Source organism: Falco rusticolus, chromosome 8, assembly GCF_015220075.1.
Source record: "Falco rusticolus isolate bFalRus1 chromosome 8, bFalRus1.pri, whole genome shotgun sequence".
Classification (NCBI taxonomy): Eukaryota; Metazoa; Chordata; class Aves; order Falconiformes; family Falconidae; genus Falco; species Falco rusticolus.
The window spans coordinates 58,263,793-58,550,967 of record NC_051194.1 but is presented as its reverse complement, the minus strand read 5'-3'; the positions used below and the strand labels follow the sequence as shown (position 1 = coordinate 58,550,967).

The following is a 287,175-nucleotide window of genomic DNA, read 5'->3' as shown; positions in this document are numbered from 1 at the left end:
GGAACTGATGCTGCAAGCAGGCCATGCTGGAGGACTCCAAACATCATTAAATACTCTTGGAGGCCACAGTTACCTTCTGCTGGTCCTGAGTTCAGAAAATACCTGAAGTCACGAGGCCACAGTGTCACCCTCAGCAAGGTCCCATCTGAAACTCCTCTCACCATTTTAATTTCCTTTAGCATACTACCCTGCCCTAAGAGCTTTACTTGACTTGTTAGGTTTGGCATGTCTTTAGTACTATTTTCGGAGGATTCCAGAACATGTTTCTGATTTTGGCCATCTTCATCTTCTTCTTATAATTATTAATAATATTTTTCCTTCCAGTCACTGGACTCATTCCCACATTGGCTGCAAGGCTTCAACACCAATTGCCACTTAATTCAATCTTCCTCTCTTTCAGGAGCACCTTCTCACAACACTGCCATATTACTGCTGCAAATCCATGGAAAATAAAAAACTTGGAGAACCAGGGGGTTTGACTTACAGAAAGCACCTTGAAATACATGCCTGTGTATGCTTTGTACCATAAAAACCTTCTCTCCCTCTTCCATGAAACAGAGGGTCCCCCATACCATGCGCCTGACAGGACACAAGGAGACCCTCAAAACCTCAGAAAGCTTAAAGTACACTTTTTCTCCCTGAAAAGTTGGGATCTCTCAGCCTGCTGCAGTGGGATATCAAAGTCAGAGCAGAAGGGATCTCCTGATGTGAACATGTCTCCCCCATTTGGAACCAGCCAAGGATTCACCTCTGGAGCCCCAGGAACCAAGAGAAATCCTGTGGTCCCAGCAAGGAAAGAGGAGAAGGGGATGTGCCCACCAGAACAAGGGATGCAATAAAAACAAAAAGGCTGGAAGAAGAAACAGGTTTTCCTGAGCTTGAAAAATATTCCAGATACCTTCCTTTTCTCCTTTGCTATTGAACAAAACGTGACACAGATGTCATGCAAAAATCCACTGTCTTCTACTCTTTGCAAATAAGAACACCTGAGAAACAGCAGACTTAGGTGACATGAAGGCTGTCTAATTTGGTCTCCCTGACCCTTACGATGTGATGATGAGGTTCCTCCTACTTCAGGCCCTTGCTGCACTTGGTGCTCAGGCTCCACGTCATCAGCTTGGAAAGCTGACCAAACCCCATGAGGCTCTCCTGGGACAATGACAGCTCAGTTCCTCCATCGTATGAGAAAACATCTGCACGGATGTCTGCATTCCCCCTGACTTCAGTGCCAGTCTGCCAGCAGATAACTCAGCTCAGGAGCTGATATGGATGGAGCAGGGAGGACATCGCTGCTGGCTCGTGTATGGACAGCACATAGTGCGGCAGAGAGACAGAATGGAAAGTTATGCATCCCAGCTGAGTAAACACTAGACTGCAGCTGGCCAGAAAACTGACTCCGAGAGAGAAAGGACCTGCACAAAGGAAGGGGGGAAAGAGAGATTTCTGAAGGCCAACGCAATACTCATTTCAAGTCAACTACAACCAAATCCCTTGGTGTGCTCTACCAAGACTGATCTCAGTGGGGAAATCCACAGCTGGGCAGGGTGAGAGTAAATTGCATATGTTGACAACCACAACCTCCCCCCAGTAAGTGGAGACACAGGCAGATTGGAGATATAGAAGACTACTGCAGATAAAGAGATAGAGTTGCCTGCTCGTAGCCAGGGCTTCAGCAGCCTTGAAACTGTTGGTGTCCCAAAGGAAATACCTTGCAGAATCCAAACCTATTGTTCACCATCAAGACTCTTTAAAAATGCGAAAGAGTGAACGTGTACAGCTAGCCATGCTGTGGAGGAATATAGCTGCCAAGGTGCATATATCATATCGCATCAGCTAAAGGAAAAAATAAATCAGACCTGAGCCTGGTTTCTGCCTGTGTGTGGGTCAGGTCACCCGTTGCCATTAGAGCCCTTCCTTGTCACTGTCCAGCTGCCTGGCTAGAGTCCTCTGCAGACACACTACAAACTTAGAGCTTAGACAAAACTAAGGCCATCTAACTCTACCCTGTGGTACCCCTGTTCCTTAGGATGTGATGATGAAGTTCATCCTATTCTCAGGCCCCTGCTTCACGTGATGCTTAACACTCACTGCATGGCATTAGTGTGCTGTGGTACTGCCCCGAGACTGAGTGCCAAGCACTTCTCCTTGCTCCCAGGGAGAAGGGATGAATCAGAAGATCTCTGGGATAAAACACCTTCCCAGAGACACCTCTGGATCCACGTCTGTAGGGATGACTGAGCAGGGACCCTCCAGGGATGCTGCGCAGAGCTGCTGGATGAGGAACGGAGACCTCACCTCATCTTGCAAGAAAGCCAAGGACTCAGCTTGAGGTCTGAGGCACCGGCTGAGCTTTGCACCCATGTGGCAGGGAACAGGGCTCGTTTTGTGTGATGAGAGGCTTCCACAGAAGGGAACCAGGCCCTGGCTGGTATGAGACAAGCCAGTGCTCTCCCCTCCAACATGCCTCCATCCCTGCGGCAAGGAAAGAGAAGCACAGAGATGTGTCTGCAGATCATGAGCACGGCATAAACGAAGGAATTTCTGAAGCAGGTCTCCAGGCCTTTGGCTGCAACATCCAGGCCCCTTCTGCACTTTTTTTAAAGTTAAATATGCAGAATTTTATCATCACAGAAGTATTTCTGCCCTTCTCTGCAGTGCAAGGCATCACAGGAAAGTGCATGTGATGGTGGAGGTGACAGCTGGGCTAACCCAGCTCTCACCACCATGCTCTCTAGCATCCTCTAAGTGTGCTCACTACATGTCTGCAAGGTGCACATCATCCAGGAGGTCTCTGATGGCACAAGATTTGTGCCTACCATCCTCCTGCTTTCTCCCAATGACTGCAAGCCCTGCCCAGCCTCATCTCCAGCCCCAACAGCCTGCTAGCTGCCAGTGTTCCTACTAACCAGGTCCCAGGTTCCCTGAGGCACAGAGATGGGGGATGCGCATCCAGGGCCACAGCGCCCGAGTCACCTACAAGGACCCTAAAGCATTCAGAGGGCTCCTCTGGGGTCCTTATGGGAGCAGGGACATGGAGTAGCCATCCACTTGGGAGGTCAAGACTAAGCACAGCCACTAAAGAGCACCGCAGTGTTTCCAAGGCTGATTGCTCTCCTCATCACCTCTGTAAAGGTTGGGGTGCACAAACCGAACCTTTTGTCTCATCCTCATGACACAACTTCTAGAAAACCACGGTTTTCAAGGCCAACCGGGTAGGAAAAGACTCAGTATAAATAGTCTCCCACACAACCTCTAAACTTCAATCAAACAACTCTTAACTTTACTCAGGACACAAATAAACCTCGTTCTTGTAAGATGGCATCTCTTTGTCTCCTCTCCTTCATCCTTGAGGAGGCAGATCTCATGGCAGCTGTGCAACACTCACAACACACATCCCCCTCACCAGTCACCAGAACTCCTCGAATTCCCTTCTCCTAAGCCTTGAGCCACTTCTCTTCTGCTGTGACTCAAACAGCGGCTCGTTTCTGCCCAGTCTGCCACGAGACAGAGACCCCAGCAATAAAAACAAAGACATGCAGCACATGCTAATGTATTCGTGGCACTTGAGCTGCTGCTGAAAGGCAAGTAACGCGCACGCATCCACCTTTCCTCCTGCCTGTATGTATTCTCACATAAAATTAGCAAACATCTTACGGGAAACCTTAAAACCACTTAAAAAACAATTAATGGGAAAATAAGTTACGTGCCAAATAAAAAGTAGTGAAGGAGGAGAGTGATGTGCCATTCCCAACAGGCTCCCCTGGGAGCAGGGGAGGACTTCAGGGCAGGGGAAGCGAGGGATGCTGTTAGAGAAGGTAGCTGATGGGGGCCCGTGCAAACCCTTCCCAAGGAATCTGCCTTAGCGGCTTTTCCCACAGCATTGCAGAACACAGCACAATAAAAATGTCGGCGATGAAATAACACAGCTTGTCTTCAGACACCCCCGCCCTGCCTTTCCTGAACCAAGCAGTACGATGATATGTTAAGGCACTAGTGAGTTTTCCAATAGCAAAACAAGGGAAACCTTCATTTTGGGCACCTGGGGTCCCACACAAGGCAGGCTGCAGGAGAAAGAAATGCTCCTGCCTCCATATAAAGGCAGCACTGTGCAATCAGGTGAAAATCCTTTTTTTTTTTTTTTAATTTTTTTTTGGTGGTTGCATTAAGAACCTGAATTTTATATTCCTGCCTGTTCTACGAAAGGTTTCCCTGCCCTCCATAGGCTTGCCCTGTGCAGCAAGTCAGACCAAGATGAGTTATAGTACTGGGTGAAAATCAGATGAAATTCCATTGTTTTCCATTTGAGCTTGAAACTGAGCAAACCTGGGCTTTTCTTTGGGGTGAAACACAAAGGAAAACTTGGGGGGCAAGGGAAAGGCAGAGAGGGATACCAGGTAAGCTGAAATGAAAAAGCATTTTCTTTTCCTGAACTCATGTGAACCCAAACCACTGGCCTCCACGCATCCAAGACGCTCTCCACACCAGCCTATGGCACATAAATCTAACACCGAACTTGGAACTGAGCTTCAACATGGTTTCAACCACATGCAATTAGCCAAATTAAAGGATTTTTTTTTTTTTTTCAGGGCCTGGCTAGGTCCTGCCTGCATTTTAACTGGGACAAAACTTGCGTTGCCAGCAGATGTTGCCACTTTTGCAGCGGGGTGTAGTTTGGGGCCACATATGCTTGGAAAAGTTGCGTGCTCAGGCTATTAGTAAAGGCAGGGAAAGAGTTCGCTGTAAAGATGAAATACGTTAAAGAACTCACATGCTTTCTGACCGTGCTGTGCCAGGCATCAGTAAATGTGACCAGCTGAAATTTCCTCCAAAAAATGGGGGGGGGGGGGGGGGGGGGGGATAAGTGCTGGAACCCAGAATTATTTAAAAAGAAAACAAAACCTGGAAACATTTGCCGAGCGAAACCAGACTTCGGTGATTATTTTGTAATTATTCATGGTTGAAGGGGCAGAAAAACTTCAGTATTTAAATGGGCTTATTTGTTTGTTTGAGTGCAATTACTAACGGTGATGGTTAATGGAAGAAAAAAAAAAAGGAATAAATGTGTATAATAGACATAAAGCACTGGTCCACTGCAATAGTTCCCAAGTCAACTAGCAAAACCATAGCCATCACTATGGGCCTTGTGTGGACTTTTATCTTGTGTAGACTTTATTCGTAAACTTGTCTTTCAAATCCTGGGTAGTTGCCAGGAATGACTCTATTAAAAAACAAACAAACCAACAAAAAAACCCACCCAAACCTGTAAGCCATACTCCATCCCTGTTGTTGACATAGAGAGCTAGGGAAAAAACACATTTCTTTCACATTTTTTAAAATATGTACATTTAATAATGACTATGGGTTGCTCTGAAATGGCTCTGTACCCCTGTGAAGTTCTGCCTTCAATGTGAAAGAGATTTCAGGAGTCCAGCTGTGTTCATGAGCAACAAAACTTGTGCCTTGACAATCCAGGGCAGGATGCAAGGACACAGGCTTCCCCTGATGCTCCCATGGTATCCTTGTCTGCCATCTGTGAATATCCAAGGAAAAATACTCTGCAGACTCCCCAGTGGGAAAAGGTGTCGTGCTGCCCTGCACATCTCCTCTGGTTACCAAGAACAATTGCATGGGTAAAAGAAAAAAGTGGTGAGCTCTTCCTTATTAGCAAGGATAAAGTCAACACTTCTTCCCATCAGTAAGATCTTGGATTCTCTGCCCAAGCAGCAAAGAGGAGCCAGCAGGACACCATGCACCAAACACCCTCCAACAGCAGAACGTACCAGCTCAGACAACGGTCCTGGTGGCTTAGGAGGTGACAGGCTTTCCTGATGCCCGCCAGTGATTTAGGAACATACATTCCCCTGACGCACAAGACATTTAAGTGCTTCTGAAAATGCCTGTCTAAGCAGGAATGCAAAAGTCACAACTGTGACTTGTGCTGCTCAAATAGTGGCCTTGGACTGGATCAGATCGAGACCTCCCAGAGTCCCAGATACGATGCCTCAGACGTGCCTGATGGTGGTATGGCACTTCCCAACGCCCTCTGGGTTCCTGGAAGAGCAGCTGCTGCCCGAGGCTGTTCTTGTTTCCTGTTGGAAGCCACCTAAGCTGTGACCAAACACCATGAGTGGGCACTGAAACAACCAAGGCAACCTGAGACCTTTTGGGTTCTTCCTAAACATGGGAGCACCATGCATGGAGCTCCTCTGGGTTACTCAAGACAGTGACACTAGCAGATGTGACGTATCCTTCTCCTTCTGGAGCAGCGGTGGGAGACTTGGCAGCCTAACTCACCAGTCCTAAAGTGGCAACATCTTTGAGCAATTGACTGCAGTCCAGGATGCCTGAAACGTTTTTTCCATCCAGCGACCTTATCCCGGCCCCTGCACGTGAAACACGTGGGGAGGGTTGTGTCCTCCTCCTGCAGCGTGGCACAGTGAAGAGCAGAGCCCCAGCTTAAGCTACAGCCAGATTGGTTCAGGTCAGAAATTAGAAAAACCTTTCTATTAGGAAGGACAAACAAGTACAGGGATTAATTTTCTGGAGACAAGCTCGCTCAAGTCTTCCTACCTGGCCAAGCAACCCACTTTCCTGAGGAACAAAGGGACAAGACGGGTTTGGGGCTCCTTGGAGAAACGGAGGTTGGAGGAAACACTGGCAGAGCCCTTCAAGGCTTACTGGGACAGCAGATGCTGACCACAGGAGCAGCAGCAGCAGCTTCCTTGTCTGTCCCCCTACCAGGGGACAGGGCTTGCCAGCCACGAGCCCCCAGAGCAGCAGCAGTGGCTGTTGCACAGGGATGCTCTGTCTTTCTGAAGGGATTTGGACCCACCTGGTGATCCAGGCTGGTCGGAAAGATCCCGTTCAGGCAGTAACTGCCAAAGGGGCACTTTGACAATGGCCTCCTTGCAGTCACCAACAGGCATTGGCATTAGCTGGATTTATAGTGAAGCTTTATCTGTTGCCTGCAATTCTAATTTGTGGTTCATAAGCCATAAAACTCCAAGTTTTCCAGGCAGGGGGAAAAAAAAAAGTGACGATTGACTGTTACTGCTGCTTCTTTTTTTTCCACTAGAGCTGTTCCTTATGCAGTTGTAACCAAATAGTAACCAAATAGACTGTCTAATGGCCAGTGCTGTTTATTCCAAAACTGTATGGATTTCCCATTTGTAATTCAAAAACCATAGGGTGTAACTTTCCTTGCTTGGCATGAAGCATGGTCAAGCTTCTAGGATACAGAGACGGTCCTGAGGAAAACTGTTCCCACCTGAAGAAGGATCCATGAGAAATAAACCGCCTTTCACTTTTAGTGAACTATTGTATTTTTTAAAAGCATCTCTAGCCTAAGCTGCAAAACAGGCATTGGTTTCCCAAAGTGAGTATTTATTAGACTCTGCATAGTTAAAAGCTTTTTATTCCCACCTGAAAATTGATTTTTCTTACCCCATGCACGGATGGGCCTCCTTTTACGCTTGAAATCAGGTTTTGAAACACGTTTCAATACCAAACTAAAAGGAAACCACAGAATTACAGAGAAATATTAGCCTGTATCATTTAATGTGAGACATAGGATGAAATCAGAAAAAAATCACGATCAAACTGAAATCTGGCTGCCCACATTGAGCACTGCAGCTATTCCTGCTTTCCTTCAAGGGGGTGTTGTCAGCCGCCCCAGCCCACCGCACAGCAAGGATGCTGCCTGTGGCAACCCACCGAGTGTCACCTGTTGAAACACTGCAGTTTGGGGGCGGGGGGGGGGGGGGGGGTTGGTAAGGAGCAAAGTTACTCTCCCTCCTGATGGAGGAGAAAATCTGGCAAGCATTTTAAAATTTGCAAAATAGTTGCGAAGCTGCAGGAACCAAAAGGAAGGTGGGGGTGGGGAACACAACAGCTCAGAAAGGCAGGGCAGCGTTTGTAAGGCGCGGGCTTTTCCAATATTCCTGTGATTTCTGAATGCCTGAAAAATGTTGGCCTGTTTACCTTGCAGAGTAATGTCTTGGGGCGGTGGGGGCGGGGAGGAGGGAAAGCATCCAGGCTCTGGTGTACTATGCAGCACAGGTAAGATCTGGGGTTGGGTCTTGCATTTCAAGAAAGGTGTGGAGCAATGCAAAGGTGCAAATGAAGGCTCAGGAGAGAAGAGCAGTCACCTCACACAGCAGTACCTGCCAGGCAGGACCAGATCCCACCCCATCTATGGGAAAGCCCCCACGGAATGGACAACCTCAGTAGGTGTAAGATGATGTAAGGGAGATTTAGGGAAGCATTCTCGTGAGGAACACCAAGAATTGAAATAAAATGCATGAGAAGCGGGTGGGTTTGCTGGGGAGGAGGTTCAATGCACATCCCTGGGAATAGGTTAGATGAGGAATGCAGCAAGCGCGAAGGCGAGCGCTGGGGTGGGATGGACTGGGCAGAAGTGCAGGGTCCAGCCCAGGCACGACTCAAGGGACCACAAAGCATTTTGGCAAGTGGACCCTCCCCGGGAGCCAAAGGGCAGAGCAGGGAAGCTTCCTTGCAGTCCAATTACCTCGGCGGGAATCTAAAAGATATTCCCATTGCCTGCGAAGGCACATGCCAAGTCTGGTGTGTGTTTGTTTGTGTCTGTGTTTATTTCTCAGAGAGTTTCTTTCTCTGCACCCCAGGGAACTGGCTGGATGCAGGCTCTGGCCTTCTCATGGAATAAGAATTAACTCCTGGATCTTGGCAGCACCAGGAAGAGACCGGCTCCTGCTGAATCGCAGCCTGACAAAAGTCCCACAAGCTGCAAGACACCCAAAAAACAAATGCTGCATGCCTCCCATCTGGCCAGTGACCCCCAAAACCCAGGGCCATCTCTGCCCTGTGTCACTGTGCTGCAGGGGGGAGCTTCCAGCACTGCTTGGGGACCTGCTGCACTCCCACTACAGACATAATCATCCAGGCCACTGTGAACTTGAAGGGCCCATGATTCAAAGCTCCTTGTCAAATTTGAAGGTGAACAGGGGAGCAAAAAACAAGAGCAAAAGGCGCAATACCCTCTCAGGCTTCAAAATAAAACGGTATTTGCCTAAGCCCCGTTTTACACTGGGCTTTTAAATTCCTGAACTAATTAAAATCTTCTGGTACAAACTGGGTTTGCTTCTCCAATGGATGACGCTGACTTGCACGAAGGGAGGCTCTGACCCATCCTTTCGGGGGCTATTTCTGTTTTAAGAGAATGTGAGTAATAGCTGAAACACCTGGGGAATTCAACATTTGGGGCAGTTTGGTGAAAAATCCTTTTTCCCTACCCGCAGTGGGGATAAACCAACGCCAGCACTTGGCGGTTCCAGGGAAATGAATCGCCAGTCTTGGACTTCCCGCATCCCAGCACCACACATTCCCGCTGGCAGTGAATCACATGGAGCAGGCATGGCACTTGCCCACAGCGACCCAGCTTGTACTCAGGGAAGTCTGAGCAGAAAGGGGAAAAGTAATGTGAAGGAAAAAAACCGAGTCACTGGCAAAACGGGCCGGGAAGCTCCCAGGCTCACACACGCCCATGGGACCTGAGCATTGCACGTTAAGCCAGACAGCTCATTGCTTTATCCCCTTTCTTGTTGGCTACAGAGAAGGCAAACAGGCAGCTTTAGGCACTTGAAAGATAAAATGCTGAAGCACTGATGCACACCTGGAGTCATCTGGACAGAAACATCAAGGAAGTCTTGCCAGCAGCAGATGCTGCAGGGAGGAGTGGGGCTGTACACTTGAAACACCAACCGCTCAGGGGGCAAACAGGCACCCAAGCAGCCAGGGCTGTTTAGCCAGCTCCGTGTAGTAGCCTACACCTCATTTTAAAGAGAGGTGGTCTCTGGAAGAACACAAGATCCATCTGATAGGTAATCTAATCTTCTAATGACATTCATGGCATATAAACTGTTTTCCATGGAAACCTATCTGCAGAACGATATGCACGCCAGATGCCTTGATTTAATTACCCATATAATACCCTTAGTTATGTTTAAACATCTGACCCATGCTAACAAGACTAGGTACTTCAAAGCCGGGTGAATCATTTTTCATACCAGAGAAAAGGAACAGCAGAAGAGCCAAAGTCAGAGCGGACACCCATTGACGTCCCGTTTGCCAGCACGTTCACCATTTTCACTGACCTTGGAAATGAATGCATCACCAATGAAGTCATTTCTTCCAAAAGGCAGGGTGGTGTTGTCCACACTCCCATTGGACCCTGAAGAAGATCCGATGTGAAAGAACATCCAGCCAAGGCTACGCAGCAAATTCTGTGCTGGTTTGGAGCAGAATGATGCATACTTACCATGTTTTCACGGTATTTTAAATGCTCTCTGCTGGGAAGCAAACACAAACTGGGAAGCAGTTCACACCACCACAGAGCCCCTGTCAGTGTGGATAGCATAACATTATGGAATTCATATTTACCTGCACCTCACGTCTTTCAGCCTCTCTCGACACATGGACACATACAAAGAATGAAGAGGAACAAGGCTCGTGCACCAGCAATGGGAACAGTAAAACTTCCTAGCGTTGTTTGCATTGGCACAACAGGTTTTGCTGATATCTTTGCATCCTTCATAGTCTGCGATGCATGAAATATTTAGGGTTATCACTAAACCAAAGGTTTATGGACTAAACCCAAAGTTCACTGAACACCCAGCAAGAGGGAGCAGACACTGTCTCAGGCTACCAAGTTAAAAATAATTCTCAGCTTTAAAGATTTCACAGATGGCCTTTAGGCTACAGTTCTGTTTGAATGATGGGTGATTCCACTACAGTACTGTGTCACGAAGGCCATGGAGATGCTGCAGCCGGCAGGGAAAGAGCAGCTGGCACATGTGAAAGCGCAGACAGAATCACAGAATCATTTAGGCTGGAAAAGACCTTTAAGATCATCAAGTCCAACCATAAACCCAGAACTGCCAAGGCCAAGATGACCAACCTCCAGACGGGTGGCAGTCACCAACTACTGCAAAAAAAGAACCTCTGCTTCGATGCTTTGGCTTTAAGAAAGTTTGCCTTAATGGACATTGGTAATTATAGGAACTGATATTGGGAGTGGAGCTGGGGTAATTGGAAACTTCTGCTTTCCCAGGTAGTATTTATAGGAGGCTTTATTGGTTGCTTTGATGAAGGTAAGGACTCAAATGCCTCTAAACGACAGAAACCCTTACAACACATTTATTATAAAGCACAATTCCTCTCCAGCTTGACAAAAAGTATCTGGAGGTGCATGTCCAAGCACTAGGGTGGTGCTGAGATGCAGGGAAGATCGCCGTTACACAGTCACAAAGACTCAAAGACCACAGCACCCCAAGACTGAGCCAGGCTTTCCACGGCACAGCAGCTTCCTCCTACCCAGCACAGCCCGGCAATGAAGCACTGCTCAGAGATGTCACCAGCACCAGCACATGGCCAAGGCTTTGTTGGTGACCTGTGCAAGATGGCACCATGCTGATATGCCCCGAACTGCTCTTCAGAGCATCTATTTGTGAGTCTTCTTGGTGTCCAAGCAACCCCTGAAAACACATTTGGTATCTACTACAGCATCCAATCCTTAACCTCAGCCTAGGACAATGAGGAACAAAGCAGAACAGCTCTCAGTTAAAAAAATAATAATTTCAACAAAGTAAACTGATGTATGTCCCAATCAAAACCAAGCTGCAGCTACCTTTAGTAATTTGAAAATTAAAAGTAAAAAAATAAATTTAATTAAACAGTACGTCTACTGCATCACAAGACTTTCCACTACAGACAGTATCACGGAATAACATGGATATGATCAAATATAAGAGAAAACTTCCAGAAGCTGCTTACATACTGATACGAAATGCTCAACTGCTGAAATTTTCCAAAATTAAGACTTGTTGGTAAGAACTGTGTTTTGTGGGAAATGAAACAAGGGATGAATCTATTACTACATTCCAACTGCAAACAAAAGCAGGCTCAGAAAGGCAAGAAACACCCACAAAACAACCCACCCTGCTCCCTGTGCCTCCTTAATCTTCCATGCCTCCAACCGGTACCACAGTTGACAATGCCGTAAGGGACACCACTACACGGAGCTAACGGTGCTCAGGGCTTTTAAAGAGAATTCTTAATTTAACTTTCGATTTATGAAGGCATTTTACCATCCTTCAACTCTCATTTTCTTTGAGCAAACGCAGACCCTGCTTTGCAAAATGTTAAATAAATGGATGTCGCCAAATTATTAAAATTAAAGGCAAGTGCAGAGTTGGCCAAGCGAATCATGGCTGGAAACCAGCTTCCAAAATTCCCTTAGCAGCTTTCAGATGATTGTGGAAAGACGCCATCAGAGAAAATGCCGTGTCTGCAAGCATCACCTCACCCTGGTATGTTTGGAAAGCTTATAGAAAGCCTGTGCCACGGGGAGTGGACTGTGTACAGATCATACATCATTCTGCTACCTTCTGGGGGACGGCCGAAGCCATTAATCAATGGTTGTCCTACTCCATCTTACCCGCCCTGGCTTTATTTTTCTCTCTGACTTCCTAGTGACAGAAGCATCCTACAAAAATATTTGGAGATGCTTGCTTCTGGGGCTCACAGGTACGCACCCCCTGTCGCTGTTCCCTTCCTGCACGGAACTTTTAGGCAAAGGCTTACTCGAGCCTTGTGGTACCTCACAGCCTTCACTAAACGTATGTTTGATGGGAAATACGAATTTCTAGCATTTTACCTGTGGGTTTTCATCATCGTGCAGCACATTTGGCTGGCACTTTCTTGGCTTGGACTTTTTAGTACCTTTTTAGGATAAAGATCGTGGCACACGTGAACTCCTGGCCAGGCACACTCAGGCTGGCTGATTTTCTGTTGGAAAGATTTGTCGTGCATTTTACAAACACCAGATGCTTGATGATGGGAAAATAAAGCATACTTTCCAGTAAACAAAAGCAGATTTCATTTGTCTCTGAAGTATAAACAACAAAATAAAGTGAAAAAAAAGTGCAAAACAGAACAGTACAAAACAGGCTCATACATATGCGTCGGGGGGGGAAAGTGCCGAAAGCAGAGGGAAATGGGTGTACCTGGAGGTGGGTTAATGAGCTCCGCAGTGCAACTGTGGGCTGGGGGGGCCGCAGCCTCCCTTCCCCTGCATAGGGCTGGCGGGGCGCAGGAGCCGGGCACCCCACATGTGCTGCCCTGCCTCCCGAGGCACACCACAGGTGAGCCGCAGGCACCTCTTCTTTTCCTTCCAGGTTGCAACTTGCAGGGGACAAGAGAGCTCATTTGGGAGGGGAAACAAGCCTGACGGAGCTGATAGGGAACAAAACTAACACCACCACCACAAGTTAAACAAGTAGGGGTTTCCCCAGCAGCGGCCGGGGGAGTGGAAGTAATGCATGCTAGAGGAAATGCTTTGAGACTGCCCGAGATTTACTGCAGCCTTGGTCGGTTCTCATAGCCCAGAGCAAATATTCGAGCATCACACAGTGCAAGGCCAAATCTCTTCTCTCCTTTGCTGCTGCAGGAAAGGGAACTCCACATCAGATCTTAAGATTAATGAGTATGAGTAATAAGGAAAATGTTGCAATGCTGTTATATAAACCAAAGACACACTCAGCCGTGAGCTCTTCTCCCCAACCATACATGAAATTCAGTGAGAGGTGACCAGTAACCCCAGCCTGTCTACTCCAGAGAGATAACTGAGAGGGGAAAGGGGAAATAGCATGCAAAATCACGGCTGGAGTCTGGCAGTCCTTTCAACAATTCCACGATTATTGGCCCGAGGTTTGCAGCTCAGACACACAGATCTCTCCCAGCTGACGATAAATCTGTTCTAAGCTGCAGCACGGAGACACTATGGCTGAGCCACCACCCAGCAAGGTCGTCGGTACCAGGCTGGGGCAGTTACTGCAATAAACCTGGGGGGAGATGCACTGGGAAGGAGGCGGCAGCCACCTCTGAGCTCGAGGAATATCAAGGCTGGAGATGTTATAATTTCAGATTAGGGCTCGTTGCTTTTTTTTTTAATCACTGTAATTCCAAACCATTTGATCATTTTCTTCCAATTTAGGAGAAACTCGTCCTTTTGCCTTTAGAGGAAATGCTGGCACCAGCTCAGACAAACATCTCCCAGGCAAAAATAGCAGGAATCCTAAGAAAGGGACTGCGCCCTGGCCTGGAGATAGCTACAGGGACTAAATCCTCAGGTACCCGAAATGCTCTTTCTACCATCTGAGCTAAAGAACACAAATTGTGCAGGTGTTGCAGATGGTGCTTGCACATCTGCTAATCCCTAGGAAGAACAGAGCAACCATCAGAAATGCCTGCAGCTTAAGCTTGTAGGGAGTTTTCCAATGAAAATGCTGGAAAGAGCAAAGTTAAAAGAATCAAAATATTTTGAGGAATTACACCAACTTCACAGCACTTCCATGCCAGGACAAACTGAGGAGCTGCATTTCCAGAGCTGAGTACAAAGAAAGCAGGAGCCGAAACGAGAGGTCTAAAGAGCCCTCTTCAGCCTGTTTTGAAGATCCAGGTTGAAAGGCAAGAGCTTTGGGCAGCGGGTGACAGTAGCCACCTTGCGCTGCCACAAGCTGCCTCGCAAGCAGCTGCCACAAGCTGCCACACCTGCAGAAAGGCAGGCTAGCACCGCTGGGACGGGCGGGCTTGTGACAGAGGGTTTGGCGAGCGGGGGGACACAGGGAACAGAGGCTCGAGAGCGGGGCCTCGTCTGCTCATCCACGAGGGTTTACGTGTTGCTTCGTCTGCCGTACCCCTCCTGACAGCGGCCCAGGGGTGGCAGGCAGGCGCGGCAGCGGTGCGCGCACCGTGCCCGGCCCCAGCCGCTGGCCGGCAGCCCCCGCAGGCAGCACGGTTCTCCGGCCCCCTCCAGTGGCTACAGAACGTGCAGAGGAGCCAGCGGCACCCGCCGAGGCAGCTGCCTTCAGGCTTGCGCAGACCCAGTCCCACAGTCCCAGCTCTTCAGCCCAGAGCTGTCCTCCTTCCCCTGGCGAAGCAAGTGACCGAGCAGCCAGCCACGCTCTTGCACCGGAACACCTTTATTCAGCTACGCGCGGATCCAGGCCCAGCACAGACAGCTCCTATCTGCTCTCAGAGCTGATCTTGCTGTTGCGCACGATCACTTTACCCTGGGCAAAACCAACAGACCACTGACCAGCAGTTCTTGAAGCGGGACCTTGTCACCTCTGCTCTGTCCTGGGCAGGTTCTTATGCTGCTTTCTTCACTGGAACAGGAAGGGCTAAAAACGCGCTGTGCCTCAAAGGCTGGTTCTGAAGTAAAAAGTGCTTTTACTCGACTTTGGGGATGGAGAAAAAAACAAAACCAAAAACAAAACACGCTTCAACCCAACAGATGCTGTTCCTCTGCCTTTTGCAAAACTCCCAAAGAGCAGGAAATTTTATTTGGGTACCAGCTACCAGCATTTCGTGCTCTGGAAATACCCCATAGCAACAAAGACAAGAAGAAAAACCCACATGAAAAAGACCGCTTTGGATCTGCTTTGCTTATTCCAGATCTGGTTTGGGTTTTTAACCATTTTCCAGACCTTGTTATCCCATCCCATCCAAGCTTACAGCAAGGCCACACAATGCACAGTTTACATATTACACATAAACATAACAGGCATTCTTCACTATGGGGGATGTACACTGCAGAAATGTTTGATTTCCCACCTATGACTTCATGACACCCATTCGTTACTCGTGTTATCCAAGCATGCCCCATGAACAACATGGAAAAGAATACCTTCACAAAAGAGAATGCTTTGCTACATAGGAGGCAATGGTGAAGTCTGAGTTAAGGCAAAAATAAATGCTATTTATATAGTGTGAAGATGCATAATACTCAGATTTCATATCGGAAGACTTGGGGTTTGGGTTTAAAAGGACAGAGACAGCCAGAGAATATGGGTGTTTGCCCTACAGGACAGGACACCGAGGTCTATGAATATCATGAATCTATTTTGAGATCCATTATTCTCTCTCTACAATGAAAATTGCAGATCTTCTAGTCTGCGTATTAAACTACTTCACTTAGGCAAAGTTTTAAGTAGTCTCAACAACAATGTCCACAGGGACTTACTCTAACACTAGCCTTTGCACTTACGGCTTAGTACCATGTGAATTGTCCTCCTGCACTGGACTCCCTTCAGGCCCTCAAGCCAGAAGACAGACCATCCAGGTTTAACACCGAGACCTTTGCCGGAGAGACAGACCCTCAGTTAAGATGGGAGTTGGACAGGTAGTCCATGCAAAATGTCTCCTGCACTTCAAAGCTTTGATTCTACAGACGTCCAAGTGATTGATGAACTTCAAGCTTATTGCTGTTTGGTTGGGAGAACCATCCTCTGACCTGTAGGTCATGGGCTGGAGATATCCATGGTCAGAGGAACCCTTTGGACTCACCACTGGTTGGACTGGAAGACTCATGTAGTCCTTCAAGCCTGAGGTCAAGAGACCTACCAACACATAGAGGCCAAAGTCCCCACCCCCAGCACGGCTTGAGCTTACCAGTGGGACCTACAAAGGGATCGTACCAACTCCATGCATGGGAGGAGGGTGCTCTTTGCAATTTCGCTCACGTGGGAGTTATAGCTCTGGGAGGCAACACAGTTGCTAGACTGGTCAGGGTGCCGCTGGCCGGCTATCCATAAGCACATCGTAGGATGGAGTCAGGCAAGGGCACAACAGTTAACAAACCAAATACTGAAGCATCTATAATGAATATTGTAACAGGTCATCTGCAGAGGTTTAGCATTAACTATATACTCCAGTTACACGAGGCACTGAGTTAACAACTAAATTCTCTGAATTGTTTTGGGCCACCCTCCATCATTCACACCACAGCACGGCACCGTAGCTCATTCCAGGTGGAGCCAGCTCTCCCCAGAGGAGCATATGCCTTTTACATCTATCCTACCACCTTCACCCAAAAGGCACTAACGGGTGACCGGTTTGCAAAACTGTACAAACAGGTCAAAATCGAAGGGAAAAAAGTCAACCCAAAGAAGCTTCTGCCATGGCATTTTCTCAAGACAATCTACCTCATTTTCTGCCTCTGTATGTTGGAGCTAGAGAGTATGTTCGGTCCGTGCTCCTGCAAAACATTATGGTTCCGCCAGCAAGGTGACAAGAGGCTTTACAACCTGTTTGCATCTTTCAGGCATGTTAACACTTCTATAAAGCAAGCACAGAACTCTCAGGCAACAGGCTCATGGGCTGCCCTGGCCTCCAGCATGGTGAAAACCTAAACCATCTGCACGCCTGAAAAAGAAGCAGTGCAAAACTTCCGCCTTCTCACCTTGAAAGCATGCCTACAGCTACATATCCTTGCCATTATATCTCATCTGATGAGGGTTTTGAAAGTATCCTTTGCTTTGGTATCTGAGCACTGAGTGTAATCACCACACTTTAGCCTGTTCTCAGCAGTGTACATTTTGCCACTTTAACCTAAAATCGGTGAGTAGAGTGATAGAAGGGGCCAGCTGGACCTTCCAGGCCTGGCCATGGAACTGGAATAGCAGGAAACAATCAGGAACTGTCTTTTTCCTGCCCTTCCTCCTTCTCTGAAAGCATCTTGGAAAGGCACGTGTTCTTCAGCAGATCATAAAACATACAAGAAAGTCCATCACTGCTTATCAAACTCCACCCTAAACACATCCTATAGCGGGAGGACCAGAAACTGAACTGTGATTTTGCATTCATTTATGCCTCTGGAAAAAGAACATTTTGTAACTAGTATCAAGACCTATAGGGCAAATCCATGGGGCAAGTCTATGGGGCAGCCTTGAGGATCTGCTCTTATAGTGGCAGAATAAATGGGGCTGTTGGCCAAAGGCACTGGAAACCCAAACGCAAGGCAGCTTAACCAACCCCACTTCACTGTTACGGCAGCAGGTCAAGGAGAAGAGCGACCAGAGCTACATCCCATTCGCAGGAGGGGTTGTCTTACGGTCCTCACCATCCCATGCTTAACTCTGCTCTCAACAACAGGTCCCTAGGCACTAATACCACACGATAAATAAATCCCCAACATACTTAACGTTACATCTGGAAAAATATCCTTGCCAACTGCATGAGCATGGGAAGAACATCTGGCAAAGAAAAATTATCCAAAACATCAATTTATAACACAGGGTCTAGAAAGAGCTTGAATCAGTAAAAGCAAGTATCGATGATCACCTGAGTTTTTACCCAAGGTCCTGAGGGACTATCATCTCTGTCCTTCTAAAGTTGCTATTTTGACAATGTTTCCTATACAATGACTATTTCACTACCTTTAAGTAGCTGGCTGACCCTGAGATCCTGATGGAAGGTTGTCGATTCACTGCAGAATGACACTTCTGTGAGCTTGTGACATGAAGATATACAGCAATGCAGAGGCACTGGAAATCAAAGGAGCTCAGGCTGCTGGATGCAACACCGCACTCAAGCGCATAACCTCCGTTAGGAAGTTCAAGGAACTTCAAGGAAAAACAAAAAGACCTTTCTTCTCCCTTTTCCACAATGCTGGCAGAAGCAGTATGCAAACAAAAACACTGGTTAAGTGGATCTTGGAGGGTTTTCTCTGGTCATACTGCCACCATGGGATACGGAGTAAAAAGCAGGTAGGAAGTCCTGCATGCTGTGCATTTTCAGATACTTTACTGGGCCTTCAATAACATCATAATCACTGCAATACGGCAAGCAGGCAGTCTAGAGATCATTCTGGTGTCTTTTCCTTCATAATCACACAGATATATTCACAGGCATTGCATCAACCACCAACCAGCACAGCAACACAACAGTTTAATTTAGCAAGTCCTCCACTGTTGCTCCTGGTCACTCTCAAATGCTCAAACCCATTTTACAGTGAACAGAAGATTAATTTAACCACTGCTCTTCCAAAAAGTATCCTATAAATCTTTCAGGTTCACATGCTGGCTTCATCTGAGTATCACAGTCCTTGTCGCACCACCACCACAGTGGTGACTGAACCATTGGTATCGGATCCCCACAACAGCCTGTGTAGCCATCAGTTTCCAGAGGTGAAACTACCTTTTCCTCTTCTCTCCACATTTTCTTATTCATGCTACGGCAGTGGTCAGGAGACTTGACCCAGTCCCAGCCAGTCGGGAGGAGGACTGGCCAGCGCCTGCCTTGTCCATTAGTGCTGGAGGGAGAGCCGAGCTGCCACAGCAGATCCGGTGTGCTGCAGGAACGACTCAGACAGGATAGGATTACATATTCTGCTACTCTCCCATCTGTGCGATGGGGCCTCTACACGAAGAAAGCCGAGTCAGCAGCTACCTTACAGCACGTAGAGACATGGATACAATTTTCTGAGTAACGCACAGCACCGGACAGGCAGCTTGACACATTTCACACCAGAAGAGGACAGAAGAAAACACACCCACTTTTACAGCAGCAATCACAAACTTCATACGGAAGAGAAAGGCCAGGTACTGACAGCAGAAAGAGAACAGTGCTGTTGTAAAACCCTTACCAAGGCGAGGAGAGACTCCCTTGTACGCTATAGGAAGAGGAAAGGCTTAAGTACAGACACTTTCCCCATGCAGAAGTGCCGCTGAGACCCAAGGTGTGTGTAACACAGATCAATAACAGAGGTAGAGTCAACAAACAGACATATGCTAACAGCTATAAGGATATATTGTATTTGCTCATGTAACAGCCACACACGCTTACCGGCCTCATCGTCCCACCAGCTGCAAACGAGAGATCACCAGTTAGATAACCAGTAGCTTAAGAATACACACACCGAATCACTGCACCCTAAATTTGGAGGGGAAGATCACAGGGGCAGGGAATTATGTGCACTCCATGAGCAATACAGTATTTGACTGCGGGGGAAGGGTTAGGATTGGCACCTGGCTTTATCAGCGCACTCATTTACCAAATCAAACTGTCCCGGAAAGCTGCCAGTTGCCCTTTAACTGTGTTCGTGAAGTAAAAATTGTTTAATGGGGTCTGGGATTGGAAGGATATGGATCAGATCCAGACGAGATTTGCCAAGTATTCTTCGTACAGCTATGCGGCAGAGAGACAAGAGGCTCCGGGTGTGGCCTGCAACGAAGAAAGCAGAGAAAAACTATTGAGGGACAGAGAAAGAGAGAAGGGTAAGTGTGTAAATCGTGCTGAGCTCCGGCTGACAGCTGAGGAGCCATCTACCCTTTCCATATGCCGAGGCTACGTCCTGTGCAGCGACACCAAGGCCGTGCAGGAAAGCTGAGCGTGCTCCTCCCTGAGGGTGCGAAACCTTTTCGTCGAAGACTTGGAACAACGACAGCTGCTACACGGGCAGTCTGGAAGGGCAAGCTGGAGACTGCATGGGGTTGTGACCACGGCGTCAATCCCTGCATGACAGGGTTCAAGAGGTCACTGCCAAATCCACAACAGGCGAGGCTGTGAGAGGCTCAATACTATTCAGGTAATTTTAAAATTATGTGGACTTTATTTTTGCCCTGGGAAACAAAAGCACTGATGGCCAGCTCAGGCCTTATCCCAGCCTTCTCTTGAGGGCTTCTTTTGAGTTCATAGAGAGCTCTTTCAGCACAAGGGCAAGAGGATGGTGGTGTCTATGTTGATTCAGGAACTGGACCTCCAAAGGCACCACTCCACTATTCCGCACGTTCTGCCTGAGGAGTCCCATTTGCCTCCTAAACCCATGCTTAATGGAAACCACCTGCTCCAGCTTACGTGCACCTCTTCTCAGCAAAAGTCCAGGCTGGTTTAAAAACCAGGTATGCGCAAAGCTGAATAACTTTCGGGTGGGGGCTGGGGGTTGTATCCCACAGCCTGAATCCCTTTGAAATTTCTCTGGAGTTCAAGAGGGAAACCCCACTTCCAACCCTGGTGCAAAGCCCTGGCCTTCACCAGCAGAGCCTGGTGGTTTTATGAGGTGCTGCCCTTGCTGGAACAAGGGTGCGCACTGTATTGATGTTTCTTTTATAAAAAGAAAGAAATAGCAGGTAAATTTAAGCATGTTCAGGTCTGAGGCTCTGGTTTACTTCTTTTGTAACTCATTTGCTTCCCGCAGGATGTTAAATTCAAAGAGCCAGCCTTTTCCCACCTTTCTCCACCACCATCTGAGCTCCCTCCTGCCACTCGCTACTACTGTTTGTGGCTTTACTTCCTACGAAGCCTGTCCAGATACAGCCACCGCTTGGGTCCCTGCAGAGCACAGGGTCAAATCAAGAACGGTGAGGGCACACCTGCATGGCTTTGGAGAACTGGATGTCACTGGACATGCCATAACCTGCCTGTAGTCTGCAGATCCAAAGCCCAGCTCTGATAGGAACGCACTGCTTAAACCTTGTCTCAGGCTGCTGAGAACGTGGTTAGGCAATGGAAAAAGAGCTGGGAGAAAGACAAAAAAGATAAAGACAGAGGTTGGGCTACTGGGATAGGTGTCGATGGTAGCTGAAGAGGTAGCTCAAGAGGGAAAACACCACGTGAATGTACAAAATGCAACAGGAAAAAAATAAGGAGTCTAGCTGGAGGCTTATGGGGAAGCCATTGGGTTGAGTCATCAGTGTTGACAGAGCCAGAGGCAGGCAGCAGCTCGGCAACACTGAGGATCCGTGCCAGGGAGCTGCAGACGCCAGCCCCACGGTCCTCTCCTGCCTGATGCCTGCCTAGCCAGCAACAGCTCTTTGGGAGCCATGTCAGGGGTGGTGAAGTCATATAATTAGCTTAACAGCTTGTTAAATCCCAGTTATCTTTTTTGCGTGTTAGAATTGCTTTACACAAATTTTAAGTTAGGCATAACCTGTTTACACAATCTTTTTGCACTTGGCCGAAGGTACCTGAACAAAGAGACCCAGATGAGGATGGTAACACCCATCCTACCACCTTAACAGCTCCTAATTACCAAATAAACTCTCCAAAGAGTTCTCCTGAATCCAGAGCTAAATAAAACCAGCGCCACTTCAGTAAGTCAAAGCCACTTACCCCTTGCTTCTTTGAACACCTGCAGTGCCTCAGGGTTGACTTTGACCCTCCCTGTGGATTCAACTCCCAAGGCTTCCACTTTCACCAGGTTCAGATTGGCTCCAAAGTCAATCAAGAGGTGGACAAACGCCGCTTCACAGCCATGCCGCAGGACAGCGTCCATCACGCACACTGGGGAGCCCCGGGAGAAGCCCTGGATGTTGATGGGCCCACAGCAGTTAAAATCCGGGTTGGCTCCAGCCTGGAGCAGCAGCCGAAAGCACTGCAGGTTGTGGTAGGCTGCACTGATGTACAGGGGGCAGACCACCAGTGTGGTAAGGGGCCGCAGGGAGAGGCTGGGGACCCGCGAAGTGAGGTGGTGGTTCACATCCACATCTGCACCATACCTGAGTGGGGGAGTGAGAAGAGCGGAGGTTTGGAAACAAAGGCAAGAGCACAACAACTGCAGCCCAGGGTGACAACGTGGCAGCGGCTGAGGCTGAAGGACACCCGGAGGGTGAGACCCTGCCTACCTTTGGTACCTCTGGGGCCCACCACCCAAGAACCGCCCGTACCTACCCTCAGATGGGCCTGGGGGGACTTTCTGAGTGGGCATGCCGTATCCAGCACGGTCTGATCTTCAAGAAGCAAAGCTGTTTCTCTGCCCACAACAACCCAGGCTTTGGAGAGGGGAGGAGTAGCTGACTAACATCTTTCCTTGCCCTCCTGAAGGATGTGCCAAGCACGGCCTTGGCACAAGGGATGGCTCAGCCCTGAGCCAGCACCACGTAATCCTGGATGCCAAAGAGCCGGCTGGGGAGCGGGGATGTTTCCAAATGACTCAGTTGAAGAGATGCAGTGAAATAACTTCCCCACCAGGATAAAACAGGCCAAAAAGCAATACAGGCAATTGATCTGACTGTCACAAACAGCAGGGAAATGGAAACAGAAATCTGTGCTCAACAGCGAAACATGTATGACAAAATCCTGCTCCCGAAGGAGCTGAGGCGGTTGAAATCCCATCAGAATCCCATCAGGGAGTCAAAAAGAAGCCTTTTCCCTAGTATTCAGCTCAGCTGAAGGGATGTACCCGCCAACTTTGAGCACGCAGGAAACTGGAAAAACACAAAATAATTGCATCAGACCTTCCATTCTCCCCATCCACCCTGCACAGCTCCATTCACAGGTTATATATTACACTGGTTACTGCACGACAGATCACAGTTCAAGGCCAGCACTCCAAACCCTGAAGGGGGAGACCTCCGAGAGCTGCAGCAGCAACCCTCTCAAGCCTTTTGCAACTGGCTCCTGCCTCACCCTACCCCACAGAGAAACCCATACCTCGTATCTTTGCCGCATGGTGCCATGGTGTCCCAACTGCTCCATAAGCCCTGCGGCCAGAGCAAAGCGGGCTCAGGCTCGCTGTGGCGCAGAGAAGGCATGCTAACAGGCTGAAGCCCTGCTCAGTGGACATCATCATCATCATGAAACAGAAGCAGCGCCTGCAGCATACTTCTTGGTAAGTACAGATGGCAGTAAGTTGTGAACGAGCAGCAAACAGGGCTGATTGGCTTCGGCTCTTTTCATTTTTTTGTAGGAAGTGAAGAATGCAGCCAAATAAATGGGAACAAAAAGGCCAAGTGTAGCTTTCTAGAAAAGCATGAAATTTGGAAAATGGCAATGCTGCGGAAAGAAGAGATGGCAGAAATAAGCATTTATTTCCCCCAGGCTGGGTAACACCCAAGCAGTGGGGACACTAACTCCCATCTACTTCACATGCGGCTTGGATGGGAAGGAGGAGGAAGACAACGCAATTCCCTAAGGAGTAGCTAGTTTTAATTGCAGCACTGCAAACCAAGCAAAGGAAGGAAAGCACTGTCCCTTCTCCCCACAGAGAGATGAAAGGTTCCTTCAACCTGCCAGCCCCCTTCCCAAAACCGCAAACCAAGCATTCCGAGAACTAGATTTTTCTGTCTCCTAGATAGCATTATGTTCCTTTCTGGAGTTAATAAAAGAAATAAGGAAACAACCTGGGGACGAATCCTGCCCCAAGGCAAGCACAGCTCTTCCGAACCCAGTAGGGCCTGGTCCCTATCCAGCAAATACTTAACCAAATGCTTCAATTCTGAGGATGGGAATGGCCTCATTTAAATTAAACTCACGCAGAACAAGGGCCAAGGAAACTCGCCTAAGAGCTGCAAATGGCATGCAGTGTATTTTTACCCCAACTCACAAGATCTGCCAAGCATGAACATCTTGACTGAGATCTCAGGAGACCGGTGGGGTGGAAAAATGCAGGAAAAGGATGGGACTAGGCAGTACAGCACTGATGAGCGTGAGCTGGTTCTTGCACCAGCCACAGAACTGAGCTTCGCTTCCCAGGCCAGGCAGCTGACCCAAGGATCACCGCACACTAAGGGGACATTCCCATCCATCCCTGGGGACATCCACAGCACTTTGCTGCATCTGTGCCACTTCACCTGTGTTGGAGCACAGAGGGCTAAATAAGAGAAGGTGTCTGTTCTCGACAGGCAATCGTTTATGTTCCCTGTAGATAAATCTCTTAAAATCAGACTATGTAGCATTTGGATAGTCATCTGTGCTGCTGTGGGACTTTCGCAGGGCTGTTGTAGGGTCGCTGTCTCCTATGGCCGTGGTCCTCACCAGACAGCAGGTATCCCTTCATTTCAGTCCGGTTTTTTTTCCATTATCATCAAAATTCTCAGTGGAAACCCCCAACTCAAAGCAAAATACAAGAGTCCACTTTTATCACAGTTAGGCATGCACCTGAGGCATCGGGGTGATTTGTCAGGTATCTTTTTCACCATTTTAGTGTGGCAGAAGGATCCTTAAGATGCTGGGTCAGCCCTCAGTTACGCTGCAAGTACAGTGCTACAGTCCGAACCCATTGCAGCATGATCACATCACAAGCTGTCAGGAAGGTAATCTATACCCTGGCAATATAACCGTGCATATTTCCGCCAGCCGTCTTATAAAATGGATCACCATTCCACAGCTACGTGTGTATTTACTATTAATGGATACGATTTCACTTATTGCTTGGTTAGCTGGTTCAGCAGTTGTAGTAGTAGTCAAGAACCCTGATTGTGCTACCATACGATATAAAGAAAAGAAATGAACCAGGCGATGTTTAGACACCTGCAGCGAGCCTGACTGGGCTGGGCTTTCTCTTCAGGGCACAGGCTCTCTCGAGCTGAGTATGCGGAAGTATTTCTTTGTATCTCAGTAAAAGTATCTTCCTCATTGCACTCCCCCTGCCAAATCCTTTAAAACAACATTTTAAAAATCTGAGCGAGCTTCATAACATAAGACTGTGTGTTAAAGTAAGCAACTCTGAATGTATCTTTGAAATCTCTGCTCCAAGATATTTGAAATTTTGGGCAATCTGACAATTTGGTATTAGCTTAGCAGCCTTGGGAGAGACATTGTCTAATAAAAAGATATTGGACAAACTCCAGTTAATTTTTAATCCTGAAAGTTTTCCAAAATCTTGCTTTTAATATTGCTGGCAAGGTATCCCAAGGAGCAGACACATAAATCAATGCATCAGCTCTCCATGTGCTGCTGAAATACCATTTGCTACATTTCACCCTGCCTTAGCAGATATATCAGGGGAGATTCTCAGGAATGCAGCGTGTGAGCTGAACCTTGTACCAACGAGCACGTGGCGATGGGGATATCCTTCTCTCAGCTTGCTGAGAAAGGAGCAAGAAGAGGGGACTGTCTCCCCATCTTTCTACTCATCAGCTTCCTTAAAGCTGCACTTGTATGAAAATTAACTTCCCCACAAGCAAAAAGGAAAGGAGAAAATTCCCAAGTATTTCTAATTTCTTCTATTCTAATCCATTTGGTTATTTTCTGGCATTTGTGGACATTGAAGGGATTCCTTGGAGAGCGCTCCTGTGTGAATCCAAATACCCTTTCTTCTCTTTTACCATTTCTTTCTTCAACCTGTATTTTTCCCTTAGTATTTGTCATCAATGGACGATACAGTTGCTCAGCGTAGTCCCTTATACAAAAAGCTTCCAATTTAGAAGGAAGTAAGTACCACAGCATGCCACAGAGGAAGAAACTCAAATTTGCACAGCTCACTGCTAGATCTTGAACCCACTCGCTGCTCGTGGAGGGAATTTCCTGAGGGACAGGCGGCCACCGGTTACCCACCACCCAGCTAAGGTTACTGTTCATCTCAACAGAGCGATGGCCATCACTCCCTGCCCCAGAGATGCCACCCCTTCGATGAAGCTGTGCATCAGGTGTCAGGCAATTAGGATGCCACGGAGGGTGCCCTAGTGAAGGGCAAACCCAAGCAGCCAAGAACAGCCAGTGCCAATGACAAGCATCTCTCCTCCCAAGGACAGAAAACGGTCAGAGCAGCAGAGTTAAGCAAAGGAGAGATGTGCTTCCAACCAATTTTTGATTCGCTGGGGAATCCACCTCACTCGTAAACCCAGCCAGAGACATGGAGCTGGCATTCAAAACGGAGGTGGGGGGAAGATACTTTTTAAGATTTGGATCTGTCTGAAGAGTGGATGGTGGGCTCAGAAACAGAAAACTTTTCTCTTAGACTTTGTCTTAGAAGAACAGGCATGGGAGTCACACGGCAGGGCACAGATCAGGGCCAAGCGACAGAGAACACGAGGATGTACCTTCGGGCGCTTCTGCACCAGAACTTGTCCGTATCTTAGCCAGCTTCGCCAGGCCTGTGGAGGCACTGGGCGTGTGAGGAGGGAACGGATACGCTGAGCCCCATGGGGGAAAAGATCCCAAGGCAAGAAGGTAGAGCCACCCCTCTCCCCACCAGAACCATCTTCAGCCTGCACCCAAGCTCTCACCTGATCAGCTCCCGGAGGATGTCTGCCCGGCCCACGCGTGCCGCATGGTAGACAGGGGTGCTGCGGTGATGCCGGCTGCCGTTGGGGTCAGCCCCAGCTTCCAGGAGGATCTTGGCACACTCAAGGTGCCCGTTGACCACAGCTACGTAGAGGGCGGTCTGACCCTTCACATCCACTAAATCAATCTCAGCCCCTTTGCGGAGGAGGAAGTCAACGCAGGGGCCATGGCCAGCGGTGGCGGCGATGCGTAGCGGTGTGCAGGGCAGCCAGCCGCAGCACCACACTGACTTCTCATTGATCCGGCTGTCATTGGGGGGAAAAAACACTGGGTCAGAAAAGCCCTCGTGCTGCCTTGCATCACCCCAACTCCCCCAGCCCCTAAGGAGGATGCTGGGAGAGCCCAAACTGCTCCCTTGAAGCTCTTCCTCCCTGTTTTGGCACTTCGTAACAGCCCTGAAAAGCTCCTGCCAACATCCTGACTAGGTGCTGCACACAGGTAGCCAGAGAGTACTCATACTCATACACATACTCAAGTAGTGTCTGAAAGATGGGCTTTATCAGAGTTCTGCTGTGTCAGGAGCAGTGCATACACACAATAAGGGACAAACCCTGCCTCAAAACTCAGTCAAAATCCCTAATAAAAAAAATACAATACTCCCTACTCCCTTTTTACAGGGAGATATCCCAAACCAGCAGTGACTGAGTGGACAACCACAACCATTTAATCCAAGCTGCTGTAAAGAGGGTAGAAAGTCATCAAAGCAGCAGGGAAACAGCAAGAGGACACGGGAAAAGGCGAGCAATGAATGGAAATGCAGGCGAGCATCTGTATCACACCACTGGCAACATTCACTCACCCAAGCACCATGGATGACAAACACAAATCCAGAGAAAACTATCCCTGCCAGGAAGGAGCAAGCTTGGGAGGTGCAGCCATCCTGCACTGAGAAGCACAAGTAGGCCATTAGCATCCTTGTTGCACAGCTGTCCTGGCGTAAGAGCTTTTTCCAGTGTATTGAAAGAGAAGGTTCATGGCTGGTGGCTGCTTAGATGCCATCTGAAATAACCTGTATTAGTTGTCACGCTCATCCAGATCTCAGGTTAGCCCTACAAATCTCATAAGCATCCAGACCTTCCTGTCAAATTCTCTGCAGGTACCATTTTAGCAGGAACACGCAGAGAGGAAGGGATTTCTTTAAAGCCAAGGTAGGCTGGCAAAAGTGCTCTTTAGACGGCGCAGCAATGGATCTGCTCTTCTAGTTCACTCCATGCAGGCCCACATAACTGGTGCAGGACAAAGCAGTTTTTATACAGTGCATTTACAGTGTTTGCTGGGACAGTGATGCCACAATTTTTTTTTTCCAACCATGTTTTAGGAAAAGGAGTCGTATAAGGCCCACACAAAGCCCTCAGCTATCAAGTCTTACGACAAAAACATTCCCTTTAATCCCGGAGGCTTGGGGATCTCCATGCCATACCTACCTCCGAATGCAGAGAAGTCACTTCTCTGCGCACTCCATCACCTGTGTGATGGTGCTGCAGGCCCAACCCTCCCGCCAAACTTTGCTTTTTCCTGCACGGCAGGATGCCTGGCCCTGCTGCCACAGGGATGGCACAAGGCAAAAATGTCACACCAAGGGTCCAAAGAGCCCCAGGTGGCAGAGAGAGGGGCTGGCTCATTCCCTTTTTGCTGAAAGGCCGCTTTTTTTGAGGCTGGGAGGCAATCTGCACTCTAAGCAGTTTTCTCCACGATGCAGGAAAATTAACTATCCCTACCGTCACAGATTTAGCACCGGGCAGGTTTTGTAACGCAGGGTGTTTCAGGTTTATATATTCGACCGTAATCCCTTTGGTATGTTTTCCCCACCACAGCCAGGCTCCTGTTTTCACGGTGTTTCGTTCCTGGGCCCATCTGAGGGGAGCTCGGCCGCGGCCGGAGCCTTCCCTGCCGGGATCCCTGCGCACTCCCCCAGCCTGACGTCTCTCCCGTGAACACCGGAGCGAGGCGGGTGTCGGAGAGGAGCCGGCGTGCGGGGGAGGGGGGGGAGTCGCGCAGCCCCCGGGGCCTCGACAGCCACCCGGTGCCAGCGGGGCCCCGCGGCGCGGCCCCTGGCGGGCGCGCAGGCAGCCTGCGGCGGGGGTGCGAGGCGCCCCCTCACCTTTGGAAGCTCTCCTCCTGCAGCAGGCTCTTGAGGGTGGGCAGGTCCCCCACGTAGGCCGCGTCGTGCAGCCGGGTGTCCTCGCAGTGCTCGATGGGGTGGTCGCAAAACTGCTCCCGCAGCCACTCCTTCAGGTTACGACCTGCGCTGGAGAGAGAGCGGGGGGGGCGCCGGGCTGAGCCCAGGCCACCGGCGGCCCGGGGGCGGGGGGCTGCGCTGCCCCGTCCCGTCCCCCTCCCGGCACCGGGCGGCCGCCGGGATGGCGGCGGGCCCGCTCCCCCCACGTTACCTGCCTGCCCGCCTGAGGCGGCGGGCGGGTCCCCGCCGCCGGGGGGGCCGCCCTCCGCCATCGCCCCTCGCAGCGCCGGGCCGGCTCGGCCTCCCTCCCCGCCCGCAGCGCCCCCCGGCCGCCGCCCGCCCTCCCCGGGCCGGCCTGATTGGTGCCCGCCGGCCCGGCGGCTTCCTGCCTCCGCGTTAAGGTGGTTTTCCCCGGCGGGAGGAGGGCGGTTCGCCTCCGCGCCGGCAGCCGGCAGCCACGCCGGAGCCATTCCTCCTTCAGACCCGCCCCGCCGCCGCCGCTCGGCGGGAGGGAGACTGGGGCGGCCCGGCCCGCTCAGCCCGGCCGGGGTGGCGCGGCGGCCGCCTCACCCGCTGGGGGCTCTGGAGGTTTCCCCTCAGAAGGGGGGAGCGGGGCAGGGCTCGGGCGCTGGGCGAGGGGCCTGGGGGCTCCTTCTCCCAGCCACCGCCCTGGCAACTCGGCGCGCTCGCCCCGCAGCCGCCTCAGGGCCGCCCCTGCACCGCCGCGGGGGGATACCGGGCGCTGGGGCGCTGCTGCAGCGGGCAGCGTTTCGCTCCTTAGGCTAGGCGGGGTCTCCCACAGCTAAAAGCTGCAGAGGTTTTATCTGGCCACATTCGTCCGATTCTCCCCGGGGTGTGTTGTCAGGTTGCCACCGGCCTGTGAGAGAGAGCAGGCGGCCCGTGTGAGGGGGACGGAGCTGAGAGGGGAGCGCAGCTGAGGGGGGAGGCCGGGCGGGAGCAAGCAACAAGGCGACAGGGTCATGAAAATGCCATGGGGAAGCAGCCAGGTCTGTGGGCTCTGAGCAAAAAGCCACTGCTTTGTGTAAACCCCACCAGGCAGCCTCAAATACAGCGCCCAAAGCTCACCCTCAGGAGGGAGCAGCGGGCTTGTGAGGTACCCACACGGGCACAGCGCTTTGAGCATGCAAAAGCAGGAGAAGGTGCGTGGAAAGACGCAGAGGCAAAAGGTTTGAAAGGAAAGCGGTTCGCACCGACTCTGATCACCTCCCTGGGCAATGCTTGCAGGCCAGCCGCTGGTCATGGTGATGCCCTGGTGCAGAGCTGCTCTCCGAGCATTTGAAACACACCTTTGGCTTCTGAGCGCACATTTTTGAGTCCCCAGTGCCAGGAGGGAATGGTGGTAATCCCTCTAGCTTTCCTGCAGCTCCACTCCTGCTGCTCCGTGGCAGAATATCAATCCACCGACGCCAGACTCTGGCTGCAAACACGGTTTCCTGTAACTTATTATATGGGCTCGAGCAATCTGGAGGAGAGAGGCACGATCTGTAAATAGAACCCATTCGCCTTGCCTGGTGGAAGATCAAAAGGGGAATGGAATCAATGGGATTTTCAGAAGCCATCGGTTCTAGCTAGCACTGCCACCTCCCCCTGCCTGCTAGTCCTTATGCCATTAGATGAGGCAGACCTGGAGCCAAGAAACATCCCCTGGAATGAACTGGCTGTCAGTCTGGAAACCGGACTCAATGTCTGTTTGGGCCTCCTTGAGTCAAAGGGACCAGATCTGGAAACCAGACAACAGGGCTAGGTGAAGCTCCAGCCCCAGCTTGGTCAGCCCGTGCTGCCCCATCTTTGTGAAAGGCTTTCTAAACATGGGGGTGAGAGGTAGAGCTTTCAGAGGCAGGCTTACCCCAGGGCTGGCCGCTCTTTGGGGGATGCCTTTGCTGAGTTTGCTCCATCAGGATGCTTGCAGACCCACTACTCTCCAGCAGACTCCTTCGTGTTCCTTCCGTGGTTTCTAACACCAACCTACAACTGCATCTGGCTAGAGGGGCTCTGTGTAACCCCCTCTGTGTCTGCTCATGGGCAGGGAAGCAGCCATATACATCTCAGTTCCCTGTTGATGGCACAAAGACAGACTAGAGCAGCTTTCTAGCTGTTGCATTGTCTGCAGCCCTTACAGATTTAATAAGCTCCTCCAGCTGCAAAGCGTGTGTTGGACTGCTGGCCAGCAATGAGGTCTTGTCCGGAGGAAAAATGCATGTTAGTCCATGGGCTTTCATGCACATGGCCCCTAACAAAAAGGCACAATACCTGTGTGCACAAGGGGATAGTTACTGCAAGGGACAGAAACCTTTGTACTTTAGTGCCTTCCCAGCAAGAACGCAACGCCAGTTTTCAAAGCTCTTAGGAACAGGCCACTCCTGCTCAGCACAATTTTTCTCTAAAATAGATTTGTTTACTCACTCTGTGTCATTTGGAGCTGACTCTTCCTCTTCTCACATGGGTACAGTGCAGACAGGCGAGAAAGGGGGGCAGAGGACACAGCAGTGTTTACTTGCAGTAGGGTAATTGTCCCCATAGACAAAGCAGAGCCCCTGAGAAGAAAAAGCAGAAACAGGACAGATGAAGCTGGAACGCCAGTGTTTGGATGGCTGGTGTGATTCGAGGTTCATTCAGTTCTTGCAGCAAATGCCTCATTTAACCACTCTCTTCTCTCTCATCCACGTATTTATGTACTTAAAGACATGCTGCAATGAAAGGCAGAAAGTTTTTACATACCACAACCCTTTATACTTCCTAGCACAAGTTCACCTCCTGAACCAGGCTCTTCTCTCTCTTTTTCTTTTTTGTTTATTTTGGGGGTTTTTTTGTTTGTTTGTTTTCCTTAAATGCATGTGAAAACCAACCCATCCCAAGTTGACCTAACAAGTTCTTGTACAGGACTCTAGAAAGGGAGTGGCTGTGATTGCTATCTCTGCCTTGGAGATGGCCAGCACTGGAAATCCATAGGTGTTTAAGAGAAAGCCCATGGAGAAATCCACTATGATGTAAATCTATATCACTCAAAGTGAGTGCAATGGGAAAACGTAAATTTGCAAACAGGTTAACATTTGGCCAAGACCTAGGAAATGCCTTTTCAAAGTCTGGAGAAATAATTTTATGTCCAGCTGCTCCTACTAGACGTACCTTTTACAAGCTGAAGGCATAGGCTGTGGGCAGCCCTGGCTGCGGTTCCAGCCTGCCTCACCAGGAGGCTGGACTAGATGACCTCCTAAGGTTCCTTTCAGCCTGAATTGTCCCATAATCCTAATAATAATCAGCTAATGCTTCCTGTAACTGGAACAGTACTGAAGTCCATGGACTGTTTCTAAAGACTGCAAAAGGCGGTTGCTGCTGGTTCGAGGTACACCGGGCAGATCCTCCGCTGGCACAAGGCAGCAGAGCTCCAGAGCAATCGGGAGCAATTGGCTCTCTGTCTTGGAGCACAGTACCTCGAGAAACCTGCCCCGGCCAGGCCCACCACCAGAAGGGAGAAGCAGCCAGGGCAGGTGAACTCACTTGGCCCCCCTTCCCTCCGCGGCCAGCCGTTCAGTCTCTGTGGGTGGCCTCTCGGACTGCTGCATTGATCCCAGCCCACTTGAAAACCAATCCACCCAGCGACTCTCTCAAGGAGAGCTTCCAGTATCTAAAAATAGCCAGTAATCCAACACAGCCAACACACACTGAACTCGCTCATGAGGCAAGACCTTTTCTCCAGCTCCTGACACTGAAGCAATGAAAAAGAAAATAAAAGGAAGGGGGGGGGGGGGGGGGGCAGGAAACAAAGAAAACTGATTCTCTGGAGGAGCCCCCGGCCATGGGCAGCTAGTTTAACCACTCCACATTCACTGACTTTTCCCACTGTCTCTCCTGAGCAGACACACCCTCCCACCTGCCATCCTCTCCCAACCACGCTCCTCATTCTGCAAGTGAAATGGAAAGTTCACCTATCCTGGCTCCATCCTGCAAGGAATCAGCCCATCTATCAGGGCACCGCTAGGGTCCCTCCCCCGCAGGACCTGGGCACCTGCCCTCCAAGCTGCTGCTGCCTGCAGAGCCTACCTCCTCATCTCCCTTGCCACCAGCCCCCACCGCCCAGCAGTGGTCTGTGGGGTCCCCTATGAGCAGCACGCACTCCTAAAGCTAACAGCACAGAGCGTGGACATAGGAAGACCTGCGACTTAGCCCTCCTTTCTGCACGTTGTCACTGGGATTATTGCAAACGAGAGTTTCCAGTTTCAGGGCCATGAAAGCCCCCTCTGTGGACCTGGAAGGTCTGTCTTACCTGAACATGGTGGAGGAGAAGAGGGAGGGCAGGGGCGAATTCCTGTTAACCCACCGCTTTTACTTCCTGGAATTAAGCCAGTGGTTGCATGTATTGCCAGACTGCACAGCGCAAGCGAGAAGAGAAATGCACCTCCTCCTCTCTCATTCCTGGGTTAACAAGGACATCTTGAGAATCTCGCAGCCAGGTTGGGCACTCTGTTCTGTGATTGCAAAGGGCAATTATTTATACCTGGTGCTAAACCAAGTGGTTAGCCCCACCACCACCTCCAAACACCCTTTCCAGAGACACCACCTTTTACATCCCACAGGGTTCCTCCCGGACCCGCCAAGCGCAGCAGGAGAAAGCTTCATTATGAAATACTTAGCAATTGCAACTGCTTCAGTGCCAGAGTAACAGGCAAACTGTTCTTTAAAAAAAAACAAGAAAAAAGAAAAAGAAAAAAAGAAAGAGAGAAGGAAGGAAGGAGAGAAGGAGGGAAGAAGGAAGGAAGGAGAGAATGCCTAAACCATAACTGTAATTCACGCTTAGCTCAGTCTATAAAACTTCTCCCTTCCTGGATCTAAGCCAACAGCTTGAATTTTTAGTGAACTCTGAAGTTAAGTTGCCCTGGTGATAAATGCATCTGTTGGGAAAGGGGCAGCGGGGGGGGGGGTGGGGGTGGGGGGAGGAGAAAAAATCCCCCATCCCGCAGTTTGTAGCACAGCTCAACATTTTTCTGTGGAATTTGTATAGTTTCTAAAGTGCACATGAAGATGTACGTTAACAAGGGGCTGCAACAGAAAACAGGAATGAGAGATGGGATGAGAACTTAATTCCAGCATCTGGGACTGTCATTAGGACTGGGGCTATAATCACAAAGATGACAACAGATAGGTTGCTTGGAGTCCTGTAAATTAATTACGCTGCAAATGTGCCTTGACATGCCTAAATGTGACTGTCTCAAGGGAAGAGAGGCAGGACTGATTCATCAGCTAGCTGTATTTTGACCTTCCATCAGGTGTCCATGACTTTTCTCCCTCAATCCTGACCATGAGAAAGTGGAGGACATGGAATAGAGATTATACTGGAACACCCCAGAAAGTCAGAGACTAGAAAATGCCACCCATCTGTCATCTTCAGCATGGGACAAAATGAGACAGAATCACAAAATTTGTGAACAGTAACCCTGCTGCTCCCAGCAGACTGGTACGATCAGTCCAGCAAGTGAGGAAAGAGGGCTAAAACTGAGTAAAGAACCACCAGGATAAACACAGATATAATCAGCAGCCTGGATGATGTGGGTGCTGGCAGGTCACGAACGCCTCACCTGCATGGGGGATGCCAGCCCCAGCACAGTTCCAAAGCAAAGTTTACACTGCCTTCGCCATGCCACGATACCACTGGGGAAAAGTGGCCAAAAAAAAAAAAAAAAAAAAAAAAAGGTTGTATTTCAAACTGGTTATGCCCAGAGAGGTGTGGGTCACACCGCATCTCTGATCCTTGGGCGCTTGCTGCTCTAATATTTTTAGCTTTGACCAGAGGACGCCTGTTTAAAAGAAAACAGAGCAATGACTGTCCTACATGCCCCTTTCATTTCTCCCAATAAAATTATGGGACCACCTGAGAGAGCGCGGGATTTCATGCTTGTTTCTCATTCTTTTCCTAGTATTTACTTTTGGTAAGGGTGTGAAAGGCTCCAGCTCTGGAAATCATTTCTCAGTAGCCCATTACCATCCTGCGGGAACTCCTCAGGAGAGCCTAGCTCCAAGCACGAAGGACCCAAGGAAAGGCTTGCATCAGCCCAGTCTCTCAGGCATGCCCAGCACGTGAGAGAGGAGGCAGCCCATACCTTGGCCACAGGTTCCCAGCTCATGGAGCAGGCGTGCTTGCGGGTACTTACTCTCCCGGGTGCATTACTGTGATCAGACCACTGTCATCAACAGTTTGAGGCAGCATCAGAGACATCCCCAGCATGAGGCAGGGGAGGAAAACAACAATGGAGTTTTCACCACTGTTTTCCAGGAGAAATAGCCATCTGGAGTCTTTCTCTGATGGCAGATGTGGGAATATCAAAGGAGAAGCAGGCGCCTCCTTCACCTCAGTCAACAGACGAAACACCTCCTTGCAGGCAGGTTAGAAAATAACATAAAATCTGCTGAGGACAAGTTTCCATTGATGGCAAAAAGCTGCCCAGAAATGAGTCACGCAGGAACATTTCAGTCAAACCTCCCCCACTTCCACCAGGGGATTTGCAGACAAAAGGGATTTTTATATATATTTTTTGCTATTTTTTCTCTTCATAAAATATTCAGATTTTGATGGGAAAATAAAACTGAAGAGCTTTTTTCCCCCCTTCGTTTTTGCCCTTTGAAGAACTTCTTTCACCACTTGTGTGGAACTGTCAGAAGAAATACCTCAAGGAAAAGCAGGAGCAGAACAATAGAAAGGAGCTGTAAAAGCTGGGGAGGAGAAAACTTCATTTCCATAATGCACATGCAAAATGCTTCTCTGTAGCTTTCCCTGCCCCTCCCGTCTTCTTCAGAGTCTGACCATTGTCTGCTTCATCCTGCTGCCCTGAGCAAAGCCATCTTCAGCCCCTTTGCAGTCGGATGTGCACCCTTTCCCCAGGGCTGGACCCCATCTCTTGCAGAGAAGACAGGGTCCACCAAGCAACAAGATAGGGCAGGTTTCACCCTCTGGCAGGTGGTTTCTCTTGCATTTACTCTCAATGTTGAAAAATGCCAAAGACAGTGCGTTGAAAAGCAAACCAAAAGGCTAAAGCCCCCGGAGGGTTTTCCGTTTATAATGTTAAGCATGCAAAGTGAATATTAGGAGCTATATCCTGGCTGTTAAATAATCAGAGGAAAATAAATCAATTATGGAAAGTATATCTGCATGGAAATGGGAAGGAGAACCACTATCACCAGTGAGAACTATCCAGCAGCACGGATTATTGATTGAAGCAGTAAGCAGAGGTGATGTGGGATAGGTGACCCAGCTCCATCAAGTGCCTGATGCCCAGCCTCTGGTGGTTCTTCCCTCACGTGTTGGACCTACAGCTCTGATTCCTTTCACCAAGCAGATGCATCCCTATGTAAACCTGACAGTGGAAATCCTTCCCCGTTTCATACATTTCCTTCAACAAACCGCATGAAATACTTGTACTCTTAAGAACAATTCTTAAAATAGTATTTCAGCTAGGCTTAGAGAAGGTGCTGGCTCAAGTGGGACTAAACTTAATTCCCAAATAGAGGAAAAAAGAGACCGTGACAGAAACTGCTGGAAAATACGGGAATGTTTGTCCTTAACTTTGCTAGCACCATTGCTGAGGACATTGAAAATGTAAGCTCCTAGGAAAAAATGTCAAATGCAAGGCAACTCCAATGCTTTTGTATAAGCTACAGCAAGGCTGTAGACTCTAGCAAAGGAAAGGTTTGGTACAGCCCTGGGGCTTTCTGTATCACAAGAGGAGTGTTGTTTTTAATCTGAATGCAGAGGAGATGAGTTTAATCTGAAAACCTTTCCTGTTTTTAAGATGTTAAACAACAGATGGGATCAGAATCCTTGTTCAAAGTTATAGGTAGTCAATTGGTTTCGGGACTCTTTTTCTGGACCAAAACCTCCGTGTACCCACCAGAGAGCTGACACCAGCTTACCCAACAGCTGATAGCAGTCTGTCAGTGGATGGACACCCTTTCCAGCCTGCAGCATACTGTCTCCATCCTCAGGTGAAGGGAGAAGCGGCTGCCGTAATGGAAACACTTGGTTGGGTTTTGCAGATCAAAAAGGAAGAGAACCTAATCTGAAAGGAATCACTTCCATTTTTTTTTATAACCATCAAACATTTCCATCAGGAGCAAAGTGGGAGGAAAATCTAACTAAAAGCAGCAAGACCAGCTTGTCTCAAAGTAAGGCTGCAGTTTAAGAAGCTGAGGGCAACACAAGTAGGAAGAAATCAGACCACCACTCGCAGGATCTGGGTTCCCACCCCTGCGTCTCACTTCGTGAACTTTGGCAGGTCTCTGATGCTCCCTGAGCCACCATCCCTCCCCTCGGTTGGAAGATGGAGATTTCCTAACCCTCACGTCAGAGATGCTGTAAAAGGCACTCGGCTTTCATTCAAAAATATATTGTGCACTTCATCACTGGGTAGAAAACTTTGAAATCGTGAAGGGGAAGGCAAAAATTAAAGAACTGAATAGGTGGGTTGTTTTTAATCTGATGCTTTGCAAAATCAATTTCAGATCAGGAACTAAGGGTCAGGAGAGACCCAACTCCTGATTTCTCAACGCTTAATTGCTGGCAAAGCTGGCATGACACTTCCTCTGCCTTGTGGCTTTGGCTGAAGGTCTCTCAGGTGAAGAACACCATTTATTCTGCGAATGTTTGGTGCCAGGCCCAAAGGGAACAGGAATCACCCTGAACTACTGGCATTTGAATGCATCTGCCTTTTCTGCATCTGTCCATCCACGCTGCACAGTGCCAGGCTTTCATACTTCACTGCACAGATGCAAAATGTCCCAGACCAGTGTTTGTCTCCTGACACAAAGAGAAGTCGAACAGTGAATATTACATAGAAATCGTAGAATGGGTTGGGTTGGAAGGGACCTTTAAAGATCACCTAGTCCAACCCATCAAGACATTTCAGGCAGTCCAGATCCAAGCCCAAGGATACAGCTCCCAGTGACTTGGAATAAGACTGCTGTCTCAAATGAGGTCTGCGGCAAAGTTGATCTTGAGCATTGAGCAACAAACTCATAAATCTGTTAGTAATAAAAGACTCACCGAGTCCCCCATGGCAGCATCTACAGCTCCACCTTCCTTCAGGGGCTGTGCTTTTGGAGATGTCTGACTTCATCACCACTGTATCCAGCTAGGAACAGGCATCAGGATCTCTGTGGTGTTGGACATCTATGGAGAAAGCACATCGTGAAGGTGGCGAGTTCTGGCAAAAGCTACAATATGCCATTAACTAAAAAGCAAGCATGCAAAAGTAGGAGACTGTTTCATAATGTGCTCACATAAACAGATGAATTAAGCCTGCTCTCCAGACAGCTCTAGCTATATCAGCCTTGCAAGTGCTTGACTTTCCCACCTTAACACTGTGTTCTTAGCATGCTTTTTTTTCCCCGTGCATTGTATATAGAAAATACAGCCGCCCGCCCGCACCCTGGCTCTGCAGTAAGAGAATCCCAGTGTTGAGTGAGTGCAGGCACTTACCGGCTGACATAGCGTCCCCGCTGCAATCACAAGGGTCTCTTTATAGAGCAGCTCTCTGGGCACACAAGACCTGGACCAGCCTAACCAAATCAGCAGAGAAAAATAAACATCCTTCTCTTGGAAGTGCCTAGCACAATTTCATTAAGCCAGACTACAACTGTGAAGGAGCCGGATGTATATTTATTGAATTGAGCCCCAAGAGAATAAAAGGGGAAAAGAAGCCCCTGGCTGTTGCGGTGAGCGGGGGGATTCAAGGAAACTAAACAAAGCAAGAACTAGCCCCCTACTCAAATCCCAATGCTAAAAAAAGAAACTACAAAGTCATTTTCAGACGTGATTTCTGCAGAGGGTAATGTGAACACACTGCGGTTTTAAAACAATTACATGAAGAAAGGTGTCTTTTGGAAAGAGGGGCACAAGAATTACGAGCCTGTTTCCAGCCAGCGGCATTCCTGCCTGTTTTACAGCATGCTCTGGACGCTGGCCTACCTCCGAGGTGGAGTGTGAACATAAAACATTTCCCCAATTGTTTTCCCTGCTCAGATGCAGCGATGCTGAACAGCTGCGAAGTGACGCGCGGGCAGCATTCCCTGGCCTGGCTTTCACTCGCAGTGGCAGGGCGCGGGGGTTTAGAGCTAATTAAGAAATGAAAATTTAACTCTCGACTCCACACGTTTGACCACCTCCCCTTGCTCCCAGGGAAGGGGGTTCTGTTTCAAGGCATTTCAGATCAACCCCTGTTCATTTTTCTCTGCTCTTTTTGTCTTTTTTTTTTCTTTCTTTCTTTTTTTTTCCTCATTAGAAGTGGCTCTGGAGAGGCTATTTAAAACCTTTCGGTTACCAACGATCAGCTTCCAGTAAAGAAGAAATAACATTGACTGTTCTAATAATCCTTCTTACAGCATCTCTCCCCTACCAGTGATGCAACATTTCTTTTAACAAACGACCCCAGGTTATTACCTCTCCCCTCAAAAATACGTCCTGGACTAGAGATGCACTAGAAATGTCACCTTGCTCTTCTTAGGACAGATAAAGAAAATAGGGCCAGTCATGCCTGAAAGACATGGAAATGTCTTATTTGTGATCAGGACAGCAATATAGCAATAAAAACCATTATATAGATATTGTTAATACTGTATAAAGGTGTAATTTTGGCTTTTTGCTTTTAGTTCATATTCCTGCTGAGCAAGAATAAAAGGTAAAACAAAACTAACCAAAGCAAAACCAAAAGGTACTCAATCAGGTGTAACAAACTAATGGGAGAGATGGCTTGCGTAAGGAGCACACAGAGAAGGGCAGGCAGTGATGCTTCTTTGCTGCTGCGTGGATTCCCTCCTGCAAGAGCCCAGCAAACACTACCCCTGGGCCCTGAAAGTCACTCCCTGAAATGACAGAGCGGTGACCCTCTGCCCAGCTGCACCGAATCTGCAATGGGCTGCAGGGGCCGACGGGCAACATCACAAGATGCCACAACACAGAAAGCATCTCTAGCATGTCAGGCTATCTCAGCCCACTTCTAATAACACCAGCATCCCTTCCCCAGGTCAGGAGTATCACGTTACAGTCTGTCTGGTGTGAGAAGTGGGAAGGAAAGACAGAATAGCCTCTCAAGAATATTTCAGCTGGGCTATAAATACTGATGAAGCAGGCTGCCTTCCCCTCCTGATGCTTCACAAAGCTTCTCCAAAAGCAGGAAACCACACAAGGAAAAAGTTACCTCCTGCCTGGCATCAGGCTGCAACACCTCTGCACCCCTGAGGATCCTTTTCCAGGCAGAAAGGGGTGTTGTAGCTTAGGCACTTTGCAAAGCTGGGTGAGTAGATACACCACACGTTGCTGGACTGGGGCAGTGGGGCCTGGGGTGTGTGGGCAGGGGGCTGGAGATAATTATTGTGCCTAATTTGGAAGCACCAGTGCACCCTGCTCAGTGCAGAGATGGATCAATACAAACCTCTTAAGGCTTTGTTCCCAACGTGTGAAAGTTAAACTCTAATACAATGCAGTTGCCTCTTTCTCTTTTTGTTTAAACAACAGCTAAAACCAAAGAAAATGGCAAGAAAAGCAGAAAAAATTACAGTCATCAGCACCTGGTTATTGCCAGAATCCATGGAGTACGGAATATGATACCCATCGCCTTTATCGGGTCAGGGTTTGACAAGTAAAAGAAGTAGATTACGGTAGATTTTCAAAGCCCTTTTAACAGTGCAGACAACTGAAAAGCTGAGCACTCTAGTCTCAGCTTTATTAAAGACTATTTTCATAACCGTAAACTAACAGAACAATGTCTCATTTTATAATTAATACATATTATTATTAATAGATTTAAACAAAGCTGGCTTTCATTCCTTTATTTAGTGGTGCATTTGGTGAAGCACTTAAAGGGGGCCATTCCAGTGTACACATATAACTGTTTTAATTACATCCTGTGAATTTATTTTTCCAGGGAGAAATATTTCTCAGGGAAAATGTCTATAAAAGTAACTTTAGAAGCAATGTAATTTTGTGTGTGTTTCCTATAGGAAATCTGTTTAGTTTAAGTCCCAGGTTCTAACACTCTCTTTTATGCAGCAGTGTGACCTGAAGAATGCTGCTGACAGCTGCGTTAAATCCTTGTATCTCTTCTGAAATGAAATTGCTGATGGATTTGTGAGTCATATCTTGATGGGACCTTGCCTCCTCCCTCTCGACTGGATTTCACTTGCAGGATGACTCCTTCACAGACACCCCACCCCCTGCAAAAGGAGGCACCTTACCTTAACAGGCACTGCAGGCGTTGATTTACATGCCCATGTTGGTGTTGCATTTGTGAGTTATTTTTACCATCATTTATTTAACCAAGGACAGCCCCACAGGAGCTTGACTGTAGTTTCCCAGATATAAGAAGAAAAACTTTATGGGTTTCACAGCCACCAAAGTGAGAGTTCCCAGGAAATGTATCCTCCAGGAGGGGCTTTGGTCAGGCTCAAGCCATTATTTCTTTCCCCTAGGAAGCAGCAAAGACAGCTGGAAACTCCAGCCCACGGCCACTTTGTCACCTTGAAACTCCTCGTTTTCGGGCCTTGTACCTATTGTTTCGCTTCTAACTTCAACCTGATCTTGGGGAGTTCACCATTACCAACGTTTAATTCCTCTGCCAAGGAAAAGCCTACATTCCTCCACGTGACTGAACACAATGGGACATGCACACTCTGAGTCTTTGGTCCTGCTTGTCTCTTCTCTGCAGACCGCAGGCTGCTCCCCATTTGGCACAAGTCTCTCTCTGTCTGGCGACTTTGCTTGGGTTCTGCTTGTGGTTCTGGTTGTGGCCAGATCTTCAGCAGCTTTGATTTCTAACACAGCGTGATGGACGGAAAAGCTGTTAGCTTCCTGCTGCTGGAGCCTGCAAACCAGCTTTTTCTTCCCTGATAACTTGCTGTATGGCACTTAGCTCATCTTGGTCAGATTTTGTCCTGCCTCATCATTGTGGAAGAGCAGACATACCCCAGCACCCTGGTGAAAAGACTCTGTGATGTACCAGCACTGTGACATCCCACTTGGTAAGCCTTTCTCTGCCCTACATCTGCTGGGCACTAGTGTGAGGTGTTGCCCCAGGTCACTGTGGAGAGGAAAGCATCTTTCCTAGCGTGAGGAAAAGGGCCCAGCTTCTAAGAGAGCCAAAGGAAGGCAAAAACAGCTTTTCTTCTAGGTAACGACAAAGAATTGGACACTCCAGGGTGGCCCCTTACCAGCAAGGGATTTCTAGCACAGAACAAGTACGACTCTTTCCTACCTTCAAGTACAGTTCCGCACTTGGTTTTCTTCTAGGAGGCTTGAACAAGGGCTGCTGCTGGGCACCCGGATCCCAGTGCTGCAGCAAAGGAGGTGCATTAGGATGTGGGACAGCGACAGCTGGCATGCAAGTGGACTCGGGTTAAACAAGGGAGGAGCTGATTGTCCTTCCCAGACTCTGGGCTCCAGAAGAGTGGCCAGCTGTATGGCTGGAAGCATAGTCCTTGAAGAAAAGCCCACATGGCATCAAGTTTATGGTAACAGGTGTCCTAATAAAATAAAAATATAAATAAATAAATAAAATAAAAAGTCCTTCAGCTTGAGAGAAGACAGCGTCTTCAATATTAGTTAAATTTTTCTGCATCTTTGGTCCTAATTGCCTTGGGCTGATTGCACACTGCCTTTAAATCAGCCGTACTTACATGCTATGCTGCCAGATCCTCTGTCAGAAATGTCCTCTGCCTTCCGTTTTCTCTCCACTGTTACACCAGAAGAAGTAAGTGTAGCATGGGCTCTTGCAAGTAACTGTGATCAGGTCTCTGTGAACTTACTCAGCTCTTACTGCTGTGAGGTTTCACCACTTTGAAAATCACATCCTTCCAGAGCACAGAGGAAAGTGTTTGAGTCATTTTAGATATGGGGAAAAAAACAACAAACAAATGAAAAAAAAAGACCCAAACAAACCAAAACAAAACAGAGAAATTAGCTTTTCCCTATGCAGAGTATGGTGGGTCAGCTTTGCAAGCTATGAAAACCTATCCTGGTTACTTACTTACGGTGGTGACAGAATATTTTTACTGTTCACTTGAAATAGTGCATTAGTGGTATCACAGATTAGTCTGTAAGGACCATTATTTAACTTCTGGAATGCGAGTCTTTCAATGCCACAAAATGTGGCATGGCATTTCACACTGCCAAATAAACTGATGAAATATGCAGAAGGTGCTGTAGGCCAGTAACACAGGAGGAGAAAGGCAGTTGTACCTGGCCATATAAGAAAGCTAGTCTCCAACAGATGGAGAAATAGTTGTTATTAGCCCTCTCTCTTCTCTATCGTTACTATTGGCCTCCGTTGGCACTATTGCAAGCCCTAGCTTCACTGTTTAAATAATGCACAAAGATGGTGCTGTGAGCTGCTAGCCATTTAAATCAATGCAATGGAGGGGATGTGACCTGCCCTCGACTGGGGCAGAACTGGAGAGGAGGCCAACGTAGCGAATGTTGTTGTGTGCCCATGCCAGTACTTCCTGTTGCTTTGATCTACAAGGCTTTGGCAGGACTTGATGTCTGATCTAAATTTACCTGGATTTTGGACTGACCTGGATCAAGCTATGTAATCCAGCAGCACAGCTCAGTGGCATCATGTAAAAAAAGTCTCACTCACTCCTACTTACCTCTAAGAAAACCTGGATGGTGGACTTGAAGTCATCTCGAAAGGCTGCACCTTCACCACAGCAGGTGCTGAAGTAATGGCTATGATCAGGAATTAACTCACCTAACTTGGAAAACTCAAAAAGAATGGAAGATACTGTGTTGAACAGATGAAATGTGGAACAGCAAGGCTAGCAGTTCCTAAACACTTTCTAGTTGGACTTGTTTGAAGGAAAAAGCCAACCTTGGAGCCAAGGCATGAATAAAAAAGACTTGGAGGTCTCCAGAGGGATGTGAGGTCCAAGGCTGAAATGGAGCATCCCATCCCCCTCTGCAGCAGATCTCACACTCACCTCAAAGGAATAGTTCAGGCTCATATCTTCTGGGAAATTTTTTTTTGCAAGGCTTGGACACACAAAGAGAAAGCCCAAGCGGCTGGACAGATATTTGCCCAACAGATGCTGTGCCATGTCTTTCTGGGCTTGGAACGACCGATGCTACTCTGAGTCAAAACTGGGTGGCAGCACAAGGTCCTGCTTGGAGAGGCCGGTGGAGAAACCTCCAGACCCATCCTGCTTCTCAGGGACTGAAGACAAAGCTGCAAGGGGTCAAAGCATGGTGGTGGGGTCCTGCATTTCTGTCAAGGACATGCAAAGAAAGGATAAGACAATAGAGCAAAAATAGATTAATGTTGTATCTTGCATGCATAGGAAAATAACCTGCTTCTGTAGGAAAAAGGCAACCTTACACATGTGTCTTGATGGTAAAGACAAGGCTCCCGCTTTTGCTCTGATGAGCGCCATGTTCTTTTAATAATCTTTTCACGGTTTGACTGTGAGGGGTCCAAAAGAACCTTGAAATCTCAAACCCCCTTTTCACTGCTACTTGACAAAGCAAAGTGTACTTTGCAGCCCAGACACTTGCTTATCCTACCTACACCCAAGACCTCGAGGAAAGCCCTTGCAGGCTGTCATGGAGCCCATCATCTCTTGGTCACTGGACTTCCCAGGAGGATGCCAGCACACTCTTCTTTACCAAAGTGGAAGGCACAGAGCCTGCACCCACGCTCTCATGAGATAGAGTTCTACTTCCTCTGTAGTTGTCTAATGTGAGAAGAAACGAAGGAAATGCTTAGGAAAAAGTGCTGCAGGCTGCAACCTTGTTTGAGGTCTTCTTTAACAGCTTCTGCACCCCGGAGTGTTCAGGCAACCAGCAAATTCTCCATGGCTGGTATGCTGGCTCTCCTGACAAAGCAAGGATGCCCACCTGCTCTGTGGCAGGGGGGAGAGGAGCCTCTGGCTTGCCTCTCCCTTGTGTTGTCCCTGGCAATAACCATCCTGTGACAGTGCTGGCAGTTAGGTCATTTCCTGCCCTGCTTCCCTCTGAGGGGTTTTAATTAGCATTGCCATTGTACTCCTTAATTTGACTATACTCCTGGCTTCCAGTTTAAGCCCTCCTTTTTTTCTTGTTATGAGCCCTTTAAGACACAGCTGTAAAACTCTGCAGACCATATATCATAACACTTCATAATCACACTTACATTTTAGTAACACGACAGAAATCAGCTCATTCCTAGTGACCCAGAGAGCCTAAAAGCCGTACGCCAGCACATATTAATAACAAAGCTGGGAGCGAGGCGTCAAGCTGGAGCACCACTTCCCGGAGGACTGGGAACAGCATCTCATTCCCTGGCAGGTCCTTGCTGAGCTACATCAGGTCTGCACAAAGGTGGATGCTTCCCAGAGTGTGTTTTCTTGGTGGGGCTCTGTGGCTAACCCTTGGGATGAGCTGGGTTCCCCCAAGGCACATTTTGCAGGGGGTGTGTGTGTGTGTGTGTATGTTGGTGGTGTGTCTGCATTTCTATGAAGGGTTACGATGAAAGGGCAAAAATAGATATTTTTTTTATCTCCTGAGCTCACAGGAGAACAACCTGGATGTGTGAAGACAATAGACAGCCTGCTAGTATAGAAAATTGAGTCAAGCATCCTTTAGAGCGTACACACACACACACGTAGGCACCTTCAACCATCAAAAATGGACTTTCACTCACCGATCATTCTGCTAATTGAACAAGCAAATTGTATTTTCTTACTTCAACTTAATCCACCCAGTAGATGTGTTTCTGAGGCCCCCGGCTCCAGCCCGACAACAGCAGCCACACATTGTGCTCATTGGAAGCCATCCAGGCAGCTGAACAGCGCTGCTACCCCTTTTCTGTGCCAACCAAGGTCAGCACGGGATGGGGTCCCTTCTCCTGTCATGTGTTTATACAGCACTTTGCACAGCAAAGCCTTGATGTAATTAGCCACTTTAGCTGTAATGACACCAGCAACGACCGTAAAGCCTTCCCTCCTGATTTCTCACAGCTGCAGACCTCCAACTCACCGTGACTGTCTTCTCCCCAGGACCCTATTTCTACCTTCAGCAGTACGCCCAGTGGTTTTCACAGGAAAGGGCTCTGGGGTTCTGGCTCTCGCGTGGTACCAGCCCTTCCTCCACCACGAACGTGCTGCAGCACAGTCCTTATGTGTTTTTTCTCCTGGCTGCAGGTTTAAGGCCCTGATCCAACACTTAAGAGAAGTTTGCAGAGTGCTTGTCATTGACTCGAGCAGGTTTTGGATCAGGTGCTGCAAGTAAAACTCGTCCCGGCCAGATACCAGTCACTAGGGTGTCGTTTCTGAGGCCGAGTTTAAATCCTGAAGCCCGGGCCTGGACTTGGCTCCCTTGCTGACCTCTCAGAAAGCCTCTCCTCATTTTGCTTGGCTTCTTTACCGGGTCTGCAGCCGCCTGTGGGTTTGGTAGTGGTTCAGGTTACTTGCTGATGGCCTGTTCTTCTACCTCTTCCTTTCAAGAAGAGTTCACTCCAGGATTTATAACAGGTTTTTGGTAGCACCCTCTGTACTTAAATCTGTAAAACCATTTCAGTTTAACCACCTGTTTTCACACGCTCGTAATTTCACAAAGCATCTACCTTTTGGGATAAAATTTTCCATGCTTCAGCTCTTGCCCAAGGCACTGGTTTTTTTTTCTTTAAATTAAATTCAAAAAGAAAAAAAAAAGTTTGATCCAAATCCATTCCACATTTCTGCGCTTGGCCTGAGGCAAGAAACTTCCCCAATGAAAAAAATTTCTAACCACATTTTTTGTTGTGGAACTCAAAGGAAAAAACCTGATGCTTGGGAGCTGCCACAAACACTCTAGGAAGATGACTGGAGTCCAGCCATGGGCTGAAAATGCTGATCCAGCCCAAAGACTTGAAAACAAGGTGCCTCTCCTTCCCTTGCTGTCAGGTAGCGGGTGGTACATCGCCGATGCAGCTCCATTAGCTGGCAGTGCATCCAGCAGTGATGGTGGTGTGCAGGTAGCTCCTCCACCACGAGCCCACAGCCAGGCTGTGACCCAGCCTCTTCTGGAGCCAGTGGCAGCTCTTCCACTAAGGTGGACTTTTGGTCATGCTTGCAAGTGCGTCGTTAATTACAGATGGGTTCAAAGGCCCCTGAAGTCAGTAGGAGCCTTTCCAGTGGCCTCAGCTATCTGAGCAGCTGTGGTTTAAAGGGTTGATGGGGTCTGTGGGAGCACAGCTTGTAAAATACGTGCCAGGTTTTTCTTTTATTTTTCACTGCCTGCTCTTCAGGATGTCTTAGGAAATGAAATGCAAAGAAATAACACCAGGGCAATACTCAGGCTGTAAGATCAAGCAGTCAAAGTAATCAAGAAATTGTTTAAAAAACTTTACGTCGCTCCAGAAATGTTGTCTCAGCTTCCCTGAGCTGTTTCTGTTTCCCTCGGTGTTAAAAGTAACATATCACTTGTCATATTTGAATCTGTCCTCATTCCTGTTACCACAGCACAGGGGTCCCAAAGGACCCCCAGGGCCCCAGACATGACAAACAGAACAGTCCTAACCCCAAAGTAGGGGTCTGGCTGCCTCCAACATTTTGCTCCTCCTGCCATGTGAAGGCCGCCCTGGAGAGTTGTCCCACTCATCACCCCCATCAGATTAATTTCTGGTGGCACAAATCTTTCTTTCACTCTGAGCTCTGGCTTGGAAACCCAGGTGTCCAGCTTGCAGCTGCCAGAAGACAGGAGAAAAGGATATGGGAGAAAGATCCCTGGTACCACCACTGGAGCAGAACTGTGAGACGGGAACATGCCTGGATCACGATCTAAGGCTGGGGCACAGCAAAGAGCTACCTGCAAAGCTCCTGTGTCCCAGGCCAACCTGTCAGACCACCCTTCCTCCAGCCCAAAAGCTCACTGGGGCAGCCAGCTTTCCTCCAACATGCCTACAAGATGCACGAGGTCCCTGCCCTGCTGTGAAAGCTGCTCTCAGCAATCAGGAGGCAGCTTAGCCACTCTCCTAGAAGATGCACTGACACGGTCCTTGGACTCAACAGCAGCTGTATCACCATCCCCCTTTCAAGCAACCCTGCTGGTTTGAACGCCTCTTCCGCCACGGAAGGCAGTGTCCATTGAATGCCTGTTCTGCACTTTTCTAGGGAAGCCTTGGGGCCACTTCCAGATTCTCTCCTTGTGAGTCCAGCAATAAGCTGCCCTTCCAAAACTTGCGATTTGGCTCCCTGCTTTTGGATGTCTGCAGAGATGTGGATCTTCTTGGCCAGATAAAGGCTGATAACAGCAAACAAGGTGTTTGGTTATGGCATCAAAAAAATTTTTTTTTTTTAAAAAAAAGAAAGCCTTAAGACCTCTAAGGCAACAACCTCCAGCCAGAGGACTCAGAGCCAGTCACATGTAAGCATACGTTTTGATTATTCCCTGCTGGGAACATTCTCGGGGTGCTCCATTTCCATCTTCCAAAGCTTTGGAGAAGATGCAGCTGAAGCGAAGACAATTTCTTAAAGAGCTTCAGCAATATCACAGTGCTGCGGTAGTCTTTACCACCCACAGACTTCAGAGCAAGAGGCAGCCCCATCACCAAGCCGAGGCACCAGTGGCTGACCTGCTCGACCTTGGAGCTTTCCCAGTCAAGTGTGGCTACAGCCCTGGCAATGAGTGCAAGGGTGCAAAAAGAAAGCCAAGCTCCAGGAGTATAAGAAGGTGCAGGGGTCCACAGTAGGAGAGGTAAAGGTGTGGCAGGACCACAAATTAAGTATTATTTGACACAAGAAAGGGCACTTTGCACTTGCACAAAATAATTAAGGACAAAATTTCTGGCCAGGCTCTGGGAGTGAGCTGGAAGTGAACTCCAGTGGGCGTTAGATGCTTCGCAGAAAACCTCCTCCCTTCTTAGCAAATTTCAGCCTTAACTGGGCACCAAAATCTTCACTTAATAACCCAACACTTTCCAAAAATGATGTTGCCTTTAACAGTGCAACAAACCCTGCCGCTCCCCCGACTCCTCTTCTGCAGCACCAGCAGGTGACTGGGACTCAGCTTGGCATGGCCATCAAGCCATCCCACCTACATGAACCTGGGAAGGACTTAACCCTTCTGGGGGGGCTCCTTCCCTCTCCAAGCACACTTTTCGCCCACCGGGGAGCCATCCTCTCTCCTGTATTGCACAGTGGCTTGCCCACAAAGTCCAGCCACCGGCAGAGCCAGCCCAGGCAGCAGCACATGCGGATGCTGAGACCAGCAGTGGAAGTTCACACGCGCCTCCCACCGCAGGCTGTCTCCCCTCCACGGCACCGCATTGGAAGCAGCTGGATACCTTGGGGTGGTCCTGTGCTCCAGTTCTCTCCACAGTCGCATACTGAGAGCCCACAAGCCCTGTGCAAATACAGCACATGATACTTGAGAAAGTGACATTTTAACGAAATAACACATTTAAAGCGCATTCCCACACAGCTTCTGGTTGCTCCTACCAGCAGATATAAAACGTAGCACAATGGAACAGTATTTAGCTGCAAGAGACTCTGGTCTCTCACCCTCCGTTTTGGCTCTGAAAGACAAGTATCCTATTAATGTGGGCTCTGAGTTTGCAGCCCTCCGTCTAATGGAGTTAAACATAAAACCAACGCTTTCTTGACACTTCTGTGGACAGAAATGAAAAGCTGAGAGCCAGGGAGCACTAAAAGCGAAGAACACCTTTCCTTCCTCCCAGGCTACCTGATCGGCACAGGGCTACCTACAAACAGCGGACGTTGGGTGGCCCATGAATTCCTCCTGGCTCCAGGGCTGGTTTCCAGCACGAGGTGCTCCTCAGCTGAGCTGCCCCAGCAGGGATCCCATCAGTGATGCTGAGGCCATCGGAGGGGCATTTTTTGCTCTCCTCTGCCTTGTCCCACTCCACCCCATGCGTGGCAACAGCATCACGCTGAGAACATGTCACTATTGGAAAAATCTCCTCTGGCTCTTCTCTGCTCAGCAGCTTTCCTGCATTCAGGCTGCCCAAGGATCACTTTAAATCAAAGTCTCTTGGTGCATCCTCCAAAAGAGCTATCCCTTTGCTCTCCTGTCAGGACATTTTTGTTTGGATCCACAGCTGTTTGCTAAAGAACCAAACTGTTGGGATAGAGAGGTACTTTTATTCAGCTCCCATCCTGCCAGGAGCAACAAGAAGCATAAATAGAACTCTTAGTGACTAGAACAAACAATCTTCCTGCTACATCAAGCTGCACGCCCCAGGAAGGGCTACGCAACTTTGTCCAACCTAAATAACACTCCTCCTTGCAGTCCTCTTCTTCCCTCCTCTCCAAGCTAACTCTCAGTGAAGAGACAGGCCTGCAAGAGGTGAGCACAACGGAGTGAGAGCTGGAAAGGATGCTAAACATAGGACAGGAAGAAAATCCCTCCTGCAAGAACTGCAGAGGAAAATCTAAGCACAGTTGGGATTTACAGCTAAATATAACACAACAAGAGACATCTTGAAAGATAGGTGAGCTCCACATCAGCTGCAATGGAATTCCAGATATTAACTGATATGTAAAAAGGGAGCCATTTTTTCCTCTCCTGTCCTACCTCTCCTCCCAGATCTCTGCAGAGAATGCACAGGGAGCCAGGTGTGAGTCTACCGCTACAACAAACCCGGAGAGCTTTGGCAGTGCAGGTGTCCGCATTGCACTAGACAGGGAATCAGGGACGATGGGGTCATGGGTGACCATGAACCAACAAGGCAATAAAACCAGTGCAAAAAGAAACAAAGTCCCAGCTTGCTCCAGTAGAGGCTGGAGTGAGATATGGCAGGCGAGAGCTCACCAGGCTCACTCTGGCCTGGCTTTACATCTCTCTAAAGTCAGAGCCACCACTTCCCAGTGCCCTCTGGAACCTTCCAGGTACAAGCACCAGTGGTGTGGGGAGGCTCACAAGAGTATCTTGGGCTCTTTCTCTTCCCAGTGCCATCTCTCCAGTAAAAAAACCAAAGCTTTGTGCAAATGGTTAACAGCTGCTTGTCTGCCTTTAGGAGGATGTGATGAGACAAAGTCCAGCACCTCTGTGTTCTGGCTGCTCCTTCACAACCCCTCAGTATCACTCTTGGTTCTCACCTGTTCTTTCCTACACTCCATGCACTTGTGCTGACCCAGGACCTACCTCAGGCAGATGCCAGTTTCCAGCTTTGTAACGTGTACTGGAAGTACCACCGAGATTATTTGAATTGGACAGAAAGACTTAATTTCTCTCTCTCAAGGCTGAAGCCAGACCAGCTTGGAACCTCCTGCTCGGAGCAACTGCTTCTTATCCAAACAGCTTCTGCTTCCCAGACAGCTCTGCAATACGCCATGTATCCCCAGCTCCTCCCAAGCTCAGCTGACACTTGGTCTCCAGCATCAGCAGATGCTGTTCCAAAAAGTAAAGAAACCTGAAAGCACAGAAGAAATTAAGCACCTCTTGCCACCAGCCTAATCTGATGTAAAGCTGTTATCCAGAAAACGGTCCCTGTGGCTAGGCTGCTGGCCCAGGAATTGAGAGATGCTGTGCAGCTCCTCCATGCTGCTCGCCTGTACCACTTCCCATCCATTTCCTTCTAGACCCAGTCAATCCTCTGAAACAAGAAAATCTCTGTTAAAATATGCCTTTTCCATTAAATCAATAGAAGTCCTTTCAGTTTATATCCCAGTCATCTGGAACAGGCTCTTATGGCCTTTTGGGGAGGGAGGAATTTACGTCCATAATTAGCCTTTCAAACAAAGGCAGTTACACTGGATGGAAAGCAAAGGTCGTTCCCTTCCACGGCAGCATGAGACCTCCCAAAACGTGGTTCAGCAGGAGACTGAGAGAAAACAGGTCCTGGCATACCCTGGGCAGGCAGACTATATCTGCTGTTCTCAGGAAAATAAAATTCCTTCCGTTTGTCTCAATTTGGGGGTTCTATTCAGGTTTTTTAGGTATTTAAGTAGTTTCTCCTGTATAGATGTCTTTCTCTGTATAATTTATGCTATTACTCTTTAACAGACCCTGCAGTAACAATGGTCATATGGCCCCCCTGAGGTGGACTTGTTTCAGTCGCCTCTACAACACCCTCCTGGGAGGAAGGAAAGAGCAGGGAAGCCTCCCCAGCCACACATCCTGCAGGAGGGTGATGCTCAGCAAGGTCCCCAGGCCCATCCTGCTCAGCGGACAAGACCCCAGCCCCACTCACGCATGCCTCCATGCCCCTCAGAAAAGCAACCATGCCTCAGCACACAACTGCCAGCCCATGGGGTTGTAGCTGCCCTGTTTTTCAGAAGGACGTTAGATCTAAGAGATCCACACACACAGGGAAACGACATCCTCTGCCATCTCTGGAAGCCTGTCACGTGCAGGGTGTGGGACCAGCAGCAGTTCAGGCCAGCCCCGTCCCATCTCTCTGCAGAGACAGCACACCTGGAAGTACCTCCAGTTCTGAAAAGGGCAGAAATCACCTGGCCTTTTCACATACAGGGAAAAGATGTTGTAAAGAGAGAAAAAAAAAATCTATTAACACTTTAAAAACAACCATCCCCTTCTTCACAAGCTAGAAAAAGAAAAGGTCATTCCTTTTCCTGGGAGAAGACTTGTTTGCAGAACATGTCCCTTTTCTTCCTGGCTTCAAGAAGGCTGTCACCATACATGTTCAGGTGCTGCTTTCCCTCTAAGTTGAAGATGGCATTTCCACACCACCTTTGCCATCTCCACCTGGCCCAGTGCAGGGCAGAGGGAGACTAAAATAATGCAGCCGGCATAGACCCTGTCCCCCAGGGCTGGGTGCATTTTCACGGGTGGCACCTGCACTTCATTGCACATCCCATGGTCCATTTCCCAGGGCTGCACCTCAGGTGAAGTCCCAGACCAGGCAATGCCTGGGCACCCTCTTCCCACGTGTCCTGGGTGCCTCTGGTCCAACACACTTCCCACCAAGCGCAGATACTACGGTAGGATTAGAAGCTTTCCAAGATCACCGGGTTACTTGGCGCAGCTTTGCGTACCTCCCGGACAACACATTTAGATCCTACCACATTGCTTCCCAAACTTCCAGTAAATGGAGAAGGCGAGCTCCATCCTGGTCCCAGCTCTGGTGATCAGTTTACTTGAAGAAACAAGGCATGACCAGGACAACAGAAGGATTCTCTCTGCCACCTCAGAGCAGGCTCCCATCCCCACCTCTTGCCCCTGAGCAACATAAATGGCACAGTCAAAGATAATCGGCACAACTATGCTGTTACCCAGTGCCATAAGTCTTCCTGGTTCCGCTGAAGTCCCGAGATGTGCAAAGATTCCACAGAGGTCATTTTGGGGCAAAAACACCGGGGCTGGGAGGGTACGGAGAGCTCCCTGGCTTCAGGCTGGACCACAAAGCTGACAGAACCCCAAGGGAGAAGCCACACATGGTTCTGCCCCTGAACAGCAGATGGTTGCTGTAGAAAGTCTGTGATGGAGGAGGAACCACCAAGCAGCGTTACTCCTGCGTACCAGAACTTGCCACCCAACTGGCTTGATCATGGCAGGGGGGCACCGCTGTCCCTGGGGCCAGACCCCTCCCATTCGTCTCTGCCTGATGCTCCTAATCACTATCACTAGCCAAAAAAAAATGCCGAAAAGGGAAAACTGCCTGGAGGGGAAAACCCCCACCTTGCCAGGATGAGCACACGCTCCCTGCACATCTGAACACACACTGTGCCACGTACACACAACCAAGAGCCTCAGTGGCCCAAAATAGCACCTGAACACACAAGTAACCTGCAAAAGCAGCCAAAAAAAAAAAAAAAAAATCAGTTTTCAGTCCATTCCTGGGCACACAACAAAGTCAAGTCTGTGGGACCCAGGGTGACATAAAATAAGGCTAACCCATGCAACCTCTGCTTCGCAAGTCATAAATCTGGAGTGGAATTTCTCTCCCTTTTCTTCTTGGTAAGCTTTTCCCTTCTGTGGCTGTCAGATGCAATTCGAGGCCAGGCTGCCATCATCTCAGGTTGGGATTTGGGTAGGAGGGGGAGGGAGCTAATCCTTTTTTCATCACATTAAATTAAACTATAAACTATACCTTTTAATTCCTTTTAATTAAATTTCTCACTGGAAAACGGAAATGTTGTTTTTTAGTATTTTTTCACAAAACACGGCAGGAAGCATTTTGGAAGAGGCGTGCCTCGGTGTCTCAGGCAGCTATCCGGGTGTCCTGGGACATGCCTGGGGCTCTCCGAGGGCTGGCGATCACAGCTGGCAGCTCCCGAGCCCATCACACCAGACTGACTCACCTCCACACGTGCCGAGTCTGGGAAGAGGGGAGAGTGCAAATTCAGCCGAGGCGGGGTTCAGCCGTCTAAGATCTGTGGAGTCCCAGCGCCAGCCCACCCCCTCAGACTTTCCCGGAGGATGCATTCCTAAAAACCCTTGAAACACCCAAGCAGCCCTGCAGTTGCTGGGCTTTTTGCAGCCATGGTCCTGCCCTCCTCTTCGGCAACTGCTGCAGTGGTTGCCTCCTCAGTGGATGGATCCAAACTGCTTTGAGAGAAAAAAAAAAAAAAATATATATCTATCACTGGAGCTATTTAGTTTTTAAAGCAAAGCTGTTTGAGAGCCCAGTTTCAAATTAGCTTTCAATGGGCTGCATCCCCTAAATCACGTAGGGGCTGGCTGGCTTACAAATGCCCGGCTTTTCTCTACCAACACAGAAATATAGCTAGAGCTCTGCAATTCTAAAGCATTTAAAAGTAATTGGCATTTTCCCCTTATGTTCCAAGATGTGCTCATGAGAAGTAACCCAATAGGCAAGAGACTGTCTCCGTGGCCTCTAAATTATTCTGGCTTCATGAAGGAAGAAATCGAATACAGCAAATTGCAGCGAGGAGTCAGTTGAAAGCAAGGGCAGGCCATGAAGGAAGCAATGCGTCCCTCTCCCAGCCCTCCTGGCTTAGAGAGCAGGAGTTTCCATCTGCTATTCAGATCCCCAGCAGCACAGCGACCCCGTGTCACTGAGCCAGAGCAGAGGGGGCTACAGCGAGACCAGGCACCAGCTCAGCCATGCGGAGAAACCTGTATCTGACTCAAGGCCATACGCATCACAGCTGTTGTTGGACACCCTGTATGTCCTGGGTTGCATACACGTGATCAGGAATTTCAGATCTCAAGGCAAAAACAGTGACGCTGGTGTTCCTTTTGCCCAGGCAGGTGAGGATAGTGAGATGTGAACTGCGGTAGAACTGTCTTCCCAGGCCAGCAGGCAACCTGGAGCCACAGCTGGGGAAGAGACAAACCACACGGCATTTGCCTCCGAGGCTGAAACACAAAACGCTCCAGTACCAGCTCTGGGAAGAGCTGCTCGTTTGCCATACTGTTAATGCCCCATCTACATAGCTTCAAGCAGGACCACGTCCCATCAGGACCAAACCACGAGTGAGCTCTGCCCCTGAGCGAGCTGGTTGTATTAGGGAAGCTGTCTCCACCTGGAGGGTACCAGCAGAGAGTGAGAATTTGGGGGGAGAAGGGGTGTGCAGAGCCCGCCACCCCAGAGCATCTGCCTTTGTGCTGGCTGAGGAACCCTGGCAGATAGCCTCCATGAGATGGGAAGAGACACCTGATCTCGTAGCTAAGGGTCGGAGACTGAAGGACTCGAACTCATCGGGTGGTTGAAACACATCTCACAACTATCAGACACTGGCAAAGTAAACAGCCCTACCTGAGCTGTCTTGCCCAAGGCTCCCCTTGCAGACACCGCAGAGAAATGGGCTTTTCCAGGGAGCCCTATTTTTGAGCTCAGCCTGACAATGAGGTGAATTGAAGAATGCTCAAGAAATGGGCTGAGTCTAGCTCAGATGGCCAGTGTATTTAGACTCTAGACACTTGTCACTGATGTCTCCGGAACTGAGGGACGAGGTCCCAGGTGAGCAGGAGATCCCTCACAACCACAGCTGGATCCTCTGGTACCTAAGCTCCGTCCAAGTCCCATTTCACACACACCTTCAGGCTTCCTTTCCCTCTTCCTTTCCTAAGCCTCTCCCATTCCCACCCTAGGGAACGGTCTCCAACACCCAGAGCACCCACCGATGTCCTCAGATGGAGACCTCTGAGCTCACCTCACCCTCCCCTTCAGCCTCCTCTGCCCCTGGACCCGAGTCCTGATCTGGGGAGGTCCCATCACCCCACCGGTGTCCCTCGCTAGCTAACCACCGTCTTTTGGGATCCTGCCAACAGCTCTACCTTTCCAGCTAAGAAATACTCCCCGGCCCCACCCCAGAGGGGCTGGCAGCCATCTCCCGACCTGCACAGGAGAGGAATGTCAGGCACGTTGTGAAATACTAGTCCTGCTTCCCGGCACCGTCAGGCTCCGTTAGCGCCAGCGGAGCCCGACAATGGCAGGGTTTTCAACCCCAAACCACCGCGCTAGCAAAGCTTCCTGTGCTAACGAACCACCCACAAGCTGAAACACAAGCCCAAGGCACAGGCAAGGCATCGCGTGCAAGAGAGACGCAGGCAGACGTGCACACACATTCTTCTCCATCCGTTTTCCCTTCCTGAGGCACAGCTGCTTATTTGCTTTTTCCATGCTGCATCTTTAACCTGCCTTTAAAAATTAAAGCAAGCCTCAGCTCCGAGGCACTAGCCTTGGTCCATCATACTGGAAAACGAAGCAAACCTAGATGGAGAGCCAGCTGAGACCGCGGGAGACATCGGACAGGCTATCAAACCCTAACACTAACCAATTCTTGTTTAAAGTCGTATTTGATGCAGAAAGCATAAGAAAACAGGTGCATAAAGATGCAAGAAGCCATCCCTAAGGTCTCACAGGAACCAAATCAGTGCCTCCAAGCCCTAGGTTTATATGAGCCTGAGGCTTTCCACCCTGACTCAGGGGACAGTCACTTGTAACGCAAGGACACAGGAATGCACGGGTCACACCACCACACAAAGAGCACGCAGCACCCATCAGCAGAGGGACGACAGGGAGACGGGGTCTGGCGAAGGGAACTTTGTGAAACTGAGTAGCAGAGGGAAAGGAAAAAGTCACGATTTAAATCCTAACTCAGGGCAGAGCCGAAATCACTTCATGTCCCCGGAGAACCCCTGGAACTCCCTGCTGCTGGTCTCCTCTCACTGCTTGCCTGCAGCCCCCTGCTCCAGCAGCACTGCAGCTCTGGCCTGTGGATGCAGGAGGGGCATGGAAGAGGCACCGAGGGGGTGACATAGGCTGGGGGACTGGTAACAAATCCGTCTCTTGCTTTTAAAGGGTGGCTTCTAGAAGTGCCAACAGAAGCACCAGGGGCTCACAGGGTCAAAACCAGTGCAAGCAGGGGCCTGAGCAATCCAACCAAACCCTGTATTGTTCGATGCAAGTATTTAAAGGGAGGAGGGAGGGAGTACCGAAACCACTCTGAAGTTATATATTGACCATGCAGGCTTTCACCATCAGTTCTGGGCTCTGGAGATTCCAGCAGACATCCAGAACCGCTTTTCCTCCATGTGATGAGACCTGGGATGTGGTGGACAGGCTTCAACCCTGGGTAAGAAACACAGGTGCCGTCCTGCCTCTCTGGACCCTAATCAGAATATTGCTTCACCATTTAAGTTCAGACATTAAAATAAAAAAATTGAAGTGGCAGTTCAAACAAACAGCATAGTGTCATGTCCTGTTAAGAACTGATCAGAAAATTTCTCCTATACCTTCACAAGTCCCCTGCTTCCTCTCCACACCCACCAAAATCCCACGCAACAAAGCATCCTGCCCTTTAAAATGTCTGTATTTAACATATTTGGTGATGATCCATTTGGTGGGTTTTTGAAGGTCCAGACACCAGCAAAAGAAAAATAAAACCCCCACAGATTGCCAATCTCGGGAAGAAAAATGAGGACGCTAGCACTTCGTACTGCAACAACTCCCCAAACAACGTGGGAAGAGATGTGCTGGCACCTTATAAAAATCTTGAGAGAACAGCCTTGCAGTGGACTAAAGCCTTCTGCGCTCAGTGCAGTGTCATATAGTTGTGTCTACGCTAATACGCTTTGCAGATTTAGGAGTAAGTAAAGCTGGACCCTAATGTGCAGTACATTCAAGAGGTCATTAGGAAAACAGTACAGACGGCTGCAGTTAACTAAAAAAAAAAAACCAAAACAGTGGAATTATTCACATACAAAAAGTTACAGGAACATGCATTTGGGAGGAAACAGGTACTTAAATTAATCCTTTCCAAATGAACATATGCAATAAAAATGGAATTAACACCTGCGCAGATAAAATACTTCAGCTCCCTTACATGGTGATGCTTGTGCTGCATTTTCTGTTGTTTCTAATAAGATTCCCGATAGCTCTGAAAACATGACGTAATCTCTGCAATGATGCAAAGAACTGCAGGTTACACAAGGCTTTACTTCTTGATCCTGTGGCATTGTTTTGTAGATAATTTTCCCCGTTAATAACAAACTGGATTCAGGAACCGTCTGGATCTGCAGGGGTTTGGAACATTTTTTTAAGGGGGCAAAAGACGCATCTAATACCCATTTTCCATGACAGCATGTTCAAAAGTAACCTCAGCGGAAATGAAGACAAGGAGATGTAGAGAGACACAGCTCGGAAACTGCGCCACAGGCCGGGGAGAAGAGGGCTGTGAAGACCCGGTGAGCGAGTAACGGCTGCTCGCATCTAAACAAACAAGTTCTTTTTAATAGCTCAGCAACTTGAGCATTCAACTGAACATCATTTTATCCTGGGTAATATCAACATCTAAAGATCAATGCAATAATAGGATTTTACATAATTTTTAGCCTTCTGGTCCCTAAACATTTTAAAACTAAGCAAGGCATATCTTAGTTTTCCCCGCTATTTTGTTTTTATTTGGTAGGAATGTCAGTCAGGTGTCAGTCAGTCCCAAGGCTTTTTTGTTTTTAATTCTTCTTCTCCCCTCTTCTTCACCTTCTTGAAGACAGGTTTATGCTAAGAACCATCCTCCGGATTTTTTCTTCGTTCTTTAAAATATTAGCTTTTACAGCACAGATCTTGTCTTGCTGGTCTTTAATCAACTGTTCCAGTTCAGCCAGATCAGCTTTTAACGGTTCTACAGCACTGTCTGTGATGCTGAAAGAGACACAAGGAGTGTAATGTTATTGGAAACATTACGCTGCTTCAGGCTACTTAAGCCTCCAAGAAAGTACATTCAATACCTGAAAGTCTGCAAAGTATTTAAGTTGTGCCCACCCTTCCTGAAAGAAGGTTTTGAATAAGAAGCACAAAGGCAAAGCTAACACCACGAACAGAGAAGAATATTGTTCGAGAGAGATCACCCACAATTCGGCACTAAACCCTCACTTCTTGGCTAACCCAGCTTTCCTGCTAAAACTCTTTGCAGTTATTTCACCCCGCACTATGCATACATCAAGCACTTCTTTCATTTTATCCAGCCAAAAGCAGCAACCACCTGGCCCATGGATGAAGCAGCACCTGACTTTATGGGACGGAACACAGCAAGGACTAGAGAAGCCATGGCTGCCCCATCCCTGGCAGTGTTCAAGGCCAGGCTGGATGGGGCTTGGAGCAACCTGGGCTGGTGGAAGGTGGCCCTGCCTGTGGCGGGGGGGTGGAACTAGGTCATCTTTTAAGGTCCCTTCCAGCCCAACTATTCTATGATTTTAAGGACACCCACCTTTTACAGGGGCCCGTGGGTCCTACCATGATACACACGGTAACAGCCATCCCTCTGGGCCTCACCACAAGAGCTTAAATGAGAGAAGCACACGTGGCAGAGAGGAACAAATGCAACTGCTGTGGTGGTTGCTGGCCTGCTACCAGCAGCTTCCTCCAATAAACCAGCAAGCCAGCAGCCAGACACCAACAACCACCAGCAGCATCCAGCTCCAGCAGGTAGACATCTGAGAAGAGGCAAGGTATATGAAAACTGACCCATCGCTAGACGCTGACAAGGGCAGGCAATCCCACACTAATAGGAAATTTAATAAATCCTATGCTAATAAACCACAAGTGGGCTGATGCTTCTTAAGTGAATAGGGCTGTTCGGCTTTAAAACAAATGTGCCCCCTTCTGTGATGCTTTGCTGATCTGCAGAACACTGAACAGCCAGGGAAGCGACAGACTGAGCTAGCCTGCTGTCACTCTGAATTACCCAGTCACTTTGAGGACTCATTAGCTGAAGTCCACATCTCAATATCATTTAGTTTTCCCCTCCTTTCTACCACATTAGCATAAATCACAAAAAACATCACTAGAAATTGCACTAACATTTCCCCAATGGAAATTAAATTGTCTTTCACAGAAGCAAAGAAAACAAAGATGTGCATCCAAATTCCAGTACATATGGGAAGCATTGTCATCTTCATGTCTGATACTCTGTAATTCTTTCCTGAAGGATTGGACATGCCCTAGCACTACACCCACCTGATTAGGACCACATACGAACCCTTGTGAAGGGCAGGGATACGCTATGGCAGCCTGAGCTCGTGAAACGGAACCAAGCGGCTCTGCCGAGGGGACACTAGCCTGCCTGCGGTGTCACACAAAACAGCTAGCCGCTGTAAAGCTCGGTTTGACAAAAATCTGCCAACAAAATCAGCTGGGCAGTTCTTTCTTCTCACTCCCCCTGTCTTTCTGCACCACTGCCAAGGAGACAGCCTTAGTAAGCTCTGCCTGGAGCTCAGGGGACACACGGAGCCAGCGGATCATGTACAGTCACTGTGCTGGGAAACCAGCCGAAGTGTAAATGACTTGTTTGGCAAGGCCAAAGTGGATCCCCTGAGTAAGCACATGCCCAGGGAAAGGCCCGAGACTCGCTCCCTATCACTAGGTGCAGCACAAAGGAGAGCGATGCAATACCTCAGTTCCTCCAACCACAAGATACAGCCCAACAACTGTTCCCTTTCTCTTTGCAGGGGTGCTGCATTGTGAGGCCAACCAGACTTTTGAAGCCTGTCAAGGTTTTGGGATAGAAGGTGCTATATAAGTGCAAGGAATTAACATCGTTACACTTTATGTACAAACCAAAGCCCCGATTCCCACCCTAGCCAGTGGACTGGTCAGAAACTTACAGCTGCTGGCTATTTAACACATTGCTACCTACCAAGATAGGACTTAGCTAAGAACACCGCCCATACTTGCTTCTGCATGAATGAAGCACATGGACTGAGGGAACAGCAGGTCTGCCTAGGCTGACTGCGAATCCAGGAGGATCAATACCCAGTTCACGTTTAAGATCAGAGACACACAACTGGAAGTGACGTTCTGTTTCCAAGGAGCATAAACACATGTTGGTGAGACAAGTAAGGCCAAAGAAACTGCTTCTAGGCTTGACCTCCTTGTTTCTATTGCGCATGTCACCTTTGCTCTCCTGGCTTTCCAATGCTGTTTTTTTAACCTTGCACAGACGACAGCTGTTATTAAACACCACTGCAGAACACACTGAATTCAATGGCACAAAGAGAGCAGGTTGAGCTTTAGGAATCCACTCCTAGACCTGATTCAACATCTACTTTGTTTACTAAGCTCTTCCCCCATTGCTCCCTATATATTTGCGAAAAGAATGAAACAAATCAAACCCTCTCATATCACACAAACACTCGCATCTCCGCTGTCATGTACATCATGTGAAATTGAGCTGGAAAGACCTTAAGATTTTAACACTTTAAAAAAAAAAAAAAAAAAAACAGACTGCAAAAAAAAAATCCCCAAACCACAAAAATGACTGATGATGAATCTGCTTTGAAAAATGAGTAAAACTCTCCTCTCTCCTGAATTCAGAAATCCGTCTCGAGATACCAACCAAACTTTCCCTGAGTACACTCACCTTTGCTCTTTCTGTAGAGCTTCTGCATGCTCTCTGTTCTCGTGCCGCCACATCTGCAACTCGTTCTTCATGGCATCCATGTCTTCTTGAATGTAATCCATGATCCTGCCAAGCGTAAGGGCACTCTGGCACAGAGTCTGAATAGAGACCTGAAACTTCTCAATTTCTTTGGCTACCAAGTCTCTCTCTTTCTTCCTAGCTGCTTCCGATACAAAGGGCTTCTCCTAATAGGAAGGATGAATAAGAAGGAAAGCATCAAAACTAGGGAAAACGGTTGTTGTTCATGAGATACTGAACAAAGAATGCTTTGGAGACTAACTGAAGCAACGGGAGAAGTGTTTATGACAGTCTGCAACAAAAGAGAAGAAACGAAGCAACAGCCTAGACACAGATGAGCAGACAGCATGCCATACGCAAGTCACCGCTGCTGCAAAACTGTGCAATAGCATCAGCGCTGTTGAATTGCTTGTCAGGTCACAAGTGCACAAAAGGAAAATTAGTATTTGATCCCATAAATGATCTCACTGATGTTGTCATTCTCAACATGGTCTTTCGCAAAGCGGTGGGTGTATCAGGGGGGAAGCCTCTTTTACATTCAGTCATGGTTTACTTCAACCTATTTCTATATATTGAAAGGGAAATTTCTGTGGCTTAACATGGCATCATTAAACAGAAGCTCAACAGACGCATAATAAGCAACAACACTTTTGCTATCAATCTGCCGCTGCCACTGGCTGCCGCCGCGTTCGCTGTGCAAATCACACACCAATCCGTCACCGCGACACGCCACAGCCCTGCAGCAGGACACGGTGGATTGGCATTTACTCAGTAATGCTGCAAGTCACAATGCGTAACGATGATGTCACGTTAAACTCTGGAGGAAGATGATGATAATCCAAAAGGCAGTAATTTGGAGAAGCAGCACCTCCGCTCACCATGTTATAGGCTACTGCACCATAAACATCCATCGGACTTGCTTGCCACAGTGTTTTGCTGCTATTTGGGAGCCACGGTGGATGCTGCAGGGCACAGCCTCCTCCTAGTTCTCATCAGTCCTTTCAAGATGCTTCTCTCCCTCCACTGTATCTGGATTTCCAGCTCCTAATGCTGGTCCTAATAATAGCACTTCATGCTGCACAGCTAAAATAGACGGTGGTTATTCCGTGCCTTGTACTTCTGTTAACAGTGGTTGTAAAATCATGCAGGCTGCAGATGTGGCCTCAATAAACTCCACTACTCAAAAATAATTTGGTCTTGTGCACACTTCCCTCATGTGCAGCCAGCAGAGTCTCTGTGGTCCATCTCCTGAAGCCTTCAAGCTTACTGCAAGTTAAATACAGAGAAAGTGTTTGCTAAAGCGCAAAGTCATGGGGAGCAAGAGGATGCCATAAAAATAGCAAAGTGATGCCACATAACTAACACACTGCAATAATCTCATTCCAGAAAAGCCTTCCCTGAAAACAACAATCATCATAAAAGAAAAGTCCACTGGATTTTTTTCTCCGCCATCAAGAAAAAACAAGCTAATTTTTTCTTTCTTTCCAAGACCCCTACAGGTCAACTTCCACACCTGAGTTTTTCTTTAAGACACACAAAGTTTTAAGTAAAATTTATTTAAAGTCATTTTGGTCATTTAATGTATGCCGGAAAACTAGAAAGGTCTTTCTCTACCACCCCAACCGCAGGATCAACCAATTCCGAAGCAGGGCTCCTCGTGGCTCAGCAAACACAGAGGTGGCAGTGTGCTTCCCTCGCGCTGGGACACCACATCTACCACGCTGTCCCCTCCTGCCCCCTTGGCCTGTCTTCCTGTGTGAGCTGCGGGCTGTTTGTTCAGCTGCGCTTGGAGGCAGCAGGGACTACTGCCAAACACATTTCAGCAGCCCTCGGCTTGCTGATGAACTCAGAGATATATATTATATATTTTAGAAAAATACTTCTAAAAGATTTGAAGGCTGAGATTTACTTACCTCCAATGCTTGTGTTTTACCACACACGCGGTGCATGAAAACTGTGGGACTTCTGAGTTTACTGCCATTTTATAATGTTCAAGTCGTTTAATTAGGACCTGGGCTGAAGTGGCAAATGCTGCTGAACTTGTGACCTTTGCTTCCTAAGTCAGTTCACGAGTGCTGGCTAAACTGTTAAAAATAACACTCATCTTAATTCCTTCTCACTCGACCCATACCTCCCTCACAGAAGCAGGTGTTTCATTATACTACATCACAGAAAACACATCACTTAGATGCTTTCTGGAGCCATCCATGTGTTTGCTATCCTTTACGACGCAAAGATGAAAGCGCTGCTTCTTGACCCATTTTGTCCCCCGAGAGCGGGTGAGCACCCCCGTTCCGAGCACAGCTGCCTAGGGTTGAGCAGATCTTCTCCCCTGGGTCTCCTCCTTGGCCAGCGTCTGAGCACTGTGGCCAACCAAGTTCCCATCAGTGTTGTCCAGCCTCTCTCCCTGTTGATCTTGCAGCTCCCTGGAGAAGGGGCAGCCAGGGCAACGCTTCCTAAAGGCACAGATCACAGGACAGGGGCCTGGCACACCATCCGTGTACCAGGGCTCAGCACACATCTCAGGCCGACAGGAGTTTCTCTCCTGGAAATATTTTTTTGCCCCACCGCCTCGCTGCAGCTAGTAAAGATGTATGAGCAGATCTGCACTCTCACAGGGTTCCAAAACTCTTTGCCCTCTATCCTAACTCTGTTTTCCTAGTCCTTGCTACGTGCTGCGCTCCACCAAAGCCATAGGGAAAGCTTAATGCCTGGCACCAGGCATTGCTGGGTAATTGGGAAGTTAGCTGTATGAAGACAATCACTTTCAGTTCGGCAGCAGAACAGAGCTGTGTCAGATCCAACAGCTTCCCAAGGAGAAGTCCCACGGCCTTGCCTTTCCTCTCCTCCCGAGTGCACCAAACCTTTACCGCTTTCCTCCCTGCCACCCATTTTAAGAAGCCACAGCCAAGAGAGAAGGAATTTGTTTCAAATACGGCTATCTCAGAAGCAAGAAGACTCAGCCAGTCCATCATCTGAGGATACAGCTGTGTGTGTGAAAACTTGAGGAATGCTTCGTTTTTGTTTTCCAAATACTGAGTTCAATGTTTTACGTTCTCTGGTGTGACCTCCCTGATACACAGACAGTCCAAGCAGCTACACTTCTCAACACCAGCAAGTATGGTATGAAAACAAAAAATAAAAAAGCGAAAAACCCACAATTCAGTAAACAAGCAAACCAGAACTGTATGCTATAAAACACAGATCCAACTAACAATTTGAAATATTCCATGCTAAAATACACAGCTGCTCAAAAAGCTGAAGTTGAAATAAACCACTGCTGAATATTTTCTATGAACTGGGAAGATGTCCTTAGAGTGCATTAGTAAATATTAAAAAATAATTTTAGTGTCCCTGTAACTCCAGCATACTCTTTGTGTAGTTGAATTGTTCAAAACTCATATGAAAAGGACAAAAATATTGTCCCATCCAAAATAATTTCAAGTACTGAAACGACTACCACGAAAAATCTATTAAATTCTGCTTGGAATTAGAACAGGTACATCAATAGGCTTGTTAAAAAAAACCCTCTGTCTTTCAAACACAATGTGTGATATTGAAGTGGTGTAAGAACACGCAGTTTTTTAGTGTTAAGTCTCTAAAGGAGAAGCACTTAAATGTCAAGTTCCCGATAAAAATGTCCCAACATCTGAAGGTGCAGTAGCTCAGCTGGCACAGGTTGTCCCTCCTCACACGAGTTAAAAAATAACCGTCAATTTTTCTTCTTTCATTTCACCAACACTTACACTACCAAGATGCCACGTTACATTTTCCTGCAGCCTACAGAAAGCTGAGCTCAGGACAGAGAATTATCACCATAAAACACTCAAGCTTTGCCAGCTGATTATTGTTGATTATAATTGTTGATTAGAAGCAATTATGAAGGGTGAAAAAAGCCATACTGTCTGTTCTCAGTTTCATACTTACAGTTATGGGTTAAAATCTACATGGGACGCTCTTTAAATCACTAAGAATTATGGCAGATGGTTTATTACAACAGGCAACGTGGGTGGTAAGAGTCCTGAATGCCACCTTTGCTCATTTTGCACAAACATGTAACAGGATATATTCAGTTTTAAGAAAAATGCCAGAATCAGAATTGTTCCAGTCTATTTAATTAGGCCATACACCTCAATGAACTCTCCTTTCACAAAAGCCCAAGAATCAATAAATTATCCCCATATAAAAGACTCTATCACTTCTGTAGGCCCAACACGCTTCCTTCATGTTTTTCATAAGGCACCAAGATAAATGTTTATTTTGGATTCCTGGGAAAAAGTCTGCCTTTCCCATTACCTCAACGTGAACAGAACACAATGTGGACTCGGATGCAGGGACCTGAGAAATTAAAAAGCAGGAATTTTCTTTTTCATCAATAAAGGGGAAATTATCAACAGGGCACCAGAAACCACCAGAATTTACTTGTGTTTCATTTACCCTCACTAAAGCAATTAGTATAAATATTGCAGTGTGCACAGCTCCATAAAAATGGATCACTTGCAACACATCCATTTCTGATAGCCGGGCTGTTGAGGGCATTTGCAGTACCCAACATCTACTAAGCTAAAAAGGCGATACGAATTCCCCCACCACCACCACCATTTGAAATTTATTTCTAGAAACAGTATTTGCTTACTTTTATAGTTTCTCCTTTCTTTCAATTTTTTTTAATTAACAGTTTTTAAATGTGAATCAAATTATAACAAACATCCATCAAGCACTTAATAGTTTCTACAGCCCCTTTTAACTATTGTATTATGTCCCGTTACGAAAACAGACCCAAGTAATCATAGTTTTATTGAGCTATACCATTTCCCCCCTACCTCTTTCTATAGGACAGGACAGAAACTTCATTTTGGACAAATAATTTTGATACATTCAATGCAAAAACAACAAGGTGGGTTTTTTTTATTGTACAAAATATTTTTTGATCATAAAGGGTGTTTTCTTTTCCTGGTTTTTACAGAGTCTGCATTTTAAGTAGATTGTAACTATCCACTAGGGATCACCATAAGAAACTCTTTCACAGAAACACAGGGAAAACAGTAATGTTAAATCATTTCAAATGAACAGGATGCTTTTTCTGCTTATGCCAGGTACCGAGTTCAGTAACAGGCCAAGGAATAGGAGACATAATGTTCTTTACCATTAGATTTAGCAGTTTGACCTGCCTCTCAGTTCCAAGGCACCAAAAGAAAATAAAAGGATAGCTCTTTAAAGGATGCAAATTTGTTTGTTTGTTTTTTGTTGTTGTTGGTTGGTTTTTTTTTTAGGGTGGTGGTGGTTCCCCCTGCCCCCCCTCCCGTTCACATTTGATACCTCTAACAAGAGCTGCACTTTTCACACGTACATAAACACCCCAGCTCAGCCCCCAGAGCCAGTCTGCTTTGCTTCACGCTCAGCCTGTGCTGGGGAGAAGGCAGTTCATAAAACCTTATGTGTTTGGTGCAGCATTCAGCACGCTAAGCAGAATCCTATGGGTCTGACCACACACATGCCAAGAGACAACTCTAGCGGTAATTAATGATAGCAGAAAGTATTAATTCAGCCATAATGGCATACTGGGTGCCAGTCCTCCCCAGCTTTCCTCTTCTGCCTCACAGTGCTGAAACACTCTGGGTCCAGGACCATGTCCTGTTGAAAAAGCAGCTTCTTTCCTGTTCAAAAAGCATTTGCAATAAATTTGTTCCTTGTGTTAAAACAACTGCCTTCACACCAATGTATACTCCAGCCAAATCCACTGATAAGCTCTTGAAACATATGAAAGTCACCTGTACTGTGTCCTACAACACACCACTGCTACATAGCTGATGCACTGCATCCTCTCTGAGGGATGGAAATCACAGCTGTCCCACTGCACTTTTATATATCCTTTCTGTTTAACGTATCCATCTGCTGTCTCATGTTGTATTTATACTGCACCCACCGGAGAGAACATTTTGTGCTTTTGTGCACAAAGGCCACAGCAAAGGAGCCATGATACCAGGAATATCACAAGAGTGACAAAAATCCTGTTCCTGTGTTCACAGCTTGTAATGCAATTACTTGGGGGCCACGGTTTTTTTTTTCTGAGAGTCGGCAGTAGCATAACAAGGACACTCAAGCATACACTCATTCAATTTAAGCTCCTGTGGTGCTTGTCCGCTGGGTACAGTTCTGATTTTCCGGGAATTGCATGCTTGCAGCAAAACTTTGTCACTGCAGCTTTATTCGGATGACTGCATTAACGTCACATCGCCATGAACAGAGCTGTCACACAAAGGTGAAAGCCCTTCTGCAGGTAACTCCTACTAAATTTTACTGTCAGCATTTCTCATGACATACTACGCTGGCAGGATGCTGAGAAGCTGTGGTCTTGGGTGGTGAGCCCTTCAAAATACTTAAATGGTGGGATATATGAATACATCTGGTTAACGTGACATGTTAACTAATTGCATTGACTGGAGGAGATACCCAATGTCATGCAGCTGATGGATTAATACAAAAATCAATGACCTGAAGAACTTTAAACAAAATCAGCAATGATTGTATTTGTTCTAAGCTTACAAGTACATACTTAATTTATCACATTTGCAATTAAATTTAATATTACCCAGGTGCTAAGCTATTTAATATCACTTGTTCCTTGCAGAAACCTCAAAGCTGCTGCTTTTCTGAAGCTCGTGAACTGTATTTGGTAGTGCAAAGATGGGAATTCTGCAATCCCACTTGCTTAAACTATTTAATAACCTGCCTACATTTTCCACACATCAAATAAATGAAGTGGAATACAAAATGTAACATCTGTTTCTTTCTCTGTTTAACATTAGAGAGTTAGATTCTAAACAAATACATTTAGGAAGTCTTTTTAGGAATTTGTTAGGCTGAACAGAACTAATCAAGGCAGCAAAAATGCTGTGTATTTCCAGAGTGACCTCTTTGTTTGACCTGAAAATTGTGTATATTATTTTAAGTTTCTGCACATGCAAAACCTACATGATGAAAGTCCCAGTCTTCTTTCCTTTTCTCTTTTTCTTTATTAAAACTTCTTAAAAAGCAAATGCATGTTTGGGAGACACAGCACATAAAAGGTTTCAGAGGAATGCTTTTAACACAAATAAATGCTCCTCGGCAATCAGAAGTTAGAAGTAAAGGTGTGAAACATCCCCAAGAGTTCACCAGTGTTACATTTGGACTAAGTATTAATTCTAAACAACTTCACCTAATTTCTAGTTGATTAATCCACAATAAATCAGCTAGATCCATTGATCATTTTCTTGCTGAATACAGGACTTACTAAAGTACTACCCAAAAGTTCTAGCACTTAAGAGTACAAACGTATTTTTTTCTCCCTTCATTTTCCCAACTGGCAGAAGAACAAGGCTTAATAACGACTAATGAATATAACTGGGAAAATATTTCATTTACTTTTTATGTCTTAAATAGTTCAACGAAACAATGGAAGATGAACATTCTTACTGATGGACACAAGGATAACCATCATTTCATCAGACATAATTTCCCAAAGCAAGTACCTTTTCAAATTTTCACTGGACTTCTGGTTACCTTACTCCAAAATACAGAAGTACAATTACATTTTACTCTCAATGCCTAATACGTTTTGGAATACAGTTGCATACTGATGTAGAAGATATTTCTTCTGGAGAGTTTGATGGAAAACAAATTAAGTAAGAAAACTGACAGTCTGGGGAGAAATGGTCAAATCCCAGACTGATACTGCTTCCCAGCAGACTGCAGAGCTAGACCTGGCACAAAACCCACGGCCATTTGAACACAGCGTGCTGGCCAGAGTTCACTGACCCATTCTTGCAGTCCCATCAACATAACGGGACATGGTTCCCCTTGCCTGCCTAGACCACTTGGCAGGAATAAACCACTTGAAATGCTTCCTTCTTTTTAATTACTTTTGCTGTCTTTCTCCAAAGAGATTTCGCAGACCAGTAACTATTCCTCCCAGAACTGCTGGTCTGCAGTCTCACAAGACAAAATATCTTGCCACTGCCTTCCTCCTGACGTTAGGAACATCCCTCAGATGGGAGGCAGGTTCACAATGCTAGGGTGACATGAGCATGCCAGACCTCCACCTGCCACCCTCCGCATATCTGGTCCCTGAAATATTCCCAGAGGCAATGCCACGTTGGAAATGTATTTTTTATTTTTACTGTCTCCTGCATCACAGTGTCTCTATCCCCTAAAATAAATTCCCAGGATTCAGCAATGTCTCCAGCTCATGTTTTCTTAACTACATCTATCAAGTCCCAGTCACCAACTCTGAGCACTTTTAATCATCTTTTCCATTGATTCCCCCCCCCCCCCCTCCCGCTGTCAGGAAAACCACACTTCTCCTCTCTGGATTGCAACGACTTCAACAACATAATTTGAAAAGCAGTAGCAGCAAAGAAACCTACTGCAGTAGCAGCCAGCTGCTTGGATATGAGATCAGATGATATTCCAGGAGCTTAGCATTGTATGCAAGTTTTCACGTGATGGACTAGGAAGTCAGCACGTTTTTTTCCAGAATTAGTTGTCTATTATCAGTGCTGCTAACGCAGATCAGTGCTTCAAAAGATCCAACAAAAGACAAACAAGGACTGAATGAATGTTTTAGAGACTGAAAACAGGCGACAGGACTAAATGGTTATTGTAGAAGGACACCATTGTCCACGTGCATTTACAAAAATCTAAGGGGTTAAAAGGGAATAGTTTTAATTGCTCTTATTCAGAACAAAAACCCCAGAAAATTTAGCACCGACACCAGAGGAAGCTTCCCGAGCATGAAACCTATGCAATTTTGTAAACCCTTCCCCACTGTCCCTTTCTATGCCCAGTGCGTAAGCTGACAGGTCACACCACCAACCAGCACAGCCTACAGAGCAATCATGTACCGGTGGAAGACGTTAATAAATGAACTGCTAATGCTGCTCCCAAACTTGGTCTCGAGACTGCTGGTCCAACAGCACCACCTAGTAATAAAACCAGGAACAGGAGCAGCTGGATCACGCCACCGCACCGGTGCCAGCTCAACACCACTCCAGCAACCAGCTTTAGAGCTACTGCATAAACAGCAATGGCAACTTTTACCCCTTCGTTGCTCCAACCAGTTAGGTAATGACAGAACTTATTCAAAAAGGCACATTTTCACATCAGACGTATTCATTGGCCATAGCCAGCCGTGTTTCGGTGATCAGCACACAGACGCTATGAGCTGCACGTTTATAAGAAACGGTAATTCGGCAAGCTGGATAAAGCTGTAACTACTCATAACCGTTTATGAGCAGGAAACTAAAGGTGCTTTCCTGTTTTAAGGATTCATTTTCTTCATTAACCTCAGCCTCTGCAATACATGAAAGGAGTTTTCTTCCAGGCGAGGAGGCCTGTAGCTCAGACAGTCCCAAACTTCAGGGAGGGAGATACTCCCCCTGGAGTCTGATCTGCCATCCCAACTTTCTCAGTGTGCTGGGGAAGAAATGAAAAGCGGGATGTGTAGCAGCATAACCCGTTACCCCTGGACATGAAAGCATATGGAGGTATCTCTGTTCAAGAAGAGAGAACTGTTGATTTTACCCTCCCAAAATTTAACACCGTGTCCCTTTGTAACCACCTCTACAATCTGCAACAAAAGTTATACAAGTTCTAGGAAGGGCCATTTTTTAAAAACATTCTACTGTCTACCATGGTTTTAGCCCCTCAGCGACCTTTTTTTTTCTGCTGTACACTTTGCTCATAACCTATCATAATATCATTACTCATTCCGAAATTACTATAGCTGATAAAGCCAAAAGAGGCAGTCAAGTGGTCAATGCTTCAGAAATCACTGATTTCCGACAGCTTTTTGAAAGAGCTTGATGCTCTGTGAAAAGCTGCACTCTCTAGGTCTGAGTTGCAGCGTCTTAAAACAGAATGACAAATTATAGATCATTCCTGAAAAAGGAAATTGGTAATAAAAAACTACAATACTGAATGAACATTTAAAAAAAAAAAAATATGATGCGATTGGAATTGAAGATCTAAGAGTCCATGAAAAGCACTCACCTTTCCAAAAAACATTGCATACCTGCCTGTATTTTTATAACAGCACCCTGCAATGCATTCCTCAGTGCCTCCTCACCAGCGCATCAAACTAGCTTAGTGATTTAGAAACTTTACAAAGGGCCAGTGGATCAGAAAAGCCCATCTAAATGCTCTGCCTTTTGCTGCTTCTTGTAACATGAGCTCTGCAGGGCTGTGAAAAAACAAGACCTCTCCAGCTGTGACAGAAAGACACTGAAACTAGGGGGGTAAACTTTTTGCTTTGGGTTTTTGATCACTGCTAGACCCTTTCTAGACCTTCTGCAAGTGATCAAAACAACAAAAATCAACAAGGAAACCCAGCTACAAGCAAAATTTCTTCCCCACTCCTAACTACTGATTGTGGAAAAAAAATCAAATCAAATCATTTCATAGATTCAGACCTGAATGCTGGGGTAAGCTAGGATGTTACTAGTGAAACAAAATATAGACATACATTACACGGTTAACTGTACCAGAGATCCCTTTTTTTTTTTTTTTAGACAATGATAATGACTGCTGGGCAATAGGATACTGCTCTTCAAATGCCCAGAACACAAGTAAAATTGAAACAATAATGGTGCAGCTGTGCAAACGCACAGCATGTCCTACTACATCTAGGGCAAGGCTGAAATCAGCAGACTTTGTTCTGGAAAACAAAAGAATAGGCTAAAGAAGGCTCCCTGAAAAATTGTACTAAAATACTAAAAAAAAAAAGCCCTTCAAACCACAAAATTTTTGTGAAAGAGCGTACTGTACAGAGAAAGTAACAACACAGAATCACAGAATCATTTAGGGTGGAAAAGACCTTTAAGATCATAAACTCCAACCGTTAACCCAGCACTGCCAAGTCCATCATTCCTTTACCGTCAGAATTAATAGCAGCAGCCACTTCATTGATTTCAAGAGAAAAAAATAGTCTTTCAACATGTCATTCTTCCCTCGCCCTCCCCAAAATTCTACCATGTACTCAGCAAGCCCTTCTGTCGAGCCGGCGCCTTCTGTCCAGCCGCTTTCAGGGTCCCCTAAAGCAAGCATTGAAATCTCATATTAAGGAACTGGCTCAGACAACCTTAAGACATCTGACAGACTAATGGAGAACAAAAGCAGCATAACACATCAAGAAGGAAATCTTGATCATAAATAGAAAAAAAAACCACATTTGAGCCATAGAAAAAGGTCTTGATTAAAATATTTAATAGTCACAGTTCTTTGAAGGCCATTACCATCTTACCCTCTCTGTTGTCTTTGACGATTTCTGTGATGCCTCATAATCTTTCTTCGTTTCTAGGATTCTTTTTACAAGCCCACCTGTTGGAAAATCAGTATAATTCTCAGCATTGGTTGGCACTAAAATGTTGTTTTAAACATTCAGACAATAAAATCAAAACCAACTGCTTAATATTTTTTTTAATGTAAACAATTTTTAGAGCAATATGAACAGCTTTTTATTATGTATTTTAATTATTGAGATAGAAGGTATTTGTTATTCGATCTTTTTTCTCCAACATCCTCTAAACCAAACTGTATCATCAATATCAGTTACTGAACAATTCCTGGTAGAGAACCAGGTCTCTGAGCTGTATTAACACAAAGGCTTTTCCTTTGCACCCCTCTTTGGAAGAATTCAGGAACTGCATGGTAGGTATATAGATAGATATTCCTTTGTGAGGAATTTTTGGATGCAAAGTGTATCTGCCTAAGCCACATCCAGTGCAACCATAATGGAGGCCCCTGAATCAGTGATCTGAGGTCACAAATAAGCATAAATGCCGTTGAGAACTGGTCCATCAATTTTTCTAAAAGCTTTTCTATAACTTGCCTTGAACAGCCAATCCCATCTCATGTGTCAAAGCTGACAAGCTGTACCTGACACTGTAAGAAACTTTAATTTATGAGTTTTATGCAGAATTTTAAATCCTGCTGACATTAAAGATTTATAGAAAATCTGTACTTAACATCAGTGTAAATCCAGCTGCACAAGTAAACAAGACTACATTTGATAAATAATTTCTGTTTTTCTTGCAAAAGCTGCAAGCTCCTACCCTCAGGAGGTATTTTTCTGCTTTATTCAGCATTTTAAGTGTTCAGCATTTGGTTTAAACCCATGGTTTTATTCTATGGATATATAAATGTATATAAAAGCAAACATACCATGCTTTTGATCCTCAACCAGCTCCACTTCTGGCTCCTACAGATGCAGGAAAACATCTTTAGTTGCAAAACGCTGGCATTGCTATAACATACTATTCAAAACAACTATTCAAAAATTTTCAGCCAGAAGCTACTTAAACAAGTAAGTTACAAACAAACTATGGAAAAAGGTTCTATAAATTTGTAACATGAACAGACCATTTCCATATCTGGCATTTCTGGCAGCAGCGGTGCTGCCTCCACCACAAACTGGTCATCATCATCATCGGAAATCTGCTGGTCTATGATCACGCTTGCGACCATTTTACCGCTACCACTCCTGTAAGAGACATAATAAAAACGAAAACCTATTAAGATCCATCCAAACCTATTAAAATCTATCCAGAATAGAAGAGACGACAGTATCCTTCCTTCCATAAAATAAAGCAGCACCAACTAAAAGCACATCAAATTCTGTCATTTCCATTCACTGCCCAACTCTGAAAACAGTTAGCCATCCTTCTCTCGCAAAAGGATCTTTATTTTCCTTCTAAACATACTACTTCAGTGACTGGCCCTTATCAGAGATCAAGTAAGCCATTTTGTTCATAGTTTCAAATGGCTGGTTCAGCCGTTTTTGGACGCCAGCTATTCACTGTATGTTTACTGTTCTACGTTTATTTGTTTCAGAGCTCCCAAAGGCAAAAAAGTTAAGTCACATTTTTGAACTTCCAGATATGGCTACCAACCGTAACTTTTAGATAATACACTGGACTTGCAGAAACAATCAAACAGGCTTGACTTTTCCAGTCTGAAGCAATGAGCAGTGAGGTCAACAGTCTTAAAGCCGCTCAGCGGCAGGTGAGGCACAGAAGACCTGAGAACAGCATGGCACAAGAGCTAGAAACATCTGCTCCGCATCTCCCACATTCCTCACCTTTCTGGAAGCAAGGCCTCCACACTTTCTTGACGTTTTACTCGGGGCGGTGCTGGTCGGGCACTGCTAGGACGGGGAATACGTCTGCAATAACAAAGAGGCTTTTTCATGTATACTATAAAAGGAAGCCTCACGTGTCCTCCAAAGGAGCAGACATGTACACACACGTGAGCTAAGTAAATCAGTCAATAACAACACTGAAGACATCCCCAATGTGCAATTCAATTGCAATAGTGATTATCACAATATTTGCTGTCCTAGGAGTCTATGAAAATCTAGAAAATCTAGAAAATTAGTGTCCTAAAACAAAAAAACACTATGATTCCGTGTAAATCCATATCTTGATTTGTCTCACTAAAAAAAATAACACGTATGCAGCACAGTTATTTATCATTAATAATAAATTTAGCAGTAATAGCACACACTGCAACGTAAACTGAAAAAAAAAAATATTTTCACAAGTGATGCAATTACAGAAGCCTTCCCTGGGCAATGAAAAACTAAATGGGGATTCAAAGGGCAAGTTCATCTTATCCGTAACACCATGCTTATGAAATGCACATATGTAATGCAACCTTCTTCTCATTACTCTCCACACGTCCCTCATATTTTAATAACATTACATCGAAGCACTTTATGGATTAAGAAAGTAAGTCCAAAACATTTCACTATGTTCAAGTTTTCTTTATAGAAGGAAATGAAAGTGAATAAAGGGGAACCATACGTGGGATAGTATTTATTATCTGGTACCACTAGAAGAAGCATACTGCTCCAAGTTTCCTTACTCTTTTCAAATGGCCTGACTGTATTACCTCTAGACACATCACAGTTTGATTCAAACAGAATAAAGGACAGGAACAAACCTTTGGATAGGCTGAGGTGGAATATCATTAAGCACTTCACCGTTTTCAGATACTGCAGGCTTTTCAGCAGCTACATTCTCTGTTTCTCCTTCTATCAAACAAAACAAACATAAATTATGGCTTAGCAGGGCAAGGCAAGTCTAACTTTTGACAGTATTTTGAATCTTATCAGCACTATAATTGAACATGTGCTCATGAAATAACAACATCACATGACAAACTTTTAAAATTAAAAATAAAATTCTATAAGCTTTTATTGAAGTTAATATCTTGTGAAATTCCAGTTTTTAAACACCTTGAGGCATTCACAATTCAAAAGGGACACTGAAAAAGCATGTAAAATGGTTCTATTTTTTATTTGCTTCTTAATCTTATGAATTTCCCTCATCTATGAAAATGAGATCATCTCAAATCTTTCATAGTTGCATGGTAACATTTGCAATATTTCAAGTTCCTCGTTATACAAAATTGTAACAGGAAAAACCATATTAAAAAACCTATATTGTCTGTGCTGTGTTGGTTTTTTTAAACCTTTCTTTTGTTTACCTTAACAACTCATTTTCCTCTACCGGTATTCTTAGTTGACCCAGATTTGAGCAGGGGTTTGGACGGGCTGACCTTCACCTGTCCATCCTTTCAAAATCAAGGATTAGATGATTTAAGGATAAGGGCTTCTTCTGTAACCCACCAGTTATGCTCTCCATAGGGTTGACCCCATTTGCAATTTAACTCAGACAGAACCAGTTTAACCACACCTTCCCAGTTGATAGGTTTCCCACCGAGTTACTCTGACCAGTCCAGTCCAGTCAACAGCAGGAACACACACCTGCCAAGCTCAGGTCGACCGTTCTCTGTAATGGCAGAGAACAAGATGCATGACGTCTTTGCCTTGACAATCTAACTGTGCAGAATTACGGAAATCACTCACCACTTTCTGCTTTAGCATTTCTACAAATCGCTTTGGTAGGTAAAAAGCATTCAGTGGTTTTGGATTCCATCTAGAAAGCTTGCTCAGATGAGTAACCTGTCAGTCAGCATTTCTCCCATGTAATGGCACACACACAAAGGGCTGCTCTAACGCTATGGCCCACTGCAGCGTCCTTCTCCGAAATCACCAACAAATGGCACCATTGACAGAAAAAAGGCCAAGGCAGCTGGGCTTCTACCAGCCCAAATTTAGGCAAAGAAATGCATGTATCCTTCCCAGTTGCATTCCACTTTCCCAATGGGTTTGTGCATATTCTCTGAACAGCCATCCTTCTCATTTAAGACTACTGACCAGTACATATGCTGTGTTTTTATACAGGGTGTTTGTTTTACATATGGTCCACCGGAGAACGTAAGGAAGCCAGGTAAATACACTTAACAACCCTAAGTGCTGGGTGAAGCTCTCCCTCAGTCTTCCTGGTACAGGAACAACCACCAGCCATCAACCAGCCCTACAATGGTTGGGACACCAGCTGGAGCATCCCCATGGTAAGTCCAAGCCAGGCCCGAAAGCTGTGCTCTGTCGCTGGCTGTACCAGGAGCTTCTTGTGATTCCCTGGGTACCTGATTTAGCATCCCTGCCCCACGGATGCGATAAGAGATTTCAAAATTCTCCTTCCAGACAGTGAAAGGCATTTTCCCACATGATGGAGATTCCAGAAGTACAGAGAAATAAAAACTAGAGGTCTGCTCGTTCTTAAATCATTTGATTTTGCATAAAGACTCTACTTGGAGCCCACATATGCAATCACAGGAGCCAAAACAGCCCACTGGTGACCGTGGGTGTGCTGGGTACCCAGACTCAACTAAGCACTCTTCGGCAGCCCTTACGCAGATGGGCTGGGGAGAGGCGTGAGCGCATCCAGGATTTTTAAGTTTTTGTGTTACATTCAGTCTGTCAATAGTACAGCTTCACTTCTCACACTGGAAAGCCATCACTGACCTTTGGCACAGCAGGTTTCTGCAGGTTTATGGGATGCACAGTCCTCCCTTGCCTTCATATCCACCCAGCTCCCAGGAAACAACACCTGCAAGAACCACTGTTTGTGTTTTCAAAGAAAGAGCTACCATTAAGCAAGGAGGGACGTCTGCTGAAGGCATTTAGCTTTTGGAACAGTTATCAGCCATAATCAAGGTCTCGGCTGATTTTCTGCTCTCACTATGTCCCGATGTGCACCACGCTGACGTAACAGCTGCCCACAAGATAATCAGTAGTTGCAAGGAGTCCCCCAAGCATTCATCTACTCTGTGTGAAAAAATGAGCACCTCAAAAAAATCTCACTTCCCTGGTTCATCCCAGCCCCACAGCACCAGTGGGGACAGAGCAACGACAGCATCACAGCACAGTGCTGTGGCACCTGCACAGAGCAAACTAAGAGATGTATCGAAGGGACCTCCGATACAGCAGATTTCCAGATTCACAATTACTGTCCTAATTATCCAGTTATTCGAGGAAAGGTTTGGTGGATCACTTTTAGCATGAACAGAAGCCAGAAACGCAACAATAGGAGGAGGGAAACAAAGTAATGTGCTGACATTAAGACAAGGGAAAGTGTACCTTTTATTAATCTGGTTGATGCAATAATTACCTGTAATATATCTCAAAAAATTCCCCACAGGTTCTGCTTATACTCAAGTTAGAACCCAATGAAGTGCTCAGAAACTATGACACTTCTTTTTTAAAAAACTTAACCCGAAGCACTTTCATAGATGGCTTTTTGATACTCTCTTAAATAGAAATACTTGGATAAAGTCTAATCAAAGTATTCAAACACAACTTGATTATATTTTGTTACAGTTTAAAAGTTCTTTAATACATAGCATAAAAGCAAAAAGGCTCTCAAGTAGACAAGTGCTTTATTTATTAAAAAGCACTGGGTTTTCTATTAGAAGTTTTTAACTATCTTTGGTATGTTCAGTGCTCTCACTGTAATGTTTCTGAGACACCGGCAAATTCACCTGGAAATAACAAATACATACATCCATTTTTCAACAATCATCTGAGCAAGTTAGGCATGAAGCTGACAACTACAGCCAGCTTCTTACTTAGGAGCTACTACTCGAGCTGGGAGAACAGGGACAAGCACATTAGGGAGCATTTCCAACAAACTCACACTTCCGTGCTAAAGACATCAATCTTCTTGTCACTAAGCTGAACACACTCAGACACAAAACTTTTCTTTAAAGTCAAAAGACACTGGAGGTTCAAAATGTTTGCCTTGACATAACAGCTGAGTAGACACTCCTGAAAGTTAAATGAGATGTGTAAAAGGTGAATTCTATAAACCTGTGCAACAGATTTGAGAGGCAAAGCCATGACAATCTACTTTGAACTAGGAAAGCACAGGGACTGCTCACCCCTCAAAGGAGTCTACCCAGTCCAGAAATTCAGAAGCAGTTCACAGAATGCAATACTTTTTTTTTTAAGTAGTCCCAAGTACCCCCTAAACCCTTGAAAACCTTGTGGAAGAAATATCTCTAGCTCTTTTCTGACTAACCTACTCCAAAGGTAGGTTTGGAGTTACGGAAGGGCAGCAACTGTGATTTTCAAGTAGTTTCAATGCTCAGTTTCCATTTAATTCCACTGGAGTATAAATCTAATGCACAATTAGCCAACCAAAGCCTACCATGGACCAGCTACAGAAGCAAACAAGACAGTGCCTAAGCATCTTGCAAGGACCAGTTTCCAGGATGGGATGCAGTGACAAACTAAACAGAGTTTCAGTAGTTTCCTAAACCCTTCTGCGAGGGTGAAGTGGCACTGACACCACATGAGCACTCCTGCCTTCAACGCCCCGCTCCCTCCCGTTAGCACACGCATTCCCGCGCTGCCTGAAGAGCTGGATCCGCACGGCTGTTTGAGATGCTGCCCTCCCAGCCCCCGTGCCAAGCCAGTGGAAAGGACGTTCAGGTTTTACTTATACGCCAGTTCTCTGCGGATGGGTGGTAGGTGGCTGTGACAGCTCAGCTGAATGAGTGACAATGTCTTAAGGTTACTCTGAGATAAACTTTAGAAAGGGGCCTGTCATTACTCCTCCACAGAGAAGCGCATCTTAACATAATTACAAAAACTGTGAGAAGATAAACTGCACCAAGGAAATGCCCAAAAAAGCTCATTATAGAATTTTAAAAGGCTCAGGAAAATTTTACATAATCATCAGTATCAGAAAAAGCCTCATACAGTCCCACACTTCTAGAGTGACCACAACATACAGCTATCCTCCCTTCTTGCCACAGTGAGTACATTTATGTGCACGTGTCTAAAGACAGTGGTACCCCCGTAACGGCAGAAGGGCATGAGCACACAGCTGAGGCTCCAGTCGGCTGGGACCTCCCTGGCTCGCCAGGGCTGTTGACAAATGATGGAGAGCGGCTTGGTGAGCTCCTCTGCCAGCTCCCTCAGTGCATCCCACCTGGCCCCATAGACTTGTGTGTGTCCAGGTGGAGCAGCAGGTCACTGCCATGTCCTCCTGGGCTGGGGGGGCTTCATTCTGCTCCTCATCCCTGTCTTCCAGCTGAGGGGCAAAGAAAGCATTAAGTACCTCAGCCTCTTTCTCACACTTTGTGGCAATGTTCCCCACCACATCCGATAAAGGATGCGCATTATCCTTGGTCCTGCTTCTGTTGCTAATGTATTTGTAAAAACATTTTTTGTTATCTTTTATGGCCGCGGCCAGCCTGAGCTCTAGCTGACCCCCCTTCCTTACTTTTCCGAGAATCAAGAACTCATCTCATGCCTGCTATGCCCAAGACATCCTCCAGCCACCACGCTGCCCATCAGCCCTTCCCTGTCTGTAAACAGCAGGTCCAGCGGGGCATCTCCCGGGTTGGCACACTGACCACCTGGGTCGGGGAGTTCTCTTCCACATGCTCCAGGAACCTCCGAGGACTGTTTCTTCTCCGCTGTGTTGTATTTCCAGCGGACATCCAGTAAATTGAGGTCCCCCACAAGAACAAGGGCTAGCGATCATGAGACATCTCCCAGCAGCTTGTAGAATGTTTCATCCGTCTCTTCATCCTGGGTGGGTGGTCTGTAACGGACTCCCACCAGGATATCTGCCTTGTTGCCCCCGCCACCACCACCTTCTTGCCCATAAACACTCAACCCTACTGTCACCATCATTAAGCACTAGGCAGTTGAAACAGTCCCCAACAGGCAGAGCTAATGGAGGACACCATGGGAGAACAACTGATATGCAACAAATCCTCATTTACAAAGAAAGAAAGAAAAAAAAAACCACATCAAAAAAAAAACCCCGCACAATGGAAAGATTCAGAGCTTGAATGCTCAGAAACAGAATATAAGACTGAAGCAGAATGCAGAAATAATACTCAAGAAGATCCAGGAAAATAAGTTTATTTCAGCCAGTAAACAACAGTTTTAAAATCCTATAAATGATTCTTCCTTTGGAAATCTTCACTTGCAGTTAAAGACACATGAACGCAGCAAGAAGGGACAGGTGATCACTGACTTATGACTATTCCAAATAGCATCCAACTTGGCTACCTGCAATGACTGTTCTTATCGACTGCCATAATTGATTTCACATTCCAACTGTGAAAGCTATTAAATGCATGAATAACTATTTATGCTTACAGAAAATTAAGGTTCACCAATGCATTACTGTGTTACACTATCTTATTGAATAAAGCTGAGAAATAAAGAACAGTCAATAAATATTTGGTTCTTATACCGCTTGAGAATCCAATCCAAATCATTAATGAACCTGGGGGTACTTCCCTTACATACATTCAAATTATAAATAGAGGAATATAAAGTTATATTCCATAACAGATACACTCTAATAGACAAGACAGCTTCAAAGGATTAAAAGGAATTAGCATGGAAGTTCTCTCAGTTGTGTAAGGTCACACAAATGTCTTGGCCAACTGTCTACATTTCATTAGACTGACACAGCTATGAGGCCCTGAAGGACACAGGTGGACTGGGAAACAGCCTTTGACCTCCCACATATGTGCTGTCAACTCTCCCAACTAGGTCAAGCATCTGGATCTGGAGAAAACAAAAACGTAGCTTTTTTCTTAAATCTCAGTTCTTCCTCCTACATTTTGCTTCTATGGCTCCATGTACATTGTAGCTGGATACAAATACCTCATTAACAATGTATGTCTTGGGAGCTATATACAACTCGAAAAAAAGATATGGAGAAATAAGAATGCAGAGATGGAATTTTCCTCTGAAATCCTGTAAAATGCAAACACTAAGACTCTCAAATATTTTTACAAAAAGGCAACATGCAGTGACTCAGTTCTTACATAGCACCAGTCACCCAGGGATTCAGGCACAGCAGCCCTGCATTCTCCGTGGGACACTAAGTACCGTGTCTTTGAAAACATGCATAAGAGTAAAGAAACAGAAAATAAAAGTAACTTTTATCAGGGAACATCCATTTTCCAAACCAGGACATTAATCGCAGGATGTGATTAAAACACAAGGCAGCAGTTGGATTAAGTGTAAATCACCCTCCTTAAATCATTTAGCTGCATGGATTCAAGCTCAATCCCAAAGCACTTAAGTCAGACTTTCCAAGGCAGTCAAGTTTTTATCCTCCTTACCTTCCTGTTTTACTGCAAGTCCTGTTTCAGCTTTCTCTTGCAATTTAGCACCACTGTCCTCTGAAATCCTATCTGCCATGCTCTTCATTTCCACAGTTCCTATAACAAAACAGTTTATAGTCAAATGAAACCAAAGATACAATAACCATTTAAAATAAAAAGCCATGCCAAATACCTGTTACACTTACTATTTATTTAAGGGCTATCCTGGTTTAATAAACCAACTTGAGTGTAAATAAACAACATTCAGAGTTCACAAAGACTTTTTACATAACTGCGGATTGAACTCCTTATATTACTGCAAACTAAAGCCAACTTCTTCAATTCAGAAACTATTTACAGATATAATTTATTAGCCTGATAGCTGGTGAAAGAATACAATATTTATCTAATAAAGCCTAAGTTGCTGCTAAAATACACAATATCTTTTGTATATTACTTGGGATGCATAATGCACTTCGGTTTGTTTCAAAGGCTTTAGCTTTGAACACATTTCATACTAAAGCCATTAAGAAATTGCAAGCAAGAAAAGCTCATTTCTGGTAGCTGAACTCCACAACTTGCTGGTAATGCAATAGAGCCTAGTCCACAAATGCTGTTCACTTCTGATGCTACTTAAAACAGGGTTTTTTTTCCAGGGGGTGGGGGGAGATCATTTCATCTACCAAATATCTTAAATTAATTTCCCCAGCTGCAATAAGATGATGTTGACGAAAGCAAAGTAACACACAGTGGAAGAAAGTTGAAATATTCAGGTATATATCTGATTTCTAAATTATCTGCTCGGGTAGAAGAGACATTCAGGACAGAGATGCAAAGGAGAGACGATTCAGCACCATTTGTACATCATTCCTGAAAATATACCTCTGCATTGAACACAGATGGTCAAGAAACGTTAAACTATTCAGTTTGTCAGATATGTACAGAATGGGTAGAATATTTAGCATTGGTCTTATCATTAAATATATATATATACACACACACCCCTTCACTTGGGGTAATATGTTCAATTCTCACACTCCTCAAAATGCAGCAGAAGCAGGATAAATTAAGAAATAGGCAATATTACAGATACAGAAACCATGCGTGTTTAAAACAGAGGCACTCAAAGTGCTGCCCAGGAACCGAATCCAGCACTTCCAAATCTCCTGATCTGCAAACAGGTAACAATTGTAATGCAAAAGAACAGATTCACAGGGCCCCTGTCTACAGCCAGGACACCTCAGGTAACATTTCTACCACCAGAACAAATGAGGAAACAGTTTTGATAGCACGGGAAAAGATTTACTAGATAGACCCCTGCCTAAGGCTTGGGTTGAAGCATCCAATACTTCCAAAATCAGTGACAAAATCAGTGCATGGAGTATAAAGCTGAAGCTTTCAGGACATACAGATCAGTAGCAGATGATCTACTCCTCCAGCCATGCCACAGGAAGCATCCACAAAGACAGGCAGGCCATTGCAGCAGAAATGCTGAGTTCTACTAGTTTAGGAGGAGATTAACACACAGCAAAGAAAGGTCAACCAGCAATTTCATTTACCTGTGCCAACTAAGGGCAGGATGAATTGTCAGTTAAAAACTGAAACTAGCTTTTAAACGTTCATCACTGACCTACACAGCAGTGCTTCAAGTCACCCGTAAGGTGTGTGCTTAGCAGAAAAGCCAAACTAACAGTGGAAAGTGAAGCACTCCATTTCCATTGAGAAAGTAATTCAGTGTCTGAAAGGAAGCCTGTTCAGATTTCAATTAAGAGCAACTGCAAAGTAAATAGAGCGTAGTTTTTTTTATATATCAATCAACTTCTAAACTAGCAAAAATGGTCTCCACTGCATGATTTTTTTTGCATCATGAAGTTTTGCAGCGAGACATGTTGCAACTACAAAAGCAGTCATTGCCTGAGTACTAATAAATGTAACTATTAAAAAAGAAAAAGAAACTACAACAAACCATTTTCTCTAATACCATTAGGGATTTGTTAGCAACACGTAAACAAATGCTACTGTGACTTGTTTTAATTACCAGGATAGCAAGTATACCTGGTTTTGCTTAACTAGTCTTCCATTCACCACTTCAGTTTTGTTTATTAAAATCTAGTCTTGACACTAGCCCTTTTGTGTTCTCCTGGTGTGCCTTTATTTCCAGTTACCATAAGAAAATCTAGAAAGCTTCGATCATCATCACCAGTAACTACAGAGACCAGCGTGCAACAGGCTTGAGCATAGTTCCAAAAAGTTTTTACTACCCTCTGGATTATTTCCTGGAAAACCTATGAGCTCTACTCACCTACTGCAGTTCTGCTGCACCAGAACAAAAAGAGGGCTTATACTCCAAAGTATTTATCACTTAGGTAAACTGGAATTTGAGTGTACTGGCTTCCTGCATCACCTAAGATGAGTATTTTTAAATATTTACCTTAAAGCCAAAACACAGGGTAAGCTGTTAACCATATTTATCAGAAAAACTGGATTCTGATTTTAAGGAAGGGGCAATCCTATAAAATGGGGTGTGTCTGGTTGCTGTAATTTAGTGCCAGTTCAGGTTATAAACTAAATATTCAAACCTTGGGAAATAAAAAAAGTTATAGGATCACTAAGTAGTAAAATAAGACTATATTTAATGGAATCCAGACTGTATTTTTCAGCTGCAAAATTATTAAAACCTCACAGCACATAAGTACTTGAGATGCGACGTAAAATTTTCAATTTTCAAGCACCAACTTGAATTAAGCTCCTAAGTCAACAGACATTCATATCCAAAGTGCCAGATCTTTCCCAAGGTAAAGTGCCTAAACATATTTCTAATGTTTTCCCTGAGTCCTTTTGAAAATATGGTTACCGATTGTTCTGAAAACATTACTAAAAGTCTTGATATAACTTCAGTGTTTTGCTGCAGACACACAGAAAACCTAATAAAACAGAAACTTAAAGAAAACGCGGGTGCTTGGGAAGACACACAGTAACATCAAGCTCTTCACATAAATAAATAATAGCGACGCTGGCAGATTAAGTGTATGAAGTTATTCACTTTAGACTTCATTAGTCTAAACAGCACCAGTCCTTAGCCAAAATTAGGTGTTTTAAACTGTATCAATTCACAAATGTTACCGTATCTTCTGAACAAAGATATTAAACTGATTGATGTACAGTGACGACTTCATTAGAAATAACATATCAGTACCCAGGGCACAAAAGCATTGAAATAAAATTTGAATCTCAGTAAATAATTAGGTCACTGAAACAAGAGTAGGGGGAAAAAGGCATTTAAATACAGACAGAAATTGCAGTTATGTTATTGTTGTATAAGGTCTAGGTATCAGCCAGTTTTATTCTTTACCTATGTGTTTTTCTAGGCAGCTCCTCTTGGTTTTATTATATAAAGAGCTATCAGTCTTAAGTTTAGATTCCTTTCTTCCCGATGTGAAACTACTAAGTACTCGGAATATTCTGAAGAGAATCTAGTTTCTAGTTAGTATGCAAATACAGTATTTAATACACTTACATTCAAAAGCTGGTGAAATAATCAATTGCAATGAAGCACCTTAACAGACGAAATAAAATCACTCACTTATTTGCAAAGCCTCACCCAACTGTCTATTAAACTCAGCTAAAACCGTTTCAACACTTAAATCGTCACTTAAATCTTGTCCAAAGAGACAAAGAGCAACGACTAATGCAGGTGTGAAGCAGATGAGGAGAGACGTTTATGGATGCCTGTACTATCTGTCAAATAGCTCCAGTCAACAAAGACTCAGAAAAGGTTGTCATCGAAAGGCCGGTAAAATGGCCCGCAATCAATACAGTTACTGTTTATATCAATACACTTCCTAATGGACAAGCAGAGGTACCACAGCTCTGTTATCACAAGTGACAGTCTTGACAGACTTCGCACTGAAGTAAGGATGAGATGACTATAAAGCTACCGCCTCATCTACTGTCAAGACTCAGGGGGGTGGCCAAACCGCTCCTGGGGGTGACTCTGGCTGGCACAGAAAGATGGGCCTTTTACAGATTTTCATTTCCCGCTGGTAATTCCCCTGTAACAAATAAGTATCTGTCCATCCTTCCCTGGCACTCTCGGTGGAAATGGAGCAGAGCTTGGTTCCTTACAGCCGGCTGAGCTACTGTGGAAGATGACGTAGGATAGGATTCAGTACTGATGACAGCCAGTTCACCCTCCCTGTTCCACCTCAAATCACGAGGTCCTAGGCTTACGCCAGCCCAGGTGCAATAGAGCTGACCACAGCTGTAATGACAGACACTGGAGAAAGTCAAAGATCTACAAACATGTGCCGTTATTTCAATACTCAAGAGGAATCTTCTCTAATCATCAAATGAGCAGTAAGCTAGAGGTTTTGCTTAACACCTTACCTTCACCTTATACCTGGAATATTGTAAGTGTCTCAGGCTACGGAAATCACTCAGAAAGGTTTGGCTCATCTTGAATTCACCCAACCATTTTTTCACAGAGGAAACCCCAGAAAGTGTTAACACCAACGTGAATGGTTTAATGTACTGCTTGCCAAACAAATACCCAGGGAAAATCTTTCATGCACTGGCCAGTATTTAGTTAATCTCAGGGAACACGTCTTGGTTTTACGGTTTTATTTTGTTGGTTGAAGGCTTTTTTGACAAATTATGATCTTTTCATTAATAAACTCAAATTTTCCCCAGACCTAATGCTAAGACTTCAGATTCTTGAGAAACAATATGAAAATCTCAGAAAATAAGTGAAATCTGGATTCCCTACCCAAATTTAGGAAAAGCACTCTTCCCAAATATTAGTGAGTGATAACGTTACAAATTCAGGGTTCATGGCTGTATGATTTATCCCTACAGGAAAGCACATTTTGCCTCACAAATGTCTTTCATCTTACTAAACAACCTTAAACAACGTATCTTAAGTCTTATTAAAACAAAAATACTGTGCTGAATAGCTAACATGCAATGATTTCATCGACTCAGACATACTGTTCGTTCACTAATCCTCAGTAACAGGGGAAAAGAGTGCCAAAGTTTTGCAAAGCATATTTGTCTAAACTTGCTAGATCATTAAGCAAAGAAACAGTTCCTGAGAAACTAGCAGAAAAAGAAATAGTTGTTGACCAACTGACAAAGCTCATTCAGGGAGAACACAATAAATATCAAGAGCAGACTGAACGTATACCTGCAATTGTGCACGAGGAACATGAGCAAACTGAACTGAGTACTACTTTCTATGTATCAAATCCATGCAGAAAAATTGCCTATTGGATTCATAAATGCAGACTGGGAGTACAAAACAAGCACCAAAAATAATCAACACAGATATTTAAGTATTTATGTTATTCCTATTCAATAACCCTCCAGCACATTTAATAGAAATAATATCCTCCCTCTAGTTACCTTCTCCTCCGGGTTTGGCGCGTTGCCTTGATCCTTTTGTTGAAGGCTGCCTTGATATTCCTGCAGGACTTTCACTCTAAAAACAAAAAAACACACACCCACAAATTTATACAGTTTTATATAACTTTTTATATATAAGATTTACTTATATGTGTTACTTTTTAATCTATATGCATTACACAAAAAAATATTCACTTAAACTGACCTACATATTTAAGGTCAATAATGTGTCAAGTCCATTTTCTTCAAAGTCTGCAGGTATTTTTCCTGGATAAATGCTAGCTATTTCCTTTTCCATTAACCTATATGATTAGATTTCATTATTGTAAAGACAGCTTCCAAACGTGAACTAAGAGTATCCAAGGCACAGCAATCTTGTGAAACCTATAGAACATCTACGATGCCACTGCTGGTCTTGGGATACAATGCTTAGTTAGCTACCACTGAGCTACCGGAAGGAGTAAGATGCTTACAATCACCCCTATGTTTCAGCTATCCCAGATACACAGCTCCTTTTTAACCTGCGAGGAAGACTTAAATTTCACCCCAAAATAGAAGCAAAAGGTAAAAAAAAAAAAACCCTGTGCCATTACACTTGCATAGTCCTTTACTCAAATGGCAACTTCCCTGGACAAGCTAAGAAATGGGTCTTGCCAGAAAGTTCAGCAGACAAGTAACGGATGATCTGAAGGTACAACTGGTACAGTAAGAAGGGTAAGAATTCAAAAGTGGAAAATATCGTACTGGAGGAAAGTTGACGACACTTCGGAGGGCTCTGACCTTAGTCCAGAAGTGATTCAGAGACACCAGAAAATGAACAAGCACACACAAGAATTATTTCTCTGGATATAGCTTGCACTGCCTGAAGTCAAGAACACCTAACTGACAATACTTTCTGCATGTTACATGTATCAACTGCTATACATCCTTGGAAAGGAACTAGTTAAATCAGCAGGTCCACTCATCTGGAGGTTGGGCAAAAGATGTGCATAAGCAGCAGCTTCTCATGAGATGAGAGCAACGCCGGTCCCAGGAGACAAGGCCACCTGGACTGCAAGGAATAACTGAGCCTACGTACAGGTAGTAACCACAGAGAGGCTGAAGGCACCTACAGCACTTGCCTTCCGAAAAGGTTCAAAATGACATTATAGTAACAGCAGGCAGAGGCAGATCCGTAAGAGCTGCTATAGGCAGGGTATACTACAGATCTACTGCTTGCTCGACCTGAAGCACAGCTGGGGACCAAATGCCTTCAGAGAAGGTGCAAGGTGTAAAAGAGGACTTCTGCCAGCTCAACAAAACTCCTGGATATGAGATCAGGGTGGGAAGGAGGGTGTCCAGCCCCTGACACCACTTCAGGCTAGCAGAAGGTGCAGAGAAAGGAGCCAGCGATGGGGTCCTGCGCACTATGCACACAGGCGGGGCTTCCCGATTCTTACATTACTGTACGTGCTAATAAACCAGTAGCTTCCAACAAGCCACTCATGCTTCTAATAACTTTCCTGTCCTTTTACCCAACTCCCTGATCTTATTAGCAATGTTTGTTGCTAAACAGGAAGGAACCGCCTCTGAACACAACCAATGAAGTACAGGTGATTTACAGAATACCATTTTATGTTTCCATGCCTTCTGTCCCTATAATACATCTCTGCACCTTATCCAAAACCCTGAAATACATTTAGCATCTCACAGGATTTCCTCCTTATCTGCTTTTTTTATAGTTTGTGTCCAATACACAATTCATGCAGTCTGCATCCAAGATTTATTGTCAGTCCTGCTGATTATGTCCCTATGGGTAACTTAAACGAGAATTACAAACTCTTCCATTTCTATGCAAATGCTAATATTATATGTTCCAGTAACCTGTAACAGAAAATTGCCAAATTAAACAATGTAAAAACATTCATTTTCCATAATATTTTGCATATAGGACAGTGGACCATATATGTCCTAATGGAAAACAACACCACAAGACATTGAAAAATATAGGAGAGTGGCATTTTTACACAAACTACTTTAGGTGACCACGCAAGAGAAACATCCACCTCTACAAGCTTACAATGCACCCACTGGCCATGGAGACACAGCTACATGAAGGACAGGAATGAAGTTGACATGTCAGGAACATGGTGATAAGTTTGCTTTGAAGGCAAACGTTGCTTTTTTATATGCTGTAAAGCACCACAAGCTCAAAAGAATATCTTGACAAACAAAGGGGAAGTGCTTATTAACAACAGACAATCACAGTATGCAAACCAGGATAAACTGAGAAGTTGAGCTGTTGGGAGGTGTTCTACGGGCAAGTGAGCAGTCTATGTGAGCTTCCACAGTTAGTTTAGGTCCTTTAGAAACTGTATCTCCTTCACCTCCATGATTGCAACATAATGTGTATGCTCAGAATTTCAGGTATTCAATCAGGCAAAAGAAAGCCCTACATCCTATGCTTCACAAGAATCTAGCCAAATGGACAGCACGTGGTCCTGCTTTGACATAAAACTAGTTTTTAATTATGCTATATTCACTGGATCATTACAATTATTATTTGACCCACAACCAGAGCTATTCATACTTTTGTTTCACTCTTTAAGAAATAGTGGCATGTTATAAAGAAAAATAGGCAGAAGTCCAAAACGCATAGCTAATATTGAAGTGGTTAATCTTAATCCTAGTTAGTCTTAATTACTACCATCTTTCACAATTACAACACTATGCAAAGAGCAAAAGTAAAGCTTACGTACCATCAGAATGCGGCTCTACAGGCCTGCAGGCCACATCTGGTACACTCAAACTTCAGCAGCTCTTTGGGTGATGTAATTATTAGCACAGGTGGGGAAGGAGTTGAGAATAGGTGCTGAGGCTTCTGGAGGAGTGGATTCAGTCATTTATTTATGTCAAGTAATGACTACAAACACCAGTTAACATTTTTGTATAGCCACATGTGCACAATGGTAACAGGTGCAAAGTAAAAGCTAAAATTTAATCACTATGGTAGCACACAAAAACATAAATCCCACAATATTTACGATTTGAGTCTTTCCAAAGGGAGATAAAAGAGGTCATTCTTCTTAAAAATTCATAGGCTTCAAGACTTTGAAAAGCAGTTACTGGAGTCATTAAAAAGAAATCTTACACTTCATCTCACACCATCCTGGAAAAAACATACTGAAGTGGAATCCTAGATGGACGTATGCACACTTCCCAGTTTTGAGTAATTAAGCTTCTATTTGGACAGCATACAGCAGCCTGCTATAAACCATCCGATCTGCTGCTTTGTCCTTGTTGTTATTAACCTTTAAATAGGTTGACTTTCACTTTAAGACATAAGAAAACAATGATTTCTAACATTTCAGCAGGTGAGGACGAGGAATACGCTTTGAAAAGACATCCTGCAAAACTGTTAGTTCTCCTTTCCATGCAACAACCAACATCTATATTCACAAAAGGATGTTGTGTCCAGTTTCAGTCAGTGACTTTTACACTGCACATTACTAATGCTGTACATGCTTGTATCCATCTCCTCCAGCCATGGCCACACCATGCATCAGAGTCAAAGGCAGAAAAAACACTCCCACCCAAGCAAGGGAAGGGGACAAATCATTATAGAAATCAGTCACTGTGATTTTCCCCTCAAATTCATCAAATCTACTGCTAGTTCACTAATAAGAAACAAGGATTAAGTCTGCAAACAGAAATCCAATTCAGTCAACCCTTCACTATTTAGACCTACAGTGCCAGGAGATATACTTGCACGTATACTGTAAACAGCATGTATGTGTATAAGTTTTACATAAATACAACTACATATACAAATACATTTTATAATTTTATGCAACAGCCTATTTCTCAACAAATAAACACAGCTCATTTCTAATGCTTTTACTGAAAGCTATGTATCCCTCAAACACTTTCTTTGCCCTTTCACTTAAGCTGTCTGTATTTCCAATATTTATTGCTAAAACAGCTATCATTACTAACCGACGGAATTTATTGGTGTACAACAGCAACAAGGAAAGATCTCTCCTTGGTAAGGTCAATTTGCCTGCTATGGTGATAAAACATACTAGAAAAATATCGAGCAATTATTTCCTCAAATGAAGGCTCACAAGATGGTGTTCTATTGGTGTTAGCTTCTGCTAATTAAAACCTTTCAAACACAAGAAGAACTACCAGAAAAATCCTGCTTTTTAAGATGCACATTTTAATGATGGATCTCTATTGTGTGAGCCAGTTTATGAACAACTGACACCAAAAAGAAAGGGTCACTCACAGCACCAGAACAAAAATACTTGAGCCATGTCCAGCAGATTTCCATGGAATGATTCTCTCTGCTGCTTCTAGGGCAGTTAAGTCTTTTTCATTCAGTAGTTGTTTCATTATATAGTCAAGATGAGTTCCAACAGCAATAGAAGTTCATTAGATATGACTTAAGAGGCTGATTCAGGTGACCAGTTCCAGAGCAATACCGTTTGTAGGGCAAAAATAAGAGTCATTATAGAAGTGGCCAAAAGTGACAGGATATTACAAAAAGCTTTAGCCAAGAGTTTCGGCAGCTGTCTGTAAAATAGAAGAGACTTTTCCAACGTGTTTGGCCTTAGGGGTAAATGACATACCTGTTCTGCAGCCACTTTCATATAAACAGCACCATACGCTCAGAGGCTCTGTGCCCTGCATCACCTTTTGTCAAAAGACAAAGTTACCTTTATTATTTACAAGGTCAAGAAGTCATGCTAATGAAGTGTCCATTTTAAACAAGACTTCTACCTGAGACGGACTGAGCACTGAAAGATACAACTCAACTCCCTCTGATCACAGACAGTGTCCTATGCAACAGCTAGCCTTGAAGCAACAAGTAGTCGTCTTCTGATTGCCATGTGTTAGCCAAATGTCTCCTCTTAATTCCTACTTATACCTGCTTTCTTTTAGTTCCAGAAAATTATAGATACCATGTGATGACTATGGTGGATAACATACAGAGTCTCTTCAGTACCAGAAAAATATATTATAAAAAAAAAAAAGCTGACCTGTCAAAATTTCAGTAGCATTTTAAAGCTGGCCTCTGATAATTAGCAGCAAGAAAAATTATGACCTGCATGAATACAGAAAGAATCATATGAAGACTCCTAATCTCATAGTAACGAAGCCAGGAACTAATAAGTGATAGCTTTGCTGTACATGTAGAATACAGAAAAAAAAAAAATCTAAATACATTTCTTCCCTAAAGTAAATGCAGCATAAAAGCCACTCAGCCTGAAATTCGTGGACATCTCAAATGAAATAAGAGTTCCCGTTTCCCCACTGCTTTTTCCCCATCGCTATTTCCATGTCCTTATGCTGTCAAGCAGCGTGTCTGAAAAAAAAAGGACCTGATTCAAATATGGAGGCATCAAGATAAAAGTCAAGTGGAAGACAAATAGCTCACTACAACGTGAAGCGATGTAAGGCTAGGCTTGGAAAGAAAGAAAAGCTGTGGCTAGGAGCGTGAGGATAAAGACAGCAGGACTAGGAGCCAGAGGAAACTGGCAAGTGAGCACAACAGGAACAAATGAGAAAAGAAGAGGAGGTTAATCCTTAGGGCAGAAAACAGTACGTGATGTGTTAGGTACTGGCATATCAGCCACTGCTTGAGAGGGGCTGCTTCGAAGTGTTTTACTTGTATTTACAAAAAGCTAAAGACAGATGCTGAACATTTATTAAATATGCAGCAGACACTACAAAAATATGATTCAATACTCTCCATGTGCATGAAGACATAAATTGCTTCCCTTCTTTTTAATACACTTGTTTCACTGCCATGTGACTTAAATGGAGTTACAGTAGTTTAAATCAGGGTAAATCCCTGGAAATAAAGGCATTACCCTGCTGTGAAACTACTGAGGGGACAGGAAGATCTACCCCAGCCCATGAGATGCACTTTTCAATTATTTCATGCTGGAATTTCCTCTAAATCACTTTGTGCAGCTATCTTAACTCTCTAGCTCTAAAAATTCATTGGGAACATTTTCATTTCATTTCTCTCTTCCACAGTCTTAAGATGATGATCATTTTTCATGCACTGGTCTAAAGTCTGTGTTTTCACCACCTAAAAACTAAGCAGTGTCTACTGTTACGCAAGCAAGTAGAGGAAAGCATGTCATCTAGATTTAAGGTAATAAACCCACATGCCTTGGAATCGCTCCCAAAAGCACTTAAGACGGGAAATGAAATTTTACTGCCCCAGTGTATTATTGTGGTGCCCAAGAGCACTACGATAGTTTGGGATGAGGCTCAGAATTTCCATTAGAGACCCAATTTGCAGGAAGTTTAACTTGGCCATGAACATTTGCTTCAGGCTAAAAACTATTTTATAAGCTCTCCCTCCAAGTGCCAATAATTTAAAAAGTTTGGTTGGATTTCAGTCAAAGAATAGCTATAAATTTGTCATCTCATGTAGAAGATACAATGATGTCAGTGGCCCATAGACTCTCAACAGAGACTCCTGCTAGACTTGGGATCCTGCCTATTTTTTCCTAGCCTGAGCTGCTTTAAGTTAATTTACTGAAGTCTCACTCTTTAAATATTTAGCCATATGGCTCCAGAATTCCCCAAATTGCCTCAGGACATCAGGAAGCAGCAGATGCAGACGCAATGGTATCACAAGCAACGGCTACTGTTCAGAGGCAAATCAGTGAGTTGCTATTCTGCCCTACCATCATCCAGCTGCAAAACATGGGCCCATACACAACGCTGGACTCTCTTTTTCCAAAACAGTAACTTCATTAAAGTAGAAGAAACTCCCAAAACTAACAGCTTTAGAGGAAAGATTCAGAGGAATAAACAGAAAACTTTGAACAAATACATATTCTTCCTGAAGTACCCAATATATCCATACACAGAAATAAAATTTGGAAAACGAAATTAACTGAGTAACCTTTTTTCCCAAGCTCAGAGAAATTAAAAAAAAAAAACCCAACCAAAGAAACACCACACAAAAAAAACAAACCACCAGATAAGCAACTATTTTATTAACTTTTCGAGCTGTAAAACAGGTATCTACCTACCTTTTAATCTTACATTCCTTTCATGCAGACTCCCAAATCATTCTAAACCGCAACACTTAATATTCACCTTCCCAGATCTACTAACCTCATTATCTGGCTGGCACTTGCTGTCTTTAGTTGGCCTCTGCGTTTTTCTAAGTGTGGATTCCTCAGAATCTGCAGACTAAAAAGAAATTAATTGCTTCAGATTAAGCGTACTGAGAAGTGAGCTACTTACCCGAGTACCATGAAAGGGGAAATCAGCACAGAGTAGAACTGAGCACATCGCGATGTGCATCAATCTACCGTATCCACCTGCCTGCTCCCTTTACCTTGCCACCCCTGCACAGCAGACTAACCGAGCAAGATCAGCAGTTAAACATTGTTCTCCGAGTAAAAACCAGGAAGGCAAGAATCCTTTAGATTCTTAAGACAGGTACTGCCAGAATTGCTTTCTCACATATAACAAAATGAAGCTACCCCCTAACAGAAGCATCTCTGATGTCCACCAATACTCAATTTCTACCATGAACCAGCATGCAACAGAACAGAAAAGAAAAACAGGAAATGTTTTGAGGAGGAAGAGGGAAGATAAAGAGAACAAAATTAAAGGCAATGAAGAGATGGCTCTTAAGACAGTTCAGGACTTCACACTGAGATGGCCTGAAGTATGGGGATGTAACGTGTGGAGTTCAGTGCAAACAGAGCACCCTCACAAGAATCTAGATGGGCTTCCCAACAGTCCTTTGAAGGAAAGAAAAAGAAGAAAAAAATCAAGCTGGAAGCAAACAGCTCAATCTAGAAAGCCAGGTAAAAAAAAATACAAATGTGCAACTGCCATCTTGTGTGTCCTGCTACAGAAGAAGCCAGCTCAAGAGAGACTAGTCGTGGCTCAAAGGGAACTCTCTTCAACCTCGTCTTCCCTAAAAGCCAGCTATGGCTGCAACACCAGCATGCATTACTGGGAAGGCACATGAGGATACAAGTACAGAGTTCCAATAGTCGATGCCACCTCTCTGCCAAACAATCTCATGTGATCAGGAGAATTCAGACATGCAGATTTCAGAAAAGAAACTGCTTATTAGATGTTCAAGAAGCACTGTCAGATGACTCCGATGGCTCAAGCCAAGATATATGACAGAGACACTAAGTTAACAGATGGCCTCAGTCACAGTCTTACCAGATCAAATCCACACCAAAACTTTCACTTCGTAAGAGTAACTGCTGTTAAAGGAAGTACTTAGTTGTTACACGTGCAGAAATACAAGTACGCAACGTCATTAGAACAAATGCTCAGTCCCTGCCACAGCATGTGGAAAGTTATTCTCTGAAGATTTCAATTACCTTTTTCTCTGCTTTATCCTTTCCATGTTCTCTTAAATGCTCCCCATCTTTTTCTCTGTCCCTTTGTCTATCCCTTTCCTTATCTTTTCCTCTATCTCTGTCTTTCTCTCGTTCTCTGTCTCTAGCCTTATCTTTGTCTCTTCCTTTCAGTTTGTCCTTTTCTCTTCCTCCATTTTTCTTCTCTCTTTCCTGTCCTTTACCATGCTCAAGATCATCTTCTTGCTCTATGTCTCCTTTTCCCTTGTTTTTTTCTGTTTCTCTTCCTTGCTTGGTTGTTCTGCTTTTGTTTCTCTCCCTTTCTTGTTTTTCTCCTTCCTTAAATGTGTCTCTTTCAGGGTCTTTGTGCCTGTCTTCATTATCCTTCTGTTTATCATTTTGCTTTTCTCTTTCTTCACTCTCTTTCAAATCTCCTTTGGGCTTTCTGCCTCTGCTTGAGCTTCTGTCTTTAATGTCAGTGTCTCCTCTGTCCTAAAAAGAAATTAAAAGTAAAAATTAATTCCAATACATAGCAACTCAGTCACACAGTTACTTTACACAGACAAAAATGCAAGCTAAAAAAACAACACCCAAACACCAAAAAAACCAAACCATAAAGAGTGGTAGCCCTTGTACCCCACAAAAGTTGCAAATGCCTACCTCTCTATCTCTATGGCTTTTTCGTTCTTCTGGTTTGGACTCTTTGCTTTCTTTATCTCGAGATTTAGAGGACGGAGGTTTCCCTTTAGCATCAGCTCTTTCCCCAGCTAAGATCTTTTTTACAGCAAAATCACTGGACAGCTTTAAGGAATAGGAAAACATCATTGAAATGAGTAAATTACTCTATGAAATACCTCCTTTCTTCCTAACTTTGTAATTAACATGACTTGGGTGAGCTTTTTTGTTTCGGGGTGGGGGGGTGTTGCTTTTTAATAAACAAAGCTCATGTATTTCTGCTCTTCTGAAACATTCTTTCACAGGAGTAATAATGCTCTCCTATGCCAAATACCTCCTGGTAATTCTTGTAATTATTTGATTACATGGACCAGAGCTATATAAATATATGGTGGTTTTTACGTATTACAGTACAACAGCAATTCTCATTGCGACAATTTAAATATTTTTCAAAATAGTAAAACAAATGACTGTCAAATCCTTATACCACAACTGCTAGATTGATTAAACACTCTTAAAACCATACTGTGTCATATCTGCATCTGCATCCATTCTTAGGCCACTCCACTTTCACCCAATACTTGCTCAATCAGCAATGGTCACTAAAGAAAACTATATTAAGAACGACTTCCAATAAGCTGCAGTTAGTGTTTAAAAAGTTTCTGCATCTGGTTCATTTGTTAATAAGACAAGCAATTATTAATCAGATCATTTAGACAGCAAGACAAGCTTTTGTGTCCAAATGGTAGAAAGTTTGACTACATTAACAAAAAAACAGAAGAAAAAAAAATAATCACAGTCAGGGAATTCTCCTTCCTGAAACAGGAACAGCTTTTAGATCACTAAAACTGATATTACCCCGGGGGCAGACTCCTAATTCTCTCCTGCTTTGTAAATGCAAAGCTATGAAATTTTGTGGGTTTTCGCATTTGGACACTAACTTCTGCACATTAGCAACACTTGCCTGAACTAAGTAACTCCAAGCAGTACGCTCAGCTCAGCACTAAAGTATCATGCTAGAGACTGATCCACATTTTTGGGGCTCTTTTCCACAATGCATGTCAAGCTTCTGTTTCACAAAAAAAGCCAGGAGCCTAATTATTTTAGTTCAGATGGGTAGACTATATCCTCTGGATATTAAATCTCATCGCAATATTCTGCAGAGCTGTTCCATCACGCATGTTTTCAAACAAACTCTGTGCATGTTTATCAGTTTCCCCCTTCCCTGTCTCAAGCATTTCATAAGGAAGAAGCGCACAGCACTCTACTAATTAAAGCCACTTAACGTACATTTTAATGAGTAGATTATCAGACAAAGGTAACCCAAACTAAACTTGCAGACAGCCCATAAACACTGCAGTATCTCACAGTTAAATATACACAGCTTCTTCACACTCACTGATCCAAGGTTTTTGGGTAATACCTTTATATTCAAAAAAATCACTGTAACACCTATAAGCAAAGAATCCTCATTACTTTTAATACAACAATTATTTTAATAATTGCCTATGCAGTTATTTTTAACTGGTTATCAAAGTTCTCCTTTGCTTCATTTCCATATTGAAAAAGTAAAAAAAGCATCACACTAGAAAAATTACTTTCATTACAGAATTAGAAATTTGACTGAAATTTTAAAGTCAAAGGTGGCAGTATCTGGTCATATAATTAATGTGTCTGCATCCCAACGTTTTAAAAGTTCTGAAGCTTCATGTTCTTCATACCTAACCAATGTTATTAAATGACCAGTGAATAAAGTGAAAAATAAAAAGCAGTATACATTAAAAGCACTAAAATATCCAGAACGTATTTGCATGGGAACCTGGCTCAAACTCTACTAAGGATCATATACTATCCATCTGCTGTTATAGTTTTAAGTGGTAACCCATTTATCTTCTGTAAATAAAAACAGCAGTTGAGTATTAATAAAGTCTGTTACAAATAAGCTCTGATAATATGTCAGTATGTGCATAAAATATATTAGTGATGTCATACCTTATTTAAGCAACACTTCCCAATTGCTTGAAGAAATTCATTGGTTTTTTCAGGTTCGTGTCCAGCCACAACACGTGCTGGTTTTACTGACAGCGGCTCTCCTGTTACCATTACAACAGCATCAATTGCCTTCTGAAGGAAACTGATTTTGGCATCTTTATCCTGGTAAAAGAGCAATTTAAAATAATACTGAGACTCTAAAGTAATTCCACACACCACCTAACGACTAGAAAAACTGATGGGAGGAACAGTTGCAGACAGCATCCGTACAACAAGAGCAGCACACTGTTTGTAAGGTCAGCAAAGAGGGCCGCACCTGATTTATAGTTAGTTATTTCTAATTAAGAAATGACAGCTTTGATAACAGACGAACATTGAACTAGAACGGCCAAAGTGGAAGTATAACTTTGTCTTTTTAGTAAGTTTATCTTTTAGCTTCAGTGCATTTTAAGACTGCTATTAAAACTTGCTTGGCACTCCATTTTGAAGCATTATACATTAAAGAAGATAAGTTTTATTTAAGAAATGATTGCAAGTACTACCAAAAGAATCACTAGAGAGTTCTAACAGGACTGTTACAGCAGATGTTGCTCAGAAAGACAGTTCTTACCCTGAATATTTTTCAGCATTGAAGTCCCAAAGTTACAGGACTAACATGAGTCTAAACTGAGGGTCTTACATGCTTGCACATATACTTTACAAACCAGACTTTACAGTGAGTAAAGAAAACATACGAAAGATAGTGGGAAAGGGATACAGGCACATATTTTTATCTCCACAATTACCAGATGTGTTTTAGTTTTAGAACCATACTTCACAAACAACTTCTCCCAAGCGGCCTTCAGCAGAGATGATGTCTTTTAGTGATTATGCAAAATCATAGGGGGAAAAAAAATAAAGACAAAATAAACAACCCCCTACCAATCAAAATTTTACTGGAGGGTTCCTGGCACAGAGAATGAAATCATGGTGTGAAGTCTCTGCAGCTGTAGAATACTCAGCAGAGGAAAAAAAAGGGAGTTTATTAATAAAACGTAATCAAATTAACGGATTATTTACCAGCCCAGCACAGAAGTCTACTCACTCACCCTTTGGACTCATGAGTGGAGATAAAGGATTTCACTAGTCTGTTAAAAAGTAAACCCACATGAGAATTCTGTACTCGTGTTTATATTCTTTTAAACCAATGCCTGTTAAACTGTCACATTCAAACTGATAACTGAGAAGTGGACCACTGCCATTTCAGTTAATTCAGAAAAGGAACAGTGGTAATTATCCTGTAAATCACCCGATTCTGGACTGCACTTACTGTCCAGGTGCACAGATCCAGAATGACCTGCATCAAATCTGACAGACACAGCAGTGCAGAGGCAAGCAACAGAAGCCGCTATTTCCTCTGCTGAGCAAGGCCAACACTCTTTACAGGCACCTGGCAGCACAACCTATTCCTGTGGCACCAAAACTTAGCTGAGCCATTCACGTAGTATCTCAAGTCCCAGAGCCACTCTCCACAAACAAGAACCGGGTTCTGCTGCAAGCACGTGCATGATAGTCAAACGCGTGGGAAGACAGTCTCCAGAGTCAGGGTACTTCCCGTCTTCGATTCTTCCAAACGGATTAAAACAAACAACTGCCACATAGCTGGGATTTTCAGATTGTCTCCATTAACTACAGCAGCACTTCACCCTCACCAGTGCTCCCTGCACTCAAAAATAAAAAAGGAAAGGAAGGAAATACTGCAACCTCCTTCTATTAAAAGTTGTCCACCCTTCCAAGGACATATGTAATCTATTAATTTAGGGAAGGAGACAGGACACTATTTGAAACCAAACATGTTTTTAAATAAAGATCTAAAATTTCATCCTACATCCTCATCATTTTCAGCAGTTAACATTACCAGCGTGTTCTGTCCATGTAAGAAATCCTCATGAACCTGATGAGAAACCTACAGCTCCCACCTACATCGGTAAACAGAATTCTATCCAAATAAAAACAAACATCTGAAACAGTGCTGAGAGCTTAAGAAAATATTTTTTCTTGGATAGATTTCACAAAAAGGTATCTCCCCTGTTTCAGCTAGTAGGACTTTATATATGGAGATATAAAAACAAAGAATTTTTTTTGTGTGTGTATATATATATAGCTGATGTAAAAGATTCAACAAGCAAGCCTGATGGCCAGTATTTCCATTTATAAAGGAACAACTTTACTAGACCTAACAAGATGAACCTTTCTGATAAACACGCAGACAGTATCATCCACTGTAGCTGGCAGAAGAGGTGTATTTGGAGAAGTCCCAACAAATAAGGAATCCTCATGCTTTAAATTCCCCTTGCATCCCTCTCCAGTTGATTGCTATGACTATACATCCCTTGAACAAACTAGAACCCAGTGAGGTCCACGTGTGTGCTCTGCAGGCCAGATCTGGCTCGTGGGATGCTTTCAGCCTGCCTCACACAACTTTCCCTGTGGAAGGAGGGGATTAGCCATCCAAGCAGAACGTGTTACCCCAACAGTGGAGACATAAAAAGCACAGAAGAAATGGTGGGTACTTCAGGACCCACCTGCTATGTCCAGGTGGGAGCGGTAAGCTGAAATGGTCACTGCGCTTGTGCGTACATGACGCTGCGCAGCATAAGAAGGGGTGTCCAGACCAGGACCCAGCCCCAGCCACCAGAGGCTGGACCAAGTTTTAGTCTTGCTTAATTTCAGTCTACACACCTCGCGACCGGCAACAGCACAGCCAGCCTGCAAAGAGCACCTGTCAGTTCTCCCCAGCCCACATCACAAAGAGTGTGGACTACAGCACTGGGACTATTTCACAGCGGGTACAAACTTTTTCTTTTTTCTGAAAGCATCCTGCCCATTCCATGTCTGTGCATCTACTGCCAAATCATCACACCAGGTGAGTATCTTTCCCTAGTGTTACATAAAGCAGATCACCCTCACATAGAAATGCACACAGCTATTCACAGCATTGACTCCAGCTGCTGCTCTCAAACTCTAGCTCTCCATGGGTACCTTCCATCTCTGCATAAAGATTACCCTTCTGATTTTCCACAACTCCAACAGAAATCACAGCAAGAAGCATCCTGGGAGTGCCCAGCCTTTCTCCTGACCAGTGTTCAGAAAAAAGGAACGCAAGCTAGAAACATTTTCCACCACAGTACAGCATTTTGATCTCTGCCTGAACTCTTGAAAACCATGATCTCATGGACCGTGAAAGAAATTCTCAGAGAGGTACTCAAGATTGCTGCAACTCGAGAGCTATCACATGATGTGGATACAAACCAAGACCTGCTCAGGAGTTGCTAGGAAATCTGCTTTTTCAACCCACAAATAAAATGCATGGTGCTGTCCCAATAACACATCTTCATCACAGAACTACAGACAAGCTTCAACAGGCACAGTACCAAAAAAAACAACGATCCATTGTATAAATAGCTTAGATTTTAGTCACAGAAATATAAACATATATATCACACTGATAATTAGCTGCAAGAAACGCATAAAACATCCACGCAATTGGCTGTACGGATGCCAAACCAGGCCCATAGACCTCATACTTTCAGTTGCTATGTTAAACAATCACCAAAGGATGTAGCTGTCTAACTAGCAACATACAAACACTAGGTTATTCGCCATGAATAAGTGCCATGAAAAGTTTCCAACCAAGTCAGTAGTTGGAGAACTCTGCATCAGCTCAGCAGAGACGAACAAGAGAGGAAAGGCAGAGACTAAAGTCAACCTTTGTACTTAAGGAAAGCATTTGTCAGTAATAACCTTCTCTAATTAGCTATTTGTATAACGTAATAAACCTATTGTGGAATGCATATAATAGACAAATGCCTCAGTAAGTCCTGGGATATTAAGCATGAATATTTATGCTATATATGGGTACAATATATATATACACACACATACATAAAGCAATAAATCTAAACCCATACATTCTATTTATAGACCACAAGACTCTTTCAAACAGTGTATGTGGATTTCTAGTGTTTGTGATTTATTAACAATGCCAAACTACTGCCTCATTACTATTATCAATGCCAAACTACTTCAAGGCAACCTTGCTACATAATGATTCTTTTCATCCACACTACTATAATATTTTGGAAGCCTACATCTGATCATAGATTAACACTTGTTGTTTTGAAATCTGTACAAAAACAGTTGTTTACTCGCAACAGCTTGTTTGTGTCACATCCACAAATGCAATCTACAGGGGTTCACCCTGTGCGTTGCACAATATAGCCAATAGGCAATACTTCTGACAATTTCTGCACAAGACTAAAGACAGGTCCTTGACATTAAATGCAGAAAAGACCAAAAGTACCTTCGGGCAAGTTTCAAAGAATACTAATATTAAAGCTAAATAAATAAGGAAGTTTCATACCCACCTTAACATTATCCGATTTCAATTCAAAATCCGTGTAAAGTCCTTTCATAAAACCCGTCACTCTAATTACCTTCAAAATAGAAGAAAAACAGTAAGTACACTTGAAGGCCTCTGTTCAATAAAGCCTGTGTAGCAATAGGAAATATATTGGCCTTATTTGCTTGCAGAGATGATACCTTGTGAGAACTGTTTCTAGAGCAGATTCAGAGGCCTCTGAACATGCTCTGTGACAAGACTTAATCCTTGCTTACCGCTCAAGCCTCCCTTCTTACTTAATTCCATCTTTAACCTTGATGGTTGGTGAATCCAGGAGACTCACAATGTAAAGACCTGCATTTGCACTTTAACCACAGCTCTGCATTATTCCTTTATTGACTTCTTTATATGCGACTATATATAAAGCAGCAACTCGGTAAACGTTAAAATTAAGACTGGTGGGTGTTGTGTTTTTTTTAACGGGAGATAGGAAAATAACCTACCAGCAGGTTTCACGGAGGATCAAAGGCAGAGTCAGGCCCTCAGGTCATACCCACAACCAGCCGCCCCAAACCCGACGAGATTTACTTGCTACTCAGCGTCCCCCCCAGCAGCAGTGTCCTGGTGTGCACCAGCCCCGCCAGGCCGCGGGACGGTGACGGGGACACCCCCCCCACCCCCGAGTCAAGGGGCCTCAGGGCCCCCCGCAGCCCCCCGCCCGGGGGACCCCCTCTCCCCCCTGCCGCGGCAGGCACACCCCCGCCCGCCAGGGGGCGGCCGAGCCCGCAGGCAGGCCCTGTTGCCTAGCAACAGCGGAGCGGGCCCGCAGGCCGGTTCCCGGCCCACCTCGGTGATCACGTCGTGCAGGTAGCGGAAGGGCGGCTTACTCAGCAGCCGGTCCGTCAGCGGCGGCTTGCGGATCACTCGGCCCAGGGACTCCTGCGTCCGCCGCACCACGGCCTCGTTCATAGCGGCGGCGGGACCGCGCCGGAGGCGGCTCCGGGCATTCCCGGCCTGCCCCGCGGCGCGCCGCGCCTCACTGCGCAAGCGCAGCGGCCGAGGGGGGGGTTGCTAGGCACAGCGCGGCCCTAGCAACCGGCCTGGGTAGGCCCGGGCCCGAGGGAGGTGGCCCCGGACGGCTAGTCACGCCCCAGCGCCTTTATGTGAATAATCAGCAGATAAACAGTGCTCAAACTCCATTGTACTTTTTGGTGTTTGTTGTTTTGGGTTTTTTTATTATTGAAATAAAGTAGAAAGTAAGAGTGATGGATGGGGAAGAATGAGGTAACATCCAGATTGCCTGATCCCACATCACACTCCCCAGCAAAGCCAGGCCAAGGCCACTACAGAAGAGCACAGGACCCCTAGCACTGTCCTCAGCCCCTGCAGGCCCATTGCCACCAGGCAACCCACTTCGTCCTTGCCCTGTCACAGCCTGCATCAACAAGTGAAAACCTGGCTGTGCCCAGCCTCCAGGTTGCTGCCCATCTCCCTGACCAGGCTTGGGAACCTGAGAAAGAAAATGCTGCTTTTCTGCTCAGCCAGTCGCTACCATTAGTGTTTGAAAGCTGAACTTCAACAGGGCCGCAAGGGGGCCGTGCTGCTGTGCTTCAGCTTACTTGCCTTGCTGAACAACCTTAGAAGAATGAATCAAATTTGGGAAAAGAAAGATAAGTTACAAAGCAAATTTATCTGGCGTTAGTTCAGACAAAAATATAGGTTATTTTTTTCAGCAAAGGAAGCAGACAGCTTCCACGTTGACCAGGTAATTACATCTGGGCTCCTGAGAGCAGGTGGTTACAAGGAAGTGATTTTTGTCTTCCCCAAACACAACACACTGGTGGGTTGTTGACTTTCCCAGACAGGCTGTGACTACAAGATCTGGTGAGCCTGGGAAGAAGAGGAGGTGTTGACAGCTTCTACATCCAAGGGCATCAGAAAGTCTCAGAGGAAGCAAGAAGACTGGGAAGAAGCTGCACTGGGGAAGAGGGTTGTTTGTTTTGGAATTGTGTGGTTTATCTGGATTTCTGCCACCAGCTCTCTACAAAGCATCTGAGATGTCTGAGAAGGACTCTCAGGGGTTTTGTTAAATTTGGCCTTTGGCATGCTCGTTTTGCTGAAGAGGTAGTACCCCAAGGAAGCATGGCTCAATTTAACTGAAGAACCAAAAGCTAGCAACCCACAAAATCTCCACGAATCCCTACAGACCTAGAGGCAGGCACTGGAATCAAAAGAATTACCCTAAGACCATAAACCAGAAAGCTTTAAGTTTAGTCTGGAGACCTAGTCTGTTTGAGGACCTTGGACAAGAATTGTTCAGAAACACTGGGCAAGCCAAGACCAATCCTCCTGAAAACGTCAGTAAGAAATTCAGCTGACCACACAACATCAGTAAGAGACAAAGCAGTGTACCCTGTGGCTCAACATCTCCAACATGCACCAAAAGCCATCCTAACACCAAAAGGGTCGCAGAGAAACTGGCTGTTTTGAGCACTTCATCACAAGCAGGGATAGACATCCATGCATATTGCCTTTTCCTCCAAGCTTTGCCTCCTCCTGGAGGAAGGGACTCTGACCTTTCCAGCCACTAGTCTGACTTCATACAGCAAAACTACTTTGCAGAAATAGGCTGGAAAGCAGCAGGACAGCACCACGGTACGTATTGCTGGTCATATATTCAAGGCCCAGCAGCAGGAATGTAAAGCTCCCTACCTCCGATTCTTTTTACATACCACAAACAGCAGGATACTGTCTCCAGCTTCAAATAACCTTATGAACTCAGTAGCTTAAGTGCACACATGTATATATGCAGTTTCCAGCCTCTATCAGCTGAGCTACCAAATGCTGCTGTAAAATATAGATGCAGCTTGACAACAGAAAGCACCTTCTGTCTCAGTCAAAAACACAGCTCAAACTGAGGATATTTGTGTCAGGAACAGTAATATGTAGTAATAGTAATATGGAAGGATATACTGACTGCATTATCTTAGAACAAGATTTTTGTTGCTATGATAAGTATTAGCAGGTTTTCATGCTTCACTGGCTTTCTCAGTTTTAAGACTTTAAAAAAAAAAGAACAGCAAACCAAACAGTTTGTAATTGTGCAGGATTGTAAACATATTCTGCAAGGACTGGAATCAATTCCTAAGGGTTGGTGTCTCTGCACTCCCCTCTTCTGGCTGCCCACTTCAATAACACTTAAGAGGACTATTTTTCTGAGGTCTCAATCCCCAGATCATAGCAAGTTGGGATCAGCTAGATGCAAAAGCTAATGGTAACAAAACAAATCCATCCCACAGACCAGCAGCCTAACAATCGAATTGAGTTCACAGTCCTCTTTTCTAGTCTTTCCACCTCAGCAGCACACAAATTTTTGTCTGACACTCAAAGCTTCGAACCTCACAGGATGCCTGCAAAATGCAGCAAAGTGCATCTGTGCCATCCACCAGCTCCATCAGACAAACTAGTCTATTCTCATGGCACTCTGTCCCTGGAGCGCTGATTAAAATGTGGCATTATATGCACTTTTGCTATCAACAGGAGTTGACAAAAATAGTCAAAGGAGAAAAAAATAAATCATTTTCCCAAGTCAGTGGCTTTGTATTTTCTAGAAGCTAATTGCTGTTGCCAAAGCAAAATCGCTACTCAAAACTACACATTAAAATCAAAAGAAAAATAAAATACTTTTAAAGACCTTTTAGAAGTCTAGCTGTCCAGAATAGCTTTGATTTCTGACCTTCAGCTGCATAGAGGTAGGAATCTTCCCTGTCATTCTTAGTATCTCCAGCGCTCTCTCCGCAGTGATTGAAAACGGGAGACACATGGAGGTGCTCCTGCACACAGAGCTCTGAGCCAGATGCAGCACTGATCCCCACATGTAGGCTGGGACAACAGCTCTGGGAGTGCTGAGAGACATGGCACACTGGTACCATCCTTGCACCCTCCGTCACAGGCCTCTGCAGAGGAGCCATGGTCACAAGAACTCAGTGCACCTCGTGGTACAATAGATACCTAGAATCAGGCAGCACTTACTGATTTTTAAGTAACAGTTTATCTTAATGGCTTTATGATTAAGAGAAGAATTTTCTTTGCTAGCGTTTACAAACTTTTCTTTACCCCAATCAGTGTCATTCTGAAAGGATGCTTAAATTACAAATACATTTAAGTTTCTCTTGCATGTGCCTAGCTACCTGGTACTTATTGCAAGTTTTCCACAGCACAATTTCTTTTTTTTCTTTCTTCCTCCCCTCTTTTTTTAAGCCATAAGTCTTTTAGAGTCGTAATTGTTTAGGTTGGAAAAGGTCCTCAAGATCATGAAGTCCAACCATTAACCCAGGACTGCCACATCCATCACTAAATCATGTCCCTAAGCATTGCACCTACACATCTTTTAAATGCCTTCAGGAATGGTGACTCCTTGACAAACCTTTAGGTGAAGAAATGTTGCCTAATATCCAATCCAAACCCCTCTTGGTGTAACTTGAGGCCGTCTTGTCCTGTCAGCTTGTTGACCAACTTCCACCTCACTGCAACCTCCTTTCAGGTAGTTGCATGGAGTAAGAAGGTCTCCCTTGAGACAGGAAAGGGTTTGAAAGCCTTTTAGTATAGTAAGAAAAGCAAAGCATGCAATGATAGTCTTTTAAGATAGGGTTTGTATTGTTACTGCTTTGTGGATTGCCACACTCGCTGCTGTGAATGTTTCATTATTATTTGTTAATTTCGTTATTATTTGTTAAATTTTTTTCCCCCGTATAATTCAAACAATAAAAATTAAGGATTGGCCCATTTCCTTTCTTTGTTCTCCACATTACTTATGTGCACACGTAATAAAGGAATTTATACTCTGCAGGACTGAGCAAATCCCTCTTATCACAACCTGCCAGTTAACCAAGTCATGCAGCCTCCAGCCATGCACAGAGTATGATAGGAAAATCAAGAGTTCATAAATTGCTACAAGTAAATTCTGATTGGAGAACCTTGAACAGACCTATACATCACCGCAAGGGAAGATATGCTCCATCTGTACATTATAGCTATGGATGGATTCTTTCTGCAGTCAGAAGTTTACTAGCCAAGTTAGACATATACGAAGGAACCCAAACAGGTGTCAGCTTAACAGAAACTATGGTGGCTGTACCTCCTCACAATGCAAAAAAAACCCCACACCCAAACAAACCCACCCCGCTATCACAGCCCGTACCTGTCAACGGCAACCGATGGGAACAAAACAGACCATGCTAGCTAACATACCTGTCTTTACAGGCAAGAGGGCTGGTGGCTGGGAGGAGGGTTAAACTTCTTTAGGCATTAAGACCACAGGTATCATTCCCAGATGTCACCCGGGAGCTGTTCCACAAGCACAGGCTGCTGGCAGGGGCTTACAGCCCAAACATGGCTCTGGCCAGCCACGGCAGCCAGGAGACAGGTACGGCAGCGGAACTACACAGCGCACTCAGATTCTGCACGGAACGCAGAAAACTGCACATATTCAGAAGTGATCAGTGAAGCTGATGCTCTCTGAGGAAGAAACCCACGAACTAGTAAAAGGATTGATGCTCTTACTCAGCACGAACACCTAGATGAAGCGGGAGCAGAAGCAGCGGCATGCACAAACCCCATCCAATAAACACAGCTGGTGGGCCTCCACCACCCGGCTGTAATAAAGATCCACAGAAGGAGTTGGATCATGATCCTGTCCTTTGTATTGACCTGCACAAAGCGCTGTGCTGACCAAGGACCAGTCAGAAAACAGAAAACGAACATTCAGTTGTTAGCCTGTCTTGCTCACCCATTCCAGTTCCATCCCCCCAGCACCATTGCTCGTTATTACCAGGGTTTGTACCTCTGACACCCTTCAGGACGCGACTGCTCTGCTCAGTGGCTGCTGAGGGAAGACCAAAGTGAGCAAGAATGAATTAGCTTTTTAACGGGCCACTTCCCCCTGCTCCACAATCACTTCAGCAAACTGGAATGAGTCATGAGGAAAAGAAAAAGAAAACACACACTCTTCTCATAATAGGGTCCCTGGAGTTGAACACTTGCTCTTTTACAAGGACTGCACCGGGAGTGGATACAAACGGTAAGTTCCTTTGCCTTTCTTACTACACGCAGGACCACAGTGCTCTAGATGCTTCATACTAGTTCACTTGCAAAATAGACCACATTCACATATTTATCCACAAACTGGGAGTTGAAATAATGAGAAGTAAATACTAGACCATGCTTTCTAAAAAAGGGGGGGGAAAACACAAGCTAAAAATCACTTTAACTTGCATCAAAATCCCAGTCCTCCAACTGAACGCAGGGCCTTGCGCAGTACAAACCCAGCTGGGTTGGGTAAACTCACACAGCCATCAGAATGCAGTCTTAGGAACAGATTTTAAAATTAAAGCTTAATGAAGGTTGTGCCCCATCTAACATTAGAAACCAATCCACGCCATTCCCAATCAACATATCAGTGAGACATAACACAGACAAGTCAACTAGACATATAGAAATGACTTTTTATTTTGTGAAGAACACTTGAAAAATAAAGATGAAAGCTTTTCCAGGCTTTGGAATATAACCATCATAAACTATGGAATCACAAAGACTCCATTTTAAAAAGATGTTCCCTATTCCCACCCCCATTTTTAATGAACCCTCTCATTGTGGCATGACCCACAATAGTTTTAAGGAAAAAAATATGAGCATTTGAGCCAATATTAGAAATAATCCAAGATTGGTTCAGTGCAGGCGCTGCTACATTACACTTTAACAAAGGCACATACTAAAACCCCCACGTTAGTACTTGGAATCCATATTTAAATTGCTCCAAAGTTCATGTTTTCAAGAAGAGACTAGAGTTATTAGAAGGTAGGTGGGAAGGCTGAGCTCACTACAGCTGTCCAGCACGGAACAGGAGGAATTAAAGTGCCAGCAAAGTAAGTGCAACGCAAAGAAAGAATCTGCAACACAAACCTTTCTCGTTTACCTTCGATCAGCATGTGCTATCACTTCTGTAAACCCTGGCTCACAAGAACATTTGTCAATATGGAAGAAGGCGATGCAAACTATGATAGGGAAAGCAATTGGCTGTCCTCACCTCAGAAAATCTATCCATAAAACTAGGATGGCAAGATTCAAGTAAAGCCTACCTACAACTGAAACAGCGAGATTAGAACATGCCCTTCTTGAACAAATCAGCCTAAGAAAGCACAGATGCACCTGCTGAATTTTAAAGATATGCACTGAAAGAATAATGATATGCTTTTCAAGGTGCTTTTGACTTTTTTTTGCTGATAGCAGAGTGTCAGTTTTTTTGTCTTGATGCTGTCTGAAATACCAGAATATTGTTAACCTATTAAAAGTAAATAAGAGATCTCACATCAGCCAGAACTTTTAGGAGTCTGCTGTACCAGCATCTCCTACTACAAAATCTTCTACACATAAACAGGTAAACATTCATGGCAGTCCCCAAAGGGGACTTGTATTTTGTCCTCTCATTATCTCAGCCTGAAGTTGTCCTTAATTAAATCTCAGTTCAGAAGTAACTTTTGAACAATTGCTTTGCTCATTTCAGAACAGGTTTTGGACATTTCTGCAGCTCAACAAGGCTCTGCAGTGTGTTGGGAGACCAGACCGCCCTCGATACAGCAATCTATTTGCACAGGTTCCCAGCCGTAAAAGGCACACACGTTAGATGCCACCAGCACGTAAACTGCTGTACAGAAACTCTTGTGTGTTACCGTCTGTTCTTCCATTTTCACCTTAGCATTCAAAACATGCTTAGACTTTGTTTATAAACAATTAACTCCATTAAGAGTTTGGGTTAATTTGTCAATACTGGCTGTGGTCACAGGAAATTCTGAACCTGATGTTAAATTAAGCTAAGGTTATGAATAGTTACATACAGTGGGGGAAACAGTTTAAATACTGTAAGCCTTATAAAAAATTTGATAAAGATGCTGAAATGTCAACTTCTGGTAAACCCTGATTCCCAGCCTCAGGGGTAAGAAAAGTATGGTCTCTCATAAGCTAGTTATACACATTCTTAACCTTGAGATCCAATCTCACAGGCATTCAGTAAGCATTTTACTTAATAATTAAGAACCTTTGATACTGAGTTCAGCTGGTAGTCAGCTGCATACATCCCATTCTGTTATGCAGGCTATAAATCAGCTTTGTGACACCAAGAGAAACATTTTCTCAAATGTAACAAAGAATATTAGAACAGTTGAAAAGATAAGAAATGAGGGAAAGTCCTCTGAATAACAGTACTGAAAATAAACACAAGCCTTTTTCCTGAGTATAATAAAACCCGCTTAAGACCAAACATCAGATCTGCCAATTTTTTCATCCATTTTGTTTGTTAACAAAGCTTATGGACAACAAAAAAAAGCCCTAGGAACTTCAAAATGTAAGGTTACCATGCTTTTGTTCCATATGACAAAAAGTCTTCAGGTTTTAAAGCTTGACAGATTCTGAACTTGCTCTTTTTTGAGCCAGTTTTGTACACTTTGTTCAGAGATTTCCACACTTCCCTCATTCCTGAAACCTGACTCCAGCCACTGCAGACTTAGGTCTATATATAAAGAGACAAAAGCAAATTCTAGCATCTGTAACTTCAAAGATCAGAGATGGAAATAAATTCTAGAAAGAGATGATTATGACTGCATTAAAAACCCCAGCAAACTCAGTAGTGATGTTGCAAGACATCAGCATCTAACCAAAAAAGGTTTTAGGGTGATTACAAAACAGTCACCACAAGGTTAAACAATATATTAACCTGTTTTCTCACAGATAAAGTGCATTTACCTAGCCTGAGAATAAGTAACACATTGATAAAGGGATGCTAGAGCACTTCCCCAAGAGAGATTTTAAAAAAATCAGAATGAATCTGATTCCTATGCCCAGTTTTTCCTCTGTGATTCTTGAAGAGACACTTCAGGAAAGACCCTCTTGCTGGTCCAGTTGAGGTACTCCATGCCAATTTAGTACATCAGTAATACGGTCTGGTCAGCAAATCACGTGGTGCTATCTGAAAACACCCACATTGATAGAAAGAGCCACTTCTGGTTTACGATGCTTAATACTCAGCTTCTCCTCAGAGAAAACATGGTCCTGTAAGCGTTCAGCTTGCTGACTATTAAAAAAAGAAAAAAAATAGGAGATACTTAGTATTAGCCTTAGCACCAACAGCAGCGCAAGCCTGCACTAGAACTCTATTTCCACATGGCTGTAAGGATGACATTGCAAGCTCACACTTAGGACCTCTGCGGTGCCAGTGCAGCCACAGAGTTCATTGTTCATCTCTGGAGGCAGGGACAAATGTTGCAGTACGTTGCAAGAGAGAAAAATGGCAGGCTCACTGCAGGACCACAGCACTTAAAGCCAGGAGTTTAAATTACCTGAGCACTTCTTTCAGAACTACTGGAACTGTCTGCTCTAAGTAGTAAAGAACAGCTGCAAAGAACAGTTTGCACATTTCTACAGAAAAAAAGAGATGTATATACTCAATACCTTTTCTTTTTTTCTAATGCAAGCTGCCTTTGTTTCTCTTTTCCAATGTCATCTCTCACTGTGCTGAAGTCCTTAGTGTCATCAAGAAGAAGATTCTGTTGTGAGAAAGGATTTGGTAGGTGAAAGTTATAAGGTCAAACTATTTCCCACATGCTGCTCAGTTTGCACAATTAATTTTCAAAGCATTTCCTCTAACTAGTTTTGCAGTCATTAAGTTAGCAAAGTGGAAAAAATTCAAAAAGGAAAAAATATTTATCAACTCCTCTATTTAGCTTTTGCATTTAACAGAATTTGCCTTATTCAGAAACTTCTCTAGAGTTTAATGCATCAGGATAAGACATCAGACTTCTCACCTACTGCTTTAAAACCCAGCGAGTATGTTCTTTCAGAGGTCTCCTAAGTAAGCCTTATTGCTAGTACAGAGCTCAATATGCTGCTGCGTAATTCTTTTTTTTTCTTAGTTGAATAGACCTGTAATAATTCTTTGGAAAATATAATGGGTTTAAATTTACAGTAAGATTTTTAAAGGGCATTGTTCTTACATTTTACTCAGTTGGGCAAAAATAGTCAATAAAATAAGGGTAAGAAAAAACATCCGGTTTCTTCTGGAAAGTATTCAAGTGTAGAGCAGAAAACAACTGCTTGCACTGGCCGAGAGCTGCGCAAGAGCCTCTAAGATATTGTCCTCTAGTGCCAGTACTGACATACAAGGAGTAAAGCATCATGTTGATAAAAGAACAAGAGAAAAAGACAAAAAAGACTGGTAGCGACAATTTTCTTAACAACACTACGTGTTATCTAGATCCACGTATCAGTGCTTTCATAGAGATGCAGCAGGATGCAGGAAAACCAGAAAGAAGTTAAGATACTGCAAACGGGAGAGTGCCTGAACCTAACCCTTGGGCAACAATTAAAGCCAAGTTAGTTTTACCTTCACTCCAATGACATCTCCATCTTTCAGGTGGTAAGGTGCTGACTGTAAACTCTCCTGTTTTTTCTTCCGTTTCTTCTTTGAAATTTGCTGTGTCTGAACAAAATCAAAGCAGAAACTTTGTACATGGCAGATTTCAGAAATCTGCTTAAACATGTTTGTTCAAGACCCACAGCACAAACCAACACATATTTCTCTCAAACAACTGTTGGATTCTATCATTGCAGACCTTACCCAGCTAGATATTGGCAGCCACTCAAATCTTTCAGGGAAGTATTTGGCTATTTCAATTTTATCTACAGGGAGACAATAGTGAGAAGCCACTCTCTGCCTCAGTGCCCAGGTTGTGCATTCTTTGGAGATATCCCACACCAAATCCATGGAGTCATAGTAGTCCCTCTCCCCTGGTATGGCCATCTGGACTCGAAGCAGCAGTTCATGGGGCCTGTCATCATGAAGAGAAAACAGACCATTCTCATCAGTCATGCTTTCAGAATCCAGAATTCCCACTTTTCACTCCCTCTTGCCCTCCCTTATTTTGCTTCTGGAAAACAAAAAGTAAGTTCCAAAGTCATCTCGCATACTGACACCTGTAATCCTGACAGACAGTATTTAAGTTAAAAGCTGCTCAGTTACAAATGCATTGCTGTAAGAAATAAGTATCTTGAGATCTTACCCCAAATTCTCTTCTTTTTGCAAAGGTTCTATGCAGATTTCCACTCTGGCACCCAGTTTATAGTCACTGAAAACAAAACAAAGATAATATAAATTTCCAGTCATATAGTCTAAATTTTAGTAGACAAACCACTTTTAGTCAAGTAGACCTGTGCTTGGATGGAAAGCCAAAGCAAGAGGCTATCAGAACAAAAATGAAAAACCCTAGGGAAGTACAAAAATGGCATTTCAGGAAGTCTAAAATAAAGCTTGGCAGCATAAGCATGGCATGATCTACTCATGCTCACACCTTGCCCTTCCACAGCTCTGGTTAAAAAAACATGCTCAGAAAAAAAAAAAAAAAAAAAATCGAAGTCAAGAGAAACAAGCTTTCTGTTGACATCTGACTGAGCCCAATTTATTTCTCTACCAATCCATCCCACAACCTACTACTTGCCTACCAGCGCTACTTCTGCTTTCAGTAAGAAACCTACTTGAGTTGCTGCTTGTTGTTTCGTAACAGCTTGCCTGGGCGCTTACTGTCCACTGTCCATGCTCTGAGAAATGAGGGCAGTGGGACAATCTGCTTCTGGCAGCATGGCAAGGTCAGAACCTGAGAAAAGAAACATTTCTTCAATAATTTTAGCAGCCAGTCTCCTTGGAAAAAAAAGAAAGCCACTTGATTAATTCTCAATGCAATACTGAAGCAGTCAAATGGGGCAAGGTATTTAGATTTATTCCACACCAGCTGTTACTTGTGACTTACAGGTAGTGGCTATGATCAACACATTTGCTTTTCAACCTCAAAGCAAGTTGGACTTTGTTCCCTCCCAACACTTCTCAATTTAACTTCCATTTCTAAAGTACTGAATTTCTTTTTTTAACTAAAATTTGAACTGGGAGGGAATGAGGCTGACAATCATTGCCCCAGTCTCTAGCCAAGCGCTGAGCACGCCCCTTTAAGCCCTTATCAAGGACACAATATTCTTTCCATGCTAAGACAATTCTCCTTATTCACAAGCAAATGGTCAGTTTTTCATAGCAGTAGTTTGGCAGAGACTGAAACTGAAGTCATAACCAAAAAAGTAAGTGTTGGTATGGATCAGAATCAGATGAGATCCTTCCACATGCATTCAAGTAGAACAACCAACTGGCTAAACAACAAAGAGCCTTATGATAGGATTATTTTATGTCTTTTTGGAGTTTTGGGGTTGGCTTTTTTGGTTGGGTTTTTGTTTGCTTTTAGGTTGGGGGGGTTGTTTATTTTGGGGTTCTTCTTTTTGTGTATTAAAATCATACTTTTATGATGAAAAAAAGCTCAAAAAGGCACCTTAGTTTCTGGCCAAAGAAACTAAGCTATACCTTCCCGAATGACAAACATGACCTTCTGTGCATCAAAAGCAATTCTTTACTCGTTTGATTCAACATACCAAAAAAAAAAAAAAGGAAAAAAAAGAAAAAAACAACGCAGAAAACTAATACAGGAACAATGTGGAAATGGAAAGTGGCTTTTTAGGAAGTGCTTGTATGTGTGTGCTTCTCATGAAGAATTTTTACATTGTACATTGTGAAATAAAGATAGGGCTGCAAGCCGAAGTTCCAGATGAAGTGCAACAAGGCTTTTGCAGGTCAGGACACATGACAGGTAGAATGGCAACTGCAGGGGACATACTAAGGAAGTATCTGAGCTACATGCTCCAACTGCCCCTTGGTACTTACCACTGAACATGGCATAAAAGCAAATGCCATATCAGAACATACTGGAGACAAGGGAAAAGGAAATAGAAAATAGGTATTAATAGAGCTCAATTAATCACAGTGTTGCTGTACATTTCCAATACAGGAGAACATCTAACCTGCATCTTCAGATCTTCCAAAGAAGCTTCTCCTGCTATTTCTATACTGCCAGCGTAACAAAGATCCATGTCTGTGTGGATGTATTCTGGTGAATCTTTAGACAGGAGGGAGAGAGGGGAGGAAAAAACCAAACAACAGAAGAGTCAACATGACTGTTTATTGTCCTAAAAGATAACAGTCACTTCATGGTGAAATTTCACTTAAAGAAGGTACCTGAACTCCTTTTTTTTTTTGGAAGGAAGTTAAAGAAACATAATATACGGTTGATAAAATACATTGTTAGCTGCCAAACAGGATCAGTTGAAACTCCTCCTATACTGCAAATTTTAAAACTAAGACCAGTTATTCACACTTGCAAATAGTAATTATTGGTTATGACTGAACTGTAGAGCATGTTGCAAGGCAAGATAAATCTACATTTATCTATGCTGCTGAAATAATCAGGGGAGAAAGTATAACTCAGAAAAATGTGAAGAAAACTTCTAAAAGAAGACAGGTCCTGCTCTGCAACACAACTGAGCAAAAGGAAGAACATTACTTTTCCTGCAGAAAGGAAAATCAGTTGGTTTCCCATTTTTCAACTCACTGTTGTCCCCACTTCAATTTCTTCTTCCTTCTCAACCCTCACTTCATTTTCCTAGCCTAGCTGGTTTTCGATTTGTGTTTGAGGTTTAAAAGAACAAACACAGCTTAAAATACTGTATGCAATGTCTTTTATGCTATGTAAGATTTACTCGCTCATCTCTCCTTTTACAGCTTCTCAAAAAGCAACATAGTCTAAAGTGAATTAAATGTAATATTAGGAGCATTTTAAGCCAATCACCTCTATGCTCATCAAGTAGATGCTTTACAATACTGCCACTGCCTTCAGGTACAGAGAAGCCATTTTACTTTGACAAGCAAAGAGCCTCTGCTTCAAAATTTAGTGGAGGTCTTACCCTTAAAGACATATAGCTAAGGAACATCAGAACAGTACCATCCGGTATTCGTGGCCTTGCAGAGAACTGCATGTCTCTTAAGTGGCTCCTTTTACCACAAACTTCCTGAAACCTGTACAGTCACTCACAGGTTTCAGACTGATTTTAAGGATTTGGATTAAAATTTTGGGTTTGACTAAAAGCCCTCAGCTCATAGACAATCAGGTCATACAATTCCTTTCACAAACTGATAAAGCTCACCTCCTGCAGAAGACACCTGCAAAGCCTCCATCTTGTAGGTCAACCCATTCACTTTGTCTTCTGCGTTCTCTCCATGCTTCCTGTGACTTGAAGACTTGAACCACCAGATAGGTATTTTCAAAAAGCCCTGAGAAATGAACAGAAAGTACCAGGTAGGTTTTGGTTCCATTGCAGACAATGAAAAATTTCACTTTCATCTCAGGAAGAAGGAAAAGACATGATCGAACCTGAGCTTTTGTAAAGGCACCGGCATTCATCACTGCTGCTGTAAGCTCTTATCCTGCCTTATTTGTCTGAGGACGAATGTATTAAAAATACCTTGTTTCCCTTTATGAAGCTTTATTCACCATGGACTTGCTAAGATCCATTTATATACATACACATAACTACTGAGGGAACTCAGGGTGGCGAGACCCTGGAGAAGTTGTGGATGCCCCATCCCTGGAAGAGTTCAAGGTCAGGTTGACCTGATCTAGTGAAAGATCAGAACTGTGATCTTCAAAAGTCACTTCCAACACAAACCATCCCATGACACTGCTTGAGGTTTGTTAGCAAAGAATCCTTCCATTTGTATAACCATCAGTGACAAGAGAGTCTCCCAGTAGGGCCCTCCATTTTCAAACACCATCCTCAGTACAATTCTAAACTGAAGGCAAACACTTACGTTCCTCCATTTTTATGATTCTGTGAGGAAGCAGTAGTAGCAGTATAAGAGTTGTGCCTTCACAAGAACCCTGCATGCCAGAAATACCAATTTCCTCCAGAACTTAAGACACTTCTAGGGAAGAAGCTGCAACGGGCAAGCCTTTTACCCCAGAAGTTGAAAGAATAATAAATATGGACAGATTCATAATATTCTAAATGTTGACTGAAATAAAAAAAGCTTTAAAAGCACAAAAAGCACTGTACATTATGGCAAACCAAATTTCTTCCGACATAAGTATCTTAAAATAAAGAGGAAGAGGAAAAAACCCAACAACAAACTACTATCATATTCACGTCTCCAGACACCATCAACCAACTAAAGAACACAATCTCTCTCCTTTTACCTTTGGTGGAAGCTTTCCTTCAGTTATAACCAAAGTATCTCCTCTGCAAACATTAAGTTCCTTCAGAGTGGCATTCTGTAGGAAGAAAAAGCACAGTACACTTGTAAGTCTTCGTGGTTTTGTGCTTTGTTTCCTAAAGTATATGTTGGTGGGGGTTTTAAGCCATGCATGCCAAAGGTCCAATGTGTTTTGCTTTCCCACCAAAGAGCAAAGAAATATTCATTTAATACCCACTGCTTGAAGACAGCTTTGCACACAGCTACGGCACCTACAGGAGTCCTTCCAGAGCATCCTGATGAGCTGTGTATTTCCTTTGCACCTCCTCATCCCACCAACCAACATGCCTCTTTGTAGACGCATCTTTAATGCATGGTAAGCCTATATTTTAGAAAAAACTATGTGCACATGGCTTAATCCTAGTCAATGAAAATAAGAGGCAAGGGCACAAGATTTGTATTTTAACCATAGGTATCCCGCACTGCCTTCATACAGTGCTGTGAAAATAAACCAGCAAGTGTACTAGTGGAGCACACACAAAACCACCGCGCGTTTGCTTTAATGCGGCTCTCTTCAGGAGAAGTTTCTAAAGAAAAACAGATTTATTTTTATAATTAAACTACGGCACGATTGAAGTCAAAAATAGGATCCTCTTACTTCCTGACTTAATGCTTCCCCTGCTTCATAGCACCAGTCAATCCTTCTCAAGTGCCAGTTGTCACCTACCAAAAACCAAAAACATACACATGGAAAACTAAAACAGCCAACAACACTGTTTTGAAAAAAACATAACAAAACTCTTACTAAACATTAAAGGGTTCTTTTGCTTGTGGGGTTTTTTTTGTTTGTTTGTGGTTTGTTGTTGTTGTTTTCTTTTCAGACACTACACTGATAAACTAAAGCACCACCCTTCACGTCCTTCCCCAGACCCTAGAAACGCTACTGTTTGGAAATAGTCTTCTCTTACTTGTATAAATGTCTCTACCTCACACACCCAATTAATTCCCCTGGTTTAAGAGGAAAGCAAAGGAATTCCCATGTCATTTTACAAGTTGAATCAAGGACAGGCTCGTTAAAATGAAAACAATACTATAAGGAAAAATCCAACTTCCCCTCCTCAACTGTCTACCAGGAGACTTCCCGCTAGAGAAAAAAAATGAAAAGATGGTACACTCCAGAAACAATACTTGTAGATTTAGCACCTAAAGCATACTAGGTACAGAAGGAACAAACACAAATGGACATTCTAATCTGACCAAAATAACTGATGAAAACGCACTTTAATCTTTTCAAAGTACAAAATTTGACTTTCACGACTAAAATAACCCAAGCCCAGAAGGAATCTCATCAATAAATTCTGTGGGGAAAAAAATACCTTGCAGTCTTTTTTTAACAACAAGAATATCAAAATCTGCTGCAGTCTGACATTTATTTGAATGTAAGCAGTCAGATCACGAATCTCTACACATCGCCAAATTCAGTTCAAAAATTGTTAGTATAAGAGAAATAAAACTAGAACCATCGTTTCTTGCCAGTAAAACTACACGATAGGTAAATGGAAAAAATTAAGTTGATTTCAAGACATTAACTACTTCAACTCATACATACACGTACATAAGAGCACAATATTTAATTCTCATTTGGGCTATTCAATGTATATTCTGATAATGTCTTTCAGGTGAACTATGTTTCTTGAAGCATGGCTGAATTTGCAGCGATCACACAACTGTAACACATTCAGTGTTCAATGAATGTTTAGAGCAATAGCTGGAAAACAACATCACTCCAACTCTCTTCTCCTCCTTCCTCCCTATCAATGGAAAGAGATGTTCAGCCAGGAAATTCACCTGTCATGCTAATGCCATCTGTATCTCCTCCTTAATCCTCATGTAAAAGCTTAGTAAGGAGTAACTGCTACCACTCAGATTCCCAAATAATGGCCAAACTGTGATCTCATTTTAAATAACTTGGTTTTGCAAAGCAACCAGAAGTTATTTTTTTACAGTTAATCTCATGCAGTGGTTCCCACTACAACAGAATATCTTTTCAAAGCAGCCAAACATCTGCACATGCACAAATAGTCTAGGAACTGTGGGTTTTGCCATATTTTGATTAAACAGAAAGCTTGAAACTGATTTTCAAGAACAACTGCACAGCCAGCTTTTATTAGAGCAAGACTGTCAAGTTTGTAATTCTTTCCCCTCTTCACATTACAATGACACATAGATCACTGCAACAAACTTAAAACTTAAGTTTAGGATAGCAAGAACTGTCTTGGAAATCCGGAATTTTTAAAATAAAAAATAATCATTAAATAACAATACAATGCAACTGACCTGATAATCCAGATTTTTCCAGCATTAAATTTAGACACTGAAAAAAGAAACATATGGTGAGACTTGTCTCAATGCACTGGTTGGGTAATAAAAAGTTTTCAGCAAATCTACACCACTATTTTCTAAAATAAAGACTGAGTGACAGAAAATCTGCACTGTCAGTTTTTTGCTTTACTTGAGCAAATTCTGTCCCAGAGTTTGAAGATGCACCTTAGAGAAATCAAACCTGCAAATTCAACACTTTGCAGCCACTACTCGTCAATATTTGCTCTCTATGCCAGAAGTCTGGATCAGCAGTACTGAGAACTGCTTCTTTTATTCTGTGCACAGTTCTGACTTCTCTCACTCTAGTTTTGTGCATTCTGAGTTTGATTAGCTACAAGAGAAGTGTGGCAGGTTCTGCCACAATTGCATATCATTCTGAGGACTGCTATATATAAAAGGAGTGCCTAGCCATGCATAAAGCAATCAGGCTATGTTAATTCTTGGGAAAAAGCAAAGATGTTTCTTTACTACTTGGTGAAAGTTCAAGGCATTCTTCCTGCTGGCCTTTTGGAGTTGCCTTTGCCTCTGTGTCTCTTGGTGACCTGAAGTGACGTATGGGTATAAGGCAGAGTTCTCCAGGAGCAGCAGACCTGACCCAGGCAAGAGAAAAGCTTTTAAAAGCAGCTAGACTTACCTCTTTGACAGAGGCAGTCTCTTCAACAACTATCTCCATCTCGGGGCTTGCATTCTGGTCACTCCCAACAATAAAATACAGGAAGAGCTAAAAATGCAAGTTAAGCTATCAGAACACATTTAAATACGGAAATACTGTGAAATAACACTCCCTACTGCACACATATACCACCTATTGCAAGCCTGCCATCAGTCAAACAGCGCTGAAACTCCTTTGAGCAAACAAACAATCTAAGCAGTACAAACAGAAGCACGTGCAACTGGGTTATGGCCATCAGTAGGTCTTCATTAACCATCTGTACATGTCTGCTGCAAAGGAGAGATAAAACATGCTAGCGCTCTGATCTTTAGAAATATACAACTTCTCATGCGTATTTACAACTTGCAGATAACGAGCAATATCCCCTTTTCTTAACTTTATGCTTTTTACAGAAGTATAGGCACAGAGCGCACAAGTTGGACAACCACAAACAGACAAATGATTTACCATTAGTCAAATTAGCTATATTAACTGGTCACATATATGCTCTTGGCCTTCTGCAACACAGATGAATGGTGTAAGCCTTCATGCCAATATGTATAATTCAGCGCCACTGAACTTTTTTTTTCCCCCCATCCCACTTACAACCATTACAAGAAGAAAAAAAGGACTACATGAAATACTAGGAAATGGAAACAAAGCATAGAAGCAGCACAGGACTTTTTCAGTCACAGCATGGCTGTACCTGAGTGGAAGTTGGAGCTTTCCCATGACATAGTCCAAGCAAGCTCCCCATTTTCAGTTCTGCTTCCTTGACAGTATAATCCTCAGGCACTTCAGGGAGAACAAAAACATGGAGAACATCATAAGCTGCTGCTTCCTGAAAATATCCATTCTATTATGCTGCTCTTTAGAGTAAGATAAAAATGTTCAGAGACATTTGAAGAACTTCACTTCCACAGTGCTGACATCAGCTCTGTAAGCCTCCTATGACGAAAGCAAAGCAACATTTGTAAAAAGGTGATATGGAAAAATAGTGTGAAATGGGGATGATGGACATCAGTTGTGATTGTATATGTCTGCTCAGGAATGTGGGTATGGTGACTAGTCATGGGTGCGGTGTCTGGTCACATAGGCACACAGCTTTGAGGAGACTCCTACAGTTTTGAGGAGACGCCTGCCCTTCTTCCTCTAACAAAGGGGCTATTTATAAAAAGGATGAGAAAAGGATGAGAGACATTTCAATGTTATCTAGAGGGAGGGAGTGCTAAGTCTTCTTGCCAGAGAAGTTCAGATGGTCACAAGGACATGAATCACCTACAAACCTGCAAGACCACCACATTCCAGGCAAAGGACTGATAAGCTAGTTAACATACGAAGCGAGAGTAAGCGGGTTTAGGTAACAAATACGTATAGGTGTTAATTGAATATTCATTTGTTTTCTTGTCTAAATGTGAGATGGTTCATCACTTCGGGCATGCACGCTTGTGGAGGAGCGATCCCCCGTGCATCTGCACGCAATAAACATACCTACTTTATAACTTTCGAGTTATAGAGTCTAACTCCGTACGTCACAAGGTTCTTCCCCACCATCTATTGAATATGGGGCGACAAAAGAATTTTCTAGGTTGTCTGGACCAAACCCCTGCTTAAAGGAGAACCAGCTCTGAAACAGTATCAGTTCAACCTGGGCTTTTTCCAGTCAAGCTCTGAATACCTCCATGGACGGGTATCTCCCAGCCTCCCAGTGCTCACTGTTTATTGTTTGACCACTGCCAATGTGAATTCCACCACCACCCCTGTCCGAGCAGCTGCAGTTTCCTGTGCTGAAATTCATGTCTGCTGCCTCTGATCCTTTCCACTTGCTTCTCTGATAAGCATCTGGCTCTGCTTTAACATGGAACTATAGAAAAGGAGTTAAAGATGGCAATTAGCCCTCCTCCTCCTCCTCCCCCCAAGCCTCTTCAGGCTGGAAGAACCCAGCTTCCCTCCTCTTTCATATGTTCCAGCTCTAAAACCATCCTAACTGCTCTCCTCCAGACTGGCTCTAGTTTGTAAGGGCTTCTTTCTCCTGCTGGGGATCCTCCAAATTTGACACAATGCTCCAGATATTCTCTGACGAACGTCGAATGGAGGGGAATTAATCTCTCCTTCACTTCCTGGCCATATTTTATTAATGCAATATATTAGCAAAATAGCAAAGACACAGAAAACACTTCCCAGCAAGTACAAAGCTGATAGACTCAGTTTCTCACCACCGCCCCAACAATGGCAAAAGCAAAACTGGAGGTCCTTTTCTGCTAAACACTGCCCATCAGGAGCACAGTTGTACAGTGACAGGTGCTATCACATGTTCATGTAAATCAAAGAGCAGACTACGGCATGAACATGTTCCCCCAGTCTTAAGGAAGCAGAAATCCACAGGTTATTCAGTGTGATTCATACACCACAAACACAAGCTGCCTTCTCACAGTAAATGGGAACCTAATGGTGCTTCCCCCATCACCACAAGACTCAAGTTTGCTGCCAAAGCTGTTCTAAAATTCAACCTTGTGCATCAATACTCTTAACAAATAGATTTAAACCATTTTGTTTCAGGAAATGTAAGTTAGACTGCTTCCTGTAACATCTAGAAGGTTGGAATAATATTTAATAAATTTACAGAGCAAAGAGATCATTTAGAGACTTTTCCATTTAAAAAATCAGAGTCACAGAACAGTTTGGGATGGAAGGGACCTTCAAGACCATCCAGTTCCAAACCCCCCCGCCACGGGCAGGGACACCTTCCACCAGCCCAGGTTGCTCACAGCCCCATCCAGCCTGGCCTTGAACACTGCCAGGGATGGGGCAGCCACAGCTGCTCTGGGCAACCTGGGCCAGTGTTTACCACCCTCACAGTACAGAACTTCCCAGTATCTAACCTAAACTTACCCTCTCTCAGTATAAAGCTATTCCCCTCTGTCCTATCGCTGCAGGCCCTACTAAAAAGTCTGTCCCCATCTTTCTTAGAGACCCCTTCAGGCCCTGGCAGGCTGCCGTAAGGTCTCCCCAGAGCCGTCTCATCCCCAGGCTGAACAACCCCAGCTCCCAGCCTGCCCTCACAGGAGAGCGGCTCCAGCCCTCTGATGGTCATCGTGGCCTCCTCTGGACCCGCTCCAACAGGTCCATGGACCTTCTTATGCTGGGGTCCCCAGGGCTGAACGCAGCGCTGCTGGGGGGGCTCTTACTAGAGCAGAGCAGAAACATCTCCCTCAACCTGCTGGCCATGCTCTTTCTAATGTGACCCAGGATACAGCTGGCTTTCTGGGCTAAAAGCACACATCATCAGGCCCTGTTGAGCTTAATAAATAACTATGGGAAACAGAATTTTCTGTTAATTCCCACAGTCTTGAAGCATATGGCCAGTGGTCAATAAACAGCAGGGATGCTAATCAGTTTTGCTCATTAGTGATGCAAGTAATAAAACCAAGCTGAACACTTAAGTCCAACTGCTAGCTTTGTATCGATACTGTTAATGAACAGTAAAACTGGGGGAAAAAACAAAACACATGCACACACACCTGCTTCAGTTAAGTCCGGAAATCAGTGAAGTTGTGTGTGTACTGCTCCCAGCAAAAGACAAAGAGAAGCTTAAAGTCTCCCAATTGAACTACTTACAGAACAATGATTAAATAAATAAATTTACCTGGAGACAGAAGTTTTCCATTTCTGCTAACAGGTCTAAGACAGCTGTCATTTGCTGTAACAAAAAGGGCAAGAAAGAGAGACAGACATATTAAATAATTCAACTAAGAAGAAATCTGGCTCAGAAGTTTAGACAGATAACATATTTAAGATGAATGCCAATGGGTTTGTCTTTGAGGCCTTCCTCTGGAGGTATTACATCAAAAGTACGTTGGAGAAAGATTCCTCCTGGAGACCTCATGAGCAGTCTTTTTTTTTTTATGTTTTCAGTGAAAGATTACCTTCTCTTTGAAACCAGCCGTTAGCCACAATCAGTAAAATACTACAAAACTGATCAGGTGCTTCCAAAGGTAAAGGCATCAACAACAAATTTAAAGAAAGAAAACTGGAGTGTCTTAAAGAAAGGAATAAGGTTTCAAAGAAAAAAGTAATTCTGAGTGTAATACTTTAATAAGGCAACAAGATTATTCTTTACTAAAACAGACGCTGAAAAATAAGAGCTTCACAAAATTTTTTAATCAAGACTTACACCAATTTATTTTTTAAGCTAGGAAAAATAATCATTTTATTCAAAATTGGATCAATTTTAAGTCCTTTGCACCCTCTTTCTTTAAAGAAAAAAGAAACAAAACAGCAATGGATTTGCCGTTTTAAATAGATTGATGCAAAAAGCAGGATGCCAGCCAGTACATTCTAACATTATCAGATCTACAAGTAAAGCAACTGAACACTTACCTAGCTCCTCCTCTAACTGAAGCTCCCGTATTGCTTTCCTTTTGATATCTGACATCACCTAAAAGAAAGCAATATTAACACCTCTAATACAGAATGCTAGTAACACACCTGCTGTTCAAATGCCAGGTCCACAAAAGGCAGCCCTCACTTGAAATGTGTCCTAGTTACATTCTTACTCCTGTTCACGCTACCCACAGCTGAGAAAACTTTTAACATCATCATACCAAATATGTATAATACATGTACTGTTATCATAACATATTTATGAGAAGCCCACCCCTTGGGAAAAAACAGCATTTTTTCCTATCCTAGGCTGAAAGCAAGAAATAATACTTTCCTCCTCTTTTAGCTTTTGCTTACTGACAGCCTCACCAAACATACATTTACAGGATGGTCCAAAACCAAAATTTTTTCACACAAATAAACCAGTGCAGTCTATATTGGTGTAAAGTGACCCACATTACAATCTTATTACACAGCAAAGTATCCCAGTAATGGTAACTCTGAGTTGCACGCCATTTTCATCACAGGACAACTTCAGCCCTGTGGTTATATCAACTCCTTATTAATTGGCCCAACTATGCTAGCCAAGCTTTTCAGGGCAACAGCCTGTATCATATTCACAAACAATCACACTCCTTACTGTTTCAATAGTGGCAGTAATTTTAACAGGTTTCTCTTCATCTTCTGTCCTGCAGAAGTTTTTAACTTGGAGCCAGCTGATGTCATACGTAAAAGCAGTCAAATTGCCACTTGACACATTCACAAAGCTGTAAAAACAGACGATGCAAAGATGGTCAATGAAAAGTACACATTGTCTGGGCTACATTACTGAACAGTAAAGTTCGAATAAACCGTTAATGCTTAAGTCATTAATAGCAATGGCATGTCAGCAGGGTAAGAGTCAGAGGCCTCATGCAGCATCCAGGCAGCTGGTTACTGAAAAAAAAACAGTGAAAACCGTGTGTTGGTAATGGCCTTTCAATGGGACTTGAGCTTCTGAAGGCACTTCAGATTCTAAGTCACTTTCTGAGGTTGGGCTTAAGGCTTCTAGAAAAAAAATACTGTGAAAGCATACCTAGTCATAAATAAAAGGTTGAGATTTTCTTTGTCTTTCTGCTACTGTATACAAATACAGAAAGGTGTTTGTGAAGAGCCTTCTCACTGTTTGATTTACTCTCAATTTTCCAGTACTGTTTCAACTAGGAAGTCAGAATTTATGTAACAAGCACATATACATGTCTCTGAAGATAGGAATCTAATCTAAAGGCTATGCACTGGGAAGTGAAATAAGACCAGAAATTTGACCCTGGCAACTTTAGATTTAACTGGGAGATTCAGCAGAGTTCCATACTCTTCTGATACTGCTCTCTTCTCTCATCCCACCAAGTCCCTCGGAGAACCACACAATTCAAACCTCAGAAGTTCAGGCCACACCAAAAATGTACCACCACATTGGAAGCAAGTTGTTCTCACAAGGTTTTTCCCTTTACAAATGTAAAGTCAAAGGATATGACTGCACCTGCACTTTAAGAGCAAATAACTATCTAATGCTTGTTAAGTACCTGATCTCCAAACCTTAAGATTACTATATCATGAATTAAAAAGCTCAAAGTGACAATTAGTTAAATGAACATATATACAGCTACCGTAATTGTAACTGAACAGATTTTGCCAAAAATGCTTTTTTTGTTTCATTATATTTGTAATCAAATTGTTACCTCTGGTCATGGCTGTCTAAGATTAGTACTGAGCATCCATCTGTCAGACCAACACTTTTGACCGTTTCTTTCATATCTTCTTCACGAAAAACTTCCCAGTTCTTGGCTTCTTTATCTGGTCCTGCGCTGTTCTTTAGAATGATTCCTCCTGACGGTGCTAAAGCTCTGTGCAGATCACCCAGTTTTGTGCTGCATGAAAAGACGTGCTGTGATTCTGTGAAATGCTGGCCCTTCCCTCCTTCATTATACTCCGCTAAACGAAGAACGTTTACAACCACAGGCTCATGATCAGGGCCTGTCATCACCTTTGTACCACCAACCTGAAGTAAGGAATGCAAAATTTATGCAGTGATGATCAATAAAACACAGAAGAGACTAGACAGCAATGACAACAATAAAAATGAGACAAAAAGATGGACCCTCCCTCCTTATTAAACCACCTCTGACCAAACACCTAATGAACAAACTAAAGTAACTCAAAGATGTTGGGAAGAGAAAGCATAATGCTAAGGTATGTTCCAGGTCTGCAGGTATAATAAATACCTGCAAAAAGGTAACAGTAGCTGAGAAACCAGTGGACACGATATCAGATTAAATTCGATTAAGAACAGAGGAATTTAGCCCCTCAAGACATTAAAGAACCACACAAAATTGTGACTCGGGTAGATCACAAAAATTATATTTTAAAACGTGGCCTTTCTTATATTCAACTTCAGAAAAGAATATAGTTCCCTGAAGACAATGCAATCATGCAGGAAGCTGGAGTACTGAATACCATACCAAAAGTACAACCAAGACAAGAACAACGGTTACTAGATGTTCTCTTCTGGTTTTATGTTGGAGTGTTTATGGGGTTTTTTGATAAATCAGTAAGAAAATGCATACTTTTGCAACAAAGATCTTTCAAAAATACGAGGGTTTTTTCATTACAAAGATGGAATAAAATGCCATGTTACATAACCACTGAGGCAAGCTTCTGACAGTTAAGCAGAAACCTTACTATTAAAAGGAAGATGCAACACTAGAAAAGGAGCATAGTATTTCAGGGAGACCATACACAGAAGTAGTCACTGACAGGTCCAGCTTTAAATGTGAAATGATTCGCAACGGGGCTTAAGTTCTTGTTAATGCGTTACTATTAACCAACCTCCTTCCAAAAAGCACCAGATGTTTTCAGAATATACTCCAGTGTAACTGGCATTGGGTACCTACAGGCACCTATCAATCTGACCATACTGCATTCTGCATAGTTTAATTCTGTTTATGATTTTGCCAAGCAGCACACTGTACATCACTCAAAATATATTGACAAGCTGTCAAAACACAGTATCCTACGCGAGGCTGAAGAGGTCTCCCTAAAGTCAACATTGGTGTGTCAGCAGCACATCTGCAGAACAGACTGACATTTCCAAAAAGATGTCTGGAGATCAAGCCTTATCTCTTCAGAATTAACAAGGAGAGAAGGTATTTGGTTCTTTTACCTCTTTCCCATTCCACACAAAGACGTCTGTTCCATCAGCCAGCCCGACACCATCCAGGGTCAGCTCATCTCCTAAAAAGGAGCAAATCATCAAGTTCTTGCTCACACCAAAACAGAGAAGCAGGTCAGCTGGTAAACTGAAATATGTTGGCACATTCTACTCTGGCTCAAGCGTACCATTACAAAAGCTGCTGTGTGGTCAGCATTTATGGTGGGTAAGTTAGGGTTCACTCATGTAGCAAGAGCAACTCAAGTGGGTACACACCCCAACAGCACTCTGAGTAAAGAGGGCACAAAGGTTTCAACTTCCTTTCCCATGCAAACCAAGGCCCAAGTTACCACTGGGCAAAGCTGCTTAGTCAGGAGTATCTACATGAGGTTTAGCAGTGAATCAACGGATCTAAAATAAAAAGGTTGGATTTAATAAACAAGTTACATACCATACATTCCAAGCCCATTCTCTGAAATACTAATGCCCATGCTGCAGTTTCTTTTGCCTTCCTACCATAAATCAGATTCAGGTTTTTTTTTAAAGTCATTGTCATTTAAAGAACTGCACTAGCATGTGGAAGAATATTTACAGCAATTATGAGTGCCTCTGTATTCTGATGTCGGCAGTCATGGGAAGTTGGGTTATGTTCTGTTAGAACCCCAATTTTCTGAAACAGGCCACAAAGGCTATAAAATTTTGAAATAGCTGAATAGGTTTTTGGAGACCAACACTTAGAATTGCATAACGATGCAAAGCTGGAGACAGAATTCATGATTTTAAAATACAAATATATTCTCCATGTAAGCATTTTTCTTTACAAAATTCCTACTTCAGCTTAAGTCTAACCTGCATTTTTCTTTGATGTCACCCTGGCTTCTCTCTTTCATCCTCTCCTCTACCTAGCAGGTAAATACTATGAAAACATTCATAAGCAGATCCAGGTCAAAATACAGACTAATATTTTTTTGTCAGCAAATGTATTTAACTTGCTTAAGATCTGCAGTCTTAGTGCACTTCACAACAAAGATTACATATAAAAGTCTCAACACCCTTCATTTCACTAATAAGATTGTCCTAAATAACAGCAGTGGACTTGCATAGAAGTTTGAGTTTGAAGACTGTTTGGTAATACATGTCTCCAAGATGTTTTACATATGAAATTCTCAGTGTCTGCAGTAAATACAACATATAAACAACATGGAAGCCTCATATGTAGCAGTCTTACCATCAAGTATCTGGTAAAGATGCAGTCCTGCTGGTAAAGGCTTGGCAATACTGAGAATCATGTCTCCTTCCCAAGATTCCAACATCTATTTGGAAAATGAAAAAAAAAAACCCAAAAAACAAAATAAAACACCAGCAAGCAATAACTCTGCTGAACGCTATTACAGCCTGGCTAACAAGCTCACTTGGTAACACTTAAGAAGTCACATCTATTTATTTCAACAAGGCTAGTAATGAAGGAAACCGTCAAGGATTTAGGATCTGCCCTTTCAGACTAGTCAACAGATAGTCAAACATAGCTTCAGCTGGACACAAACCAGCAATTGTGAGGTACAGGAAAAGCAGACACTAAGTCATCTTTCATTTAGATATCTATGAAAAAGCATTTTACAAACTGTCACATTCCTTTAACATAGTAGAGAATAAATGCAAAGATACCACATCCAATAGTTAAGCTAAATGTTTATTTTAATTAGTTTTCTTTTTTCTTGAACTACCCTGTTTCCTTTTAAGGCCAGCTAGCTCCTTGAGAAGACAAAGACAAAACTGTCACAAACTGGAATGTTAAGAACAAGCCTGGAGTTCTGCAAAGCGTCAATCCATGTACATGGTGCCCAAATATAAATAATAAGCTTATGAGAACTTTACAGTCTACCTAATTAAAGTTACACGGCTTTTCAATACTTTGAGAACAGACCTGAAACCAGTGTTTCCTTCTATGTATACCCATATAGTTTTTAGCCCCCTAAAATGACATTTACTATTGAAAATTCCTCATTGAAATAAAAATTGTGGCATAAATAAATTTGTAAGTGTTATGTTTGTTATTATGAAGTGTTTGAGTTCATTTAATATAGGAAATACCTGGAATACCGATTGTCGAAGGTCTCCCAGTGTTTTTCTTCTATCAATAGTCAAATCCACAACACTCTCTTTCCAAGTAAGTGAAGGATGCAAAGCCCCATTGTGAAATTTGTAACATGAGCTCAAATGGAGATGTAAATCAATGCCGTTGTTTGCCGAGTCACATTCCACTCTTTGAAAGAATAACACAATAATAAACCAATGAATTTAACACTGACAAATGGCTAGCTTATCTCAGAGATGCGGCTGTGCAGTTGTCCTGGAACCGATACCCTCGTGGCTAAATTCACAGTCACATTCCCCGCTCCATCAAGGAGTACGCAAAGATGACAGTGATTTACACATTGCACAATACAGAGCTAGTACAGATATGCTCCACATAAGTACTATAACACCAAGTGCCATGTTTCTACACCTTGCTTCTGACTTTCTAAACACAAACTTCATCTTTGGTGATGTAGAGACTTTAGATTTTCAGACTGTGTTCCAGATCAGTACTCCACTGAAATGCAGAGACAGAAAAAACTGCAGGGAAACTGAGACAGGACAGACACAGCCATGCCTTCCTCCTTTATACCTGTATTCAGTTCTATTAGCTAAATGTAGCAGCAAGTATGCCTTTGAAAAAAGGTAAAGGAATGAAATTTACACAGTAGGGAAATACCACACAAGACTGGGTGTCTCGTGTGTGTCTGTATTTTGGTAACTTAACTGCGATTCAGACATATCAGCAGTTCTGTATGTTCCTCAACAGAAGGAAAAGTTTCAACCAACCTGAATATCACTAGCTCCTTCCTCCATGTTTCTGGCAAAGGATACCATTTATCTGTTGTTTCACAGTAAAGCAAGTCACTCCCCCTTCTCCCAATGGAGAACTCCCTCTATAAACATAATTAAGAGAAGGTATTCCATTCTCCTTCCAGAATGGCACTGAATTTTCACACAAAAAATGGTACAATTTAAAACTGTACGTTTCCCTTGAAATTCTGCAGAACACCTAGTTATGCCACTAACAGGGAAGCAGGGAACCAGTAGAAGGCAGAATATGGACATACAAGTTGTATTCCTCGATTAATCTCTATGACATTGAATCATTTTAGTATCTGGCTCTACTCAATGAGTTTCTTTCATTTTAAATCACTTCGGAGATCTGCAGATTAAGAATGCTGTTTAAGAGATTGGTACAGTTACATTAATATACCTCTTTTTTTGCAGCTCAGTATTAGCAGCATTCATTTCATTCAGAAGGTGTTCAGGAATTTGGTACCTTGGATTTCCTCGTGCTGCAACAAATAATATAGGCTAGTTTGGCCTCAGCTGCTTAAAATGTGTTTTGGCAAACAAGAAAAGTGATCAAGATGAGACATTACAGTATGGTAAGCATTGAAAATTCAGAGCAGTAATGTTGCATCCTTTTGTAATAGAGAAAATTAAACTACAAGCTGATATAAAGAATAAACAAGTGCTTTTACTTCTTCCCATCAATCTTTCCATAAGGGAAACTGATACATGAATGCCATTAGTAACTTGTATTTGTTTCAGTAGATGTTCTGCTAGTATTTGTGAAGCATACTAGAAAAAAAGTTAGTGTCAGCTATAATCAGTTAGCTGGTCACTACCTCCTCGGAGGTAACCTCTTTGTATCTTCAGTTAACCCTTTTTTCAAATGATCACTAGAAGGAAAACTCTATCTTCAGTTCTTGAAAGGACAGAAACGCCCAACAGCCTTTGCCCTCCAGAAAACAAACCGCCAACAAAGGAAGCCCCCAGAAAAATCAAGATGAGTTTTGTGTACCTTCAGGCGGTCTTTTTAACTGAGATTTTCGATAAAACAGCATGTAGGCACTCTCTTTACCCTGAAATTGTTTCTCAATATCCTTCTCCTTGATCGGCTGGACTTTTGAATCATTCAGATCAAACCAATGGTGACCAGCAGAACTGTCCCTTAGCCTTGTAGGTTTTTTTTCTGCTTTCCACTGGACATCATTCTTCTGAGGGCGGCTTTGGAGATCTTGTCCTTGAGAATCTGACATAAACAGGAGCTTCTGTTTTTCCTTCAGACCAACCTTATTTTCATCAGGACTGAAATGAAATATCTGAGGATGATTCTGCAAATACTAAAAGGAAAGCAAGAACAAGATGAAGATACCCAGTTTTAAATACAGCAGCCTGCACTAGCTACTTCACGTGATTCATCGTCAAATTGATACACAAACCCCAGCGCCTCAAACTTGGTTTTGTGATGCTTCCTCAATGTATTGTAGACAGAAAAATGTAGTCTCTTTCTACCACCTTACCTGTCTGATCTTTTATATACTGTTGCTGGCTTTGTTTCTTACGTAACTTCAAACTAACACGCGAGAAGTGGCAGAAGAATTGTTTAGCATAGATGCATCACTAAATACTAAATCAGACTAACTTTTGAATTTCAAGGATTGCTTGAGACACTGAAATCATTTCAAAACACTTCTTACAAGCACATACTCTCCCTGGAAAGGCAGCACAGGGAGTGACACTACAGGCAATCAAAAATCTCTGCTTTATCAGACACACAGTACCATCCCAACTGATCTAGCCCTCCGACATCAGTACTTTCTGCTCCCTAGTCCCTGCAGAAGTCCTCCCTTCTGTATTTACCAGAGAGGGATCTCAAACTCAATCTGGTCTGCTGAACTGTATCTCACCCAAATTAACGCTGCCTGATGTGTCATCTGAAGAACTTGAAACCTACTCACTCAATTTCACATAGTTTATCTACTCTGTCCCCTCCTTTCACGTTATCTGCATGCTTCAAACAAGCTTTGTGTCCAATTTACATAAAAAAATCGTGGCTCTTCAGGGATGCGGAGCATGTGTGGACAACAACCAAGCTCCAACCTCCCCACAAAACTACAAAAAACAGCCCACCCCCTCAAAAAAAGCCCCAAACAAACCCTCAAAAATATGAATTTGTTTTAATCATAATGTAAAACACTCATTTGATACTTCAAAAAGCATAAAACAATTTACATTTATTTCAATAAGGCAAGTCCTGCACTGATCAACTGCTTTTGGTATAGATACAGCACTTGTGAAAAGTCTGCTTTAGTAATATTCACAATAGCACTCAAACTTTGCAATGGTTAATATTGGGTTGCTCGCAACTTGTTTCTATCCCTTCCCTGTCAAAGTCAAAGCATCTACTTCCACAGAAGACTCACATCCAGATTTCACAAGTACATTTAATTAACTATTGTGAAAACTGCATTGTTAGCTCTATACAAGAAACAGTCAAAACACTGATTCTTCCACATATTTGTAACGCAAATGCTAAAGTATTTTCCTTAAAGCATTAGATACAGTGAACAATAGGACAAACAAAATTTTAGTGGAAGTATTAATTTTATGGACATGCCCTAATCAACAGAGAAGTGGCACACATTTTCAAAGCTTCATTTCTGTTATGATTGAAGAGGTACTGTATTTCCTCTAATTCTCATCGCCGCTCTCATGTTCAAGTGATAGTAGTGCTGTTGCAGCTTCATCCGCAGATACAAGGTTCAGTAGGTAAGATTAATTTTTTATAGGTCAACCATATAGATAGAGAAAAAAGATACAAGCTTTCAGGCAGACAATCCCTTGAGAATCTTGTTCATGCTCCCTAGTCTACTAATTTATCTTACAAACCTCTCTTACACATATTGCGTCTTGCTAGTCCAAGGGCCAGTATTTTCAATTACCATCCTAATAATGACTATTCAGTAGAAATATACATGTAAAGTTATCAGTAGAAAAACCAAACTAACATACATGCATATTACCTTTCGTAATGCTCCATATTGTTTTCGGTATTTCTTATTCCAGGACACCCCTTTTTTCTCTAATAATCTCTGCCCTAATTGATCCACGGGAATTTGTTTAGATTCTTCCTACAGATAAATTAAAAACTGGAATAATGAAGGCTGAAAAAGTCAAGGGATCAACACAAAGAAGCCAATTCTGAAGCGTTCAAATCATTCTTGTTTGTTAATAATCCAATGTAACATCACCTTTTGTAACAGCTTCAGTATGCAACTTAAGAAATACTCAAAAGAGGCCCTTTTTGGTATGAAGAGCCACTATTAGTATTACAGTCAGTTAAATTAGAAGTTTTATATGCTTCACAGTAAGTCTAGAAGAGTTCTGTACACTTAAACCTGCCCACCCTTGCATAGACCAAACCCTTTTTCTGTGTTCCCTGATATCAAAATCAAAGCAATAAACTCCTTACATACCATACCTCTGAAAAAATCCCTTTTAAGACTGCCAATGGATTTTCTATTTCTTCAGCATTTTCAGTTTCTCTTAAAAGCTTATCTTCAATCAGTCTGTCCTCTTCCTGTGTAAGAAAAATAAGACTCACAAATACTGTTTCACACACAACTAGTAGGTTTTGTTTATAGTCTGTACCAACATTAGCATGCACAATTTAGAAGTGTGAAGAAAGTTCTGATTAGCTGCCTCTACCACCTGCTACAGACCGTATATTGTCGTACAGAATATCCTTTTAAAAACAAAAAAAACCCAAAAAAAGGCGTTTGCATTATTTACAAACAGCCAGAGTTATTCACTAAAATTACTGGGTTCACTTTTTCTTTCCCAAATGAATTAATACCTTTGGTCAAGACTAGCACAGTCATGTGAGATAGTTCAACATATCAGAAAGCTAAAATTTGCTACAAAATCTTCGCAGAGATCATACCTCATTGAGAACTCTGTTTTTCCACTGTGTAAGAGACCAAACACCCCACTAAAATATTAACTGGTTTAGATGTACATTTTCATCCACTAGTTCTCAGCACTTTTATGAAAAATGAGATATATCAAGCAAGGAAGAAACACCTTTAGGACTTACTTGTAATTGCCAGTTTCCTAATTCATCCACATCTCTGATATAAACATGATAGTGTCCTCCATAGCAGCCACCTTTATGTATAATAACAGAGAAGAGCTCATACATGTACTCTGAATCATCCATTTCAGTCTTTGAAAAGAAAAACAATAATAGTAACAATAACATATATCAGTAAATCTTTCACACAAGGACAGTTTTACCCCATCAGCTTAGTTTCAGATACTTCTCAGTGAGCATTTGCACGTGCAGAGATTGAAATGGCTTTTCAGGGCTGGGGAACACAAGGTACAGACCAACACAAGCCATGGACCAACGCATGGGCTTTTAAGCCACCTTTTCAGCGCGATTCTGAACAATACTGGAAATTCAAAAATTAAAATAATGAAATATTGATAAGAATAATAGAACAGCTCAAACTTCATAACCAGGTTTATTTCGTTTAAAAGACTAGAGAACAAACAAGCAACACATTTATATACATAAACCAACTGAAAAAAGCTTCTTCAAACACAAGCAAACACTGAGAAATTTTGAAGTTTACTTTGCAACATTTCAATAAGAAAAATGTCTTTTTCAGTAACAGTGCCTCTATTAAATGTATTCTTTATATATTTTAAAGATCAAAAATTGTCATCAAGCAATGGTTCAGCTCAGTTTACAATCAATATACATATATGTGAATACAAAGACAGATTCCAAGAAAAATTAAATAACTACAGGCACATAGAACATATACAGCTAAATTTATAAATTATGTTATCAGACAATGACAATACAAATATAAATTTTAGTTTCCAGGTGACAATCTTCCTTTAAAGGAACCATCAGATTAAGTTTTACATAATTATTACACCTTCTACCCCCATGTAGCTACGAGGTATTTCCCACTCAGTTAAAAGTGGAAACAAACTGGAATTCCAGAAATTTGGATTTAGGGACAGAGGAGAACACGCTAAATGTCTTGAATACCTTTCCCTGACAAAATGCAAAATAAAAGATAACTTGTCCTTGAGATATCTGTTCTCTGCTGATTACATAGAAAATTTAACAAATTCAACAGTACAAACCTGCTCACAAAAAGGCCTCAGATTTATCTGGATGGGGAATGTATAGCAGCTTGTTTCCTTGTACCGTTCACACTTCTCAAAATCAAAGTTAAATCTCAGGAGAGAAATGGTGAGAAAGGGCGGCAACTTCCGCAGCTTAGCAGACTGTAAAGTGATTTAAAAAAACCTGTAAGCACAACTATTATAACAGAATAGTGTTTCCACCTTGCTACGGTCAACTTATTTTCCAACAAAGCTTCGTTACAACAAGGCAGACATGACCAGTGTCTCCATTTTTAAAACTTCTTCCTTAATTCTCATTTTCCCTACCAACTACACATCCAAAAAGCAATCAAGATCCTTCCCTTCTGTTAAGCCCTACATCTTCCCTGAACAGAGATCACCAGTCCCACAATTTACCCCGCTATAGAAAATGAAGGACATTGCTGAAATTGTAGCCAGTAATTAATTACATTTCCACAGCCCACATTCTTTGACAGAGGATTTTCTTGAAATTCATACTAAGAAGCAACTGCTTCAAACCCCCTGTGTTTACGTATGAAGTCAAGACTATACAGCATCTTCCCAGCAATTTTGCTCCTGTCCCCTTGCACAGCACCTGCCACCAACAGTCCCAACACAGACCCTGGGAGCCCAGAGAAAAAAATACAAATGCTCAATTGCTGCTGCTGAACAGCAGGCACTGCAGAAAGGTGACAAAGCTTCATGGTAGCTTCACCATTCCCAGACGAACAACAGTAGGGTGCTCAGCATCTGGCGCAGGCACCAAAGCCACCCAAAAAAACCCCACCAACAGCTACAAATGAAGCTCAAACTATAAATGTAGTCTACACGCTTGCTTTTGCTGTCAGGAAAAGCCCTGCTGAGGCTGGGGCTACTACTCTTCTGGCCCCATCCCGACCATCTCCTCCAAACACAGTATTTGTACATCACCTGAGGTTTATTCCAATGACCTTTGAGAAGCCTTCCAGTTCTCTAGGGTTGTGTGACCCCAAGTATAGGTTAGGGCCCATACAGGCACAGTGTTTTCAAATGCAGAAATCAGAAATTATACTATCTGTAACAGTGTAACTAGTTCCAACAGGTATGTTGTCCAGAAAAACAGATCACTCCCACAGTGTATTTTGCAGACTGTTGCCAAGTGACTGTCGGGCTGCCTCCAAATGGAGAAAATGGTCTTAAAAATGTCACCAGAATATATCACAATGGCACCTTGCTTAAAATCTGCCAGGCTGCTTGAAGAAAAGGGCTGTGACCAAGATCTGTGGGCTACAGTAAACGAGCATGATGCTGTGCCATTTGAGTGGCATGGGGTAGGTGTACCCTGGAAGACCCTACAGCCAGCCACAGAACAACCAAGCAAGAGTTAAAGTCTCCTCGTTTATACAGGAGGGGACCTTCAAGGCAGGAAAAACAACATAATCCGTTTTAGTAAGGAAGAATATTAATCAAGATTGAACAACTTGGTGCGTGAACACATCAGGAACCCTACTATGAAGCAAAACCAACCATCTTGTATCACCTCTGAATTGAGCTGTAGATTCAGACACACTTCTGAGCCTTTCCAATGCCTCTCCATCCAACACTCCATTTGCAAAGCCCTAACAGGAGGACTCCCAGGAACATGACATGGTTTAAGAAACACCCTGAATTAGGTAATCCATTTGCATCAGTTATGAAGACTATTTGCACATTCTTCCAAGTTAAGGGTGAGAATCCGACTGTACCATTAAAATTTGATAAAGTTTTGGAACATGAGATTCTTCAACTACTACTCTCTCTAGAGGCCAACAAAAAAAAGGGGGAAGAATAATACCCAAAGACCCACAGAGGAGGAATGGAGTGGGTAGGTATGGGCCATCTTGTTTCTGAAACAGGCTAGCGTGGGCAGGCGGTCACATTGTTAGGCGGCTGCCTTCTTAATGTTGCCACCAAGGCTGGAGTGACTCAGCTGGCACCACACTTGCTGCCAGTGTTGACTCACACTATAGTCTGCTGTGATCACACACGTCGTGCTGGCAGGGCCACAGAGCCACAGGCAACAGTGGTGCTGACACAACGTTCCTCCTTCCTGCTACAGCCTTCCAGCACAGCCCCTCTCTCGAGGCTCTCCGTTCACAACCCTCCACCCCCAGCTATGCGACTTCTTACCCAAGTTTGGAGTTCCCACTGTATTCTTGCATGGATGAGCATATTTAAGAGGTAAGCAACTGTTGTCTCACACTCTGTTGAACTCAGCAAAATTTTAACTCAAATAAGTGCTTACAACCAAGACCCATGAGGCATTGGCACATGCCTTTGAACTCTCAAGCCACTGATTAATTTTAGCTGTCCTCAGCTTGCCTTTGCAACTATTACCTTCCACATTAAGAGTGCTGCAAGGTTTGGAATGCACTTATCCTGCTGCAGAAGAGTCATGCAGTAGGCCAAAGAGCTTCGCTGATGTGAAAGAGGCAAAATATGTCAAAGGCAGAGTGCATTAACGGTCTTTGTCTGCTTCCCTTTTACAAAAAATAGTGGGAACAACAGGAAAAAGGAGCAAGTTTTTATACAAAAATCACAACATGCAAAATTAGTACAGAAGAAAACCAAACACCACTTTTTATCATTCTGGAAAAATGCAATTTAAAGACCTACAACTCCCATAAAACTCTCACTGGGCTGTCCTTCCCTGGCTCTGGGGACAGATGACAAGACACAAAGAGTCTTAAATTCAATTACTATGTTGGGGAAAACAGTCCAAACTGTTGTAAACAAAACAAACAGGGACAAGCTGTCAGCACAGGGTTGCACTGGCATACAGACAGTGACCAGTATTAACAGCCACGCCACCATTTAACAAAGCACTTGGGGTCACACATGCAACTCCTCTGGAGGATACCAACATCAAGTGTCAAGCATTTGAAGCCTTCCCAGGGTGCCAAGAGGTGAAGGCAGGAACCAGGCAGAGAAAGGAGTACTACAGTCTGGATGACCTTAAGCTCCTGGGGACCATTCTCAATAAATACCACAGGCTTAACGTCAGCAGTTCTCCACACATCAGAGCTTTGATGACTCAGCACAGGAAAGGGTCACCCCATTTAGCTTTACAAATATTTTTCAAGAAAAACAACCCAAACCCAGTTCTTAACCACAGCTGAGCACAGATCAAAGCAGTAAACTGTTCACTAGAAGATTATGACAAAGCAGCACAACTCCTCAGATAAACCAATCAGCTTCCCTCAAAAGCATTTTCAAGCTACAGCCTGAAGGAAAAGACTCTTCCACAGTCTGTACTTTGACCACAGGAACATGACTTTGCGGCTTTGCTGCGCCTCAATTTTTATCCTCCTCCTTCCTGGCCTCTCAGATGGAGGGAAAATCCTGGTGGTGCCCATGGCTGGAAGCCACTGGCTTAGCATGCAGCAAGTGGTTGAAAAGCTCATCGAGAGAGGACATGAAGTGGTGGTGGTTACACCAGAAGCAAGCTGGCATATGAGAACGACAGATGCATACGTGGTGAAAACATACCCAGTGTCCTACACATTAGAAGAGCTAGATGGCTCCTTGCACGAATACATTCTTACTCCTAATATGAAGGCTCTAGCACTACAAAACATACTGAAAACACCTACTAAGGTGTTAAAAATTTATCACCGCAAGAACCTGTTCAGCATCAAGGAAACAATGCAACACCAGGATCAACAGATCCCATGTCCCTGTGCAGAGCATCAGTTGTTCAATGTTCTTCTGTCCCACGTGGGTTCTCCATGACATGGACCTGTTTGGTTGGGGGTTTTATGCTCTAGCTCAGGGGTCCTCTAACTTTTTAAACAGGGGGCCGGCATGCACATGAAGCGGCAGGAAGCCATCTGCAGCTGCTTGGTTTCCCCCCCTGAACCCCTGGCAGGGGCCGGGGGGTTCTGTAAATACCAGGGGCCGGATTAAGGACCCTGGGGGACCGTATCTGGCCCGCAGGCCACAGTTTGAGGACCCCTGCTTATCTTAGCCTATACTATGAAATGCCCAAAGCCAGATGCACTAGTAGTGTGTGAATGAAGCTTGAAACTACACACCATCCCATTCACCACTGGCTAGATTAAAGACTGCAACAACATTCAAGTCAAGAAATGAGTCACGTGAGCTTTCCTTGACACTGCTGAGATTTAAAAAAAAAAAAACCACACAGGTCAAATTCCAGCATCCTCTTTCACATATACTGCCTGATTAAAGACACAGATTTTATTTCAGAGTTAAGAGGGCAGACACAGCAATGTAAACAAATATCCCAACTGTTACCAAACTGAACACGAGAATCACCGATGCTTTATACCTTTGAAGCTTCAACAAGTTTATCACAGGCTCCACATCGATACAAGTTCTCATTTTCAAAGTACTCTTCTTCTACATACATATTCCACAGGGCTTCCTCCAAGCCAGCAATACCTTTTACTGCCACTGTTAGGTCTAAGAAATCTTCCTATGCAGAAGTACAACAAAAAAATAAGGTAGTAAGCGTTAAGTTCATGGTACATCAGAAAGACATTCATCCCATTCACCACAGCAGACGTTAAGCATTCATGCTTATGGGGAAAAACCCCCATATATGCACAGAAAATTTAAAAAACCCAAACTTTTTTTAAATTACAAAGAGCATAAAAGACTAAATATAATGTTTTACTGTTGCTACCTCCCTGCAGCACTCTGCTAACCACATCTACTAAAGGCAACACCTGCCAACTCAAGACGATGCAACACTTGTTTTTTTTACCCCTGAGTCACAGCCTGATGTAGGTGGTTTAGAAAATGCCAGCCAAGACTTAAAGTCATGCATAATTTTCGTGTTTTCAAGTCTGCAGTGGCCTAATCAACACACACTACCTAGATTCAACAAGGCCACCAGTGACACAGAAAAAAGATGTCATTATTTTTGGAGTTTAAAAAAAATAAAGCACATCTAAAGCATCTTCAACACACTAAACAAACCTATCCTGGAAAATCACCTGGCTTTACCTGTCTCTCACTGACATTCTTGCATTCTTTACAAACAATCTGGTTGACGACAATCCCATGGTACAATCGATTAATAAGGTCATGACCTGAAGTGCCCACAAGAGAAGTTTCCAAAGCACTGAACAGAATCCGATTTAATTCCTGCACATCATGCTGCCTCATTTCCTGCATGAATAAAAAAACAAACTTGAAAAAATAAAATAGTGCCATCTGCTTTGCTTATTGCTTAAAAACAACATATATTAAGTGTGACAGACAGCTGCCTCAATGACTACCCATATATTTACTACCTTGAGTAGTGAAATAGCAAAAAAAGTAAAAAGCTAGTAGAATACTACCTTTATTATTACTTATTATTCTTAATTTAGTTATGTTCTCTAAGTACCCACAAGTACATAAACTATAACACACAAGACCATTTTCACTTGGGTAGATTTAGACTAAATTCTAAAACTTCACTTTTGGTAATCTAAGTATTTGAGGGCAAGAACCCCAATTACTGTTCAGAAAATGTTCCTGTAAAAATAAAAGGAAAAGCTACTGAAATTGTATCTAACAGAACAATTTTATTTTGTTGCTTGGTGTAAACAACTGCCACATACTTCTGCAGAGATACAAGAGCATACAACAATCATTGACCCAATTCAGTGCTGTTTCCACAGCTTTAATTATTTCTTAAAGTGTCAGAGTTAAAAAAAAAATCTTCTCCATTTTGGAAAAAGTTTATTAATGATGGTGTCACTGATGGCGATTTGTACCTCATGGCTGTTCCACCCGAAGCTCTCAGTAAGGTCTGTTGTAGATGCAGCCTGCTGGTCCAAGAGCAGAAGCTGAGCAAATAACCGTTGAAGTTGTAATGGAATTATTCGAACCTAGGAAAAAAAAAACCACCTATCAGATCAGAAAGAGTCTTCAAACCTATAATTTAAATAAAACAGGAAAATAATTTAGTACAAAACTTTTAATAAACCACTGCTGCCTGTGGATTTCATAACACATTACTCAATTCACACCAAAACATCAGTCAGACTTTGTTCCCAAAAATGTACAGTGCCTCATGTTACTCAGCCAAATAGTCACAGAACATACATTTTGTGACACAGCAAAACCATAGCCATCACCAGAGTAAAAAAGGAGAACTTTTTCTCTGATATTTCTCATAACACTAAACCCTAAAACCCCAGCTACAAAACATCATGACAGACAGAATTAACATGTGCTATTACTCCTTGCTCCAGTAAAGGGTTTGGTGGCTGGTTGGAAGGCATATGGTTAGTGTCAACAAGCTTGATTAGCTACCTATATTTATCTTGGACTTAGGAAGAAAACTTTTCCAAGCAACCAGTTGTTTCATTTTAACCCAAGAACTAAAGAGCAAAATTCTCTAGCCAACTTCGTAAGCACTTTTAACATTTTTAGTATTTTTAAACAAATATTAAATTGCAGTCCCACACCATCTTGTGCATGGGTGGGCTGCTAAACCCTCAGAGAGCAGTCATCTAGACTGCACACATTACTTTTCTTCTGGAGACAAATAAAGTCATAGCACTGTAGCTTAAATTACAGAAGAGAAAAAAAACAATACCTAAGAAAAGGACTGTACAGAATTTGGGATTGCTCCTGCTCCCCTTGACAAAATGATCTCTGCTATCAATTTTGGCAGAAACAGGCTCAGTATCTTACTTCTGAAGCAAAAGCTTATGGCACTGAAAACTTACAACTGTGTGAAAAATCAAGTAATTGGCCAGCCAAACTGCCTTTCAGTATCAAACTTAGGCTTTCATGCATTCTTATAAGAAGTTTCATGTGAATTGAAATTACATCCTTCCAAATCAACACAAGAAAATTTTGAATACCTTTGCATCTGGTTTACTGCTATCATCCAGAGTCCCAAGTTCTTCAGGTCCTAGAGAGAACAGTGCCTCTGAAATTGTAAAGAAAAATGCCTATTTAAAAAGAGGACAATATTTCCTCTCCAAAGACTTACCTTTAAAGATTTTAACTGTCAAGCTCTATGATGCTATTCTTTCTGGCAAACAAAGACATTACACAACATTTCTGAATATCATTCATCCTTGCAACTGGTTCAAGCTATTACAATAAAGCAGAAGTAAGCATGAAGGTGTTCAGATGGCAAAATATTTCTTCAGGAATTGTAGCAGTTCCATTAAAAAAATGATACTGTATAGCCAGCAGTAACCTCTCTTATTTACATAAACTGTAACTATCCACCTGTAAGAATTGTAAATGTTGCTTTTCTTACATTTTGTGCAGAAGTGAGGATAATAATTTTACATACCAACAGCTCCGAGTTTTCTGTGGTAACTTATTCTAAGTGAACCAAAGGAACTGTTCCCGAAAACTATCTATATTTGTGGTGTTTCTTTAATAAAAAACCTAGAAATGCAAGTCACTGTAAAATATCAACTCCAACATCATTTTAAGAAGATTTTGAACACATTACCTCTAAATTCAGGTGTGAAAAGCAACGTCTGCAGAAGGGAATTGAGGTAGCAGGTCCCACCCTGATTTTTGATACCACTTAGGTTGGTGAAATCCCTGGGAGCTGGAGGCTCAGAATCTCTGGGCTTTGATTTCTTCCCTTTTCCACAATGATTGTTTGAAATAAAGGAAAAATCCTCTTCAAATAAGTCTCCAAACATTGTGAAGGCAAACCAGTCCTTTAAAAATATAAAATAATCTATTCACTAAAAAAAAAAAATGCAATTTAATCCACCCACCTCTAATCCTCCAAGATAAACCTTTCAGCCCTGACTGAAGAATTTGTTGTAACTTTCTTCATCTTACTCTGTTCACTCTAAAAACTTATGTCAGATCCATACAAAAACATACATTAAGTAACAAAAAAGCATTTATGTTAGCACAGGTCTGACTAGACTTTTAACTAAAATCAAATATATCACATTTCAATTTTGCATGAGCATACAGAAAAATAAATAGGTCCTTCTAAACATCCATAATTAACTAGTGTTCAAGTTGGACAGTTTCCTGCCTGAAAGGTACATAAGGCCTCTCAAACTCATCAAAATCCCTGCACCGTCTCTCAACAAATCCATGTGCACAAGTAACCTGTCTCTGGTATTGGCCAGTTCAGATGGGAAAAGTGTAGTAAGAGTCAAGAATAAATATTATCTTTGCTTCCAGATGTTTGAGCCAGAAACTCAACATCAACTAAGTCTTCTTACAGAATTTTCTTCTTTTTTTGGAAGCCTTGTGACCTCTTAGCATGTACCAGGACTCCCAAAGATAACTCCCTTTTTTTTTTTGTACTTGTCACCCCGTAATTTCATTTGGTATGCTGTAGCTCTTGCATTAGCAGTGAGCTACTTTATAGTATTGTAACTCATACTGAAGCAGTGAATAATCACTCCCCTCTTTACCCTCAGTCTGCATGCAATTTTACAGATATTTATCATACTCCACTCAGGTATCTCTTCCAGATAAAAGCTTCCACAAAGACGTATTCATCCCTACAACCAAACTTGTCCCCTTTTTTTGATTATCCTTATCTAACTGCTCTGACCCCCTCAAGCTTCTTTACTTTTTTCTGAGATCAGAGGACCACATCTGCGTACAATGTTCAAGATATGCACAAACCATGGCCGCCTATAGCTAAATAATGCTGCTCTGGTTTGTTCTCTTTTTGTAAGAACTGCTGAGCACTAAGCTACTTTTTTAAAAGCAATGTTTATTATTACCCCAAGGTCTCACTCCTGTATGCTTACTTCAAACCCCACCACTATATACACACTTTACAGAAATACACATGTGAATATATATAACTGCAAAGCTGTTATCATCTCTGCCCCACACTACACCTCTCTGGACTCATCTACAATGACCATTACCTGCTTTTGCTTCATTTCAGCTGCCTATCAACATAAAGGTCTTATAAAGCTTCACTGATGGCACTTGTCTTTACTGCAATAAATCCGCCGATTTCACAAGAAAAATTAATCACCTCAGCACCCACTATTTATTTCCGAGAGTTTATGACATGCTAAACACAGGCCCCAGCAAAAACACAAAGTACCTCCCCTCTGTGACAGCTGATCTTCTGTTTACTATCTTTTAGCTAATTATTTAATTAAGCAACAGCTTTCTTCTCCTGTGTCAGCTTAATTTCTTTAAGAGCTTTCAGTCAAACATTGTCAAATGCCTTCTGAATAGCCGAACATACTTCATAGCTCTCTATTCAACCAACTTGTAGTTCATCAGGAGTTTCCTACAAGTCTTTTTATAACATAGCATTACATTAAGCCTATTTTAGTCCTTCCCACAGTAGAGCAGTTTTTAGGCAAAAGGCTATGCTCAGAGCTGATACTATGAAGCAGTATGGCAGAGTTCACTCTGCTTGTTCTATAATGCTTCTTCAGCATTTCATACAACAGGTATCCCCATATAAATCCCCACAAAATAAGATGGATGGAGATACTTCTTAATGAACATAGATGGGAAAGAAATAATTTTGATTTCTTTGCATTAGGTTTTTCTGCTCTGAATGCAGCTCTTATGCTTTGACTGCCTATAAAAACCCAAGTCTGTAAAGGTCCCACCCCACATGCTTCAAGACATAATTATTAGGTTTAGTAGTCTTTCCAAACTGCTTTGCAGCCTTCATTCACTTTTCCAGTTAGGCCTGCTGCACTTAGCATTTAGCCACACAAAGATTATGACCCTTCCTATTTTCCTAATCCCAGAGCACAAAGCTCGCTCCTAATAGATTTGTTCACCATAAGAAAGGTGCATATCTAGGAGACAGCAACCATCTCACTGTATGACGGTCTGCTGTACCCACCCACCACTCCAGAGAAGCAGTTCACCAGGACAGTGCCAAATCCTCCCTCGCTCCTTATTTCTGGATCCTCAAAGCACTGCTGTTAGGAGCCTCCTCTTAAAAAAAAAAAAAAAATCATACAGTAATATAGATTAGAACAAATCTCTGGATAATGCCTCTGGCCCAACAGCCTCACAAAGCTGGGCCAATTTAGAGCGCATCACTTAGTTGGGCCTCGCCCTGCCAAATCCGGAATAACTCCATGCAAGGAGATCCTAAAACGCCTGGAAGGCACTCCCCTCCATTCCTTATCTCTGATGGGAACCTCCCATGCTATGACTTGGGTCTGGCACCGCTCATCCTACTACAGCGCACCCCCTGCAAAAACCACAGCAGCACGGTCTCCACCCCGCTGACCTCCGCCGGCTGCCCCTGCCTCTCTCTGCCTCCCATATGCTCCAGCCCTGGAGCCCCCGCGGAGCCGGGCCCAGTCTTCAGACGCGGTCTCACCGGTACCGAAGACAAGGACCGGTGACCCAGGCCTGCCGCCCGCAGCCAGCGATGCACGGCCCCTCGTCCCCGCTGAGCCCCACTCACCGCTCGGAGCCAGCACCCGAAGCCAGGCCGGCGCCTACCGCCACGGCCCCGCGGCCGCCGCCATATTTGTTGTGGCAGCGCGCAAAGCACGCTGGGACCTAAAGCCCCCGCGGCTCCGGGACTTCCCGCACCTGGCCAAGCCCCGAAGCGAGAACACGGGCGGCCCCTCGCTCCACAGAGAGAGGTCCACCTCTTGCAAGGGGCGGGAGGGACCCGCAGGGCACGGACGCCGATACGAATCAATAGACCGGGCGGCAAGGCGGCCCCGGGGCGGGCGAGCGCGCACAGCCTGCTGGGAGCCGTAGTGCTGCCCGCAAGGCCTTGTGGGGGTTGTAGTTTCCTGCCAGCCGCGGTGCATCGTGGGAGGCAGCCTACTGGGGTCGAGGGCAAGGGTTGCCGTGGAGACCCCGCGGCCTGCGCTGCATGGCCAGCCTGAGGGCCTGGGAGGAGGCGCAGCCTCTGCTGGGCCGTGGGCCTGGCGGGGGGGACAGCACAGCTCTGCCATCACCCAAACCTCTCACGCCGCCACCAGGGACAGGCCCTGCCGAAGCCTTCTGAAAAACATAGCCGGGGATGAAGCTTAATGTACCGGCTTTGTAGCGCAAGAGGCTGGGGCTGCTTCTCCTTCCACCGCTCCTGGTCCAGCTCCCTCCTAGGCATCGCATGGCCCCATCAAGCACAAGCCAGGGCTTGTACTGCTGTTGGGATCACAAATACAGATGAGCCTGGCCAGTAATCAGAGAAGCTCAGCTCCTGCTTGGAAACAAGCGGGTGTTTGCATCTGCCTTCCTAATGCTGCCACCAAACCTACAACTACCCAACTGGCACCTTGCTTGCTTCCGGTGTTGAGTCTCACTGTGCTTTGCTGTGGTCGATTGCATTGTGCCAGCAAGGCCACAGAACCAACGGCAACAGTTGTGCTGACACATCAGTCATTCCCACTGTGGCCTTCCAGTACAGCCCGTCTCCCTTGGGGTTGTCTGTTCAACCCCCAGCCAGGCATGCGGCTTCTTACCCAAATTCAAAGTTCGCACTGTCCTCTTGAGCAGGTGACCACATGTGAGAAGTAAGCAATATATCTTGCACTCCCTTGAACCCAGCAAAGTTCAACTCATCTAGAAACCCTTGCCAGATAACCAGGCCTACTGAGGAACTCTCTGGCAAAGTCTCAAACACCCAGAAACACCACTAAGGTACTGATTAACTTCACCCATCCTGAGCTTGCCTTTGCACCCACTCCTTTCACATTAAGAGTGCTGTGAGGTTTGTGTGGCAAAGTTGTCCTGCTGCAGAAGGTTAGGGGAGAGCAGAACATGTCCCTACCAGGTCTCTGCTTACCCCTCTTCAGTAAATAGGAGGGGTGCCATTACAAAAAAATATATATTAACCTTTTTGTGAGAGAATTCTGTTTGCTAAACTTACCTTCCCAACAATCATTTTTAAATGCACTTTATATAAATCCAGAGATAATATGTTTTAGTTATTATTCATCTTTTTTTCCTTACAGTTTACAGTAACATAAAAGATTTTAAGAGTATTTTTTTCATTTTTACCTCACAGCTTCTCTCCCGACTCTGAAGTTCAAATATTTTGTTTTCTGCAAAGTTATCATGAGAGAAAACTGCTCCCTGCCACTTTTTCCAGCAGGTTCTCTGCACAAAGAAAAAAAAAGTTACAGACAATGGTAAAACAGGAAAAAGCAATAAAAAGGCTGATAGGAAGACATGAAGAAAACAATACAAAGTTAATTGTGTTGCATTGTCTATTGTATGGAAGGGAGAGAAAAGAAGTTGTGTGCTTGAGGGACACAGGTTATATGGCTCTAAATATCTTAGGTTGCATTATTTTGTCACGTCACGGTGCTGTTTAGGCATCTAATCATTTCAGTATGCATACATCAAAAACAATGCTGTGAGGCTGAAGGCTCTTGCAAACCCACCCTTGCGCTGAAGCTGCCTGCTAGCTAAGTCAGGTCCAATACCTGGGCTCACACCTGAATCTACTGAACAGCCCAAGGCATACGGGGAGCAGGAGTCATTAAAACACATGTAGTACAGGTCTTGTGTCCAGCCTCTACTTGACATACAGGCAAGTGGTGAGGCTTTTTCGGCTGCCTGAGGGCTGTGTCGTAGGCTGTGAAACAGCCACATTACTGGTCTGAAACAAGAACCTGGGCTTCAGCTTCACAGATCTCTGCCTCAGCTGCCAGGTCAGCCTTTCTCAGTGTCTCTTCTTGGTGTCATTGTAGACTGTGGAGGTTCCTGCTGGCTTATAAGAGCTGGCTTATCTGCCCTTTCCCCTTATCCTGAGGGTCTCCTGTCCTCAGAGAAATTATTGGAACATCCATGTCTCCAACCACAGTGAAATTTGTTGAGGCTCTTTTCATATGTTACTGCGGTGTTGGAGCTGCTCACACCAGACTTGCCTTCCTTGGTCCTGGCCAAGGTGTAGGACAGGACACATCAATGATCAAGTCCTAAGAAATCTGACTAGCAAGTCGAGGAGCTTATTCTCTGTTCAACACTGAGGAACTCCAACGACTCAGCACAAGAAAGGGTCACCCCATTTGGCTTTACAAATAATGAGGAAAAAAACTCCAACCACTCACAATTCAAGGCAGTGAATCATTAACTAGAATATTTTGACAAAGCAGCACAACTCCTCAGATAAACCAATCAGCTTCCCTCAAAAGCATTTTCAAGCTACAGCCTGAAGGAAAAGACTCTTCCACAGTCTGTACTTTGACCACAGGAACATGACTTTGCGGCCTTGCTGCGCCTCAATTTTTATCCTCCTCCTTCCTGGCCTCTCAGATGGAGGGAAAATCCTGGTGGTGCCCATGGCTGGAAGCCACTGGCTTAGCATGCAGCAAGTGGTTGAAAAGCTCATCGAGAGAGGACATGAAGTGGTGGTGGTTACACCAGAAGCAAGCTGGCATATGAGAACGACAGATGCATACGTGGTGAAAACATACCCAGTGTCCTACACATTAGAAGAGCTGGATAATGCCTTTCATGAGTACGTTGCCGCTCACCTGAAGGACCTGCCTTTCCCACTGAACACTCTAGCAATATACAACAGCTTAACGCATATTTTCCGTAAGCTCTTTGTTCAGTGCAAGGACCTGTTCAGCAGCAAGGAGACCCTGCAGTACTTGAATCAAAGTGGCTTTGATGCTGTCCTAACAGACCCCATTGTTTTGTGTGGAGCAACAGTTGCTAATTATTTTTCTCTTCCATCTGTGTTCTTTGTGAGAGGATTTCCTTGCAGCTTACAGTATAAAGCACCGCAGTGCCCAAGCCCTCTCTCCTACATCCCGAGAACATTTACCTCCTACTCGGACCGCATGACTTTTTTCCAGAGAGTGGAAAATGCGTTGCTTGCCCTCCTGGAGCTTGTGTACTGTAATGGTTTCTATGAAGATGCAGTAGAGTTTTCCTCTGAAGTTCTTCAGAGAGATGTATCCCTGCTAGACCTCCTGAGCTCTGCTTCTGTTTGGCTTCTGAGATTTGACTTTGTGGTTGAGTATGTCAGACCAGTGATGCCCAATATGGTCTTTATTGGAGGTATAAACTGTGCTCGGAGGAAACCACTGTCCAAGGTATGTTCTTTTTCCTCCAAATTGTACATTTTCCAATTAAGTGCAATTACATCATTTCTGGAAGTTTAGTGCTATTGATTTTTTTATTATTATTTCTGGTAATGATTTAATACAAACAGGTTTTGACAGTTCTTTTCCACAGGCTGAAATCATACTACCTTGATGGAGGCAGATGACTTACTTGAATTCATTAGGATTATCTGGCAAGTCCAAAAAAAAACAACCATGGACTTCATCAGCTAGCTACACATTATTGTCCTCAGTGAATGCACATTATTATACACCAACCACGCTCAGTTTTGATTTCATTTTCATGGAGTCTGACACATTTTTTTCACCTGACCAAACCCCCAAAAAACATGCTCCGAGAGTCATCTTTTGTTTTAACTCTAGGCTCAGCAAAGTCAGTTAATTTGCTTTGGTTGTGTTTTCATGACATATGGTTTCCAAACTGGCTGTTTATGTTAAGTTATTTCTGTTTGTAGATCATGGTGAAACATAAATGTGATATGGAAATGGGAAGAATTAACCTAAAATAGTATATTTGGTGAAAGACACTTTTATACAAAACTTAGATAAGTTTTTATACCTATTTCTTGACATCTGCTTTCACTGGAATTGTTCTGTGGCATTTTTAAAGCTAATCTAGAAATTCAAATCTATTTTGATAGTTACCATATAGTCTCTAAATCAATTGATAGCACTAGACATTTCTTTCCAGTCACAAAGTAGAACACAAATCTCTTTCCTATGAAATTACTCCCTCACTTCTGAATTGTGGTCATTGTACTACAGTTGTGCAGAGATGTGATGGTACCACTGCAAAATTGCAGTGCCATATCTTTGAGTTCAAGGGTTTTTTCTTTCCTCTTTCAGATTTCTGTTATACTCTTTAACTGAAAGGCTTATGCAGAGTCCAGTAAACTTAATAAAGAATAAGGCAAATAAAGAATAACATTACAAATTTGAATGATACTATAAATAAGGCATTCTCTCATGCTAGGCTCAAGAGATTGGCACTTTGTAGCTTGAGATTTAAGAGGCCAGTTCTTGCTGGTTGCATGAAGTAAGTGTTTACTTCTGTATCTTGAAGGTCTTGGAGCTGCTGTTCATAAGCTTGCTACAGGGGTAGAGCCATCTACCCTACATCAATCGATAGTTGTCATTTGATGGAAAACCCACATTCCAAATCTGGAAAAACCTTGTGTATTCCTCCTATCTTCAGTCCACCTTTTCTAGCTATGTTTTCTACAGACAGCAGAGGATTTTCTCCTATTTCACTTTGAGCACCGCCCAGGAACAAGGCAATTATGCAGTAGAGTGTAAACAAAGGCGAAGTCATACGGGAGAAAAAAAAAACTATCTATCTATACACAGTGGTGAGCTCTGGGTTGCTTATTACTATTCAGAGATATAACCATATGATAAGACTAGACAATTCTTTGAAACACTATAGCCTATTTCTCAACAGCCCAGAAAACAGAAGGTTAGGCTGACTAGGAAAGGGAGAGAGAACAGGAGATTAAAAATGCAGTGTCTTTTCTTGGATGAGGAGCTTAAGCCACAGACCCTCCTGTTACACCGCTTGCCATAATTTTCCACAGGCAGAGAGATCGGTCTTTGTGGCCTCATTCCCAAAGAGGGCATCTTTCTGCCATATCTGACCTGGCCCCTGGAGCTGAAGGCATCAGGGTGCTGAGGAGCTCATGCTTTTGCAAAATTGGGCATATGTGTTTTATCCAGCACAGAGCTGGGAATTAAATCCCAGATTCCCTGACCCTCCTGAGCTGTAAGCATGTCCACAGCCTGCAGTCTCAAAGGGAGTGGGAGAACATGTGACCACAGGGGCCTGGGGGAACACAAACTACACATATTCATTGACCAAGATAACTGAACTGGCAGCCTCAGGCTGGATTTCCTCTTGTCCTGCACTTTGCATGGGCATTTGTCTCAGTAGCAATTACATATTCATTAATACACATATAAATTGAGTTGCCAAGTCCCAGTGTGTCTAGAGGTTTAATACAAGGCTTGCAGGAAATCAGACCCAGAGGTGCTGTGCCATCCTCCTCCTCCAATGACTTCAGAAGTACCCAAAGGCTGGCATGGTAAGCGGTTCCTCATTAGGGGGACATCACAATTAACTCAAACTGGGAGCCCTGAGACACTTTGATGAATATCTCATCTTTAGCCAAAGTTAATAGTACTTTTTGGGGCAGCTCATAAAAACAAAGTTCATATGATTTAATCAAAGCAACGTTCAGAAATGCAAGCTATAACAACCTTTCAAAGTTATTGCCATTTTTTTAACCTAAACCACCCATTACTTATTTAAACAACTGGTTAACTTAAAACATTAAAATAACCCTGGATTTAAGTAGGTAGTTATTCAAGCAAAGGAGAAGCATAACTGAATAAAGACCCTGTGGTTCATTCTCCAGCACCAGAATTAAGAAGATTGGTCCTGTTTTGAAACCTTCCTGCCAAAGCCAGCAGTATCTGGGAAGCTCTGATAAGGAGACATTTCTAACTGGTCCTTTGAAATATGCAATTAAAGTGGAAATCAAAGACTGGCAAGAAACCAAAGAATACAGTAAGCAGTACTAAAGCACGCACACATACCTGGTACACATTTTTCAACAGACTGCACAACCTAAACATCACTTCGTGTGACATCAAAAGGGATCCTGTCATGTCTGTGGATACTGTTTATTTGCTAACATGGGTAGCTAAGTTACTACAATTATAGGGGAACTCTTTGTTTTCAGCCCTGAAGCAGTAGTCATCACTGTCCATGAACCAAAAACTAGGGTTGGTTTTCTTATGCGATATTCAGGGTGTTGATGAGCCTAGTGGCAGTCCAGAGCAGCCCAATATCACATCAGCCTCTGTTTATTATGCTTTTCTAAAGGATGTTAAGCACATCTTAAATGTGCTTAATTTAAAACGGACAATACTGTTCATATCTTATATCACAGTGGCAAAATACACAACATTGGACAAGTAAAAGCAGCACTACTTTTGAAGGTTTAACCGTCACGCATTGTACATTTTCAATGCACAGTATGTATCAACCTGAAATGGCTGCTCTAACCAAACAGTTCATCTCACTGTTCTCTTCAGTTTGCCCTTGTCCACATTCCTGTGCCTCCCATATTTTGAAGAGGAGATATTGAACGAAGCTGTAAACCACATTTCTTTCGACAGAAAGTCCTTCATACCAGATGGAACTACTGCCTTAGTTTCCCTTCCCATGGGAAGTTTATCTCTGGTTAAATTAAGATACCTTCTCTAATATGAGTCTAAAGGTACAATATTTGACTAAGGTCTATGCATAAAGATCTAGAAAGGCTATAAGAGTATTATATTTACAAATATCAAACACATTGCCCTCCATAGGTTAGGAAGTGTTCCAATTACAGTTACCTGGGCAGCCTTAAATGTCACCTTTCTGTTAGGATACAGTTATTAATTTCAGGATCACCTATTATCTTTTTCATATGATTTCTACTTATAGCTTAGGAAAGGGCTGCCCTGGAAATGATCAGTGTTCTGTGATTTGCTTAGCTACCTGCTGTGTCTTGCTCTTGCAAAGACTTTGAGTAAGATTACTTTCCAACTTGCAGTAAACATATAATCACTTTTATGGTGGTTTTGTTTTTCCTCTGAAGTCATGATAGCCAAACTACATACCATCTTGTCCTGTGCAGGCAAGTGGCAGTGTATCTCCATAGCTATGTAAAATGTAAAGGAGGGAATCAGGCAGGCTCACATCAGTAGCTACCACCCTACATTTGCCTGACACTGTTTAGCATCAAAAAAAGGACTAGGTTCAGTTACAAAGCCTGATCCATTATCCAGAAATGTGGGAAACCAAATTACATCATCCACCTACTCTAGCATTTGAGCAACCTTGTCCTGCTTGCAAGACACTGAGCATAAGCAATCTCATCTAACAACAGGAAAACAAATACAGCAGATGAAACCAATGCTTCCAGACTGCCTCAAGAAACATTTTTTTTTAAGTTCTAGATTTAGTGCTGCTTACATAACAAGTAGCTGATGAAGTGTCTATTTGCTATCCTCTTCCCTTGGTGCCACTCAGTGTCTGCTGTTCAGGTTAAAAGAAATCTGCAAATCACAGCCAGTCCAACTCAAGAGATAAGCAGTTTGAGAGAGTTTTAGTACCTGTTCCAGGTGAAACAATCATGGGGTGAGGGGAAAGCACCCCTGCACCCAAACCCTTCATGGCTTACGGTCCAAGCAGTTTCAACTCTGCAGAGCTGCTTGCGCACCAGTGCAGTGCTGCTCCATTGCTGCAACGCTGCTTGCCAGCTCAAAGAGACACCCTGGAGTAACCCACACAAGCCTTATCACAAGAGATACTTCTGAGGCAAAACCAAATCTGCAGTCTTGGGTAACCCAAGCTTCAGCCTTGTTTAACCTAAAATTTATGTCCTCCAGTATCCAGTGGGAAAGCCTTTCCCCCAAGCTGTCACGTGGCTCTCACTCTTTTGAGACCTCTGTTCATCAAACTACTCTCTGGTGCTCCTCTGCAAGTAATGAGCACCACATCCTTCAAACCTGCAAGGGTTCCAGGTGCCCTTTGCTGCTGTGTAATGAACAACAAACACGTGTAAGTCTAACGTGTTATTTGGAAAAATAAACCAGTGTGATAATTTTCTGAATAATAATTATCCAGCTTAAATCTGACCTCAGCTGATTCTGTGCTAACCTAAGAACTTCATCCTTTCTTTGTCTGTGTGTTCTCTGTTTATCTCTAATTTATCTTCCTTTTATTTTTTTTTTTAATTCTGTTTTTTCTGTTGCTGCCTCACCTTTTCCACAGTTTTTCCTCCAATTGTCTGGTGCAAAAGTAGGGAGTCTGTTGAGTCCATACTTGAGTCCAAAGTGTAGCCATACTAGGAAGATACTTGTTTTCTTATAGACACTGGAAGATTAACTTCTTACTGGCTGTTTTCAGCCATCTAATTTTGCTGTTGGAAATCTTATCCAAATGCAGAGTAAAGAAAACACCAAGTGGCAAGTTCCAAATTGATTTGGTCAGTTCCTGTCACAGCAGCTGCAATAAACTCTTCATCTCCAAATCTCCAGCATTTAATGAGAATTAATCATCAATCTGTTCAGTCTCACACTTTCAGTCTCCTGCCTCTCACTCCCAGATATTTGGGCCTTTCTGGAAACTGGTTTTCCAAGCCTAAAGGTGGTTCCTCCATGTCAGCGTGACAGCGTGGAGCTGCACAGAACAGTGCTAGCACCCTTTGGGTGTCTAGTGAGACAAACCCCGTTGCCTAAGGCTGTAAGGTTTTGTTTCTCCATAGTGAAGATGCTGGGAATCCCACCACCACTTATAAAAGGAAGGAACAGGAAAAACTATGCTGATGATAGTTTTGCATCAGCTTTTGTCTTCACAAGGACCCCTTCCTTAGCACCACCCAAAAGACTTTGGTCTGCCATTACTTTTACTTGCATAAACCAAAATATTCCACCAGCAAAGCCCTGAGGGCCTCAGTTCACGGGCATTTTTCCAGAGGATAGCAGCGAATGCCAGAAAACAAGGGGTCACACCACCCTAGTAGAGCTTTCTTTGGAAACCCAAGCTGATGTATTACCACCCAGTTTTTTTTAATATCAGCTCAGCAATCAGTTCCTCCCTCAGGAAGCATGAACTCTAGGGACAGCTTCCACCTCCCTGTGAGTGGATTCAAACCCACAGGTCCAATTGACAAGTTCCTGGCTAATTTAATCAAGAGACAATGGATCGGATCTCTCTTCTCATCAAAGTTGGGCTCAGAAGGGAACACCAGGGAAGAGGAAAGGTGAGTTTGCAGCTTTGTCAGGGCTCATAGCTGAAGAGGTTCAGGAGACACCTAAATGTGGTTTACATTACTGGCTGTACCTGTGAAAGGAGGAAAGCTCAGAAGCCTAGTTTGCTTGTTGGGGTTTTCTACCTGTGTGTTATCAGTGGGATTAGTAAAAGATATCATGTGTCTTCCTAAATTTTGTCTTGCTCACAATATATAGAAAGGGTTTTCAGGACAGTGACCAAAGACCAATGCTCCTTCTTCGTGTCTCAAAAGGTCTATGCTGGCCTCTTAACCCTTCACTTGCATTGAATCCATCATTTAGTTCTTTTTTTGTGTCTATACCATGGGGAGAAAAGCCAAACAGGATTGTTCTTCTCCATCTCAAACTGGGGATTGCATGGTACATCCTGATAGCTGTGATATATTCATAAGACATGCAGGTTTTACTGCTTCCAGGAGGAGAGAATTTAATAACAGCCTTCTACATATTGGTTAGGTGTTCTTAGTTAGGCTAGTCCATAAAAGAAATGGTGTTCAATTTCCATTCATTCTGCTTTGTGTATTTTAAAGATTGCCTTTTGAAAGTAAAACAAATTTTCTCATTGGGTACTTACCAAGACAGTGGCATCAACCACAATTATTGTTACAGGATGACATCCCTGGTCTCAGTTTCATTGAGGAAAGAACATGTTGACATACTTCCAGGCTTAAAAATTAACAGAAAGTACAAAGGGGGGCATCTTTTTCAAGAACAGTGTGCTGCCCTTCCCTGTTATATGAGCAGTTGCAATACTGAAGGATAACCGCAATGATATTGGGAAGTTAATTATTTACTTCTGTGGTCAATAAGTTCCCTGCAGAAAAGTTAAAGCTTGCATGGATCTTCACATAAAGGACTGTGTCAGATGCTTCCAGACCAGGACTCTCCAGCTTTCTTCCATCAAAATGGCTCTTCTGTTTCAGTTTTTTTACCAACATACTGGGCTATTTCTTCTTCTGACATCGTCTTTAATCTTTGTTGAAGGTGGAAAGATCCTGGTGATACCTCAGGATGGAAGTCACTGGCTTAGCATGCGCCCGGTAGTGGAGAAACTCCAGCAAAATGGACATGAAGTTGTTGTAGTTGTACCATCAACAAGTTTGCATATGAAGCCAAAGGAGCCTCAGAATTATACAGTGAAAGTATATCCAATACCTTACGCAGAGGAGCATTTAGGTGTTGTGCTCAACTCATTCATTAATGCTCATTTTGTTGAACAGTCTGTTTTGAATATTATTATTACAATGTATCAAAGCATCTTAGAGATTTCCAGGTTATTTTTCACCAACTGTAAGAGCCTTTTGCACAACAAAGACATGATGCAGTATCTGAGAGAGAGCAAATTTGATGTGGTTTTCACGGATCCAGTTCTGATGTGTGGACCGATAATTGCTAAGTATCTTTCAGTTCCTTCCATCTACTTTTTGCGGGGAATGCCTTGCGGTATGGATTTTGAAGCTACGCAGTGTCCAAACCCTCCTTCCTATGTCCCCAGGCTCTTCCTAAATAATTCAGATAGCATGACATTTGCTCAACGCGTGAAGAACATGCTGGTCCACATGCTGGAGTTTATTTACTGTAAGCCTCTATTTGCTCCATTTGAAGAACTTGCATATGAAATTATGCAAAAGAAAGTGACAGCTACAGAGATTCTAAGCCATGGATCTGTTTGGCTAATGAGATATGATTTTGTGTTTGATTTCCCAAGACCAGTGATGCCAAACATGGTTTTTATTGGAGGGATAAACTGTGATCAGAAGAAAAAACTGTCTCAGGTATAAAATTTTATTTTGTTTTTATTGAAAAGGCAAGAACATAAATGTTTAAGCATCTTACATCAAAACCTAACTGGCAACACCTAGATGTTTAAAGATTGAAAGCTAATGAGGAGTCCTGCATGATGCAGAAATGCCATTTCCTAATATCCGTCATTTTGATTGTATCATATTGTGGCAAACCTAAAGTCTTATCATATGATATGAGAATTTAAGTGACACGTAACTTACACAAATGATAAGCTCCTTTGTTGAAGTGAAGCTCACCTAAATTGTGGTGAGTTGCAAATTTTCCTACCCCACAGGAGCCAGACTTGTTAGCTTCCATTTCATATGCTGTGTCCATCTCTACAAGAGCTGTCCCTGCAACAAAAGCCGAGCTTGGAGGACTTGGCTATGTTGTTCTTAATGAGTAGCCTGAGAAACACCCATCAGCAGTCTGCTCTCTGCCCCATCCTGTCGTCCCTTCCCAGCTGTCTCATGGATACTCCATCCATACTTTCATATATCCGTTCTCCTTTCATCCACATTGAAGGTTACAGGAGTTAAGATTTTAGTTACTCATCAGTTCTTTTTCTGTCACCTCTATCTGATGGATTGATTCATTTACATGTCTGCTGTTATGTCTAGGTGTCAATATCTAACCCCCCAAAGAAAGCCTTTTTAAATTGTATCCTCCCCTTCTTTTATAGGTTACTTAAGTCGTTTTTAAACTTTTCTGGGCATGCATGTCTTCTGTAAATTCCCATTCAGGTTTTTGGGTACCCCCTAGGTCTCTGAATCAAGTACAGCATATTCTATAGCAGATCAAAACCAGGAAAGGGATATTCAAGTATCGCAAATTTTGAGTACCCCTGAAACAGAGTAGTGTTCAAGAAAGTCCTAATATCCTCCCCTTTTGCCCAGATAAGTATGTTTAGTGCTTGTGTTAGAAGGACAGTCTCTAACGCCACTTAATTCACTCTAACTGGTTATATGTATTCGAATGAAGGAAAAGAAATAGCAGTTGCTCACAAGGGGTCTTTGAAAAGGACGTGGAGTCAAGAGTGGGCAAGATTGGTGACTTGGTATTAAAGCCTCAAGCAGATGTTTGTAAACGCCCCACATGAGACATGCATGACTGTCTCTTTTCATCTGTAAGTCTAGCTTGAATGCATGTTCTCCTAATGCTTATCTGACAGCCTTTTCAGAGGTTATAAGCAACAGGTCTGTTTTTGTGCATCACCTTCTCCAGAGCTGTTTGCAAATTCCCATTAAGTTAGTTCTATGTAGTAAACTACTGATATGGGGAAAACATGGGTGATGGAGCTGGCTGCTTTTGGGGGGGAGGGCAGGTTCTCAATAAAGTCATTGTTTTCCCACCAGGCTTGAAAGTAAGCGTGCAGAAACTGCATGTGAAAGAAAGCTCCACCAGTGATGTAAAGCCCTGAATGCCCTGGAGGAGCAAATTGTATCCCAAAGGCACCTGCCCAGCCACCCACTTACAAAATTCCATGGTGAGAGGTTATCACCAACATGTAAAAACCCAGCAGTTTACAACTGAGAAGGATCTGGACCCAGAGTTGATAAACTTTCAATCGTGAACTCAACTGACATTGGCCATGAACTTGTAAGTTTATGAATTAGAAATGTGTTGTTGGTTTATGTTATCTGAGGTACAACGGTGAACTGCGGTTTTGCAGCTTAGTTTTATAACCAATAGGATAAGAAAGTTAAATTTAGAAATGAGGAAAGATTTTCTGTTGGCTACTTATCTTCAAAAAAAAAAAAGCATGTTTGCATCAATGAAAAAAATAATTAGTTTTTCTCAATTGTACTAACTGGTTTTGGTTATTAAAAATATAAATATAAGTACATTTTATTATATAAAAAGCAAAAACCAAACCGCAGGTACTTTAACATTGATTTATCGTCTTTATCTTTACCTTAAGTTATGTTTCACTGTACAACTTGCCTCAGCTTCATTACAAAAGAAAGTACTTATAAAAAAATACCAAATTACTACATTCTGCTGATATAAGAATTATTTACTTTAAAAAAGAAAAAGAGAGGGAGGGGGAAAGTAAATATCTATAGTGAAAGACAAAAAAGAATTTGAAAAACAGAAAATGTTAGTTAAACCCTTACAAGCAGTTAACCTGGCCTTGGGAGAAGGAACAGACACCATAAATATGTCAAGCTGGGGAACAACAAGATAAGCTCAAGGGGAACCAAACTGGCTGATGAGACTAAACAGAAAATTACTGGAACTATGCATGAACTATCCTAATTAGCATACTAAAAGATCCACCCTCGAGCAACAAAGCCCCCTCCCATAGAACATGTGCGGTGAAAAAAAGAACACTGTAACTTTAAATCGAGACAAGGCTTGAAGGAACCAATGGAATTATGTGTGACTAAAGGTAACTGTAAACAATTGTTCAAAGCGTATGAGAATTTTTGCTGTGTTAAGGGGTATGCTAGCTTTGTGGATTACCACCTAGCACCCACTTCTGCACATGCGTGCAAAGCACAAATATCTCAACTCTGTGTGTGGGTCAGCTGTTGCACACCAGGTGAAGCACCCGGATTTGGGATAACACTGAGACAGCTCTGTCAGCCCGCTGTGGCACAGAGATCTTCAACACAGATGGAAAAGTCATTTTAGCGTGTGCTCTACAGACCCAGTGCTACCGTGTGGGGTCAGCAGTGCTTCTGTCCACGCACTCTGTGTATGCATCTCTTTCATGGATTCATACGTTCTGAAGAGCATGTTGTCAGTACGTCAGCAAAAGTTACTGGGTTGCCGATGGTAAGAAGTGACATGAGGCTGCGGACCTACTAGGGGAAGAAGAAGAGAAGGCTGAGACATTAAGCTGTAGTCTCGGCTTGGGTGAACGAAGTGTGTGATAAGAGATATACCTTTCTCGTGCTCATGCAAATCCACTTTTGATGTACAAACCTCATCCCAACCTTTCATAAACCTTACTCACCTACTGTGACTTCATTGCATGCAAACTTGTGAACACATGAAATATGCTGTGAGTCAAAAGGGCAGAGGTATTGTTAGAAAGCATTGCCCAGCGGTGTGTTTGCATGGGTGGAGCATGCCTATAAAAGCTTGTGAACCAGCCCTGGCCTCTTCCATGAGTGGGCTTCTGTCCGTCCAAGTTGCAAAATGCTGGTGGCAATGCTGCTTCTCTTCTGCTGCTGCTTGGGCCCTGCTGCAGCTGGGAAACTGCTGGTGGTCCCAATGGATGGCAGCCACTGGCTCAGTATGAAGGAATTGCTGGTCGAGCTGAGCAAGAGAGGGCATGAAATAGTTGTTATTGCACCAGACAGCAAAATACTGATAGATTCCTCGGTAATATATGAATTGAAAACGTATCCTGTACCTTTCAAAAAGGAAGAGATGGAAGAACTTATGCGCTCATTTAGTGCAAGCTGTTTCAGTGAAGAGCCTTTTCTGATCAGATTTTTGAATACTTGGGATCATTTCCGAAAGAGCTCTGCCATGTTTCAAGCTTCCTGCAGTTCCTTACTGTACAACAAAGAGATGATGAAATACATTGAAGAAGGTAAATTCGATGCCATCTTTACAGATCCTTTATCACTCTGTGGACAGATAATTGCTTTGTACTTTTCTATCCCTACTGTTTTCTTCTTGCGGGGCATCCCATGTGCTATAGACATTCACGCTGCTCAGAGTCCGGACCCACCATCCTATGTCCCACGAATGTTCTCACTCAATACAGACCATATGACGTTCTCTCAGAGAGTGCAGAACTTCCTGATTAGCATTTCAGAGTCTTTCACCTGCAGTATGATCTTTTCACCATTTGAAAGCTTGGCCTCGGACTTTCTCAAAAAGCCAATGACAATTACACAGCTTCTAAGTCATGGATCCATTTGGCTGAAGAGACTTGACTTTGTTTTTGAATATCCCCTGCCTGTAATGCCCAATATGATTTTCATTGGAGGCATAAACTGTGGGCAGAAGAAACCATTATCTCAGGTCAGTGACTGGCTGGGAAAGGCATAACAAGGGAAAAGTTTTGGCAGTCATACACCTGCATGATCTGAGTGAGCTTTAATAACGTGTTTGATATGGACGTTTACCTAAAGACATAATTTAGATTAATGCTTTCTGTACAGCTGATCCACAGGAAAAACAGACCAGGAGAATCAGATGTGATTCCATCTCCTTTCCTTCAGGCAGCCCAACACAGGGAATTTTTTTGGTGAGGGGGTCATGTGCTATGCTGTGTTAAATTCTAGCTGAAGTCAGGTACACAAATACCATCTCACCCAGGGATCAATGCAAAAAGGACAGGTGAATTATAACGGCTCTTCAAAAAATCCTTTGCCTCACATATGAGGTAGTAGAATATTTCTTCAAGAGCATTAGCTCCTTATCCAGTCAGAAAAATAACTCACTACTGAGTTATGTGCAATAGCATCATGTGCTCCTTTCTGTAACAGCAGTCTTGTGTTTGAGTTCAAGGCTAGTATTTTGTGGTGAAGGTTTTGGTGTGACAACAGCTTCCATCACAAAAATTAGACAGCTGAATTTGCAACTGCATTTTTAGGAGATGTCCAGTTTGGATAGGGAAATGAATGAGTCAAGCTTCACAGAAAACAGATTTGCATTTTACAAGCCTGGCCATTTTCCCCAGAGCCAACCCTAAATGCCCTCAGGCTTCACCTGGTACTTCACCTCTTGCTGCCTGTTAATTTCTGTTGAGCTGATAGTGTTCATATCTTGCTTTTTCACAAAAGTGTCTTTCAAATTGCCGTCAACCCCCCACATGGCCACTTTCATCGCGGTAGAGTTTTTTCCTATCTCTTCTGTCATGAGAGCTGCTTAATGGCTCCTCAGGGACAAATCCAGGCAGATCCTCTGGGAAAGCTGCAAGACAAATCCTGCCTGCAGGCAAGGATATGTAGGAGCCTCAGCTTGAAATCAGGCTATCCTCTGAAGACAAACTCACTCTCACACTCCAGCAGCAATACGTATTGCAGAAGTACTGATTGTTCAGTCCTGGTTTCTTGGTGTCTTCCAGCTATGCTTCTGAATTACACAGGTACATCTAACAGCAAAATAAAATCCTGTGGTTTGACAAGTTTGTCAGAAGTACTCGCTAGCTGCTCAGACATGGTATTTTACTTCTAGTTTTTCATCTGAAGTACTGCCAGCGCTTACCATTGAAAATCAATGCTGGTCTGAACCAAGAGGACTATTACTGGCTACTTCTGTCCAAGCTTTGGTGTATTTAATTAGGTACAAGGGGAACTGAGTGGCTTTTTCTTCCTGTTGCTCCTGGAAGAAGAATATGGTCAAAAGAGGCACAGAGAGATAGGCCAGGATGAGAACGAAGAAGTTACATGCATGACAGCATGGATTCAGTGTTTTTCCTTCACTGATACAAACCTCTGCTGCAGTGTTGCTTATTTTAATAAATTTGTACCTGGTGTTGTACCTGGCCCCAGTGCTGAGCTTTATGTAAATCACAGAGCCTCCTCCTCAGGATTTGCACAAATATCATGCTGTATAGTGGCATAATTTTCTAATTTTAGACATAAACTTGACAAGCATTTCAGAACAGCTGTAAAATGCTTATCAAAAAGAAAGGAAAGCAAGAAAGCATTTTAATACCTTCTTTCAGCAAGTCCAGTTGCTTCCAAGTGCCAGGCCTATTCAAAGACTTGGGATTTTTTTTGCAAAGTCTGATTTTCTTTTCAGTCTAACAATTCAATCAGCACAGGGAATCAATCAGAAAGGACCCATCCCAAGGGAGCCTCAGATACCAAGCCCAGTCCTGCCCAACCCAAGTTGATTTATCAAGTTCCTTAAATGACTCATCAATGCCTTGAATGGTTACTGGTGACTGGTTTTACTGGAAAAGTTGGGTTGTTAAGGGGTAATGTGAGAACCTGGCAGGGTGCTGTGGGTCTACTTAAAATCTGTTAGGCCAGGGCAGAGAGCAGAGTCTGAATTTCTAGGAACATGGCTCATGTAAGTAAATACAGTTACTTAGTTTCTGCAGGGGTTTTGGTTTTCCTGTCTCTGTTTTGCTTGGCCAGTGGTGGAAAGCTGTTGGTGGTGCCAATGGATGGGAGTCACTGGCTCAGCATGCGCTCACTACTCGTGGCCCTCAGCCAGAAAGAGCACAAAATTGTCGCTGTGGCACCAGAAGTAAACTTGAATGTGAAGACATCTGAATATTACACCCTCAAAACATATCCAGTGCCTTTAACCAGGGAAGAACTAGAAGCACGCATGAATTCATTTGCAAATGATCTTTTTGAGAGAAGACCTTTTCTTCAAAGAATTGCTGCGCTTTATGAAAAAGTTCAAGTCATCTCTGATCTCTATGTCTCCTCTTGTAGCAGTTTACTGCATAACAAGGATCTGATGCAGTATCTTGAAGAGAGTAAATTTGATGCTGTTCTCACGGATCCTGTTGTGCCATGTGGACAGATACTGGCTCTGCATCTGTCTATCCCATCTGTTTTCTTTTTGCGAGGACTCCCTTGCAGTTTTGATTTGCAGGCTACTCAGTGTCCAGACCCTCCTTCTTACGTCCCAAGAACATTTACAGACAACTCAGACCACATGACATTTATCCAGCGTGTGGAAAACTTATTTCTCAAGTCATCAGAATCCTTTCTTTGCAATTTTGCCTATTTGCCATTTGAACTTCTGGCCTCAGATGTTCTTCACAGACCAGTAACAGTGAAGGAGCTCTTAAGCCATGGATCAATTTGGCTTAAAAGAATGGATTTTGTTTTTGAGTATCCCATGCCAGTGATGCCCAACATAGTTTTTATTGGAGGAATAAACTGTGGAAATAAAAAGCCATTATCTCAGGTCAGTGATTTCCTTGTTAAAATATACTAATGTTTGAAGGGGGAATGCTGTTTGTAAATGCTGTGTGTATATTACTGCATAGGTGATTTTGTGGGATTTATACAGGCAGTAAGGTATACTGTCAAGACAAAGGAAATAGGTGAAAAACTGGGTTGGTTTTAATTGCAGGTACTCTTCCATAGGATTAGCAGGATCTAAGCATTTGTCCTTACACAATTGTTTTCTTTGGCCTAGGTTGAAGTAGTTTACCACTACACTCTCCCTAACGAGGCAAACACCCGAGGCAAACACCCACGAGTGAGGGAGATCCCTGTCTTACTGGGCAGGTCTGCTGCTGGTGTTTGCCAAATCAGTATTGTTAACTCAAACTATTTGTTTTACTGTTACAAGTGATTGTTGAAAACAATTAATCTTTTCAGTTCATAGAACCATCCTTTCCTAATTTAGAAATAAAATGTTGTAATGCATCAGTTGGAAGGAAGTGTTCTGGTTGCTCTGTCAATCTAGGCTTATTCTTTCATTGCATGGATTCCTTACAAAATCTTCTAAACAACTCTTGGAGGTTTTCGTAGCTGCTAGCAAGCACTGAGCTTCTGCAACAGCTTATGCTGCCTTCTGAAAAGTTTCCCTAAAAAGGGTGTCCCTAGAGCTGCAGTAGTTCAGCAAATGTCCCTAAAAAAATTCTGTTGTGTACTATAAACCTCCATACTAAACCATTGTATTGTCAAAATTGACTTCTGTGCAGTAATTTTCATAATTAGGGCTGATTGTCTGCAAATCCTGTCTATGCATTAGACATATGTTGTTTCCTTTCATGCCCCTGAGGCATCCTCTTCCCAGGCTGATCTGGAACAGTGTTTCTGAATTGCTAATTCAGTTTTAAATATAACTGGCACAAAACATGCTGTTGCCCTTCCTTCTTCCAGCCCCTACTTCATCCTTCCAAAAAAGAGGCCTTTCAGCGAAATGAACGTTGATAACCAATTTTCCATTTTCATTACAGTGCCAAGTATAAAACTGATAAAAAACCCAGGCCATTTCACACGTGAAGCATTAATATTTTTATAAGCTTTTCAAATGAAAATGATTTGGACTGGCAAGAGTGAATAAATTTTCATACACTGAAAATTCTTGTTTGGAAAAGGAATGATATGTTAATTAGCTCTTTTGAACAGACCAGTTGTTGAAGGATCCCTCATTTCCTTAAATCCCAGTGTTTCTCCAATACAAAGAGGTGGGTGTTTCTCAGTCTAGCTGATACTCTGAATATTGTGTGCCAAATTGGCTGAACTTTAACACCTTGTATTCCATCTTTGCCATATCCATGTTTGTACATTTACCACACTGCAAATAAGTCTAAAGATCATCTGGAGAAAGCACATCACAGATTGCTTGAAACCTAGCTAGGGATATTCTTTCTGGATCGCACTCACCAGATTCCTGCAGAAATGGCCCCGGTGCTTAACGCTTATCCACAAGCGACGGCGACGCTGCTTCTGCTCCTGTCTATGCTCAGTTTGGCTGCTGGTGGGAAGCTGCTGGTGGTGCCAGTGGACGGGAGTCATTGGCTCAGCATGCGGGAAGTGCTGGATGGTCTCAAGCAGAAGGGACATGAAATAGTCATCGTCGCACCTGAAATCACTATGTTCATAAAGCCAACAGAGAACTTTGTCATGAAAATGTACCCAGTCCCTTCCACACAGGAAGAGATGGATGAAAATTTCCAGCGATTTTTAAGAGATGTACTTCAAGAAGGATCTTTTCTTGAAAGATTTCTTAAAGTATATGAAGGTATGAAAAGAGTCTCTGATTTGGCAGTTTCCAGCTGTGCACACTTACTGCACAACAAAGACCTTGTCAGATATCTTGAGGAGAGCAAGTTTGATGCTGTTCTTACAGACCCTGTACTACCCTGTGGGCCGATACTGGCTGAACATCTTTCAGTCCCTTCTGTGTATTTTTTACGAGGAATACCTTGTGGTTTAGATTTTGAAGCCACTCAGTGTCCCAACCCCCCTTCTTATGTCCCTAGGGCATTTACAGAGCATACAGACCACATGAACTTTCTCCAGCGGGTGAGGAACCTGATCTTTGAAATCCCAAATTATTTTCTCTGTGATTTTGCCTTTCAACCGTATGCAAAACTGGCTTCTGAGTTCCTTGGGCGGGATGTGACTGTGCCGGATCTCTTACGCCAGGCTTCCATTTGGCTGCTGAGGTTAGATTTTGTGTTCGATTACCCAAGACCTTTGATGCCCAACATTATTGCAATTGGAGGAGTACACTGTGCTCACAAGAAGCTGCCTCAGGTGGGTCATGCTCTGTTTTTAATTCATGCTCTGATAGACTTCTGTGTTCACAAGGTGGAATTTTGTATTGCAGATAGGAGTTACGTTCCCATTTAGGATGTGTTAGGCAAATACTCATGAAAGAAATCAGTTTTCTCTCACTTTCTTCCTCACTTTCCATTTTCTGTGTGGGCAGCTATACCTTTTCACTTATAAAGTGTGCTCAGTTGATGCCTTTTTAACTACGTTTATTTGAAGCCATTCTGCGCAATGTCGTGTAACTTAGTACTCTCTTTCCCCTTTAGCAAGTGATGGAAGAACAGCAGGCAAGTCTGAAGACTGTCAAAGCCTTGCAGTTCAGTATAATTCATACAACATTGCACATTGTTCTAGTAGGATCTGTTATTTACTGAGAAATGCATGTGAGGCTTCTGCCCCAGTGCACCCTTGCTGCCTTACCACTTCTTTTTTTTTGTCAATGAATTTGTCTGCATCTTCACATGGGTATTTCCAAAATTGGAACCAGGAGGAATGTTGCAGGCTGCGGACTCTCAGGCTAAGAAGCACTGTCTGTTTACAGGCAGGCCTCAGAAGATTTCCTTGGTGGTGGCTAAGTGACATCTGATAAAAAAATCAATTACAATAAGGCTGAAGGGGCTATGGTGGCTTGGCAGGTCCTGCTCAAAGGCAATAGAGCTGCCAAAGCTTTTCTAATAGAAACAGATGGGGCTTAATGTGGTGCATTCAGCACATTTACCAATCGCCTGCACAGATTGCTGCACTCTAGTGCTTATTTTGCATCCTTTTATCAAATCAATGATTATACATTTACCACACAGCAAATACCGTAAGGATCAAAAGACAGCCTGTAGCAGAGATTGCTTAAAAGCATGGAGCTGGTGCTGTGGCTTCAGTGCCACCAGTGGTTTGCTTTCTGGATCGCACTCACCAGATTCCTGCAGAAATGGCCCCGGTGCTTAACGCTTATCCACAAGTGATGGCGATGCTGCTTCTGCTCCTGTCTGTGCTCAGTTTGGCTGCTGGTGGGAAGCTGCTGGTGGTGCCAGTGGATGGGAGTCATTGGCTCAGCATGCGGGAAGTGCTGGATGGTCTCAAGCAGAAGGGACATGAAATAGTCATTGTCGCACCTGAAATCAGTTTGCACATAAAGCCAACAAAGAACTTTGTCATGAAAATGTACCCAGTCCCTTTCACACAGGAAGAGATGGATGAAAATTTCAAAGCATTTTCACGGGATGTATTTGAAGAAGGATCTTTTCTTGAAAGAGTTATTAGAATGTATCAGCATTCAAAAAAAACCTCTGCCATGTTCCTGTCTACCTGTAGACAATTACTGTACAACACAGAGCTTGTCAGATATCTCGAGGAGAGCAAGTTTGATGCCGTCTTTACAAACCCTCTACTACCATGTGGGCAGATAGTGGCTGAACATCTTTCAGTCCCTTCCGTGTTTCTCTTGCAGCTGATACCTTGTGGTTTAGAATCTGTAGCCACTCAGTGTCCCAATCCCCCTTCTTATGTCCCTAGGGCATTTACAGATCTTACAGACCGCATGAACTTTCTCCAGCGGGTGAAAAACCTAATCTTTGAATTTCCAAATTATTTTCTCTGTGATTTTGTCTTTCAACCATATGCAAAACTGGCTTCTGAGTTCCTTGGGCGGGATGTGACTGTGCCGGATCTCTTACGCCAGGCTTCCATTTGGCTCATGAAGCTAGACTTTGTTTTACACTATCCAAAACCATTGATGCCCAACATGATTATGGTTAGTGGAGTAAACTGTGCTCACAAGAAGCTGCCTCAGGTGGGTCATGCTCTGTTTTTGTTTGTGTCATTCTTGCAGGTTTTTACATACTCTGAAATGTTGCAACACAGGTTTTGTTAGTTTTGTTTCTGTGGGTGATAGCAGAAGGATTTCAAACTGCTTTTGCTTTGCAAAGTGGAGGCAGCACTGGTTTCAGTGAAGGCACCTGAATAGCACAGTATAAAGATGGAGAAGGTGTTGTATATGGAATTAGCTCTGGGAAACTCCCCATTGATCCTGTGTCCCCAGTTCCTAACCATCTTGTTGGCTTTTGCTGGACTTGCTCCAGCACATTGATGTATTTCTTGTACTGGAGAGCCCAAAACTGGGTACATGTCTTCAGATGTCTCCCAAATGCTGAACAGATGAGAAGTGTCATCTCCCTGTCTGCTGGCTGCACTCGTACTCCTATAGTCCAGGATGCTATTGCTTCTGTGGCTGCAATGGCACACTACTGACTCATAGTCACCTTTTGTCCAAGAGGACCCCGGGTCATTTGCTGCAGAGCTGTCCAGCTGGAGTACAGCCTGTCCTGTGGCATGGGGTTATCCCATTCCAGTGGCAGAACTTTGCTTTTGCCTTTGCTGACCTTCACAATGCCACTGTTGGCCCATTTTTCCAGCTCGTGGCATTCTTTTTGCATACCCCAGGCCAGTGATGCTACTTACCTAAAGTATCAGCTGACATCATAAAAATAAAGTATAAGTTGGGTTACTTTATTCTTAAAAAATGAATGTTGAGTTTATTTCAGATTTTTTTCAATGTGTATTCAAATATAGTAGGTCATTTGCAGAGTAACATCATAGCTTCTATTTTTAGAAATAACTATTCCTGTTAGGTAAGTTTTTCAGATACTGACCTTGCAAAACAGCGAAATGGGGCTTATTTTTCAGAAAAAGCTGAACCTCACACAGTAAAAATGAAGCATTTTAAAGAGGATTCAAACTTGGCACTCAGTCTAGACAAGCAGAGGGGGAATAAACCGTACAGCTAAACCTATGAAAAGAACAATGACAGAGGTCTATAAAATCCTGAAAGGTGTAGTCAGGGTGAAAGGGGAACTGATAGGCAGTTTCTCCCAGTACCAGACCTATGACCAACACTGAAATGTAGCAACAGCAAGCTCCAAGCAAACAAAAGGGAGTACTTTTCCACACTGTGCACACAAAAAAATTAAAAAGCTGCCTCTCAACACCAGCAGATTTTTTTTGTAGGTAAAAAAAATCTGCTTATCAACACCAGCAGATATTTTTTGTAGACAAAACCTATGAATTTAAAAAGGATTTGGATGGTTAATAAGAGGTACATTTTGACTGCCAGGATTTGTAGACTTAAAGTAATCATGCATTCCCTTAACAGGATATTTGCTGTCCTGTTCCCAGTGTACAACCTTGGCACTCAACTCTGTACTTTAGCTTTACTTTCTCCTGATGGATATCTTTTTTCATCCCGGCCTTTGGGATGGGCTGAACTCATGGACTTTAGTCTCTGGACTCATATACACGTGAAAGGGTGTTTGTGTGTTGCTCAAAATCCAGTGACACACCTTCTAAACTCTTAGGAACTTGTTGTTAGCCATAAGGGTTTGGTTTGTGGGGTTTTTACCTCTTTAATGTTGTTTTACAGCAGTTTATATTAGTGTTATGCAGATAATACACATTTTAAGTTCTGCTAATGTTTCAGCCAAGACTAACATGGAAGTGACTATATATCAAATATGAGATTTGAAGGCCCTTTATATGTTAGCATAGGGTAAGAGTACATCTGCAACTCCGGGTTAACTACCTGAGTGTATGCTGCCACCTTAAGGTATATGTAATGCTGCGTCGCCTTGTTGTGCAAGATCTTTTTGCCACTAGAACCTGAAAACACACACACACAGGTACTGCAGCTATCTCCCTGGCACGTGAGAATGTCTTCTGTCCACCTCCTTTAGTTTTTGGTCTTTTAATATCACCTCAATCTCAGCTAGAGAAGAAAGTTTCCCCAAAACAGGCTGCAGAATGGGACTGTATTGGTGTCTGAAACTGCTTCCTCTTTAATGCAGTTTCCTTAGATGTCACAGTTCTTGCTGGTTTACAAGCATCATTTTTTTTGACAGGCCACATGGAGAAGCTCCTATCAAAACAAACTTTTTAGGACACAATTAGTATTAGCCTTGGAACGTGCTTATCACACCCAGGTACCTTTGGCAAAGCTAGCTATTTCACAAACCAGCTTTCCCATCACTCCTACTTGCTCCAAGACAACTCTTCTAGGCTGCTGCACAGCAGAACAAACTGTTCAGAGCTCTCTCTGATCAGGTGTGCTTGGTTGGGGGGTCTAAAACAGTCTTTCTTCTCCAGCCAGCAATGACTCTTGTTCCACTACCATTCCTGTATCTTGTTTTGTTTTGTAAACTTGCAAATTTTTGGGATCCACCTTTTCCCTTTCCATGAAATATGCCTTAATGGCAGGTGAGATCTACTTAGTCAGGCACTTCCTTAAAGCACAAACTGCAGGTATCTGCTTTTCTGGGTTTATCTTGAAAATTTTCATATGCCTTTGCATATCGTCCCTGTCTAAGGCCATTGCTTTATTAATGGCGCCTATTTCGTTCACTCATCTCCCCATTGAGTTTCCATTGCATCATTTGCTGCAACTTCAACCCAGGTTCTTGAGAATAATTAGGCACTTAAATCCCATTCAAATCAACCTGATTTGGCTATCTAAACAAATCCTTGAAGCGGGACTGTCTTCTATATCAGATCACATCAGTTAAGCTGTTATACAGACAGACCTTCAAAACCTCAGAGGTAAAAAACTTTTTCCAAATGTTCAGTCTGAATCTCTCAAACTCCTGTTTGTGGCCCCAATTATACTATTTATTGCTGCCCAGAAGTTTGGGTCCATTGTCATTGTTACTTGCCATTGAGTAGCTGTAGGCTGCAGTCAAATGTTATAGAGAACAGGACTCCCAATATGGTTTGGGGGGGGTTTGCCTTAAAAAGCTTATCATGGCATATGCAGAAGCAGCTCAGAAACCCTTGTTCTCCCCTTCTTCTGGTAAGCACAGGAAAAAAGTGTGGACTTCCCTTGGCTCATACCACAGCTTAGGCTTATTAACTTCTTTTGAAAGTAATTAATTTAAGAACTTGCAAAAAAGTTTGGCCTGTGGCCTCTCACCTATGAACCCTTATTACCTCTCTTGAGCAAGGACCACATATTCTGCTGTATCATTGCTTTCAGAAAGACATTCGGCCTCGAGCCACTCAACTACAAACTCTTATGGCCCCTATTGAGCAGGAACTGTGTGTTCTGCTGCATCATTGTTTATATAAAAAAGTGTTTGGTTAATATGTTACCCAAACTTCGGTGACACAACTTCTTGGTGTGTCAGCTCCTGCTTACCCTGTAGAACATCCTGTGTGAACTCCAGGCACCTTTCTGAGCAAAGGTGTAAAAGAGAAAATTGGAGGTTTATGTCTCTCGTGTCGATAGTGCAACACACACAGAGCAACAACTCTTTGGAGAAGCTCAGTGGCCATAAAAGTTGATTCCTGACTTGAATCTGGCACAGGACAGTCAAGTGCACAGTGACTCACTTGAAAAAATCCTGACCCAGAAAAATCCCTCTACAAAAATCTGCTACCTCTGCTAATCAAAGACCCTGCTAATTGTTTCATTTACGATAACTTAAATGCATGGAAATGCTTCTTACTTTACATCCCTTGATAGCACACTTACCAATGCTTTTATCATTGTTTAAAACATGATCTTTGAACTGCAATAACCTGTCTTGGTAAACATTTTGTAGAGGTAAAGATCAAAGACCATCAAGTTATAAATGAGGTACAACTGTTTTTTGTTTTCATATGGTGCTTGTAAGAAGTGAGAAGGAACAGTTCATTTCTTTTCCTGCCGACAGTTATGTGGAGGTACCAGATATATGCTGGGATTGTTCTTTTTCTTTCTTTCTGGAGTTTGGCAGAAGGTGGGAAGCTCTTGGTTGTGCCTCAGGATGGAAGTCACTGGCTGAGCATGCGTGTGGTCCTGGAGAAACTCTGGGAGAGGGGGCATGAAATCATTGCGGTGATTCCTGATGCTAGTTTGCTCATGAGAAGCTCACAGTCTTTCATCATTAAAACATACTCTGCGCCTTACACACAGGAGTTTGTGGATAGATACTACCATTCCATTGGTGAAAAAATATTTGATAACCCTTCCCTTCTGGAAAAATTCACAATTTTATTCAGCAATCTATCAGAGCTGACCACCATGTTCTCTACTACTTGTCAGCATCTCTTATACAATGAAGAACTAATGAAGTATCTCCAGGACAGCAAATTTGATGCCATTATGATGGATCCTGTGTTGCCCTGTGGACCAATTGTTGCTGAATATCTTTCTCTCCCTTCAGTGTACTTCATGCGTGGGTTTCCATGTACCTTAGACTATAAAGCTGCCCAGTGTCCCAGTCCTTTTTCTTACGTGCCAAAGACTTTCACATCCAGTTCAGATCACATGACATTTATGGAGCGCGTGAAGAACCTCCTGATTGGGGTTTCAGAGCATTTGTTCTGCTATCTGTTTTATTTAAAATATGAGAACTTAGCTTCCGAGTTTCTTCACAGAGAAGTAACACTACTGGAACTATTTAGCAAAGCATCAGTTTGGCTGATGAGATACGACTTTATTTTTGAGTATCCACGCCCAATAATGCCAAATATGATCTATATTGGAGGCATCAACTGTGAGCAGAAGGAGCCATTATCAAAGGTTTGACATTGTTTACACTAAGGGTATTATAGCATTTATTAGCTATCATTTAAGATTTGCTTTAAGTGCTTCTTTTTTGTTCTTGAGCCAATACGTGATCAAATAGCAGGACGGCATGATTTGGGAGTGGGAATCTCAGGCTCGGGCAGATGATCATGGGATCACTACAAGCAGCTGAAGGGTTTCTCTCTGGGAGAGCTTAGGCAAAGTTGTCTAAGCTGTGTAGCTGCCTAGGCACAGCTTAGCTTGTTGTAAGCATATCACCATGACATTAGACACTCATGGCCTGTACACTATATCTAGAGAAATGACAAAGTAATTCTAGGTCATATGATTTAATAATCCCAAACAGTTGCAGAATACTGATTAATTGCAGGGGACTTGGCTGGACAAAAAATGGAAATGTGGAATTAACTCTGTGGACATACCCAGGCACTTGGTAGAGGGAGTTCTTTTGCCTCTGAATTTGTGTGAGAAGCGGTGTAAGGTAGCATGTAAGAGGATGATTGGAAAAAGAAGCCTTCAGGATTGTAACTAGATACCCTCCCTCCCTAGCTTGTTTAAACCTCCCTAGAGGGCTGTGCAGGTAGCACAGATGTCAGTCGTTTATTCTGTTTTTCAGACCACGATGGTGTTGCAACAGCAGAGGTTGTTGCTAAGTTTGCATCGCATTTACTACTGTAGACTCAGGGCTTTCACTTTGATAACTGCTACGATATAGAAACAAATCTGAAGATAAACCTTAACAACCCACTATATACCAAACCTCTGTCAATCATTGCTTAGACTGCGAGAGCGCAAGGTAATCCAAAGGTCAGCTTCTGCTCTGAAGCGCTGTGTCCAATCACCTGAGCAGTCCCAAGGCAGGGAGTTCATCATTAACTGGATGTTAACAAGACAGTGATTGCTGGGTCAGGTGTTATCTCCCATTCATGACTCTTGTTCAGCCTTTCAGTGCGACACGCTGCCAATTGCTGGACACTTCTCCATTGAGCATTTGAATCCTCTAATGTTAATTCGAGCATTCAACTTTACTTTGCAGGGCTCAGTTAAAGCCTTCACTGTGCACAGATAAACACAACCTTTATTCACTGTTAAAAATTACCCTTGTTTCTCCCCGCAAACGTAGTGTGTTAAAAATTAAACACTTCCCTTGGTTAAGATTAAAGTGCAAAGTACCCCATGTTTCATTCCTTGTCCCCTGCCATAGTTTTGCCGCTGTTTAAACCTTTGCTGACAGCACAAAGGAAATGGTCTCTTCAAGTCCAGGAATTAATTCTCTTGCCTCCTGGGTTGCGTTTTTCCTGCTCCTGTGGACCTTTTCTGAAGGTGGAAAGCTTTTGGTTGTACCTATCGATGGCAGCCACTGGCTCAGCATGCGCCCGGTTGTGGAGCGGCTCAGGCAGAGGGGACATGAAATCGTGATGGTTGTACCAGAGATAAATTTACGGATAGGTTCGTCGGTGCATTATACCATGAAAACATACTCTGTGTCTTACACTAAGGAGTATGTGGAGGCAGAATTTAAAAAGATGGGCTATAGGAGTTTCACACCTCAACCCTTCTTGGAAAAATTCTCAAAAATGGCAAATATTACAACCATGTTCTTCGATTCCTGCAAACGTCTTCTGTCTAACAAAGAACTGATTAAATACCTTGAAGAAAGCAAATTTGATGCTGTCTTTATGGATCCTTTTTTTCCATGTGGACAGATAGTGGCTGAACACCTCTCCCTACCTTCTGTGTACCTTGTACGGGGACTGCCGTGCAGCCTCGACTTCCATGCTACTCTCTGTCCAAACCCTCCTTCGTACATTCCTAGGTTCTTCACTCGCTACACGGACCGCATGGCATTCCTCCAGCGTGTGGGCAATCTCATAGTTAGCCTGAGCAGTTCCCTGGCTTGCAGTTTTCTTTATTCGCCATACGATCATTTGATCAAAGAATTCCTCCACCAAGAGGCAACAGTGCTTGAGCTGCTCAGCCACGCATCCGTTTGGCTCATGAAATACGACTTTGTGTTTGAGTACCCCAGGCCCCTAATGCCTAACATGGTCTTGATCGGAGGCGTAAGCTGCGCTCGGGAAAGAGCGTTATCGCAGGTCAGTTATCTTTTTTCCCCCCTAGTTTCGCTATGACTGCAATGTTTGCGCTCACCATGAGATGGAGCTCCCGCCAGTAACACATCAAAACAGGCAGAAAAGCAAGGTGGAAAGCAAACCCTCTGGATTCCCAGACAAGCATGCACAAAAAGGCTGGGGCTTACCATTTATTTATTTATTTACTTACTTACTTACTCATTTATTTATTTATTTATCTGTTTATCTATCTATTTATTTATTTATCTATTTATTTATTTATTTCGTCCCAGCATATTCCGGCTGCCTATTTTCAGTAATTTTGTTTTGTATACCTGTTAACAAGACTTGGTGCTACCTGGAGTAATGCAGCAGGCCAAATCATGCTAGTCCTCTGCTCAAGGGCATTTTTTTTTCCATGTGGACAGATAGTGGCCAAACATCTCTCCCTACCTTCTGTGTACCTTTCATGGGGACTGCCAAGCAGCTTAGACTTCCATGCTACTCTCTGTCCAAATCCTCCTTCTTACATTCCTAGGTTCTTCACTCGCTACACGGACTGCATGATGTTCCTCCAGTGTGTGGGCAATCTCATGGTTAGCCTGAGCAGTTCACTGCTTATGGCAAAAAATTACCATTTCTGCAGGAATTTCAGACAGTGGCAGACCTAAATGACAACCCCACCACCCAGTGAAGCAGCAAGAGATGTCTGCTTCTTTTGTATACTCTGTCCCAGATCTGGACTGCAACTGTATTTTGCTTGAACTATGCCAGACTTCCTAAATATGGGATTATCTGCCACTTTCCACTAAGAAATCCTCTGAATTCTTAGTGCTTTCACTTATTTTTCAGTGAGTGTCCACTGCAGGTATTTCATAGAGGTGGTGCTATGCACCACCGAGATGAGCAGATGCTAGTTAAAACAACTACTGAAATAACCTTCGTATTCCCAAAGCAGGGCTGCAAAAAGTTTCCTAAGAATAGTGGCACTCCTGAGCAGGAAGTCAGACCTTGGCACACAAAAACATTTAAAGAACAGAGTAAAACTGATGTGACTGGTCCCGCAGAAAATTAATAAGGCTAAATACACCTTGAAATAGCTGTAAGCGTTCCACTGCATCAGGAACTGCAGGAAGCGTGTCAACCATTGGCCAAAGAAATTTGTATCAGAAGCACATTTGTAATTTGGGGAGGATTTTGCAGTTCCCGGGTGTCTGTGAGTTTCTGTAGAACTGAGACCTGAGTTTCCAACCAGACATCTATGACACCCGAATGGAGAGCGTGTTTTCAGAGAAAACTGGTAAGACAGAACGAAGCCCTGAAATTAGAGTTACATTTCGCCTTGTTTGCCCCCAGGGAGAGCATCAGGTCTGCTGTTCAGGGTGCTGCTATCACCAAACCTTTAATGGCTCTGTCTATTTGGGATCCAGCTTCAAGCGAAAGGCCACGGCACTCTGATCAGCCACAAAAATACATAACAGAGCACCAACGAAGAGATTTAGTCTTGGTTATACCCTCAGACCCTAGAGATAGCACTTCAATCGCCAGACTAACAGGAACATTTAGTTCATTTTATTCTAGCCATTTAACTCTGCCTGCAACAGTTCCCTCCAGTTTTGTCTTTCCTTCCCTGGCTTTACCAAATATTTTTCTATGGCACAGGATTTTTGTTCCAGCCTTCAGCTGTTTTTATGCTTTATAGGAACCCTTTTGTTCTTGGAGTCTAGTGACAGATCTCGTAGCCCTTCTATGATTTAAATCAAACAAAAAAAGAGATAAAAAACTGGCAGCGGTTCAATATTATCATACTCAAAGCAGACCCAATAAATCCAGACATTAGAAGTTAGAGATATCTGCTGTCAGAACACTCTTCAAAAATCTTAATTCTCTCTTGCAGCTGCATGGTCTGAAAAGAAGAGCATCAACTCTAAATCCAGAGCATCTGACTTGCAATAAATGTGAAAATAAACCACAATATATTCACCTGGGGATCGGTTGCCAGGGAAAGTATGACAATGAATTGATCTCCTTAATTGGTACAACACCTTTTTTACTGCACAGAAACCCATGTCTTTGAGCAGGCAGGCTTTGCTATACGACTGGTTTAAAGTAAATTTTTTCTCATGTATGTACTGAATCTTGGTTCAGGCTTCAATCCTGCAAACACTCATGCACCTTCATCCACCTGTGCCTATTTTTCTTCCCTGGGACTCATTTTCATACAGATAACTGATTTTCCTGATCATAATTTTCTTGTGTTGACTGCTTATTTTATTGCCTTTCCAGATAGTTTTGTGGGAACGTGACAGGAATTACAGCATATGATGTGGAAAGGACTTCAACTAAGATGTGCTTTGTGTTGGCAGGAATTTGAAGCTATTGTGAATGCCTCTGGGGAACATGGCATTATTGTCTTCTCGCTGGGCTCCATGGTCTCTGAGATTCCTATGAAGAAAGCCAAAGAAATCGCAGAAGCCTTGGGATCAGTCCCTCAAACGGTAGTTTCCCTTTTCTCCTTCCAGCACAGCAATTCAACAATGTTTTCAAATACAGTACATGCCTACCTTCAGCTTTCAGTGTGCCTGGTCCTCCCTTCTTTCTCCTGCTCCCTGATGCCAGAAAAAACAATCACCCCACCTGGTCTGCTTGATAAAACAGGTTTTGTTCACCACAGACGTTTTCAGCTGTGGCTTTGTAACCCACCGAGGAACAGCAAGAGACTGGTTGCTGAGAGCTGACATTGTGTTTACTTCTCTTGAAAGGTTTTGTGGCGATACACGGGAGAGGCGCCTCCCAACCTGCCAAAGAACGTAAAGCTCGTCAAATGGCTGCCACAGAATGATCTTCTAGGTAGGTCTGACATACCTTGAGAAATATCAGAGTGTTTCTTTTAATCCTGATACTGCTGTTGTAAGGCCCCATTAGCACCATCTGTGCTGACTCTCTGTATCGCTGTGGGTCACAGGACTTCCTTACAGGCTTTGCTGTTTGAACCAGAGCTTGTCTTTCAGAAACTTACCAGATTGCAACTTCAGAATTGCTGAATTATGAAACCACTCTGTCTGGAAAGGTGTTCCAACACTTAACTACCTTTACTGTCAAAAATGGGCGTCTTTATCTCTGACTAGCCAGTCTCAACACCCAGCCACGCGTTTTTGTTATGATTTTGTCTACTGGACTGAAAAGAAAATTTGAGGTCCCAAAGTGAACATTTCTAGACAGGTTGTTGGGCTTTTCAGGGGGTAAAATTGTATGTGCTATTACCAGGAGTGCATTTGTTGGTTAGACAACAGGGCTTGGCTGTGGGAGATTTGCAAACCCAGCAAATGGAAGACATGATAAAAAAGTAACCGATGGTAACATCTTCTTTAACCTCACTTGGCTCTGATTTCATCCTAAAATCTGAGAAACTTTGGAGGATTATCCAAGGTTTTCCAGAGATAACCCAAACCAAGACAGAATGCTACAACCCAATGTTCATTCAGTCCCCCATAATGTCCTGCTCTCTGCAGCCCCAAGTCTGTCCACAAGTAATGACGCACATGACAGCCCAAAATTCTTGATATATACCTCCCAGTGCCATTTTTGTACAAGTTTTTCCCCAGGGATGTGTTACTGTGACTTAATAAATCAAATAACTAAGCAAGTTTTCCTTTCCTCCACAGCTCACCCTAAGACTCGTGCATTTATTACCCATGGAGGCTCACACGGTGTTTACGAGGGCATATGCAATGCGGTGCCAATGGTACTAATGCCTTTATTTGGAGACCAGATGGACAATGCCAAGCGAGTAGAGTCACGGGGAGCAGGAGTGACACTGAATATACTTGAAATGACTTCGAAGGACATATCCGCTGCCCTGAAAGCAGTAATCAACGATAAAAAGTCAGTAATAGGAACACAGCCTTTCTCCTTCTACTGTTGTGTAACACCAGCATGCTAGCTTGCAGCTTAACAGAATGTTAATCTGTTCTTATATGCCTTCTTATATCAAAGTCACATCATTGAGAAGCTGATGCTTGCCCTGGGTTAACCTCATCCTGTCCCTGTAACAGCACTGTCCTTCTCACTGCCTGGGAGTATAATCACTAGGTGACAAGAACTGGCTGATATGAGAGGATGCAGGTATCAGAGAAGGTGGGGTAGATGCAATGGAAGAAATAAAGTTGACAGAAGATGTGTCACCTGCTTAAAGCCAAATTTACCAGGCAGTGATGCAGAGGGCTTTGACACAGCTTGGCAGAGAATGCAATTGGTGAAGGGAGATGTGGCAAAGTGCTTTTGTTTCCCAAATCAGTGGTGACGTGAGTCAGTGGGGAGCCCGAAAAGGTTGAAAGGCTCAGCTGCCTGGCTGGTTTTCTTTGCGTGAGGCTTGTCTGGAGATGCTGTCTGCAGAGCAGCAGGAGGAAGCCAGCAAGTGGCAGAGTCTTGGTGTAGTCCAGAGGCTGTACTGCATCAGGAATCATTGCTTTCCAGATGGCAGCGTTTACTAAACATAGCTATTATCACTCATTTATTTTACAGACTAGTTTTTCTCAGCCATTTCCCCCCCGCCCCTCCCCAGTGCTCATAAGGAGCTGTATGAGCACAGTCAGCTGCTGCCTGGCTCAGCAAGGCTGGACAATTCCAGCACAGAGCAGGAGGAACATGCAAGGGTATACTGAGGTGGTACAGGGAACCATCCTACACGTCACAGTATTGCAGCCAGCATGCCCCAGGTGTTCTGAGGTATCACAAAGGGGAGCTTTAAAACATACCCTCCTCTTCCCCGCTCCCATTCTCTGTTGTCATTAGGGCTTCTCAGCCCTTGGCATCCTCTTCCCCATCATGTTTTTGAGAAATGGCACCTTATCGCCATTGCTCTCTAACCACTTTTCTTATAGCAATAACAATAATAATAATGCATCTTGATCTTTGAAAAGCTGTATGGCTTTTCTACATCCAGTCTCATGTTTCAGCCAGATACCTTCACCTTGGAGATGTTGATGACAGCTCAAACTGAGCTTTTTCTTTTTCTTCTTTTCTATTATCTTTCCTTCTTTTTTTTTTTTGTCATCGAAAACAGCACATTTCTCGGCCCATAACTTTGCCATTATCCTTGTCATGGGGTGGTGGAGGTGGGGAAACACCGCCAGAGAAGCCCCAGTGGGCCAACCAGACAATTAACACTGCATCTCTTTTTTTCTGAGGACTTGGAAGCACAAGTCATTGAAAACATCCCACATCTTTACTTGACAGGTACAAAGAGAACATCAAGCGTCTCTCAGACCTTCACCTTGACAGACCCATCCACCCCCTGGACCTGGCTGTGCACTGGGTGGAGTTTGTAATGAGACACAAAGGGGCTCCACACCTGCGACCCGCTGCTCACGACCTGAACTGGATCCAGTACCACTCTCTGGACGTCATCGCCTTCCTCCTCGCCGTGGTGCTCCTCTCCCTCTTCATTTCTGTGAAGTGCTGCCTGTTCTGCTGCCGCAGGTGCTGCTTTAAGAAGGGAAGAACAAGAAAGCCAACCAAATCAAAGTCTCACTAGCAGATGAAACTAGTGGTAGGAGATAAGGTCTGCTCAGACCAGAAGGATCAGAGAACATCACAAATCTCAAGAAAATTATTTCTGACTTTCAGTCAAGAAATAATGTTCCTTTAAACTAGCACCATGGGAGGGGTTGTTTCACTGATATAATTTTTGCCTTTAATTAAGAATCGGTTATTAAAATTACTTTGTATAGGACTGCTTCAGTCACTTGGGAAGGTATTAGGTCGAAGTCTGAGGCTCCTGGCTTCCACATCTTGATGTACAGCAGGCTCATGGTGACTTTTTTTCCTTACCTCTCTATGCAATGGGATTTATAGGGATTTCATAAGACTTTGCTTCAAGGGCTTTAGAAGAACCATTTACTGAAGTGTAATACCGTCAGGTTTATCAAGCACTTTGAAATCTCTGTATAGCTGTTGTTATAGAAGAGGCAAATGTTATACTCTGACAATGTGTCACATAAGCCTAGCTAGATACATATCTTAAATGGATTTTGTGTGTTTATAATACCCTGAACAAAATTAAGGTTTTGGCAAGGAAGTTGTTGAAAGCCATGGGTGTTTCACCGAAGTTCTCCATCAGGCAGAGCACTGTACCTGGAGATTACCTGTTAGGCGATGAGATCTTCGTAATCGTTGTTTATAAAACCCAACTGATGTGCTCTTTGTAAGTGATGTTCAGGTAAGGACCCAAACACCAGCCCTATAAATAAACGCCCAATACTAACAATAGTGGCTCTTGTGTTTTCCGACTTGAGAGGTATGGGGCTGGATGCTTGCTCAATCATGGAGAGAGAGCTGGAGAAGGGAAAGATTCAATGCTCCGCAGTGTGAAAGCCACCTCGATGCACAAAAGCCAGTTCTCAGCATTACTGTCTGTTTGGTGATGTGATCCTTGCTGAGAGGTTACATCCTGAGGCTGCCACAGTTCTCACTGCTACATACAGGAAAAGTCAGAAAAGCCCACAAACACGTTAATATTCAGGGTTCAAATCAGGCTGGGACATCCCATGGCAGCACAGGTGTTCTGCTAAGTACCTGGTGCTGTTATTTTCTATTGCTGTTTGAAAAATCAGTGGTAAGTTCAGTCCCTTTTCTCCTCAGCCTGTCCCCACTGCACTGCCCAATTCTTGTGGGCATCCATGCTACCTGCAACCTGTCCAGGACCGAGAACTGTTGTTTTCCGCCCTCCATCTTTTCTTCCCCTCTCTTCCTGCCCGCAGTGAATAGAATGAAACGCTTCTTTGGGACATGCAGAAAGTCCCTACAGTGCGTGAAAGCTGACCTGCTTTCAAAATGCAACTTTTGCAGCTCCACATGTTTCTGAAGTGACAGCTCTGGCTGTCCCTGTGGTCCTGGCTGGAGCCAGGTGACACCAGCGCATCTGTGCAAAGGTACACAGTGCTTCTACAAATGAAATCCAGAGAGACCTCTCAGCAGCCGCCACACTACCAACCATGGTGGTTTCAGTCCTCTCTGAGCATGGGGCTGGCTTCCAGCAGCTCTCTGATGTAAAACAGACTTTAAAATGTCCTTACAGTGAAGTTCTCCGAGTACTCTGCTGCAAACAGGCTCTGGATCGATCCAGTGACTTTCACTGCAGGGACAAGAGAAAAACCCCTTGGCTTCAGGTCAGGTGAACAGAGTTTAAAATATCCTGATTGCAGCTGTTTGGGTGGTTGGGTTTTTTTTGACTGAAGTTGAAAGATTCAAAGAAACGAAAGAAGAGGAGCTGAGAGAAAAGGAGGAAGAATCAAAATGTCCATCCCATGGCTTTCATTTCATTTCGGAAAGATCTTTAACACAGCCAAAACAAAATAGCAGCAGAGACCAGGTATCCCCTTCCTCTCCTTTTCCCCTCACTCTCCTTAGCCTCAGCTAGTTTGTCCAGCTATTTTCCCCTGGCTCAGCAGAGAAATGAGGAGAGAGGGGCCTTGGGGGATGTGCAGTGCCAGGGCTGGACAACTGCCATGTTGTGTCCAGTTTCAGCCGTGCCCAGCAGAGGACACTACGATATCACTCACAGGAGGGAGCGAGGCAAAAGGCCATCTTCCTTTCCCCAGGCCAGCCCAGGTGTGTCGGTGGAAATCGATAGCGACGCGTCTGTCTGCCTGTGCTCCAGGAACACGGACCCTGCTGCACAGAGGCGAGTTTCAGAGCGAATAAGGAGCCAAAGTGCATGGGACAAGCAGCTTTGGTGCAGAGGAGGGAGGCAGAAGGGCTGCGGCATCACCGCGACACGGCCCTCCCAGACCTTCTCAGGGAAGAGTTAAACTGGAGACACCATCTCCTCCTATTGCCCCTTAATTGGGTGCCATGAGCCATGATGCCTCTTCAGCAGGGCAGAGCCCCACAGCCCTGCTTCCTTTCCTGGGAGAACAAAAGTCATCAGCCACAACACGTTTTTTTAAGCAACAGAGCTGAAATAAGGTCACTTCCCAAAAGGGGAAACTGAGGCAGGGCCAGCACCACTCCTCCCCCTGAGCCGCACAGGCTCCACGTCACTCCAGGGTTCCAAGCACTGCAGTCTGAGCTTTTTCAACAAACCCTTCAAACTTCTGTTTTTAAACAACTGCCAGGAGACAGCAGCCAAAATCCCTTCTCTACCCTTGGAGAAAGGAGGTACAAACACCTCCCGCCTGCGGCAACCTCTCAGCATCACCCAGCGCTCACGTAGCGCCCCTTGGGAGCTGTGGAAGGAGAGGACAGCTGTTGCTTTCTGCTCCCACACGGGGACTTTTTTAGTGTTTGTTTTATTTTCGCCTGGATTTTAACATCCAGGCTTGCAAAAGTAAGGCTAGGGAAAAAAAAGGCAATGTGAGACAGTGCTGCTCCAGGCTCTCCTGGTGACCCTTGGACTCCCTGGCTGCAAGACATGGGCAAGAACCTCTTTGGCTTCCGGATGGGGACATCCTGGGGGACACAGAAGCCCTGGCTCCGGTGGGAGAATGCAGTCAGCATCTCTCCCTGCTTCCCAGCAGCTGGACCGAGGGAAATGACAGGAATTGCTGACATATTTCTGCAGCCACAGGGTTTCTGCAGCCTCACCCCAGCCCTCTGGTCCCTAAGGGCAACAACGAGGTTTTTCCATTGCCATGGGAGCTCCGGATGGCTCTCAGGCTCCTCCACCTCCGCGGTGTGTGAGTCCAAGAAGGCCCTTGGCCCATAGGGACACAGCACTTGGAGGCGGACTTGCCCCTTTGCAAGACACACCGAGAAGTTAAACATGCTTGTTAGTCAAGGGCAGAGCAAGGAACAGCAGCGACCTGCAAAGGAGCACTCCCTGCTCCTCCTCCTCCTCTGCACAGGGCTCCCAGGGCCAGATGCCCACAGATGGGTCCCTGGTGCTGCCTTGCCCTGCGCACTCTCACTTGGATGCTCACACTCAGACCTAAAATTACTTAACTGGATTTTTATAACCTTTTGGATGGCTTTGTAAAAAGTAAATACTGCTGCCGGCAGCCAGTCATAACTCCAGTTTGGGGGGTTTCACGGGAGCACCCAACCCCCCTTTTAGCCTTGTTTCCTACTGTGGAAAAGCAGTGAAAGCTTTAGGTGAGCAAACATGGTGTGCATGCCCACATCCCTGAGGACCACAGACAAGGGATGCCAACCTGCCAGGAGCAGCACCAGCCCCATTAAAAAAAAAAAAAAAAAACCACAAAAAAAAAAAACACGCCACCCCAAAACCACACCCACCCACAACCTAGGTTGCTGCAGGATTGCAGGTGTGATGACTGTGATGGTCCAGAGCCCTGCCCTCCTCCCCGAGAGCCGGGGGAGCAGTGCAGGGATAATGCCGGGGGGGCAGCACCACGCGAACCCCACGGGAAGCTGGCAAGGCTGCCCCGCCACATACCTTGGCCTCTGCATCATTCTCTGGAGCTATCCCTGCAGCATCCCAGCGGGTGAGCCTAGTGTTTGGCACTGGAGATATCCCATCCCATGACATGCCACGTTGGCCGTCTTCAGTCCCCAGCACTGCCTGGAGGATGCCAGGGAGCCAACACTGGCAAGCCATGTACTTTTAGCTGGAGCAGCCATGCAGCTCTCCTATTAATTATCACCTATAGAGGTGTTTTTAGGAGTTATTTATAGGTAAGCGTGACGAAACCTGGGGAAAAGCAACAGCCAAAGCGAACCAGGTACAAAATGCGGGACAGCCTCTCCTCGGGGAGGCATGTGCCCTGCTGAACCCAGTGAGGAAGCAAACTGCTCCGGCTTTGGGATTTAAGCTCAGTGAGCCCGGTTAAGCCCATGTGGCAGCTGGGCTCATTGCATAGTTTGGTCCATGACCCTGCTGCTGGTGGTGCTGCAGGCTGCCGGGCCTGAATCAGGCTTACAGAGGAAAGAGCAGATGAAATCTCCATCCACAAACATATCCTCACTGTCTGAGGATGCTGGTATTTCTGGGAGAGGTGATGCTGCCTCTGAGCTCACCTTTCCCAGAGTGAACTCCTGCCCTGTGCCACAGCTCATGCTCAAAGCTGCTCTTGCATGATCCTGCTTTGACAGGTACTAGCAAGTGCTCCCAGCATCAATTCCCTTTCTATTAAGGATGGGTGAAAGGTTTCGTGCACCAGATCTGATTGCTTAGGATGATAAAAGCAAGTCATCAGCACAGGCTGTTCAGGCATCAGCAAATCCTAAATCCCCCCCAGCCAGATACTGGCTGGCTTATCTAACCGCGTGACCTATCTTCAAAAGCCAGCCTGAAAAAATGGAGCAGATTTCTTCCCTGAAATGCTACCAGCCTGGATTACCTCGAGGGGACACGACACGGTCCCCCCCCTTCACTGGGGCAGATCCAAGCAAGCTGCATCTGTTACCAAGCACCCCTCTCAAGCTCATCTCTCCCAGCAAGGGACCAAAATGCATCCCAGTGACTCGCTTCGTGCTGGACAAGACCTTGCAAAGTGTCTGCTGGAAGCTTTAATTAACGGTCGGTGGGGGGTAATCAAAGCAGGGCAGGAACCCAAGGTTTGTTATCTTCTGGAGGCTGCTGAAGAGACAGTGGGGCTGTCCTTTGAGTTCTGGCCACGAATGGTTAGTCTGAACTCCTTGGAGGGGTGGGTCCGAGATGATTTCAGCATACCACGAGGGAGGCTTGGGATGGATTCAGCGATGGGCAGGGGAAGGAAGGGGAAACCACAACCAACCGCATTCCTGGTGTTGAGCCAGTCTGTTAAACAGTAACTAAAATAACACGTTCATCTCCCCAGCCAGAGGGTCCTTCCTTTTCATGTAGGACACCTGGGCCATTCCACCCCAAATCAAGCAGTCACCCCTCGCAGAACTGATGGCTCAAAGAGCAAAGCTTGCCCGTCTTTCGGCAAGGGTCCTCTGCACACAGCCTTTGTATGCTGCTTTCCCCCCCCCCGCTATAACAAAAAAAGGCCAAATGTGTCATTTGTTGCTTGGAAGTCCCCGAATTTCACTAAGGCATTAAGCCTGCCGAGTTGTGAAGAGGTGAGCCCCACGGGATGCTTTGGGCAACGCCTGTTAGCGAAACAAAAGGGCTTTCAACAGAAGGCTTGAGTGAGTCACGCTGTGGACACGCGATGGGAGTTGCATTTCCGGGGACGATCACCATCGCTGTTAATGCACAGGCATCCAAGACCATGTCTTATGAGTAACCAGGCCTAATTAATTTGGTTTGGGTTATTCAGGTGAAAAGGTTGTAAGGGTCCAGCAGACAAGAAAACCCAAACCTAGAATGAGACTGCTGAGCCAGATGTGCCTGGGATCCTGGTGAAGCCCAGCACCCAGGGCAGAGGTCCAAGCGATGCAACGTCATTCTCACTGAAGGTACTTTCTACCATGGTTTTCACAAAGCAAACCATCGTGCCTCCAGCTGGCATGGGCAATACGGCCATCAGAGGAGGGCAGATGCAGGGGACAGCCCTGGGAAGGATGGGGTTTTGGTGGCAAAAGAAACGTGCCAACAAGAGGAAGACCTAGGAGCAACCCTTTAACCAACTCCTCTCCTCCAAGCACTCGACACCAGCTCTTCATATTGCAAAACAGGGGCGTCCTGAGGGCAGATAATCCACAATGAGCATTTAGTTAAGAGCTGGGAAGGAAACAGAGCAATTGATTTTCAGCAGGGGTTTCCAGGGATGAAAACAGATGCCCTGAGACCTCCAGGGTCTTTAATCATAGATTCTACTTCTCATTGCAAACTGTGCTGGGCGTCCAGACACCAAGAGCTGGCAAGAACAAAGCAAAAATCATAGATACAGCAGCTTTTCTGTACAGACACTGATAACCTAGAGGTGACTTTTCTTTCCCTCCCATTCTGACTTATCTTCTTCAGCCATTTAGTGCCAAGCTGAGCTGATGCAGGATGAGCATTCAATTGTGGTGGCTGAAGTAGAGGAGAAAATGGTGCGAATGCATTTGCAAGGTGACCTGTGCTGAAGCTGTTTGTTCCCTTGATTGACCTAAGGAAAAAAAGCCAAAACTTTTCCTTGAAGTTGAAATATTAGGAGTCAGTCAGCAGAGAAGCAGCTAACGGGAACTGCCTGAATCAAGCAGCTGCTGCCCCTCTTGCCCAGACCAGGTAGGAGCAAGGAGGTGCACACCAGGGCATCCATGGCGGGCATCATCTGCACCCATCCTGGTGGCGCTGGGGCAAGTCAGGCAGGGACTGATAACCCCAGCAGAAACCAGCCCTTTATGCAAAGAATTCAGAAGTAATTCAGAAAACACCACAGCAGACTCTCACCGGGAATCATCTCACACATGCTCCCTTTTTGCTTTCTCACCAGGCATACCCATGCTGGAGGATGGGGTTTTGTGCCACGCTGCGTTGTGAAGCTCCCAATATCAACCACACCCCAGTCACGGGTTACCAGCACTGACCAATTTCACAGAGGAAAAGAAACAAGGACAGACAACCGAGTTAAAGACCTTCCTCCTGGTGGAAACTTGCTAGCAATCGGAAATGAGGGAGAAGAAAGGCAGGCAGAAATGGGATCTACAGCCACCCGCGGGTTTTAAGGAAGCAAGCCATGGCATCGCTATTGGACCCGCAGGTCTACATGTGTAGACATGTGGGATCCTTATTCCCGTTTTGCTTCTCAGTTCACACACATCTCAAAGCACGTGTATCTGCACAAAGTAAGCAATGAGCTGTTCTAGGAGAGCACCAATAAGGAACAGAGGGCTGAGCAGTGAGTAAAAGAGCGGCTCTGCGGCATCATCCTCCCAATTACAACTTTGCCCCAAATGCACAATTTTAAAGCCCAAATGCTGGCCATGACACAGCAGCTCTCCAACAGCCACGGCCAAGCCTTTGGGCTGCAGTAGGGCCCACCCTGCTCTCTCCAGGGAGCCTCAACCAGGGTCATGACTTGACTGAAGCCCCAAGAGCCTGGGCAGTGTCCAAACTCTGAACTGCAGCCCAAATCCTGTGATGGCCATGGTTCTGGGTACTGAACCAAGTGGGGGATGGTGCAGCAAGGGCTGAGTGAGCCTGGCAGGGAGAAACACGCCAGCAGTATGCCCATCACCCTGCTTTGGAGGCCAACACACTCATAAGTTAGACCAATTCCAGGAAAGTATCTGCTTAGGAAACAAGGGACAGCTGAGATCAGGAGACAAAAGGAGAGCCAACAGCTGGTTGCTGGTGCATCATCCCTGGAAAGGTCTGGGAAGAACTTGTTTACTCACTCCCTTCAACACTGCAAAGGGTCATTCAGTACCTTCCTTAGCTCACGAGTTCCACAAAAAGGTTACTTTACTTTTTCCCCCTGTTCTCTTCAACTTCTCCTAGGCTAGACCTTGGTTTTGCTCTGGAAATCAAGTCACGTTGTGGTGAGCAGGAAATTTCCAGCCTCTTTCCATGAGCCAGATGGCCTGTTATCAGCAGGCACTGGTACACAGCTCCAGGCGCTCATTAGCCACCAGCGTGCATCCTCCTGCAACCTCACCTCCTTGCAAGAAAGGACCAGGCCTTTCAGGAGAGGATGCATCACACCCACCCAGGCATGGATGGAGCAAGGGATGCCAAGGTCCAAGCACATCCTTGTGTGCCACACATCCTCCTGACGACCTGTGAGAGGTGGTGGTGCTGGCTCAGCGGCACAGATGTGCCTCGCCATGCTGGACCACAAGATGCATTTGCCAAGGATGAAATCAAACCACCATGTCACTTCTTCACCCTCGGCAAACTGAAGCCACTGACAGATACCTGAACATTTTGCTTCCATGGCTTCACATCTGAACTCCACTCCTATCAGGAGCATCACAACTGCTTTGGCTAAATACAAGGATGTTTTCTCCATTAAGAAAAACACCTCCGTACCAAAACACATCCCGCAACCAAATCTTTTCCCATCTCAGAAAGTTCCTTACCTAGTGCTTGAACATAAGCAGCAGCTTGGGAGGCCAGACTGTTTCCAGAGACTTTCCCTCAGAGAGGGCAGGATGGAAAGGCGTGGGGAAGGAGGATTGGATTGAGATCAGCCCCGGAGCATGGCTGGCTCTAGGTTTGGAAACATGCTGCGAGAAACACACTGTCGGCATAGTGGAAAACCCAATAAATTACTCCCACGCATCCAAGCTGCTTTGAGATGAAGAGACAACAGGAGATGATGTTTGGGAGCACTGGAATAGTAACAACTTTAATCATAGTATTTTTTTTTTTCCAAAAAATTTTTCTTTAAAAAAGAAAAAAAAAAGGAACATTAAATGTTAAGTACAATAACCAGTTACTGCACAAAGGGTGGTAATGCAAAGCCCAAAAACAGGTTTTGGAGAAGGGCTTGATGTTTAGCGGGCAGAAGGCATCTGAAGGACATACACCCAGTCCCAGCATGTGAGAAAGGACTGGATTTCAGATCAAGGACAGGGATAAATCAATGCAGCAGTCACCCCAAGGGCCCCGAAACATGTCAGCTGCGCTCCTGCAGGTCCCGGGGAGGGCACACGCTGACGAGCTGAGCACGGCATGTTTCAGGCTGCTGCTGAAATGTTAAGCTGGGTATACGGAGTACCTGAGGTAGATAGAAAAACCAAGGGGGGGGGGTTTAAAAAAAAATAAAACAATGCTGAAATTATTCAGGGATATCCCTGAAACACAAATTCCTGCCCTTGCCTCCTGCTGACACCCTTGGGGGTGCCCAGCACCGCCGTTCTGCAGAGCTCTGGACCTTGCCAAGAGAGCAGCAAAAGCCAAGGTTTGGGTAAAACCCCAGGAGAAAGCCATCCCTCTGCTTGCACGCACGCTCCTGCAGGAGTTATTCCTTACCGCAGTGGAGATTTTTTGCTCATGCACGGAAACATGTGCTCTTAGGGTGCCTTAGAGAAAGGGGATGCGTAAGCGGGCTCGGGTGCTGACGGACCCTCTCTCTGTGCTACGTTAAGTTGCATAGGAAACTCCTTAAAGCCCCTGAGGAGAAATTTAAGGTGCTATTGACTTCTTGTGGGGTCCGTCGAGAGTAATCGTTTCTGGGGACATGATTTTGGGAAGAGGATAGGAGACCATTCCCTCCCAAGGCTGCTGGGCTGGCACGATCCACCACATGCTTTCCCATTCTTTGTTTTGTTTTTTTGGTTGCTTTTTTTTTTTTTTATTAACCTGAAATATAATCATCCTTTAACAACTAACCTTTCTGTGGTAGCAGCATTTCATTACAAGGACCTTTGGACTTAAAATAACCTTTCTGTGCAAAATTATTTCCCTCCCACGTAAAATATTTGAAAGCCGGGGAGAAGGAGGAGGAGGGGAGGTCATTCAAAAGAGTGGGCTATAAAATGAACAGGGACAAAATATGGGCACTTGGTGCCACAAATATTTAGCTCGTTGGCACCAGGTTTATAGCAAAGACTACTTAGAAGTTAAACTGGACTTTAGGAACCTTCAAGAGCCCCACTCAAAGCCCTCTGAAATCAACGGCAAGGAGCGTTAAATCGTGTAGCACATCTGGAACATCTTGAGTGAGCTTGGGCTTCAAATTAGGAGAAACATTTTCTCTTTTCCTTCTTTTTTTGTGTGTGTGTAAAGGGATATATGGGTGGCAACAATTCCCTCCCCCCTTTTCTGGCTTCTTTTCCCCAGAGCAGGAGCATCTGGAGACTTTGCTGCCATGGTAGGGTGAGCCACTCTCACCATCCTCCAGGTCCATCTCTCAAGGTCTCTGCTGAACCCCAAACCTCCAGCTTCTTCCAGAGATGTCCTGCAGCACCCGGGCGGGATGAAGTACAAGGGGCAGCGACCACTTCTCCTGGTTAAAAATGGCACCCGTGCGTCTGAACACAGGCAATGAGCATCTCCCTGTCTGCAAATGAGAAAACGCATGTCTGTACAGACATGAAAACAAAACAAAAAGCAACCAAATGGCTCACAGGGCCCACAAATAGAAAAAAAAAAACAACAAAACAACACACCTCCTTTTTGGTGTAAGATGCTTATTAGGCTGAGGACATCCCGACTTCAAACAATGCTTTACAGTCATGCCTGGTAGTCTGCCAAAGCCTGACTGTGGGTGGGGGAGGGCATTTACTGTGCTTCCTTTTAAAATACGTATTTACATGACTCACGTTTGTCTCAAAAACGATAATTTAAAAGCAGTTTCTACAATGTAAAAAACAGCCACAGCTTCCCCCCCGAAGTGGTTACAACCTTTACTGCTCATTACAAAAATTAGACTTTCATTTGTAAATGCCTAAAAAAATGTGATCTCTTTTGTGATCCCTCCCCACCTCCTTGCCCCCTTTAAAGTTTTTTAGTAAGAAATAGTTTAACTGGTATCGATGCCATATGAAAAGCCATCCCCCTCTGGATGCCTTCCCACCAAGAAGGGATTTCTCCTGCTTATTTCCAGTCCCAGTGAACTTGCAAACTTTGGCCTCTTCAAACCTGGGGACAGCAACCTCCGCTTCTTTTTCAAGTCAACTGCTTAAAAAAAGGGGGGGGGGGGGAAAGCACAGAAAAAAACCCAGCAAATGAGATGTGGACAAAAACGTCGGTGCAGGAGCTAGATGGCAAAATCCTCGTGGTCTTGCGGGCTGAAGGCAGCTGCCCGCAGCATGTCCAAGGAGTTGACAAGTATCAGGGTGCCGGTGAGATGCTTCCAGCGTTTGGTGATGGGGTTCTTCATCTTGTCCAGCCCAGTGTGCAGCTCCTGGATCACATCACGGTAGCTGTCGCCCATCTGGCTGCTCCAGGTGAGAAGGAAGTCGTACGCTGGCTTCCACATGGCCTGTGGCGATGGGGCAGAGGGGAGAGGAGATCAGAGCTGAGCCAGGCTGGACAGCTGGTGAGCGAGCGATGCCATTCCCAACACACCCCCAATCCCAGAAGCAGCACACTCCTGGGAAAAACCACCCCCAAACTTCCCCAGCATTCCCAAACCCCTTTTATCCCCCAAAGGTGCTCCAGAAGAACATGCTCTGGAGGTATCTGCAACCCTAGGGGACCCATGGAGATCCATCCGCTCTCACCTCGCTGTCCACCGTTCCCGTCTTATCCCGGTGCGGGGCCTCGTAGGCATCCATCTGCTGCTTAGAGACTTTGGCGAGCTTCTCGGCGAGCTCCCTCCAGCGCTGGGCCACCTCCACAGCTGTGGTCAGCAGCACGAAGTCCTGGATGAGCCGGACAACCAACCCCTGGCAGTCCATCTTCAGCAGGGCCTGAAGGACAGTGGTGAAACCCAAAGAGAGTCAAGGCAGGCCGTCAATGGCAGGTGACCCAGAGGACCGTGCAGAGAAGTCCCTTGAGAAGCCACCCCAAAAATCCCCCCACCCCCTTTCTAGCGACAGCTGGTGAAATTAGGCCACTAGGCTCAAGGGAAGAGTAATCCCATTAATTGACCAAAGCACCCTACCCCTGTTCCAGGAGGCTTGCAGCCTGGGCTGGCCAATGCAGCCTTATTTTCCAGGCAACCCCTCAAGATGTTCAGGTGTCACCATAAGCAGTTTAAAGCATCCCAGGGCCTGAAAAGAACAGATGCCTTTAATCAAGGTGACTAATCCAGCACAGTCTGTGCACCTTGCGTCCCCCAGCCTGGAGGAGCAGCATCCTTCAGCACAGACAGGTGGGTACAGGCCAGCCAGAACGTTATGGGATAGGACCGGGACATCAACCTTGGGAGGAGGGTGAGACCCAGGCGAAGGGCCAGTCGACAGTACTACAGGACCATCGCTCAGCTTGGGATGTTCTTGCTCTTCTCACCACCCTCTGCCTTCCCAGGCCAGGTCAGAAGCCTCCTCCTTCTGCGTCATTGACTGACCTAAACGCTGAGATTTCCTGCAAGTGGTTTTGAGGAACCGGGGAAGAGGAACTGCAGCAGTCAGAGTTTTCTAGGTAGCAATAACTTAACCAGGAAAAAAATGTCAGAGCGGAGTCAGCACCTGTCTTTAGGTACCAAATCACATCAACACCTGCTTGGAGTGGAAAGCAAGTTGCAATAGGGGAAACCCCACAATTCGGCCCAGGAAAGGAAGGGTTTAAGTGGCAATTATCAGAGGACAGGAATCTGACTGACAGAATCAACATCCCACTCACCAGGGCACCCCCATCCTCTGCCAGAGCCCTTGCAACAGCCCCAGCGGCAACCCCGGTCCCTGGACAAATCCCACCTTGAACCTCAGGTGGCTACAGAAAGGTCTTTTGTATTACAAAATGGGCATCCCCTTTCTAAAACACAAAAATCAAGCAAACAGTCCCCAGACTATGCCTTGGGTGATAGTTTGCCGAGTACCCTCTTGTCTTCCTAGGGCCCGATCCAGAGCTGTGGCACCAGGATGGTGGCTCCAGGATGGGTGAACACCAAGAAGTCCGTGTTTCAACGAGGGCTCACTTCAATAAAGGCAAACCACAGCTCAGGGATGCAGGGGACAGCCCCCTGAGGGATGCTGAACACCAGAAACTGCACTGGCACACACGTCCCCACCAGGAACATCACCCACACCTTCACAACACCAGTTATTACAGAAACCGTGGATGTGGTGGTTCCCACATGGCCTGAATCCACCTGCTTTCTGCCACCCTGGGTCCTGACATCCTCTCCTGGCACAGGGTCTGGGCAAACCCCAGCTGGTTTGGCTCTGGGGCTGATGAAGGGTTAAATCATCCCATAGGCAGCTTCACAGGGACAGCTGGGGGAAGAGGGGAACATCTGAAACCACTCCAGCAATTTGCAAAGCAAATGCTTGTTGATTTCTCCCTTATCTGTTTCCAGCTTAGAGCTGGGCTTGATTCTAATTACAGCTGCAGCCCAGGGTTTGTTTGCTCCTCCAAAGTGCTTACCCTGGTTTCCTGTATGAGCAAGAGAAGTAATAAACCCTCTTGTTAAGTGAGCCACACATTCAAAAGTGCCTTTTTTAAAAAAAATAAAGGGCATTAAGAAGCATTTAGACCTCACACCTGTGCCATAACCACCACCTCTCCAGCAACGCTGCCTCAGCACCCAGCCCACACGTTCATCACCCTCTACTCTGCATGAGGAGGATGCGGATGGTCCTAAGGAAGGGCAGATTTAGCATCCTTAAACCTGCCTTTCCAGCTGTCTCCATCACCTGCGTGCAAACCCTGAATCGATCTGGTGTTTAGGCAAAGCAGGCTAAATGAGCCACTCTCATCTCTTGCCGGAGGCCGAGCAGGTCAGAGGCAGTGGAGGCGGCCACCGGGAGCAAAGTGCGCCGCAGGGGTTAAAAGTAGGATAGAGCTGCAGGAGACAGATTCTCCTGTTCCTTCTGCTGCTTGAAGTAAACAAGAAAATGGTATCAAGTACAGCAACTGGGAGGCCACGTAATCGAGAGCTGTATAATCACTCAAAGCAACAGCTTTGGAAAAGATGGATTGCTTCCTGCAGCGCAGCACGTTAACTCTGAAACCTACTGATGGCCACGGAACCACCTACTTCCTGTGCTCCGCACCTGGTGGTTTGAGGTGGGGAGGCTTAACACACAAATTACGGGCTGGGGAAAATGCAAGAGAGCAGGCGGAGGTGATGTGATACGGCGACAGCACCAAAGGCACATGGGGATGGGGGGCAAGAAGGACGCACAGCCACTAAGGTGGTGGCTAAAGGGGGAGTATTCATGGCGACAGTGACACTTTTTTTGGCCTGGGCACAACTCGCTCCCCCTGTCACAGAAATACATGAAATGCAGGCAGACACAGGGCTCTCCTGGAAGGCCTGGCTGCCTGGCCGGGATTAGCAGGGCTCACAACAGACTTAATCCTCCAGCAGAAGCTTTTGGGATTACGCTACAATTTCTTTCCATCCTTCTCCCTCGCCCTGGACAAGCCTCCCCAGAGAGCTGGGTACCCTCACCACGTCTCCACCCCTCGGTACCCAGCCATGCTCCCCGCCGAGGCGTGACCTGAGCTGCACCTTGCCAGCCCCCTCCAAAGCGTTTATTAACCTTGGAGCAGCTCCCAGCCGGCTCCACCAGACAAGCGAGCAAAGAAGGTGGTTTGATATTCAAATCCCAGTTCAAAGCCACGCAGAAGCACCTCTACTTAAAAGGCATCCAGGAGAGGCTGAATTTGCATCCTGGCTCTGAAGTGCAGAATCCCATTTCCCATCCCCTAATGATGGAAACCAGCACCTGGAAGAAAGCAAGCCAAGCTAGAAGGAAGAGGCAAACCTGAAGACCGCCTGCAGATGCACAGCCACCCCTGCCTGTGCCCATCACTGCAATCTGCATGGTCCACTCCCAGTTCCGTGAGCCTCCAGCCCTGCTTGCTCTCCCATGCACAAATACACAGCACCACACTGTCCAGCCCTGACCCCTACATGCTCCAGAGGAGATGGCCTGAGCTGGGGGGATGTTTTACTTCTTCCTCATCTTAGGCCAAACTAAAGGGGTAAAAACCTTTCTCTTGCCCCAGGAGCAGAAAGCATCACCAAGTTCACATGTGCCCACCAAGGGTGTGCAAGACCCCCAGGAAGCCATTATGGAAATGGATTTTTTAAATTAATGTGGGTGTTTTATTTGAAATAGCATTTAAATTGGAAATCACCCCAGGGGGTCCAAGTCTTATGACACATTAGTCACCCCTGAAACGTCAGTGAGGAAAGCGGAGGTGAGGTTACTGTAAGCAGTAATTTTTACTGTCCCACTGACCTCTGCAGGGATGTGTGCCAGGGCAGGGATGCGACCTGCGCGTGGCAGGCAGGGCGCCAGGCAATGTGCCTGGGGTGGCACTGTGCCACAGCTCCTGCCCAGGACCTCCTCAAACACGGGAAGAAGGGCCCTGTGTCCCCAAGGAGCCAGTGAGACCCACAGGGCGAGAGGATGCTCACGCACAGGCTCCTGTCTCCATCGCCCTCCTTGGGATGCAGGTTTGTAGCCTCAGCAAGTTGGCTCTGCACAAGCAAAATAACACTTGCTTTAGGCATTAAACATCTCTTCCACTCACTTCTTTTGGCTGTCAGCACCAGTCACACACACTTAAAATACTGTGCTACACATGATCTTAATAATTTTTTTTTTTCTAACTTAACAGTCAGGCACAGGCCCTGCTCTTTGGGGCAGTCCCCCTGAACACGGTGCCCAGCTGGCTCTCAGTGTGCCTAAAGCACCACTTCTGAAATGACACCAAGTGCCACCAGCCACACGCCCAGATGTGGACTGCAGAAGGTACCGTCGATGCAACCACAGGCAGCTTTTTTGGTTTCTTCCAAGAGCAAAATTGCATGGGAACAAGTAACGTGCAACTGCTGCAATGGGGATGGGAAGGCATTAAAGATGTATTTTCTGGGGCTGGCAGGAAAAGCGAGTTGTCTTACACTGTCCCCAGAGCAAGGAGCCTGACAGCTGAAAGGCACTGGTGGCATTTCTGCAGCTTTCTGTTAACTGACAGGGGTGCAGGGCAATGCTTACAAGTGTTGTGCATGGAAAGACCTACAGGCACGGAAGCCTGCAAGCAACTCCTCGTCCTCCTGCGCTGCAAGCAACCTGGCTACACAAGGACAAACCATGCCCTACAGAAAACACCCCCACCAACTTCAGCATGGCGCAGCGTGGTTCCTTAGGGGAACAACGTCCAGGATCTGTAGCTGTGGCGTGGATTTGCTCCCATGAAGGCAGCAGAAGGGCAGGAATCGGGCTTTCCTTCTGGGCTCAAATTCAGCACAGGGACTACCATTAGCCAACAGGTTGCTTTGGGATGGAGGAGCAAAAAGGGCTCAAACCTTGGGCTGGCATGCTCCAGGTGCGCCAGCGCAAGCCCAAACAACGGACACCCTGCTCTGCAGGACATTAAGGACTGCTTAAGCCCACCAGCAGCTCTGTGGGGTCTGCACACACCAGGGAGAAGCAGTATCTTTTAGTAGAAGAAAGGCAGCAGGCAGATACCTTCAGTCAGAACAAATGATAGAAAGAAATGGGGGAAAAAAAATCCCAACATCATCTTCTGTATGATCTTTAGAAGCAACCTGGAGAAGAAAAAGCTCATAGTTTCCGCAGCTCTCTCCTGACGTGCCCAGTGGCACTCCCAGAAGACCCATGTTTTTCCCAACAGCAGTGTCTGCTGGAAAGGCTGATAAATGCGAGGCTCTATAAAAACACCCTATCGAAAATCCAGGGAAGGAGAGAAATGCTCCATCTCATGACAGGTCTAAGCCCAGCTGCCAGGGACCAGGCAGTGCAGTCACTGCATGGCCAGGTACCGGTGGCCCAGCTGCAACAAGCGCTTCTGCATCTGTGCCCAGGCTTTTTTAGCAAGACCGCCTGCGTGCTGCCTGCTTTCCATGGGCAGAGAGGAGGCAGGGGAGAGGTTGGTTTCTCCTTCTGATGTGATGACTTAACTTCTGAGCAACATTCCCCAGTTACCCTCACACACCACTGCTAGTGCTAGATTAGAAAAATAGTAATTAAACGCAGATTACTTATTAACTAGCCATCATGACCAGGCTTTTCCATGCTTGGCTGCTGGTGCACGGCTCCGTCACTGCAATTTTGTGTAGTCAACACTGAAGTCAGACAAGCCTGCTTACTCCTTCTCCCTTCACAGTCCCTTTGAGAGGAAACAACTGACGTTCAGATCAAATGGCCAGATCAGAGCTTAACCCAACCGGTTCTTCTTGCCAGAAGACACCAGAAAGCAAGTCCATTTGTTACAAATAAAATCAGAAAATCAGACAACAAAATAAATTAGTGCTCCACTCTCATCCCCTGAAACATCTGTTGCTGTTTTTTTAATTATATTTTTTAAAAAAATCTCATTTCTCCACAAGCTAAAGAGGATTTGACAGCAGCAAGGAGTTTAGAAGAAGCATCATCTTCCACCCAGTAGGGAGCTCTTCCTTTATCGACAGGCTCAGGCTCACAAAGAACAGTAAATAGAGGCAACGTTTGGGACTGGCCTCTATTCAAACAAGGAAGATGAAGCCTGCTCTGGGGCTCTGCACTCCAGGCATCCCTTGGGGAGCAGGATGTTTTCCTGCAGTTTATGGTCTTTCCCTTGAGTTAGCTGCTCCCTGAGTATCCAAAGCGCCTTATCTTTCCCTTCGCCTCCCCACTGAGGTCTGGCATAGATTTTCCATGACCTACAGACTGTCTGGGACCCCTGGAGACAAAGGGCATAGATAAAAGAAACACTTACAGGTTTGCAAAGCGGTAAGGTAAATAGCACAAAGCCCTTGGAAGCATCCAGCAAGGAGACCACCGATTTCATCCCATTGTCACCGAAGCTAATGACTAAAGGAGCAAACTCGCCCCTGGGGGAACCACAGGGTCAGGCACCAGCCTTGGCTACCACGACAGTTATCCTCCCTTCCTGGATGGCCCCAGGAAGAAGAGACACAACCATCCTGGATGGCCAGAAGAACCCATCAACAGAAGCAGTTTTGGTGGCATGACCTAACCTCAAAGTCAAAGCTAAAACACTGTCCCACGGGCCACAGAGTAGTACCCAGACACTGGGAAGTCCCTGGACAATATTTCCATGAGTAACGAAGGGTTCTGTACTTTTTGTAACACCCTGCACCTCATATTCTATCCTCAGTTTTCCCCCTTCTTATTAAAGGGAGTTTGGGAGACGAAATGCTTCATTCGGCTCCACTCCTCTTTACCCAGCTGCCTACTTGTAATTTCATTTTGCATGCTGCTGCCTGCGCCCATCATCACCAGGCAAAGCTGTCGCTATTCCTTAATTCAGTTGGCATTTCAAACCGCATGATTTGCCTTTAACTCAGTTATCCTGCTTCTGCAGGAGAGCCTGTTAAGAGGTGAGAGCTGCAAATCTTTTCCAGACGTTTCGTCCTGTATTTTCTTTGGCTCACTTCCTATGAAATGCTAGAAATGATCATAAAGATGATTTCTCGTAAAAGACTGCCTAACAGCATCCTAGAAACACTTGCAGGCACCGCTTCCCCAAATGCCTTTCAGGACAGAAGCCAGCCGTGCATTTCGATCTGCAGACACGATCCACAGTTGGACGTGAAGCATCGCAGCTCAGCTGCCACTCAAAGAGAGATGGGGCAGATGCAACCTGACATTATTACTTAGGAATCTGAGGTTGTTTTCATGAAGGCGAAGGTGTAAGCATCATTCTTCACAGCAGCTGTAGAACCCCTCTCCAGCATGCTTTGACGCACCTAGCGACGCAAAAGAACGTGACCTGAGAGGCGATTCGCCTACCCCACCCCATATAGGAAAAGCTTTGGTGGTTTTTGCCCTTTTTCCAGTTTCCCATCAATGCACACTTTGATACTACGGTTGAGGAGACCGGCAGCTCTCTCGCAGCTCCTCAAAACTTGCATCATCAAAGGCTGAACCACAAATACCCAGCAGCAGGGACCAGTAGAGCGCTATGAAAACACCAGACCAAAGTCACCCTGATCTTGAGGGGCTTCAAATGAGCTACCTAGCTTCCAAAGCAACCCTGCTGACTACTCTGACACAACGTGCACCTATGGTTCTTCACCCACTGTATCCTGCATTTATGGACATGATCCCATTAAACCAGGAGCCCACCAACGCATACAGCCACTGGGCTGAACTTCTACCTTGCTGTGCCAAGCAGCCTGAAGAAGACCTTAAAGATGGACTTCATTTTCTACAGGCTGAATTAGGAAACCACCACCTGCCATTCACCCTAGTCGCTCTGCACCGCAGGAAATTAAGACCCCCTCATCAGACCTCAGACTGACCGTCATCAGCTCCTTCTGGAAGGATTTTCTCTCCTTGTTCTCGGTGTTGTTGCAGTCCTCCTTCAGCTTCTCCAAGACAGAGGCCACTCGCTCTGGCTCGCTGTCCAACTCTGCTCGGCAGAAAAACGTGAGCGGCAAGTTCAAGTACCCCAGCGCATCGGCGAAGGACCGCCAGCTGCTGAGGTTCTCCATGAGCAGTGTCCTCACGGAGGCGTAGATGTAGGTCAGGAACTTGCAGGGCCTCAGGATCTGCTCCAGCAACAGGCTGGTGGTGAGATCTGGCCCAGAGAAGTAGCTGGGCTTGATCTTCCCGACCACCAGCACGTTTTTGGTGTGCACAAGGCCTATTTTTCCCTGGTAGTAGCCAATATACCACTCCTTGGTCCACAGCTGTCCTTTTAACCTGATCTTCTCCTCACTGAGGAGGGCTATCACATCTCCTTTCTTGTACTCCAGCAAATAGTGGTTCTTGCTCTGCCTCACCACCGTCTTCAGCAGCTTGCCATACTTCAAGTTCAACACTGGCCGGTCCTGAAAAACCGGATACTTGGCAGTGGCAGCCAGAGGTGAAAGGATGATCTTTCCGACCTCGTTCTTCTTGAGGAACCGCCTCTGCCCCGTCGGTTTGATGGCACTTTTTGGAGGTGGCTGCGGCGTCTGGACGCAGAATTGGGTCAAAATGGCATCCTTGTCATCCTTGACCTGAATCCTTAGCGTGAAGTCTGAGAGCTCGTTGGGGTCATGGGACGCAATGGGGAAGATAAGGCGGCTGACCTTGCCCAGCTTCATCTGGAAGCCCCGCACAATTTTGGCTTGCTCACTAGCTTTCACCTCGTAGTTGGTCATGTTGGAGAACATGCAGAGCTTGAGGTCTTGAGGCCGGGACAGAGCAAACTGGTGCTTACCCCAGAGCTGGAGGGCAACAGGAGCCGGGCTGTGGGACTGCCTTGTGACCTCGTTCACCAGGAGGGTCTTGGGTGCACATTCATGCCCGAACATGGCCACGACAGTTTTAAAGGAAGGGTGAATGTGTTTCGGGCCGTAGACGCCAACTGTGATCTTCTTGCTGATGTAATCCCAAACGGTGTAAGGGTAGAGGATGTTCTGCCCCTGGGCTACGGCTGCGATATACATGCAAGGCTCCAGGTTCTCCAGCTGCACCTGGATTGTGTCCCCATACGAATAGCTCAGCTGCATCGGCGTGTACGGCCCCTCTTTCATGTCGCTCCGCAGGCACTGCAGTCCTACCAAACTCTTGCTCATGATGTCATTCTTGACCTCTGCCGACACTTTCATTTCCAGAATGATGAAGGTTTTCACCTCCATATTGCTGAGTTTGATCTGCAGGACCGGGCTGATGGTGCTGCACTTGTCACTGTTCAGCTCCAACGGCGGATCCAGCATCGCTTTCATGGAGATCTGCTGCGTTTCCCCAGGGCACACGTGGCCCTCTGGCACGTGGATGCTGATGTTGGTGTCTGGAAGCTGAACAGCTCCACCAGAGCTATCCAGCTTGCAGACAATGTTGGTCTCTACCGGTTGCGTCTGACCCCAGCCAGGATTTTGACCAAGCAAATCCAAATCATGGCAGGACCGAGCCAGCTTCCTGTGGTTCAGCCACGCTGTCCTAAAATCTTCCCGACTCTGGAACTGCTCAGGGGTGGGAGACTTCAAACCGCTGAAGAAACCCGACGATGCCGGAGCATCCGACTTGGCTTGAAGAACAGACAGTTCAGACAAACTGTAGGAGCGCTTACTTCTGAAGAAGGGATTGTCCCTTTTCACAGGCTGTTCCAGATCCAGCCTGTTCGTGGATGGAAACTCATCAAAAATGTTACCCAGGCTGCTATTAGCAGCTGAACTGGACACAGCTGAAGTAGGAGCCCCCGTGTCAAAGAGCAGCAAGTCGACAGTGACATTGGAGTTGGACTCTTTGTCCGAGCCGGGCACTGTTTGCAAATTCCCATTCAGAAAAGGGTTCGTCTGGACTCCGTTCAAGAACGGGTTGTTATGGTAGGTTTTCACAGAGTTTCTTTTCACGTCAGTCCATTCTCCAAGCAGGTCTAACTCCTTGACTCCCTCGTCGGGGCTCTCCAGCAGATTGTCTATCATCCCGCTGTCTGTTAAGGAAGAGTTGCGGTAGTTTACAGGCTGGACGTAGGAGGAAGGGATGTAACCCATTTCCGTGGTGTTGTGAGCGTACCACCACTCCCCTCCCGACGTGTCTAAGACGTACAGGTGGTCCCCCTTGGAGAACTTCAAAGTGGTGAAATTAGTTGGACAGTAATCTTTGATTGCTATTACTTCCTTTGCATTTCCAAAGGACGTGGGATTGTCAACCAGCAAGGCACTAGGAGAAGGCACTGCAAAGTCAAGAAGAAAACAGCACTGTAAGATACCCACAAGACTCAGAACTTACTGGCATTTGTTTATTTCAGGCCAAGTGATCCATGCTACTTTAAGTGGTGAAGTAAGGTAGTTGTAAAACTCACACCTGCAGGTGTTTCCCCCCCACTCCCCTAAAATCTTTAAACAAAACTTTCCCCTCCACCACCTCCGATACATTCACGTTCCTCTTGCCCAAAGGGTTCATGATCTAAAGGGATGGGCATCGACACGGCTGGGGAACCGAGACAGAAGCAGTGGCAACTTGTTACCTCCCGATGCCATCCAGTGCCTTAGCAGCAAGCCCCCCCCCCTCAGCGTAGGGCCCCGGACAGCTGCTCCTGTCCCAGCACCCCACAGCCTCCCTACACTCCCTGGTGAACGATGCACAAGAGGATGTGCTGGAGGGAGTGCCGAGGGAGCGGGAGTCGCTTCTTACCAGCTCTCCTTTCCACCCGGCGCGCTGGGATCTAAGCTCCTACAGGCTCGCGCCAGAATGGCAGCCATCCCCTTACACATTCGCATTTTACATAGCAGAAGCTAATTAGGGGAGGTCTCAGTGATTGCTGCATGGGAAGAGTCATTATCCTACCAATTTGCTTAGCGGTATCTCAAGGGCTTTGGCCACCGGCTCTTTAGCACTGCGACTGCACTCTTCATGCAAATAGTTACCTGTGCTGCTGCTGGCGAATGCCTCCTCTTCAAAGAGATTACGTGATAACCCAAGGTAATATAAACCCAAGATAACTTTCAGCACAGGCTGAAAGCGCTCTCACTCTGCCATAACCCCTCTCCAGCATGTGTGAAACATGTTTCAGTGGCAGAAACTCAGAGCATGGCATACTCCTACTTTTTCACATCACACCAGCCAAAAAATCCAGCATCTCGCTCCTTCTACATAGCACCTATATTTCAAAGCTCCTCAACAAAAATTAACTCAGTTTCTAAAGAAGGTCATCTAGCCGTAACCCTCAGAAAGGACCACGACAACCCTGCAGGAGGGTGATGCTGTGCTTCTATCTCCTTTCAGTGGTGCCAGCTGGAAGTCGTTTTGCCAGGGGATCCCAATTACAAGCAAAACAGCTGGGTCAAGCCTACAGATGCTCATACTGACACCGTATTTATTGGATTTGCTCTCTCTTTCAGAACCTATTTCTGCAAAAAGTACTAGAAACAAGCTGCAGATGATGTGGCAGCAACATTCAAACGTGTGTTATCTCGCTAGACAGACCCAAGAAAAGAAGGAGAGCTAGATTTCCCCCAATACGGAGCTGCAAGAGAACTGGGACAGCACCTGCTTCAACAGGCTCAGGAGCTCTTTGGAGGGAAAAAAGGGATGTAGGGAACACAGGAAGCCCCTGAATTCCTGGAGACAAAGGGATGGCAGATGAGACTGCGCATCCCTGCGGTCACTAGCTGCAGGCTGGCAGCACTTCTTGGGCAGAGAACCTACAAGGCAAGGGAAGATACAGAAAAGCAGAGTCTTTTTATACACTCTAGGGATCAAATATTAAGAAGAGTTTGTACACTTCCTAGACAACTCATCATGAACTCACTTCCTCCGCCAGCAGGTAGGCAAAGTCGTGAGGATATTTATTCAGCGTAAAACTATAAATAAACTCTGTACTGAAAAGTATTTTGCCACCCTGGTAGGAAGCCACCATTAACTCAGTGCTGCAGCTGCAGCTGTCTGCAGGCCATGGTGGTTTTGGTCTCCCCATCCCTTCAGACAGACGGACAAGTGGCTGTCCCCGTGTCCCCCCCCAGCTGTGCACCCAGTTGGCACGGCAGCAGGGTTAACAAGGATGTGCTGAAAGCAGCAAACCCCTTGGAGTATATGAGTAATTCCCATTTTCCCATTTAAAACAATCTCATTTGCAGCAAGAGCGTTTGATGTTCGGGACTCTTCTTGCTACGCCTGCAAAAGCAATTGCTTTTGTGCATGTTTATTTTTAAAGGCCCTCAGTGCACGCTATCTTCCACCTGGAGATATTTCTTGGGGGAAACAGTAATTCCCCTCTCACCCGAACACGGCTTTTAAGCTGGGTAAAGTAAATACAGCTGAAGAAAAAGCAATAAAAGGAAGAAAAAGGATTATTTAAGCAACCTGCAAGCTCTAGGGAAGGGGAAAACAAACCCTTGCAACTGCCTTGTTCCTGTCACCCCTCTTGGCTGCTGGATTTACTGGTGGCAGGTCCACACCCATCCTTGCACCCGTGGATGCACTCATCAACACTTGCTGCTCTTCCCCATCAGCTGCTGTCTGCTAATTATTAACCAATGCCCCTCCTGGACCCCAAGGTGAGAGGATGCACCCTAACTGAGGAGGGGGCATCGTCCCCACCCCATCCCGCGGGGGTCCCCACCCGTCCCTCCGCACCTTTGACGTCGCAGAGGCTGGTTTCGGCAAAGCCCTCGCCGAGGTCGATGAGCGTCCCCTCCGACTTGCACCGCGGCAGGCCGCCCGAGTTGGCGGCCCGGATCCTCTGCGCCGCCATCTCCAGCCCAGCGACCCCGCCGGTCCTGGGGGGCACTAGGCGGCCATGACCTCTCCGTGAGCAAAGCCACCAACGGGGACCCCAGTGTCACCTTGTGGGTGGAACCAGCCTGGGGGAGAGAAACAAACACCCCAGCACGTTAGCCAAGGCTCCAGGCCCCACCGTGCCACGCACGCGCCAACAGTGCTACCCCCAGGCGCATGCTGACCCCACGGCGCTGATGCAGGAGAACACCCTCATGTTCTCCTCAAAGCATCATGGAAGATAACCTGGGTGCTCCCAGTAAGCACAGCACTGCCTACAAATCACCAAGGGCTTTGGGCAGCGAGGACAGCCTGGTCGTGCACGATGCTACCGCTGGCCACAGCCCCGGACAAAGCAGCCCTCTTGCCTTGAAGAGTTATTTTGGGGATACACTTCCCCCAGGCTCATAAATTGCTCCTTCTCCCCATTTCATAGGAGCTTTCAGGGCATTTGCACATTGCTGCCATACATATTTATAAAGCCATCAAGCACTCGGATGCTGTGGGAGCCCAGGGCAGTGGTTAGCGAGCACGGAGGGCCCGTGGGACCAGGCTTTTTGCACTTTCAGCCAGGTCATCGCTCCCTCCCACCGCAGCACTGGCATCTCCGGGATGGGGACTCTCCCTGCTTGCTCCTTGCATCCCTCCCCTCGCCTGGCCAACTGGGCATGGATCAGGCAGAGAAACATCACTTGAAAAATAAAAATAAAGGGTTTTGTTTCTCCTTTTTCTCCAGAAACGCTTGCAAAAACACTTCCAGGAACCCTGTGAAAGAGCAGCTGCATCAGCACGCCGGAGCCGAGAGGAAAATTAACCCGTTTCCTGCTGCCTGCAGAACACGCCGGCACTTCGACTACCAACGTCGTGGCTGATGCAAGCGCTGGTAAGACGACCTCTGGGGTCATCTGTGTCTTCTGGAGCTGGAGAGGGGCCAGAAAGGCCAGAAGCAAGTGGCCAAGCAGGCAAGCCTGGTGCCTTTCTGCGAGCTGAAGGCAAGGCTGGAGCACAGAGCTTAAGCCACACTTTGCTCCTCCAGGTTTGCACCAGGGAGCAGGTATGCAGTCCAGTGGACCTGGCACCATCCCAGTAAATGCTGCCATCCAGCATCCCTACAGGCATCCCTACATCCTGCTCTCTACAAACCTGCCACAAAACTCCAGCCTGGCTGCAAAGCGCCAACAGCTCTTAAAAGTAAAGCCCTGGGCAGTTAGAAGTTATATCCAAATCCCTCGCTTTAGTCTAGCACCCAAAGGGCTTTTCATCCACTCCTAACACGGTTTTTCCTTTCTCCACCTCACATCAGATTTTTTTTCTCCCTCTGCTTGAAAATCAGACCAAGCACAAAATAACCCCCAAACTCAAATTCCTTAGGTGGGAATACAGAGCTGACAGAAACGTGAAGACAAGCGATGACTGCTGTGGCTGCAGCCAGCTGTTATTAAACCACCGCATCTCTCTCCACCGGCACAGCGAGGAGGAGCAGCAAGCCCTGAAGGATTCGGTGCCCTTTTCTGGAATGCAGTAAAAGGAAATTTGCAGGGGAGAGCCTGAGCAGGAGATACTCCAGCCTGCTTGAAATGCTTCCCAAGCCGTCCACCGGGCTGGTATGCCGGGAATGCAGTTAGTTGGAAGGGATGCACCAGGCTCCAGCCAGAAAAGGGAAGGGAGAACTTGTGAGCAAACACTTTTCCCTTTGAGAAGAGCATTGTTTCGGGTCCTGCTGGGAGTACTCCAAGGGGAGAGGGCTTGGCAGGCTTAAATACAGAGGAACCAGGCTTTGAGTCAAGGCTGTGCTTATCAGAGCCAGGCCAGGTAAGAAAGGGGACTTGGAGCGGCCGTCAGAGGCAGGAAAAAGCAGTAAGCAGTCGTCGGGAAGTGAGAAAGGGAGGAAAGATGCTCTCCTGAGCTAGCATGGTTCCCTGTCCATCCATCCAGCTTGCCCCTCCTCTGCAAAGCACCACCACGGCAGGCAGGGTACTGTTTTTCATTAATGTGAGGCACCGTTGGGGATTTCATGTTTTCCAGCTGGCACGAAAAGACCCTAAACACTGACTGCCTCCCTCTAAAAAGACCTTGCAGGCACCCCGCTAGGTTCTTGCAGTGTTTCTTCTCTCTAGTTGGAAGGTTCAAAGCTCCACAGTTACAGAAGGAAAAAATTCAGCACAAGGTGCACAGCATCGTCATCACAGAAACAGCACAAGTGGCAAACTTTTCACCAATTTTAGCAACGCTTGCACACAACCCTGCTAAAAAACAAAAACACTTTGACAGCCCAAAGGTCACTCCCTGCTCGGTAAGCACAGCACCAAGCAAGAAAGAAACCAGGGACAGTATGTGATTTCTCCCATGAATCAAAGTACAAGCCACAGATATATTTTAAACACCTGCCTGGTAGTCCAGCATCCAATAATTTTTGTATCAATCATTGCAGCTACAGCTGCATACTGACAGCTCTCATCGACATATCCACAAGCCTCACGGTGCCTGGCATTTGCAGGGATGCTCCCCCTTCCCCCTATTTATATAACTATATGGGAAGCTTTATGCTAAAGGTCTCTGACATGTGGTTGTGTGGAGAAATAGCTGGAAAAATCCCCCCCTACATGCACCCTGCAGTCTCAAAAGGCAACCAGAATGTAAGTCAAAATGAGCAATTACAAAAAGGTATTTCCTCTCCCGAAAGCAGCATCTCAGCTGCATCTGGGTCCGTTCTGGATGGAGCAGTGCTTACACACACACGAAAGGATGGGGGTGCATGCCCCCCGCAGCTGGACCTGGGGTGAGAGCCGTGTTTTGGAGGTGACGGTCCCTGGGGATGGACCAGAGAGGTTTCTGAATGCAGAGGTGGGACAGATAACCTGCCAGCCTGCAAACTCGGGCTACGTGAGAATAAAAGGGGATGGCCGGGAGCAGGGTGGGGGCAAACAAGGGTGGATGGGGCAAGATTTGTTTAGAAATCACTTCTGCAGCCACGGCTGAGACAATGGTCAGCAAACTCCTCTGAAAGCACTTTAAATATAGACTAGAATTAAATATAGACTAGGAAAACCCCAGCCCCATCTGTTTACCCAAAGCCATAAACAGAATCTGAAATGAATGGGGGGGGCGGCGGGGGGAAGGAAACCAGTGAGCAGCCAGAGCTCACCCTGCACAAGCAAGGAAGGCGACAGTATCTCGTCATGCAACCAGCTCAAAGGCACCTGCACTCGCTTCTCACTCCACTTTTTTCCTCCCACGAGGGAAAGGCAACACTGCAGGGTAAAATCCAACCGTGCAAGCCAGGAGGAACTGCTGCGTGCTTCCACACCCCAACAAACCCAACGGGCAGCAAGGCAGGCAGCAGCTGCCCAGGTTGGGGCTCCACAGTGGTTCCGCCCCACGGTACCAGCCGTGTTGCTGTGCTTCCCAAAATCCTAAACAGGCTTTGGTGATGGTTGGGCAAAGCTTTGACGAGCGGGTTCCTACGGCTGCTGGCTGGCACCCCATAATCCTCACCAGCTTCCTGGGGCACGGAAGCAGCAGGGAGGGTGCTGCCCTCAGACCGCAAGGTGCGGGGCTTCCCTCCAGACACCTCCTTGCTCCTACGCCGGCATCACATGGGGTGACAGAGAGGCTGTGTCACCTCCCTTCTCCATCTGCCAGGCTTCTGCTCCCCGGGGACATCATGGGATGCCTGTCCTGCCAGTCACCCATCAGGGGAACAGCAGGGCCGTCTTCAACAGGGACTTGCGGAGTGTGGATTTGACTTCGCATTATCTGGGGCTGTGAATAAGGTTTTTGGGGAGGGACAGATGGGACATGCAGACCTAGTCGTGCTCCTCTCTGTAGAGAAGCTGGCTACTTCTCAAGGTGTAGAAATGCTGTCGTGAGTAAGCTGGGAAAAGCAAGGATCTCCAGGGTCCTGAATCAGTGCTCTACCTGCTCCTGGATCTCCTCTCCACCAGGCACAGCATGGCAGCAGGTTTGGGGAGAGTCTAAGGGCTGGTAATGGTGTAGTACCTATTAAAAAAAAACTTACTAAAACCTATTAGAAAAAAAAACCCTCCAAACTCAAAGGTCTTTTTCCTGCAACATTTGACTGCGCAGCATTCAGCTTTCTAACAGCAGCGTTTCCTGGTGTATAGTGGCACAGAAAAGGTTAAAATTAACTTCTGCAAACTGTCTGGTATGGCTCAGCCTGGAACCCCAACCGCAGGCTTTCCCCTCCCAGCCCTGCAGAGCCAGGCGTGCCCCCCCAGCACAGGCTGATGCTGGCACAGCGGGGCCAGCAGCAAAGCCCCTTCCTCCCCAATGCTCCCAGCTCCAGCCATCACACCAAACTGGTCCTGACGGGATTACAGTACAGGCCCACCTCTGCCCGGACACTGAGCTATAAATCAGACAAAGCACTGGCATCCGGCCAGGCTGAACTGGGTTAGAACCGGGCGAGCAGAGAAAAGCAATCCGAGGCAAAAAACTCACTACTGGCAGCATCAAGCCCTGTGTCTGTGAGCAAAGAAATGCAATAAAACCACAGGAACACCTAAAAGTGCAAACCCCGACGCGGAAAGCAGGATCCTGCTGCTGGCCAAAGCCAGGTCTTCTCCAACAAGCACTGCCTGCAGCCCAGCGTAGGTGGGAGAGGATCCCTACAAAAGCATCAGTGACGGAAAAACCCTGACTGCCAAGAATTTGGGCTGATAAGACCCGCGAGGGCTGGGCAGTACCAAGCACCACTGGGGCTGGAGATGGAGCCAGGTCCTTCCACATGCAGCCAAAGCCAGGGCAGTACATGGTACCTACCACCAGCAAAGGAAGGTGGGGAGGACCCATGCACATCCCTGCCTGTCCCACACCCCCCAGCCCTCCCTGGAGCTCAGGCCAAGTCAGGGAGCTGCAGTGTCCATCCCACCCTGGCACACACATGTCCATGGAAAGCATCAGCAACAGGAGCCACCATGACATAAGATGGGTCAGCCTTACAATCACTGATGTACCTACATGCCTGTTCTCCCTGGGTAACACATAAAAAGCCCCTCAAGCCCTAAGTCCGTGGTTCAGGGGAAATCTTCCACCTACCCTTGGCCACAAACTTAAAGTCAGGAAGAGAAGAAAAAGCTTCTAAACACTCACTCATCATCCTCTTCCCACACCAAAGCCAAGACCAACTCCAGGCACTTGTTGCTAATGGCTTTTAACTTGCCTTTTCCTTCTCCAAAGTCAAGCTCCTCGGCTCTCCTACAAACACAGAAGTGTTTTTGGAGGTTTCTTTTAAAAACAGTCAGCTTTGCTTAAATACAAGTGAATTCAACTTTCTGGAGCTAGAAATTCATTTCCCAGAACCACAGCGCTACCCGCAGAGCACGTTCATCCCACACAATGAATTTACTGAAAACATTGCTTTTATCACCATCACAAAAACTTAAGTCAAGACCATGGAAGCAGTTGCAGAAGAGACTCCTCCTAGAAACCCAGGGAACACGCACAGCCCTGAAGGAGCTGGTGACTGCTTGCTCTGGGAGTACCAGAAGATGCGCCTGGGAGCACCAACCAGATTCTGTCATTTCAATGTGCAATGGCCTCCAAAAGAGGCCATTCTTGGCTTGGGGTTGTTTTTTTTTTTGTTTGGTTGTTTTTTGGGGGGTTTTTTTTTGGCTAAAATTGCCAAGTCTTAGTAAACAGTCTAATTTAGAAACTTGGTTTTGCCTTGCAGATTCTTTACCTTCAAGAGCTTCCTCATAACTATTGCTACAACACAATGTGGCCATCAGGCTTAAGTTGCTCAACACACTTCCACCCAGCAGAAAACGATCTGACCATCTAGAGATTTGCCTGCTTTTTCCATGCTTGTATTAACAGATCTTCCAGCATGCGTGAAAAACACAACATCCTCTAAATGGGTGACATCAGCACAGACCCAGCCAGACCCTCTGCAGCCTCCTACCAGACTGGGACAGCTTTTGAAACTGCTAGTGGCCTCTTGCCACCCAGGATGCCAAGGCTGACAGACTGATGTTCTTACAGCTCATCTCTAAGGTCAGTCCCAGACAGACAGGCTTGTGGCCACATAGCGTAGCCATCACTTGCTGCAAGCAATCGCAAGGGTGGCATGGCCCAAGGGCCTCTCAGGGCACATGCACCACTAGCAAAGACCACCTTGACTTGTGCAACCCCATCACTTGCCCCCACCAAGTGACCTCCTGCCTGGCATCTGCCCCATCCACCAGTCTGCCCAGCTGAACCACTGCAGGACACCATGGAGATGCCCTGAAGCACAGGGAGAGGTCTTTTGGCCATGGGATGCCTCCAAGGGTCTCCAAACATCTGGTGGTAGCAAGTGCTGGCAGGGAACAATAGGTTTTGGTTAGGAGGTAGAATGGGACAATTCCTCCTCCCTCTCCTTTGCTCTGGAGATAAAGCATCTCAGCCCTTGTGATCCTGACCTCTTCTGTAAGGCATTTCGAGCCTTGCTGGTGAAGACAAGTGGGGAAAAGTTGGCTGCTTTTGGGTTCTTCCTTTAGAAGCCTGGCCCGTACATTTTGCACGTCTGATGGCAGCAATGCCACACACCCTAGTGGTGCCTGACCTTATCGCCTTTTGCTTATCTCCTACTATTACTTCACTACTTGTGTTTGCAAAGCCAATGCTTTCATCTTCCAAAAAACTCCCAAAACCCAAATGCAACCAAAGGTAAACCACCCCTTAAGACAACCGAAAACACAAGGTCTTTGTACCAGAAAGAACATGTCAGTGTGAACTCACGTACATCCCAGAATGAGCCTTGGAGCTGCCGATGCACCAGAACAGAAGATGTTATTTTAGTCCCTTTTCTAACAGACAAGGGACTTGTGGCTATATCAGGGCTCCCATCCATCCCGCAGGGCTCTCATGTCCCGGGGGTTTGCTCTGGACCCGATTCCCACCATGCACAGCAAGCGGCGGGGATGCTCGCACCCAGCATCCCTGCCTGGGCATCGCAGCAGCACCAGCTGGAGAGCACAGCCCCGCCTGCGCTGTCCCCTCCAGTCCCTGCCAAGTCCTATGGAAAAATCATGCCCACAAGCTTAAGCGTGGCTCAGCTCCTGCCAGCTGCGCCCGCCGCCAGGTGAGGGCAAGACAAACACGGCCAGCTTGATGGAGGAGAGGTAGAAGGGAAGAAAAAAGAAAAAGCAATTACGGCTGAGCATGTGTTGCCGGTGTCTGCTGGCACCTGGTGTCCCTTACAGCCTCCCTGATGGGGATGTCACCCTTTGCGAGCGAAGCAGAAGAACAGGAAAGTTTCCTTTTGTAGCAATGACTTTGGAGCATGAGTTGGATATCCATCTCCAGCCCTGACTTTCAAGCGACTCAAATAAAGATTAGTCTTTTGGGGGTGGGGGGAAAGAGTTTTCCACGCAGGACCTCCTGCTGCTGCCAAGCGCAGGCTCCAGCACAGCACCCAGCCACTGACTCTGGCCACCCGTGTCCCATGCAATCAGCCACCGGATCAGGAGAAAGCACTGCAGAAGCCAGCGGGACTGGGCTGGGTCCGGCCTAAGAGCTCATGGTAAGGAAAGCTGGATGTCTTGGCATCCATCAGCAGCATTGATGCGCTGCCTGCCAAGGCACAGAGAGGGTCCCAGAGCTGCAGGTACCACCCTCAAGCACCCACAGCAACTTCAAACTCCAGCCCCGGCCTGCCCACCCCCCCACCCACCCACCCCCCACTGCAAAACTGCTGGAAATGGTGTCACTGTGCCAAAGGTTTAAGAAGCTTGCAAGTGTAGAAGGTGCTGGCAGTGCTGTACGCAGCAGGAAACCCTTGTGAAGTTCACAGGGCCATAAAAAGGGCGCTCCTGGGCTCACAGCCGATGTCCTACTACCCGACAGCAACGCTCTGCAGCAATAAAACCATCGCACGCACGTGAGTCCTGACAATATAGCAGGGAATTAAACAAAGTTGTACTTGCTTCCATGGTTTCAAGGCTACCACAGGCTGCAAGACCAGTCATCACACATCCCCAACGAAACAAGGCAGAGGGATGATGTCTCCAGGGACACAGACCTTGCTGCAGCTGATGCCGCTGAAACCCCGGCAGAGAGCGGGGTACCTCCTGGCACAGCCTAAGAACAGACTTCTCCGTTCCACACAACAGCAGAAGCTCATGCAGGCAACTGGTGACAGAGGAGAAATGAAACCCAGACATCCAGAGCCACAATCCAGCTGCTGGTCGCAGAGACCCACTTTTAAAGAAGAAACGGGCTTGTCTGACAAGAGGCATCCCACCTGTGGCTCATAATCATCCTCCTCTACCCTGGAAAAGGAGGAAAATCTCTCCTTTTTAAGCACTGCAGACTAATCGGCAGTTTAATCTTGAAGGGCACGTCTGCACCCGGGCACAGACATCTGCACAAGCTGGTCCAGAGCAGGGATGCTGGACAAAGCTCTTGAGCTGTTGCCAGCACCTGCTCTGCCTGCTGGTAGCACACTCTTGCTTGATGGAGGAACAGTATGAACACTGTTCCGTGGGCCCACCTAGGATCATCACCAGGAAAAAGCGTACAGGCTACTGTGATGCTGCAGTGGAAGAGATGCCACAGTCACCCATGAGATCTTGGGTCAACATCCACTAAGAGCAGACTAGGGGCAACCACAGAAAACAAAAGGAGGGGAGGTGGTCTCCTGCCTCCATAAGTGCTGCAAGAACCATCTTGTTAAAATCTGCTGTACTTGAGGGGGGGCACCTAAACCCCTATTCCCTGTCTCAAGAGCCAAATTAACCAGGACAATGAAAACTTGAAGGACACAGTAAAAGGCTTTCATTGAGAAAATCCTGGAGCAACTCACTATAGGGCTACCCTCGGGGCCACAGTCCTGGCAGTGCCTCCTTACTGAGATACTGGATGCTAATTTGGACTTTAAGAGCTGTCAAAAGCTGAATCAACCGAATCCGTGAAAAGCTGTGCTTCCCCCAAAAGTGGAGATAATGACAGAGCTTTGACTGCATCAACTTCAGAGCCCTGTCGCCGTCACCCTTCGCTAATATCGTCTTTGTCTGATGGAAAGAAGTAGCTGTGCTCAGCCGAACTGCTGGTGCAATGCACAGAGCCACGGCGCTCTCCTTGCTCCCGGCCACAGTGTTGGGAAACCAGTCCCACCAGCAGGACCAGAGAAGGGCAAGCACAGGAAAGTCACTCACGATGCCAGCCTCCCCAGCCAGCAATGCAACTGATGTGGTGGCTGGGAGGACAACATAAAGCTCCAGAGATGAGGTAGCCCACCCAAGACGAGCTAGCCCACCCAAGATGAGCTAGCTCCAACCTGCTCGCAGACCAGCCCACAGCCAAATCCAAGCAGCCCTCCCTGCGCAAGTACCCACCAAGACACACCTTCTCCACTCCGACCCCTTCCTCACACGAGAGAACGTCAAAGGCTGAAACATCGGTGTCCTGCTTGGTCCTCTGGACTTACCTGCCCATCATTTAAGAAGAGGGGGCTGTGTTCAAGGGGCAGATGCCACAGGCAGGGTGGGCATGCAGCAGCCTCCCATGGGTCATCCAAAAGGTGACTTTATAAGCAGGTAGCCAGAACAAGTCCCCATATCAGCTGGCCTCACTCAGGAGGTACATTTTAGGAAAAAAAGGGGTTTTGTTGCCAGCTCACTGCCTGAGCACACCCACCGACACCAAGTAGCCACCACCTAGCAGCCAGATTCTCTCGCTAATGAGTAAAACCTCTTTGGATTATCAAACCGAAGAAGTCACTCAAGCGATGAGCTCGTGCAAAAGCTTACCCTTGTTTTAATGTTCTTACACACCTTGCCGATTAGTCCAGGTACTGATCTGTTGGTGGATTACATCACACCTTCAGCTATGCTGAAAATACCGGCAGGAGCCAAAAAACATCACCAGCCTGAGTTAGGCAGAAGCAAACATAATCAGCACATTGCAATGAATTTCCTCAAAACCAACATTTTTTTTAAGCACTTGTCCTTGGTAAAGATTTCCAAGCCAGGTTGCCCACGATACCTGGGTTTAAGCAGCCCTAACCGTTTGCTGAAGCTGACTGTCTTCTCATAGGAAAGCAACACGCGGGATCAAACTGGTCTATGGGTTCCTCACTCCACATTTGGCCCAATCCTTGGTGCACGAAGCCATGCTGGGAAGAGGGAAGCTCACTGGGAGCACTACGATACCTGGAGAGCAAACCCCCAGGTGATGATGCCATTCGGGAGACAGGTAGCAAGCGGATGTGAGGACAGGCATCTGCTCCATCCCAGAGCGTGGATGAGGACTTCCTGCAAAAAGCCCAGTTTTTTTGATCTGATCTTACCTACAAGTCCAGCAAGTTGCAGACTCATCCGAGAAAGTGTTCCTGCTTCAATTCCGAGAATGGTTTTAACACCAGGCACATTACAGCAGCACAAAAGACCACGTGGCTCATTTCACGTGGTGGTTTTCAGCAGCCAAGTCCTTGCCTTAATTTATATTAGAGCCTGTCCATAGGTGGGAATTCGCTTTCCAGGTGCGGGCACCCACCTCTGCCAGCCAGGACGGTGTTTCAGATAAAACAAAACAGGCCAGTGTTTATGCAACACAAGAGCAAACACAAACCACGCCTGCTTGCTTAATTAGTTACCCTTGAAATTAAAGCCCGTCAAAGCGCACGGAGGCTTCATGCAACCTGCAAATTAACTAGAAGGGAACGCAACCTGGGGGTGAGGGATGCCAGATACAATCCAAGCAGTGGCTCCAAGCACTTTCCATAACATCAACAGTGCCATGAAGGGAAAAAACCAAAATAACACCACCCACCCCGTCCGTCTGTACTTCAGAGTTTGTTGTTTCGATCTCGCCAGGTTAAAAGCCGCTCGATCCCATCATCACAGGTCAGATGGCTGATAAGAAACCGATTTCATCATTTTAAGACCTGAGCATTTATTGGAAGGGTTTATCGGCAAACAAAGTTATGCACTTTGAACCGTTTAGTTTTACGTCAGTCAGAAATGCATGAGACCCTTGTCTGTGCACTCTCAAAATTAGCATGGCACAAAATGAGAGCCCGAGCCCATTCCATGCAGCCTCCACCACGTGCAGTGTCAAAGACATGCTGCTTCTCTGTGCTGGGACATAACCCTTAACAAAATGGGTGAGCCATTTTGGGGGAAGATGCCCTTTTCTACCAAGACGCTTGGGCAGAGAAATACTCATCTACGTGAACTTGGCAAAATCTCGCCTTTGCTCCAAATTGCTCTCCTTGCCGGATAAAGCAGGGTTAAATCTCAGACACAGTCTTTGCAGCGTTAGTCAGCATGCAAAATTAAAATGACACCTGAAAGTCATCTTAAAGTAATGGTAGGCTTTTCCCTGCTTAAAGTAGAACTTTTGTGGTTGAGTGGAGTCAGTTTCTACAACTTTCTGCACTGCACTTCTTGCAACCACAAAACACCCTCCCACGCATGCCCCAAACGGCGGTGATGCATCTTCACAAGAGCATCCCCTACAAAATGGGCAACTCCGCACCACCGCAGAGGGAGTATTTCCAAAGGGCAAGTTATTCCCTCTGTGCCAAGTCTCCAAGAAGCCAGCCCCAGGTGAGGCTGTAAGGAGATGGACCTGCCCTCGCTTCCCAAGCCCAAGACACGAGGCCCCGAGGGATCTCCGAGCCGCCCCACTCGAGCCCATGAGCTGGGAGCTCCGTTCATTCCTGCTGAGATTTCTAAGGTAAGAGACCAGAACACCAAGTCTCAGATTACTGCAGCTTGAACTGGGGGTGAACCATTACCAGCTGTGGTACGGGGTTGTCTTGGGCCATCACAGAAACACCCATGTTAGAGGGGCAAAAACGAAGCCATTGCAGGGACGTACAGAAAAGCTGGAAGCTTGTCCACTGGTTCTAGCAGAATGCCTCATTCTAGAAAGGAAGGACTAGATTCGGGTTAAAAAGCCCCACATATTCAAGGACAGAAGCCTTGTGTCAGCTGAACATTGGCCATGTGCAGCACAGAAACTGCTCCGTTTATTGACGTCTATGGAAAGCAACTTCAATTCCACCGCTAGCTCTGCTTCAAGGCTGCTTTGATAGCCATGGCAATCTGTGTATTTTAATTTTGGCTCCGTATCTAAAGCACGGGTTGGGATCTACAAGCAGCAGACTCTTGGCTAGAGAAGACAATTCCAGGTACAACCAACACACCAGGGCACCATCCATGGTCACCTTCACCACCTCACCTAGACAACGTCTCCTTTTCTCAGCATCTTTCACAGCAACACCCCAGATTTTCTTCTCTGTAGGATCAAGTTCTTCCATATCTCAACACCACTCGCATCCAGAAGTGTGGCAGATCTCAGTGCCAGTGATGGGGCAGCTCTGCAAGCAGAAGCAGAGGAGGCAGCGAGAGCTTTCCAGGAGCTGAGGGATGCTCTCCAGCATAACCAGCTGTTGCCCACACACAGCCTACAGATCTTTGCTGTCAAAGGGCCAGGGTCCAGCCAGAATCAGACACGCTCTTGATGGGAAAAAGAGAGCCTAAATATCAACCCAATGCAGATGGGTGTCTTTTTCTTGTTTGTTTGTTTGTTTAATTAAAACTTGCTTGAAGTGACACATAAAAGAAGTGAAATCCCAGGCACAGCTGACGCACTAGGACAGATTTATATTTAGAAGAATGACCTAAGTACTCAATCAACAGGAAAGAGATGGAAACTTTTTTGGCCCTCTCCAGAAGAAGAAAAGAAAAGAAAAAGAAGAGGGACAGCCACTGCCACCCATTACTACCAAGGGCAACATCCACTGGCATTTTAGCCTCCCAACTCTCCACTTTTAGGCTGAATTCAGCCTTTTTTTCCCCAATGCACAATCCCAGTAAACAACATTTACAGCCCATGTAAAGACCAAAGCACATCATGTGCATTCACAAGACAGCTGGCATTATTTATTTTTTTTTTAAATTTAGTGCTTACTACTGTCAGTTTTGTTTTCAACAGGACAATTAACAATGTGTTAGTACTTCAGCATAACACAAATATACAAAGGCGATCTAAAAAAAGCCATTTCCAAGTTTTGCAGACTGAAGTTTCAAGAGAGAGAAAGCAGAGCATCAACAGAAAATATAATCCCTCAAAATCTGCTGCTTCTTCTGCTGTGTTACTCATTCGGGAGCTTTTAGTTCAGAAGTCAGAGATGTGCTTAGCTGGATATCCGATTGTTTGCTGGGCCTCATCCCAAATTTCTCTAACATTACTCACATTTTTCTGTGCAGGAAGAGGGATGACAACTTTATGGCAAAAGGGAGGCAGAAGCGTTTGCAGCACTACGTAGGAATTATAATGGTTAGGCTCAGACCCCAAGGTCTGAATGGTTCTCACATATCCCATCCAGAGGAGAAAGAAATGAGGCTGATGCTTGGACTCCTCTGCCTTTGCACTGCCTGGGACCCAGGGATGAGCTGGGACCTGCCCTGGCCACCCAGGCAGGACTCACAGCACCAGGCAATGGATGCTCAGCTCAAAGGATGATGCTCTGCACAGAAACATCCCTGCCGTGACCGGCAGCATCACCTCCGCCTGCCAGCCTCCCCACAGAGAATTACCCTCTGCCCCTCTGCCCTGCTTTCACAAGCGGAATTGCCTTAAAGCAGCTCTAAGCCAGGAACCACCTGCCCTTTCCCAAAGCAATCTCCCCTTCCCCCTCCAAGCCAGAGGACCATCTGATGCAGTGCCAGCATCACCGCTTTCTGGTCACAATCCCTTAAAAATTAGGCCAAACTGCAAATATTTTTATTCCTTTTATCCTGCCTGACTGCAGGGCAATCTGGGCAGAGTGATCTCCTCCTCCCCTTGCCCCCTCCCACGCACGTTTGAAGTGATTTCAGAGCCCATTTTTGGAGGCATGGGCACCATGACTGCAGAGACCACGGTTCAACCCTCAGACTGTACCTCTGCATGAGCCCAGGCAGCACTGATGTTCCGTGCCTCAGTTTCCCCCAGCGTTATCTGCTGGTACCTAAACCCTTTAAGACATGCATCCCTCTCCATTACCTAAAGGATGCATCTCTGCCTGCCTGCGCTGGGGTCTCCCATCATAGCAAGGTAGCAGGAAAACTGGCAGCAGGACAGCAAGCAGCTTTCCCCAGGGATGCCTGTAAGGCACGGGTTTAAAACAGAGGTCAACACACAGAGGTAAAGCCGGGACGGAAAGGTCAGCCCCGCTGCAGGGCAATTGCAGAGAGGGGGTTAAACACTCGCCCTCCCCAAATCCCTGCTGCAGGGCCCTGCATTCCTCTGCTCAAACAGCGTGCTAGGCTAAGGCTTTTTTTGCTCACTGTTTCCATGCCTGGTCATGTCCTGCATCCTGGATTTGGTGAACGTTTTAATAGCTCCTATTAATAGGCAGAGCAGGAGCTGGAGAGGCACCAGCTGCTCTGGCCAGTCGCACCTCCGAGGAGCCGCAGGGCTGTCCCGCTGCAGGGCAAGGTGCTAAAACTCAGGCAGAGGAGCCAAGCCCGCTCACCCAGCAGCTGAAGCAGAGATTGAGAAGCTCAGTAGCCTTCAAACTCCTTGGTTCAAGGGATTTCAGGCACAGCCTTGCAACAGGATTTTTCTCTGCTAGATAATTTCAGGCGCTGGCAAAAGGATGCTCTCATACGGTCCCCAAATCAGCCGGCACCGCAAGGCAGCTGTGCTGCAACTAGTGCAATGCCGTGTGCAGTGCCAGCCGCGCCCACACCCCGGGCCAGCGTGGAACGGCGTGCACACCCCTCGAAAACATTTGGGATCTATGCTCCGTGTCAATTTTTACACATGTCCTGGAAAAACACCTCCCATTCCCTGCAGGTCCGAGAGCTGGGATGCGCTGGAGAGCACAGCGTGTTCCCCTGGGACCCGAGCGAGTCGGTGTACCTGTCCCTGTCACCAGAGTGGAGCTGCGACCTCGTTCCACAGAACCTTACCAGGCGCTGCAAGAGTCCAGATGGACTGTCTGGCTAATTGAGTTAATTAAAGCGTTTTTCGGCAGCAATTAACTTTCAGGCACACCGCTCCAGAGCAGCTCCAGCTCTCTCTAGGGAGCACAGGCCACACCTCGGGAGCAGCAGGAGAGATGGAAAAGATTACTTGGAAGCACTCACTGGTGGCACCGAGGTGTTTCTCAGCAGCGTCTGCTGACTCTGAGCAGCTTACGGAAAACCCCAACCAACTAACAAAACCCAAACCCCCCAGAAAACCCCCAAACCTTCAGGACAGACTCAGTGTGGAGAGTCTGTCTCAGGCAAGGCTGCATCAGATGGATGCCTGGGAGGGGACCCACCACCCCGATGTCCCAGTCCCAGAGCATCTTTCCCCCAGCCCGGCACAAAGCAGGCACAATAAACTCTGGGAAACCAGCAACACTGCCCGTAACTCTTGGGATGATAACCTGGTCAAGGCCAGAGCCAGCAGCATGAGCTATCCTTTTTGCTGACGAGGTAATCGCCATCTCCCAGGGACAGTAAATACTTTGTCCGCAGCCCTGCCCAGAGATAACCAAGCAAAATGCTCGTGAAGACCAAAAGAAAGGCTTGCTTTGTGGCCGCTGCTGTTTTGCTCCCCGACAAGCAGGACAGCTGCCGCAAAGCACTGGAAAGACGACACGTCCCAGGAAGCTGGTATTACAAAAAGACGAATCACACACCACCAGAATTAAAAAAAAAAACACCCAAAGAAACAATCCACCATGTTGCCAGGGACCCTGCTTTCATCTCCATTCCCCAAAAAACCTACTTGTCCTCCTCTATCCGAGCAGACGTGGAATTAGTGCCTACAGAGTACCACCACTCATCCAGAGGCTGCTCCAATAAATTTGCAGCCAACAGCATCCATAGCCAAGGAGGAGCCAGTGCCCTGGAAGACAAGCTGCGGGATGCACCCCCACTATCTCCTCCTCTTTTGCAGGATGTGCCCCCCACCTCATCTTCTTTTGCTGAGTACAGCCCCTCACATCTCCTCCTCCTTTTGCAGGATGCCCCCCCGCCTCCTTCTCCTTTTTTTGCAGGATGCACTTGTGCATCTTTTTTTTTTTTTCTGGACACCCCCCTCCCCCCCCCCCCCCCCCAATTCCAAAGCTTATGAATTGCAAGGACTGGTTGCTCCCAGGCCACATGCACTGGGAACTATTCACTGCTTTCTCACGGACTTTAATAGCTCAATCTGCACCAAAGGTGCAGCAAAAAACACTAATGGTGTTTTTTGTGAGCAAGGGGGTAAAAAAAGCGCGGAGACGTTTGGGACAGGAGGCACAGTGCTTCGGGGAGACAGAAGAGCAATTTCCAAGGCTCGGTTTGCATGCACGCTGCCGGCTGGGAAACGCTTCTCATGCTCATGCCGGCGGAGAGCAACCCCACCCCGGCGCAGCTAATCTGATGGCAGGTTTTCAATGCGGCAGTCAGGATGCGAGGGGCTAGGGAGGGAGGCTGGCGAGGGGGGAAAGAAAGCAAGGAAATGCCACAGAGGTGAGGACGCATTTTCTGGCCGGGCGAAGGCTTGTTTTGTTTCCCTCCCTTCAGCTAGCTGCCATTTTCCGGAAGCTGGATCAGTCACAAAAAAATAAAAAGTTTCTCTTTGTTTAATTATAGCTGCGGTAGCCCTTGCGCCGAGGGACCCAGCATCTCCCCCGGCTGCTCTGGGAACGGATGCGAATGAAGACGACGGCTCAGCAGCAGGGAGTAACACAGGAGTGAAAGCTTTAACGTCTCCCACAAAGACACAACCCGAGCTCAAACAGACTATTTTTACTCCCGGAGGCCTGAGAGACCTGGGAGACTTTGATCTCAGCTCCCTGTGCAACCACCACGTTATTTATTCAAATTTCTGCTCTTTTTCGCTCCCTTCCTCCACCCTTTACCTGGCGTAGGTGTCTTCTAGACAGACAACTCCAGCATCTTCTCCCACCGCGCTGAGCGCACCGACGGATGCTCCAGCCAGCCCCAGTGCTTGCTGAAGCCACATCTGCACCGACACCAACCCGCAGCCAAGAGGTCCAACCGAACCCACCCCTGGCCTTCCTCCAAATTCAACCCTCCTAACTCACCGTCACACAGCTCGTACTGCCCCGGCCAGCCCCAACATTTCTCGGGTGCAACGCCACCAGGCTGGCAGCCCTGAGCAGGACATGCCGTGGGTCACCATCACAGAGAACCACTACAACTGGCAATGAAGCCAGCAGCACCCTCGCTGAGCTCGCTGGCAAGCTAACGGCAGCAGCGACTGTAAAACATCTCCTGCCTCGCTTTTCTCCACTGACCGAGCCGGGGACGCACCATTGTTCAACTCCAAAAAAGCCTTTTCTGTTCCTAAGGAAACAGCCAGCGTCGTTCAAACGAGGCCACACACCAAGCAAATGCCTTCCCCCTAGAAAGATGACCTAAAGCACTTAATGCGGGCACAGTCAGGCTGGCCAGGCATGAAGGGAGAAGGGCGGCTGCTGGATTTGTCCCTGGAGAGAGAGCTGGGGAGAGGGAAGCGGTAACTTTGCATGGGGCTCATTTGCAGTGTGAGACGAGCAACCCAGCCTAACAACTACATACCACAGCCTTGTTTCCTTGCCGTGTCGAAAGGGTGTTTTCTGGAGTCAGCTAGAAAACATCTGGTTTTGCTTCGTGGCAGCGATCTCCCTTCTTGAAAATGATGGGATGCTCCCCAGGCCAACCCTCCCGTGAGGCAGGAGAGGGGGCAGAGGAAGCAATTTCAGAGCCCGCAGAGAGCTGTGAAAAGGAAAGGCGGAAAGGCTTTCACATCATCATCATCTTTTTTAGTTTTATTTTTATTATCATTATTATTACTACTATTGCAACTTTCCTCCTGTCATTGAACAGGACTGCAAACCAGACAGGCATTACTGTGCCTCCAATCTGTGCAAAAGCATCAGAACCGTGAAGAAACACAGACGAGAGGAAAAAAAAAAAAAAAAAAAAAAAAATCACTGAGCCACCTTCTGCCTTTGCCTTTTAATATATACAGGTTTGAGGCTATGAAGTTGCTTTCACATCCATCATCCGCACATGCAGACAGCGTGCGTCAGCCAAGGTGTCGCCGGCAAAGAGGAGATGGGATGCAACGTGCACCGCCTTCCTGCTGATGGGTCTGAAGCAACACCTCGCCCCGGCAGAGCAGGAGCACCTATTCGCGTAGGAGCACGCAGGAACATTTAGCCCTAGGACTTGCAATTCGTTTTCTTCTATCGGTAATGAAAGCGTTACGCTCCCCAGCAGCCCGCTGATACACCAGCTGGGAATGACTACCTCTTGTCACCAGAAATAAACCCTTGCACAAACCCAAATGAAATCAGCAGGTTAAAAATAGAAATATCTTGGGGGGGGGGGGCACTGGCCAAGGGGTTCATAATGGAGGAGCAGCAGACTGGCCAGCCCATAGACAGTGCCAGGTTTCCACCAAAAAACAGGATTAAAGACAGTAGGTGCTGCTTGTGGGACACCAGTGATTTCTTCAAAAAACATGCAATCCACCCAAACTGTCCATCTTCCTAGCAGAGGGAAAAAAACGTGAATCCAAGGATAAGGACGAAAGAGTGGGAAGATTTACAATTGGCTCTCTGACTCATTAAAAACTAACTTTACCCTGGGAACACCGTCAAGACGCACAGGGGAGCGTGGCTGCCTGCTGGACCTGCAAACTGCCCCGAGCAGCAAACCGTTTTGATGTGCTCCTGCATCCTCCTGTTGCTGCGAACCATGGGTACACGTCCCTCTCCATACTCCCACGCTTTTCATTGTGAGCCCACGGAAGCAGAAATACACTGAACTCACTCGACTCCAAGGACCGCTGAGAGAAATTAAGGACCACGGGAGGGCACAGATGCCACAGGTATCCTCCAAAATTATCCCTCAGTGTGGCTCTGCGGATGGTTGCAGTGTTACTGGAACTAGGACATCATTCGAGCATTAAATGAAACCCAGATGCGACCATCTGACCTGCTGGGAGCAAGTCTCTCCGCCTCGTTTAGAAAGCCAAGGCTCTGCGCTGGAAAGAAAGGGGCTTGCCAGGACATGCATGTGCCCACTGGAGGACCTGCTCCCCATCAGCCACAGTTACAGGTCCTGCAAGTGCTTTCTCCTTTTTTATTTTTAAAAAACAAACATTATTTATGGCCACAAAGTGAGCTCAGGCTGCAATTCTCACTTTTGAAGTTAATAAACCCTGCAGCTTCATAATTAAGAAGAAAGGCCGTCCCTGCATCCCCACACCTCTCGTTCGGGTCCTTTAGGGAGAGAAATCAGAGCCACAGTTTCGGCTGCCCCTCCTGGGTTCGCTCCCAAGTCATGCCTGTGGTGGGCGGCAGGTTTTACCCCGTGCCAGCCCCGAGAGGTCCACACGCTCCCTGCCCCAGCCAAGGCTGGCACAGCGCTTTTGACATCCTCTAACAATCACAGCCCTGTGCCCAAACGCTGGCCCCTCGGCAGGGTTAATGCCGGGATTGTTCGTGCTGTGCTTGCAAGAAGCGAGCAAAAGCAAAGCATCCTCTGCTCGCGCGGGGACCAGGAGCGCACCCTGATGCTGGAGCTCAGGCGCTGTGTGAAATGATGGGGGACTCGTTTTGTGGGTTTTAAGCTGAAATCTCATTCTGCAAATTTCAGGGAGCAGCCTGGACGGGTCCATCAGCCAGCGCTGACAGCGGAGATGCCTGCCATGCCACAGCGAGGGCCGGGCACCCCAGACAGCACCCAGCTTTGCAGCCGCACACCGCTCTTGATAAACACCTCACTGCAGCCTTCACCCCCCACCCCAGGCTGTCCCTTGCAAGCCTACGTAAAAACCCCTGCAACAAACCCACCAGCCTGGCACCAGGCCTGGGGTATTACCACAACACGAGGAGCACGCTGTTTAGCATCCACAGTGACATGTGCACGATGTTACCGAAGCCACCTATGAAAACTGATGTGTGCCCCTCTCCCATCACCTCCAAGAGGTCCCGACCAAGCAACTTTTAAGAGCAAACCAGACCAAAAACCCTGCAAGGGTGAAACGCTGAAGAACATTTTGCTGTATGTATTGCAAGGTATATACATTAATAAGCACAAATACATCTTCCAGCAGTTGATCCCCCTCCTTCAAACCTGGCTCATCACTGGGGAAGTCAACTTCTGGCTACAAAACTCCTCCAAGAGCTGCCATCCCCTCTGCTCAGGGAAGCCCTCCACCACCACGGGCCCCGCTGCGTGATGCTGCTGCATGCCCAGACACCTTGGTTGAGCAGCATCACAGCCAACCCTGCCAACCCGAAGTACAATCTCTGCAGGGACAACAAACCTCTGACCTGCTGGAAACCCATTGCACCTCCTTACCATCTCCTGAGGAGCTTCCAGGGCAGTCTGCAAAGCTCAGGTTTTTTCAAAATGAATTTTGGAACGGAGAAAACAGGCAGGTGCCAAACCTAAGGTTGAGAGACTCTGAAGTGAGGTTATTTGCATTCATTTCTGTTCAAGCTGCCATCAGAAATCCACCCACCAAACCAGAAGGCAATGCAACTTTCAGACCTCTTGAAAATAAGACGACTAAGGAGGATGCAAATTCCCCTTCATGTCCTGACCTCTACAGCTGCTAGCTCCCTTTGTGCAGACAAGCTTCTGTGATGAAAAGCTTCTTGCCATATTTAAATGTTTTTCTCATTTAAAAAAATGCAGTGTCTAAACCACCTCCTTAACATAGATACAAGCTCTTCTGAACAACCCTACCAGGCTAAAATAAATATTTTGCTTCACAAATAGTTTTCCTCTCATTAAAATGAAAACATAATTAGGATGTCAAGCACAGAGGCAAGCAATGGCTGCAATCACTCCACACAGCACCGCGCCGCTCAGACTTTATTTGATTAAAAGTAACAACACTGCTATTTTTGAAAAGCACACTCTCTTCCACAGCCCGACTGGAGTTATTTTGGAAATACATATACGGAAAGCTGGCATCTTTGCCAGCAAAAAATCCCCACCCAGGAGGACATGCATTCAGTGGAGGCTGCAAGTCCATGGCACGGGGCACCAGCGAGCATCACGGGCAACTGCATCCTTGCTGCTCGCGGCCAGGGTCAACGGTTGAAGCTTGCCGTAGGAAGAGCACAGCCACCCTGGGCAAGCATCTAACTGCTGGAAAGGGTGAGGGAGAAGGAGAAATGAGAGAAAAAGGAGAGAAAAAGCACTACTGGAGATGTTGAACGAGGGCACCCATGCAGGGTCTGGTACCAACACTGTAACATGGGAGCTAGAGCTGGGACGTGATGCAAATATTCAGAGCTACAGGACGTCCCGGGAGGACATGTTTCTCAGTATCAGGGTCCGTTTTGGGTTTAGGTAAATCTAAGCATCCCGTTGCTGCAGTCAGGCACTAGGAAATAAAGGATGAGTTCTTCCAGAGTGGAGGGGGACGTTTTGCTACCTAGGCACAGATGTCAACACAACACGCACCCCTCTCCAACTTCTGCCCAAGCTGCATTAGCAGCCATAAATTAATTATTGCAAATCTCAGGTGGTGTTAGCCAGGAAGGGCTAACCAGGGTGGTGATGGGTTTCCTCAGCATCCCCACTGCCAGAGCACCGATGCTGTGCTGGGCATTTGCATGTCCTCTTGCATCCCACCCCGCTTTACACCCCTGGGTCCACAACAGGGACAGAGGCACAAAACTGCGTCACGGTCACCACTGTCCCCCTATGTACCAAAGTTGCTCCGAGTAAAAGTACCACAGAGGCACCCTTGTGGCTGAGGTGTTTACACCTGAACAGCTTTGTAGCCAGGGACCCCAAAAAAACCCCAAATGGGTATCCCAGTACCAGAGCCCGAAGCTGCAATGTGTCACCACCGCTTCGTGCCTCCCCACAACACACCTCCTGCCCGAGTCCACCTCTCCCACCGAACACCGTCCCGCGAGCAACCCGCTGCAGCCACGGCTGCAAACCAAGCCTGGAACAGCGTCCCTTGCTTGCAAAACACCCCGCGGCCAGGCAGCCAGCAAGGAGCAAAAAGGTCAGCGACCCCGCGACACCGGCAATCCCCAGCCGGCCAAACCCTCCTGGAAAATAAGTGTCAGGCACAGCCGGTGCAATGCTGCTAAAAACCTCCCCAAACTTCCAGGGAACGTCCCACCCGGGGCTGATGAGATAAGAAAGGAAAGGCAGGCAAGGCAGCCCGGCCTCGGCCAGCCCCAGCTCCAAGCCACCCCCACGGGTTTACGGGCCAGACACAGCGGGAGACGCCCGCGCACCATCCGCGCAGCGCACCCCGGTGCCAGCCCCCCGCCGCCAGCCCGGGGCTCCCCACCGGGCGCTGGGGTGCCGACCCTGGGATGTGCACCCCCGTCCCCTCCCGGCGGTGCCGGCAGAGGCTGGCGGGGCCGGGGTGCACACACGCGGTGCAGGGGGGAGCCCCCCGAAAGCGGCCGGCGCCCTGCGGGGCACGGCAAAGTTCCGCGCAGCGGCGCTCCCCGGGGCAGCGGGAGCGGGGCTCGGGCGGCTCCCCCGCTGCGCCCGCCGGGCTTCCCTGCCTCCGCCCGCGGGGCTGCACACCGGGCGGCTGCGCGCTCGCTGCCCCGGCACACGCCGGCCGGCCGCCGCGCACGGCTCCCGCACGGCTCCCGCACGCACCGCCCGCGGGCACCCACTGCGCGCCCGCACAGGGAGCGCGGCCAGCGCCGCGCACCGGCCCCCCGCAAGGCTGGCACGGCCCGCCCGCCCCGCACAGCCCGGGCCGCTCACCGGGAGCCGGCAGCCGCTCGGTCCCGGGCGGCACCTCCCGCCGTTCCGCTCGCTCGCTCGCTCGCTCGCCCGCCCGGCGCCACCGCCACAAACTTTTCCCCGGCGGCGGGGCGGCACCGGGGGCCGCCGGGCGGAGGCCGCGGGCGGCGGGGGGGCCGCTCCCGCTATAGGTGCCCGCCCCCGCTCCCCGCCCCTGCCGGCAGCGCGGCGCTTACCTGGCACCGGCACCGGCACCGGGACCCCGCTCCGCTGCCGGCTCGCGCCACGGGCCGCGCGCGCCGCCGGCCCCGCGCCCGCGCTGACGTCAGGGGGCGGGGCCGCCCGGGCCGGGGGTGTTTGGGGCGGGGGGGGGAGTTGAGGGGCCGCGTGGGAAGGGGCGGGCGGGCGCGTGCGAGGTTGGGCGCGTGCCGCTCCGCGCGCGTGGAGGGCGGCGGGGGGGAGGGGAGGGGAAATCGATCTGCAAAGCACGTGTGCGTGGGGGGGGGACGAGGGCAGCCCTGCGCAATGGGGGGGGAGGGGGGCGTCCTCGTGCGGGGGCGGCGCGGGCCTCGTGTAACACGCGTGTGCGTTCGGGCCTCGGGGCGGACACCGAGGAACCCCCCCGCGTCCGTCCCCCCGTGCAAACCGCTTCCAGGCAGGAGGGGCAGCGGGGTGCTGGAGCCCCGATCCCTGCAGGCGCAGCGATTCCCGTATTTTATGTATTTTTTTATATTTTATTTTTGCATTTTGGGGCCGTGTGTGTGCTTGCTGCGAAGCTCGCTGCGCTGTGCTGCACCCCTGTGCCACCTCTGGGACTGGAGCAACTCCCCCACCCCGTACACCTCTCCCGGGATGGAAATTCCTGCAAGAAGAACCAGAAAAGGAGGAAAACCCTAAAAGAAAATCAACTTTCCTCCTGAGAAAGCAACAAGTGTCGCACCACGATTTCTCGAGGCAGCCACGGTTGGAGAAGCTGGCTTCGAAGCTTGCAGCAACTCCGAACCCCTGGCAACCAAAGCAAACCCGAGGCTTTGTGCTCGTTAACCACACACCCCCTACCCCCCACCCCCACCCCGACTAATTGTGCATCCCACCCCGGGCTGGGGTAGGAAATGTGGTACCAGGAGCAACAAACCTAGCAGGTCAGGACTGGATGCAACGTGCAGCCAGAGGTGGTGGCCACACGTCCCATCACGGTGGCCAGCTCGTGTTTGAACACCCTTGGGAGAGGCAGCTGAGCCAGAAATATCGGGGCAAGCGGGTCCTGTGCGCAGGACGGTCCGGGCTGTGCAAGCCACCACTCTTCCCCCCACCACCACCCCTTTGTTTTTTCCTGGGTTTAATCAGGATCCCATGATTAAATTTCCTCTTCCTGGTGCTGGCTCCTCCTGCACCCAAACTTCCAGTTCCACAGAAGGGGCCGGGGTTTTCGCCAGGGTGAGGTGCAAGCAGGGCTGCGTGTCCTGGTGCAGCCGAACCCCCTCCGCGGTGTCAGCCGGGCTCCCCGGCCTCATCCAGCCCCTTCCCCGGCTTCGTTTTGTGAGCACAGACGAAACGAGCCGTACAACCACTTCAAAGTGCTCTCGGGAGCTGTTGCTGTTTTGGGAGGTTTGGGAGTTTATCAAAGGGAAGCTCCCCACAGCCAGATCGCCCGGTTTGCTAATTGCAACGGGGCATTTTCATCGCACTTTGCTGGTGCAAACGGTCCAGGTGGCACCCACAAATGCCCGGCTGCTGGCAACACAGGGGGGCAGCTGCGCTGGGTGCTGCTCCTGTGTGGGTGGCGGGTGCTGTGCAGGTCCTGGGGTGCTGCTCCTGTCTGCACCAAGCCTGGGCGCCCAGACCAGGGTGCTCCTGTCCCTCTGCTTCTGCACGTGCTGTGCAGAGCTGCCATTAACAGCACTGTCTGAGCTGCTGATTGATTTCTCTCTTCCATCCTGAGTCTGCTTTCCTATCTTTCTGATGCTGTAAAGTCCAAAATGACTTGTCACAGTAGAAGTTTCTATGTTAGAAACACTAAAGTAGCAGATCTCGCTATCAAAACAGCTTTCCGTGCCAGCCAGCTGATGTTTCACAAAATTTATTGTCCTGCTTTGCTCTGGAATGAATTAGTCTTATGTGAGGGGTAAGTCACACTGTCCTCTCCTGTCCTCAACTAAGTTTGACCCAACTTTTTTCTCTGCCTCTCAAACCCCAGTTTATTCGTACTTATTTTAATTTTCTGCATAGCTGAGGCCTTGAGAAAGGATGGTGGAGATCTCTAGATCATCCTAGGCTGGCGCCTTGAGTGGCTTTGGGGACATAAGTGTCCCTTCCGATGAGCTGGCTGCTGGGCTGGAGGATGCGTACGTGCACCTAGAGTTTCAGCTCAGCAGCCTCGTGATGCCTCTGTGGTAAACCCACATCTCCAGGCAGTAAAACTGAACTGGAACTCCAAACTGTTGGCTTAGTTGAAAATCAGCAATTCATGCACAACAACCACTGCCAGTCCTGGGAGCTGCTTTCCCCACGCTGACGATGCGCGTTGCTGCCCGGGAAGGGCCAGCCGAGCCTCAGGTGGAGGGATGAGCATCCCTGCCATGTCTCACCCCCCTATTTTGCAAGTGTTTTGCAATGCCCGGAAGAAGCTCAGAGCAATAAGGGACCGTGGAGCGTTTGGTCACAGAGTGGGTGCTGTACGTGGCACGGACCAGGATCTGTGGGTATGGAAGAAGATGCTCCCCCAGCATCCTTCCAGCAGGCACTGGTGTGGGCTGCCCACGGGCTCCTGCCTCCCTGCCCTGCTCCAGCCCCTCCTGCCTGTCCCCTCCACTCCCTCTGTGGCCACAGAGAGCCGGGAGAGAGGCAGGCATGCCAGCACGGACCCACCTCTGGACGTGTGCCACTCCTGTTTCCCCTGCCAGGAAGCGATACCGGTGAGTAATTAGACCCGGACAGGATGCCCTAATGAGCTCAAGCTTTTATACAGCACTGGGAATTAATCTTGCAGGAATTCCATGTTAAAGTTCATTTCAAGACTTTCTCTGTCCTTTTGCCTATGGTGTTTCTCAAGCACTTACACAAAACTGAATGATAATTGTCTCTGTTTGGCTAAATAGCGCTTTGGAGAAGGGCTTGTCTGGGATGACATACCCATGACTCAGATATGTGAGTGTATCTGGCTCTTTTGGAAAGAGGAGAGCTCATCTTTGCTCTGATGCTGCCTTCAAAACTGCAGATGGAAGCTGGACGTCTGCTTGTCTTGGAGGAAAACGCGGAGTCGGGCTGCCCTGCACACGTGCCTGGGGCCGACAAGCACCGACCCCAGCAGCAGCAAACGCCTCGCTGGGGCTGCAGGCGCATTAGGATGCTCCCGCAGGTGTAATGGGGGGTCAACCATGGACACTGAGCTCCTGGAACCTTACAGATGGGAGTATTCCCAAACCTAAGCCTAATAACATTTTCTTCCCAAGTGGAATCTAATGAAATCCTGGCCCTCAGTGGGAGTGTCCGGGCTCCCACTGCAGCCCGGGTTTGTTGCAGCCTGTTGCTATGCGCTGGAGGGAGCGCTTTTTCCATGATCCTCCAGTTTTGGTGGGAGTCCAGCAAATCCCTTTGCCTGTATCATGCTATAGATTGCTTTCCAGAGCTGGGGAAGAGATTGCTTGGCTGCCAAGGTACGTTTAGGAACGCTTCATTAGTACAGTGAGCCCAGCAAACTCCCTGGGGTGAGCTCTTCCCAGGCCAATCTTCCCCTTGCTGTGAAATAATTACAGCCGTGTTGGTTAATGACGAGAGATAGGGATATAGGGATAGCTGGCGGGTTTCGTGCCTTACCGAGACAGATTTCCAATGGAAGCGGGCGACAGAGCTATTGCTGCCTCCCCAGGAAGCAGCGGCTCTTTATTTATTTGCATCCCTTGGCAGGGAGCAAGGCAGGCTCTGGAGCATCACTGATGCAGGCGGCTCTTACAAGTGTTTGAACTCTGCTTGGTCAGGGTACTTGGGTTTTATGACTAGGATAAAGTAAATGAATGATTCAGACAAGATTTATTTTGTATGTATAGCTTTCTCACTTCAAAACCAATTAACCACAAAAGTTTCTAATAAATAAGTCTTGGTGCATTTGCAACTGGCAAACAAAGCATCGGCTTTCTTCCGCCAGACTCCCCAAATGGATTTTTTCTGCTTCATTTTCTGAATTAGATTACGCTGGGCTGTAATGAAAGCAGGGCAGATTTACTCCTCTGACACTCGTCTCTGCTTCGAACGTGCATTTACCTGACTTGCTTTTGTAGCTGGAGTCTGGAGGATTTTTTCCCATTCCTTCCTTGGCCACACACTATGAACATTACGCAAGGTCTCCATCCATTGCAATAGCCGAAGGTGAAAGCCGTGTTTTCCTACACTGTATTTGCAAGCCTGGCCTCTGCTTTTGCTTCTCCTCAAGTCTCCCAGCACAGCATCCCCCAGACACGTTCGCTGGGGTAACCATTGCGCTGTGGCAGGGGAGTAGACCCTCCCTTCATAAATTTGGAGCCGTGTTGATGCCAAAGGGGAAGGAAAGTTGTGGGGTGGGGGGGCTGCAAGTTCCCAGTGACTGCTGTGCAAACCGCTCAGCCCTCATGTATGGTGTCTGTAAGGTGACAGCAAAGACCCAGCCAGGTAATAATCACTTCCTACTAATAACAGGGATTAGGTTTTTTTAAGGAAAAGCACAAAGGAAATGAACAGGGCTTCCGGAGCAGCTTTTAATTTCTTTGGCTGCCTGACATTGAATGAGCGAACAAAGGAAAGCTAAGAGGCGGAGGTGAGAGATAAGAGAAGCCCGGGGACAGGCCTTGCACCTTCTCCAGTCCTCAAGGTAAAATCTACAGCATCCTTCCATCCCACCGCCACTGCCCTCAGTTTTGCAGCAGCCTTGCACACCGTTCCTGCCCCTGCCGCATCCCGTAGCCTTGACATCATGCATCAAAAGATGCAAACCCCTACCTGCTGCTCCCCCTGCCCCACGGGGGGTGACAGGCAGTGGAGTTTGCTTTGGGCAGCTTTGCACCATGCATGCATTCTCAGCTTCCCTCCTCCAGGAAAACTGCTTCATATGGCAAAATCCTTTATGTTACCCAAAATCCTTTATTTTAACCAGCCATTTCCAGTAAATAGGACTCTTCATTTTCCCCCGTCACCCTTTCACGAGAAGCCAAGCAATCCCCTGGTCTGTACCTTGCACCCTGGCTGGCTGGTTGCAGTGATGAAGACTCGCGATCCACCAGTTAATGCTGCAGTTTCCCATAGAGACTTTCTTTTCGTCCCAGAGTCCGATTGCACAAGATAAAACAGCTTTTGTTCACGGTGGAGATTCTGCTGGCAACAGAAATGACGGAAGCTGCAAAAAATGCTAAGGCTCAATGACAGCTCTATCTAAAGCTAACCACCAAGATGAGTCCGTTTTATCATCGTTAGGGAAGAAAGCACCAAGCTAATGGGAAGGGGGAACCGCTACCGCTTGTGATGGCTTTGGAGATAGACAAATATCCCTTCCCAGCAGAGGAGGTGTTGCAAAAGGGCACAATTATCGATGCATCACTGTGAACCTTGAAACAAGGTTGACAGACAAGAGACGGGCTCCAACCTACACCCTCTGCCCCCAGCAAACTGACAAATTTGGCTGGATTATGGGATTTGCAAGGACTGCTGCAGTCAGTGAAGAGGCTCCAGCAGATTTCTGTGGGTCTGGATCAGGCCCAGAGCTTGCAGGGGGGAGTTAGAGGAGCAGAAAACCCTGCTTTACAGCCAAGGAGGACTTTGGTCTTTAGCACAATGTCCTCCCAGGCTGCCTTTCTGTGTCCCTCAGAAGCTCAAAGCTGCCTTTTCTCTACCAGTTTTGGTTGCTGACTCCCAAATTTCTCCCTACACATCTAAATATCTCCTCTGAAACAAAGACACAGGGAGCAAGAGCCATTTAATAGTGCTGCCAAGTGGCACACCTGTCATTTATTTCCTTCCATCAAATCACTGCCAGACCCCTTCCACCTTCCAGGCAGCACCATGATAAAACAGAGGACAGTTTCCTCATTTAAATAGCGTAAGACACGGTAATTTCCCATGTTTAGTGACAAGCAGCCTGGTTGATGATGTTTGCTGAACTCTTGCATTAATCAATGTGGTTAATGGAATTGATGGTTGCACTGGCTTGTGTTCAAGGGAGCTGTTTCACATCATTAGCCCCACTTAATGTGATGACCTGTCAGAAGAGCTGCCTGTCATCTCTACCTTGATATGCACAGTGGGATATCCTAGGTCTCCCCTCCATATGTCAGCAGTGGTTTGGGGACAGGGACAGGCATTTGGAAGATCCTGTGGCCATCAGTCTCATTTCTAGTGCATACCAGAAGTTCAATCAGATTTGAACGCAAGGGCTGACTGCACCTGAAACAAACACAGGGCAAACCCAAAAGAAGCAGCTTTTTCTGCAAATTTATCCTAGGGATGCTGGGTGCACATGTCCTGGGATAGAAAGAGAGGCTAAAAGTGCCAGCAACTTCTAGCTATCTGCTGTCCACCTTGCGAAAGGGCTCAGGACTCAAAAGATAAGGGGAAAAAAAATAATTCCCAGGCCGTTAGAAGAAGAGGAAAATGGGAGTGAGGTATTAGCTCAGAAACCCGGCAGAGCTGAGTGCCATCAATCATGGGGTAACGAGTGCTAGAGCAGGGCCTGCCGGAGCACGTGCCCCATCAGCAGCCTCACAGAGGCAGGCAGAGGACGTGCGACGGTGATTTATGGTGACGTTATCTCCCCAAAGCAAACACTGGGTGCTGAGCAGCAGGCGGCACAACAAGCATTGTGTTTTTCCCCCTTTTCATATGGTCCATGGACACTGGTTTTTTCCTTGCTGCTCCCATATGCAGAAGGGACATCCCTTCTTCTCATCCTCCTTTCCCTTCTTGCAGTCCATGGGTCTTATTTGCCACCTGCAAAACATTGCAAAAAAAACATTGCAACCCTGGCAATTAGCATTTTGTCCTGGGCGGTTTTGCTCAGGCTGAAGCCTGCGTGACCAAATTTCCACAGCTTCTGTGTCGGATGGGGATGCATCTTTTCCATTTTGCCTGTTTAGTGCAGCCAGGGCACAGGGCTAAAATTTGCCAGCATGCCTGTAATTCAGGGTATTCTCAGTGATTGCTCACCCCGCTTGAGATGATGGTCATCTAAGTAGTGCCTCCTGGATGTAAGGGTTGTGCAGATGCTGACTCTGCTGATTAGTAATTAATTAGTAATTAATGTGAATGCAGCTGCCCCATCAAGAGATGCTGTCTTCCACAAACTCCCCTCAGCATCCTGTTCAAGCCAGCAATGCAAAATCCCTTGCCAACAGTGTTTACCAGCCCTCATGCAACTCATGCCATCCCCTTGGCTTTCCTCCAGAGCGCTGGGCCAGATGAGGCTACACTTCTTCAGCTGACTTCCAAGGGAGGCTGGAAGCTTTTCCTCTCATCCCAAAGGCCTGGAGCTGAAAAATCCCTCTAGGAGGACAATGGCATCTGTCCTAAGTGTGTTATAACCTGAGTCAGAGAGAGCTCGTAGTCTACGTCACCTGAAGATCTGCATTTCTGCTCTGGGTATCGTGCCCTCTGCCCACCTCCTGTGTTGGTTTTAGGTTTCTGGCCAAGGCAATGAACCTCCCAAGCTTCCTCAGCAAAGGGGTGCCTCTGCACTCACCCTGACACCCAGGTGCTGATGTCAGGGCCAAAGAACTGCAAAGATTTCCCTTGCTAAAGTTCACTAAAATTAGGATCGTTTCACGTGGAACATGGGGCTTCTCACCCTTCTTTTCCTCTTTGGAGTGTCAAGGGATATTTAACCATCAGGCAGGAGCAAGGTCTTGATTTTGCTCCTCCTCTGACACACAAAAGCCCTGTGTGTGACCTAGGTGTGGCTCTGTAGGGTCCCATCTTGGAGATGCTGAGCACAGCCAGGACCCAGAGGGCACCCAGCACTCTGCAATACCAGGTACCTGCAGACTTGCAATGTTTTCTCTTTTTCTTAACTCTGTCTACTCTGTATTTGAAGAGTGTCCCTGCTGACACCCTCACCCAAGCATGTTCTCCCCAGGAGCTCCTGTGCAGCCCCACCAACCCTTTCCCCCACCTTCCCCCTGCCAGCTTCTTTGCTGCCTTTACAGGTCTCTCACCCCAACCACCCGAAACTACCTCTCAGATAAAACTGGGGACATCTGTTGCCGGGAAAGGGAGGGCAGTGGAGCAATGCTGGTGTGCCACGGGCCAGCTCAGAGCTCCTGTGTTAGTCCCCAGCATCCTGGCTGGGTTTCAAGTCCATAACCGTGTGCAAACCCTCTCCTACTTGTACAAGGCATCCTCTGTCCCCTTCCCTAAAGCAGCCCCCAAGGACAGTGCTGCGGTGGCTGGGACAGACGGCGTTTTGCGATGGTCACTGCTAGCGGGTGCATGGGTGCCTGTCCTGGGGGTTGTTACACATGGACAAGGGCAGAGCAACACGAGTCAGTTATAGCGTTATAAAATGATGTCGAATGTCAGATGCACACCACGAAGCCAGGTACTCTTCTGTGGAGCCCTCTGCACATTGCACCATTTGTAGATTTCTTAACAAAGGGAGTCTTGTAAAAAGCACTGCCTGGATGAGATTTAAGCCGTCAGAGATAACCGCTTGGCTGTTTCTTGCTTGGACCTCAATACCTCCCCTTGCATGGTAAAACACACTTCCTTTCTGTACCGCCGGATTTGCTTTTCAATGCTTCATTATATTTCAAGGTCACGGCGTATCAAGCAGTTTGCTCGACTGCCCTGGAAAGAAACGAAGTCACAATTTTTTTTTTGTTTAATAAATGCATGCGCCGAGCCTGAATTGCTTTCTTATAAGTATGTAAAGGAGAACGGAAAGCACTTGGGTCTACATTTATTTTTTTTTTGGCACTCCCTCTTTTATAAGTTCATTATTCACACTCCTTTTCTACGGTGAAGAAATGCCCAGTTCTTTTCCGGCTGGCAAGCGCTGGGCTCTCATTTAGTTCCCAGTGCCATGGGATTATTTGCATGGATGTTAAGAAACCGAACCCTTCACCGCAATAACGGCAGCAAAAAGGCAACACCAGCCCAAATGCTGAGCTTCGCCCTTAGCATCCATCAGAGGAATCGTCACCAGCATGAATGGTATTATTCCCATTTAAAAAGCCAAAAAATTGGTACTGGAGGCTGTTAAAGCAGATGGAAGCAGCGTCGATCAGGCTGGCTATGTCCTGGTGGGCACCCGGTGGAAAGGACTTGGGATTCGTGTGGTCCATGTGTGCCATGGTCCATGGTAGGGCTGGTATTACAGGCGGACAGCAGATGGGAGAAGCAGGGCTTTGGGGCAAAATGTTGGTTTCTTTGAAGTCATTGGTGAAATTCCCACTGCCTTTGACCACCAACCATAGCTCGACGAGGACTTTGCAGACCTGCTGACAGTCAGGCCCATAGCCGGAGCCTGTCTGGTGGCGTCCCATTACCAGCTTGTTTGCAATATTAATTAGGGCCGTGAGTCCGCAGGGTTTTCAAGCTCTGTGGCTCTAATATGCCATGCGGGAAGTAGCAGGGATGCAAAGTGAACTCCCCTGTGCAACACTTTTGAAACAGGTCCCACATTATTTTTGCTTCTGACGATGCTCAGACCCATCTTGGGTGATGCAGGGGCTCCCATCGCTCAAAAAGCATCGGTCAGAGCAGCTTTCTGTGTGGCAGTGTTTCATGGGTTGTGGAAACCTTCCCTGTGCACATGCCATTTCTGCCAAGGCTCCAGCTGCAAAGCAAAACAGCCGGGCTAACCGGTTTTCTACTGGCAAATTTTTGGCAGATCCCCTGACACAAAGCCAAGGGTGAGCAGTTCTTGGGTGCTGGCATCTTGCAGGGGCTGAGAGCCTGCCAGGCCAGGGACTGCATCCACCAAATATCCCCCTAAACCTATTTGCAATTTTCAAAAGATAGAGTTTATGCAATTCCTCCCCCTTTACAAACCTCACTTCCCTGGCTCTTGCACCTCGTGGCTACTTGATCACTATGAGCTTTCACCACTTCTCTGTCCTGATGCTTGCAGAAGATGAGGGCCAAGCCACCACGCTGGCTGGCAGGTTGCTTTCCTCCCTGAGGAGCCTCTGGGGCTAATTGCAATCAAATCTGACACAAGCATGGCAATTAAAAGGATAAATATGTCCTGGCAAAATTTCGTATTGAATAACATCTGCATTGAGATGAAAGAACCTGTAAGTGTCTCAGTAAGGAAAAAATTGCACAAGGTGCTCATACCTTACTAATCATCAGAAAGCCCACATCAAGAGAGACATGAAAGTCCCTAATGTGAGAAAAGCATCCGTCAGACCATGCAGTCAGTCTTGGCTGTGGAACGAGCCAGGCTTTGGTAGCTCTTCCGTGCTCATCCAGCTAGCAAGTGTGCAACGCTTACCTTTCCCGGTGGTGATGGAAATGCGTTGTGCCATCACTGGTGTTTCCCCTTTTAATAAAAATACATCATCCCATGCTTGCAGTGAGAAATAGCTGGGGCTGGCAGCTCTGTGATGGGGCCTTAGCACTGGAAATAAATTCTCTGCTGTGACAAACATCCCAAATCCATTGCTGCATGAGGTTTTAGAGACTTTGAGAAACAGAACGAGCAAGTAAACAAGACGGATTTTCCCCTGTGCATGCAGGAATGTCTCCAATGCAGCGGAAAGCACGATCAATAATTGAGTGAGAAGGCAAACCGCTCTGAGCTTTCACAAAGCACAGCCTGAGCATCCAATATTTATTTTCAGGCCTTAAATAATGTATCTGAAAATGCTTCTAACTGGATATTTTAAGGCAAACAAATTTATGTCATGAAAAGTTAATTGGCAAGAGCATCTCGGAAGGAAAATCAATAGCAGCCACAAAAAATACCCCTCAGCTCCTCAACACATCGGTCCTGTTCCTCCTCGTAAGTCAGGGGGCAATTCTATAATTTCTAATTAAGGAATCATTTGCTATCAATTAGGCCATATAAGTAGATTCCACTTCTTCCCCAAGCTAAATCACTTAAGCCCCAGCATTTCCTCCTCGCTGCTGCAAAGCCGGCTGCCAGTGAGGTGGCGCAGAGCTGGGAGTCAGGGGATGGGGTGGCCAGTCCTGGTTCTGCTGCTGATTCCCCATGGGAGCTTGGTGGAGTGGGTTCATCCCCATGAGTTAGTTCACTCAGCAGATGTGTAGCAGCTATTGTAGGCAAATAGGAAAAAACATCAGCCTGTTTCCAGAGAGTTGCGATGGATTGGAGGTGGTGGGGTCTTCCATGGCATGAGATGAACCATATGCCCCCAGCGGTGGTCACAGGTGGCTGTCAGAGGGGTCCTGGGGCTCTGACAAGTGGAGATACCACCATTAAGGGCAACATGGGCCAGAGGTGAAGGGAACAAAGCTGCTCTGCTGCTGGCTGCCACGCTGCTGTATCACACCGCTGCACCTCAAAGCAGCAGTCAGCATGGGCATATGGGCAAGAGCTCTGTAGGAAGGACCTTGGCCAGGGCTGACGCGTTCCCACACATGTTTGCTTGCACGATGGCAGCAGATAAAATATCTGCTATTAAATCCACCATGGCTTTAATACTGGCATGTTCCCTTCCCACCTCATCCTTCAATCCCCTCTATCCAGGGCATGAGCAAACACACACTGTCATGCCAGCAGTCAGCCCTGGGGATGCAAAGATCACGTCTCTAATCCTAGAAGAGACGCAAGTTGTGCCACACAGCCCTGCTGTAGGGCTGCCCCAGCCCCAGCCTGCACTGCAAACCTGGGGCAGGGCCAGGGCCAGGTTTGCTGTCCCCTTGCAGCATCCCCGGCCATCGGTCCGCCTGCCACGCCAGGGCACCCCAGCACCCCGCTCGGGGACAGGTGGCTTGGTGTGAGCCGCCGCTGCCACGTCAGGCTTCTTGTCTTTATGAAACCCAAACAGATAAGATAAGAAAGGTTCATAACCTCTCATCACAGGACAAGATTTCTCATCTCCAGCCAGGCTTTCCTGCCTTTGATACATATTTGCTCTTATATCCTGCATCCAGCAGTAGATGAATTGCCTCCCCTGGGATTTCAATTCACTCCTATCAGAGGAAATCGGTTTTGACAGCTCTGTGATAGAAACATCTTGGGCCAAACTCACCCCTGGTTGAAACTCCCCGGGGTCAGCGGGGCTAGATTTGGCTCTGGCTGGCTGGGCAAATGCAAACCAGTAATGAAAAGGCTGGAAACAGAGTAACCTGGATCCAAAAGTGTTCTTCCAGGTAGCAAGGGATGGATTAGCCCACAACACCTTCAGGAGCTGAGAGGGCAATGCAGGGGGAGACGGAAGGACAGAGGGGCTGGCTGTAGCTGCATCAGGCTGTGCGATGCTGGTGTTATCTCCTCCAGGGCTCTGGCTGGCACAGAAACACAGCCTTAAAAATCATAAGCCAACCCGAGGCAGGTGTACCCCAAACAAACCGAGCTGAACCCCACAGAACCAGTGCTACTGCTTTTCTAGGAGTTATTTCTTCCTGGGCTTTAAGAAGAACCAAGGTTATGCTGACACAGAGCTCTGAAGATCAAAGTGTTACTCCTCGACTCCTTTCTTATGGCAAAACTTTTGGGTCAAGGGAGGTTTTCCCACCCCAAAGGATTTGCAGGAGGTGGGAGGGCTGGGGAAACACAGATGTGCTTTTCATGCCATGCTGTCCTCAGTTCAAAAGGCTTTCACCTCCCCAAGAGCACGTTCACTGCTCCTGTCTAGTCACAGCAGCTCTTGTACTTGTCAGGAGCTGGGACAAACAGGAAAGCACGGGCTGGCTTTGATCGCAGCCTTTAACACTACAAGGCTGGATCTTACGCTTGGATGGCGTGAGCTGGATGCTGGAGAAGCGTGGAGCAGCCTCCTCCTCGGATGCCAGGGCTCCTAAAACCTCGAGGCTGTTTGTTGTGATTTCTGACCCCATGAAAGGGCAGGGGGACTCGCAGGCCGAGGCTGATGGCTTCTCAGCAAAGTGCAGAGCTCTTTCCAGCGAGGACAGATGCTGACAGCAGCCATGCAGCCAGTCTGGAGGGAGCCTGCCTGCTGGCTGTCCTGATGGAAGGAACTGGCAAGGATGCTCCCAAACTGGGCTGCAGTACCACTGATGGAGGCTAACGCTTTTTGGGGGTAGCCATGAGAAACCTAACACACAGCTTGAACGTATCACCAACAGGCAGGCATTGCTGGAGCCCAGGATGTTCTCCCTGAGCAGGTCCAGCTGTGTTTCTCCATCTCCCCTGATGGCCTCCAGAGACACAACATCACCCCAAGCTCCAGAACCTTCCCTTGGAGCCACGGCCGGGTCAAGGCACTGGGCCCATTTGGACCCAACTCCACCAGCCCTTTTTATTTGGGTCTAAATCCCTTTTTTTTCCTCCTCAGGGAGTAGGGAATGGGCAGGAGGTGGCAGATAAACATTTCTACAACCAACTATTTGGTTTTGCTTGATGGCTTCATCTTGATGGCTTGTGAAAGCCACAGCTGGGCAGGAAGGAGTTGTTGTGTACGTTCATTATTTACTTAAAAGAATTAAAAATGTAAGCTAAATCGTTTGGTTCCCCGCAGGCAGCTCTCGTGCCTGAGCAGAAGCAGGTGGCTCCTTTCGCATATCTCGGCTTTTCAGAAAGTGAAAAACTTCAGGTAGGACAGCACCAGTGATGTGAAAAGCCTGTATCCCTCCCAGCCCACACCAAATGGATAACTTAGCGCTGTGGTCGTGGCAAAACTAATGTGGATATTGTAGCAGCTGCGGTGAGATAGGGTTGTTACAGATATTTTTACAATGCAGTCTTAATTTGAGATGAAAAATGAAAACACCATTTTAAAAGTATATCAGGAGTTATGTCCAAGTGTCATAAAACTTCAGAAAAGCATAGAATCATGGAGTTATTGTTTAGATTGGAAAAGGCCGTTAAGATCACTGAGTCCAGCTGTTAACCCAGCACTGCCAAGCCCACCACTGAACCATGTCCCCAAGCACCACAGCTGCACATCTTGTAAACCCCTCCAGGGATGGTGACCCCACCGCCTCCCTGGCCAGCCTGAGAGTTTCACTGCCCTTTCGGTGGAGAAATGTTCCCTCAGACCCAACCCAAACCTCCCCTGGCACAACTTGAGGCCATTCGCTCTTGTCCTGTCGCTCGTTCCCTGGGAGAAAGGACTGACTCCCACCTTGCTACAACCTCCTTTCAAGTAGTTGTAGAGAGCAAGAAGGCCTCCCCTCAGCCTGCGGTTACAAAAATGCTCAAATCTTCCTCTCCTTTCCAACGCCGAATGCTGTTCCCAGTTTTGCTGTCCATAATTCACCCATGCAGACTTTATTAAAGATTCCAGTAAATCATTTGCAGAGTTGGAAGCTTGCCAGTTTTGCCTACAGATTAATGGCATGTTTCACTTCACTGTTATTTTCTTTATTTTTTTCAGACTCCACAAAGATAGTCAAGTCTGACTTACTCAAAATCAGTAGGAGGAGCATGGATAATAGGAAAGGAAAGTTTAGCCCTGGTTTATTTTGTAGTTAGTACATTGAGAGCTTGTGGGCTTTTAGAATATGCTCATTAAAACATGTTATCTGTTAAACAAACATATTTTTTATATCACAGAATGACAGAATGGTGATATGTATATTTTATATTTTAATGTATTTGATGTATTTATATATTATATATATATTTAAAAACATGTATGTATATCTATACACGCACTTACTTTAAAGCATGTTAACCCCTCCCTCTGCCCCACCAAACCCACCGACAGAGAACAGGACTTTTGGTCCTCAGGGTCACTGGTTGCTCTCTAGGTTGCAGCCATTGAGTCCAACAACTCTGGGACAGGTTGGACCATCAGGATAACAGATCCATGCCTCCTGGGGAATTTGCCCAGCCCCAGAAAGGAGCTGTGACCCTTCTTGGACAGAAGAAAATGAGTTGTCCCTTCCAGACCTGCCAAAAGTCACAATAGGCTTTGAGGTGCCCACACCACCTGTGGACCACTCACTTTCGGACTCTTCACTGTTGCTTAGTCCTGAAAAAGCAATTCAGCTGCGTATTTTCCATCTCTACACACTGCATCTTGCTCGAGTGGCATTTTCATTAGTCCCAGGGTTTTGCAAATCGGTCTCAAGAGGCAGTCATTAGAGCTGTCAAACTCACCAATCCCCTTGGCAATGAGCAGCCCTCCTCCCGCGGCAGGGTCTGCTGCACCAGCAATTGCTGAGCAGCCCATTCGGGTGATTCAGGGGCAATCACATACTTTAAAGCATAGATGCAATCATCTTTCCTGATTAGTGTCATGCTTCACTGGACTTCCTAACTGATTTACCATTAACATTCACGTCACTATCCAGAAATACTTGCTCTTTGTTAGACAAGCCTGGTATATCATTTACTGAGTGCATACAACTCTACAGATTTCTACCCATTTTTTTGGAAGTGTGGACTGGGGAAACTGAACTGGCCGTGTTTTGAGCTACTTTGAGAAATCAGCAATGCTTTGAACCACCAGCAAAGCTGTAGTCAGCCTTTTCATGCAAGAGGATGCTGACAGCAAAGGTAGCACAGTGCAAGTCTCTGTCAAGGTGGCTGGACCAAGCTGCTGCACGCTGTGGCTGAGACTGCCCTCTCCATGCCTGATTCTGCATCTGCTGCAAAGCTCTAGCATGTTGCCTGTACACTCTTGGTCTTTCAGAAGACATTGGGGCCAAGAAACTCGAACTATTTAACAAAATATGGGGAAAGATGTCATGAGGTGGTCCTAATTTGCCAATTGACATAAGTGATGTCAGAGGGCTACTCTGCACAAAACCTGTTTGCCTAATCTCTTTGAAAATGAAGCTTTTTAAGTCAGAAAGATGGCATGGTCCTGCCCTGTCCCTTCAGCCACCCCAAACTGATCCCTTAGGCAGGAGCCTTGCTGGGAGAAGGACCCCCTGTGTACATCCCTGAAGGAGAGCACAGTACTCCGTGATGGAGCAAGGGCTCACACACTGGACAGGCTTTTCCAAAGCTGCTCTAAGCCTCTTAGAGGAGCAAATCCCATTCACACCCTCTTCCTCCAGTGCATGGTATTTACCAGTGGAGGCATCCATTTATTCTAACTTGGATGACACCACGTGGCTTATTCCTGTTCCAGAATAAGCCCCACTCCTCCAAGACCCACCATCCAGACCCTGCCAGGTGCCTTGCAGCATCCTTGGGTGCTGCTGTGCCCCTTCTCCTGCTTCTGGACAGAGGGCTGGGACATCTGAGCATGCAAAGAGCAGTGACCTTGCAGGGGCAGCTGTCCTGCAGCCACTGCTTTCTCCTGCCTCTAGGAAACAAGGGGATCCTGCAAGAAGGACAACACATTTATTGTAGGACACCATAGGGAAAGACCCGATGTCTTGTGCATCTTCTTCAACACCTATTTACTGGAGGCTGCATCCTCTGCTCATACCCAGGCTGCATCACCCCAAGGGCTTCCAGCATCCCCCCAGAGTCTAACCCTGCTGGTGGCCACAGCCTGCTATCATTTGCACCAGTTTCATTTTATTCCTGGCCATTTGAGCCTCCTGTTCCATCCGTGGGGAGTAGACGCACAGCTGTGGATCTGCAGAAGGCAGCTGAGGATGCTGCAGGAGGTGCTGCAGGGATGGCTGCAGTGCGGACTGTGCCAACATCACGAAGTTCAAAGTCACTTCTTTCACAGTCACAGCTCCCAAGCTGCTCCTGCTGCTAAGAAGGACATGCCAGCTCATCTCCCAGCAGCACTGTCCTGCACACCACCCAGCTCTCACAGCTTCACGTGGGGCCTCTTGTTTACCTGCTGCAATGGTACCTTCAGGGCCATGGGGTTGGACAACCCATGCAATAGCTCTGCAGCTCCATTCCTCTATGCAGGGCTGGAAACAAAGCCAGGGAGTGTGCTGAAAGGAAGCAGGGCTCCAGCCAAGTTTATGAAGCAAACAAGGAACAGGAATGGCAGCTCCACAGGATTAGAGATGTCTTGGTGAAAAGAATGAAGCTAGGTGCTCTTCCTCCACTGGATTAAGTGGAAGGCAGGTGAAGCACTACCTACATCCAAGAAAGAAGCTAACAAGAAAATCAGGGGTGCTTCCCTTCCCTCCAGGGCAACGCAGCTCCAAAACTTTGTGGCCCGAAGGGAAGAAGCTGTGGTTGCCCTGTGGCTACACCTGAAGGTGCACACCCCGACATAACACTTGTCTCACTGGAGCAGGAGCTGTGAAGAGAGGGGGATATGGGCCAGAGATGCTGGCCAGCCCCCCAAGTCATGCCTCACACAGTGCAGGGGCTGCAGAGAACACTTCTGCACAGCCTTGTTCCAGGCTGACGTGGCTTACGGAGACCCAAGCAAATGTGGCTTCTGATGGCCAAGCTCAAGGTCATCAGCTGGGGTGGCTGCGCCAGACGCAGAGCTGGAGATTTGCCTAAACTGAGGTCCAGCTCTGCTCGGTGCTGGATGGATGGACACACTGCTCCTGCAAATGATTTGCAGTGATGCTCCTTCCTCTGGTGCTCATGCATCAGCATGCATGAGTTTTGCCATCTGTCTGCAGGAAAACCCAACCTGCTCATCTGACCTGCCACAAATCATCCAAAAAACCCACTAGACAAAGAGTTCTGCTTGTCCCAGCCCCAGGGCTGGTGTATGCTGCCAACAAAGAAGTTGCTCATGCCTGGAAGAATTTAGAAGTTGTCAGAGTCAGAGGAGAGAACTGGAGGGTTGCTTCCCATCTGCAGTGCTGGTGGAGGAGCCAGAACTGGTGGCCCAGCAAAACCAATGTTGCGATGCTTCTGGCCATTTCATTTTCCTGTTGTTCCAACCTCGGCGCACCCAGCGAGGGCTGTGGGGTTGCTCAGTAGTCAAGGAGTGGGGTTTGCTCAGTCATTCATCGTCCTTGCCCTTCCCTATTCCCAAGCAGGTCCCAGAGCCACCATGCCACCTCTCAACAAGTTTGGCTCGTGCCTTGTTTTCGAAGTCTTACCTTTAAAGCCTATGTGTCTGTTGAAAAACAACCTCTGTCTGGCTCTTTATGACTGAAGTTCTCCACGCTCCTGAGTTAACAGTAAATGAAAAAAACCATGTCATTTTTTAAGTAATTAGTTCAGTGCTTAAAACCGCTGCTCCCACTGGCTGATGCTTGGAGAGGGATGTAGCTGCTCCATCTCTGCCTTCATTGCAGGATCCTGCACAGCATAAAGCTGCCAGCTTCCATTTCTACTACAGCAGTGTCTTTCCTGGTGAGTAACCTTTCCAACAGCCCAAAGGGCAATTTTCAGTTTATAAACATTTGCTCCTCTTCTGATGGTCTCTGAAATGGGGTGCATTTGTTGTCCAACGCATGTGGGTGGCCAGAGGAATGCAAAAGAAATTGCAGTGGGGACCTAGAATCATGAAAACTCATTAATTCTTGGCCACTTTACAACTGCAATCTGGATGCTTTTTGGTTCAATTTAATCTAATCTAGATTGGAAGTGACGCCCCCAAAGAGAGGGAAATCGTGAACAACTGTTCTTCCAACTCCATTTTGATTGCAACGTGATTTCCCAGAGTAGCTGTTGTTTGTATGACTGCAGTGGGAGAGAAGTCTTTTCCAAGCTGCCGCTAAAAATGTCTGAGGGCACGAATTTGTCCCCAGAATCACTTGAGCCCTGAAGTGCTTGGGTGAATCTGCTGCAATGAGAGTAAAGCTCCTTTTCCCAGGAGGGACAGATACTAAGGCTGCTTGACGAGCAGCAGAGTTTTACAATTTGCTGTAAAAGGATGCACAGAGGTTTTTTTTCCCCAAAAAAAACCCCATCCAATAGTCAGGATCCAAAGTTCCTACACGGAGAGATAATCCCCTGAGCTCCATCCACATTTGTGCCTTAAAACTACCTGACCTTGGGGTTTAGATTGTCCATCCATCCCTAGGCAAGATCACAGGCTTATTAGGTTTGAATACCTAATGTGAACTAGAGGCAGAAGAGCCACAAAGACCCATTTGGGATCCTTTCATACACATTGGGAAAGGACAGAAAGCATCTATCTGTTGTTTTGTCCTTGCCAAGAGACCCTTTCCTGCAGGCTTCAGGTTGCACGCTGCCTCCTGCAGAGGAAGGGCCACCAGGAGGTTTTGTGATGCTGAATGGGGATGTTATCCTGCCAGCCATCCTCCTCAGCTGGTTTTGGGGGCTTTGTATGTGAAAAGTGCAGAGCAATCAAATGATCTTTAGACTATACCGACTGGAAAAGGACAGAAAAGAGCCAAGACCCCTGGAGATGGTGAACGGAGCCAACAACAGCTATCTGAACTATTGCTTCTCAGCAACTCCCTTTATAATGCTAATATCCTGGGGAGAAATAGTGCCAAGAAATTGCTCACATTCCTCCCTGCAACAACAAACCCACAAAAGCCAAACCCTCGACCCCACACATTTATCCTGAGCCGGTGCTTGCTTTCAGGCTGTTGGTTCTGCTGGACATGTTCCCTTTCTCCTCCAAAGTCACAGCCCAGCAGCCCAGCTCCACTCCTGCTGCAGTTGGTTTGTGCAGTTTGGTGCCAGGCGTCTGCTGGGTGCATGCCCATCCTGCCTTCCCACCATATATCCCAGATCTCACGGCCTCACCCCCACCTCCCTTTCCCTCCACGTCACTTGCAAAGCCTCAAGCTGATACTGGTCTGAAAATCTTACAAAGAAAAAGGATCTGAGGGAATTGCTTCTGCCGTGCAGAGGTCTGAAGCAGGAGGTCTCTGCCCTCCGTTCCTACCAAGGCTGAGTTGAACAGCAGGGCTCCTGCAGACACGGAGCAGCACTGGCTCCGAGTGTCTTCCGTTGAGGAGCAGAGGTGCTAGCAGGAGAGAGGCCATATCTGCTGTCCACAGCCGCCCAGCCCTGGCCTTTGGCCCTCTCCATGGATCCTGCCTCTGACAATGCCTCTTCTCCAACACAGCCTTTGGAAACCACTTGCCGCTGGGATGCTGACAAGGGATGGGATGAGCCGAAGAACAGCCTAGGAGCTGAGCACAGGCTTGGGCAAGCCAAATGGGCGCAGGGTTAGACGCAGCCCAGGTGCCAGAGGAGGAAGGTGAGCTGGGCAGCCCGCCCGTGCCTCCTGCCAAGCATCACCCTCCACAGGAACCCGGCTATGGGGGGCTCCTCTGCCAGCCAGGAATGCTCTGCTGTTGCTGCTTTCCACCATCAGCTAGGAAGGCCTGAGTTCCTTCCTGGTGAGCAATTAGCTCTAATTAACACACAGTTAGAGGGCTTCTGTTCCATTATAGCCAAGCAGTGGGACTGGAGCCACTAATCACTGTGCTGGTGCGGCAGCAACCCAGAAGACTGTAACCCTGCGGTGAACCTCTTTTGCGAGTTCTGCCAAATTCCTGCTCCTGGTCCATAATTCCCTTCTCTAATTAGGGTCTGGACACCCAATGAGACTGAATATCAAGTGGCTACAGTGAAAGCCCCCTCTAAATAAGTCCACTTTTCTGAGGGGAGCCATTCTTTGGTCAGCTGGAGCTTGCTCTGAATTCGAATGAGTGAATTCCCAGACGAGGAGGGACAATTACAAGATGAACACATGGGGACAATGCCATGCCAGAGTGAGACACTGCACATGGGCTGGCACCGCAGCTTGATGGAAAAGCAGGAAAATAACCTAAGTCCTACTGAGTTTGTGTTCCTGTATAAATCTGAAAATAATTGTTCAACAGACAGATGAGAACATAAAGCAGAATGAAAATACTTTTATGTTGTTCAGCCACTTAATTCCAAGGAAGATATCCATTGACAGAGCATGGCAGGGTGCACGGTGTTTATCAGCCTCTCAATTTTCTTTGGCACTGGGGCCATAAACAAGAACAGAGCAGCACCAAGTCTCTGAAGTCCAGAAGAAGTCTCTTGGCTTTGGAAGGACTCTGTAAATATTAGGACAGACGCTATCTTAAAAGGCTCAATGCCTTTGATTATGTTCCCGTGTCTAGCTTCCTCCATTTATTTTTGTCTCATCGTCTCTAATGTTGAACTGTGTTGCTTGTAGAGAAGGTTCTGAACTGAAACACCACTGCAAGTTTCTTCTGATGGGGGCTGAGCTCCAGCAGAGAAATTGGCAGTTAAGATTGGGAGCGGTATTTCCAGCCACAGACTCAAAAGCTGATTTTTTTCTAATGGCAGAGCTGTTGTGGCTATGATAGTCCAAGGTCAAGGGTAAGGTAAGGTCTGTGAAAGAGCTAATATCTTTTGTAACGCAGCAAAAACCTCAGGCCCCAAAAACTAGTAAAAATTTTAGCCATGCTAAGCCTTCACAGTATTTGCCTCTCTACGAGGAGGTAGAATTCCCAACCTGTGATGGTGATTTCCCAAAAAGAATTTAAGACTTTAAAAAATGAGAGTGGAGATTGTTTCCTATTCACATGACACTAGAATCTGGGGCTTTCAGTAAACATCAAGTAGGGTTAGGGACACAGCAAAGTCATGTGAGCTGACAACACCATGTGACTCTAATGATGGGTGTGGCACTTGTGGGTTGGGTGGAGGAGGACCTGTAGGCTGGGATGGTGTAGGACCTGTGGGTTGGATGGAGAAAGACATGTAGGCTGGGATGGTGTAGGACCTGTGGGTTGGGCGGAGGAGGACCTGTAGGCTGGGATGGTGTAGGACCTGTGGGTTGGATGGAGAAAGACATGTAGGCTGGGATGGTGTAGGACCTGTGGGTTGGGCGGAGGAGGACCTGTAGGCTGGGATGGTGTAGGACCTGTGGGTTGGATGGAGAAAGACATGTAGGCTGGGATGGTGTAGGACCTGTGGGTTGGGCGGAGGAGGACCTGTAGGCTGGGATGGTGTAGGACCTGTGGGTTGGATGGAGAAAGACATGTAGGCTGGGATGGTGTAGGACCTGTGGGTTGGGCGGAGGAGGACCTGTAGGCTGGGATGGTGTAGGACCTGTGGGTTGGGCGGAGGAGGACCTGTAGGCTGGGATGGTGTAAGACCTGTGGGTTGGATGGAGGAAGACGTGTAGGACCTGTCAGTTGGGTGGTGTAGAGCCTGTAGGTTGGAACAGCCTTGGTGTTGCAGCTCTGGCTCTGGCCAGCTCATTAACACTTGTTTTGGAGATCCTGTGCCCTGCTGTGACACCTGTGTGCTAGGAATCTCTTACAGCTCCACTCCCACAGGCCACCAAATGGAGACTGGATTTGCCCATGTGTCCCCAAGAGGAAAGGGGTCCCCCACCATCTTATTGCCTGATCTCCTGAGCCACCACAGCTTATTGTCAGTGGTCCTAATGCTTCTAGGGCAAGAGGTCTGTCATAGGGCCCTGCTGGTCTCTAATCACGTTCTCCTTCAGACCATGGCAGAGTTCCCACTGACTTCAGTGAGAACAAGGACCCAGCCATTGTCTGATACCTTTGATATTTTCTGTGACTGAAAGGAGCTATTTTTGTGTAGGGAAGGTCAAAGCGAGAGCAGGCACATGGGAAGAGGGTGGACAACTTCAAAGCTCAGCTCTGAAGTCTCTACGGGCAGGAGCCCACAGAGCCATGTGGAGATAGCCCAAGCAGCGCCAAGCAATCTCACTTTGAAGGAGGTTCCTGAATACTATTTTTATGGTGGAAAGGACCTTCTAGAAGGTTTTGTATACTCCCCAGAGGGTCTAGGCCACTTGGCTTGCTCCTTCTGTGCTGTAAGTTCAGCCCAGTCTCCTCACTCTGGGTGGCTGTGATGTGATTTTGTATTATCTAGATGGTTTGGGGGATAAAAATCAGATCATAGCACATATTTGCATTTTACAGTTCACTTAACGCAGGGCACGTGTGAAGCCACCATGCTGGCCTTGCTGACCAAGGATGGTGGCTACCCAGGCTGAGTGTGGTCCCCTGCCTGGGCTGAGCTCAGGGCTAGCGCACGGCAGGGTTTCGTGTCTGTGTGCACGTGTGCAGTGCCACACTCAGTGACACAACAGAGCATCGTAGCCATTAAACTGTTTCCCATAAGAAGTAACAACCTGTCCTGCTGGTTCAAGCCTGCGAGTGGTACTTGCGATCTCTGCGTAATGACTTTATTAACATTTGCCATTAACTTGATGTTTTAGCAGAGGGAGGAAAGCATTCCTCACAGCTATTAACCCTGCAGTTGGGATGTCTGCTTGACTAAGTCTTTTTTACTCTGTCCAAGGAATGATTATTAGGAACATAAATTTGACCGAAACATCAAAAGCGATCCCTTCCTCTGTTTGCCATTGGCACCTTGCAGGAGTCATGCTGGCAATCTGAGACTTCAAATGGAGCCAGCAAGTCAGGGGTGGACGGGGAGGGGAAGCTGTTACTTTTGGGTTTTTTTGCAAGAGTGGCATCAAAGAAAATTAATTTCACTGTGGACTGCCTGTCAGCTGCAAATTGTTGATATTTGGGGTAGATGTGTAACACCTACTAAGAAACAAGTGCTCGGCTTATAAGGGCTGATCTTGGTGAAAATTGCAAGGGAGCAGGGAGGGGGCTGTTTCAGGATGAGGGGACTGCATGGAGCAGGCACTGCTGGGGAAGCGATGGCCCCTGGAGCAGCGAGGTGCAGGATGCCACGAGAGCACTGCTGTGAGCCAAGGGCGGCATGGAGGCCCTTCTATCATCCTTTCAGTCTTATTCCAGACACGAGCCCTTTGAAGTCTGCTTTGTCACTTGCTGGGTTTGCTCTCCGACGTTCCCTTGACTCTCCGGTTGTCCGTAGGGTAGCCCTCTGTGCCGGTGGCAGGATCTGGGGGTAGGTACAGCAGTCCTGCTGCTGCTGCAAGTGTGTCCGCCTCCCTCTCCATTGCATCGGGGTTCCACAGCCGGAGAAGGGAGGTAGTTCAATTCATACCCCCCTGCTGCAACGTGCCACAGTCCTGCTCTCCTCCAGAGACCATCTTTCTTTGGGTGGCAATATTGCACATACTTGTACCACATACAACAGCTGCAGACAACCTTCCTGCCTGCGCGGAGAAGCTGAATGTCATGGTTGAGACATGGCATGGTCTGGGGGGGCTTTAGGCCTGTAAGAAAAGTAGTAAAATGAGGCTACAGTTCCTGTAAAATGCTATCATTCATCTTTCTGCTGATGTGTTTTAGGTTTGGGCTGGAGAACAAGAACATTTTTTACTTCAGGGCACATGGCAATTTGCTGGTTTGGCTCCCTTTCCCCTCCATTAATACTTCTGCTGGTTGCTAGACAAACAAAAACCTCACAGACGCTTTCAGTTTCAGCTTGGTTTAGCTGAGACCCCAGTTTTCTATTTAAAATAAAGCTTCCAAGTGAGAACTTGTTGTGCAAATGATTGTTGCCTACCAGCTTCTGCAGGGGAGGAATTAAACCCTGCCTGGTTCCCCCACTCCTGGCTGCTGTTACAAACCGGCAGCAGAAAAGAACAAGCCAGGGCACATGCAGCACTGGGGAGATGCCCATCGGCCAGCAGACCACCACCTCTGCCCATCCCCTGCCTGGTTTTTGCTGCTTACGCACTGAAGTACCTCTTGCTCCCTCTGAAACCGTCCCTGTCCCTTTGGCATTACCCCCTGCCAGTGCAGAAGTAAACTCACATGTTGGCAGATGTATTTTCCTCCCCTCGAACAGTTTACCCAGCTACAGCTTTGGGAAATACTAATTGCCGAACCCTTTTCCTTGGAAACTAATTCCTAGGAAAATTAATTCCCTCGAAGCCGCTTTATGTGCACGGTTAGCTTCACAAAGGTGGGCTGCCAGCAAGATCAAGTGAAAGACCACACAGTGCTTTTTGCAGGTCTCTGGGTCCCTCCCAAAGCACAAAGCACCCACCCCTGCCCAGGCAGCAGCCGTGTGCCCGGGGTGCTGTCTTGAACCCTGCTCCAGCGGTGAGCGCTGGGTGGGAAGCCCACTTGGGCAGCACAGCATCAGATGGCTCTTGACGTGGGAGTGGGGTGCACGAGAGCTGAATTGTCTGGAAAGGGTGAATTATCTCAGTTACCGGCTGGGGGAGACAGGCTGTCTCTCCTCTCATCCATAAATCCTGTCAGCTCAGGTTCCTCCCTGTTTATCTGGAGGCAAGGCCCTCTTCCAAAACCTCTCCGAGATGCCTGGTGGCAGCACGTGCCAGCTAACTTGGGCAAGGGGATGGGGAAGGTGATTCTCCAGCTTCAGCCAGAGCAGGACTGAGCCTGGGCTATTTTTGGCGGCTCTCTTTCCTGCTGCTCAATCACTGATGCAAGAGGATTTTTGCCTTGGCGTGAATGCAGACATGAAGCCTTTCCTGAAAAACCTCTCTTGGGAGGTGTAAATATTATTGCACAGAAAGCCTGGCAGTGAGCGGTGAAATACTGTAAGTAATGGAGAGCATCCTGGGCAGGCACCCAAAACATCATCACCAGTAGAACTGGGGAGGGGGGCGATGGCATTCACTCCGTGTTGTCCCTGATGGCTTGCTGGTGGCAGAGCTGGTACCTGGCATTACAACGAGCCTCTGCTAATGCGGAGGTTTCATAAATCTGATCCCTCCGGTGGGTGACAGGAGGAGACAGATGGAAGTCATTTAAGACAATTGCATCTTTTCTCTCCCGGGCTTTTTGTTATCCACCCTCTCGAGCTCTGGATGCTGGAACTGCTGTTGCTGGAATAAAACACTTGTCTGGCTGCAGTCCCACTGGGGGACAAATACGAGCACCAGCGTGCTCAGTTTCTGGGTGACACGGTGTTTCCCAAGATGCTAGAGCTGGTACAGCCAGTCCCTTAACACCATGGGAGTCTTTGCATCCATTCTGCAATCAGCTGAATCTCATCTACAGCCGGCCTGGGGCTCCTACGGACCACCCAGTCTTCTGCACGACCTCGTGCAATGCCATAGTGCTGAGATCACTGCAGCAAGCCCCTTCCTTCTACTAGCAACTGTTAGGCACGGGCTGCAGCATGGCTGGACCTCCAGGGAGAAATTCAGCCTTCATGGGCGCCCTGGCTGTCCTGTCTTTGCAGCAAGGAAACAAAGAGCTTTTGGGTTAAAAAAAAATAAAAATAAAAAATTAGGTAGGCACACCTTGTATCACAAGACATGGAAAATCACCTGCAACCATGGCAGTTGTGTGCTAACTGGAGGCTGCTGGAACCTGGGGGCTGAACCGCTTCTCAGCCACAGAAGCCCCTTCCCATCAGCTCAGAGTTCAAGGCCACAAAGTGAATGGAGACCTGGCCTGGGGGCTGTGCAGAGCAAGCGATGTGGTGGGGCTGATGGAGGCAGCCCTTGAAGCACGGGTGGTGCAGGGCGGTGTAGACCACCAGATGACCATGGCAGCACCGTCTGTACAGGTGCAGGATTGAGGCCCTGCTGCCCCAGCACATATCTCAGCAGGCTTCCTGAGTGCTCTTTACTCACATTCTTCAATGATTTGCTGAGCTGTGGCATCTATTAGTTTCCTGAAGGATTCACATGCTTGGCAAGGGAGTTTTAGAAGCAATTTCTTTTTTTATTGCGTTTTTCTGCTTATTGTTCTTTACTCTGCTAATAAATAAGTACATTCCAGAGGCTTGACATCACCTAAGGGAAAAAGAATGAAGGTAGGAAATTAAAATACAAAGGAAGGCAGAGCCACAGGCAGAAACATTGCTCCTTGCCTTATTTCTTGCTTAATTTTCCAAATACCAATCTCTTTCAGGATTACCTGTATCGTAATTCAACCAAAATCTTTCCATTGTATGGCTCTTGAGCAGCTAAAGTATCTCCTTCACTCGAGGTCACAGCAAGCAAAGGTAAAAATATTATTTAATAACAAATAATGGAACTTCTTAGGAGACACCAGTGCTCCATTTCTGTCTTTGATAAGAAGGCATGGAGAGCTGGCAACAGCTCTTGGTTCCAGCAGCTCAGAGGTGCTCTAATATACAAACCTGGCTTTGGTGTAATCCAAGAAAAGGGGACACTTCTGGAAATCAAGGCTGTTTTGAAATCTTAACAGGCAGCAGAATTGAAGGCAGGTGTATTTGAATTTAAATTAACAGCTATTGTACTGCTTTTATCTGTGGAACAGTCCTTAGCCAAATTGGCAAGAAGAGAACCACCGTGTTACTAGAGGTTGCAAGATTAAGCTCTAAATGAGTTTTTAAAATAAGGTAAACTCCCTTGCTTCAGGGCATGAGCCAGTGAAGACCTGGAAGAAACCTTCTCAGGACAGTCATTCCATGCCTGCTCACTTCCAAGTTTTTTATAGCTTTCTTGGGGGCTTGGCACTGGGCTGATGGTGCCAGCAGGCTCAGGAGATTTAAGAGATATTAAACTATGGATTATTGTGTGTCTTTTTCTAAAGGCTTCTGTGCAAGCCGTTCATAGGAAAGGTTCATAGAGAACTGCCTTTAACACAGTTTTTCAACTTGCTGCACTTACCTGTTAGCTAATGAGCTGCCACAAGCTCAGACTCAAAACAGGACTGGGCAGTGCTTTATTTGAGTTCAATAAAACACAAAAGCAACATTTCGGTACCTCTAACTCCAAATCAACAGCAAGGTGTTGATTACCGAAGGAAATAAATGTAGCGTTTGGACCTTGATTCAACAGTGCATTTAAGTACATGCCTACATTTAAGCGTGTAATGGCAGCAGGGCTATTCCTGAACTGCAAAAGAGGTGAAGGCTTAATTGCGTTGCTGAATCAAGGGCTTCCAGCGTGGAGAACTTGAATGTTAAATGTCAGCATGAAGGCAGATTCCTATGGCCGGTTACAAATCACTAGGATTTATAATCGCTTTATATCCTGGAAACGCTGACAGCTTTAAATATAGCACCATGGCTGTGATAAATTGTTGGCATTTTTTTCTTGTTAGCCTTTTGTAACTAAATTTAAGGTATCCATTTCAGCATGATCCAATTATGGAAGCGTAATCGGAGCGGTTCCCCATACAAGAGGCCACATCTATTTTTGTCCATGAAGCTTAAATCTGCATTTCTGAGCCCACGATTTATGTCAGGCTTTAAATTAATAATAAGGCATCTATCCACACGCAAATATTTGTATTGCAAGCCCCATTCAGCACAGACTCAGCAGCCAGCCAAGGCTTCCCGAGCAGCCAAGATTCAGTTACAATGGCAGCACAGATCCTATTTCAAACATCACCTGGCCTTGCACAATTATCATCAACTCCTCCTCACCAAGGAGAGTCTGAAACTAATAGCATGTCAGATTAAACTATTGAACCCCAAAAGGTTCATTCCTGAGACAAAAAAGGCTGCATTTCAGTTAGATTTCAGCCAGACCGCGCCCTTGCCTCCATTGCTGATGGGCACATTTCCACAAATACTTCCAGTGACAAAACGCAGGTGTCCTGCCTTGCTGGGCTCAAGCAGGCAGCTGAGTGTGCACGGACATGAGCACACGTACAGAGCCAAGGGAGGTGTAGAGCTGAAAGAGAGAAGGATAAATCCTCGCCACGCTGTTACCTCACAGGGACACGAGGCTGGGGACATGGCAGATGGGAGGTCAAGTTCCACTTTTCCATTGGCTTTTTGAGCAGTCACTGTCTCCTGCATTAATCAGTGGAAAATACACGATTTCCTTTGCAAAGTGCTTTGGGACCTCCTGATGGTAGAAGCAACGTCAGAGCCAAGCACTGTTGTCACGACCCAAGTTCAAGGAACCTTCTGCAATTAGTCTTGTCTAGAGCAGCTTGTCCTGTAGTCAAGGTTTTATTTCTTTTTAAGTATTTGAGGCTGTTGCAGCTTCAGCTTACTGTGGAAACGTAGGTTCAGTTCCCTTTCTCTCAAGTCAGTAATGCTTCCAAATAAACGGAACCGCCTGAGAAATACCCAAAGAAAACCAGAGGACTTCCACCTTAGTCTGACAGCAAAACTAGACACTAGGTGACAAACACTGAAGGTTAAAACCACTTAAGCACAACATTCTTTAGGAAAATCAAGACAAGAAAGTCATATTTCACATGTGATTACCTAAGAGGGTCAACTCTGAGTCCAGGAAATAATTTTGCAATTGATAAATAGCTCAGTGTCACAAGTGCCACACAGCCCTGAGCTGCTGGGTAGATCTAGGTGGATAAGGGGAGCTTTGGAGAACCACAGGACTTTGCTGGGACATGTGTCATCACCTGACATTGTGTCTGAACAGATGGCAAAGCTGTTCCAAGGCAGGGCAGAGATCAGAAGATTAAAAGGCATCACTTTCACTGAATGCCATGCATGACCTGCTTGGTTACATGAGCCACCCTCAGGACAAACAGCCCCTGCTTCCTCTTCCTATTGCCCAGAAGTCTGCATGTCCACCCGTGGCACTCAGTGCTGGTCCCAGATGGAGAGCAGAAATGGACTTGGCTGATCAAGAAGTGTGTTTGTAGCTTCTCGTGGTGCATGTTAGGATCCGTGTGGCAGCCAGTGCCATGCTGCAAGGTGGGATACAGCAACACCTGGGTACAAACCTGCCAGAAACTGGGATAGAAGGAGGTGCTCCCAGCTAAAAGAGTTGGAAGATGCCATGAGGAGTCACATCACTGTCCATGGGTAACCTATAAGCTCTGTTTACAGCATTTCTGGAAGAATTTGCCTTGTTAGCTTTGTAAGTAGGGGATTGTTCCACTGACTTGGTTCCAGGTGGCAGAGCAAGCTTCCCATCCTGCAAAGGCTGCGTCTCCTCAGACACCAACACGATGCCCACAGCGCTGCAGGAGAGCAGGACTGATCCAGCTTTCACCTCAAGTCCACCTGGGCTCAGGGTGAAGGTTTTAGGTGAGCCCGTGGCAAGGCACAAAACTACAGACCTACTCTTTTGTCTTGGGGCAAGCCTGCTTGTGCAAGTCCTCCACGGTGTATTCCACAGGGACTTTCAGCAGCATCCAACAGCTGATGCCTGGGAAGTGCCTGAGCTGGGCTCCTCATAACTGTAACGTGGATGCAGACACATAGGACAGGGATGGCAGGAGGCCTGAATACGCTTCCTGATTCACATATCCCAAAGGAGATGCAGGACAAGTGCTGAGTGCCCCACCATGGTCAATGGCAGCACAGGGAACAGGATCTGTGTCTCCCAAGTCCCAGAGCAGCAAGCTCACCTCTGTACCATCCTTCCTGACATACGGCTGAGTGCGGCTGAAGCTAGGAGACTCGTAGCTGGTTTGCTCTCATTCTCTCTGCCCTGGCATGTCCCCATCACTAAAAGAGCCAATGCATTCATTGTAAAGCTCAAGCTAATTACTGTTGGAGAATACAGATCACCTGTGGTTTTGGGCAAGCTCTTAAAACCTTGACCATCCTTTGATTGAGGAGATGCTTCTTGCTAGCCCTACAGACACCTGTAAGCCGAAGTCTCAGTTACTGCAGCTCAGCATCTTCCCCAGCACTATTCTCAGCACAGGTCACCCCAGGGGACACAAGAAAGCCTTGCTCCCCTCCGTGGTCCCTTTCCACACACTGCGGGGTCGGAGGGATCAGCCCCAGACAGAATAAGATGAAGGTGTTGAGTGTAGCCATGTGCATTGCTTCAAAGGTTACACAAAAGCATTGGGAGATGCAGTTCATTCACTCCATGGCTTTACTCATCCTCCAGCTGGTCTAAAGCTCCTGGTGGTCACAGCAATCTGGGCTGCAGCTTTTACTATCACTGCGATTAAGTTCAGCTCGTCTCTCCTTAACCCAGGCCTCTGCATCCCGCGGACTCCTGGCAATACAAGAGCAGCAAGCTCTTTGTGGACAGGGAGGAGGGAAGACATTGGATACAGGCCAAGCTGTGTTTGGAGTTGAGATGAGGAACATAACTCGGCTGGCAATGTGTTGGAGGTAATTGCTAGTTCACAGCCTGAAATATGCCTGCTTTACACTTGCAGATAAGCAGCCTTTTCCCTTTATGTGCCAGTGCAGGTGTGTGCAAGCGGATACAGCAGCACAGTGCAAATCAGCCACTTCTTTTTCAATAGTTTTTGCCAGCATTCATGCAGCCCACCTGGCATGGTGCTCCTGATCCTCCCCCTTTCAATTCTGCAGGCACCTGCCTTATTCTGGGGCTGAGTTTCTCCTGAGGGGCTGGGGGAAGATGCTTCTTGTTACTAGAATGAAAAGATGCTCAGTGGAAGCTGAGGACTGATGGGAGGCAGAGAGAAGCAGCACCCCAGCTTCCAGTCCCCACTGGACCAAATCTCCGTTGGTGCCACCAGGGTATTCTACATCCTAGACAAGTCTATGAGTCTCCAAAACCAATTCTTTCAGAAAGACCAGTAAGAAAAGCTGTGGGACACAGGTTCAGCTGTACTGCTGGTTGGGTCTTGGGCACGGAGCCGCCTGCTCAAGCTGCTGAGTCTGGCCCCATTCCCTGGCGGTCTGACATCCTAAACACTTCACCAGGACTTCAGCCGTCCATGACCACACGGGTAGTCATCTCACACAGCCCTGAAGCTCCTGTGCCAGCATCCCCAACCTGCTCTTAGAGGCCTCTGACCCCTTCTTTTTCCTGGGCATAAGCTTAGATGTGCCAAGAGCCACTCAGATGCCAGATTTAATTCTTGTGGACCCACTTGAGATGGGTAGGACTCCATTCATTGCTACCAGCCCCATCCCCCCCGCCCCCATCACCAGCAGACAGCGTTATCACTAAGGACATTTATGATGCTTTGAATTATACTTGCATGTTCCTTTCCATTGAGTTGCGACTGGATGAATTCACCTGCTCTATTTCTGCTTTTACTCTTCAATTTTTCTCTGGGAATGTATGGCTTCCTTTAAGTCATTTTCATGTGTCCGCACAACGGGAGGTTCTTTGGAAAAAATGACATAATCCGTAGAGGTACTGCCTTGTTTGCAGAGCCTGACAGCCCAGCATGAGTCTGAGAGCCACACAGCCTTACCTGTGCATCTCAGGGGGCTCCCCAGGCTGCAGCAAAGATTAATTAAGTGGTGACTAAACATTGCAGCTGTCCCCAGCCTGGCAGCTGGAGCAGAAAGCTGACTTCAGCAGAGGAGAGCAGCTAGGCGGTGGGGATGGGGAGTGATTGGTATCATATCAGGCAATATGAGGACAGTTTGGGTTCATTAAGGAAACTTACCCTCTGCTGTGAAGCTAAGAAAGAGGGGCTGGACAAAGCGAAGGATGGCATCAGTCATGGTTTCAGTTTGGCTCTCCTGCATGTCATCTGCAGCACTCCCAATGGAGGAGCAGCTCTGGAGCCACACAGTGGCATGTTGCTGGCAGGGACCTGGGGCTGGCAAGTAAAGCCTTGCCACCAAGCAGTGGGAACTCGCTAAGGGTACCTGCACTTCATGCCAGCTCGTGACCCTCAGCACCCATTAGGGTGAGAAAACAGGAGTGTTTAAAGCACGGTGCACCCAGCCTGGGTGAGAAGCTCCATGAGGAAGGGATCACCAGCAGTGCACATTCCTCCCCAGTGCCACCAGTGCAGCACATCCCAGCCTGGCTGGTGGCTGTGCCCCATCTTCTGTGGAGGAGCACATGCTTGGGACACATGGCTGCACGGATGTCCCATCAGCCAGGAAACACAGTCGTCCCCTCGGATGCTCAGCCCCTCATGCCTGTGCACATTGCTCAAAGCCTGCTCTCATGTGTCCTGCACCTGAGAAAACTCAGGAGAGCATCATGTTTCCAGAGGTCCTGGGGCCAAGCCCTTCCGAGGCTGCTATGTTTTTTCATTGTGCTGTTTTACACTGTGCAGGACAGGTTAACAGTCATTTCATCCAGGCAAGAGGGGTTCATCTGGGGTCTGAGAAAGAGTTCCCTGATCCAAAATGCAGTTTAGTGGTGGGAACAGACCCATTTCCCCAGAACTCGATTCATAACTGGAAAACAGTTCTCGAGCTGCTTTGCCAAAAATTAATTGGTGAGATCAGCATTAGACTGTCGCAGACAGTAAAGACACTGCTGCAAAGAGAAAACCCTCCAGACTGATGCCTCCATCAGTTCAAACTGCTGCTGGAGGGAGATGCAAATTACTAGCTCAACCTGTCCCCCCTAGTCATTGCAGGGAAGTGTGGGGCAGCGTTGCCCTCTGGTGTCCCCAGCTGACCCCAATCAGCTCAATATAATTCATTCATTGTTCCTCACTGCTTATTAACATCATTAATGCAGCAGAACCCACGAGTCTTGCGACACCACTTCACCCTCCATCTGCTCACTCCACATCCATACAGTTTTCTCCCCGTTTTTCACACCTCCTTCATCCCCACTGTGCTTAACTGAACCTCTTCCCCTACCTCCTTTCTCACCCTGTCTGGTGCCAAACCCAAATCCAGTATGGTTTGTATCAAGGTCAAAACTGGCTGACAGACTTGAAAAGATGGGCAAGCATTTGCTACAAGACGGCCTGATGCTGGTGGGGACAGATGATAATAGCATTTATTATTTTTTTTCCACATAGGAGACCAAAAGATAGTTTTTTCCTGGGTATTCCTAGGTCAGGGCAATGCTGGTGATGTTTTCCCTCTCCAGCTTGTTTGAGGGTTCAGCAGCAGTAACCAGAGACAAGCTCATTTGGTGGCACTGCCTTTATTTCTTATGGGCCCATCATTAGTGAAAAGTCATTTCAAACAGCAAAGTGTGATGCTTTCCTTCCCTTAAGGATGAACTGAGGGCTTCTCACCTCTGCTCAGAGCCTAAATGCAGCAGCGCTGAAAGAATGTGCCGAGACAAGCTGCAAACTTTGCAAGGCTGATATTAAAAAGCAAAGACAAAGATACCTCAAGGCATGAGAGATCCCACAGCTCCTTGACCCCGGGACACAGGCAGACTGTTGGAGCTGCAGTGCTGAGTCCTGCTTTGATTTTCAAATAGCTCATTTATTCTACCCTCACTGCTAGACTCTGCGATTATTTGTCCTTGGGTTTCCCAGCTCAGGGCATGCAGCCTTCGCTGTACCCTCTCACAGATTTTGCTGTGCAAGGGGTGAAGCGAGACCTGGCAGCAGAACAGTTGTTGCAACAGTCCCTGACTCTGTGCAGAAATCCAAGGCTTCAGGGCGCATTTACAAAGCTCTGTTTGCTTTTAAAGTGTGGTCTCTTTCCCTGACCCTTTGTGGCTCCTTGTTGGTCAACCCACCCCATAAAATGTAGGCACCATTCTGAGACAGTCTGCTGCACAGACCCAGACTGGGCTTAATTTTCAACTTGCAAAGCAAGGAAGCAGAAAGAATCACTGAAACCTTTCCTCTAGGTAGGAGATCTGTCACAGACATAGCCAGGCTCCTGTTAGAGCTGAATTACCAAGTCAGGGCTGGTAAGAGCATCACGGGATACCTGCTTCACTGCTAAGCAAGTTTACAAGAACTGAGGAAGGCACAGACCCAGCAACGTTGCTTCTTACCAGCTCAGGGATGCAAACCCTTCCCCCTGAAAAGCCATTGCACGCTCAGAGTGTGCAATTCGGCCTTGGGAGCATTGATCAGGCAGCCCCAGGGCTCTGTGATTTTTCATCTCCTTTGCGCCATGCATGACTGGTGATAACCACGGGCCAGTTCTGCAGGAACCATGCCAAAGGAGCCCTTCCAGGGGCTGCAGAAGCAGCCTGCGGAGTCATGTGTGACCTTGAAGATTAGCTGAAATGATGCCAAGTGAGCTCACACATCCTGCTCTCTCTTCACAATAAAGAAACCTTTTTCTAATGAACAACAGATTCAAAGAAGAAAAAAACAACAGAATAAATTCTATTCCAAGAGTCCCATTGTTAATGAATTTCAGCATCAAGAAAGATGTGGGTGACATCTCATTTTGGAATAATATCTGCCCCTGAGGGCCAAGTCCTTTCAAACTACTACAGCGAATAGCAGCAACCGCAGTACTCCAGCAAATCTAACCTTAATAAAAGCCCAGCTTCCCTGGCATCTGGACAGTAGAAAAAAAATAGCAAATGCAGAAAGCAAGCAATCAGTGCCGAGTTTATTTTAATAAACTCTTGCGAGTTAAATAATCTCAGTTCTGATTAGCACTGGAGATTAAAAAACGTAAATATTTACCAGAACATCTTCAATATCCTCTTAGAGTCAAAAGGCCAATTTCTGCACGCAGCGTGTCAGTAGTACTTGCTATCACAAGCTCTGAGCTTTCAGCACCCTCAGACAACTGCGGAATTATGCAAGAAGCTTAAATATAATTATATTTATTACAAAGCCAAAGTATCACAGTTTTATTTGCTTTCTGTTCCAAGTTTAAGGTTTCTATGCTTTCTTCCTCCTGTATGAGACTCCAAAACCTCCTTTAACAAAAGCTGTGATACCTGCTTCGCTCCAGGGGGTAGATTTAACAAAAAATAGCAAGTATCACGATGCCTGCAGTGAATCAGGGCTGTGAGACCTACTGTTAAGCTCCCCCATTGGCTTCAGGATGGCTGCCTTTGATTCTCCTTCACTTCAGCAACCTTTTGTTCCAGCTCAGCATGTTTGCACACAAGCCTGCCAGTCACCTGCCTTTCTACTCCAGGAGGTCAGGGAGGTGAGGACCGGCTATTTGTGTCCACGTCATGCATACAAAAAAATCCTCACCCACCTCATTCCACTGTGAGTTTCAAGCAGACACCTCAGGTCTTGAAAGCCTTCAGAGCAAGCCCATAGTGTGGCTTGCTCTGTGATGGGGGAACATCTGCCCTGTATCGCTGACGACACTGGTTCCCAGTAAGCTCTGTATATACAGTCCCATTAAAAAGAAACCAGTTGCCTGGCTCCTTCACCAGATTACTAGACACCTTATTTGAGGAGGCTTAAAGCTAGTTTTAACTAACAAAGGTGCTATGAATGGGCTGGGTCCTCCCTTACCCTCAGTAATAGGGTTGCATCTCAAATACTCCACCACCAACACAGAACCTAGCGTGTACGTCTGCATTTGGGGTAGACTGTGAATTTGAGGTGAAGCAAAAGGAGCAGTCTCTCCCTGCTTGCACGTTAACGTCTTCTGCTGTGTTCTCACCTTTGTGCTGTGCTCGCACCTTTCTGCTGTGATCCCACCTGTCTTTCCATGCACAATTCCCAGTTTCAGCACTGTGCAAGCAGTAGATCAAGATGCCATGGGTGCCATGCCAAAACCTGCCTTTTGGTCCAGGCCTCCAAACTCAGCTTCCAGGGCCGTTCACCCCCAGGACGGAGGGCTTTGAGCTGCTGCTCTTGCTGCTGGGATTGGGCTGCTTCTGGACCCTGGAACCAGCCTGGGAACACCGCACACATGATGCTAACAAAGCAGACAGCATCACCACTTTGCACTCGAACCCCGCTCTTCTCTTCCTTGTCCCGCTTGTGCTCACACCACCTCTCCCATTGCCAGGTTTAACATCTCCATGGTGGGGCTGGGTCTGCTGCTGATGAAGAAAACTGGGACTCTGCTTAGCAAACCCATTGCTGGTCTAAGCAGGCATGAAAGCTGCGCAGTTGGGGACTGACATGGAGCAAAAAGCCAACCTGAAGGAGCAGAGAGGCATTTAATTGCTTCAAAAAGACTGCTGGGTGCCATAGCCTGGGTGAGAGGAAGGAGGGGGGTTTTCCTTGCGTCCAGTTGGTGAGAAATGCCAGCAAGGACCTGTTCTGGAGGCAGAGTTAAACCAACCTGACTGCATTAGCACTTGTAATTGTCGTTGTTAATGCACACAGTAAACAAAGACGTGGTGTTTAGTTTGGGCAGGAGATGCCCCTGCACTCTCCCAGCACTCCCTTGATCTAATGGGGATACACACCAGGACTTCTGCACTGGGACGACAGGTGATACTCGCTTGGTGCCAGCGGTGCAAAGATGACAATCCACACACATGGCAGATTTGGCTTCATGTTGCAGGACCAAGGTTTTTCCCCTCTGTTTTGTAGCAGACAGCACTTTTGGCCCTTGAGGGACAATGCTTCTGACTTGCAGAGGTGGGCAAAGCCGAGGAGAGGATGCACATTGCTGGGGCAGAGCCCTATCTGTACATCTGCCCAGCCTCTCCCAAGCACAAGCAAGGACCCGGAGATTCATGCCTCCTTCAGGCATGCTTGGTGTTTATACAGCAATTAATCTGCTAGCTGACATGGTGTTTACTAAGCTGCAGGTTGCCCGGCAGACTGTGAGCTGCGGTGCTGCATGAGAAGCTGTCCTGCCCAGCCGTTTCAGTGCTCCACCAGCAAGCGAATGGGCAGGTCAGCATTGGAAACGGCACAGGCCACCACTGCTTGCAGGCTGGGCTTGGATTTCCAGCTCTCCTGCAAAACCCTTGGCACCTCTAACAGCACCATTGCCTGCTTTCCATGCCTCTGATGGAGGGGAAACCCTCGTGTTTTGGGGTATAGAGCAGCAGAGGTGTGGGGGGGCTCAGCGAGATGCAGGTGTTTTCCAGCTGTGTTTTGGCACATCTTGGTGTGTGCTTGCTCTTACAGGCTGGAATAAAAATCGAGTCAGATAGACTGGAAGCAATTAGTAATAAACCTGTAAAAGCCACCAGCTTGCTGGGATTTAAGAGGCAGAAACTACAGGTAAGAGGCAGCACTGCAAGTCTTCCTAGTGAAAACCCCACCAACTCTTCAAGCATCACCTGCAAAGACCACAGTTGGCAGAGCTTCAAAGAAAGAGGAGGAATAAAACCCTCTTGCTGACATCCTTAATGCATCAAAAAAAGTCCCCACCCACAAGTCTTTTTTTTTTTTAAATAATCTGTTTTGAGTTGAGATTAGTTTACTTCAATGCAAGTAGAATACGCAGCGCTCTCCAAACAGGCAATGCACTACAAGTTCACACAGTCACTACTAAAAATGGTGGGTTTGCTGTCAGAAGTCTTGAACCAAGGAACAGGCATCTGAGCCAAGTGGGATTTTTGACCTGCTCTGTTGTTGGACCTCTTCCCACTTAAAGTCTTAGGCCGAGTTTCACAGCAAGCCAACCATTTGATTTGGCAGACGTGCTCGGGCCAGACCTGCCTTTTAAGTAGTGCTGAGCCGTTAAAAAGAAAATACACAGCTCCACAATACAACAAAACCAGCTGTTCTTGAACGGCAGTCAAGAGGGACAATAAGTCTTCTCATGTTGGGAAGAATTAGCAAGCCTTTCCTTCCCACCGAGCCAATATAAGGAAGGGAAAGGCTCAGCCAAAGGCTGAGCAACGCTGGCGCTCAGAGTAAACAGAGGTGAGCTGGAAAGTTGTCTCCGGACTGAACCCTGAAACAATGGGGCCCAAAGGGAAATGGAAAAGCAAATATTAATGTTTTGCCATTCACATGGCCCTGGAGAAAAGAGAACAATGCCTTCAGCTGGACACCCCCTTGACGTCTTCCTCCTCCTCCCCTCTTATTCTAAAATGTCATCTTAGGACCCATGATTTCTTTGGATGAAGCAAGCAATTGCTAAGGACTGCCTGCTGCCCAGTGGGCCCGGCTACCTGCTTTTCCCATGCCAGAGTGAAGGATGACTTAATTATAAATGTATTCCCACCCCTCCCACCCAAAGTCACGCTTCTCCTTGTGAAGCAAAAATCAGAATCGCGTGAGCACCCCTCTCACTTGGCTGTAGCAATGAACGCCCATCAGCGGGGATGAGGGCAGGGCTTGGAAACACAAAGAAACACATGCACCCAACTCCTCTTAAACCTGGCAGAAAGGGTGAGCAAAATGCCAGGGGACTCAACAAACTGACGACAACCTCAGGGAGAGGCAGAGATGAGGTCTTTGATTGCCCTGTACTTCCTCTGGCAGCGTGCTGCTCACCCAGCCTGGCTTTACCAGACCTGCTGCACTTCAGCTCATCACCGGTGATCGGCAGGACCAAGGTCCTCTCCCGGCCAGAGGTCCCAGACCCTCATGGTGATGGTTCTACTGAAGGGTAAGGTTCAGCCTTCAGTGAACCTTATGTCAGGGGGATACTCCTGGGATGTCACCGCAGTGGTGTCACCTGCTAACACTGAGCTCCAGGAGACTCTTGCAGAGAAAAGTGCCTCTCCTGGCTGCGCCAACAGCACCTGGAAGGATTTGTCATCAAGGCAGGTGATGAGCAATTACAATAGAAATAAAAAACAGGCTCCTTGGGCCCCTCTCTGGGGTTCAGCATGGGGGGAGGAGGCATCAGGCTGTCTGCTCTGCCTGTGCAAAGCTGTGCAAGCCATGCTGAAATGCAGCTGGGCTCTTATCCTGGCCTAATTGTTCCAGAGGCAAATGAGACCAAGAAGAAGAGAAGAGAGCCCTTGTGCATGGCCATTTGATATAGGAGGTTGTCATGGAAACCACTGCATAATTAAAGCCTCCCTCTCCACTCTTAGATGCTTTGGTTGTGTAGGAGATGGGCTGCATCATTTGGGGCTTTTCAGTTATTGTTGCCACTACAAAGCGAGCTGTCACAGTTTCCTCTGGAAATCAGGCTGTTTCAGCAACGTGACCGCATCTCAGAAAATATATGGCGTTGCTCGGTGTTCACTGTCTTCAAACAGGACCGTTTATTCATTGCTGATCAGCAGCCATGACTGTCCTGCGCTCTCCTTTAGTCCATCTCCTCCTGAGCAGCAGCAAGGGGAACTGCTGGCGGCCTCCCAGGGCACAGAGCCAAGCTGGGAGAAAACCCTACCTGTTTGGAGTTCAATGAATATTTAAGAGCCCAACCATGACCAGCAGAGCAAGGTCATATAACCCCACACCACATCCGTGCTGATGCCAGTAAATTGTGTGCTGCAGGCACTTAACAACTCTGAGGCCAACAGCACAGCCCAAACCCAGCAGAGATTTTTTGTTTTGCCATAAAGGCATCGTGTGGTGAAATGCTGCGCTCACCTGCCAAATGCTGAAACACTCGTAGTGCCAAAGGTGTCCCAAATTGATGCTGGTGCAGAAAGCTCAGCCCTCAGATGGGGAAAAATCCCTTTTCTCCAGCCCCTCTACACTAGCTGCTCCATGGGCTGGCATGGAGGAGGGGGGAGACCAAGGATGGTCAGAGTTCACCTCTGGCAGAGAAGCTGGGAAACAAGGGACATGCAAAGTTCTGCTCCAGCTAAATGATCCACAAGCCACCTTCCTGCTGCGTGCCTCTGCTTTTGCTGCTCAGCTGAGCCACAGCATGGATGCCTTGGTGCACAGCACAGGTTCGACAGGGTCACCCATCACAGGTTTCGATTAGCTGCTGTGAGTTAATTACCTATGTTGTCTGGGACATAGCCATAGGCGAGAGGCAGCTGGCTCTCCCTCCTAACCTTCAAAACTGGGCTTTAAAAAGTGATGAAGAGACCTGTGCATTGTCAGGGACATCAGGTGAAGAGGGCTGGGATGTACTCTGCAGCCGGAGGGGATGATGTATAGTCTTGCGCAGGTATCTGTGCTTCCTCATAACAAGTTGTGTTTGAGCCCATGCAGCCTTACTTTCTGGCACATAAGGAATCTTTTAAAACAGAATGGATTTTTTCTTCCTTTTTCCAGATGTAGCCAAAAACTCGGGGGGTTTTATGCTTTTTTTTTTATTATTTTTTAAATAAACCTCCTAGTGTGGGATGAATCACTGTTTTATCGTTCCGTCTCTCACATTCTTTCCCCAAATGGTGTACAGTAAGTTTTAACTTAATAAAATCAGGGGAATATACTGAAAAGTCTCAAGAGCAGTGGTTTTTCTCTGCAGAGCAACCGGTAAATCATGCTGTACACTGTAACGGAGCAGGTTCATTAAATTGTACCACTTTGATGTTATCTCTCTGACTGAGCTGCAGGGAAGTCTGGGAAAAACGTGATACTTCTAGGGGAAAACACTTGTTTTGTTCATTAGTATGCATTAAAGCCTGGCTGCCTAGAAGCTAGTCATCACAAAATAAAACAGCTATGATTTCAGGTGCAAAGCAAGCAAGAGTAATATCCATCCTAACAGGTGGGGTTAGCTGTAAGCCATCCTCGAGCTCAGGTTTTTGCAGAGATCTCCAGCAATAACCCTCCATGCAAACTGCTGCAGCCCGTGGACAGTTTTCCCACCAGCTTCTGATACAGCTTTGTACAACACAAGGGAGCTGCAGGTACCTCTTCACACCCTGCACAGAAAAGCCCTGCCGTAAGAGTGCTACAGTGGTAGTAATCTGGTGGGACACCAAAGGTAAGGAGCAAGTCCCATGGTGAGGACTGACCATCTCCTGGTGGGAGATGAAGCAGTACAAGTGTCAGGGAAGGGATGAATTGAGATGTTACATCTTTGATACAACGATACTGGAGAAAAATGCTGCAAACAGAGTGAAAGACAAACGCCCTCAGCCGAGGAGAACCACAATGTTGAGCTGAGCCATGGAAAGGAGCTCTCTTGCTCCTCCTGGGAAAGCAGTAAGGGAGGAACCTTTTCTGGTTTGGGAAGGTTACTTCTGAACGGCAAAACCAGGATTTTCCTGGGCCACGTTCAATGAAAAGCACCGTTTCTTTGGAGAAAAACATGGGGCTCAACCTCCAGTTGTGGAGACGTGCCCAGTGTGGCTGTCCCTGTGCAATCTGTCCTTCTCCACCACGTGCAGCTCCTCCACCAGGGTCCATGCTTGCTGATGACAGCTCTCCTGTGCAGCCCTATGTGTGAGGAGCAGGTAGCACCCTGAGAAATGGTTTTCAAGTTGGTGAAGCCCGGGTTTATGTCTTATGATTAGGAGGAGTGCCATAAAAGCAAGGAAGGAAGGGATGCTAGTGCCTGGAAAAGGCCAAGGACAAAGAGCAGGAGGAGGAAAGGTGTTGAGGAGAGGAAGGAGGATCAGCACTTGGGATGAAGGTCTGCTCACCTGGGGAAGGTGAGGAGATAGGGCTCATTCTGGGGAAGGGTCCTTAGAGAGACACCAAGGAGGCACAGACATCACAGCTGGTGGGAGAGGCGAATCTGGAGTGCTGGACCACTGTTTCCCGCTGCACATTCAATCTGGTGTGCGGGGTGAGGACATAAGGCTGCCAGTGAGCTGTGGCAGGTCACAGCTAATATTTTTCCCACCAAACACCATGCTCAGCTTTAATGCATCTCCCGTGTTTGCAGCAAACAGCAAGTGCCGCTGGAATGTGCTTGTTCTCTGATGGGTGTATTTCATCTCTGTGAAACACTGCATACTGTTTCAATAATAAACAAGGAAAAAGGCAGCTAAATCACTGTTCCCCCCTCTTTATATAGCCATTTATTTTACAGCCCAATTGCTGGCAGCAGGTGCAGTTACTATCAGGCTTACAGAATCTCACTCCTGGGGAAAAAAAAAACCCAACAAAAAAAAAAAACAACAGCAAAAAGAACATTGCAAGGCTGCACGGTCAAGTGTTCAGATATTAAATTGCTCTGGCACAAAAGCTTGCCTCCAACAGCCTTGTGCTGGGAGCCTTTAAGTGGCTTCTCAGCACTACACAGAAGCAGTGGGGCAGAGGCAGGAGGGTGGTGGCAATGTTCACAGCGCACCCATCCCTCCCCAGGCAGAGCTAAGAGCACTCCTCCCCAAAAGGGCTTGCCCTTGCCTTGCTCACCCCCTGATTTCTGCAGGACCCTGGAGGTCACAGCACCCTTCGGGCACAAGCCTTGCCCATTCACGCATCCCGTGGGGCAGGGTGGTGCATGATAACATGGCAAGATCATGTATCCAGAGCTGGAAAACCTCTTCAGCTTGGAAGATTTTAAATTAACATGGAGAGCAGCAAATGGAGGTGTCGTGTCTCATCCTCATGGGAGAAATGTGATGGCTGTAAGCGGGCTGTACTTGCCTCTCTGGGAGAAGTTTGGGTACAGGCTCTCTGAGTGTGGTACCCAAGAGGAATATGGCTCATTTCGTCATGCTGTGCTTTTCCTTTGCAAAGCTACCTACAGCTGCTCTGCGGAGATGATGCTGGAAGCTTGTCCCAGAGCATCTCTTCCCAGCTGCCAGCTTCTAAAAACCTCTGGCAAATGAAGGATTTTCAGAAACCCCTTAGCTTTCCGTCAGCCCAACCAGTTAAAATAACAAGCAGGGAGAGACAGAGATGGGAAACAGCACTTGCCTGGGAAACCCAACTATACCAACACCTTCACATGTAAATGTCCTACATACATCTCTATATATGCATATATGGTGGCTCCAGCCCAATATATGCTGAATATAGCAAAAAGTAAAGGTTAGCATGAATCTGTGATAAATTATGTGTGATTACATTGGTATAGATAAGGCTTCTCCTCCTCGCTAGTAATAAGAATGACAAAACTGTAGCATGGAACCAATGATTCACACATCCGGAAAAAAAAACCCCAACAAACCCAGGCAGATATTAAATGAGAATAAAATTGATAGTTTTAAATAACTGACTCAAATCACAAGGTAAAACAGTGAGTGGGAATCTGTGATTTAAATAATGCCTTCTGACAATAAGACAAGAAGGATACCATGTATTTTCCTTGTGGACTCTCATTACCATCACGGACTAATAGATGTCTTAAATCAAAAAACCTATTGCACTCTCTCCACCCCAAAAGATGCTTTGCAGTTTCAACCACTGTGTCTGTAAAAAAGTTATTGCAAACATTTGCCTTATCTCATTTTTCTTTTTTTTTTTTTTAATATGATGATCTATTTTAATACTGCCTGCTACCCCCCAAAAAACCCTAAATCATCACCTCCTCTTTCCCAGAGCCACATACATTTTGTTTTGCTTTCCTTGATGATGGGAAGAAAAATGCCTGGCTGCAGACCTTGCTTTATTCAGCCTTAATTGTAAAGTTGCAAACACACAAAATTGCAATTTCAGTGTTCAGCTTGCCTTGGGATTTGCACTCACGAGGAGGGCTGGGCTCCTTTTCTTGCATGCTTAAGGAATTGAATAAATGCTTTGGTGTTGATGTCTACCTCTCCTAAGCATGTGAGCACTATACACCCAAGCAGAGGGATTCATGCAGTTGGTTTTTTTTTCACTGTTGGCCTGGAAAGTAATTTTTCAAGACTCTTTTGATCCCCTACAGCTTTCTGGAGCCATCTCCCGGCCAAGTCTTGCAGATTCTGGTGGCCTGAGCCTCCCACCCAGCAAGCAGGTCAGATGCCCTGGAAGACAAGGCGCTCCTTGGCCAAGGCATGGGCCCACATTTGCTTTCACAGCCTTTCACAGATGGACCTCGTCTTTTCCTGACAGCACCCTGGAGTGCAGGACAGACTGGCTTCTCTGGGAAGGGGAGCACCCAGGGAGGGGGCATTGCCAAGGGGCATTGCATGGGAATCACCAGCAGGCAAAGCAATCGGTCCAAAGCTGTGCTAATGCACATGGGATGGGAGAGACTCCATCCCAGATATTAGTCATCTTTGGTATTTTTTTGCTGAATTTTGCAAGTTTTAGCGAGGAAATGGCAGCTACCCACAAGAAGTTATTTATGAGCTATTTGAAGCTGGAGAACATCAGACCCTGCAGCCAGTGGAGGCAGAGTTTAAAGTACTTGGTGAAATCCTGGCCCTCAGAGAAGTCAACAACATCCATTTCCTCCTGGCCAGGATTTCATGGGCTGTTTTCCCTGCATCCTGCCGAATTCCTCATGCTTTCCCTTCGTTTGGCCACCCTGCAATCCCTCTATCCTTTCATCTACACTAGAAATGGCTACAGGGGAGAAGAGACATTTATGCAAACAAGAGAAGACCATTGCCAAATAGCAAAGTTTCTAGGGTCTGGGGAAGGACATGAAGGTGATACTTCGTTCAATTTGTCAGAGTTCTGTTTAAACACCAACCAAACAAAAAGCAAGGAAAAGAGCCCCGGAACACTTACTAAGAGTTTTGTAATGGTTTGGTTTTTTTTTTTCAAAACAGCGTTGTTGGCTATTTAGTTTCCCATAGGTATGTTTTTGGGTTTTGGTAGGTGACAACTGGCACTTGAGAAGGATTGACTGGTGCTATGAAGGAGGGGAAGCATCATCAGGAAGTAAGAGGATCCTATTTTTTACTTCAGTCATGCCATAGCTTATTTACTCCTTTTTTTCTTTAGAGACTCTCCCTGAAGAGAGCTGCATTAAAGCAAATGCACGGTGTTTTGTGTGTGCTCCAGTAGTACACTTGCTGGTTTATTTTCACAGCACTGTATGAAGGCAGTGTTGGGATACACTGGGATACATGGATTGAGAGCAGTCCTGAGGAGGACTCGAGGGTGTTGGTGAGTGAGAAGCTCATCATGGGTGGGCAAGGTGCACTCACAGCCCAGAAAGCCAGCCGAACCCTGGGCTGCACCAAAAGCAGCGTGGCCGGCTTGGGATAGATCCACCCCTGTGGGCTCTGCACCACCAGCAGCACAAGTGATGGCCATCGCTACTGTGAGGCTGATGGTGCCTCTTCTCTGATGGCCTCCCCTGCCCCATGGTTCCTGTAGCCATGTCTCTTCTCTCCTGCTGAGCAGTGGGCAAGTGCCCACCTTGCTGCAATGCGACCTCTTGCTGCCAGGTGTTGTCAGCATGCGAGGGCCACGACGCTCAGCAAATTGTGGGCCAGCTGCCAGGGTCCCTTATAGGGCCCAGAACAGAAGGTTGAGGTGGCCTGTGACATGAGGAGGCCACTGTGATAGCAAGGCATGTTGGCCAAATATGGCTGTTCTGGGAGCTGGGGAGGCTGCAGCCTGAAAGATGCCCTGATGTGGGAGGAGGAGGGTCAGGGGGCTAAGGGCCTCTCTCCTGGGGATTGCTCCCCTGTGCCGTTCTGCTGCCCCTTGGGCACAGGGGCTGCCCTCCACCTCCTCATGTGTGCCCTGGGCTCCAGCTCCCTCCTCAGCCCATACCGGGGTGCCCTGGGTGAGGTGGTGGCAGCAGTGTTTCAGGAGGGTCAGGGGTCCTCGATGACCCCCGGCTGCCTGCATGTGGAGCAGCCCACTGTGCCTGACGGTGGCTGAGAGCGGGCAGAGCATCCAGGCAAGGAGGGGGGGGCATGCCATGAGGGTCAGCCTGCAGTGAACGGCAGGAGGGCTGCTAGATACCACCTCCTTTCACAAATATATTTCCTCCTCTAATGGTCACGCATCCCTCTGTAGTTTTGCCTAGAGGCTGGTGGTCAATTTTTGGGGAGACAGAGCCAAGGACTCCCCAGAATCTGCTGCTCTCAAATCTCCAGGGCATGGCCACTTTGTGTGTGCTGGTCTGGTAACAGCCTACTCCATGCAGCTGGAGGCAATCAATGCCAGCATCAGCCCTGAGGACACAAGCACTGCCATTGACCCCTTGCTTGCTGCCTTTCTGCAGAGAGTCCAGAGGCATGTAGAGATGCTCAAAGTTGTGTCATGGTGCTTTTATATCACTGTGGGGCTGAACCCCACCTTCTGCAACATTTACCTGCAGTAACATCCCTGTGGGCAGCTCCTCTCTCTTCCAAACTCCCCTTTGGGGTCACACCAGAGGTGTGAGCCCTCCCTGGCACAGATGCCCCAAGACCTTCCAAAGACACAAGCAAAACAAGCTTTTGAAAAACCTCTGCAGCCCTCCAAAGCCCAGCCATAACAGATGACGAGATATTTTTTTTTTTAATGTTTTGAAAAAGGAGTGCAGTTTGGGACATGGCTGGGCAACAGTCATTCGTGCTGGTGAGCAGGTCACAGTATATCGTTTATAAAGTGAAATAAGATTCTTTGGCTATTTCCCTGCAGGTGTTCCTGCCATTCCCTGTTATTTCCCAATTGCAGCAGCTGAGTCACAACTGGCTGCAGAGGGCTGAGAAAGTTTAGGAGGAAAACTAACTAGTCCTGGTGTCTCTGGTGACCTCTACAGAAAATCAGAGCTGGAGTTTAGCATGTGGGATGAGCAGACAGAATGTGCCAATGACCTGAATGTTGGGCTGAGATCAATGTGAATTAACAGTGAAGACGATCAGAGCAGGATGGGAAGAGAAAGGGAGTCAGGGAAAGGGTGGTGTGTATCGCTCTCATTTTAAGAGGTGTATAAAAATGAGTATTTTCCACAAAGACTTGAAACACCTGTCCTCAGTTTTGCCCAGTCTTTGAACATAGTTGATGGGTGACATTTTGTGGGAGAAAGGAGTTATTTTTTTTTCTTCAAGCTCTAAGCCCTAGAGTCAAACCTGTAAAATGTGAAGTTCAGGTTTCTCAGGTTTCCAAATTTCAGGGTTAAACAGCACTGACTGATACTCTTACCTGAGCTTCCACTAGCAGAGCAGAAGCAAGAGGTAAATTCAGAAAAGCAAATCTTAAAACCAACAACCCCCAAACCCATGATTTTCTGAGCACCAGCCTGGGGTGGTGGAAGAGGTGGGGCTGATGGGTGCACCTGAGGGAGAGGGAGCTGTTAGGGGAAAACACAGTGCCCCAAATCCTGAGCTGGTTGAGGCTGCTGTTGCTTTATGCCCCAGACAACCCTTTCCCAGCCCAAGAATCCCATATAACTCCTCTGCCATCCCAAACTGCCCTTCTCCTGCACCCCATAATGTGTCCCATACCTCCAGGCAGCGAGTCCCAAAGGTCACCGACTCATTTAACGGGTGTCACATCAAATGATGGGACAGCCCTGGGAGGGTCCCAGGCAGGGCTTTCACTACATAACCTAATGCAGACCCACATCTCCTTCAGAGGAAAGGCTGGGAAAGCAAAAGCAGCAGAACGAGGAGGGGACATTCTGTATTATTTTTCTTCCCAGACTAGGCTCAGTGCCAACAGCGCTGCTGGCATAAATAATGGAGCGTGATGACAGGGACATTTTTAAAGGAGAAAAAAAATCACCAGACTACTTTTTAGAGCTTCTTTCCTCTAGTCTAAGTGATGCTAATGAGGGAGGTCAATCCATTTCCATTTCTCCTTGCTACACAAGCTGGGACATTTATCTCTTTTGACAAAAACCTCCTGGAGCAGACTTTCATCTATCAGTTTGCATGGCTAGTATGCCCCTTTCTGGGGAGGAAAATGCCTCCAGAGGCTGTGATGGGACAATACTCTGGGGGCTGCATGCAGTACTTCTTCCCCATCACCCTTGCTACCTGCAACAAGGAGCTTGAACATCTCATGTCCGAGATGCTGCCTTCAAGGTCATCTTGTGGTGTGCTGGGGACATCTCATACTGTAGCAGCACGACTCCACCGAGCCAAACAGTGACAGAGCTGGCTACCCACAGGCAGGACCTAGAGTGCAGCAGGGTAGGGAGGGGATGCTGGCAGTATCTTCATGCAGCAACTGACAAACTGTCACAGCACTATCAAAGCTCTCAAGCTCAATCAAGGCTTTTACCATCCCATACCAGGTTAACTTCAATAAGTAGCTCCCACACCTTGCCCCAGCACAGCCACCCCACAAGATTTCTAAAGTTCATTTACTGTCTGCACTGTTTCTTTATCCTCTTCAGGCCAGTCCACCGTGCTTCTTGCCTCTGCTGCATCTGGAGTCTTCCTTCTCCTCATCCAGGCCCCCTGCTTCTCCCAGGACCTCCCTTTGTCTCTCCTACATCCAGGGCACTCCCTCTCCTCCATCTGCTTCTTCCAGGTCTCTCTTCATCCAGGGCTCCTCTTCTGTACCCCTTAGAGCTATTTAACTACTTAGCAGGAACCAGCCACAGCTGCACGTTATCCACATCAGCCAGCCCACCGCCCCTGAAGCCAGCCCACAGCTGTACATTATCAACGCTAATTAACCCAGCTTCATTCCTCTATAATTCCTCTACAACAAACATCTTGGCAAGCAGCACGTCAGTGGAGTGACATCATCTTTCCAGCCCTGATCTCACATCCTGACCATCTCATATTCCAGTGACCCACATGGGAAGCACTCCCATTTCCAGAAGAGCAGATGCCAGACCACATCACATGCCAGACTGTGTTGGGTATTTAAATAAAACTCAACGTACTTTCCCCTGTGCAGCCAAATCCCTGAAGTCTGGGAGACAGTCCCCAGGGAGCCAGCTTTCCTGGGAGAGTGCTGCCTTTCTTTGCTGTTGTGGCAGCTGGAAGCGGCTCAGGAGCTCCCATCTTCACGGTAGCAAACCTGGGCTCCCAGCTCCTCCTCTGTGGGCAATTTAGGTGTGTACTTTTGAAGGACTGGGCTTTTGGGTCTGTTCCCCTTTCTGCTCTCAAGGGGGAAGATGCTGTGTCCTCCAGACAGGGTGGATATTCCCAGGGAGGAATCAAATGAAGCTGACAAGGGCAAAACTCAGCTCAGACTTAGAGGTGGCTCCTGCAGGGTGCAGCTCCTCATGGAAGTAGGTGGTGGACGCTGGACTGTCCCCTGGACTCAAGGGGAGCTGAAAACGGGTGGAGGAGCAAGAGTGCTTGGGAGATGTACCATCCATTCCTGCCACATCTCCCCTGCCACCGTCATTTATATCCCCCAAAAGAGTTAAAGTGTTTCCAGATGGCTCTGCCAGAAAACCAGCTTGTGAGCCCAGTCGTGGCCTGAGTTGCAGGCACTCGGTGAGAGGCAGCAGTAAGCACAGAGCCACTACGGCGCACGCTGCACCAGGTGTCCCCCCCCCAGGTAGGTGTTTACAAGGGAGAAGCTAAAAATACACAGCGTGCCATGGCAGCACAGTTGTGAAAACATGTCAAGAAGCATTTATGGGAGAGGCATGTCAGGGTGATGGACATACCCTGCCTCTGGGAGCACTTGCTGTGGCCATACAGGCAGGGACTTTGCTTGCTGCCAGCTGGAGAAATGCAGGGCAGGCCGTGTAAAATGGCTTTTGTCACCCATGTAAAGCTCCATTAGAAAATAGCAGCCACTTCTGTTTATCCATGCTGAGCCCTATTATATTTTTCAGGTGAGGTGGGAGCCTGGAAAATGAGAGTTGGCCCCCATCGGGTACCACAGCATCCCTCCATGTCACCAGAACCTTTCCTCCAGGATTAATATCTTGCTGGTGGGAATGGCTCTGAGTGAGCTCCTGGGGTCCATACCTGGTTCCTACCCCCTTAGCTGGTTATTGTCATGACTCACACTGGGGGTTTTATCTTACTTAACAGGAGAAAGGTGGCTTGCGGGATACAGCAGTGGTTTTGTTCCAGTCTAAGAAAAAAGCGCTGTGAACTGATTTATGTTCACCTTCAGTGCAAATTCCTGGCCAAACCATCTTGGAAACGCCATCATGTGCTCTTCTGCAGGGCTAGCAACACTGACAACATCGAACACCCCAAGGCCCTGGCTCAGTTTCTTAAAAATCGTGAAGATTTATTCACTAGTCATGGTTCTTACATCTCCTTTCTGCAACTAGCTCAACAGCCATAAGTTTAAACACACACACAAAAAAAAAAAAAAAAAAAGAAAGAGTAAGGTTTCTTTACAAGGAAAGCAAAGATTAACAATTAATCACCTCTCCCAGGGTTTGAACAGAATAATATAAAATTCTGTAAGAAATAGTGGTGACACTATCTGTGTTTCAGAAGACCTGGTTTCTTGCTTTATTGCCATAGATTGTTGGTTGATAACAAACCTCTAAGAAATATTCATATTTTTAAAAAAAGAAAAAAGGAAACCCGAGACAACTCTTAAATTCTCTGAAGCGTTCCCATTTGGTGAATGGGCTCTGTGCGCTTGACACTAATTAATTAATTTCCTCAGTTTAAATTGCTTCTTCTGCATTCCAAATCTACAGGAAAACTTAAACAAGACCTGAATGCATAAGAGGGGAAGCTGAATTTATTTAAGGTATCATCTAGTATCAGTAATTTTCTGTCTTTATTTTTTTCTGTCTTCTGTCTCCCAGATTGGGCTTGGTCTCAGGGATGCAGCAGCCTTTGGGTTAATTATTTTAACCCACCTGGGGTCAGGGACGTGTGCTGGGAGTGGGTCTAAAGCTGTAGCAAGAGCAGCAGAGGTGCAGGCTGGGGCATGTGTGTGATGTTCCCTCTGCTGAACCATGCTGGGGTGATGGAAGCCACGCATGAATCACAGCCTGTCTGAGGCTGGGAGGGACCCCCAGAGCCCATCTGGTCCACCCCCCCTGCTCAAGCCAGGTCACCTAGAGCCAGTTGCCCAGGACCATGTCCACATGGCATTTGAATATCACCAAGGATGGAGACTCCACAACCTCCCTGGGTGACCTGTGCCAGTGCTTGGTTACTCTCACAGCAATAAAGCATTTCCTGGTGTTCAGAGGAAAACTCCTGCACTTCAGCTTGTGCCCGTTGCCTCTTGTTCTGTCACTGGATACTACTGAAAAGAGCCTGGCTCTGTCCTCTTTACACCCTCCCTGCAGGTATTTATATACATTAATAAGATCTTCCCTGAGCCTTCTCTTCTCTAAGCTGAACAGCCCCAGTTCTCGCAGCCTTTCCTCATAGGAAAGATGCTCCAGTCCTTTCATCATCTCTGAGGTCTTTTGTTGGACTCTTTCCAGTAAGCCCATGTCTTTCTTGTATGGAGGAGCCCAGAACTGGACCCAGCACTCCAGGGGTGGCCTCACCAGTGCTGAGTAGAAGAGAAGACTCACCGTCCTTGATCTGTCAGCAATACTTTAGTGCAGCCCAGTATACTATTCACTTTCTTTGCAGTGAGGGCACATTGCTGCCTCATGTTCAGCTCGGTGTCCACCAGGTCTTTTTCTGCAGAGCTGCTTTCTGCCTGGGTGACCCCCGGCACGTCCCGGTGCCTGGAGTTGTTCCTCCCCAGCTGCAGGACTTTGCACTTCTTGCTGAACTGCATGAGGCTCCCACTAGCCCATTTCTCCAGCTTGCTGAGGTCCCTCTGGACTGTAGCAGGACCTCTGGCACACCAGCCGCTCCTTCCCGTTTGGCGTCATCTGCAGATTTGCTGGGGGTACACTGCCCCATCATCCACATCGTTAATAGAGATGTTGAACAGGGTCTGATCCAGGATTGATCCCTAAAATGAAACTGCAGTCTGAGCCGGGAAAGTACCTGGCGGCCGGGACCTTTGGGGCTGGTCATGCCCCGCCCGTGGGGCAGCCCCGGCTCTGCGGGGTGTCTGTGGGGGACACAGCGGGGACATTGCGGGCACCGGCCCCATCCAGCAGTCCAACGCTTCCCTCTAGCGACACGAGAGCACAAGAGCACGAGTCCCACCGACGTGGAACGGCAAATACATTGCTGCACAGGGCGTGGGGTTGATTTGGGGGGGCTTTAGCCCTCAGCCTTTACAAATCAGGCTGTAGATGGGCAAATTATCCTTCAGGCGCTCAGCTTCGGGATGCCGTGCAGGTGCTTTGGGGACTGCTGGGTGCCTGAAATCAGAAAGGTCCGTTTTCTGATGAGGATGCAGTTGGGTGGTTCATTCATTCCCCTTCTCCAAAGCCTGGATGGGTTGATGTCTGCTTGCAGGGAGGTGGCCAGCCCCAAGTAACAGCCTCCTGCAGCACATGGCACAGACCCCATGGCTTGGACTGATGGAGCCCCAGCACCCGTTGGTGGGTGAGCGCTCCTCCCACACTGATGGGGACATTACTGGGTGCAATGGGTTCAGTCCCTCCCTCCCCTCGGCTGCCTAACTGCAGAGCAATAAGCGGGAGCAACGCAAGAAGCTGGAAAGCTGAGAAATCACTGGCTTCCCCAGGGCACTGCAAAGAGCAATGCCAAGCATGTATGGCACAGCCCACCTGGTCAACTCCTTGTGCCCTGGGGCAGCCAGGGTGGGATGGGGACCGATGGAGATGGGACAGCTTTGCAGCAGCAAAAATGTGCAAATGCCACAGGGAAGACAGAACCTGGACAGGGTGAGAGGTGGGTGTCACATCGCTGCTGGCGGGGAAAGGCTGTCAGCTGGGTGAAGGAGGTCACAGAGCTTAAAACACACAAAGGTTTGTGTGCCCTGGGTGCTGCCAGCATGGTCACCTGCTCCCAGGCAGCAGGACGGCTCACCTCCTTTGCCCTCTGCAGCACATGTGGGTCCTTCTCTGCTCTTCACTGCTCAAATCCTTGTGGATTTACACTCTAGTTGTGGCTATCAGGGAGTCCTCTTAGGGTGAAAAAACTGCTGTTTTTCTCAGCAGCAGACAAAACTCCCCATGGGTCAACTCACATCGCTCTGCTTTTGTATTCTGCACACCAGCTTTTGGTTTTTACCAACCAAATACCCAATGAAAGCATCCGGGAACCAAACTGCACACTAAATGGGTAGAGTGTGGAAACGCATGCTTCCTGAGGCAATGATGTAAGCTCAGATCAGATTGGAAATCTGCTGGGAAGGGAAGGGGTGGGAAGGGGCTGTGCTTTGCCACGACACAGCCCCTAAAGCTGCCAGGTGTGAGGGGCTTCTTTGGGCCCCTGAATTCCAAAAGCAAGGCTTGTTTCCAGGCCATCACCAGGTGGCCCTAGAAAACAGCTTTTGCTAGTCTTGCTGAACCTTCCCTGGCTCATTGAATCAGATTACTTTTATATTTTTTTGGGTTTGGTTTTTTGAAAAGTGAGACAGAGGCCGATGTCATCTGCAGTCGTGCCTCTTCACCAGCATCTCTGTGAGGTCCTTTTGGCCCTGACCCCCTTGGACTGGATTTGGCTCCACTACGAAGCAGGGATGCTTCTGTGCCTCAGGGTATTTGCTATCAAACAGGGATCCGTCACAGTGTTGTGCAGATGGAGGAGGTACTCCTTGGCTCAGCTGCTACATCTGTAGCAGGGACAGCAAGATGCCAGCACTGTGACTGTCACATAGGTGCCCACCACTCCTGTCTACCTGGCAACTAGAGAGCATCCCAATGGAGAATTCGTGCAAGGGAGGCACTGATTGCAAGAAAGGCATTCATTTGCAAGCCCTTCACTTGCCAGCAAGCACAAGCATGCACCCCAGGGCTGTCACCCTCCTTTGGAAATAACACAGCACTATGGGAAAAGCAATCCAAACCCATGCGGTTAAAGGAGTTTGCCCCAGGGATAGGTTATCCATACAAGACCATGTATTTTAGATTACTTCAGGAAGGGAAAAACAGGTAAGAAATGCCACATGCTGGCAGCAGCAGTTTTGCAGACAGACTGTGCACTCACCCTGGTGTAGCTGGAGCCTGAGGCCTGGGGCAGGACTGTTTGGTGGCTGAGCACTGCTCTGGGATGGAGGTGATCTGGATTAATCTCTGCCACAAAGACCCCCTGCATTAGCCTGGGCTTTATCTTTTTATGTTGACAGGATCCACCTATGAAGATCAAGCAGGGAAAGATGCTTCCTTGTTGACCTGACGGCAGGTCCTGTGCCCATCCCTTGCCTGGCAGCAGGGCGATGAAGTGCTGGCTATCCAGGATGCCTAAAGAAATTCCTGCCCCAGCTCTTAATCCACATCTCCAGCCAGCTATAGGAATTTAGGTTAGTAAATATAAAAGGCCAAAAGAGGGCAGCTTTTAGCTCAGATTCCTTCCCCTGCCCAGGAAACGTAGGTACTGGTGGGAGCAGAAATGTGCAGCCAGGACCAGGACAGAGGCAGTGCCAGCCCTTGGCACCCATAGCTCTGAGCCACAGGGTTTCCCCCAGCCTCTGGCTACTGAATTTCACAAGCATCAGTATGGACCTCCCATAGTTTGACTGTAAAACCCCAAACCAGATTCCTTCCAAGGTCACATCCCCCTGTGGTGACCTTCCCAAGGTTGATCTGTTCTTCCTGCTCATCTCCCAACTCGCCTGCCTTCCTTCCCTGGGGGGAGCATCCCCCTGCGAGATAAGCATTGCTTGGGCTATAATTCTAGCCTGGTGATGTGAACACGCAGCTCCAGCCCCATTTCTACACTTCATTACACGGCCCAGACCACACTTGATTGAATTACAGCTTCACTGCATCGAGCTGCCTCTTGGATTGGCAGCCAGCTGATGTTCAGCACCAGGTACAATCACATCAGGGTGGGGTCCTGGTGTCCCTTCACCACTGTGCCTGGAAGATGCTAAGCAGAGCTGTAATTCCCCGGGCCCCAGAGGCTTGGGCACATCTTGTGACAGAGGCAATGATCAATGCTGCAGTTACCCCAGCAGGGAACAGGCATGATTGCCCAGGGTGCAGGCTTGAAACTGGGGTGTCCTCTCCCACACGCTGCCCACAGTGCTGGGGGGCAGCGGGGATGCTCCCTGTCCCCTGCCAGCCAGCCTTGGATTAGCCTCATCCTTCCAGGCTTTAGGTTTTGGTTCATTTAAGCCATTGCTAGAGGGGGAGCTGGGGGCTGCCTGCAGGGGAAGGCTGGCATGCATTAGTCAGGTGTGGATTAGTAGCTGAGATCTGACCTCCTACATGATCCTGGTGCGTTTTATCTCTGAATCAGGCTCCAGCTGACTAAAGTAGCTGTAAGCAACTGTACACCAGCTAAACACATATAAATCAGCTCAGGGCAAGATTTTACCCTCTGGCCAAGGAGCAGCTCCTTTAGAGAAAAATAAAAATAAAAATAAAAATAAAAATAAAAATAAAAATAAAAATAAAAATAAAAATAAAAATAAAAATAAAAAAAAATTGGAGGACAGGCAGCAAATAAAGTGCTCTGATGTTCTGGGGGGCTAAGCAGAAATTTGTGGTACAAATCACCCGAGGAGGTAATCTGAGATGCTGGTGTGCTGCTGGAGAGCACTGGGTGATTCATGAGCCCTAAATCTCCACCAGCCCTGCACTTTCACTGTCTTTGCCCTGCTTGCAGCTCTGTAGGCTCCAAGATTTACTGCCCTGGGAATGGGTGCTGGGAAATTGAGGTTTTTTCTAAGCCGCCTGCTTATCGCTGGCAGCAAGGCTAATTTTGTTTGTTTGTTTGTTTTTCTTGAGACCGAGACCAAGTGTCACAGAAAAATTATAGGGCAAAATCTGCATCTCTGACTCCTTCTCCAGGCAAAACCACCTGCAGCCTTGAGTGGGAATTTTGCCAGGGCAGGAAGTGGATGAGACCCAGCACTATTCGCAACAGGAATGAGGGAGGGATGTGTAACTATGCACCTCCAGACAAAACTCAACCACGCTATACATCATACCTGTGTGTGCTTAACCCTCCAGGATTCCGCATCCTTTCTCCTACGTGGAAGGGTTTTGGCCTTCTTTGAGTTTCCGGGCTGTCACCATCTGGGGTCACACACCTCCAAACGAGCCCTTCAAGGCCAAATTTCTTCCCTACCCACAGTTACCGGTCACAGGGGTGTTCAGTATGTACCCCAGCACAGGACACCCTGCCAGGGACAGGTCCAGGTGTGCAGGTACTTCCCCCACTCCCCAGGTTTTCCCTTGGCTGCACAAAGGAGAGCTGTGCTTTGCATCCCAAACCAATGCAGGGTCCTGGGGTGATGAAACCAGCAGGGTTTCAGTCTCCTCTCCTCCAGCCCCAGGATGCCTGGAGCACAAAAGCAGTTGTTCAGAGCAATTATTTACTCAGCTGGAAGCCAGCGAGGGCTGAAGGGTTAGTCCCCTCCAGGCACTGCTTGTGCAAAGGGTGTTGGGGGTCTGGTATCAGGTCTCATCCAGGTGGGAACAAAGGGTTTCTCTCCCCTTGCCCTCAGCCCAGGGGGCATATCACCCCTAGACATGTCCTTGATGAAGCAGAGATGAGGGGGTGGAGTATCGGTTCCCAAATAACATCTATTTTCCTCCCCATATGGGTGACTGCCCCAGCTCCAGCTTGGGCTTTTCCAGGGCTTTTTTCCTCTCCTGAAAGAAGGGGTAGCTCAGTTTTGCCCACCAGGGGCCGAGAGGTGCTCAGAGATGAAGGACCAGCGAAATACCCCTGCTAGCAATGTCCCTGGCACCCTTCTGGGACACGTAGGTGCATGGAGTCCCAGATGCAGCTGATTAATCCTAAGGCTGCTGAAACCTCTGCCCCTAAACCGATCAAAGGAGGACATCCTACTTTCCTTACTCTCCGCACACAGGATTTTATTCCAAGCATCCAAGCAGTCAGTTAGGACATCCAAATGTAGATGTTCAGGGAGAAATGTAAGTGCTGTTTTCCTTGATCCCGTGTCCCCTCCCGGTGCCCTCAGCTGCACCAGTGGGACGCAGCACTCGCAGTGTGAAAATGACGTCTGTCATCTCAGCAAATCGCAGGAACAAAGGCAGAGAGCTCGCTTCTTTTGTCTCTGCCTGTTCAAGTCAGGCAGATGTTTTGTTCCTCCTGCCAAATTTCATGGACTGGAGGGGAGGAAGTGACAGGCAGAGTTAGGGCTGCAACGCAAGCATCGCACAAAAGGAATGATTTTTTAGTGAAAATTCCAGCCCAACCTACCAGAAACCCTTTGTGCTTGCTTTCCTTTAACCTGCAAGGCTGTACTTGGCCTGTGTGAGTTTGCAGAGGACATTTCCAGGCAGTTTCACACAGAGAAGATTCCTCTTTATCTGGCCAAAATCGGTAAGCTGTGGCATTCTGCCCCAGGATGCTGAAAAGGCTGAAAGCTTGTAAAGCTTCCTAGCAGAGGAAAAAAAAAGAAAACACACCAAAAATTCTAATACACATCCACCCTGGTCTTGTGCTCCTCCAGCTGCCACCACTCCTGGCTGCTTATAGACACGATGCTGGGCTACGTGGGTTTTGGGCTGCCTCGGTAAGGCTGTTTTCATATCAACTCCTTTAGAGGAAGGTTTTGTTCTTCCTCAGTTTGTGGCTGTTTTAGTGTTTCCCGGGGCTGGGGCTGTTAAAGTCAGCTTTAAGCTGGTCCTTCAAGGACTTTGCTCAGCCTGAGGAGGCATCTGAGGTCATGAAATGGAGCTGAGCTGCTGTGCTGCAGATGAATGGATTATTTTTCACTCCTGCATTAGGAGCTCTGTGGATTCAGTCATTTCTCCGCTATGATGCTGCTTTTATTCATCCCTCTGTCCCTTCCTCCATCCCTTCCTCCACACATCCTTCCATCCTCCATCTACCCAGGAGCTCCTGGAGACATCTCTGAGCCACAAGACCTCCCTGGCCCTTGCCCCAAGAGCCTGCAGGCTCAAATGGGCAGGAGCAAGCAGGGATGGGTGGAGGGCCCCGCTCCAAGGGGCCCTGACCCTCTCAGCACAGGGCTGAATACCAGCAGGTGAGACAAAGCACAGAAAAATACCCAGGTGAGGGTGTCTCCAGAAACCACTCAAGAAACTGGTAGCAGATGTGTAAATCGAGCACTTAGAGGGATAATCTGGTGTGAAATATTCAGTACCTGTCTCTCTCGCATTATTCCCCTGTGACCCTTTGCTCTCCCCCATTAACCCTTTCGGTGGGGGTACCTAGCTGTATCACACTGCTTCTGCAGCCCCACAGAATAAAACGCTGCCTTTCCCAGGAAGAAGGAGACCCATTAAATCTGCAATGCTCTTTTTCCTCAGAGTTAATGTTCAAAAGGCTCCTATGGGACTCACAGGCTATTCAGCCCTTAATGATCCTTCATTACCTGCCCTCCTTATCCAGCAAATAGGCTGGAAGGTCCTTGGAAAGGAAAAGAGTGGATGAAGGCAGGAAGGAGAATGGCACAAGAAAAGGATGCTGACCGCGGCAGGCAGGCGCGGGTGCACTGACCCCAGAAAGCCTCCCCAAGGGGTTTTCCCCACTGTCAGGGCTTGCAAACAGGTATGAGACTTTCCTACACCGTATTAGCCAGTACTGCCTCTCTCACACGGGCCCAGGAAAGCTGCCGCTCAGGCAGAGCTCATCCATGAAACCCTGGCAGAAGAGGGGAGCAGCCACCCTAAGCCATCTGGAGATGCCAGTCGTGTGCCTTGTCCCACCATCAGCTAGCTGAGAGGTGGCTGCTGCAGTTCTGGCTCTCAACGCAGCCTTCGGGCTCTTCCTGTACCCCAGGCATTAGTCACGGGCATGCTATTAATTAGCCTCGGTGATCCCTAATAACAGGGGCAG

General features: G+C 46.3%; 7 protein-coding genes across 30 annotated transcripts; 3 read left to right on the top strand and 4 right to left on the bottom strand.

The window, feature by feature from the left end:
* Window positions 1–15,318: 15,318 nt before the first annotated feature.
* ASB1 (ankyrin repeat and SOCS box containing 1) lies at window positions 15,319–29,344 on the bottom strand. Its single transcript, XM_037398214.1, has 5 exons — window positions 29,211–29,344; window positions 28,922–29,063; window positions 26,763–27,065; window positions 21,928–22,313; window positions 15,319–20,040 (listed from the first exon to the last, which is right to left on the bottom strand). Exons 1-5 carry the CDS (start codon window positions 29,269–29,271, stop codon window positions 19,907–19,909), a joined length of 1,026 nt encoding a protein of 341 aa, XP_037254111.1. The 5' UTR covers window positions 29,272–29,344; the 3' UTR covers window positions 15,319–19,906.
* Window positions 29,345–58,615: 29,271 nt separating this feature from the next.
* TRAF3IP1 (TRAF3 interacting protein 1) lies at window positions 58,616–104,152 on the bottom strand. 4 transcript variants are annotated; one of them, XM_037398210.1, is made up of 15 exons: window positions 103,976–104,152; window positions 103,155–103,223; window positions 98,749–98,910; window positions 96,742–96,882; window positions 96,106–96,573; window positions 94,868–94,945; window positions 87,746–87,821; window positions 82,364–82,462; window positions 75,800–75,890; window positions 74,937–75,020; window positions 74,219–74,339; window positions 74,021–74,057; window positions 73,101–73,177; window positions 61,763–61,986; window positions 58,616–59,046 (listed from the first exon to the last, which is right to left on the bottom strand). In XM_037398210.1, exons 1-15 carry the CDS (start codon window positions 104,096–104,098, stop codon window positions 58,881–58,883), a joined length of 2,016 nt encoding a protein of 671 aa, XP_037254107.1. In that variant the 5' UTR covers window positions 104,099–104,152; the 3' UTR covers window positions 58,616–58,880. The 4 variants fall into 4 exon arrangements, with proteins under 4 accessions (XP_037254107.1, XP_037254108.1, XP_037254109.1 ...); XM_037398211.1 differs by having other exon boundaries at window positions 58,816–59,046; window positions 104,017–104,131; XM_037398212.1 differs by lacking the exon at window positions 103,976–104,152 and adding an exon at window positions 103,633–103,687 and having other exon boundaries at window positions 58,816–59,046.
* A 5,466-nt stretch (window positions 104,153–109,618) lies between these two features.
* USP40 (ubiquitin specific peptidase 40) lies at window positions 109,619–147,601 on the bottom strand. 9 transcript variants are annotated; one of them, XM_037397786.1, is made up of 33 exons: window positions 147,449–147,601; window positions 146,742–146,836; window positions 144,387–144,603; window positions 143,779–143,846; window positions 142,681–142,794; window positions 141,923–142,087; window positions 141,243–141,389; window positions 136,931–137,074; window positions 135,864–135,992; window positions 135,249–135,347; window positions 134,791–134,898; window positions 132,786–133,107; window positions 132,192–132,273; window positions 130,991–131,162; window positions 130,128–130,212; window positions 128,912–128,982; window positions 127,431–127,750; window positions 126,353–126,479; window positions 125,710–125,767; window positions 124,976–125,029; window positions 122,036–122,124; window positions 121,312–121,398; window positions 120,633–120,669; window positions 118,954–119,018; window positions 118,300–118,374; window positions 117,251–117,377; window positions 116,072–116,166; window positions 114,710–114,828; window positions 114,238–114,303; window positions 113,796–114,006; window positions 113,562–113,657; window positions 112,631–112,725; window positions 109,619–112,253 (listed from the first exon to the last, which is right to left on the bottom strand). In XM_037397786.1, the coding sequence occupies exons 3-33, from the start codon at window positions 144,583–144,585 to the stop codon at window positions 112,145–112,147; spliced, it is 3,735 nt and encodes a 1,244-aa protein (XP_037253683.1). In that variant the 5' UTR covers window positions 144,586–144,603; window positions 146,742–146,836; window positions 147,449–147,601; the 3' UTR covers window positions 109,619–112,144. The 9 variants fall into 9 exon arrangements, with proteins under 9 accessions (XP_037253683.1, XP_037253684.1, XP_037253682.1 ...); XM_037397787.1 differs by lacking the exon at window positions 147,449–147,601 and adding an exon at window positions 147,318–147,395 and having other exon boundaries at window positions 144,387–144,630; XM_037397785.1 differs by lacking the exon at window positions 147,449–147,601 and adding an exon at window positions 147,318–147,395.
* On the top strand, window positions 140,160–182,630 carry LOC119152464 (UDP-glucuronosyltransferase 1A1-like). 9 transcript variants are annotated; one of them, XM_037397801.1, is made up of 6 exons: window positions 140,160–140,436; window positions 150,288–150,918; window positions 178,727–178,858; window positions 179,123–179,210; window positions 180,026–180,245; window positions 181,599–182,091. In XM_037397801.1, the coding sequence occupies exons 1-6, from the start codon at window positions 140,222–140,224 to the stop codon at window positions 181,894–181,896; spliced, it is 1,584 nt and encodes a 527-aa protein (XP_037253698.1). In that variant the 5' UTR covers window positions 140,160–140,221; the 3' UTR covers window positions 181,897–182,091. The 9 variants fall into 9 exon arrangements, with proteins under 9 accessions (XP_037253698.1, XP_037253697.1, XP_037253696.1 ...); XM_037397800.1 differs by having other exon boundaries at window positions 140,160–140,454; window positions 150,306–150,918; XM_037397803.1 differs by lacking the exons at window positions 140,160–140,436; window positions 150,288–150,918 and adding exons at window positions 168,590–169,094; window positions 173,847–174,282 and having other exon boundaries at window positions 181,599–182,630.
* LOC119152466 (UDP-glucuronosyltransferase 1A1-like) lies at window positions 160,847–163,157 on the top strand. The gene has a single exon (XM_037397805.1). It carries the CDS (start codon window positions 161,719–161,721, stop codon window positions 162,580–162,582), a length of 864 nt encoding a protein of 287 aa, XP_037253702.1. The 5' UTR covers window positions 160,847–161,718; the 3' UTR covers window positions 162,583–163,157.
* Window positions 163,157–165,888, top strand: LOC119152465 (UDP-glucuronosyltransferase 1A1-like). Its single transcript, XM_037397804.1, has one exon. It carries the CDS (start codon window positions 164,548–164,550, stop codon window positions 165,439–165,441), a length of 894 nt encoding a protein of 297 aa, XP_037253701.1. The 5' UTR covers window positions 163,157–164,547; the 3' UTR covers window positions 165,442–165,888.
* Window positions 182,631–190,501: 7,871 nt separating the features above from the next.
* SH3BP4 (SH3 domain binding protein 4) lies at window positions 190,502–228,897 on the bottom strand. 5 transcript variants are annotated; one of them, XM_037397460.1, is made up of 6 exons: window positions 228,826–228,884; window positions 223,436–223,612; window positions 205,776–206,002; window positions 201,011–203,373; window positions 193,347–193,535; window positions 190,502–193,105 (listed from the first exon to the last, which is right to left on the bottom strand). In XM_037397460.1, the coding sequence occupies exons 3-6, from the start codon at window positions 205,891–205,893 to the stop codon at window positions 192,881–192,883; spliced, it is 2,895 nt and encodes a 964-aa protein (XP_037253357.1). In that variant the 5' UTR covers window positions 205,894–206,002; window positions 223,436–223,612; window positions 228,826–228,884; the 3' UTR covers window positions 190,502–192,880. The 5 variants fall into 5 exon arrangements, with proteins under 5 accessions (XP_037253357.1, XP_037253358.1, XP_037253363.1 ...); XM_037397461.1 differs by lacking the exon at window positions 228,826–228,884 and adding an exon at window positions 228,611–228,650; XM_037397466.1 differs by lacking the exon at window positions 223,436–223,612 and having other exon boundaries at window positions 228,826–228,897.
* Window positions 228,898–287,175: the final 58,278 nt, after the last annotated feature.

Coding starts and splice junctions, on each gene's coding strand:
- LOC119152466 (XM_037397805.1), top strand. CDS start 161,719: ATGCTGGTGGCAATGCTGCTTCTCTTCTGCTGCTGCTTGGGCCCTGCT.
- SH3BP4 (XM_037397466.1), bottom strand. CDS start 205,893: ATGGCGGCGCAGAGGATCCGGGCCGCCAACTCGGGCGGCCTGCCGCGG. Junction 203,374..205,775: donor CAGCCTCTGCGACGTCAAAG/GTGCGGAGGGAC, acceptor TTGACTTTGCAG/TGCCTTCTCCTAGTGCCTTG. Junction 193,106..193,346: donor CGGGAACGGTGGACAGCGAG/GTGAGAGCGGAT, acceptor CCATCGCCACAG/GCCATGTGGAAGCCAGCGTA.
- LOC119152465 (XM_037397804.1), top strand. CDS start 164,548: ATGGCTCATGTAAGTAAATACAGTTACTTAGTTTCTGCAGGGGTTTTG.
- ASB1 (XM_037398214.1), bottom strand. CDS start 29,271: ATGGCGGAGGGCGGCCCCCCCGGCGGCGGGGACCCGCCCGCCGCCTCA. Junction 27,066..28,921: donor CAGGAGGAGAGCTTCCAAAG/GTGAGGGGGCGC, acceptor CCCCAATGACAG/CCGGATCAATGAGAAGTCAG. Junction 22,314..26,762: donor ATCCTCCGGGAGCTGATCAG/GTGAGAGCTTGG, acceptor TCCCCCACTCAG/GTATGGTGCAGATGTGGATG.
- LOC119152464 (XM_037397794.1), top strand. CDS start 157,623: ATGGATCTTCACATAAAGGACTGTGTCAGATGCTTCCAGACCAGGACT. Junction 158,562..178,726: donor AGAAGAAAAAACTGTCTCAG/GTATAAAATTTT, acceptor TTGTGTTGGCAG/GAATTTGAAGCTATTGTGAA. Junction 180,246..181,598: donor GCAGTAATCAACGATAAAAA/GTCAGTAATAGG, acceptor TTTACTTGACAG/GTACAAAGAGAACATCAAGC.
- TRAF3IP1 (XM_037398210.1), bottom strand. CDS start 104,098: ATGAACGAGGCCGTGGTGCGGCGGACGCAGGAGTCCCTGGGCCGAGTG. Junction 98,911..103,154: donor TGAAATCGGATAATGTTAAG/GTGGGTATGAAA, acceptor CTCTTTTACCAG/GATAAAGATGCCAAAATCAG. Junction 94,946..96,105: donor AGGATAAAGCAGAGAAAAAG/GTAATTGAAATC, acceptor ATTTCTTTTTAG/TCTGCAGATTCTGAGGAATC.
- USP40 (XM_037397786.1), bottom strand. CDS start 144,585: ATGTTTGGAGACTTATTTGAAGAGGATTTTTCCTTTATTTCAAACAAT. Junction 118,375..118,953: donor GGGAAGCATTAAGTCAGGAA/GTAAGAGGATCC, acceptor TTCTTCCTACAG/AATGCCACTCTGAAGGAACT. Junction 113,658..113,795: donor GGCTGCCAATATCTAGCTGG/GTAAGGTCTGCA, acceptor GATTTTGTTCAG/ACACAGCAAATTTCAAAGAA.